Genomic DNA, 255,292 nt, shown 5'->3' with positions numbered 1-255,292 from the left:
ACCTAGGAATGTACCCTCAACAGCAGCTCTCCCGGCACAGTGGGAGAGCTGCTACAATATTCATTGCACTCAGGAAACTCACCCAATAATGCTTTGCAGGCATGAATGTTACAATACATTTGGGCCCATAATTCAGCCTGTGGTGGTCCTAGGGCAATGGGACCACTCCCAAAACATTTATGATGTGCAGTTTGTTCAGGCAATTTTGTGGGTGACACTAGGTGGGGTGGAGGGGGCAAATATCATAACCTCTTCCACCATTCAGTGCATATATACATTCTCTCATAGCTGAAACTTGTTTCTACAGCTCAGAGGAGTTTGTGTTATAAGGGTCTTGTTTGTAAGAGTGTTCGGATAGCCCCGTTTGGCCTTCAGATATGTAAGGTGCTATGCTACTCTCAATCTTGAAACGATAAGGCACTACTAACTTAGTTGGCTTGACAGGGACGTCTAGCCACCACCAGTAGTACTGCACCTTCTGCTAATGAACAAACACTTAATTTCTGATAAAGGTTTAATGTATTCACGGAAACTCAGCATGCTTTGCACGTACTCATTTTACAACACATTTGTGCCCATAACTGAGCTTGTGGTGGTCCTAGGGCAATGGGACCACCCCCAAAACATTTAGAACGATGTGCTCCCTGTTGAGGCCATCTTGTGGATCCCACTAGGTGAGCGGGGGCCTAAAAGTCATAACCTCTTCCACCATTTAATGTGATGTGCATTTAAATTATTTTAGTTAAAACTTTTGTTTTCACAGCTTAGAGGGGTTTGTGTTACAAGGGCCTTGTTTGTAAGAGTGTTCTGATAGCCCTGCTTGCTTTGCAAATGTGTAATGTGCTACAGTGCTCCCGAAAGAATAATTGCTCCAAGACGGTACTAATGTAGTTGGCTCCACAGGGACATCTAGCCACCACCAGTGTTACTGCACCTTCTGCTAACAAAAAAAAAAAAAAAAAAAAAAAAAAAAAAAAAAAAAAAAAAACTTTCTGATAAAGGTTTAATGTATTTATGGAAACTCAGCCCATAATGCTTTGCAGGCACTCATTTTCCAACACATTTGTGCACATACCTCAGCCTGTGGTGGTCCTAGGGCAATGAGACCACCCCAAAAAACATTCAGAACAATGTGCTCTTTGTTTAGGCCATTGAGTGGGTCACTCAAGGTGAGAGGGGACCCCAATATCATTACCTCTTCCACAATCCAACACAGTAAGTTCTCATAACTAAAATGAGTGTCTTTATAGCTGAGAAGACTTTGTTATAAGAGCCTTGTTTGCAATAATATATTGCTAGTTTTGCTTGGTCTGCAGCTTTGCTGCCTGGGCTAAAGAATGATTGATGTTCCAAGGCACTACTAATTCAGCTGGCTTGACAGGGACGTCTAGTCACTGCTAGTAATACTGCATCTTTTGCTGTTCTGTTGACTACAGGGACATTTAACCATAACCAGTGGTACTGCACAGTCTTGACTCTGCAGTGATATCTAGCCATGACCAGTGGTATTGTACGTTCCGCTATTAGCCAGTGGTAATGCACATTCTGCTGTTGACTCTACAGGGACATCTAGTGATGACCTGCAGCACTGCACCCTTGTGCCACCGACTCCACAGTTTAATTTTTAAAAGGACTGCTAGGCCTGAAAATGTGTAATATGCTATGCCCTCAAGGGGCGGATTATATGATTACACAGCAATATTCTTTACCACCCTTTTATGTGATTATGCCCTCTAGGGGCGGAGTATGTTTATATAACCATGTTTCCTCCAAATGCTATTTTTACACTGTGGTGCTAAGTAGGGGCTGTTCAGACAGTTAGTCTAATGCCAATTGTATGAAGGAATGCGCTCATACAGTTTATTTCTGATAAAGGTTTAATGTGCTGCATGGCAAAATATTTATAAGGTCCCAAATGCAAGGTTGTTATTTTCTATGCCAACAGCTCTAATTCTCGCTAATGCGAGACCTATTGCATTGCAAATGCTTGTTTTTGTTTAACCATCACTAGGATTGAAAGGTGGCCTGATTCCTTAGCCAGAAGGAAAAAAACAATCGTAAAAAGTTCATACCAGCTTCGCTTACCAAGGCACGAATACTGCTCTTTTCAGACTACCATATGATGTGCCACACGTTTCCAAAAAAAGACCGGTCCAGTGGGTGTTTAAGAAAGAAAACAAAAACAAAAAACAAAAACAAAAAACTCAGGAAAAGGCCAAATTCATGCTCAAACAATGCAAAATAACGATTCTTAGGCTCTCTCTGTGGCCTTTCAAAAGCCAAATACTTTAAGTGAGTACTACAGAATACATTTTTAGGGTCATGCAAATGCAGCTGGGCAGGGTTTGTAATGTGCAGTATAGCAGGGTAATCCAAACGTCTTAGACGCAGAATAGCACTTCCAATACCATCTCATTTTATTTATAAACCAGAAATCCGAATTAACAGGATCAAGAAAACCAGTAATAGCCTGCTGTGTCATGTCCCCACAGACTTAGAAAGCATGCTCTGTAGGCAGAATGAAGCCGAGCAAACGGCTTGGAAATGGTACCCTGGCCGAGTCTGTATTTACACTGGAGAACCAGACTCCATGCCATACCTCTTGCTTTAACAGCTGTTCACCTAGCATTGTTTCCTTTAAATGTCAGGGACTTTCTACTTACTGTAAAGAAATCAAACCCCCTTTGATGACAAGAGTTGAGAGAAGCGCTCTGTCCCAGTGAAACAATTAACTGCTCAGACAACCTAGGATTCATCTTGGACCCCTCACTATCCATGACCCAGCAAGTCAACGCCATCTCCTCCTCCTGCTTCAACACCCATGGCATGCTCCGAAAGATCTACAAATGGATACCCACCGAAACCAGAAGAACAGTCACCCAAGCCCTCGTAAGCCTCAAACTGTACTACAGCAATGTCCTCTACGCTGGAACCACAGCCAAACACCAGAAGAGGCTGCAACGCATCTAGAACACCTCTGCACGCCTCATCCTGGACATCCCCCGCCACATCACAGGCCACCTGAAAAACTTGCACTGGTTCCCAGTCAACAAGAGAATCACCTTCAAACTCTTCACCCATGCTCACAAAGCACTGCTCAACACCAGACCAGAATACCTCAGACGACTACTCCTACACCCCAATCCGGCATCTCCGCTCTGCCAACCTCACCCTCACAACTGTCCCACGCATCCGCAGAACTACAAACCAGTGGTAGATCATTCTCACACCTCACCGCCAAAACGTGGAACACTCTTCCCACCCACTTGCACCAGACCAAAGGCCTCCTTACCTTCAGGAAACTTCAAGACCTGGCTGTTCGAGCAGCAGCAGCACCTCCCCTCACCACCTTCTCAGCGTCTTGAGACGCTCAAGGGTGAGTAGTGCGCTTTACAAATCCCTGATTGATTGAGGCAACAATGGCCCAAAAGATTACATAAACAGTTGTCACTTCTAGCTAGTACGGAAGCAGGTTACATCAAAGTTGTTGAAGTCACAGGATACCATTAGCCTGAAAGGAGCGATTTTGCCTGCCAAGATATCGCAATACAGCTAGTACCAGAAGGAACACATTTACAAGACCAATCAAACATAACTCATAACAACTTAGTTCACCATGACCCCAAAGTTTCTCAAGATTCCACAAGCCTATTCCAGTAGGCCCGAGTTATGACTGAGGGGGATTCACCTGCACACCGGTGTCAAACCAATTTGAAAGACCCCACAGGCCTAGGTAGACCCCAAATCAATGGCTAGTGGACACCTCCTTGCCTTCAGACCATCACATGGTTCTCAGCACTCGCCAAAACACCTTAGGCAAAACAATAGTATTCAGCCACAACAGATTTATGTGCAGGGACATATCGGACCTGTCACACTGGGTACTGATGGAGTGCTTAGCAATTTCTCTCCTAGAGCCACAGCCCAGAGTCTGGTATAATGAACATATTAGGCAACCCACCAAGAGATTGGGACAATGTCCCCTTAATTTCAGGATTAGAAATCATGATGGCTCGACCAGGATGAGCTGCCAAAGGCTTTCTGCCATCAAGCCCCAGTGCTCCCCCCGATTTATTTCAGGAAGCACAAGTGGACCTTTATGAGCATTCTGAGAAGTATGCTAGGACAAAGCTGTCCATCCAGTTTGTCAAGAAATTACTCTGTGCCACCTTGACGCCCATTTACAACTCAAGTCTTGACCATGCATGACTTTATCGGGTGGGTATAGAGTGATAAGGGTTGTTTTGGGGTGGGTAAGTATTGGGTTGTAAGGGTGTTTTAAGGGTTGAGGGGTACAGGGTGGTAAACATTTTAGAGTTTTTGGGGTAAATAATGGCTTACGGTAGTAAGAGTTTTAGGGGTTTGGGGTGGGTAGGGATATAGGGTGGTAAGGGTATTGTTCAGGTGTGGTGCGTAGATCGAATGTGAAAGGTTGACATTCACATTCGATCTACGAGACGGGGGTTCGGAAGGTGGCGGTTAGGAAGGAAAGGATCAGAATGAATGGAGCGGTTCCGACATTGCTCCTGTAAAGTCCCCGCATATTTTAGAATAAAATATTACCTGTTACTGCCGGTCTCCGTCTTTACAGTGGCGACGAGGCGGGCAGGAGCGATGTCGGAGGTGAGGATCGTGCTTTTATTTTCGGCGAATTTCTGGCTGCTGGTGTTTCCATAACTTGAGGGGCGGCGCATTAAGTACTTCTTGATATCCTGTATTGGCAAGATTCCTGTTTCGGAAAAATATCTGCAACTACGCCAGGAATTATGGGTTGGAGTGTGCCCAAATTACTCTAGAGAGTAAACAACAGTTGAAGCAGCCATTTTGAAGTGGTTTGGAGATCTTTTCAATCTTTATTAAGGAACACGGTGATAGGCACACCTGTGTGCCTACAAATAGAAAATTGGCAGCCATCTTTAAGGAGTAGACTTCGTACCTGCAAATATTGTCTACAATACAAGGAACTAGGCACGTTTAGTGTGCTATAAATACAATTACAAGGAATTTGGTACGTTTAATTTGGAATACGGTGATAGGCACACCTTGTGCTTATAATTACAAAAAGAACCTTTATCTATACATTTGACTTGTTGGATGTGCCGGAATTTGTGACTGGACTCTGTTTTAAAAAAAAAAAAAAAACACAACTGCATTCAGTAATTATTGATATAGGACATTATTAATTACAGAATGTCTAGTATTCAACCTCCACCATTTTTTTTTAATGAACCAGGAGATCCGCCCATTCAGTGGGAATTGTGGTTGGATTTATTTGAGGCATATGTTGATGTGTTGGAAGAGGGCGAATGTTCACCTGATAGGCACCTGTCATTGCTTAAACATCGTTTGGGCGCTGTAGGGTTAAGGGAATTTAAAAATGTACCACCTGTAGATAATGTGCATGGGGTAGATGTGTATAAATGTGCTTTACAACAGTTACAGGATAGGTATGGCCGGAAAATAAATGTAGTTCTGGAAAGATATACATTTTATTCCAGGGAACAGAAGGTTGATGAGTCTATTGACCAGTATATGGCAGTGTTAAGAGGCTTAGCGGTTACGTGTGCTTTTGACAATATGACATATGACCAAGTTTTAAGGGACCAATTATTAATGAAGACTAAATCTAAAAAAATACAGGAGAAACTTTGGTCTTCTGGGGAAATATCTTTAAAAACGGCTGTTGAAGTGGCGAGGAGCATTGAGATTACCGAAGATTGCATACAAACTATGAGGAGGGAAGTTAAAGATTGTGACAACGTTTGTACCGTAAGCAAAGACAGGGATTGCAAGGATAAAAAGAAAAAAAATGGTTTCCTGGTCTGGTAGTGGGGATAACAAGTCTGGCATGAACAACAATACTAGAGTGTGCTTTAGATGCGGCGCCAGTTCGCATTTTGCAAATTTTAATGGTTGTCCGGCGATTGGGAAAAATTGCAGTGCATGTAAAAAAAAGGGACATTTTGCACGCGTCTGCAGAAGTTTCGAGAAAAAAGTGAGTTGTGTTGTGGAGAATGTGGATGATGAGGTTGAGGGAGGAATTCAGAATTTGGTACTAAGTATTCAAGAGCGTAACATTAAGGGAAAAGAGCTTCAATTTCCGAAGTGTTATATAAATATTGACGGTGCACGACGAAGTTATGGTGGACTCGTGTGCGTGGTACACTATAATAGGCAAGTCTCTATTTAATCAGTTGTGGCCTGGAAGGAGTTTACAAAAAACAAAAAACAGTCCTTGCAGTTATTCTGGTCATAAAATTGCTATTGTAGGAAAAATACAGGCAGAAATCGAATATGCTGGAAAGAAGTGTTCAGGTGAAGTTCTTGTGGCAGAAGGAGGGGCAACTATTCTGGGTTGGCCACATATATGTCAATTGGGGTTGAGGGTGGACCCTAATGCTACTCCGCCAGTGTACATTGTGAGTATGGATACGTCACAGGATGATTTGTATCATGATATAAAGGGACTATTTCCCACCGTGTTTAGTGGTTGTTTGGGAAGTATGAAAAATTTTAGACATACAATTGTATTAAAGGAGAATGCTGTTCCCATAAGGCAGAAGTTGAGGAATGTTCCCTTGAATTATAGAGACAAATTGAAGGAGATGTTAAAGGATTTGTGTGATAATGATATTATTGAACCCATTGAGTGCTCCGATTGGGTTTCTCCGATTGTAATTTCGGTAAAATCCAGTGGGGACCTCAGGTTGTGTGTTGACCTGCGGGCACTAAATGATGCAATTTGGATAGATACATTTCCTTTACCAAATTTGCAGGAATTGATGTCGTCTATTGGAGATGCTACTGTATTTTCAACCATCGACTTGGCAAGTGCGTATCACCAGATACATTTAAGTCCTGAGTCTAAACATTGTACAGCTTTTATTACACCGGAGGGGATGTTCCAGTACAAAAGGATGCCGTTTGGATTGGCTAGTGCGTCTGCAGTTTTTCAGAGGGAATTGTCCAAAATACTTTCGAATGTTAAGGGGGCAAAGGTATTCCAGGATGACATTTTAGTATATGGTCGCGACAGAAGTGAGCATGACCGGAACTTAAAAATAGTATTGCAAGCACTGAGTGACTATGGATTAACTGCTAAGGATCAAAAGTGCAAATTTGGAGAGAGCCACGTGGAATATTTAGGTCATATTATTTCTAAGGATGGTATTCGACCTAAGGTTAGTCACATCAAAGCTATTAGTGAGGCTCCAGAACCAAGGTGCAAGGAACAATTATCATTTTTAGGCCTAGCAGAGTTTTATTCTCGCTTTGTGGAAAACTTTGCATCCAAGGTGGAGAACCTCTGTGCCTTGCTGAGGAAAAATGCGACGTTCTGCTGGACAGAGATACATTCCAAGGAGTTTGACTATAAAGAAAGAAATTGTCAATGCCTCTTGTCTCAAATCGTTTGATGAAACTGCTGAATGTATTATAGCAGTAGATGCTTCCGCATATGGTATTGGTGCGGTTTTGTCTCAGAAGAAGAAAGGAGACACATGGGTGGTTGCATATGCTTCTCGTACTCTGTCTCAAGCAGAGAGGAACTATTCTGTAATTGAGAAGGAGTTATTGGCCGCTACGTGGGCTGTGCAACGATTTAGGATGTACATATGGGGGCGCAAATTTAAAATTTGTACGGATCACAAACCTCTGATTAATATTTTGAGCGCGGGAGGGGGAAGGAACCTCACTCCTAGGTTGGCTTCCAAATTACAAATGTATCACTTTGAGATTTTGCATCTTCCAGGGAAAAGTAATTGTGTAGCAGATGGGTTGTCTCGGTTACCACTATCACATAGTAGTGCTGAGGAAATTGATGATGGAGTGTGATGTTGCGTTCACTTATAGGGATGCTATGTTTCTGCAAAATGGGAATGTGCATGACAATTTATCTGAATGCGTGTGGATGAGAGAAATGCAGAAGGATGAGGTTTTGTTGAAAGTGAAGGAGTTTATTTTGAAAGGATGGCCATCAGAACGTAGTTTACGAGGTGAGAGCAGTACATTTTGGAAGATTAAAGAGGAATTGTCTGTGTCGAATGATATTATATTAAGAGGTGATAAAATTGTGCCTCCCTATGGTATGCGTGATACCATTGTTAAGTTGGGACATGGAGGTCATGGTGGCATGGCAAGGACCAGGAGGAAGATCAAAGAAGTTTTTTGGTGGCCGGGGTTAGATGGTATGGTAGATCGTTGGGTAAGAGAGTGTGGTAAGTGTGTACTGAGTGATAAGTCTGTGAAACCATTAGTGGTACCATTACAGTTGGTTGAGTTGCCTGATGGCCCGTGGCGCAAAGTTGCAATTGATTTTATGGGTCCGTTTGTTAACTTACCTGCTAAGGAAGGGTATGCGATTGTCCTAGTTGATTATTTTTCCAAATGGCCAGAGGTTCGTATGGTTGGCCATATAACTACTGATACTGTGATCCAATTCTTAAAAGATGTATTTGCGAGGGAAGGAATTCCTGAAACTATTGTTTCGGACAATGGTGTACAACTTACTTCTGTTAAGATGAGTTCCTTTTTGAAGAGCTGTGGGGTAAATCATGTGAGGGTGTCATTATACCATCCTGAAGGCAATGGTCAGGTTGAAAGGTTCAACAAGGTTATTAAGGACACTATACAATTAGCTTTAGAATCTAATTTGTCTTGGAAGGAGGCCATCCAAAATATGTTATCATACAGAATTACGCCACATTCAGTCACTGGAAAAACACCTTTTGAGTTACTGAGGGGTCGGAAACCATCTTCTAAACTAATCCCTTGGTGGTTGATGAACAGAAGGCAAGGAAGTTTTGGTGGGGTAGACTTTAGCTCTGTGAGAAATCGGGTGCAAGAGTATCAAAACAAAGTTTTAAGCAAAATCAATAGTGGAAAAAATATGCCAAACTTGGCAGTTGGACAGTACGTACGTGTGAAGAATTTTGGGCTAATAAATCAAGGGAATGCGAGATGGTCACGCCCTATGAAAGTGGTGAAGGTATTGAATGGTGCAGTTCAGCTTGAGGATGGAAGAGTACGTAATTTGCGGCATGTGAGTTTGTTTAAAGCAAGTAACATTCCCCAGGAATTTGGGTGTGAAGATTTTGATGGAGAGTGGATATTTGTGGGGATACGAGGATGCGCGGCCAGACAGAGGTGAAGGAGGCGGTGAATTCCGTGGTCTTGAATCTAGGAATCGGGAGGATGACGTGATACCTATTCGTAAAAGTTTGAGAGAAAGGAAATTACCAAGGCATTTCAATGAATTTATGATGGGAAGTTAACTAAATGGGAATGCTTCCAATTCAATGTAAAAAATTAATTTCCTTTAGAGGTACATGTATTATGTATTTTCTCTTATATGTATTTTCCAAATTTTAAGTATGTTATTTGTTTTGTTGTGTTAAGAGGGGAAGATGTGGTGCGTAGATCGAATGTGAAAGGTTGACTTTCACATTCGATCTACGAGACGGGGGTTCGGAAGGTGGCGGTTAGGAAGGAAAGGATCAGAATGAATGGAGCGGTTCCGACATTGCTCCTGTAAAGTCCCCGCATATTTTAGAATAAAATATTACCTGTTACTGCCGGTCTCCGTCTTTACATCAGGTTAAGGAATGGGTAGGGTATAGGGTTTGTAATGGTATTTTAGGGTTTTGGGTTGGGCGTTTTGGGTTAGGGTGTTTTTAGGGTTTAGGATTGGCTAAAGGTATCAGGTTGTAATATTTTATGGTTTGGGGTGGGCTTAGACAAGGGGGTAAGGGTATACTTAGGTGTGGGTAGGGACAGGTGGTAAGGGTATTTTTAATGTTATGGGGTGGGTAGGGCATAGGGTGGTAAAGGTAAGAAAAGGGGTTTGGGCCCCTATCCAATAAAAAATTAAATAATTTATAAAAAAGGGTAATTTGGGAGTTTAAAAGTATATACCTCACTTACCCTATTTATACTTCCCTGCGTGATTAAGGCATGTGTGATAAAGGCACATACGTTGTAAAGACATTGTAAATGTGGGGAAAGGGGCGAGTTGTAAAAGCATGCATTATGATGTTGTAAAATTCTATGCTTCCATCTTCTGGTCTGAAATTCTGAGACATAAGACCAATTGATATCTATGGTCCTCGACAACACTGGCTTAGTCCCAGACCTCCATTCCTGAAAACTGCAGGGCTGCAACATAAGCAACTCAAATGAATCAAAGGGGAACGGATGACAAACTAGTTGAGGACTTGCTGAAGTGGGCAGAAATAATTTAATCTCACACCGACCACTAGGAACCAGACACTCCCCATGCCCCAAACTGCTGTGCCAGAATCTCATTCGAGAACCTACTGAACTCAAAATGGAGGAGGGGAGACGGGGGGTCATTTCAGTGTGAGTATCCTCAAAAGGACTGGAGCAGGTGGGCTGCTTTCAGAGCAGAAGCCCAGCTAGCTTGGTGACACTGGACTGCCATGGGGGAGCCCAACATCTCCACTGTCTTACCTCACCACTTGCTGGCCAGTGACTGAGCTCGGCTCATTAAAGAGATCCCCCCCCAAAAAAAAAAAAAAAAGTTAGAGCATGGTCTAAGTCAGATAGCTCACAAAGTCAGCCGTGATGGACTTCAGTGCCCCAAGTGGATTAGGACTTGGGGCTCCAACCTTGCACTCTGGGTGTAGTGCTGGAGCTACTTTGCACGCAGCTCATACCCGGCGAGACTGCAAGACCAAGGAGCAGAGGTATGTGGGACAACTATTAAACAGTCTCTACACCAGACGATGTTGATACCAACAGACACCCTCAGAATGAACATTTGTGAAGAACTACAGCAACCCATTGGTGCAAAGACAGCCTTCAGTAACTCAGGAAAAGCACCACCCCACTACTCGGCGGTCTGAGACAACAAAGTTTTGATCTTTTCCTAAACGCAGCGTCATTGGAGGTGTTGCAAATTGTCCATGGCAGGACGCTCCAAAGCTTGGTCACTAGTAATGAGAAGGATCTACCTCCTTCTCCGACTAGCTTCATGTATAGCAAGGCCCAGCTGAAGCAACTCTAGCATAGGGAATACATGTCCTTTAAATTGGGGGTGGGGGCGGGGTTGACACTTTTACTGTTTTCCAGGCCAGTAATTGACAGCCACACGAAGGGATGGGATTGTGGGGGGAGGTCCTGGTACATGGTAGTACAGGCAACACCTTCCTATCCAAGCATTAGACTGCTTTTGATGTGGCAACACAGGCCAAAAATGCACACCTGTAATCTCACTTACAAGACAAAATGCAATCAGTAGAAGGTCTCTAGAACTGCGTGAGCACAGGTGTTTGCCACATAACTTACCCAAACATGAGACGAAGCATTATTCGGGTCAGCTGCTCCAAACAGGAAATGGCATATGTACATGGCTTGAATCCAGTGTGGTGCAGCATAAGCTACTGGTCTGAAGGAATAAGGAGGAGGAGGGAGATACATAGAAGCACAGGTCCACAGGGAAAGAAGAGATCAAGGCCTGGCAAGAGAAATTTGCCAACCACGACAGAAGCAGGTCCTGAACCACACGTGGACAGAGAAAGGGGAATTGTGAGGGAACACAAGCACATGTCGGACTTCTCTCTACACACGGACAGTGATACAGAACACGTGTGGATAGCTCTGTATTTAAACAATCATGTAACCACTTTCGATTGCCTACTCTAGTGGCAGCTATGTCCGCAGGTTGAGACTGGAAAAGAGCAAGGGCACTAGAGAACGTTCAGTCTGAATGGACATCCCACTCAACACTGCCCATCTCTCCGGTTATCCTACAGTTGACACTTTCCTAATTAGTGATGAAACTATTTACGCTGAAATGATAAGTGCATAAAAATAAACCATTTATTTACCAGCAAACTGAATAAAAATAGAATACATCTCAAAATAAATATAACAAAGCAGTTAATGAATAATCTGTTTCTATAGTGCGTAATGTACATTTTTGTAAATATTTAGAGCAGAAATCCCGGGATAATGCCCTCCACAGCCTCTTAAAATTCAAGACAAGCCTGCTAGACACAGATTGGGGCGCCAGCAATCTGGTATTCCGTGACTCAACTGCTCCACTAACCCTCCCTACTCCAATAACATCACTCCACCCTGACTGACCCAAGGCCAGAACAGACTGTTGCAGCTGAGCCCACCGAATATTCCTCCTTTGCGACCCCTGGGACAGCATCGCTGAACACATTTTGGGAAGGAGTAATCCCACCTCACATCGTTCTGTTATTTAGCAGAGAATTCACAACTAAGTTAAGGTCGTCACTCTGCAGCACTACGCATTTGCAACTTGGCTGCATTATTAAGGAAACCATTGAGCCGACATTGCAGCGACCTCTTTTGTTGAGGAATCACAAAGACCAATAGCGTGATCTTACTGGTGAAAATACACTGAGCATTTACTATACAAAAACAATTAAAAGGAGGGCTGGTCACATGCCACAAAGTTAAAACATACCTACGGGTAGCTTATTTTTGAGTTCTAGATATTCGAAATCAGACAGCAATCACGCCCGAAGAGATTTCCCTATGTAGTGTTACTGCCCCTTAGGTCCCATGCAAAGTTGCTCCTTGTTGCTATCACGTAGCTAGTAAGGTCTCTTCTCTAAAAGAGAAAGTACCGAACATAGACTAACTCAAACTCAGGGGTTACTAAAAGCAGACCGTCAGGTCTGTGCTCAAATGCATTTACCCACTTTTCCCTGAGACACAAGTCATACAACAGCTGTAAACGAGCTACAGTGAGACTCGGGCACTAACAATGATTGGGTCATCTGAAATAGCATCTCCATTTGATTCATAACATTTTAGGCAGCCACCTACAGAAAGCAGGTGTTAACCCAAGACCACCCCTTTCCTGGTCACACAACTTTTTGTAAGCGTATATTTTTGTTTTCAATTAAAAAAAAAAAATGCTTGATTTGATCCACAAAAAAAAACAGCCTCTAAAAAAATAAACATTTTAAAAGCCACTCAAACCATAATTTTTTACCCTTATCTAAAATAAACGTTTATGGACAAACACTATCACTATGTTACCCGAGAATGAATGGAATGCAGATCTTATACGGTTAAGCCTGAGGGTACATGGCAAAGCACATCCCCTGTAGGCTAATGGCAGATTGTTAGCAGCTCACATTTATTCCTCGGAGCACCTGCAGAGAGCTGAAAATAGGCAAAGAGTTTTGAATTAGTGCTGAAGCCAAAGGAATGTAGGTGAGTCATGTCCTTTACACAATAGAAAGATATCACAGCCGCATCAAAGTCCACACAGACACCAATCTTCTGGGGTCTGGAGGTGAGAGGCAGAATCCTGGCTGGTGTTTGCAACGCTGTATAGGTGTTGTCTCTCGTCAACTGCAACACCCAGACTCCATTCTTAGGTAAAAGTTCAACACTGTCTTTCCTGTTTATGGATTCCTCAGCCACACCTATAATCCACGCAGGTGCGCTCCCCACATCCACCACCCAGTAGTGTCTCCCCGAGGAGTAGCCTTCTGATCCTAGGACAGCAGGGACCTTGATGAACCTCTCAGGGTTGACAGCCAGCCACCGGTTTGTACTGCCGAACTGCATAGTGGTTCTGTCTTCGGAAATGACAAGGCGATAGTATGCAGATTCAGGGTCCAGAGTCAGGCGTGATGGAACTGCAGGTAGAGAGGAAACAAGGACCGACTTCAATTGCGCAGGAAAGTGCATCTATGATCTTATCAAAAAGGTTTGTTTACTTCACAGTGAAATCTCATAACATTGAAAATGCAAGCAATTCCTTTCTCTACAAATAAAAAGTGCAATGGCCCGAAGCCATTTTTGTTTCCATACAATAAGAACTGTACCCGATTGCTGAAAGATCGGAGACTAATTTCAACAACTGTCAAAACATCACGGGAAGACTGCGTTTCTAGATCCTGTGCTGGGTCAGGCTAGATCGAGCCTAGTGCTAGAAGGTCAGACTGGATCCTCATTATCGGACTGTGCAGAGGGCAAAAGGACTATTCCAGGGCCGCGCATGTGGTCAAGAGCTTAGCAAATTAACTTCTCACCACCAACTCATTAAAACTTTATTCGATTTTACATTTTTTTTTTTTTAAACAAAATATTTCAGCTCATTAGCATTAAATGAGCTAAGTTATATATACACGTCTTAAAACTACATTAAAATAAACTCAGAATTAAATTAACTAAAGGTGAATAAATAACCATCACATTAAATACCACAATCATGTTTGCCATCCTTATCCATTGAAGGGGCAATTTTAATTGCAGATACACCTATAGAAGGGTAACCGTACAACAGACCTTGGCTGATTTTTTGATTTAATTTTTTACAACAAAGTAGAAATAGTAACTTAACTAATTTCTTAAATGCAGTTTTATGATGCCCCTAGAGCTAATCTTATAAAGTAAACAGTGTAGCGTGCCTTGACTTGGAAAGTGGTTACTAGGTAGTCCTCTCAATCAATAGTTACATCAAGGAAAAGTAACTATAGTTTCACCTTATTAAGTCTGAATCTGCTAAGTACATAATGTTGAGGGTCCACAATGCTGGCCCATTACAGTTGTAGGCCTTCTTTACGAGATCAACTAAAATACAGAGTAAACCTGGTCTTGCACATGGCTGAGGTAGCTTTCCGCTCCAAATAGCTGGAGACAGCTTAAGATCTGCCTTTTCCATCTATGTTACTGTTACCAGATCCTCAAATAGAGGAGGTTCCCTCAGCTTGTCAGAGTTTTGAGGTTCCTAAGACAAAGGATATGAAGAGGCCCATCCAAAGCTAACAGTCATGAAATACAATTGTGGACAACACAGGAAGTCCAAATGAACAGAATGTGCGGCAGTAAGTGAACGGAGCCTTAGAAGGCCCCAATAAACATGCCCAGTTCTCTGTGGTACAGAAAGGATAACATGGAAGGGTTTGAGAGCATTTTCCTTAAACCAGACGGATAAAAAGGTGCACTTTTTTCAAATGCTTCAGCTCCCCTTTAGCAGAAAAACAGTGATGTGGAGGCCTTCACAAATGGGTCCTTTCTAATGTTCACTCGTTGCTTCCAAGAACAAGCAGCATCCAAATGTATTACCAATAAAGAGAAGGTGCTGGTGGGTTTCAGATGAGCATAATTTCGTCCTAAAATCGAAAGTTGAGAAAGTGGTATCACAGTTCATTAGGGATCTATCTAAATTAACAGATCTGGGTCCCTCATGGACACCAGAATGATATCCAGTAACTTTTTAGGGCTTCTTAACACTACGGCCCAAAAGAGCCACTGTGGTGCAGGAAAGTATTGTAGCATCAATTCTAGCTGATGAACAAAAGCAGTTCTAAATAAGTGTGGTGCTAGGGTGCTTATATGGCAACACAACATTTTCATCTTTTTTTCCATTAAAAACTTTTCGGATTTATTTTAAGACCAAACCAACGAACAGTGAAAACATCCAACGGAAGTCACTACCTTCCTGTAGAAGTTCATCCAGTTGAAGCCCATCAACTCAAATGAAAGCCATTCAGCGTTCAATTCTTGAAGCCTTTGCATGTTTTACAGCTTTGCTGATCAAATTTAAGAGACTCTTCAGTGTAATAATTCTCAGAGAGCATGTACAAATGTTGATTCTTGTAAAACGGGTTACTCTTGGCACGGAACCCAGAGACCCCATAAGATAGTGTTAAGGCAGCATTTCCTAGTGAGAAAACCTCTTGCTGAGGTGGCCCATGTCCACTTGTGATGCAGACATGCGTTGCGGTGCTGGTCCTGTTGCAAAGACAGCTAAGGAACTATTTTGTCCAACTTCTTGCATCCCCATTTAAAAGGACTCCAATTTACTGTTTTAATTTTTTTCTATAAAAAACTGTCCACCTGTTACTCTCTAGATACAAGTTTCTGTTTATAAATGTTTTCTAGAGATATTGCTATAGCTTTGGTAGACCCTGCTCAGCCCCTAGGACTAAGCCCGTTAGGTTTGTGTTGTGCAATCAAAAATACATTTGAGAGTGCTTGCCATTCTGTAATCATGGTGGGAATCATGGTACCTCATCTAGTGTTCTACAGCCCTGGTTACTCTGCCTGCATTCCTGCCTCATGGCTATACCCTACCCAAATGATTGCTTGACCATCTCACCAGTTACGTTTCTTGCCATCTAACGGCGTGAAATGCAGAGCACAGAGTAATTTAGTTATGAACTACAATATTCACCCAAACATACTGCTGTTCGGAACAGATAAGAGAAAGGAAACTAATGACTTCGACCCTATAAAGTCAGACAGACTAGCTGTGAAAGAAAGGACACGGCTGAAAAAGTAGGTAAAATATTTTACAGAAGATTTAAAAGCACTGACATTTGGGTTGATGTATAGTAATTATGCAGAGGAAGATCATCCAAGAGTTTAGGAGCCAAAACAAAAAACAGCCTGCTCCTGCACAGAGGACATCTGAATCGAGGAACAGGTAACCAGACAGCCAAACAGGACCATAGCAATTGAATCAGCTGGGAAGGGTCACAGGTGTGAGAGGTAGAAGTGCTGCCCCTGCCTGACCTATGCAGCTTAAGATGGATCTTTTGTTTAGAAAGCAAGTGGTAACAGGTGATGAATTGATTCCTCTAAAAAACCCAACCTTCAGTTTGGCAGAAATATTCTAGAGCCAGTGTAGTGTGGAAATGGCTCAATCTGGAAGGCCCAGGGAAGAGTTACAATAATCAGGAGGAGAAAAAAACATGGCAACCCCTAGCCATCAACATCATTGGACAAAACGTCTCTACAGGAGTAAAAAGGTAAATTTTTCCTTAAACATTTATGCAACTCTCTTGGATTTGAGGGAGAAAGGACCCCAGGACCATGCACCAGATTTTGCAATGCCATCACAGACTTCATTGCCCACTAGCCATCCAGTCCAAGTACTACATCTTCCTCAGGGACCTCAACTTCCACCCGGATGACCCGCAAATACAGACTGCCAAACCCTCCTGGAATACATGGGCAACATCGGCCTCACAAATGGTCAGACCCCCTACAGCGCAGGACACACTTGACCCAATCTTCATGGCCAGTAAGTCAAATACAGCCATACCACAGAACTTATCTGGACCACTCACACCATTGTTCACTTCATCACAGGATCACCGTACACCACCAGCCCCGCCCCTGCACCCCCACCCACCTCCTTCTGCAGCTGGTGACAAGAACCCAATGGGTAGATGCCCTCAACACCATCCAGCCCAACCTCCACAACCAACCTGGAAAACGACGTCCAGAACTTCACCTGGATCACCAACTCCAACCTAGTTCAAAGCTCTAGCTAACCATTTCCACAACAAGATATCCACCATCTACAGGAACTTAGAGCACAAGCCACCGACCTCTACAACCTCCTTAATCCAGCAGACACCACCCCGCGCAGCCACTCACCGCATAGCACCAGCTCACCACATAGCCATCATGAACTCCATCCACTCAGGAGCACCCACAGACCCTGCCACCGCTGCCTCTTGAATCTCAGAAGCAAGGATATCAGCCAAGGACTCACCACCATTTTCAACGCATCCTTTTTCAGTCATTTTCCTGACACAGAAAGACGCAGAAGTCAGACTGCTCAAGAAACCCTCTGCTATCCCCAGAACCACCCAATTTGGCAGCTCCCTTTCCCTGCCAAATTCCTTAAGGTAATCCTCAGCAGCTTCCAGGAACATCAGGAGAGAAGCAACCTGCAACACCTCCTAATCCAGTTTCCACACCAACAACAGCACCAAGACCACCCTGATAGCCGGCACTGACCTCTGCACCCTCCTTGACAGGGGCGATGTGTCAGCCCTAATCCTCCTTGGCAGCGTTCTACACAGTATCCCACTACATCCTCATCAAGAGACTAAACCACATCGGTATATAGGGAGACTCCCTCAGATGGATCACCTAATTTCTCATGGGACAAGCTCAGAATCCACCTGCCTTGCCTTGGAACCCAATAGCACCATCTGTGGTGCACCTCAAGGTTTGTCCCTCAGCCCCACCTTCAACACCTACATGTCACCTCTAGCAGGCACCGTCAGAACCCATGATCTTATCTGCGGATGACATCAAGCTCATCCTCTTGCTCTCAAGCAGGCTCGTACAGCCATGAGGGCCAACTTTCACAACTGTATTAAGAAGTCACCAACTGGATGAAGACCAACTTTCTGAAGCTAAACACTGGTCACACCGAACTGCTGTTCTTTGGAAACAATGCCACCTCTAGGAATGACAAGATGTTCCACTGAGCTCTGCCCCATTTCCACACCTATAGACCTCATCTTAGACAGCAAGCTCACCATGAACAGTCTTCTCCGCCTGCTTCCATACTCTCCACACGCTCTGAAGAATCTTAAAATGGCTCCCCATCAGTACAAAAATAAGTCACTCAAGCTCTAGTCACCAACCAGCTGGACTACAGCAACGCACTGTATGTAGGCACCACCACCCAAATCATAAGACTTCTGACAAAGAACCCAGCAGCCAGACTCCCCCTTAACATGTCCAAATAGATTCAGATCACCCAAACCTCAGGAACCTGCACTGGTTTCATGTGCAGAAAGGATACCAATTCAAGATACTAATTCAAGACTACAAAGCACTCCATGACCTGGGACCAACAGACATCAACCACCATCTGAACTCCCACCAACAATCCAGGGACCTCCGATCCACCTCCCTCACACAGACACCACACATCTGCCAAGGCCACCATGGAGGCAGTTTCTTCTTCTACCGGGACTCCAAGTCCTGGAATGGCCTTCCCCTTCAGACATCACCCTTGCTGGTGGATTTCAGGAAGAGACCCCAGACCCTGGCTTTGACAGAGCCCAGCAATCCAGTGCCTGGATACCATTATGGGTGAATAGCAGCACTTTACAAATTAATGATCAATTGATTGCCAACCTGGGGATATTTCTCTGATGTAACCAAACCAGACTAAGGAACCACTGCAATCAAAGTCTACTTACCAGTTATTGATCTTTATATGCTGACTTCTCAAAGTGTGTTTACTGCAACAGACAGTTATGCTATCAGATATTTCCTCTCCAAGGAGCTATCTAAAGACTTACTTGATATGTACAACCAAAGCACACTTAGCAACTGACCAGAGTAGTATGAAATGGGGATACTCTAGACTTAACCAAGATCATGAGTCCACACTACAGAAACTGAGGAAGATGTAACTATGGGACACTCCATACTGTAGACAAGTAACCTGTGAATTTCAAATGGGTCACCAAGTATCCCTACTAATTTAAGGACTTACATAAAATTCATTAATTCCTTCTGTATATTTAAATAAATGTCAATATATTCTACAACTTCGACCTTCTGGCTACAAATGGCAAAAAAAACTCCCCCCCCCCCCCCCCCAAAAAAAAAAAAAACATTTTATTAAGAGAAGCAAGAGAGTCTTATAACCACACAAGGCTATCAGGTTCCTAAAACATTGCGCTATCACAAGGAAAGACAATAGAGTCCTCTTAACTAGTGCCTGAAGCGCAAAAAGACAAAGAAAAAAAAAAAAATTATAAAAAAAAAAAAAACATACCCAGCACATACTTTAAAAAACACTCATCTGAATCCAAAGAACAAATATACTTCACCAGCTATAGGGGCCACATTCAAGGCCTATTAGTCAGCCTGCAGTAAGGATGAATCACAGAAAACAGATAATGGGGACCACCATGTACAGGAGGAGTAACCGGTTTAGACTGTATAACCATTTCAGGCAACTAAATCACCAGCGAAGTGGTTGGTGGAGACTGTTGGTGAGTTCAAAGGCTGATGCGGCACAAGCAGTCCTTCAAATACTTCTGGAGCACTGAGAATTCCTAGTTGACATCACTGGCCTGATTTCCTTGCCTTGAGCAGTAGTGGCTGGCTCGTATGTTTTTTTTTTTGGAGGGGGGGGGTGGAAACTTACCAGAAAGCGTCTTCCTCACCTCTTGTCCAAGACTGGGCTTTCTCTTAGCCACCTGTCTCAAGACAGTACGATTAGAGAAGTTTAAAGTGTGCATGCTAGGCTGGCCATCGCAAGATGGGCAGCCAAGCTGAAGCACAGAGCTCCCTGCTGCCACTCAGCAGCGATTTCCCCACCTTGGCACTGTTCAGGACGGGGTAATAAATAAAATGGTAATAAATTACCTTTAAAAATAAATAAATAAGGCGGCTACGCTCCTTTGCTCTCGTGGAGGGACAGACCCTGGCCTTGAGATCTGTGCATTTCATAGTCGAAAATGAGTAGGCAAATTGCTGATAACCACAGTCCCCACAAAGTATAACTGGTAAATTCAAAATGCATACGTTGGAATGACGTGCAATCAAGTAAGTGTTGTCAGGTATATCTTCAAAACATCTGATTCTGGGTCACAGTACACCAAGTAAAGGTTCTGACAAGTCTTTAATGATCACTCAGGTTCTGTTACCCACACCCCCCCCCCCCCCCCGGCGACTATCTCTTCCTAGTTTCACATGCTCTGCCTCAATCCCTTGCCAACACCCTTCTCTATTCATTCACTCAGCTATTTATCTACACATTCAGGATGAAGACATTTATGTATTCAATCCCTCATCCATTCACTGACCCTGACCATACATTGTCCCATTCTCTGTGTTCTTTCGCCTTCCACCCACCCAAGCCAGCCACCTTTGCGTGTAATCACTTATTCATCCTTTGCATACTCTCATCATCCATTTATCTGTTTGTCCACTGGGATAAATGAGGACAGAAATGGTGCCCATACAGATTATTAAGAAGAGTACACACCTGCTTTGGGACCCCAGTATTTCGGGGAGCGGAATCTTAGAGTCCACTAAAGATATAAATGGTATGTAGCATTGTGACTGATTTTTGGAGCATGCTCCCGCTGGAGTTGATGCGGAAGCACAAATGGGTGCTTTTTCTTTTGCATAACGTGGGCTCAAGGGAGTGATCATATTGAATGTCAGATAGTAGCTATCAGTAGTGCTAGCAACTAAAGTATGATCTGTAGACTTAAGTGACATAGAATAACGTGGGCGTACAAGCAATGGTTTAAGTGATTGCTTACGTTGGATAGCAGGTATCATCAGCACTAGCGATAAAAATATTTGAAGACTTAATAGGTGACATATGTACTTACAAGCGATTACTGCTTCCAGTGCGGCTGCACATAAGAAACACTTAGATTAAGGGTAATTCAATATATTAAGATGGAATTAATGATTAAAGTCTTTTATTGTCGATTTACTTTTTCCTCCCTTTTTTGGTTATGACTTACACAAATCATGAAAGGAGGCAACACACATGGGAAAATTCATACCAAGGACCAATGGTCTTAGAGAACACATTGAGTAAGCAAGTAAAGTTTTGGTGGTGGTCACTATCGATGACATTTGCATGTTAGCAAATGCGGATAAATGGGGATTGTTTTGTCTATTAATGCGCTGGACCCATTTGAGAGTTTTGTTCTTCTCTTCACCTTTTCAGTACCAATTGTGACTCATCCCATGCTAGGATGCTTTGTATACATGAATGGATATCTTTTGTAAATTGGGCACAACACATGCACATGACTTACTGAATGCTTGTGTGTTATGGTTTGATAAAGTGTTCATGTTTCCACGCATGGCTGCACTATTTCATACTTCTGACACAGGACTTGGAAATAGAGCAAATGAAAGTTACATGTCTGTAAAGTTACAATGGGAAATAGGTTTGTTCATCTTTCAGCCTTGACGGAGTCACAGCTATTATGTTCGCAGGACCAAACACGTGTTGACTGGAATGTTAATGACAACTGTGAGGATCATGAATTGTTTGTCAGAAGAGAACACCACAAGCCTGAAATAAACAAAAGCTAAAATTGAACTATGTACTATATAATGTTACTGAACTGACTGATTTAGACAGTGTGCCTTGGTTTACATTCTAATTTACCTGTATTTTATAGTTTGTTTGCAACCCCCTTGTACAGTTTTAAAAAGAAAGGAACAGTTGGGCAGGTCCTCTGAATAATGAGTTTCAAAATTGGTGTAAACTCAGCATTTAGTGAATGGCGCTGCTCAGACAAAATTGGGAAGAACGGACCACCGAATGGTTGCTAATACACAACCAAAAAAGAAAAGAAAAAAAAAAAAACTTTCACCCTAATGGAGCTGCCTAAGGTGCAAGGGCTCATGCTGAGCAGAGCAGTCAACCCCACAACAGCTTGAACCTTCCTTACTCTGGTCTAACTTCAGAATGGATTGCAGAGTTATATGCACTTTACAATTCCAAATATAAAGTACAAGAGGCACTCATTAGAACATGAAAAATAATAGTACTCATGAGTCAGTATACATAGGCAATGTTTTGTCATACATTGATAGCCAACACGTGTTTCGTCCGGGAGTTTCCCCAATGACTTCATCAGGGCTAAACATATATGTAGATGCGTCCCATATCATAAGTATTCCTTACAAGCGAATATAAGAATTCCGTTAAGCAAATTATCTGCTGATATCAGTTATATCAATCCACCTTCCAATGAGTCAAAACGTGAAGCGCGAGTACGCGTGTGTATCGAAGTATACTTCCTCGATGTACTCGCGAAACACGTGTTGGCTATCAATTTGGATGCGGCTGCTAAAGTTTAAATAATAAGCTATATCATCTTTTGAAGAATATGATTGAACTTTGATTAGAGAAATCTGGACTTGGAATCATAGCAATCTTGGAACAGATCAATTAATTCTACTATTTGGATTTGGACAGTGATACTGTAATTGGGGATTATGTTGGAAATAATCCTATTAATTTTCAGAAATATGACAAAACATTGCCTATGTATACTGACTCATGAGTACTATTATTTTTCATGTTATAATGAGTGCCTCTTGTACTTTATATTTGCAATAGTGCTTTTAGCATCTATCAAGACCTTTTGGGTGTGGTCTTTCAAGAGTGCACCATTTCGAGATTCAACATTCTTCGTTGATATTCACCTTGCTACCCAGAGCGCCTAGTTTTCTCCCAGTACAATACACCCACAAGTAGTTAGAGCACTTCATAATTTCCCCTGGTATTCAGTTTTATAATTCAGGCAATCCTTGTTTTTTGTGATGTGTTTTTTGGGTTGTGATTAGTTATAGAACAGCAATTTCACTAAATTAGTTACTGGCCCTATTGACCAACAATAGTAACGGACTGTCTCTATGACCCGCAAGCCCACCCCTCCCGCCCCCCACCAACTTGGCCTTAACTCCTTACCTAACTTGCTGGGCTTCAGCTGTTGCCATATTTTAAATTCTGCTGGGCATCTGTGAGCCAGCTGGCTTCCGGATACTTCTGGAACTCTCAGAGTCTGTTCTTCATAGCACCTAGTGGGAGGAACAAAAGGGATATATATGCTGTCTTTTACTGCACAGAGATCACTGAAGAAACAAGCATTTGCAATGCAACGGGTCTCGCGTTTGCTCATGTTAGAGCTGATAGCATTGTAAACTCCTAACACGACTTTTCACCTATCGGGCAAAAGTGCATTTATATAAGTAACCCGAAAAAGTGCAATTAACTATGTAAAGCGCTCGACTTCTGCCAAGCGAGATCACGCTCGTAAATTAGAGAAAAAGAAGTCCACGAGCCCGATGGAAAACAGCGAGCCTCGCATGTTTTCTGTACTTGGTCGCTGCGCTCGAGGAGGGCTAGCCACTGGAAAAGGCATGACGTGTGCGTGCCTTCGACTAATGAAAGCAAGTAGATATTAGGCAAACCCACGAACCAATAAAAAACACTGACGTGAAGTTGACAGGGCTCCGAGCCCTTTTCTTAACACTAAAGAGTCTCGCTGCGATACGCATGCGTGAGCGCGTGCAACGTAGGCTCGACCCTAAAAAAGGAAGACTCGGAAAACATGCAGATAGTACTTACTTTTCCAAGCAGGATTTTATTCCCTGTGGAAGAAAAGAAAATTGTAAATAACCATGCACTGACGGGCTTTTACTATATTAAGAAAAAGTGAAAACGACTTAAAAATGTCCAATGGTGGCATTTCTTAATTTAGACACTGCAGGAAACCAACATCCACAGCTTTCGGGCACGTGCTGAATCTTCAGCTAAGAAGACATTGCTTCTCTTTCATCCAGTCATCCATTTCGAATACTTTTTTTTTTTTAAATTGAGGTTTAAATTAAGATATTGTAGCAGTTCTTGTTTCACACTTCCAGCACCTATACCTCAGTAAGAAAGGGATGGATATAAAAATGAAGTTGCATTTTTATTTCGCAATATTTCTTTTCAATGAAGTGTTCAGTCGAACTGAAATTTCATCAAGACAATCCTATGATCTGCTTTACAGTATGCTAGAGGTTCAAAACATGTTTCTTGGACCCCTGGCATCCAACCATTTAGAAAAGCTGTATTAGCTAGTTAAATACCTAAACAAAGCAAAACTGAATTTTAAAAAAAGTCAGAAAACGTCAAGTAATTTGAAATTGGAGGCTAGAAATTAAGTTTATATCTTTAGCTTGACATGAGGAGTCCAAGTACATAAATGGAAATCCTGTACGTACGATTGGTGGCCTCAATTGAAGCACTGGAATGTACACACAAAAATACCATGCACCGGTAGGAAAGAGGCAAAGAGACATGCTAGAGTAATATATTGCTTCATCTTAGGAACAAATTTTATGAAAATTAAACCTTCCAATTAAATTTGGAACAGGTTTTACATCGTTTGTGAATTAAGGTGCTTCAGAATTTGTGTATTTGTTTAACGTACTCTTGCTTCTGCATTTCTATTTTCAGAGTTTCAAATTGCAGAAGTTTCTAAGACTGGAGTACCCTGCTTCCAGCAGCGATCCAGTAGGAGGTCTGAAGGTTAATGACAATGGCACTATGTTATGCAGTTGGTCCTTTGACTAACACCTTTTAAGTATGACTTGACAGCTTTCTGAAGCACCTTATGTCAAATCCTTTGGAGGAACATTTGTCTCTACTGGTGGTTTTGTGCTTCAACCCCACCATCCTTTGGCGTGCCTCTTTAGTAATGGACAGAACACTTAACATCCGAAAAGGACACCATTCACCACACATTAAATTCTGTATCTCATGCTATAGGTTTTTAACATGGGCAAGCTACAATTATTTAAATCAGGACTCCAAATACTTATCTGATCTACTGGCTTAACCAACACACAGAATGGCTACTGACATTGCCTGAGATTACCCTGAGGTCTGAAATAAGACTATCTATGGGTTTCCTTTTTTTGTTTTGATAATTTGAGCTCAGCCACTTGACCTTCTCTCATTCAATACCTGCTCTCCAGATTTAAGACACTGTCATCGCCCAGCTAGCAGACAGCAGGTCACCATTTTAATGGTGCGGGACTGGCATGAGTAACTGATCGACCTATTAATGTTCGCATTATGGTCTTAATTTTGACCTAAAAAGGTTTTGGTCGCTGATGAAGGGAAATGCCAGTGATTAACTGGTCATCAAGACACTGACAAATGAGACATCATGGTGCTCACTGTCCATAACAGAGTATGTGAAAAGTGTTTAGTCACGGAAGAGGACAGCAACTTGATTACTGCAATTGTCAAACAAAGAATGATTGACAGACATGAGAGGATCTTGAGAAATCGACCTTGGAATTGTTGACAAGCAGCGAGTTTTAGTCAGGAAGGCAGTCTGACAATTTAAGAGGGCACAGTCTCTTCTCACTAGATAGGAAGAGCAGAGGTTTCTGGAAGGGCCAAGTTACTGTAGATACTATCACCACGCCCCTCTCAGTTGCATTGGTCTTCAGAAGACAGACCCGGGGGACCAAAAAAAAAAAAAAAAAAAAAACACAAATGGTGGGATCTCCGTTTTCATAAGATTGGTAAATCTTGAAGTCAAGCATTATATGGCTGGGAGAGAGCAGCAAATGCATGATTTGAAAGCATAAGGAATCAAAACTGAAGATTCTGCAAGTAAAATATTTTCCAGTAAATGCAGTGTGTTTCAAGTATGGGCGGCCAGGGAAACAGTGGAAACAATTCATCACGGTCAAGCACATCTAGAGCTACAGCCAGAAGATAAAGACCAATGCTCTTCAAAAGTTGTTGAAGGTCCAAACGATTATATCTAATTAAAAAAGCTATAAAGAGCTTTACCAAATATTCTATCATACAACAGTAAACAGGAGGTATGTTGGCCTCTGAGCACATTCATCTTAAGAGCGAGTTCGAGCTAACTTAAGGAGAAAGCTTTACTACTGCAATGTATACACTGTATGAATAAATAATGATATTTCAATTTACCTGGTAATAGACTTGCTGGGATGGAGGGGCAAAGCACACCAACAGAATGCATATTATCTGCTATATGTGGTAGCTTGCTTGGACTATGGAGCAAAGAAACTCTGACATACCACTTTGAGTATGGCAGAAGCTTAACAGAGTTCAGTCACCTCAAACAACTGGATCCGAAACCCTTCAACGCATACATTTTGAATTACTATTCACTTTGTTGAAATGAGCAAAACTTCAAACATACAAAACCACTAGCAATGAACATTTATCCGTTTCTTACCTTGAGAAATGCAAGGGGCTCTTGCTCATTCAGCATAGTCTGGGAGGCACTTATGGTCTCTTGGATCCTAAAACAGTGTTCCTTTACCTCTTTAAGATTCTCATGTATTCCCAACTGAGCAGTCTCTTCTTGGGCATGAAGTTCATTGTGCATCTTTACCTCCAGAGCCTCCAGGCCCTTACGGAGCTTACCATACATGGAGGAGACACTGGTTTTAGTGTTCATGTCCCACTAGAAGTAAAAGGACAATTAGCCAATGCTTAACACCAAACAGAAAAAGCAGCATTCATTCCTTTGAGTCCCCTTCACAATTTGCATCCGAAAAGATACCCAGAAAATATTATAAAAAGAAGAAGAGCACGGAACAGAGCCAGGACCTGTTAACTACAGGCTACAGTTGGGGAACCCTGGAACAAACTTATGTTACCACTTGCAGCTTTTTCCAGCTGCAAGATTATTAAAATATTTTTTTAAGAAAAATACAATTGTAGTTTCCTGAATTCAAGGCCACAAAATTTTTATATATATATATATAAAAATAAAAAAACAAAATAATAAATCACAGGACAACTATGGGATATGCTTGCTGTTACAGGCCATTAGCCATGTGGCTAATTTCATGTGTGTTTTCTTAAGAAAAATTTACTTAAGCTTACCAACATCATTGCAATACAAGTAATGTGGTCTACATTATGATCTCCAAATGTGGATATATACACATACATATATAATCACCAAAATTGCTTCTTAAAGAAGACGTTGCAGTCATTTACTTGCTGCAGTCCAAGGTTTATTTATAATCAGGCAGATAAACAAAATTGGCATAAATTCACTCCGTGTTTCAGGAGACTGCTCCCTTGTTCAGAGATATTCAGAGCCCTTTTTCCCTTTCCATTATAACTCCAACCACAAACACAGAAAACGGACTCAAAATGATGGCGGTCATCTTAAAATGTGGTACTACAACTGCAATACCATGGAGCCAAGGGGAATGAATAAGGATGAAGAATTATCTGTCATTTATATTGATTAGATTTTCCCTAATCCAATAACAAAAGTCGTGAAACAAATTTAAAATGTATTATAAACTTTTATGGAAATTGTTCAAGTTTTTTTCTTCTTCATTTCCATTGTCGATAGGAGGCATGATTGCCTAAACAAAAAGCAAAGGAGCTATATATATATAAGAACTTCAGGACTATTTAAATAAGTAAATATAAGAGCCGCAGATATTATGTGTGAGTATATGGGTATAAAATACACAATGTAGAAATAAATATAGAACAGGTGATTATGTTTTGATAGGGGGATTTAACAAATGTATGAAATTTGGTTCTTGATAATAACAAATAAGTTTGTATAAATAAATTGATTCGGGATGTATGGATTTCTTTGTGTTATATGCAGTTAAGTAATTTGCAGTTGTAGTAACCCATTTTAAGATGGCCACCATCATTTTGAAATGGATGTAGTCCGTTTTCTGTATTTATGTTTGGAGTTATAATGGAAATGGAAGAAGGGCTCTGAATATCTCTGTGAACAAGGGAGCAGAGTCTCCTGTAACGCGTTGGAGGGAATTTATGCCAATTTTGTTTATCTGCCTGATTAAATAAACCATGGACTGAAGCAAGTAAGTGACTGACATCTTCTTTGTTAACCCCTTCGCTGCCAGGCCTTTTCCCCCCCCCCCTCCTGTGCCAGGCCTTTTTTTGCCTATTTGGGGCAGTTCGCGCTTAGGCCCTCATAACTTTGTCCACATAAGCTAACCAAGCCAAATTTGCGTCCTTTTTTTCCAACATCCTAGGGATTCTAGAGGTACCCAGACTATGTGGGTTCCCCTGAAGGAGGCCAAGAAATTAGCCAAAATACAGTGAAAACTTTGTTTTTTTTCAAAAAATGGGAAAAGGTGGCTGCAGAAGGCGGCTTGTGGTTTTTCCCCTGAAAATGGCATCAACAAAGGGTTTGCAGTGCTAAACTCAGCAGCTTTCAGGAACAGGCAGACTTGAATCAGAAAACACAATTTTGGCATTTTACTGGGACATACCCCATTTTTGCAATTTTTTGTGCTTTCAGCCTCTTTCCAGTCAGTGACAGAAAAGGGCATGAAACCAATGCCTAAAACCTAAACATTTCTGAAAAGTAGACAAAATTCTGAATTCAGCAAGGGGTCATTTGTGTAGATCCTACAAAGGTTTCCTACAGAAAACAACTGAAAAAGAAAAATATTGTAATTGAGGTGAAAAAAAAACAATTTTTCCTCTACGTTTTACTCTAACTTTTCCCTGCAATGTCAGATTATCGAAAGCAATATACCGTTACATCAGCTGGACTCTTCTGGTTGCGGGGATATACAGGGCTTGTAGGATTTATCAAGAACCCTACGTACCCAGAGCCAATAAATGAGCTGCACCCTGCAGTGCGTTTTCATTCTATATCGGGTATACAGCAATTCATTTGCTGAAATATAAAGAGTAAAAAATAGCTATCAAGAAAACCTTTGTATTTTCCAAAAAGGGAACAAGACAAGGTGTTGAGGAGCAGTGGTTATTTGCACATCTCTGAATTCCGGGGTGACCATACTAGCATGTGAATTACAGGGCATTTCTCAAATCTTTTTTTACACACTCTCCTACATTTGGAAGGAAAAAAAATGTAGAGAAAGACAAGGGGCAATAACACTTGTTTTGCTAATCTATGTTCCCCCAAGTCTCCCAATAAAAATGATACCTCACTTGTGTGGGTAGGCCTAGCACCCGTGACAGGAAATGCCCCAAAACGCAACGTGGACACATCCCATTTGTTTTTTTTTTTTTAAAGAAAACAGAGGTGTTTTTTGCAAAGTGCCTACCTGTAGATTTTGGCCTCTAGCTCAGCCGGCACCTAGGGAAACCTACCAAACCTGTGCATTTCTGAAAACTAGAGACATAGGGGAATCCAAGATGGGGTGACTTGTGGGATTCTGACCAGGTTCTGTTACCCAGAATCCTTTGCAAACCTGAAAATTTGGCACAAAAAAAAAAAAATGTTCCTCCCATTTCTGTGGCACAAAGTTCTGGAATCTGAGAGGAGGCACAAATTTCCTTCCACCCAGCGTTCCCCCCAAGTCTCTCGATAAAAATGGTACCTCACTTCTGTGGGTAGGCCTAGTGCCCACGAAAGGAAATGGCCCAAAACACAACGTGGACACAACATATTTTTTCACAGAAAACAGAGGTGTTTTTTGCAAAGTGCCTACCTGTGGATTTTGGCCTCTAGCTCAGCCGGCCCCCGGGGGGGGGGGGGGGGGAGGGAATGCCCTAAAATAACGGGGTCACTCCCCCTGTTTGACATTGGCGCCAAAAAACAAATCCCAGGTGCTTAGTGGTTGACCTAAAATCGGCCAATCTGCCCCCAAGGGGGGCAGAAATGGTCTAAATACAATTTGCCCCCCAGGGGAGCAACCCTTGCATAATGGGTCGCTCCCCACCTCTAAAAAAAAAAAAAAAAAAAAAAAAAAAAAAAAAAAATTGCCCTGCCGCCTAGAGGTTTCTGCCCCCCTTAGGGGCAGATCAGCCTAATAGGCCAATCCGCCCCCGGGGGGGGGGAGAAATGGCCTAAAAAAAATTCCCCCCCCCCCCCCAAGGGAGCAACCCTTGCCTAAGGGGTCGCTCCCCTTGCGTGAAATTCACTCAAAGAAAAAACTCCCTGGTGTCTAGTGGTTTCTGCCCCCTTTGGGGGAAGATTGGCCTCATCAAGGGGGGCAGAAATGGCCTAAATATAATTTGCCCCCTAGGGGAGCGACCCAACTAAAAAAAAAAAAAAAAAAAAAAAAAAACTAAAAACACATTATCCCTGGTGCCTAGAGGTTTCTGCCCCCAGGTAAATACATTTCCTTCCCTTTGAAGCCCCTCTGGGCCTGCCCCAGTGATTGAAAGAGAAATGCTTTGCATTTCTCTTTCAATCGCGCTGGAAGCAGAGCTTCCAGCGCGATGGGGGAGGCCCCTGTGACAAAATCAGCGCGCGCTGACGTCACAGGGGGGGCGCGCTAGCGCTCCCCCAAGCTCCCGTGTGCCTTGGACGAGGTGACCTCGTCCAAGGCACACGGGAACTGTAGCCTTGGACGAGGTCACCTCATCCAAGGCACGGAAGGGGTTAAGAAGCAATTTTGGTGATTTGGAAGGGTTCACGACCCTTTCGTAGTCTGCTGTGTTGGCCGCAGACCGAAATGTGACAACGAAGCTCTGTTTAAGAATATATATATTTGTAATTTTCTATGGTAGCCACTGTAAGTATCTACAAAAACACGTTCTATCTTGTTGCACAGCTAATATTCAGTTTGGTTGATTTTAGTTTTTTTATTATGGGGTGAGAAACTGATATTATGTCACATACACACTTTTGAGGTGTACCAACATATTTATTAAATTAATTGTTTGTTTGGCGGTAACTACAACTCCCAGAATGCAGCATTATAAGTTTATAGTGCACTAGTTAATTGAATTTGGAGATTATGGGTGAGTTTTAGTTGTGCAGAGTGTAGTTGTTAAACTCAATCAGCAGAGAGAAGCAGTTTTAAAGTGTATTTAGTAATATGTTGGGTTTAAATGTGTAATTTGTTGATATAAATGAGGAAACAGGAACCCCTGAGTACGTTCAGATGCAGAAAAACAGTTGCAAAAACGAGGTATTTGTTGGAACAAGGCCATCAAAAGACCATTTCAGTGGTGTAACTGAACCCCAGGAACAATTAAGTAGAGAATACACTATTGTGTCTGCCAGGGACACAATAAGGACATCCCATTGTATCACGTGGGATGCAGCCATTATAGGTGTTTCCAACGTAGAAGTTACATAGCAAAGGAGAGTGGATCTGCTCCTTATTTGTGCTGTGTTTGAGGCAGAATGAGATTAACATCAAAGATCGGGAGAAATTGTCTGATAAGAGTGTATCCTGTGCCACCTACTAATCGTAAAACAGCTTAAAAAAGGAGAAGCTAGCATTAATTGTAATACATGGTACTACCTATCCCACCCTGCTCTCCGGCCCCCATCCCGCTTAGTGCAGGAGTAGTGACTGCATGGTTGTATGTGTGCCTGGGAAGGGTAAAATACAGAGGTAGAGCAGTAGTGCGTAGTACATGTGGGATTCGTGCATCTGCTAAGCATATGAATGCCTGTGAGAAACATGACAGGACATATGTGCTGTGCAGTGCCTGCTCAATAAAAGCATGTAATGAGTATGTGTGCAGTACAATATAGGACAGGTTAAATATTGTGCATTGCACACATGGCAAGAGTGAGGGCAGTGTGCGTCAACAGCACTTTGGTTAAATGAAGAGCATAAATGCTTAACAGTATGTGCAGTCTGAATACATGTGAACATGTAATGGTACAATGCTTAGGAGGTAACAGTGCTGGATCCAAAGGGTGCTGTGAATGTACACATAAAATGTATTTGCCTGCAATATTACATTATATGGAAGGCCCTGATGTGTGTATTTCTGCATTCCCAGGAGCTGCAAGGGACACAGGAGGAAAATGGAAGAGACTCCCTTTACCATTCAAAAGGCTGCTCTTTGATTCAGTGATTGACCACAAGGTAGGGGCCTGGACACATCTCAGGGAGGGAGATAGGGCTGATAAGGGAATCAAAGAGTAGGGCTGGGGGTCTAGGATTAACTTTGATGCATACTGCTGTAGCTGGCATCCCTGTGTGTACTCTAGTCTCTCCCATAAATTGTGTTGTGGACAATCAGCTTTAGAGTTGTGCCTGCTCCAACAGGCATCTTTCATGACGAATGATTAAAAGGAGAAGTGCTCACTTCAAAAGAAGCAGAACCCCAATGTGAAACTTCAAAGACCAAGACCCCTCAGTTACATTTAGAGTCTGGAAACGGAGTATAAGAAGGAGGTTGCATTCCCAAAGACTTGTCATCTGCCAAGCAGCCAGACATGCTATATGAGAAGGCGAAGATCTGCAAGACTTCTACCTGTAGCCAGGACTGGGCCAAGGCCTGCTAGTCTCCCTACTGGGTAAAGGAGATCACTTAGGGAAACCAAGGCCACCTGCCCTAGAGCACCAGGGCCTGCCTGCCAAGACCAGTGTGCCCTGCAAAGATTAGGATAGCGCTGGAAGGATCTAGGTCCAGTGGGGAGCCCTACCGGACCCCCTAGGGAAGGATTTGGCTGTTCACTGATCCGGCAGTCGCCCGCGTGCAGGATTGTTCTCAGCAACACCTGTATGCCGGGAGAGGCCTGCCAAAGACTGAGCTGTGTGTTGAGTGCTGTGCAGGTCTGGCTACACCCATACTGATGTTACGATAGTTACCTCTTCGAGTGCCAAGACTTGTGACCATTTGGGCAGAGGCGCATGTATATAAACATGTAAAGCAGCAACCCCGCATGCAAGGAGGAGCAGCAGGTACCAACACTGCCAAATGATTCAGACCACTGCCCGAAAGACTGAGGCTTTTATATAGCTATTTTAGCCACATTTTATACACGTTATTTTAGCTACCTAGGCTTGCAGCTGTGCACTTTTACCTAGATACATTTTAGTCAGCATGGTTTTATTTTCTTAGCAACAGCCACTTTTGCGATGCTAATTGAGTCCAAAGCAAAGAGATCCAAATTATCCTTCCTCTAGAATGCCCAAAGGGTTGGATTGCTAAGTGGGTAGTCAGATGGGGGTTTGGACCAGTTGTCCCCTAACAAATGTAGAGTCTGTAAATACTAAAAATGAGAACCCACTCAAATCATTGTAAAGGTTGTTTATATTGTTACAGGCAGCAGGCAGCCAAAAATATATCAAGTCCACGTTTTTTTTTTAGTTCAGATGTATTTATTATATCCTGATTGGGGAAGAATTATTGAAAGTTGCAATAAGAGGGACAACTCTTGAGTAGGGTCGATTAATTCACATTAATGAATGCAGCCACCAGTGAATGAGGAACAAGCCTGAACATGTTACATGAAGGAGGGTGGGATAGATTAGCTTGACAAGTGCTAGAGTCCCGACCTCAAAGGGGGGCGCGGGGTATTGCGTTTCTGAATGTCAATTTATTACAAGCAGAGCTTGAAATAAAATACTACTTTTCTACTAAAAGCCTTTATTTAGCTGGATACTGATTTATTGTTCGCACCGTTTGCATAGAGTTAAGAGTCTTGACTGCTCAACCACATCTATCACAGACAAATGCAGAAGGGGTACTTGGCCCAGTTGAGCAGGATCCACAGTAGGTTGGTCCCTGAGACATTAGGGGTAAAAGACCTCAACCACCACTGTAGGGCCAGTAAACCCTGCATGTCCTGTGACCCTCTGGAAGCAGTTCTGACAAGGACAGTGCAGTTATACTATGAACTCAGAGCGCCAACTGGCTCTCTCCAGTGAGTAATCCTAAGCACTTATAAAATAGCACACTAAGGGGAATATATAGAGAATAATAAACTTGACTGTACTCTGATTAGCGTACCTGATTTTGCTTCAAGACAGAAAAGGTTATTACAGTGTAGCAATCCTTCCTGGAAAGCCAGTTTAGCATGGATTGAAACCAAGATGTTTTCTAACTAGTTTTTTCTTACACTACCACCTCACTATTCCCTATACTGATTATATTCCACTCCCATCACTTTTCTGCAACCTTGCCCCCTATTTATTCTCAAATGGCGTCCCACTCCCAGAATTTAAATTCATCCACATCATGTTTATCAAGTGTTCGCGGCCTACAAGACACATTGATTCTGAAAACATATTCAGGTAACTAGAGGGCACCTGTAATGTACGGATCCCCCGAAAAAAGATGCGCCCTAATAAAAACCCTCCATTTTTCTTTAGTTTTTGAAACTTTAGGTTTAAACTCTGGTATTGACTTTCTGGGTTAAAGAGCAAATTGTCCAGGAATGTGGGATGGAACAAATCCTGGAGCCATGCATGCCTAAGCAACGCGGTCAGAACAACCGTGTTACTACGCATGCCTTTACCACACATGCTTCAATTTTGCGTTGAAAAGGCATGTGTGGGACTGCATGCGTGGTTCTAGCATGCGACCCCCCCCCCCCCCCCCCAACATGCTGGAACACCCAGAAGTACCCCACCCCTAAAAACTAAAACTACTCAGACCCCTTACCACCACCCCTAAAACTAAAATTACCTGACCCCCACCCCTAAAACTATCCTACCCCAACCCCTAAAACAAATATACCCCATCCCTCCACCCCTAAAAAAACAGAACTACCCCAACCCCCCACCCTGACATTTAAAAACAGAACTACTCCGACCCTCCCCAACCCTGCCCCTAAAAACCAAACTACCCCCACCCCTGCCCCAGTCCCACTTAACTGACTGCGTCCTCTCCAGAGGCCGACTCCCTTTCTCTGTGCCTTAACCATGCATGGGCGTTGCTCAGCACATGCGTGGTTAAGGCACAGAAAAACGAAGTTGTTCTTCATGCAAGTGTGGTTCAGCCTGCGTTCACAACTTCGTTGTTCCTGAGTCGTGCTTCCAGATGTTTCCCCAGTGCAATTATTTGGACAGCTAGGACACAGTTCGGTAAACCATTAGATATTCCCTGGCCAGAACTTTGTTTTTAGATATGGAAGAACATTTCTCTATAACTTTTAAGTACTTTTATGAAATATTGGGTTTTATACCACTGCTTCTAGTGTAATAGAAGACGTGAAATGCAGGTTTTATCAACGTAATGATACCACCCCTCCTGCAACTCCCCCCCCCACCCCCCAAAAAAAAAAAACCTGTTTGCACAGCTTTGTATTGCCTCTGGCACTAAAATTATCTTGCTGGGTAATTTAAACTTTATTGGGCAAACAAGGAGAAAACAAGTGTTTTAAACCGTTTCACAATTGGCCACTGGTAAGGTTTTGGATTATGACTGGATTCCACAGATTTTTCATGTTACCTTTTCGTCATTCATTTTTAACGCCATTGCGAGTTGTACAGCAGCATAACACCAATAAAGGCTATGCGAGAACTCAACTAAAATACCGGGCAAAGAGCAGCAGCCATTAGCTATTGCTAAGGAGCCTGCAGAAAAAGCTGCACCCAAGATTGGTTCTTGAAAACTTTAGTGGCAATGCTTCAGAAATCTCTCAGAACCGAACTTTTGAGTGGGGTTTTATAATCCAACTAAAAAAAAAATACAGAAATACGAACAAGGGTCAGAAATGTCATGATTGCAGAATGTGACAGGCGTATGAAGTAATGGCATGTTTTAAGGAGCCATCCATCGAATGTCCGTCACAAAAAATCTTTTTTAAAAAAAGCGGACGTTAATGTAGGGCTCTGTGGAGAGCTGGACACAGTCCAGTCTTTCTACGGTGAGCACTCATGCCAGAAGTAGATCGCCACGGCTAAAATAGGATGGGATGAGGGTTAGTCAAGGGAGGGGCTGGAGAAGGGATCTGCCTCTTCTGCACCAGCTTGTCACGCTGCGCTGAGGTTGGCCAATCCGTGTTAGTTATTAATCATGGCCGTGGGCCAGATGCAGAAGCGGTTCGGGCTGCACTTCACATTTTGAGCGAAGCCGGCTGTAGTGACCTGCTCAGGCCTGGCATTTTAGACCAGGCCTAGGTAGGGATGTCACATGTGCTGCACATGGCAGCATAGGGAGTGGCGGAGGTTGCTGCATGCTGCTCCCCATCAATGGGGAATGGAGGGAAAAAAAAAAAAAAAGGGTGCAGCACGTCCACCCCCCCTTCTCATTGTGTGGCAGCAGGAGGACCCCTAATAGAGGCAGGGCAGGGGCGGAGCTTGAGTAGTGGACCAGCTGGGAGCACAACACGCCTCCGAGCAGGGCCTGCTACAGGATATCCATATTCAGCAGGCAGGGCAGGGGCCCAGAGCAGCCCCTGGACCTCTGTGGTTTGCCAGTCAAAATACATAAGAAAGGCAAGGGACAGGGGCTGGGTGGCAGCAAAGAGAAGGGGAAGAAATTCAGTACAGCTACAGGTTGGTAGTGAGGAGGCAGATTTGAGGTGTGCAGTTGGAGGTGTGTGGCCAAGGACAGGGTGGGGTGGAGAGACAGCAGCATCCATCCACTGACTGGTCGGCAGTGGACATTGAGACACTGATTCAAGAGCAGAGGAAGCTAGTGGTGGAGATGGAAGAAAGGTGGGCCAAGTTATGCAGGGGGGGGGGGGGGAGAGAGAGTCACAGCAGGTGACGAGGAAGTGGGTGGGGGTTAGTGGGAGCCACAAAGGGCATGTTTTGGAGCAGGGCAGCTGGGTGTGGGTCCCTTATAAGGAGCAGGGGGAAGGATTGGAAGGCTGGTGCGGTGGGCCAGGCAGCGTGACCGCAACACAGGTTGCGCATGGCCCAGTGTGGCAAGTCAATGCCAGCATCAGGTTGGCAAAAAGGTGGTGAAGCCAACAGAGCGCAACACGGTCCCAGGACATTGATCAGAAGCCATAGAGGGGTCTTCGGCAGCCTGCCCTACACCGCGGGAACGCATTAAGCACATGCCTGGCTTACGCCATGGGAGACTCGGGCTGGATGAAGAACGTGGCGCAGCACCCTCTTCTCTTACTGTTTTGCAGGCTTCAACATCTAGCACACGAGGCCTCCCGCAAAGAGGGCAGTGGGGGCAAGTCACTGTTGGATGCTGGTACGCCTGTCTGTGGTGTCCAAGGTAACAGGGGCTGGTGGGCCTCATTTGGGGGGGGGGGGGGGGGAGAAGGGAGAATCTGAGGGGCAGGGCCGCACACAAGTCTATTGGTGAGGGGGAGTACTTGATGCACATTACGCCTAGTACAGGTGTGGAATTTGTAGTCAGTAAGGACCAGGTGGCAGAAAACAGTATTGCCGCCACATGGCAGGGACAAGGCGGCAAGTGGGGATAAAGAAGATGATGCCAAGGATATGGCTGGACACAAGAAGACTCCCATATATGGGACTCGCTATGGCTTTGGGGGTCGCATGTAGCAGATAAGACTAAAGCAAGGATATGGAAACACAAATATGTTGACGTGTTCAAACTCCTTCACAGGAATATTCAGGCGAAGTAAGGGTCTAAGGAAGAGGAGTGGGAGCAGTTACGTAAGCCTAGGGTCCCCATAACTAAGGACAATTGGACCTCTTCATTTTTGTTTGATGCCAGTATCTACTGTAAAAAAACAAACAAAAAAAAAATTACCCAGACAGGGCCCTTGACATGTTTAAATACATGGACATCATTCGTAAGGCCCAAATGAATATTTTTTTTTTTTGCGTGGCTGAGCTATGAAGAGTTTAGGGCCAGAGTGAGCGTTAACCCCGAGAAGCCATGGGGTGACATGAATTCGGAGTTATGGATGCAATGGATGGCCTCTGCACATTCAGGCGCATCCTACACGGCTAGTGTCTTCCAGTGGTTTACAAGCCGTTTCAGCAGCGTCCCACTCAGGGAGGGGTGGGTACTGCACAGAGGGCCTCAGTGCCTAGCTCAAGAGCATGTTGGAACTTTAACAAGGGGTTTTGCTCCCGGCATCCCTGTAAATTTAAACATGAGTGTTCCACATATGGAGGGAGACACCCAGTTATGCAATGTTTTTCCATTGCTGGTCCTGCGGAGCAGTGGAGATCTACCAGGGGCAGAGGGGGGCAAGGCACTCCTGAACCGAAGGGCGCCTACTCCAATTAAGTTGGAGAGGTTACTGCCCTGGTTGCGCATGTACCCGGATACAGACATGGCACTCAAATTGGAATGGGGTTTCAGGGAAGGTTTCTGGGTGGGACCCCACGGGCCATGGTGAGGAGATGGGCTGACAATTTGCAGTCAACCAAGGCCATGTCTGAAGTAGTGGCGACTAAACTGAGTAAGGAAGTGGCAGAGGGTATAATTGCGGCCCCCCCCTTATGAGTGGCCCATGGATGATTTGATTATTTCATTTTTGGGGGAGTTACCAAAAAAGAGCAAAGGGGATTTCTGACTGATATATCATTTGTCATGGCCTGAAGGGGCGTCAGTGAATGATTTCATCGCACCGGATGATACACAAATGGTGTACACCTCTGTAGATACAATTTGGCTTATAAGGGGGTGTGGCAAGGGTGCTGAGCTGGCTAAGTGTGACATCAAGACAGCTTTTCGGTGGCTCCCCATTCACCCCGATGACTTCTGTCTGCTGGGGATGCAGTTGGGTGTGGCCATTTATGTGGACAGAGTGCTGCCCATGGGGTGCGCAATTTCCTGTGCTGTGTTTGAGGTATTCAGCACCTTCTTGCAATAGGTTTTTATTCAGGTGAGTGGACATCGGACGGTGTTGCACTATTTGAACGATTTCCTTTTTGTGGGGACGCCACATTCTGACTCATGCGGTAGGGCACTGCAGTGTTTTGAGCAATTGGCCCTGGATTTTGGGGTGCACTTGGCTCCTGAGAAGACAGAGGGCCGTAGCTGTGTTTTGACCTTTTTGGGCATCGAACTAGACAATGGCTTTCATGGCGCCGCTGCCTGCTGTGAAGGTTGAGATGCTCCTGTTTTTGTGGCAGATCAGGTTGAAACAGAAGATTGAACTGCCCAACTCCTGCGTTTCCTTAACTTTGCATGTAGGGTGCTAGGACATTCTGCAGGCGCATGGGGCTGGCAATGTCAGTCACATATTAGGGTTAGAGTGACCATGTGTTTGAGAGAAGACGTCAGGGTATGTTCTTCACAGTTCAACGGGGTCACCAAGCTCTTTTGGGAGGAAGACACTGTCTGGAAGGGGCATATTTTTTCGGACGCGGCGGGTGCCTCTTGTTTTGGTCTTTTCTGGGATGGGCGGTGGTGTACAGAGACATGGCCTGCGCAATGGTGGAGTCAAGGCAGGAGCACTGACTTTTTGGAATTCTTTCCTCTGCTGGTGGCTTTGTCAGTGTGGGGTGATGAACTGACCAACAGGACCGTGATGTTCCATGTGGATATGACAGTGGTTGAATTGGTGAACAGAGGGCCAGGGATCTCAGGGTGCTGCGGTTGCGGAGGAGATTTGTGTTGGATTGCTCAACTTTGAATATCATATTTAAGGCTGCACATATTCCTGGGGTCAACAATTCCATTGCAGAATCCTGGTCTCAGTGATTGCATTTCTGCCAAATGGCACCCGGTGCAGAGGAACACAAGACAGTGGTCCCGGCAGACATTTGGGAGTGGGGGGCATCATTGTCATGAGACTGGTGGAGATGTTACTAGCTGAAGCAACCCTCAGGAGTTATCACCTTGCATGGTTGGCATTTCAGGATTTTCAAGTTTTTGGAGGGCAGTTCTGGAGGCAGGAGCAAGGAATGCTTGAGACTCAGGTGATGTGTTTGGTTATATTTTTGATTCAGAAGGGTTTATCGCCAGCCACGAAGCAGGTCTTTATTGGAAGTTGTTTTTGGGCTGGGACCCGACGAAGAATGACATTTTGGGAAAAATGTGGAAAGGTTGGGAGAGAATGCGAGTAGGGACCAGTGCAGTGCATGAAGCTATTACGTTTGTGTTGCTTTTGGACATTTTGCATGTCCTGCCTGTTTGTTGTGTGAATGCCCACGAGGTGGCTTTTTCATTTGTGTAGGATATGGATGTTTTTTTGGGGCATTTCCGGTGTCTGAAATAGTGGGTGGAAAAAGCTTGTGGTGTAGGGGTGGGAGAAGTGCAAAGGCAGGGTGAGCGCTTGGGGATCAGGTTAAGGCAATCAAAGACAGATCAACTGGGAAAAAGGGAAGTGGATATGGTTGGACAGGGTGGGGGTGCCGGAGGCATACCCAGTGCACAGGGTGGGTCGTCAGGAGAGTGTTTTGTCATGACAATGGTAAAAAGTTTACAGCTTTCCATTTGTTTTCCGTTTTGAGAATGGTTTTGAGACACCTGGGGAAACAGGTAACTTTGGTACTCACTCCTTCAGGATTGGAGTGGCGACTGAAGCAGCCCGGTTGGGGTGGGATCGGGATCAAATCAGGCGTATTGAGTGGTTGCAGTCCAAATGTTGAGTGATATGCAAGGGCCTGGTTTATGCTTTTCAGGGACGTGGTAGGTATATCAAAAGTGTGGGTCTGGGGTTCGTTCTTCAGGTGTAGGGGTTTGTGAGATGGGGGTTTTGTTGCACTCTGACATTTGTTTCTCCTTCTAGCCTGGGTGTGTGGCTCAGAGAAAGATAAGGCGGTCTCGTGGTTGGTTGTACACTCATTCATTGGGCAGCTAAATATGCTGAGGAGCAGGTTTATGGACAATCTTTGGGACTAAAGAGTACCAGACACGACGTTTTGTGGTGGGTAAGAGAGCAGAATGAGGTGGGGCAACTGGCTTCCTTTTATCATATTGATTATGCAGACATGGGGAAGTCCTGATGTATTGTGTTACACCTTGGGGAGAATGATCTGGTCCATCTCAGGGTTCACCCTACTACAACTCATGCAACAGGATCTGGCACTGCTGCAGCACAACATGCATGGGACTTGTTTAGTGTGGGTTGATTTTGTGCCCAGGAGGAAATGGAGGAGCACTGAAACATCGGGCTATTGAATGGGCTAGGAGGAAGCTCAATAGGGCTATGCGGGTTTTCTGTTGGGCACATGAAATTAAAGTGCTGACATAGGATGGGATTTAAAAAAAAAAAAAAAAAAAAAAAAGGATGAGCAGGTGCTTTTCTGGGATAATGGTGTGCATCTCTCAGATGGGAAATGCCCATTACATGTTGGAGTTGCTTTTCTTGCGACCCAATCTGCAAGGGGGCGGGGAGGGGAGGGGGCGGGGGGGAGACCCAATCTGCAAGGGGGCGGGGAGGGGGGGGGGGGGGAGACCCAATCTGCAAGGGGGCGGGGAGGGGGGGGGGGGGGGAGACCCAATCAGCAAGGGGGCGGGGAGGGGGGGAGACCCAATCTGCAAGGGGGCGGGGGGGAGGGGGGAGACCCAATCTGCAAGGGGGCGGGGGGGAGGGGGGAGACCCAATCTGCAAGGGGGCGGGGGGGAGGGGGGAGACCCAATCTGCAAGGGGGCGGGGGGGGGGGGGAGACCCAATCTGCAAGGGGGCGGGGGGGGGGGGGAGACCCAATCTGCAAGGGGGCGGGGGGGGGGAAGACCCAATCTGCAAGGGGGCGGGGGGGGGGGGGGGGGGAGACCCAATCTGCAAGGGGGCGGGGGGGGGGGGGGGGGGAGACCCAATCTGCAAGGGGGCGGGGGGGGGGGGGGAGACCCAATCTGCAAGGGGGCGGGGGGGGGGGGGGGGAGACCCAATCTGCAAGGGGGCGGGGGGGGGGGGGGGAGACCCAATCTGCAAGGGGGCGGGGGGGGGGGGGGGAGACCCAATCTGCAAGGGGGCGGGGGGGGGGGGGAGACCCAATCTGCAAGGGGGCGGGGGGGGGGGGGAGACCCAATCTGCAAGGGGGCGGGGGGGTGGGGGGAGACCCAATCTGCAAGGGGGCGGGGGGGGGGGGGGGAGACCCAATCTGCAAGGGGGCGGGGGGGGGGGGGGGGGGAGACCCAATCTGCAAGGGGGCGGGGGGGGGGGGGGGGGGGAGACCCAATCTGCAAGGGGGCGGGGGGGGGGGGGGGGAGACCCAATCTGCAAGGGGGCGGGGGAGGGGAGACCCAATCTGCAAGGGGGCGGGGGAGGGGAGACCCAATCTGCAAGGGGGCGGGGGAGGGGAGACCCAATCTGCAAGGGGGCGGGGGAGGGGAGACCCAATCTGCAAGGGGGCGGGGGAGGGGAGACCCAATCTGCAAGGGGGCGGGGGAGGGGAGACCCAATCTGCAAGGGGGCGGGGGAGGGGAGACCCAATCTGCAAGGGGGCGGGGGAGGGGAGACCCAATCTGCAAGGGGGCGGGGGAGGGGAGACCCAATCTGCAAGGGGGCGGGGGGGGGGGGAGACCCAATCTGCAAGGGGGCGGGGGGGGGGGGAGACCCAATCTGCAAGGGGGCGGGGGGGGGGGGGGGAGACCCAATCTGCAAGGGGGCGGGGGGGGGGGGGGAGACCCAATCTGCAAGGGGGCGGGGGGGGGGGGGGGGAGACCCAATCTGCAAGGGGGCGGGGGGGGGGGGGGGAGACCCAATCTGCAAGGGGGCGGGGGGGGGGGGGAGACCCAATCTGCAAGGGGGCGGGGGGGGGGGGGGGAGACCCAATCTGCAAGGGGGCGGGGGGGGGGGGGGAGACCCAATCTGCAAGGGGGGCGGGGGGGGGGGGGGGAGACCCAATCTGCAAGGGGGCGGGGGGGGGGGGAGACCCAATCTGCAAGGGGGCGGGGGGGGGGGGGGAGACCCAATCTGCAAGGGGGCGGGGGGGGGGGGGGGAGACCCAATCTGCAAGGGGGCGGGGGGGGGGGGGAGACCCAATCTGCAAGGGGGCGGGGGGGGGGGGGGGGGAGAACCAATCTGCAAGGGGGCGGGGAGGGGAGAACCAATCTGCAAGGGGGCGGGGAGGGGAGAACCAATCTGCAAGGGGGGGAGGGGAGAACCAATCTGCAAGGGGGGGAGGGGAGAACCAATCTGCAAGGGGGGGAGGGGAGAACCAATCTGCAAGGGGGGGAGGGGAGAACCAATCTGCAAGGGGGGGAGGGGAGAACCAATCTGCAAGGGGGGGAGGGGAGAACCAATCTGCAAGGGGCAGAGAGCCTGTTGGAAGGGCATGAGGTTTTTCAGTGGGTTCGCTGGTGAGGCAGCAAAACGCCAAAAGGGTTTGTGCTGGGTGGCGAGTCAGATGCAGGCCTGTCCACCCTTCCGGAAGGGAAGGGACCCAATCTGCAAGGGGCGGGGCGGGGGGGGGAGACCCAATCTGCAAGGGGGCGGGGCAGGGGGGGAGACCCAATCTGCAAGGGGGCGGGGCAGGGGGGGGGAGACCCAATCTGCAAGGGGGCGGGGCGGGGGGGGGGGGGGAGACCCAATCTGCAAGGGGGCGGGGCGGGGGGGGGGGGACCCAATCTGCAAGGGGGCGGGGCGGGGGGGGGGGAAGACCCAATCTGCAAGGGGGCGGGGGGGGGGGGGGGGAGACCCAATCTGCAAGGGGGCGGGGGAGACCCAATCTGCAAGGGGGGCGGGGGAGACCCAATCTGCAAGGGGGCGGGGGAGACCCAATCTGCAAGGGGGCGGGGGAGACCCAATCTGCAAGGGGGCGGGGGAGACCCAATCTGCAAGGGGGGCGGGGGAGACCCAATCTGCAAGGGGGCGGGGGGGGGGGGGGGGAGACCCAATCTGCAAGGGGGCGGGGGGGGGGGAAGACCCAATCTGCAAGGGGGCGGGGGGGGGGGGGGGAAAGACCCAATCTGGCGGGGGGGGGGGGGAAGACCCAATCTGCAAGGGGGGCGGGGGGGGTGGGAGACCCAATCTGCAAGGGGGCGGGGGGGGTGGGAGACCCAATCTGCAAGGGGGCGGGGGGGGGGGGAGACCCAATCTGCAAGGGGGCGGGGGGGGGGAGACCCAATCTGCAAGGGGGCGGGGGGGGAGACCCAATCTGCAAGGGGGCGGGGGGGGAGACCCAATCTGCAAGGGGGCGGGGGGGGGAGAACCAATCTGCAAGGGGGGAGGGGAGAACCAATCTGCAAGGGGGGAGGGGAGAACCAATCTGCAAGGGGGGAGGGGAGAACCAATCTGCAAGGGGGGGAGGGGAGAACCAATCTGCAAGGGGGGGAGAGGAGAACCAATCTGCAAGGGGGGGAGGGAGAACCAATCTGCAAGGGGGGGAGGGGAGAACCAATCTGCAAGGGGGGGAGGGGAGAACCAATCTGCAAGGGGCAGAGAGCCTGTTGGAAGGGCATGAGGTTTTTCAGTGGGTTCGCTGGTGAGGCAGCAAAACGCCAAAAGGGTTTGTGCTGGGTGGCGAGTCAGATGCAGGCCTGTCCACCCTTCCGGAAGGGAAGGGACCCAATCTGCAAGGGGGCGGGGCGGGGGGGGAGACCCAATCTGCAAAGGGGCGGGGGGGGGGGGGGGGGGGGAGACCCAATCTGCAAAGGGGCGGGGGGGGGGGGGGGGAGACCCAATCTGCAAGGGGGCGGGGGGGGAGACCCAATCTGCAAGGGGGCGGGGGGGGGAGACCCAATCTGCAAGGGGGCGGGGGGGGAGACCCAATCTGCAAGGGGGCGGGGGGGGGAGACCCAATCTGCAAGGGGGCGGGGGGGGGAGACCCAATCTGCAAGGGGGCGGGGGGGGGAGACCCAATCTGCAAGGGGGCGGGGGGGGGAGACCCAATCTGCAAGGGGGCGGGGGGGGGAGACCCAATCTGCAAGGGGGCGGGGGGGGGAGACCCAATCTGCAAGGGGGCGGGGGGGGGAGACCCAATCTGCAAGGGGGCGGGGGGGGGAGACCCAATCTGCAAGGGGGCGGGGGGGGGAGACCCAATCTGCAAGGGGGCGGGGGGGGGAGACCCAATCTGCAAGGGGGCGGGGGGGGGAGACCCAATCTGCAAGGGGGCGGGGGGGGGAGACCCAATCTGCAAGGGGGCGGGGGGGGGGAGACCCAATCTGCAAGGGGGCGGGGGGGGGGGAGACCCAATCTGCAAGGGGGGCGGGGGGGGGAGACCCAATCTGCAAGGGGGCGGGGGGGGGGAGACCCAATCTGCAAGGGGCGGGGGGGGGGGAGACCCAATCTGCAAGGGGGCGGGGGGGGGGGGGGAGACCCCAATCTGCAAGGGGGCGGGGGGGGGGGGGAGACCCAATCTGCAAGGGGGCGGGGGGGGGGGGGGGGGACCCAATCTGCAAGGGGGCGGGGGGGGGGGGAGACCCAATCTGCAAGGGGGCGGGGGGGGGGGAGACCCAATCTGCAAGGGGGCGGGGGGGGGGGAGACCCAATCTGCAAGGGGGCGGGGGGGGGGGGGGAGACCCAATCTGCAAGGGGGCGGGGGGGGAGACCCAATCTGCAAGGGGGCGGGGGGGGGACCCAATCTGCAAGGGGGCGGGAGGGGAGACCCAATCTGCAAGGGGGCGGGAGGGGAGAACCAATCTGCAAGGGGGCGGGAGGGGAGAACCAATCTGCAAGGGGGGGAGGGGAGAACCAATCTGCAAGGGGGGGAGGGGAGAACCAATCTGCAAGGAGGGGAGGGGAGAACCAATCTGCAAGGGGGGGAGGGGAGAACCAATCTGCAAGGGGGGGAGGGGAGAACCAATCTGCAAGGGGGGGAGGGGAGAACCAATCTGCAAGGGGGGGAGGGGAGAACCAATCTGCAAGGGGGGGAGGGGAGAACCAATCTGCAAGGGGGGGAGGGGAGAACCAATCTGCAAGGGGGGGAGGGGAGAACCAATCTGCAAGGGGGGGAGGGGAGAACCAATCTGCAAGGGGGGGAGGGGAGAACCAATCTGCAAGGGGGGGAGGGGAGAACCAATCTGCAAGGGGGGGAGGGGAGAACCAATCTGCAAGGGGGGGAGGGGAGAACCAATCTGCAAGGGGCAGAGAGCCTGTTGGAAGGGCATGAGGTTTTTCAGTGGGTTCGCTGGTGAGGCAGCAAAACGCCAAAAGGGTTTGTGCTGGGTGGCGAGTCAGATGCAGGCCTGTCCACCCTTCCGGAAGGGAAGGGACCCAATCTGCAAGGGGGTGGGGCGGGGGGCGGGGGGGGGGGGGAGACCCAATCTGCAAGGGGGCGGGGGGGGGGGGGGGGGAGAGACCCAATCTGCAAGGGGGGCGGGGGGGGAGACCCAATCTGCAAGGGGGGCGGGGGGGGAGACCCAATCTGCAAGGGGGCGGGGGGGGAGACCCAATCTGCAAGGGGGCGGGGGGGGGAGACCCAATCTGCAAGGGGGCGGGGGGGGAGACCCAATCTGCAAGGGGGCGGGGGGGGGAGACCCAATCTGCAAGGGGGCGGGGGGGGGAGACCCAATCTGCAAGGGGGCGGGGGGGGAGACCCAATCTGCAAGGGGGCGGGGGGGGGGGGAGACCCAATCTGCAAGGGGGCGGGAGGGGGAGACCCAATCTGCAAGGGGGCGGGAGGGGGAGACCCAATCTGCAAGGGGGCGGGGGGGAGAACCAATCTGCAAGGGGGCGGGGGGGGAGAACCAATCTGCAAGGGGGCGGGGGGGGAGAACCAATCTGCAAGGGGGCGGGGGGGGGAGAACCAATCTGCAAGGGGGCGGGGGGGGGGAGAACCAATCTGCAAGGGGGCGGGGGAGAACCAATCTGCAAGGGGGAAGGGGAGAACCAATCTGCAAGGGGGAAGGGGAGAACCAATCTGCAAGGAGGGGAGAACCAATCTGCAAGGAGGGGAGAACCAATCTGCAAGGAGGGGAGAACCAATCTGCAAGGAGGGGAGAACCAATCTGCAAGGGGCAGAGAGCCTGTTGGAAGGGCATGAGGTTTTTCAGTGGGTTCGCTGGTGAGGCAGCAAAACGCCAAAAGGGTTTGTGCTGGGTGGCGAGTCAGATGCAGGCCTGTCCACCCTTCCGGAAGGGACCCAATCTGCAAGGGGGCGGGGGGGGAGACCCAATCTGCAAGGGGGGGGGAAGGGGGAGAACCAATCTGCAATGGGGGGGGGGGAGAACCAATCTGCAAGGGGGGAGGGGAGAACCAATCTGCAAGGGGGGAGGGGAGAACCAATCTGCAAGGGGGGAGGGGAGAACCAATCTGCAAGGGGGGAGGGGAGAACCAATCTGCAAGGGGGGAGGGGAGAACCAATCTGCAAGGGGGGGGGGGGAGGAGAACCAATCTGCAAGGGGGGGGGGGAGGAGAACCAATCTGCAAGGGGGGGGGGGGGAGGAGAACCAATCTGCAAGGGGGGGGGGGGAGGAGAACCAATCTGCAAGGGGGGGGGGAGGAGAACCAATCTGCAAGGGGGGGGGGGAGGAGAACCAATCTGCAAGGGGGGGGGGGGAGGAGAACCAATCTGCAAGGGGGGGGGGAGGAGAACCAATCTGCAAGGGGGGGGGGAGGAGAACCAATCTGCAAGGGGGGGGGGAGGAGAACCAATCTGCAAGGGGGGGGGGAGGAGAACCAATCTGCAAGGGGGGGGGGGGAGGAGAACCAATCTGCAAGGGGGGGGGGGGAGGAGAACCAATCTGCAAGGGGGGGGGGGGAGGAGAACCAATCTGCAAGGGGGGGGGGAGGAGAACCAATCTGCAAGGGGGGGGGGAGGAGAACCAATCTGCAAGGGGGGGGGGAGGAGAACCAATCTGCAAGGGGCAGAGAGCCTGTTGGAAGGGCATGAGGTTTCAGTGGGTTCGCTGGTGAGGCAGCAAAACGCCAAAAGGGTTTGTGCTGGGTGGCGAGTCAGATGCAGGCCTGTCCACCCTTCCGGAAGGAGGGGAAGAAGGTGAAGGATGGCAGATTTGGGGGGGGGGGGGGGGGAGATGTCTGATTTAGACAGGGGCCAAAAGGAAAGGGTGTGTGTGTGTGAGAGAGAGAATGAAGTGAAGGCTCGGTGAACAAAGGAAGGGGGAAAGAAGTGAGAATGGGAGACTGGGGCGTTCCAAAGGTTAAAAGATGAAAAGTTGTTCATTTAAAGTTCCACTTATGTTAATGTATTATTACGATGCACAAGCCTGCCATAATAAATGGCCTTTCACACTAGTCAATGGGTGTCGGAGTCTATGTCCCGATGTAGTGCCCTGTGGAGAGCTGGACGCCGTCCATTCTTTCCATGGGAGCATTCAGGCCGGAATTAGACGGCCGGGGCTAGGATAGGCTGGACGTTGGGCGGTTTCAAGGGAGGGCATATAGGAGGGGGCTGGAGAAAGGAATCTGCCTCTGCGCCAGCTTGTTGCGGTGAGGTTGGCCACCTGCCCCCCCACCCCCACATGAAGGAAAGGGGTGGTGCATTTGTTGCTAGTGTTAAGGCCGGTTCTCAGTGTGGGCAGTAGGTGGGGAGGGTGGAGTCAGGCCTGTCCACCCTTCCAGGGGGTGGAATGAAGCAGGTGAAGGATGGCAGATTGGGGGATGTCTGATTCAGACAGGGGACAAAAAGGAAAAGGAAGATGTGTGGGAGAATGGAAGAGGAGGCTGGGTGAACAAAGGGTAAGCGGGGGAATGAAGTGAGCAAGGAAGACAGGGGACGTTCCAAAGGTTAAAGATAAAGTTGTTCATTTAAAGTTCCAATTATGTTAAATGTATTATGATGAACAAGCCGGTCCTAATAAATGGCCTTTTACACTAGTCAATGGGTGTCAGTTTAGGTCTCGATGTACAACGCCTATTGGTGGCAGCTGTTGTATGTTCAGGACAGGGAAAAGAACTACACTGTGGCCCTTTGAAGAGTTCCTGGGACTCGACTGTGCTGGATTGAGAAGCCCTGGTGCATTATCAAGTCCTATGTACAAAATGTAAACAATAATATTCCTTTGCACAGTTATTTTATTATTTTTACACAAATGAGTAAAAGGAGCTGCAAACTGGCACTGGTGTTTCAGGTTTGCTGTAAAGTACAGAATGAACTGAATAAGTATTTTGTTAAGAGGTCTCTAGTTTCGCTGGATGAAATTTCTAAAGTTTCACGACTTAGAATTAACCATTTGAAATCCAAGACAGGTATGGAATTTAATGAAATATGTACTTGACCATGGGACATGTTCCTCTATAAATCTACTTGTCCCTTTGGTACCTTGTAGAGAAGCAACACATGGCAGAAATCTCATAAGAGCTCTGATTATGCCATGGCCAATACTAGCGATTTTCCTTATTTTACCACATTTCTGAAGATCTACATACTGGGGTTGGAGGCAGCGGTAAGCAAATGTTCCTGGTCTGGAATGCCATTTTAAGTCTGTGCAAACCTACTACCTTGCATGTTTTATGGGTGTTCACAAGCTCTTCCCTAATCTTTGCCAAAACTGGGAAAGGCTGAAAATTTACTCCTGAGAGGGGCAGAAGTAAAACATCTTCCAGGGTTGGGGGAAAACGTGGTTAAAATGTAAAGTGAACTTCTAAACATTAAACATTTTGCATGAGCACATCCATATTTGCTCGTGCTAAAATGCAGTTCAAATATTTTCTAGGAGTACGATTTCCTGGTCTACTTCCATAAAATCATGTGAATTCATGAAATATGTAAAACTGCACTAATGCAAAGACATAGCATGGGTGCACTTTCGTGACTCCCTTTAACAAATTGGGCTCCTACTTAGGAAGGAAGTTAACCAAGGCAGTTTGTTTTTATTAAACTACTACCTCTCTCTATGCCTCTATCGCAGGCTTCACTGAGTGATAGCAATGCATTTTGCACACAAAGTAGTTTTGGTCGGTGACAAAGTATTGAGGCAATATGTGGTTTTGAGATCAAAATGTTTTGCCTTTTGCCAATGTTTGTTACAATAGGGAGGGCCCAGCATTTCCCACAACAATAAAGACTTACAAAGCCATGCCAAAAGAAACACGCATAGACAAAACCAAAAGACTGGCCACCAAAGTCTTGCCTATTGGCCATGTCTGTGCTCTTATTTGCATGTATCTTTTAGTCTTGTTTCACTGATTTTTTTGTTGATTTTTTTTAATATCCATTATGAATATGTTTGAGCCTGGTCAGCATACATTGCTCCTCCTGGTAGCTGTGTGCCCCTGCGCTCTAGTGTTAGAGGACCTCCTCCACGCGCAGTCTCCTGCCTGCACCTCATCCCCAATGGTCCAGTGGTGAGTATTGTCTGTCTGTTTTTCCTGTGTTATTTTTCCTGTGTTTTTTTCATGTATTTCTCTTTGTGCTATTTGGTCTTGTATTTCTCTTATCTATATTTCTCTGTGCCCCTTAGTATTCCATTGTGCTTACGACTTGACGCTGCCTGTGGCCCCACCCCCTGCCAGCACTGCTTCCCACCACCTGGCTCCCAGCTGACCAGCACCTCCCACCTCCCCACCACTACTTAATGGTGGCCGCTGCATGGTGAATGAGCCACCTCACTGACCTAGTCAGCGTGCATTGCTTCACCACTGCACAGCTCCACCTGGTGGCTGTGTACCCACTGCATTCTAGTTTTAGTGTTTGAAGGTCTCCTCCACCCACACGCTCCTGCCTGCAACTCATGCGCCTTCTCCACCAGCAGCAACAGCTCAGTCAGCCACACCACTGAACTCCTATGGACCGACCACCACTATGTCTACTTCACCACACCCACCCATCCATCCCATGCACAGAAGCTAGAACAAGGTCCCCGAAGACCACCTCGCCACCATCCTCTGCAACACACCACCACATCGGCACACCACCTCCACTGATGGATATCAGACTGCGCCAACACTTTAGCATCCCTCAGGCAAACAGACCAATCAGAAAGCCAGCTGGTTCTTCACCCTCCAAGAGTTGAGACGCACCTGTAGACGATTCGAGAGAAGATGAAGGTATAGCAAGACCCCGGCAGATCGCACAACCCTCAAAACTGCTGTGACATCACACCACTACCTCAGAGCCACAAAAAAGCCATACAAGAACGAGCCAACGCACACAGCATTGACTCCTCACCATGATCAAAGAATTCAAACAACCCAGCACTGACACCAGACATTCCCCCCCAAATCCCCAGCCCTCTGCGACAACCTCGCCACTTTCTTTCACCACAAGATCAGACATCTATGACAGCTTCACAATGCAGGACCCACCTGCAACTACCATACCCAAAGGTTTTGGATCCCAGCAGACCCTGACAAACTAGACTACCCTTACCACGGAAGACACCCTACGGTTCATGATTGTCCACTCCAGAGCCCCCTCAGACCCCTACCCCCACCACATCTTCAACCGAGCCAGTGACACCATCGCCCCCAATCTCTGCTGCATCAATTGCTCCATCAAGACCACCACATTCCCTGAAGGCTGGACTCTCAGATATCAACCTCCTGCTGAAGAAACCCTCCGAAGACTTGCCAGACCTCAAGAACTAACGACCCGTCTCTCTGCACCCCTTCCTGGCCAAAGTCATTGAGAGAGCCATCAATGCCCAACTCACCAAATTCATCAAGACCAACCACATCCTGGAGCCCTCCCAATCCAGCTTTAGAAGCAACCACAGCAATGAGACTGCTCTCCTCGCTGCAATAGATGACATCCACACCCTCCTGGACCATGGTGAAACCACAGCCCTCATCCTCCTGGACCTCTCAGCAGCCTTCAATAGTCTCCGACCCCACCCTCTGCGCAAGACTCCACAATGCCAGCATCCACGGCAAAGCCCTGAAATGGATCCTCTCCTTCCTCACTCACTGAATCCAGAGAGTCACACTTCCACCATTCACATCTGAACCTACAGAGATTAGCTGTGGTATCTCCCCCCCCCCCCCCCCCAGGATCCTCCCTAAGCCCCACCGTCTTCAACATCTACATGGTCCCACTAGCAGACATCATTGGAAACCACAGACTCAACATGGTCTCCTACGCGGAGTACTCAGCTGATCCTCTTCCTCACTGACAAAACTACAGTTGAAGACCAATTTCCACAAGGATGAAGGTAGTCACCACCTGGATGAAAGACAACTGCCTCAAGTTCAACTCAGACAAGACAGAAGTCCTTATTTTGGGTGCCACCCTCTCTGCCTGGGATGACCCCTGGTGGCCCGCAGCGCTCCGTGCCATCCCCCCCACGACAGACCATGCACGTAACCTCTGCCTCACACTTAATTCCTGGCTCTCTATGAACCACCAAGTCAACACCATCTTGTCCTCTACTTCCTCACACTCCACCTGCCCTGAAAGATCTTCAAGTGGACCCCTTCAAATTCAGAAGAACAGTCACCCAGGTGCTCGTCCACAGCAAGCTTGACTACGGCAACTCACTGTGCAGGAACCAGCCACAAGCTCCAAAAGAAGATGCAAAGAATCCAGAACATCACTGCTATACTTATCCTGGACATCCCTTGCCGTGGCCATATCTCTGGACACATGAGACCTACACTGGCTCCTGATCAACAAAAGAATCATCTTCAAGCTCCTTGTGCACACCTACAAGGCCCTCCACGACTTTGGACCTGCATACCTTAACCACTGCTTCGTCTTCCAGACAACGCCGTTGCGCTCACCTGGCCCTGGCCACCATCCCACAGATCTGTAATACCACAGCCGGAAGAAGATCCTTCTCCTACCTTGCCGCTAAGACCTGGAGCTCTCATCCTCTTCCTCTAAGGCAATCTCCCTCAATTCAGGAAGGACCTCAAGATCTGGCTCAACTGAAGCGGCAATCCAGCACTTCAACTGAGCTGCATAACACCCCAACACCCCTCACCTCATCCCAGCACCTTGAGACCTGAATGGATGATTAGCCGTGCTCTATAACAACCCTGATTGAAATACTAGTATGAATTAAAACATTTCATTGAATGATTCTTCAAAGAAATGGCACCTAAAATTTCACAGTAAAGCAAAGAATTGTCTATCTTGCGTTAAAGGTTCTGCAAATATTTGCATCTAATCAGAGCATTCTGGGAGCATTACACGTAGCCTCATATTGTTCAACTTTGCAAACGTGTGGTTTTTTTTTGTTTTTTTTAAACACACTGGAACCAGTCAGTAGTGCAGTCCGAGCTTACAACATGTATTTAGAGTGCTCACCCTAATAAAGGCTTTGCATTAATGAACCATAAATACAAGCTCATACAGTATTAGCATATGGACATAAATATTACCTCAGCTGCAGACAATTCCCTTTTCTGCTCCGTAATGTGCTACTGTGAACTGGCAGCCAAAGGGTTTGTGCTTCAGGAGGTTGGTCCAACTTGTCCCAAGGACAAATTAAACACAAGGACAAATTAAACGTGTAAACTGGTTGTCCTTGACCCCAAACAAGGTGTCCTGGGTGTCTGGCTATAAGATTTCCATACCTCTGCAAGAGCATGCACATTAAAACCAGAGCTACAGAATTCTATGCTGTAGGACAACAGCTTCCAATGGTCTGAGTCCGGGTTCAATATCTTATGTGACCATCAACAACAGATTTAATCATTCAACTTCCACAAGATGTAGAATGATTTGTTCAAAAACTCTATTCATGGTGAAAGACAAAATTACTTGGATTGACTGAGGCATGCATTAAAATTAACTTATTTCCATTAAACTATCTTTATGCAGCATAGTCACTACCCAGGAAAATACACAGAAAGACATTTCAAAATCAGGAATACAGTAAGCTAGAAGCATTACTATGGAGTAACAAATTTTCACAAGTCCGGTGGCCAAGTCTAATCACAGTGTTCAGTCATACTCACTGCGGTGGGACCCACTAGCCCAAAAATGGTAATTACAAGTAGTAAATTCTATACAGCTTGGTGGACAAAAAAAATTAATACACAAACATGCTTTCGATCATTTATCAGCCCTGGTGAGGAAGAGAATGAAAAATAAAATTACAAACCGTGTGGTCACCTATTAAAGCATGTTTATGCCAGGGACCACACTGTTTCAGGATGGAAGCCTCTGGCCAGGCAACAGTCACCAGATCAGACTTTATTTGGGGGGGGGGGGGGGTTTGATGGGTTAAATCTATTTGTAATTTACATCTCCACAAAACATAACCATTTAATAGATCTGCTGAAAAAAGTGCAGGAGCATCAAAGGACTTTTTTGCAAACAGTTATTTGAACTAATGCTATTTAAATTATAGTAGGCTGCTTCTTTCAAGACAAGAGACAGGATAGTTGAAACACGTGTACCAACAAGGACATAAGCATGAATTGACATTTTGCAATTGGCATATACCAGTGGTGATGGAGTGGGGCGTGGCATTTTAATGTCAAATCACTCAAGTCATAGGGATTGTGAAAATCCAGGTGTCACAAAAACAAGTGTAGCCAAAGTATTCAGCAGGAGAGTTAAGGATGTATTATGTAGGTGGTGGCACAGTTTGTGAGCACACCTCCGCAAATTAATAATTAAAGCATGGTGTTTTAGTGCTGTCACAATCGTTTTTTCCCCATTAAAATGACCATTACATTTGCACATACATAGCTCCACTGATAAAACTATACAGCACATAAAAGCTACATTGAGGAAATCAGCATCACCTGGTGCATTGATTTGATCACATTAAAATCTGTTACTATACTAAAGAATTACCAAAAAATTGGCTATTTATAATTCTGGTATATTCTAAATTATGTACAGTTTTACATGCATTTCAATTGAGTGCTTGGGGGGGGGGCGTTAACACATCCTACAGACACTTCTTTCATGCTTCTAGTACCCAGCAAGATTGTCACACATCCTCCCATTTTGCAGTCAAAGGAAAGTAAGCATCAGGCTCCCCTTAAAGGGAATGGACTGCAATGTGTCAGAAGACAGAGCCTGATATTAGACCGACGTCTTGACTGACTAGCAGATGTGACAATACAAAATTTAAAGGCCCCTTTTCTTGCTCATTGACATTCTGAATTTCAGCACCCCTCAGCCCCTTCTCCTGTACGTCCGGCACTTAAAGGAGCATGAAACTGAGGGAACGGCATTAAGTTAGGTTAGGGGTAAGCCGCACTGACCAAAATAAACAAGCTGATAGACTGAACATTGTTCCTCACGGCATAAGAGATTGTTAGACTTCTGCTGAGATGAGCAGAATCGGTCAAGCAGAAAGATACGAGGCAGGAAACATTGTTTACTGCTGTGAACTAGCATACAAGGCAGACAAATGAACATGCATGTATTCTGCTGGAGTGCCTCACAAAAAAGAAAAAAAATAACAAAGTGAGCACATGTGAAATGCCAGAAGCCAGTTGGCGAAGTGGTAAACAGGCTGTGCCCCCTGATAGGGGCAAAGACGTGATTGATAGCCTCAAATAAAGCCAGCAAATAGAAAGCAAGTAGATTTAAGTTACATAAACAAAGTCAATGGTAAACAATAAATGTATTCCTAAGGAGGCGTTCAGCATGTACCCCAAAATGTCTTTCCAACCAGAGAGTTGGGCTATCTGGTATGCTTAGACCTAAAAAAGCAAGGACTGTGCTTACAGCATACACATTTGGCAGTACTATAACAATCTGGGACACATTAAGTGTTCTACAGATTCCATACATTGAACCAATGTAAGAAATTAAGCTGAAGAGACTGGAAAGAGTGACCGAAGCCAAAGTTGGACCGTTGAACCAAGACAATTTGGAAGGTAAAAATGTGTAACATTTTCTGGTTTGGCAGGCCAGTTAGATAGCCGGATGTTAGATTGCAAAGAGGGTGAGTTATGAACTGAAGTCGGAGCTTCCAACACTTCCTGCAGACGGAGGTATGGGCCAAAGCAAGGAAAAGAAAGATGCAAATGAATCTTTGGTTGCGGTTTGTAAATTGCAGACTTTCGTGACTCCGTTTAGCACCAAGACTCATGAAGGTAATAGCGAGGGTGCAGAAAGGCCAGGGTCAACAGCCAAGATGTAAACCGAGTTGTATGGTTCTACACAAGCGTGATTTACTCATGAGTGGCCGTATAGTTCTTCTGCAAACTATGGTAAGACCTGCATAAATAGATAATAGAAAACAGATATGCCAAATACCACATTTTGCATCTCCTGGCCAGATGTTTGGTGCAATGTGTTGCACTGAGACATCAGAAGCAGTCATAGCCTCAAGGAAAGATCCTTGAAGGGGCCGCTGACCTACTGTTTAGTGAACCTGAAATGTTGTGGCCTATAGATGCTCTCTACCCAGGAACCATTTGATTGTTGTGGGTTTTTGTTTACGAGTTTGAGTAGGTCATATTTATTGTAGTAGGTGCTTGGCTGCATGTCTAGTTGATCCTCTTTGTTGATGGCTACAAACATGGTTTTGTAAATGTGTGCCTGTTGTGTAATTTGATACTGTGGCCTTACTCCAAGCACTGTTTAACAGGTGGTTGGTTGAGCTAAATTTCCTTTAATGGTACAATGGAGACAGGTGTTTGCTGCTTCATCTTCAGTTAAGACATACTCAGGGTCTATTTTGAGTGACATGAAATGTGGACTGAGGGCTGTGGAATATGCTTTTACACAGGCTCCTCTCCACGTGACTAATGATGCAGCACCTTTGGTTATATCACTGCTTTGAGATTTTAGGACTGTGAAAATGTTTTGTAAACTGTGCATTCCCTCTCCAGTGCCACTGGCCCTGGTTAGGGAGTCTTCCGAGAAGCCTCTCCCACAAGGCAACTTGTTCAAGGTCATTAAGATATTCAAAAGTGCTTCTTTTGTTATATGGTTTCACAGTATTGGACGGTGTAATGCCTTTTACAGTCATCAGATCCAGGCTATCTTGTTGGGTTGATTCGCAGGTAGGTTTTTGGCACAACAGTCTTCTATTACTCAGAGCTAGGACTGCAGTCATATTGCAGTCTTGCTTGAAGGATGAAAACCAGTGTGCAGGAGCAAAGGAATCTCGATCTTGCTGACAGTCTTGCAGTGCCAGTCATTTGCATATGTTAAACAGCAGTGCAACAAGGATACACGATATCTCTGTTAAATTACCGACGTATTGTGTCTTTGACTCAGACTGGAGGCCAACTGAGTCTGAGGAGGGCTGAGGGACCCACAGCATACTCAGTCTGGACCAAAGGAGTTGCCCACTGGCCAGGTCAAATGCTTGTGAGAAACCCACAGAGCAGTGGTACGAGTCTCCTGGTGAGTAACTCACAGATGGCGCAGTGGCGAATGAAGTTCGTATTTTGGATAGAAAACCCACGCCTGAAGCCTCACTGTATAAAGTTGTTTAAGTGATTCCCATCACCCCATGAAGGCAGAGGTTTCAGGATGATTTTAGTGAGATTATTTTCTATATCAATTAGGCTGAACAGTTGATAGGAACTGAGATCAGATGTCTTCCCTTTCTTCTACAGTGGTAGTATCAGGTTCATTTTACAAGTTTCCACAAACATGCCATTGAGAGTGAAGAAATAATATTTTAAAAAGGAGGGACTATCACCAATCCACAAAGCATCTAAAACAAACCTTTTCTTCAGTGGACCAGGTAAGCCCTTTTGCTGTGAAAGTCTTACCTGCTCTACACACTAGAGGGCAACACTTGTCACAGATTAGGTCAGTAGCCAGCAATGCTAAAATTATTTGGGAAGAAAGCACACCAAGAACTTAATTCAGGGTATAATGTTAGCCTCGACTGTGAGCTTTGAGTAGGGCAATACTCTACACACTGGTCTTCCTAAAGTTAATCTCTCCAGTCCTCAACTAGTTGAAGGTTACAATTAAATCTGATCACATGGCTTGAAACTGGGTTCTAGTTGAAGCATACAACAATTAGCATCTACACATCACCTTTAAGTGAACCTTAAGGCAAAGGTCAGCAGTAAAAAGTTCACTATCAAGCACAAGGCCTATGGATTTGAAAAACAAGTTACTTATCTTTGGTAACACCTTTACTGGTAGAGACTATCTAGCTGCAAATTCCATACCTTTCAATTCTCTCCAGGCAGACTATCTGGAAAAACGTGTGTGCAATACCCCTGTGTGCTGGTAGGTGGTGTCAATCTGCTCCACGTCCATCAGCTGCAAACCTCACCAGTAAGGAAGTCACAGGTCCTATATAGGTGCCTATCAGATGCTTCGTTTCACTACTTTCCACAGCAGGAGTGCAGAGCCATGATGAACACAGACCACTGGTGTCAAAATCAGGGGCCTGGAAGGAAGTCCCTGCCCTTAGAAATGCATATGCAGTGCAGGGAGGATGGGTGGGGCTGTAAGAAACCTGCAACGGGAAATCTTTAGTAATACCTTATCTGGTAGGCTAGAAGTAACTTGTTAATCTGCTAGAGACTTCTAGCTGCAGATGTTTTACCTTCAAATAGAATCCCAAGCAGTATGTCGCCAGAGGGGAGTCTGCGGACCAATTTCAAATGATAGTCCTGCATGACCAAACAAAACTCCTGTCCCAATCGACCAAACTGTCCAGGCAGTAGTGCTTGGTAAACCTGTGCAGTGATGCCCACCTTGCTGCCCAACATGTCCAGGACCGGAACTCTACGTGCCAATGCAGTGGTTGCAGCCTTGGCTCTGGTGGAAAGAGCTCACAAGCACTCTGGCGGATGCTTTTTGGCCAGTGTGTAGCAGCACTTAATGCAGAGTTCAAAACCCATCTGGAGATGGTCTGCTTCTGTATGCCTGACCTTACTTCGCACTCACATACCTCGCAAAAAGATTGTCATCCACCCAGATCTTTTATACTATGAAGGTAGAAAGCCACTCTTTGGGCCAGGTGGTGGAGTTTCCACCTCCTTAGAAGGTATCAGTGTGTAAAAAGTAGGCTAGGTGATAGATTGGCCTACACGAAAAGTAGGGATCACTTGGCAGAAAAAGGGCCCCAGTGCGAAGCACCACTGACTGGATAGAGAGGTAGGGTGGGGCTTAGATAAAGCCTGCAACTCACTCACTCTGCGGGCAGATATAATTGCCACAAGGAAGGCTGTTTTCAATGAGAAGCCTTAGTAGACAGTTGTGATGATGCCTGAAGGGAGTGCACATCAAAAAGGTCAGAACTGAATTAAGATCCCACTGGGCTATAATGAATGGGGATGGAGGGAAGAGGGGGAATAAGACCCTTCAGGAACCTTTGTACAAATGGGGAGTTGAACAAGGAGGGTTGATGAGACAACCACAAAAAAAGCAGAACTAGCAGATAAATAGCCTCTAAGAGTGCCTAAAGAAGAGCTCTGCTGGGAAAGAGAAAGAATGAGCAGTAGAAACTCAAAAAGGGATAAATCAGACTGGTCTGTGCACTATGGCACAAATTTCTTCCACGGACAGGTGTATACTGCATTAGTGGAGGGACGCCTGGCTACCAAGATGACATCACAGACTGAGTGGCAGCAGTTGACAGATTTTTTGACCTTCCTTCCAATCTCCATCTACAAAGGTGGAGAAAGGATATGTTTCAGTGAAGAACCCTCCCCTGCTGCTGCAAACAATCAGACTGCCCCTGAAGGAAGATCTTCTAAGGATGAATAGACCTGCTCGGGATACCAGTCTTTCCATGCAGATTCTGGAGCCACAATGATTACTTGGGTCCAGTGTTTCTGATCTTCTTGAGAACTCTGGGCAGGAGTGGTATGGGTGGAAAGGCATCAAGGAGGCCTCAATTCCACGAGATGAAGCGTCCGAGCGAGTGCCGCCATGGAAACTTCAATATGCAAAACTGCTGGCACGGTTCTTTGTAGAGGTAAAGAGATCAAACCAAGCCTCTCCCAACTGTTAAAAGAAACCATTGCACCACCTCCAGATGAAGACACTATTTAAGATATGCCAGGCATTTTTGGCTGAGTTCATCCACTCTGGCTTTCAAAAAGCCTGCCAGATGTTGAACCATGAAGGATTGTCAGAGTCGCCAGATCCTCGGGGTCTGCGCACCTTCCCAACATGTCCACCACAAGACAGCTCCAATACTCTGAATAGAATGTCACAAAGTCTAAGAGAGTCCAAGTGGGGAAAAGGGGATTAGATAGGGAACAGCTGGGAAGGAGACCTGTAGGAAGCAAAAAGGTTAAAACACACAATATCAAAATTATATATTGATCTTTACTAGACTATGATTCTAAGCATGGTCATATTGTAACTATGGATAACTTAAGCATGGACTAAATTAACTAGGCCTCAAGAAGTCTGGTTACCTGGGAAGAAATTAAGAATGATTAACCCAGCCCCCCCGCCCCGCCTCCCTCCAAACAGCTGATTTTGGTGCAGAGGTCCCTATCACGCAGGGCCTGCACAGTGAACGGTTGGCTGCTTATCTGGCAAAGGGACCGGAAGGGAGAGGGGTTGCATGGGGGCGTTGCAGACCTTATTAAGGAGAATTAAGGTTGGGGGATGTTAAGTCAACAATAAACACCCCCATCTATCATCCTTTTAAACTTAATACAAAATTAGACAGGCATGTGAACATTTTATCATGTCCGAGATTCGTTTACTTAAATGTAAAAATCTTTCAACAGAAACAACCAAAAAAATAGAACCTAGTCAATAAACATTCATTAACACATTTTACGGTGTCCACATTAAAGATATTTTTATATTCATTAAACATAAGTGACACATTTGAAATGAAGTGTACCTAATCCAGTAAATACAATCCTACGTCATCACCTGATTCTTGTTTAAAACAAACTGCCCTTTCATGCGTGTCCCATGCCTTTGGTGTTAATGTCTATGGGTCGAATATCAAGGAGGGCAGTTTCTTTTTTGATAGCACCTGAACCATCCAATGTCTCTGCCTACGTGTTTCTAAATCCCCTAGGGACTTGATGCAACAACATCTTCATCTGGGCCAAATCCTTGAAAAAGAATGTGCGAGTAACACGGCCCCTGCCCTCCCAAACCCCCTCCCCCCCACCTCCGCTCTACACGTGGCTGTGCTTGTCCCAGTATGACGTCAGACGACACCACCTCAGATCATCCTGTGCATAATCGCCAGCTCTAGATTCTTTTTTCTGACACTGGGTCTTGAGCCCATAGAGGAATTCCAAAAGTTTTTCAAGAATAATGTTTTTATGAAAATCTACAGAATTGACGAAGACTGCAAAGAAATGACAAGACAGACTTCTCTCCCTTTTTCCCCCAATGAGGGACCTCACCAGAGCCAGCCACGTGGTGAGAATGGAAAGCGTACCCCCTTCAAATTCGGTCTCAACTTCCACCACAAGTTTGCGCAGACACACCCCACAAGGTCTGTAACCTGTCTCCTGAATGACCATCCAGATGAGTTGCAGCGGTCTCTGAAAATTGATGTGCGTACTTGGCTGTCTCTGAATAATTGATGTTGCTTACTTTTTCCAACACAAGGAATTAAAACTTTTTGGATTCTTGTGTATTGTGAACTTATCATTTGGAGTGCCCTGGTACTTTCTGTTTTCAGATGAGGACTGCGTTTGTGCCGAAGGGCCCTTGTAAGACAAAGGCTGCAACATTACTCCATGGCCAGCCAGAGATCACAGGTATCATTGAAGGATGTCGGCCTGTCAAAGGACTAAAACATCGAGGAAGCCGAAATAGCATATGGCAGGGAGTTGGACGCCGAAGCCTACGCAACAGATGCCAAGAGAAAGCAGATGGTGAAGAAAGCATCGATGGAGGCCAAAAAGAAAACCCAGGAGTTAACTAAGCCACCGAAAGGCACCAAGCCTAAATCCTTAAACAAAAAGTCTAAAAGGGCAACCTTGGTGATGAAGTAAATATAGATTGATGGTCAACCTAAAGCTGCCCATGGATCCCACGCACTAGATACTGATGCGAGCAAGACTCAAAACCATTTACGATCCCATCCAGTTGAGGGGGAATGAAAAAAGGCTCAAAACGATCGATGTCCAAGAAAAGCCCTTTGCCAATGCTCAGCACCAAATGGCATTCACCACCGGACAACCTCTCCAACCACAACTGTCTCACCAAAAAGGCTGTTGATACCTATTGTATACAGCTGAAGGAAGAAAAGGCAGAGTCTTGTGTCCTCCTGGAAACATTAATGCCAGCTGTAAGAAGCGGACCTTGTGTGTGGTGGGTGCCTGTGGTACTGGCACCTTATACCTGGTCCTGGTATCCCCTCTTAGTGAAGTCTAGACAGTGTCTAGAAGCCAGGCTCTCTAGAAATAGCTGTGGAAAGCTCATGCAGTACCATTGTAGACACACAGCACTTACCCACATAAAAGAAAACACTCAGTTGTACAAAAAGAAAGGTACTTTATTTTTGTCACAAATAGCCACAAAATACTAGACAGGTGAGCCACCCTGAGGAAGTAATAAACTAAATGTAAAGAAATGGCTCCCTGTTGCAGTTACCCCCCACTTTTTGCCCGATACTGACTTGACTGAAGTGTACTGGGACCCTGCTAACCAGGCCCCAGCACCAGTGTTCTTTCACCTAAAATGTACCGTTGTCTCCACAATTGGCACAACCCTGGCAACCAGGTAAGTCCCTTGTAACTGGTACCAAGGGCCCTGATGCCAGGGAAGGTCTCTAAGGGCTGCAGCAAGTCTTATGCCACCCTAGGGACCCCCTCACTCAGCGCAGACACTGCTTGCCAGCTTGTGTGTGCTGGTGGGGAGAAAATGACTAAGTCGACATGGCACTCCCCTCAGGGTGCCATGCCAACCTCACACTGCCTATGGCATAGGTAAGTCACCCCTCTAGCAGGCCTTACAGCCCTCAGGCAGGGTGCACTATACCACAGGTGAGGGCATAGGTGCAGGAGCACTATAAGCAAAACCTTAGACATGGTAAGTGCAGGGTAGCCATAAGAGTATATGGTCTGGGAGTCTGTCAAAAACGAACTCCACAGCTCCATAATGGCTACACTGAATACTGGGAAGGTTGGTATTAAACTACTCAGAATAATAAACCCACACTGATGCCAGTGTTTGATTTATTAAAAAATGCACACAGAGGGCATCTTAGAGAGCCCCCTGTATTTTACCCAATTGTTCAGTGCAGGACTGACTGGTCTGTGCCAGCCTGCTGCTGAGAGACTAGTTTCTGACCCCATGTTGTGAGGGCCTCTGTGCTCTCTTAGGACAGAAACAAGACTGCTCTGGGTGGAGGTGCTTCACACCTCCCTTCTGCAGGAACTGTAACACCTAGCAGTGAGCCTCAAAGGCTCAGGCTTCGTGTTACAATGCCCCAGGGCACTCCAGCTAGTGGAGATGCCGCCCCCTGGACACAGCCCCCACTTCTGGCGGCAAGTCCAGGAGAGATAATGAGAAAAACAAGGAGTCGTCACTGGCCAGTCAGGACAGCCCCTAAGGTGTCCTGAGCTGAGGTGACTGACTTTTAGAAATCCTCCATCTTGCATGCAGATGGAGGATTCCCCCAATAGGATTAGGGATGTGCCCCCCTCCCCTCAGGGAGGAGGCACAAAGCGGGTGTAGCCACCCTCAGGGCTAGTAGCCATTGGCTACTAACCCCCCAGACCTAAACACACCCCTACATTCAGTATTTAGGGGCTCCCCAGAACCTAGGAACTCAGATTCCTGCAACCTAAGAAGGACTGCTAAGCTGAAAAACCCTGCAGAGAAGACGGAGACACCAACTGCTTTGGCCCCCAGTTCTACCGGCCTGTCTCCCCCCCCCCCTTCTAAAGACACTGCTCCAGCGACGCTTTCCCCAGGGACCAGCGACCTCTGAATCCTCAGAGGACTGCCCTGCTCTAGAAGGACCAAGAAACTCCAGAGGACAGCGGCTCTGTTCACCCAAGACTGCAACTTTGTTTCAAAGGAGCAACTTTAAAACTCCCTACAAAACCCCCCTGGTCTGCCCTCCGAAGACGCGGGTACTTACCTGCTGGCAGACTGGAACCGGGGCACCCCCTTCTCCATTGAAGCCTATGCATTTTGGGCACCACTTTGAACTCTGCACCTGACCGGCCCTGAGCTGCTGGTGTGGTAACTTTGGTTTTGCTCTGAACCCCCAACGGTGGACTACCTTGGACCCAAACTTGAACCCCGTAGGTGGTTTACTTACCTGCAAAAACTAACAAACACTTACCTCCCCCAGGAACTGTTGAAAATTGCACTAAGTGTCTAATTTTAAAATAGCTATATGTGATTTATGTGAAAAGTATGTATGCTATTTTGATTATTCAAAGTTCCTAAAATACCTACCTGCAATATGTTTCATTTGAAGTATTACATGTAAAATTTGAACCTGTGGTCCTTAAAATAAACTAAGAAAATATATTTTTCTATACAAAAACCTATTGGCCTGGAATTGTCTTTGAGTGTGTGTTCCTCATTTATTGCCTGTGTGTACAACAAATGCTTAACACTACTCCTTTGATAAGCCTACTGCTCGACCACACTACCACAAAATAGAGGTAAGATAGTGGCAAAAAGAGATAATACTAATGCTCTAAGGGGAACCCTTGGACTCTGTGCATACTATTCCTTACTTTGAAATAGTGCATACAGAGCCAACTTCCTACACTAAATATATACACTAGCAATCAGAAATAGTCATAGAAAATGTTAGAAAACAGTGCAAACAGTAATAACCAAAAGGTGGAAAAGAAAAAAAGACACCCAAAGAAGAATGCAAGAAAACCAGTGGTGGATTCATTAAAGACGACCTGTGGAGGGAGGGGACCAAGTCCAAGAGTCACAATGGAGTCCAGGAAGAGTAGGAGATATTACCCACCCAGCTGTAAATGCAGGAGTTAGTTGGTGGACAGTTCTGAAGAACAGGTCAGCACTGCACCCCAGGAGCCAGAAAAGAGTTCGATGGATGCAGAAGATGTCCCACACCAGAAGGAAGATTGCAAAAGGGTGTCTGTGCTGGATTTCCACCAAAAAGCCTTGGCAAAGGCAAACTCGCAGTTCGTGCAAAAGAGGTGCTGGGGACCAGCAAGGCCCAGGAGGACTGGAACCAGGAGGGGTAGTCACAGGGGACCCTCTGCATCGCAGAGTCCACTGAAGCAGAGCCCGCACCCATAACAGTCCCACAAGACTGGGACACGAGTTGCTGCAAGAGCCCACGCAGCACTACAAATGAGGATCCCACGTTGTAGAAGAAACACGCAGGAGGCTGTGCTTTGCAGGATGGAGGGATGGAGCTACACGTTGCCTGAAGATCCCTTGGAGGAGATGCAAACCTGTTCTGGCAGTTACAAGAAATGTGGTGCACAGGGGTGATGTCCTGCTTGGGAAGGCCAAGGCTTACCTCCAACAAAGTTGGACAGCTGGGAGGGAGGGCCAAGAGGACTACACCGGACCACAACCCGTGATGCAGGATCCACGCAGCCGTTGTGATAGGTGCCTACGGTTGCAGGGGAATGACTCCTTCACTCCAAGGGAAATTCCTTATTGTGCAGGCGGAAGAGTTGCAGTTTTCTGAGGATGCACGGCGAGGAAAGAGTTGTAAAGCTGGCAGAAGCCCTGGAAACAATGTTGCTGAAGAGTCCTTTCTTCTTAGAAGCAGATTGTCTGGTCCTGGAGGTCCCAGCCGCAGTTCTGGAGGTCAGAAGTCGAAGTGAAGTTCGCAGAGGAGTCCTGCTAGAATCTTGCAAGCCTAATCTGAGAACCCGCCCAAGAGAAAGACCCTAAATAGCTCTGAAAGAGGCATTGGTCACCTAATCAGGTAAAGCACCTGTCAGGAGGGGGCTCTGACGTCAACCACCTGGCCTGGCCAAGATGCTCCCAGAGTTCCCTGCCAACCTTGGAATCAATGTGGCAGAACCCAGGGACTCTCTGGAGGAGCTCTGAGCACCACACCTGGGTTGGTGATGGATAGGGGAGTGGTCACTCCCCTTTCCATTGTCCAGTTTTGTGCCAGAGCAGGGACTGGGGGGTTGGGAGGGAGGGGGGGGGGGGGGGTCCTTGAACCGGTGTGGACTGTTTTTTTTTTTTTTGCACAGAGGGCACCAAATGTGCCCTTCAAAGCACACCAGTGGCTTGGGTAGGCTACCCCTACCAAGCCAGTCACACCTGTTTCCAAAGGGTAAGGGTGTTACCTCCCTCTCCCAAAGGAAATACTTTGTTCTGCCTTCCTGGGCTTGATCAGATCAAGCAGCTGGAAGGCAGAAGCCTGTCTGAGGGGTGGCAGTAGCTGGGCTGCCTGGAAAACACTAATATTGGTGGTAGCAATGCTGGGGGTTGTCTAAGGAGCACCACAGTACATGGAATCATACTTCCAACAGTATTGGTATTTGATTTTGACAAGTTTGATACCAGTCATTCCCAGGTTCGGAGTTAACATTATGTAGCTGGATATAGGTAGTGACCTCTGCTCACACGTAAAATGGCATCCCTGCACTCAAAGTCCAGGAAAATGGATCTAGAGTTTGTGGGGGCTCCTCTGCTAGTGCAGAGGTGCCCTTGAGCACAGGTACTTGCACCCTACCCTCTGAGCTGAGAGCCCCTACCATAGGGGTGAGTTGGTGTAGTGAAAACAGGTGCATGCACTTGTTTCACACAGGCTGCGATGGCAGGCCTGCAGAACCCTTTTCATGGGCTCCCTGTGGATGGCAGAATAACTGCTGCAACCCATAGGGATCCTCTGGAACCCTAATGCCCTCTCTACCCAGTGACCAAATACTAGGGACTTACATGGGGGGGGGGGGGGGGGGGGGGGAAACCAGTGTGCCAATTTTGGAAAGAGAAAGCTATCCAGTATTGGATCTTTCGTGGATTCACATGCTTGAGTCATACCCGTTGTCGAAATGGGAGTCCCATGAAGGGCAATAATCAACAAACAGGGGTGTTTTCCCTGTAGGCTGTGGTGGTGGCCCAGATCACTCATATAGCCTATCTAGGGTCTTTTTGTGGGGGGGGAGCAGGGCCTGGCTGGTGGTGGATCGGGCGCCGGCGCCCTCTGGAGCACTCTCCGGGGAGGCTCTTTCCCTCATGTCGTGTGAAAGGAGTCTCCCTGAGCTCTGCTAATTTTTTTTTTCTACTTCAGAAGATTTTCTCTCAAAAAACCTCTAAAGGATGTCAAATTCTTCTAGAAAAGGCCTTTTCCGCCATTGTAAGACCTGTGACAAGAAAAGGCTCCATGTGGATGATCCACATAGACTGCTTATATTGCCTGTATCCAGAACACCAGGTGAAAGACTACAAGATATGCCGTACTTTCTCTACAAAAAAACCCTGGGACCGTGAGAGTAGACTCTTAACATGGCTACAGGCAAATTCCTGTACTTCAGGTGAGGAGTGAGTTAGAAAAGCTGCATAAAAGGTCCAAATCTGAGGATCTGGGTCAGGCTGAAAGATCCATCATCATAAGGTAGGTGCAAAAGGCTTACATGGCTCAGTTTCATCTGAGCCATCCTCTCCTCGACGAAAGGAGTCGTCTCATCGTTCTCCTTCGACTGAGCCTTCTTCCTCTAGAAAGGTATCTATCAAAGTTAAGTCGACGGCGACACCCACGTCAGCGACGGACGACGGTGTTCACATCTACCGTCTCCTCCACCACCTTGTCGACGACTACGTCCACGTCTGTGGTAAAGGCTCATTACTGCTATTTAACCACCGTCGACAAAGCCTCCAGAAAAGACTGCATCGCTTTCGTCGACGAGAACAAAGCCCTGTTGACTGCAACACCGCCGACGAGAGCTCCTTTGGCTGCATCACCGTCGACGAGGTCGCACGTCACACGAGACCACCGTCGCTGATGGAATAATAATCCACTATAGCAGTGGCGTCGGTGGGACCATCGTCGACACCATAGACGATGCCAATGGTGGCTGTGAGTCAAATGGACGTTATTCCTACTTCTTCTGGGCCTCCTGATCTTCGAGCCACAGTTAAAATCACAGCAGTGTCCAGATCGACGATCTATCCTAGGGATACTTCACCAAGTAAGGTGTCAACTTTGCTACCTAGTCATCTGGTGGAGGGTCCATTTGGGAATGCGCACATCCCATCCCAGTGGCATGTTAGATACCAGGAAGAGGATGATGATGAGTATGATCAATATCAGCCTTATTACTCATCAGGGGCACTATTATCAACCCCCGCCTCAACCAAGAGACTCTGTCCAGATGCCTATCTCGTTGATCCAGGACTTGCAGTCAATGTTGCACAGTTATAGGAGGAGGATCCCAGCTACAGCAGAGGAACAACTGCCACCTCTAACTTCTCTTGTCAAGCCAAGGAGAGTACCTCCACCTGCTCCTAGGATGACTCCGCAATCTGTGTTAGCCGCTCCCCCTGGAGATGATGTTTCGACATCTGGGGAAGAGGAAGAAGGTGAAATATCAACGCCACAGCATCCTAGTGAGGAATGGGATGACTATCTAGCACCTACTCCTTCACCACCTCCTTGCCCTTCAGATTCTCCACTGGAGGATATAGGTGGTTTTCACAATTTAATGAATAGGGCGGCCACATGTTCCCACTTGCCCACATAGGTTTCGTAGTCAATGCTTCCTCCATGACTTTAAAGAACAAGCAAGGAAGTCTTTGAGGGCCATCATATGGAGTGAGGGGATCGAAATCATCACAACCCGGCAACAGTTCCTCATGTCCACAAACTCAAATATAAGGCAACTCAGGACTCTCGGCATGTTTGACTGGCCATCCAAAACCAGACTCCGTCATATCTCAAGCAGCTCAAAGGCATTCCAAGAACCCGTCAGCGCCTATATCTACTCCGAATGGAGAAGGGAGGAGATTAGATAATGTGGGCAAGAGATTCTCGTCCATGTCAGCCATAACCGTTCGGGCAGCAAATTGCCTAGTGATTTTTGGGACAACATGATCAACAAATGTGATCGGATAAGCAGGCTTTCATGGACCTCATCCCAGAAAGCAAACAAGCAGATGCACGAAAGATCCTCCAAGAAGGAGATCGTACACCTGAAGAGATAATTGATTGCACCCTAGATATAGCCTCCACCAGCTTTCGTCAATTGCCGGGAGCTGTGTTATTACGCCACCCAGGTTGGCTAAAAGCCACCTCTTTAAGACTGGAGCTGCAGTCCAGAGGTCTTGACATGCCGTACGATGGAGAATCTCTCTTCAGCAAGCATGTAGATGACGCATTGCAGACCATCAAGGCTGACAGATACTGCTCGGTCCCTAGGTACTTGGCAGTACCGGAAGCAGCCCTTTCGGGGTGCAAGAGGAAGGGGATTAACCACATTTCGAGGTTTCTACCACAGGCAGTATCAACAGCCTCAATATAGACGACCTATCAGCAGCAGTATAGACAACCATCCACTGCCTCATATGCCAGTCAGGAAGGAGAAAACAGAGTTCCCAAACCCGCGATCAACCTAGAAAACAATATTATCAGGCACCGGCTACCTATCCCCACTATTTACAGAACCACCAACTGGGAGCGAACATCTCCATTTACCTCCAGAATTGGAAAAGCATAACAGACAAATTGGTGCTGGATATAGTGGCACAAGGTCATACCTTGGAATTTATACAGAAACCACTGCATCGTCTGCCAGGAAGATCCAAGCCGTTCCATCTTCGCTTGCTTCAGCAGGAGGTGTTCCTGATGCTCTCCAAGGGAGCGATAGAGGAGGTTCGGTTCTTTCTAATAAAGAAGAGGTCAGGGCAATGGAGACAGATCCTAGATCTCAGGAAGCTGAACAAGTTCCTTCAAAAGCAATCCTTTCGGATGATCACGCTGTTGGCTATCCTACACCTTTTGAATCCTGGACTTTGACAATAATGGATCTCCAGGATGCTTATTTCCACATACCAATACATCAAAAACATCGCAAGTATCTCCGCTTTACTGTTGTCGGTGCCCATTATCAATTCAAGGTTCTCCCATTCACTCTGAAGTCAGCTCCACGAACTTTCACAATGTCTTGCCCCAGTCGCAGGTTTTCTCCGCAGCAGGGGTTTTCAGGTGTTTCCATACCTGGACTACTGGCTGATAAACTCCATCACCACCACTGGCATCCAAAGCTACTCAAGCCTGCCTAGAATGATTTCACTGTTTGCGACTAGCAGTAAATTTCCAGAAGTCAGTCATCCTTCCCACACGCAGGATAGTCTTATTAGGTGCAGAACTCAACACCATCGAAAACCAGGCATACCTCACTCCGGCACAGCAGCAGAAACTAACCGACTTGGCTGTCAGTATTTCCAGAAAAAGGTCAGTTTCAGTACGACTGTTCAAGTCGCTCCAAGGTATGACTTCCTCAGCCATCGTCCTCGTTCACCTAGCAAGGTTGAGAATGAGACCTTTGCAGGAGTTACAGCTCCAATGGACCCAGTTGCAAGGATCCTTCGAGGATTCAATAAGTGTTAAACAAAGAATGCTGGAGGCTTTGCGATGGTGGTCTCAGGTCAACCATCTCTCAAGGGCTCACCTTTCTAACACCAATATAAGATTTTATCATTACGACAGACGCTTCCTTGGAAGGCTGGGGAGGCCATTTACAGGACATGCACATTCAGGGAAAATGGTCAGATGCAGAGAAAGGAATGCACATAAATCGGTTGGAATTAAAGGCGATCCATCTTGCGCTGATAAAGTTTCTTCTACGCATTGCAGGGTCATCAGTGTTGGTCCGGCCGGACAACACAACAAGCATGTTCTATATCAACAAGTAGGGAGTAACAAGATCCCTCTCAAGTGAAGCTCAATCTCTTTGGGACTGGCTCACACTGCACAACATTTGCCTCAGGATGGAGCACCTGCCAGGCGTCGGCAATGTCCTGGCGGACTCTCTCAGCAGGACGGACGACAACTGCCACAAGTGGGAACTCAACCAGAAGGTACTGGACGGTGTCTTTCAATGCTGGGGACAACCGACCCTAGATTTGGTTTGCCACCAATCAGAATGCCAATTCTACACCAGTCGATACCCACACCTGGGGTCATGGGGAAATGCTCTTTTGATGAGATGGTCCGGGATCTTTGCATCCGCTTTTCCCCCATCCCATTGATCCCCAGACTCCCGAGGAAGATGAAGTCGGAGGGCTGCAGGGTCATACTCATAGTGCCTAGGTGGCCCAGACAGTATTGGTACACGGAGCTCCTACTCATGTCCATGGCCAATCCCATGCGCCTTCCCTGCAACACAGGCTTCTCACGAAGACTCTGGGTCAAATTCTTCATAAGGATTCAACATCTCTGCAATTGCACGCTTGGCTCCTGAGTTCCAGGGTATGAACATTGACCAAGAATGCTGATGGATTTTATCTAGGGCATGAGCGGACAGCACAAATAAGACGTACAAGCTCAAATGGAAGAGATTTTGTGTCTGGTGCTCGCAGAACAAGTTCCATCCTTTACAGATTAAGCCGGAACACATTCTCTCGTATCTTCTCACCTTCTCAAAGGCTGGGCTATGCCACGCATCAGTTAAGATCCATTTGGCAGCTATAGCCTCCTATAGACGCTTGGCAGATATGCCTTCACTTGGCTCATCCAGGAATAAACAGTTAATGAAAGGCCTCTTCCGCACTTTTCCTCCAGTGCGTCCACCTCCGCCAGAGTGGTATCTCAATGCAGTCCTGTCCCAGCTAATGAAACCTCTGTTCAAACCCATTCACAGAGCGGAACTCAAAAACATCACATGGAAAGTGGCAACTCTGCTTGCTCTTAATTCCACCAGGATAGTCAGCGATATATACAGGCCTTTACTATTAAGGAACCTTTTCAGTTTTTTTCAGATGACTGTCCTGCTCAGGACTAACCCCATGTACATTCCTAAAGTGCCCTCATTTCACCTGAATGAGCCAGTAATACTAGGAACCTTTTTCCGAAATCCGTCGACAATTGCAGAATATTTGAGGCATCTCTTGAGGTCCAAGGAATGTAAAATACCAAGCAGCATAGAAAGAGATCAGCTGTTGGTATCTTGTGCTCATGGACGGCAAGAGGCAGGGGTCACTAAGGACACCATAGCCCAGTGGATTGCATCTACAATTCAGTTTTGCAACACGAAAGCAGGAAAACCGTTGCCTAAACGCCTGAGAGCGCACTCCACGTGACCAGTCTCCACATCGGCTGATCTGTTCCAGGGCATTGCTCTTGATAAAATGTCAGGCTGCGAGACGTGGAAGACTACCCACTCCTTTACGCAGCATTACTGTTTGGAGTCGTCGCAAAGAACTGACTAGTTGGACAGGCTGTCTTACTTCATCTCTTTCACGAAGGTGAGATATTTCCTTTATTATGTAGATACCTTTCTATATGCAACAATATATAATTACTTGCTATGCAATATCGTTTCTGATTCTGTTTTTATATATATCTATATATGTGTATTTGTGTATACTTATAATACAAGATTTAGAAGCATGTTATTTGGTAATGTTTTAGAAGATTTCAATGCTCGCACCCACCATCCACGGCTTGCATGACGTTTAACAAAGAGTTCTGTTGACTATTAAGATTCAAGCAGGTGAATTTATGAAAGATCCAATACTGGATAAGAAAACAAGGTACTTGCCTGTAACTACAGTTATGCTGTATTGGTATCTTTCATAAAGTCACATGTGACCCACCCTCCTCCCCTTAGACGCTCGCATTTCCTTCTCAGGCCATGGTCTTCACTTTTGTTCTAGAGAATCCGAGGGGGGGGGCCTCTCTGGGGAGTGTTCTGGAGGGTGCGCGTGCCTGATTGGCCGGCAGCCGGGTGTTGGTCCTTTTCGCCGGAGCACTTGGGCTGTATGGGTGATTTGGGTTGCCATTGTGGCCTGTGGGGAAAGCATTTTTGTTTGTTTTTCATGTACCGTGGGACTCCCACTTAGGGGATGAGTCAGGCATGTGAGTTTGTGGAGGATACCAATACGGGATAACTGTAGTTACAGGTAAGTAACTTGCTTTCTTACCAGCTACCAAATGTAGAAGAGAGAGCATAATCACTACGTTCCTGGTTAGCAGGATCCCAGTGAACACAGTCAACAAACAGGCAAAAAGTGGGGTTAACCAAGCAGAAAGAGGCTACTTGTCCCCGTTCTGCCCGACCAGCCCCACCACCCACTTTATAACCTTGGACAGTTGGGACTTAGTCTAAGTGGTGGTAAGTGGAGAGTAGCTCTGCAGTAGAGTGGTTACTCCCTTTATCATCCACTATGTGGTTCCTTCCCTGTGGGGAGGTGAACCACCCTGTTTGGTTACTTCTGTCTGAAGTAGATTTAAACTGTGTACCCTGTGATTGCCTATTTTTAAGGTGTGGTAAAAGTGAGGAGTAGGGCAGGATTACTGTCCCTGGGGCTCTGTTAGGACACGGTTGCCGTCCTAAGGATCTTAAAGCTAGACATGGGTGCTGTCTTAGCAGGGCTAGAGCAGGACAAACTACGCGTCTTAAAGACTCTAAAGGAGGACATGATTGCTATCCTACCTGGGGTAGAGCAGGACAGGGTTGCTGCACAAAAGTTTCTATTTGAGGGCAGGAGGGTTGCTCCAAGTTTTGTAAGACAGGGCAAGTTTGCTTTTCTGTGTTAAGTTCCTTCCGTAGGGGGTATGTTTACCCCCTGGGAGCTCAGCTGTGATAGCTTTTGGCTCCTGTGTTACTGGCTCCACCATGGGGGTGGTATTTTCCCCTCAGAGGAACGGGATCCTTAGTGGGAGGATGGGCAGTGAATAATTTTGTTATCCTGCTTGCCTGTGTTTTAGGAGTGTCCTGGGCGATTATTCAAGGCTCCATGGCTACTTCTCTACTTTGCTCTTTAGTCTGCTTAGAGAGTAAAGGGAGCAAATGTTTGGGTTGTGCAAGGAACTCTACCTCAACCCAATCTGAGGTCTCTAGGTCATTCCCTAAGATAAACAGGTAGGTTAGGTGAGACTACCACCTGTTTAGGGCCAGTAACTCCACCCCAGCTAAAGTGTAATACAGATTAGGGGAGGGGCTGAGTGGAGTTATTCACATCAGTGACTTGGCACTGGTGACCAAGGAGGTGTTGTGCAGATGACACTAAGGGCCAAATGTAGCATGCCGTTTGCATGGCGCAAACTGCGTTTTTCGCAGTTTGCGCCATGCAAACGGCCTCACGCGATGCACATTCCCAAATTGCGAGTCGGTATTGGGGATTTGGGAATGCGACTCGCAAATAGGAAGGGGTGTTCCCTTCCTATTTGCGACTTGCATCGCAATTCAGAGTTGGTTTGTGACCACGAATGCGGTCGCAAACTAACTCGCAGTTGCCACCAGTGTCACACTGGTGGTAACACATTCGCAAAAGGGGAGGGACCCATTCCCCTTTGTGAATGTCCATTAAAAAAAAAAAAATCAGAGCAGGCAGTGGTCCTATGGACCACAGCCTACTCTGGAAAAAAAAACGAAACCAAATGGTTTTGGTTTATTTTTCATTTTGAAACTCGTTTTCCTTTAAGGAAAACGGGCTGCAAGATGAAAAAAATAAAACTGCTTTATTTATAAAGCAGTCACAGACATGGAGGTCTGCTGACTTCAGCAGGCCACCATCCCTGAGAGTGCAGGGACTCGTTATGGGGTCGCAAAATGCGACCCACCTCATGAATATTGATGAGGTGGGTCTTTGCGACCCCATGGCAAGTCGCAGAAGGTGTCAGACACCATTCTGCATCCGTTTTTGCGACTTGCAAATTTGCAAGTCGCAAGGACTGATTTTTCTACATCTGGTCCTTAGTCTTCAGTATCTATGGTGACACTGGCACATGTGTCCCTGTAGGTCAACACTATTTACGTGAATGTCCTGCTTGTACTTATCCATATTTTCAGATTATATGTATATTTCTATTTATAGTTTCTTTAGAAAATATGTATTGCTACTATGTCATAACAATAAAATCACTCTTTAAACCTCTTTGACTAAGTATTTTTTACCCATGTTCTAATTATGTATTGTATGTGTATGGCTCCTGGGTGGGTTGTTATACTAGATATCTATGAATTCCTGCTCTCATCCTATCACACTTATCTACTCATCACTCTTATGTCATGTCTCTATCAAACTATCCTCCATTCTCACTCTGACTCATCTCAAATCCCTTCTACCACTTACATCTCCTAAATATCTCTGCCTAAGCTCGTCCCTCCGCTTCCACATCTAACTCACCAAACCTCACTCTACTACTGTGACCTCCCACACAACCCTACTAAATTCTCCTGCATTTATCTCACTGCTACTATGCTTTCCCTAACCCTTCCACATACTCTTCCCCCTCCGCCCACCCTTTACTCATCCCAAGCCTTTGGGTTGAGTACATGAAGGATATACTCCCAATTAACATTTCTGGATTTCTTTCCTCCTCCACCCCTCCATTACTCCAGTCAATCTAACAAACTCTCATATCCGCGGCTCAAATTAACTCATAATAATACTAAAACTGTACTCATTATTTAACGATACTAATCTATCACTAATTCTTGTTGGGTTCCAGAGTAGCGTGCTACTCATCGAAAAGCGATTCAACGCCTCGTCAGGGGTAGTAAGCACTATATAAATACGATTACAATACAACTTCAATAAAACCTCAATGAATTGTTACACATTGACTAGAAACAAGCACCCTCTAGAATTATGTCTTCAGAATCAAACAGTCTTTTTGCCGGAGGACAAGGAAATAATCTGAACGTTTTCTGGAACACCATAGGAGTTATATTAAGGGGCTTATAATGCACATGTAATGCAACATCTATAATTCTACCAATTAGTTTTTAAATGCAGAAACATGAATTGCGCACATTGCTTATTTCCACAAGAATATGCAAACGTCATGAAATGGTTGCACACAATGAATATCATGAGTTAAGCACAAGAAATGAATCACACGTCTTGCCGATTCGAATGCCACCATGTAAATGCCATGAAATGGTAGTACACACTGAATATCACGAGTTTAACACAAGAAATGAACTGCGTGTCTTGCCGATTCAAAATACCACAATGTGAATGCCAAGAAATGGTAGCGCACAATGAACATCATGGATTAAGCACAAAAAATGAATTGCGCGTCTTGCCGATTCAAATGCTAGCATGCAAATGCCAGAAAAAGCCAAACGCACATGCACAAGGTAAAATCATTTATCATGACAATTAGGCCCAAGAACTCGAAAGCCTTCAAGAACTGGATCGGGGGCCCATCACGACCTCCGTCTTACCGCCCTGATCAAGAATCACCAACAAAGTGAAGGGCAAGGCCTGGAAGGTCAAAGTAGGCCTCTGGAACAGGAGCTCAGGAAGTTGCTGCTGCTCTGCACCAGGACCTCTGAATAGTGAGCACGTGGAGCTGGGCTGGCTCCCTTATATAAAGCCTTGACCCAGCCCACAACCAGTCATGCTGCAGAGGATGCTTCTAGAAGGCCCTGGAAAGGGACCACACCCTGACACTCTGAAAGCCTGCAGCAATACATTGCAAATGAACAGTATTTATAAACACCTTGAATATAAGTCTTCAGGATTAAACTCTGCAATGCAAAAGGTTAAACAGCACATCAGCATAATGCATGAATTACGTTATCTTGGAAGTGCTGGATTTTTGCATTCCAGTCGCCCGTAGAGCACGCACTGCCCTGATGTTGACAGTACTTCCCTCTCCCAGACGCGCTCTAGGGCCTGGGCTTGCTGGATTGAGACGATGAAAATGCCTCACAAGTAATGGAGCATGAACATCAGATGCAAAACCCATGAGTTACTTTCAGGGACATAACCTTTCCACGAGATCCAGTACCATAGGTTACGCCCCTCAGTTTGGAATCCAACACCTTCTTGACTTTGTATTCCACTTTCCATGACTAAAACTGGAGCTGGATAAGGATGGACCTTCTGGACTGCTTTTTTCAGGAGGGAAGTGTGGAATACTGGATGAATACGTAGTGACCTTGGTAATTGCAGTTTATAGGTCACAGGATTGATTTTCTGAAGGACAGTGTAGGGACCGATGAATTTGGGATTAAACGTGCTTTTTCTTGAAGTCTATGTGTCTTGTAGAAAGCCACACTATCACCTGGCTGATACGGAGGTCCCTCACAATGTTTGTCGCAATGCGTTTTGTATTTTTGTTTTGCCTTGTCTAAATGTTGTTGAATCAATTTCTGGGTTTGGTGAAGGTGTTGAATGGTTTCCGACACAGCTGGTGTAAGAACTTTGAGGGATTGTGATGGGCAAGGTATCAGGATGATAGCCAAACAAGCCAAAAAAGTGTGTAACACCAGTGGAAGTGTGAAATGAGTTATTGTAGGCGGACTCAGCTAACCAGAGCATTGATGTCCAAGAATGAAGTGCTTTTTCAGCATAAGCTTGCAGGTATTGATTCAAAGTCTGATTTAGTCTCTCAGTCCGACCATCTGTTTGAGGATGATGGCTAGTAGATAGTGTGGACGTGACTTGAAGTGTTTTGCACCATGTTTTCCATAAACTGAAGGCAAATTGTGACCCTCGATCGGAGAGAATAATTTTTTGGCAGCCCATGATAGCGGACCACTATTTAGTAAGATGGTCGCCAGTTCGCTGGAGGTGGGCAATTTCTTACAGGCAATGAAATGTCCATATTTCGCAAGACTAATCTACTACCACCAGGATTACTGAATGTTGTTGGACCACTGGTAATCCTATAATGAAGTCTAAAGAGATGTCTTCCCAAGGTCGACATGGAGTTGAGAGTGGACGCAACAACCCTTTTGGTTTTGAATTACTTGTCTTGATGCGAGCACAGACTTCACAGTAGTTTACCATTGTTTTGACGTCTTGTCAGAGTAGGCCACCAAAAGTAGCGTTGGATTGATTCAAGAGTTTTAGGAGTTCCTGGACGACCTGCCATAGGTATAACATGCAACCAATGAAATACTAACTTGCGAAGCTTGGTAGTGGGCTCGGACAAGCGAGCATCATGGAAAGGTAGTCCTTGCTTGATTGACCTTTTGGGGTCTGCTGTAGCCCATGTCTGCCATTTCTCAATGGCGAAGAAATCTTCAGTTTTTATGATGCATAGGACTTTGTCAGGAGCAATGATAGCTCTGGAGGGATGGACTGCAGGCACAGAGGTAGACTCTTGGCGCGACAAGGTGTCAGCTTTGAGATTGTCTTTACCAGGACGGAAAGTTACCACAAAATCAAATTTGGCAAAAAACAACATCCAGCGTATATACTGTGACAGTGTACTTGGCACCCAACAAATGATGTCTCCATTCTTTAAAGGCGTCACAAATCTCCAGAATCTTTCTCCACAATTACAGTTTTGTTCGGCTTCGGTCAGCTTACGAGACATGTAAGCTAAAGGATGAAGTTGGCCAGTGTCTTTACTTCGTTGTGACAAGACTGCACCAATTGCCACATCTGAGGCATCGGCTTACACTATGAAGGCACGATCCACATCAGGGTGAGTCAAGACTGGGACAGTGGAAACAGCTTCCTTCAAAGTTGAAAGGCTTGGTCAGCTTCTGGGGACCATAGACATTTTCTCTTCTTTCTCAATAACTTAGTGATTGGGGCCACTTTTTGAGAGAAATGGTTTATAAACCTGCGGTAAAAGTTTGCAAACCCAAGGAAACATTGTACATCTAGGACAGTCTTTGGAGTGGGCCAATCAGATACGGCTTGTACTTTCTTTTCTGCCATAACCATTCCTTGAGTGGCAAGGATAACCCCTAAAAACTCCACTGTGGTAACATGAAACGTCATGAAATGGTTGCACACAATGAACAACATGAATTAAGCACGAGAAATGAATCTAGCCTCTTGCCAATTCAAATGCTACCTCGTAAATGCCATGAAATGGTAGCGTACAATGAATATCATGAGTTAAGAACAAGAAATGAATAGCGCGTCTTGCTGATTAGAATGCTAGCATGCAAATGCCAGAAAAAAGCCAAGCGCACATTAACACGCACAAGGTAAAATCATTTATCATGAAAATTAGGCCCAAGAACTCGAAAGCCTTCGAGAACAGGATCGGGGGCCCAGCCTGACCTCCGTCTTACCGCCCTGATCAAGAATCACCAAGAAAGTGAAGGGTAAGGCCTGGAAGGTCAAAGTAGGCCTCCGGAACAGGAGCTCAGGACGTTGCTGCTGCTCTGCACCAGGACCTCTGAATAGTGAGCACGTGGAGCTGGGCTGGCTCCCTTATATGGAGCCTTGGCCCAGCCCACAACCACACCCAGTCATGCTGCAGAGGAAGCTTCTAGAAGGCCCTGGAAAGGGACCACACCTTGACACACTGAAAGCCTGCAGCAATACATTGCAAATGAACAGTATTTATAAACACCTTGATTAGAAGTCTTCAGGATTAAACTCTGCAATGAAAAAGGTTAAACAGCACATCAGCATAATGCATGAATTACGTTATCTTGGAAGTGCTGGATTTTTGCATTCCAGTCGCCCGTAGAGCGCACACTGCTCTGATGTTGACAGGGATATGCTCTGCTGTATGGCTATGTCCAGCGGCAAACAGCCGCTTAACAAAGGGTTCACAACCCCACCCTGCCCTCCTTGTTGCAGTACCACATGCCGGTGATGTCTGTAAGCATCTGCACTATTGTTCCCTTGCCGGAGGGCAGAAAGGCTTTCAATGCCAATGGGATAGCACAGAGCTCCAGCATGTTGATGTGGAGTCCCGCTTCTGCCAGGAAGCAGATTCCTCTGATCTTCAACTCTCTCAGATGGCCACACCATCACAGGAGTGATGCATTTGTCACTATTGTCGGATCTGGGTGGGAAACGAAGAGGGGGGGATCTGCCTGTGGCCCAATCACGATTAGATATTTATCACTCCAGGTCTTTCACAGTTCCCTCTGAGATCTGGACCATGTTGGAGGATTCCCCCAGATGCTGCACCCACTTGAAGAAAACAAGTTACTTACCTGTAACTTTAGTTCCAGTATTGGAAGCTTTCATAGATTCACATGCTTAAAATCATTCCCCATCGTAGAGATTAGTCCCGCAGTATCTTATAATAGTAATCTAATGTTAGACAGTGTATGAAGGCCCCAGGCCCTTAAATGTTGTAGCATATCTCAGTTAATTTAAGAACGAGACCAAATATAGGTTCCATCCAGTCAGGCTGCCCTCTAGAACGATCCTGTGAGAAGCTCCAGCCCCACGATTTTCCAAAGGACGAATGTAGGAGAACCAAATGTAAACAGAGGGAAAGGTGAGCTTCCCGGTAAGGAAGGGGGGGGGGGGGGGTCACATGTGAATCTATGAAAGATTCACATACTGGAGAACTACAGTTGCATGTAACTTAATTTCTAACTCCAGTACTGAAACTTTTGTAGATTCACATGCTTCAATCAGAATATCTAGCAGTAGTGAAGCACATTGTATTCTACCTTGTAAGAATATAGTTGTATAGAGATAATCATACAGATATATACTTATACAAAGTCACAGCTGTGTGCATGTAATAAGTGATTTGGTTAAACATATGTAAATTTGCCCATATGCAGAACAAAAATCATAAAAATTAAAACAATGGGTGGAACTAGTAAGGGGATGGTGGGAAGGAGAACTCATCTTTACTGGAAAAGATGCATTAGCACCCCTTGACTTACTGCTACATCACCTTGATGCATCGAATACAAGCAGTAGCGCTGTTTGAAAGTGTGCCCATTCTTGAAGGCAGCTGCTCTGCAAATGCCCTGAAGTGACATACCAGCAAACAGTGCTGTTGAGGTTGACATTCTAGAAGAGTTTGCATGTACTGATGACTGCAACAGTTTTCCTGATGACAGAAGTGAATTGGGCTAGATATTCACCTAGCAATGCTCTTCTTCGAAAGGGAATGCCCTTTCCATGATTCACTGTAAGCCACAAATAACGAAGTGCATACGAAAGCCTCTGGGTTTGTCAGAGTAAAACTTGAGGCATCTCTTGATGTCCAAGGAATGAAGACCCTTCTCGGCCAGTGTTGAAAAGTCCAGAAGGGTGGTCTTCAGGATTACCGGTTCATTGTAGTTAAAGTCTGAAGGGACTTTAGGAATAAACTTTGGGTTTGTACAGTTGAGCCGCCACATGTGTCATGGGGGGTGGGGAGGCAGGGGACAATGGGGAGAAAAAAAAAAAAAAAAAAAACACACACCTTACCTCTGCCACCCGTCTCTCGCTGCTGTCTTGCAGGCTCCCCAGCAATCCTGGTGCTGCTTACATGCTAAAAACTTAGCATGTAAGCAATGTAAGGATTAGTCTGAGCGGCAGACACAAGCGTAGGGTCTGTGCTGTTTCTCCAGCCCGGCTGTGGATACAGCTGGGTTGGAGAAACCGAAGTGCATGTGTGTGTGTTTGGCAGGCCTCAGACAGCCGGTCATACACATGTGCACTCTCCCCTCCTCTTCCCTCCCCCAGCCCAGTCCTGCCCCTCCCTGCACCTGCTGACTGAACCAACAGATGAAAAATGAAAAATACAATAGCTTGCTAAGGTTTTATTTTTCATCTGCTGGCTCGGGGTGGGGGGTGACACCATTCCACCACCACGGAGGAACCTTCCGTGGGTTTGAATGAAGGATTACTCAATCATCCCTAGATTGCAGGAATGGTTCCCCGATGGAGAGGGTCTGAATCTCGCCAACTTGTCTGGCAGATGTCAGGCCCCGAGCGAGCAACCTTCCCGGAAAGGTATTTTAAACCCACTCTGTGAATGGGCTCAAACGGATGCTTCATTAGCTGCGAGAGCAGTGTTCTGTTTCCAAGATGGAGTTCTGACTGGTGGAAAAACTTTAAACAAACCTTTAACAAACTGCTTGACAGTTCTTGCTGACTGTAAGGATGGTGATGTGGCTGATCACCTGAAAAGTGATATTGCAACTAAGTGAACTCAGATGCATGAGCCACTCCAGAGCATGCCAAGTAGAATAGGTACAAAAGGATCTCTTCAGGTGAGAAACAGAGGATGTATCTGTGCCTGTTGGCACCATACGGAAAAACTTTCACTTAGGACAATATATTTTGTTTGTGCTGTCCGCTCGAGCTCTGGCAAGTGTGTCTCTACAATCAGGAGAGATGTTAGAAGGGCAAATTCATGGTGTTTAGGAGCCAAGCTGATAAGTGAAGAGACTCTGGGTGCAACACTTGGCCGTTGTTCATTGTCAGGAGAAAAAGGTGTCGTTCTCAGCTGGATGTGGGGCTTTTCTGAAAGCAGAAGTTCTGTAAACCAGTGCTGGTGAGGCCACGTTGGAGCCATTAGGATTAACCTGCAAGGTTCGGTCTTTACCTTCGTGAGAGCCTTTGGAATGAGGGAAACGGACAAAGGCATATGCAAAGATTTCAAACCATGCCATTGAAAATGTATTCCTCTGCATGATGCTGGATGGTGATGCCATTTACAAAGAATCAGCATTTGCTATTCTGAGGACTTGCAAACTCCTCGAGATAGGTTTTGTCTCACTGTGAAAAGATTTAATGGAGGTTTACCTGATCCAGTTCCCACTCATAGCAAGATGTCTTTAGTCGACTGAGAGAGTACTCGCCATCTTGTTTTGCTTTGCTGGGGCGTGCTCTGCTCGTAGATTCACTCCATGATGGACAATTCCAGATATTTTGCGACTCAAGAAGAGTGATTATTGTGGTTGTATGGTCTGTACATATCAGAACTATGGTGTTCTTTATTCTCAGGAGGACAGCCTGCAACGCTGGGTGTACTGCCTTATGCGCGAGTAGATTTATGTGAACTTCAATTAGCTTTTTGCCACTGACCTGTAGGTCCTGAAGCTATGCTACCTACCCATTCCAGGGAAGAATCAGTTGTGATGACTAATGGAGAGTCAAGACTGAGGAACGACAGGCCGACTGACAGGTGTCGTTGCAGCATCCACCAAGGTAGGGCCATGATAATGGCTGGGAGGATCCCGATAAGGTTGTCAAGAGCCTACAGCTGTCTTCACTGGCTGTCTAGTTCTCCCTGGAGGGGCCGCATTTTTAGATGGCAGAAAGGAACTGGGGACATGCATGATGACATCATCCCCAATAATGATTTGGGGAGGGGCACTGAAAGACTTAGATCAACTTTGCCAATAGTATTAGCCCTAGTTGTCTCTGGATACTACACTCAACAAGGCATACTCCAGTGTTGCTCCCAAGAAGGTTATACTATTGGGATTGAAAAACTTCTTCCAATTCAGCGCGAGACCCAAGGCGCTGAAAATGGTTATACAGGCTGCTGTTGAATTTTGTGCTGCTTAACCCTATGAGCCTTGGCAAGCCAATCATCTAAGTATGGGAACACATGGTGTTCCCTTAAGAATGCTGCAACTGGTGCTAGGCATTTTGAATATTTGGGGGTGGGGGGCTGACTTCAGGCCATAAGGAAGAACCCTGAACTGATAGTGGCTGCCAGCTACCATGAACCTTCAGAATCTCTTGTAGGTTTGATGGATGGAGATATGAAAGTTACGCATCCTGTGGGTGGAGGGTCGACAATCCCTGTGATTTAGGAGTAAGTATCCTGTAATGATACCATGCGAAATGACTGCTATTTGAGGTATCTGTTGAGCTCTGAGCTAGGGGATTGGTTGCCCCTTCTTCCACTTTGTGGACCTAGAAGAAACAGGAATAGAATCACTTTCCTCGCATTGAAACGTGAGCACTACATTGCCCCCTTTTTAAGCATGTTTATTACAAAGTGGAGCAGTTTTGGAACAGAGGCATGAGGTTGTGAACAAATTCTAAAGTGTGGTCGAATTGAACAAGGTCCAGGACCCACTGGTCCAATGTCCTCTTGCCAGGACTGAATGTAGTGAGATATTCTTCCTCCTAGTCTGATTGAAGAGTGACAGGAGTAACCAGAGCCTGCAAGAGGTCACTGGTGACAACCAGCATCCTTTTCCTGGTGTACTGCTCTGTCTTTAAGCATGGGTATATGTTGTAGGCTGCTTGTGGCAACAGCCTTTGAGTACTGCAGACAAAATTGCTGGGAGGTAGATGTGTAGGTGTGTTATGGACATGGTTGATATCCTTCCCTATATGATTTAAAGCCTTGCCCTCCCTCACCCCAAAAAGGCAGCTTCCTAAACTGGAGCGTTCCCAGGGATTAAGCGGTGTTATCTGTTTTTATGGTTTGTTGAGCTTCATTGACATGCTTACCACAAAGAGTCACCCCAGTGAATGGAGGATGTAATATTTTGTTTTGTACCTCAAGGTACAAATGTAGCTTTCAGCCAGCCTTGTTTCCCCAGAGTACGGCAACTCCTGCAAGCTGTCCTAATGCGGTTATAGCGATATCCATGGCACAGTATCACTTCAGCTATAGTATGCTCACCCCCCGTTATGGCCTCTTCTGGTAGCTGATCCAGATACGGCACACCATTGGCTGATCGTTGTTGATCATACCTTCCTAGAATAGCTAAAGAATTTGTTGTCCTGATAGTAAGCGCCGACAGAGGAAAAGCACTTATCAGTATTAGAAGGGCTGTATGCTACCCAGAAGGATCATTCATCCTCAGTCTTCATCATACAGCAGATGGGCTGGTACCAGAGGGATCACCTTGGTTGGAGAAGTGTGCCCTGGGGTCACATATTTGCTTTTTTCATGTTTCTGCATTATTTAAATGAACAGAGTAGTTGAGAAGGTGGCAAGGATAGTAGTCATGAAAACCGTGTGTTCCATTGACCAAGGAGTCTGTCTTACCGTTGTCGACAATGAAATTGATGTTGAAACCATTGTTGCCGTACTCAACAGTGCAGTAAGGGAAATCTTCAGCGGCGGTTTAGTTTTAGATGCAGTCACAAAGAGGCAGTGGTGGATGGTGTGGAGACAGTGCTGGTAGTCAACATTGTTGACTCACCTGTGGACGTCTTAGTCATCAAAAGCACTCACAAGGTTTTCATTGACTGTCAGAAGATGGAGCAAAGGATGGCTTCCTAAAATAAGGACAAAGCTGAGGTGGTGGTGTAGGAGGTTCAGAAGATGCCTTTTCTGAAGAGTTAGATTGTCCTTTTTTCTCCTTATGCTTGGCAGAAAGTATAGATTCCTGAGGATACTTTGAAGGACTGTGGCCATTATAGGACCCATGAGTGGTCTGAGGCATTTTAGGCTGTTAACTGGCAGAGCAAGAATGGGGTGCCTGGTCCCTTTTATGAGACCTTCTTGAGGACGTAGAAGAGTCCACTCTATCAGACCTGGACACCGGCTCCTTTCTAGATTTCAGTTTCTGGAGATTCATCAGCCTTCCTTTTGTGCCTTTCAAAGTCTTAGTAGAAAAGGTACAACATACCTTACAGTCTTTAGCTGTATGATCCAGATAAAGGCAATAAATGCAATCCTTAGGGTCCTTGAAGTGAAGTCTTTTTACCACAGGTTCTACAGGCCATGAAGAGACTTTTCTTCTTCTTATCTGACATGATGAGATGAGAAGTCAGATTGGTATCCAACAAGTACTTTGCTGCAAAGGAAAAAAAGCACCCAGACAAATATTTAGAAATCCCTAGAAATAAATCTAAGTAGGTATAACTGAGCAGAGCTCAGTGGAGATTCTTTAGGACAAAGAGGTAGAAAACCTGAGAGACTGGAGCTTCTCACACAATTGTTCTAGGGGGCAGGGCAGCCTGATTGGCTGGAACCTATGTTTGGTCTCTTTTTTAAAATGACTGGGATAGGTTACAAAAAGTGAAGGGTCTAGGGCCTTCATACACTATAGTTAACATTGCGTTGGCGTTATAAAGTTTTGGGGTAGTCCCATCTTTACAATGAGGAACGATTCAAGCATGTGAATCTCTGAAAGTTCCAATAAAACATTAACTTCACGTTCCACTTCAGAGCCCGCATGCCATCTAGCATGTGTAACCAGCAGGAGGTCATGAGGTCCAACAGCCTCATTCAGTCTCACTAAAATCCAGGGAGAGGCTGAAACATTGGTATCGGAGCTTGAATGTCTTCGACATGCCACTCTGGAGCAACAGCCCGGAACTGCATTGTGTCCAGAACAGTTCTGATGAAAGGGAGCGTCTGATGAAAAGGAGTCTGGAGTGACTACACAAGTTTATAGTGAACTCCAGCAAATGCAGGAGTTTCGCCATAGCCTGGAGAGAGCCAATCTTTAACAGCCAGTTATCGAGACAGGGGAGGACTGATACCTCTGACCTCCACAGATCTGTAACCACCATCATCACCTTGATGAACGCCCGAGGGGCGCTGGTACTGCTAAAGGGAAGCACCATAACGGAATGTGCTTGTGGCCTACCGTGAACCACAAGTAACATCTGTGGGCCAGCAGGACAGATGTGAAAATCAGAGTCCTGCAAGTCTATCTCTAACATCCAGTCTCCTGGGTCCAGGGCAGCCAAGACCTGGGCCAAAGTGAGCATTTTAAACTTCTTGAAGAAGAAATTGAGGGCTTGTAGGTCTAAAATAGGGTGAAGACCCTTGTATTTTTGGGGACCAGAAAGCAGTAGCAACTTCTTGGCATCGGAAGCCTCTCTATGACTCACTACGCCAAGCGAGCCATGCTTTCCTCAGAGAAGGGCCAGATGATCCTCTGTCATTCAGCCGTAAGATGGTGGCATGGATGGATGGGCAGTCTTGAAGGGGAGCGAAGAACCTCTTCAGACTATCTGCAAAACCAACCTGTCTGAAGTAACGGATTGCCAGATGGGCAGCTGAGGCGAACCCTGCCGCCAACTGGGTGTCCATGGTGGTAGAGAATAAGATTAGGGGTCTTTAGAGTCTGCCTCCTTGGCAGGGCGGTGGACTGACCAGCCCTCTGGCCACCAGACCCACTGCTTCAGCCATGCAGAGGCTGGGCAGCATATGGGGTGGGGTGAGTGTACCCCAACTCCCAAGGACTTAGCTGTAGCCCGAGAATCATTTAAGTGCTCGAGTGCTGAATCTGCCTCATCCTTGAAGAGACAGGTGCCAACGAAGGACATGTTCCAGAGGGAAGCTTAAACATCCCTCAAAAAGCCAGACATTCTCAGCAAGGAATGGCGCCTCAGGGCCATTGTTGAACCTGCTCTGCCTAACAAGTCGGTCATGTAGAGTCTGTAATGGATTGTGAACTTTGCTGCATCCCTCCTGTCAGTAATAGTCTGAGTACAGCCTGGGCTTCCTCTGGGGCCTGTGGCAGTACTTGCGCAACCATGTCCCACAGAGTGTGGAAATAACAGCCCAAAGACATGCTGTTTTTTCTTCTGCTAGCCTTGCGGTCTGTAAACTTCTTCCAAAATGTATCCAGCCTCTTGCATTCCCTATCTGGGGGAATCGTACGGAACACACAATGGGAAGCAGAGGCTTGGCCCACAAAACTCAGTGGTGGGGTGTTGCGTCAAGAAACTTGAGTCTCCATGTGTGTCAATGACAGCGGGCAATTATCCTGTTCGGCCTTTGTGTTGGGTTTTGACTACAAGGATGTCTATGAGGGCATCACTGAACAGGAGTGGGGGCTCAGAGGTTGAAACTCGCAGTTGCAGAACCTGTGAAGAGATATCTACACTGCCACAGAGGTTAGCTGAAGGTACCAGAACTCAGCTGCCCTCCACACCACTATTGCTTAAGAGGCTTCCTCCTCCATAGCCAGGCTAGGAGAAGAAAGCATACCAATATCTGGAAAAGTACCCAGTCCATTTCCTCTCCAGAAGGGTGGTATTTAAATGGCTTCAGTGACCACTCCCAGTCTGCTGAGGCCTAGCCCTGAAGAATGTGGCTCAGAATTAAATCTAGGAGACAAAGCTCCTGCCAGTGTCAGCCTGCCACCTGGCTCTATGTCGGAGTAGAGGGTGACAATGGGGATGGCACTGCCAGGAGAGTCAACATTGGGACCAGTGCCAGAAAAGGTTGAGGTATTACAACTGCTGCCAGTCCAGATCCAGAATTGGATCCTTGGGAACCGAATCTGTGCCAAGGCAGAAATTCAGTGCAGAACTAGATGGGGGTCCCCTCCGGACTGCTCAAAGATGAGCTGCATGGCCTCAACATTCTCAGTTGAGCAGGGGCTGTACCCACTCCTGGAAACTCAGGGAAGGTGTGGAGTCAGTCCAGAAATACAATGCTCCCTCAACACATCAGCAAACGGATGAAGTCAAAGACGTCAACTTCTTGCTTTTCCTTAGGTGCCTCAACTTATGCGATCTCTGAGGACTTTGAGTGGAACAGCAGCTTGGGACTCTGCAACTGGTCATGGGACCTTCCTCTTTGCAGGACCTCTACCTGTGTGGAGTTGCATTCCGGGCTTTGGTCAGCTTTAGGGACCACTCCCTCAAAGCCTTCGGATGCGTGGTCCAGCACTGGAGTGCAACTACAACCCGAAGTCTTGCTAAAAGTACCACAAGAAGACAAGGTATGGATCCGTCACCCACAGCGCCCGAGGACAGGTTCCGCAGGGCTTAAAACCTGGCTTACATGACGACATTGACAAACCAGGAGGAAGAAACCTCAAGTGTTCAGCAAAGTCAAAAAAGGCCAGGCAAAAATAAAAATAAAAAAGTGACTGAGGGGTTGCTCTCTAGCATCTGTGCTGGTTGGCGCAGAAAGAAAAGAACAGACAGACATCGGAGCACCTGGGTGGCACCTACATGGGAGCTGCAAGTTCATTTCTGGCACAGATGTTGCGGACAGACATGTAGCCAATAGATGCCACCTAACTGTGCAGAAGGATACTGATCACAAAGTCTCAGATCCAGTCTGCTGCCGGTAAGAATTCAAAGGTAAGGAATCTGCAGCTAGAAGTCAGATAGTGTTCTGACCCAGTTCAGACAAGCTCTGCAAGAAAACCACCTGCTGTGTTCACAAAACATTAGAACACTGAAATATGGGTATCCGAGATGAACGGGGAGGTATGACGCTCAAACATACCACACTTGCCCCCTGGAGTCCCATGAAAACTATTAGGACTCAGTAATTACATTTTGGGTACTAGAGTTTTATGAATTAATTAGAATTCAGGTTTCTCCTCCACTACTGCAAAGACTAGCCTTTTGACATATTAGATGTATACCAACACAGTTATACCACTATGTAAAGCGCTCACTCACCCTTTCACTGGGTCTTGTTGTATAAACTGATAATGAATTATAAATGCAAGGATCTCTGCATGAGTGATCTGACCTGAGAAAGAAGGGAGGGCTCTTTGTCAGGTATAAAAATCGGAAGTGACTTTAGCAAGAAACAAGTCCAAGGCAAATGAAGTTGCAATTAACAAAAATCTCCTCAAAGTTTAATCTCACTCAAGCTTCTAGCTGAAGTGATAGTTTAAGTAGTGATCTCCTTGAAACTCAAGTTAATCAGATTCAGATGTAAACCTGACAACAGCAGAATCTAGATTAGAAGTGTGACAAAATAGCATATGAAGCTTTCTTTTCGCTCATCAGCAAGAAAAAGTGATGAAGTCTTCATACAACAGAAAAAACATGCAAGGAATGGAACACATTGATCTTGCATGCAAGTCCCCATTCCAGAAAACTACTGTTGGAGCATAAATTTAGTAATGCTTTTCGTGACAGATGTCAGCAGGTTTTATGTTAACAGTTAAACATAGAAAGCTGCACTGACACGTACTTTAAAAGTGCTAATTTTCTTTGTTGGTGGTCACAGTTCTGCCTACCAGATTTAACAAGGTGCTAATAAGGTTTAAATAATGTCAAAGTATATTTTAGTCTGGATTAACTGCTAGTTTTAAAACGAATTTAGTTTTGGAATGTTTAATGTGTGATTTAAGAGTTTAGATAGATATGGGCATAAACTTAAATGTTCTACAATTTATAATAAAATGTTTAACTTATTCTGATGGTATAGTGTTCATGCTGGATTTACAGGTTGCCTATGAGTGTTTTATTAACAAGTGTATTCATGCATTTATATTTGTGATAGCATAACTAGGCCTGCAGAGCTTGTATTTTGCAGTCAATAAAAGTGATGAATCATTGTTCTTTCTAATGTGAAAATTTCCTCTTGGTTCTGTTCTCATGAGTAGCAGTAAGTTCTTTCTTTGAATGCACAGAGACTTAGTTTAGTAACTTTGAAAAAAAGGAACATCCAAGCCTGTGGGCATATGAAAAATAATTTCAGCTAACATACGAGTCACATGGGACTGAGAAAATTCCATTGTACACCCTGGGGGGGGAACTGGATTGTTACAAGTAAAAATAAATTGTTACTGAACTGTTTGGATTCACACGGAGAGAGGAGATGATCCCAGGCCAAAGCGGAGAAAATATCAGGTTGCAACAGTCCAGTATTTTATTGATTTTTGGTTGGCGGGTGCCTTACACATGATAGGAGGTCACTGAACTAATAATTCAGAGCCATTTGTGCTCTTTTGTATAGGGATAGAATTCGTAACTTTGTTAGTCTTTCCCTGGCTATTGAGAACTCCACTCAGCAGTTCTCTCTGCACATCCTTGGTGATGCCTGACTGGACCTTGCTGCTGATCCAATGCATTGGTGAAGAATCCTTGAATGCTGTCTTTTGAAGAGGTACATTTCCCTGCTGATAGCCTTTCCCTTGACATGTCTTGTTTTCTAGACTAGAAGCTAAATATGCCAAAACTCACTCTTTGTATTTTTTTCTACTTCGTAATCCACAACCATAGATCTATTCTTTCCAAATTGTCTATGGTATTTTTGCCCGCATGTTTGTGCCCACACATGCATGTCCTAATTTGGCTGGCTGTAAGGACAATCTATGTCCAGCCGATAATTTACAAAGTTTGCTTAATTTAACTTGACTAATGTCGATACAGTCTGACCTGATATTTATTCCTGTGTTTGATTCTCTTTAATGATTTGTATTGTTCTTCTTGAATGCTTAATTGTGTTAGTGGTAATTCAATTAAATTTGTTTCGCTGTTTTGGGAAGCTAATGGTGTTGATATATCTTTATAATCTAATTTTTCACACAGTCTTAATGACGTTAGCTTTGTGGTTATAAAAATAAAGCTTTGGAACTTTTCATTGATGGATTCTCCTTCCGTGGCTACATTGGGCATGGTGTCCAAATTGTTTTGGTGGAGTAAATGTGTATAGTTCAAACTTTCTGGGTCAAAAGGTTTGGTCGACCTCGGAAGCATTCGATTCTGCGAAGGATTTAAAAAAAAGAAAAAAAAAAGAAAAAAAACGCACTTGCACTTCAAATGACCTGCTGGTGGGCCGCCCTCCTTGCAGTTACTGTAATCACTGCTTTAAGGAGTTCTGTGCACAGGATCATCGATGTGGTGTACCCACAACACTTGAGGGTACTAAGGCAGAAACCTTGCAGAACAAATGTTTGCACTCTGCACGTTCACTAGCTTGAACGGTGGGCTCATTAATTTAAAATGCAGTATATTTAGCTCTTATGGCAGGGCGTCTTCTTAATGAAGACAGGCTTTTATGCCTGACAGGGAAATCTTTAACAATACAGATTGTGGCGAAAAGCCCAAAGTCATTCAGTAAGCACTAATGACAGCCATTTTTGAGTTGGGCTCCATATACAAAATTTCTCTACCAAGTGTTATGCTTACTAACTCATTAGGGCTGTGGAACTTGCAGTTCTCTAAACACAGTCGGAGGTCCCCATCTTATCCAAACCATTCCCTTTCTTTTGTGGAGGAATGCATGGTAATCCAGCGTAATTCAGGATTGGATGTCAAAAGGTCCATACTGTTGGTCATTTTATGAAGTGTACCAACTAATGGCTAAAATAATCCTTAATCTCATGGATCATGGGGCATTTTCAATAAGAAGTAACAGCAGGATACCCTAACTGAAAAGAAAGAAAAAAAAAAAAAACACTATGTCAAATGAGTTATTTAAGAAAACGGGCTTTTGGTTGAAAGTTTCTGGAAACCTTTCAAGCAACATCCACAATAGTGAACAGGTGAACCACAAAAGTCACTAAATTAACATGTGCTAATTGCTATGGTTGCCTGGGACAAAAACAGTCAGGCTTAACTTAACGACAATCTCTAAATTTATGTAGCACAGAAACAGAAATACAGTGAAAGCAAGAAAAATCCCACCCCAATTTAGAAAAAGAGTAAAAATTAATCAAATGACACCAAAATAAATGTAATCCAATCATTAGTACCAGAGTTGCCAACTGTTGGCATATGGTTGTACCAGACTTAGCCTTAAATTGTGACTTTGCCTGACAATGAAAGAGGTTCAGCTACCCAAGGTGGATTGGGCCCAGTATTGGTTTACCTTTAGACTTCATAAAAAAGTTCCTGAGAAGGTAAAGTTCAGCAGACTTAGTTAACTGACTGTTCGAGCAGAAGGAAATGTCGCCGGGGACTTTGTCCACTAGAGATTTTAGACTTCCAAGAAAGTGACAAAGCTGAAGGCTGTAGCTCATGAGGATTCCACAAGGTCAGATAACTTTGTTGAGAGGTCCTGCAGAACAGGATTTGCTACTGCAGGGAAGAGTAGCAGGAGCTACCATGAGTCAGGGTGATTGGCGACACCTCAGGAAGATCTGGTTATTCTGTTGGATCTCAGGCCTTTTTCGTGAACGTTTTTTTTTTTGTCTAAATTTTTAGGGTTGGATGTGAAGCAGCCCATTTACCAACCACCACTTCCAAGGGTTCAGGACTGATTGAGTCCTAAACGCCAAGTGGTGCCCAATCAAGCATTGGTCAGGTAGTGGGGTCAAGGTCTCCGGAGCAAGTTATGCCCCTGTTACAGGAGGCCAGCCAACTTGGGCATGGAGTCACTATGGTAGGACTGCTTTTTTATTTATTTATTTTTATATAAAAACAGCACTTTAGTGGAGGGGTGAGCAGCCACAAAAAAACATTTAGGGGGACACTGTTTGAATTGCTTTTATATAAAAACTTTTAGGATACAACTCGACTGATGACTTTGTGCTTATACTCACTTCCTGGTTGCCACCACAGAGCTGACACCTTGTTTGGGACACACTAGTAGTTGGTTTCAGAGGCTGTGTCCCTACTTAAGTAGCGTATTCTACAGACAGCAGACGTGCTGCTAATGCACACTAGACAAGCCAGTTTGTGCACATCCAGATAGTGGCCAGCGCCAGCCATGCTGCCCATTTGCGGAGGCAATACTACAGTTTACTCCAGAGGCGCGCTGGTCATTTTTATACCTGGTCCTCCTCCTTCCTTGTGTGAGCTTTATTACTTTGGTACTAATGAGGACTACTGCCCACACCATTTTAAATACATGCCATGTAGCTTTGACCTTTCTAATCTGGATAGTTTGCCCCCTTTGAATGCGTTTCTACCCTGTCAGCATATAGATGATCTGTCACGTCTGGGTCAAGAATACAGTGTATTGGCAGGTCTGCTGAATTGTATGTCACTTCGTAACAGAAATGGTGTTCAGAATCCACACTGCTTTAGCTATCCACAGGACTTTTTGACTCAATTTAGCAGAGTAACTGATCAGAACTGTGGAAGAAATGCTGCTGTATGCAGAGACACTATGGTTTTCATTACCATTAAGTTGACACTGCGATTCCCATTGAAGGTCTTTCCTTTTCTATCTCGCTGAACCTGGCTTCTATTTTGTCCGGAGCTTTAATTTATAGACCTCCTAGCAGCTCCTCGGGCCCTTGCTCAGTTGTTTGGGCCAACTATTTTGCATTACAATTTTAGTTTAGGGAGATTTTAATCTACACAGACATTCCAAACTGTCCTAGTACATCACAGTTTAATACTCTGACAGGTTTCAACTTCGAACTACATATACACGGTTCCACTCACACTGCTAGTCACACACTGGACCTTTTTTTTCCACATTCACAGAATCCACATGAGGCCAGGTTTTTGAGTTTTTCACATTCAGAGTATCCACATGAGGCCAGCTATTGAATTACTGGGGTCTGACCACTTCCTACTTCACTTTATGACTTCTAATAAGTCCTTAAAGCAGGCGGACCCTTATCCGGCAAATGTCCCAAGTATGATAAGCGTAAGCTCTGCTGGCAAACCATTTAACACACAGGCCTTGTCGACCAAGATTTCCAGCTGGTGGACAGTTGGTTCTCTAACAGCTCTGGGACATTGATTTCAAGTGGACAACATGATCTAGAGCTTCAAAGGTAATCAGCCCCTTGGCTTGCAGAAGCTTTACATAAGGAGAAGGCCCACCGCAAGCATCAGCAGAACACCATATGCATTCCAAATGACAGGGATGCAAAATAGATTTATAAAAAGGCATTGGCTAGCTTTTGTTGTTAATCCCCCTGTAAATCTCAGAAAGTTTATTGCGTGCCCCATTGAAGCTGCCGCTAATAAACCTTGGTTACTCTTCAGCATTAACCCTTCTCTTTCCCCAAAGGTTATGCAAAACTCCAACACCCTCTGCTCTCCTGTGTAAGGAGCTTGCTGATGACTATGCCAAAAAAAAAAAAAAATTATAAATCTCACCACAATTAAAAACACCTGATCATCAGTTTCCCCAACTATGGAACAGCAGAAGTTACCCCAGAGAAGGTGCCTCCTTCATTGCCAATTTTGAACATCCGTGGAGGAATTGGCCAGGCTACTGCCTAACTAAGTCCAGCTCGCCCTAGGACTGCTGTCCCACGGACATTCTCAACTCAGTCTTGCCAATTGTCAATCCCATACTTACTAGACTACTGAACGCCTCAAAAGTAAATAGATCCTTCACCCCTCTTACAGCAAAGATTTGGAATTAGCTTCTGCGCTTCCATTTTTGCTGCCTCGGAAAGGATCTTTGGGAAAGGTTTAAAGACCCACCCGTTTAATGCTTAGGTCGGTGGTCTAGGAAGCTAGCATGTCTCCAAGGCGGTCCCTGCTGATAGCGCCAGGACACTCCCTCAGGAGTAGCTGAGAGCACTATAAATGCCACTGTATTGTACTCGGTTAGCCCTGCGTGCAAGCAGTAGGGTAGTCGTCTGTGTGTCTAAGGCAGTCTAGGTGTTGTCAGCAGGACCAAGAGTGTAGTGAAAAGATGCTGAGGGTCCAAAATGTATACACTGTGTCAGCATTTGAAGAGGGGGGAAAACTTCCAGGCTAGCCACACATCTGGTTCACCCCTTTCCCAGTCAAGGCTCAAAGACGTCTATGGTGACAAAAGACTAGTGCTCGTTTTGTGTGCGCTGGAAGCAGCCACTACTGAAATGCAAGTGGGGGCAGAGAACAGCCCTGCCTCCCCCCATCCTGCCCACACCTACACCCCTTTTGTCTCACGGTCTCCAATGATTACACAACGTCAGGGTCACATGACTCAGCACACTGGCAGTATGCACCAAATGGTTAGGGCATGACAATGCCAACTTTCTTAAAGTGGCACTTTTCAGAATTGTGGCAAAACCAGACTAGGATTAAGGAGTAAATTAAGGTACAATTCATTTGATATCAAACATGACATCTACCTATTCTCAAACAAACTTTAGCAATTAGTAACTGTAATAAGGTAACCGAGTTATCCCATGGAGGGAATGAGCATTACAATAGTGAAAAAAGAACTTAGGAGTTTTCACTGTCAGGAAAGGCAAAACTTAAAAACGCATTCCATTTTTTAAATACAATACGCCCTCCTTTATGGGCTGTTTAAGGCCCACTTCAGTGGTGACATATGTATTAAAAGGAAGGTTTGGGTCAAGCAAAAGGTTGTCCTAAATAAAAAATAAAATAAAAAGTCCTAAAATACAGTGTCCCTGTTCAGTTTGATCACCAAAGAAAGGAAGCAGTGTCCCGAGATTTAGTATGACAACTAAATCACCTAAATTAGTTATTCCATTCTAATCTGCTGTCAAATATCTAACTGCCATAAACTAGGTTGAGCTTCTTTTGCTTACAAAAGCAAGGATTTGGAAACTTCTTGACATGGATGTACACTGGAAAATCTGCAGAAAAATGCTGCTGAAGCCACTTAACTTCAGTCACTTTGTGTCTAGATCACGATGAGCATTTGATACTAACCTCAATGTGGATCCCTGCCATCTGCCTTGACACTAAAGAGAAGCACTCACCTTGTAATGACGTATTCTCTTTTTGTAGTTACTTTCTACATCCTCAAATTTCTGCATAGCGGATGATAGTGGAGTTATGGTAGCCATCAACTGGTCCTAAAAATAATTAAACATTATGTATAGTGGAAAATGATGGCACAACATTGCTCAAATTATGCACTGTTCCAAGTAACAGTCTAGAGATCTATTGTGGGACAAATGGGCTGTAGTTACATAAAACATTTTTTTTTAAAATAGATGGGATCCCAGTTGGTGAAAATATCCATCTCAATACATTGTCAAAGTTATTGTACCTAAATAACACAAACTCACCACTAAAACAGAAGTATAAGTAGATGTTGAGGTGCCAGGATTCTCTAGTGTACCTCTAATAGTGGTCCTTCAATTATCCACTTCGTCAGGTCCTTGTATGTGTGATTGACAGGTGTGCAGCACAGCTACCTTGTCCATTCTGGACTTACTTCCAACTATCTCCCACTTCACTATAGCCACTGATTTGACTGACCAACCATTTCTCCAAACCATGCCAGGTTAAGGAGATGCCTGAATTAAAAATACTTAAATAAAAGAAATTGACACTAGGCTTATGATAGAACTTGCTATTTTTGTTTTTGGGTGGGGGGGGAAATGGGGTTGGGGTAGTGGATACTCTAGAAGGGCATAATAAAGGGGAAGACTACTCAAAAAAGTGAAACTAAGAAAGGCACAAAGAGTGAGTCATCACCAGGAGTCACTCTGCTCACTCAGACTGCTCTTAGCAGTGCTCCTCTAGTCTATGTTGAGTGGTGAAAGTGCTACTTTGCTCAGACAGCATCTCTGGAACATCAGATGGCTTCTGGCTTCTATACAGGAATGAAAAAACAAAAAAAAAAAGTCTGGCAAGTAGAGCCTCTGCTCCTTCAACTACATCCTAGAGAAAATAGGCAGCACTACACATTCAGAGATACTACAGTAGCAAGGGGTGGTCAGGGTTAAGTCTTTAAGGTTCTAAATTGAGAATACAGCTTTCTCAATCCTTGACAGTTTGGAAGTAGCCCATTAGTTCATATAAGTGCATCTTTACTGCTTCAAATCCAACCCCTCAGTTTGGAATAGATCTCAGTACTAAAAAGGTGCAAGCACCAATCAAAAAAAGCTGATCAAATACAAGAGAACCTGTTGCATACATTACAAAAAGAAATATGTTTTATACCCTGCGGTCAGCATTGACATACTCTTACTCACCTTTATACACAATCATTTATCAAATAAAAAGGAAAGTCATGAGTGACCTTTGTAAACATAAAATACAATATATCAGACTTCAATAGTTTTTTTTTTTTTTTTTTTTTTTTTAAATACACTCCGGGCCGCCAGGAAAGGTCTCAGGAACACAAGGGTTATTAGAACTCAATCTTGGTCAGTTTACCTCTTGATCCACAGCTAACCAACTATGACCTCTGAAAACTGAGGACTGGGAAGACCCCTTGTATCCCTCAATTCTGAAGGTGCCAGGTTGAGTAGTCCAAGGCTTTTTCAGGAAGTTAATGCCTGGTTAGAAACCGGGAACTCACTAACCTGCGAATGTAGGTCTTAATGACATTAGTTGCCCAGCCAATAATTAGGCAAGAAACACACACACAAACACACACCTCCACCCTATAACACTAGTAGGCAGGGTTGAGGTACAGTGAAATAATCGCAGAAACAGCACAGCAATGCTCTGTGATTAAGCAGTTCTGCTTCATTCTCAATCCCATGATAAGTCAGTCTGTGGTGCCAACTATTTTACCTTCTGTGCTTTGACAGCAATATAGAAAGTGCCCGAGTATGTTCAAAGCCTTAGACCCCCAGATAGCTTTGCTGGTACCTTTAGCACATGAAAGGCAGCTGCCAGCTGAAGCACCACAGCCATGCCCTGCCTCTACCCAGATGTTTCAACAGATTGCAGAGCAGTTGTGTTAGGCACAGGTGCAGTCATGTCTTCTTAGATCATGAAAATGCCCCAACATAAGAACCAACCCAAGGAGTCTTCAATATAGGACGCTAGAGTCAGGTGAGGGACGACAGATATTTACAAGCAAGGACTTCAGGATCTCTGGCATGGGGGTGTGGTAGGGATTTTCCCCAATTTGTGTACTTTCAACCTACTTCCAGTTTGTGGCAGAAACAGGGGTGAAACCCATGGGTTATGTCGGAAACCTTGCAATTCTTTGACAAAATTCTGCAAGGAGACATTTGTAGATCTCTCAAGGTTTCCCCTAGGGAAACCTTTGAAATAATAAAAAAAATTATTTAACAAAACAATAAATGAAAAAAGCCATTGGAAAATTATTATTATTTTTTTTTTTTTAAATATACAACTTCTTGCCATGGTGGCAGATTTACAAAAGCAATGTAACCATTATGTCTGCTAGAACCTTATGGTCACAAGGATGTATAGTGTTTGTAGGTTCTCTAAGAACCCAAGACACAGAGTCAACAGCAGAGAAGCACCTGACAATGGTTGATCGTCTATAGCATGGAGCAATTTATATGGTAAAATATAAAGAGTGGAAAATAGGTATCAATGGAATGTATGCATTTGTGAAATGTACGCTAAATGCTGAATTAGCAACAGTAGTTATTGGTAAATCTCTAAATTTGTGGGTGCACATAATAGCATTCGATTCTGAGGGCATTTATCAAAATGTCTTTAGTACACTTGCGTATATGTTGGGGCAAAAACAAAAAGCAGAAAAATCCAATTCATAATAAATGTTCTATTGTTCTGTGTTCCCCCACAATTCCATATTAAAAAATAAAACAAAAAAGCCCACTTGTGGGATGGGCCTAGAGCCTGCAACACAAAAACCACCAACACACGACCTAGAGACATTTCACCCAGTAGAACCCAATTTTTTTTTTTTTTTTTTTTTTTTTTAAACAAAGTGGGTAGGCACAGATTTTAGGCCCTAGCACACCGATAATCCGAAGAAACCCACACGTTTTTTAAAGTTAAACACCCAAGGGAGTCCAGTGTGGTATAAATGGAGTAGCTCTCACTGGGTATTCTTACCCAGAAGTGCTGACAAACCTCAGACTTGGCTAAAAACGCATTTTCCTCACATTTCTGTGAGGGGAAAGGTACTGTAATTTGAGGGGAGCCACAAGTGTCCTACTACCCAGCATTCCCCCACATCTCCCAATAAAAACAGTAATACTTGATAGGCCTAGCGTCTGCAACATGAAAAAGGATCAAAAACCAACATGGATAGATCACATTTTTCTACTCAAAACAGACCCGTATTTTTTTTTTTTTTTTTTTTTGGGCTGCTGTGGATTTTTCCTCAGCAGGTACCCAGAGAAAACTACCAAACCCACTAATTTCTGAAAAGTAGATAACTTGGGGCGGAGGGAGGAGTTTGGGGCAGTACAGGGTGAGGTTACCGGTGCGGCTCCGACTTTTTCCAGAAGCCTCAAACTGAGTAAAATGTATGTTCAGGCAAACCTCTGTGGGAAAATACTTGACTGTGGGGAGTCACAAATATCTAGCTTCCCTCATTCCCCCCCCCCCCCCCCCCCCCCCCCCAACATCTGATAAAGCAGCAAACCCAGTTCACAAACCAGGGTAAATGGGAGTCTGAGACACTCTCATTGGCCCTGGAGTAATCTATTGTGCATGTAGCAGGCATTAGGCCCAGCCACAAAAGCGGGCTAGCTCAGTTTCTTTTATTGAGGTTACACAGCCACCAAAATTTGGTGAAACCTACAACCATAAGGTAGTGAAGGAACAAAAGGGGTGGGGCAATTACACATTGTTCGCACCATATTGAAGCCAATTAACAAATGGCACATCACCCATTTGGGCATAGTCTCAGGCACAGTCTTCATGGTACAAGTATACTATAGTATTCCCATCATTGACCCCAAATGTTAGTGCTTATGGGGACATTCCATTGCTGTGTAGGCAGGTTTCTCAATTTTTGCATGCCAGTCCATCACCTTTCTTCAGTCAGGGGTCAAGATTCTGCTCCACTAACTGGCAATGACTGAGCACCTCCAGGACATATTGTAGGCACCTACAGTCTTCGCTGGCAAATCTGGGGCAAATTGCAAAAATAGCAGTGGAGAACACTCCCATTTTCCTCAGTCATTGAGGTGCGAGAAAGGCCAGGTAAGGATATTTTCAACTCACAAGGCACAGACAGGCAGAGATGACCCGTTTCCTCTGTGCCATCTTGACATCACACCAATCACTCATCCAGTGGGTAAACCCACTCCTCCCACTATTCCTTTGGGTGGGGTCAGAGTTGGCAACCAGCAATCTGTCTATCACTGGAATTGCCCAGCTCCCCAATGGACCCATTGTGACTTTAAATTCCAAGGAACTGTGTTAAGGAAGGTCAGTCTCCACTGGAGCACGAGTTACCAAGGAGTAGTGCATTTGTAGGCATTTGTAAAATTGTGACTTATGCAGGGAGAGTTCAGCTTGGAGCTCCGCGAAAGAGCATGTGGAAGCAGCTCCAGACATGGCCCATTCTCACAATGGTGTCCCAGTGCTCCAGACAGGCCACCTGTATCAGCTGTGTGCCATGCCAGAGAGAGGCGGGTCTCTTGCATTTGTCTCCAATCCCAGCAGGTCCACCAGAGAGCCACCCACCATCACAGAATGGGTACACGTGTCAAGTCGGGAAGGGCTTACTGTAAATGAGGCCATCCAGACGCAGCCCACATCTGTGTGGACATGCGCCTGCCCAATCAGGCAATCAAGCAGGAGAGGCACCTTACCCAGATAATTCCATAGGAGAACTCTTGTGCATTCAAATGGTTCTCCAAAATGTATCTCCGAACAGGGTACTGCCAGATTGTGTTGCACCCAGACGTCCGGTCAATAACTACATTCTCCACTCACATGGGCCTTTGGCGATGCACGCACCTGAACTTTGGCATATCAAGTGCCGCCGAAATATCCCATCACACAATCAAAGGAGTATTGGAGGGACTTGCAGACGTTCTAAACGTAAGTGACAATATCCTCGTGCACACCCTCACGCTTGAAAGTCACCTGGCTTGCCTGCATGCAATGTTCACCAGAAAGAGCATGGACTAACGCTACATCGTGGGAAGTGTGAGTTCCTAAAGAAGACATCAGTTTCGTTGGGTATCGACTCGAAGCAAGTGACTGGCCTCGACCCCAACCAAGGTGAGGGACATCCAAGAGGCCCCGGCCCCCACATCTGTTTCTGGGCTCAGGAGCCTCCTAGAGATGGTCATGTACTGTGGCCGCTTTGAGAAAATGGTCAGACCTCACTGGGCCATTATGGAATCTCACCAAAGCCGATCACCCCGAGCATGGGGCGAGGAGCAAAATTGTGCATTTGAAAGCACCAAGAAAGCCCTCTCGGCTGACACCACCTTGGCTTTCTTTGACCCCAGGCAGGAGTCCCAGTTATCTGTCAATGTCTGTCCCACTGTTTTGGGGACAGTTCTTGCCCATAAACAGGACTGTGGAGAATGGGCTCCCACAGCGTTCGCCAGCAGGACTGACACCACATAGCTTCCTGTTCTATTTGGAACTAGTGTTGCTATCACCATCCACTTGGGGTGCCAATTTTTTTTTTACTTCTGTACAGAAAAGCCTTCACAGTGGTTACAGACCACAAGCTGTTGCTCCCCCTTTTTACAGGTTCATCAAAATCACCACTGTGGATTGAAAAATGGATAATGCAGCTGCAGGAGTTTGATTTTTGTGTAGAATACTGGCCTGGTGCTAAGAACCCAGCAGATTTGTCCCGTCATGCATGCTCGGCCACACCAAGAGGCCGAAGAGGCCCTCAAAATGGAATATGTCAAGCTTGTAGTCTACCAGGTGAGGCCACTGCCCATAACCCTCACTGAGGTGGTGGAAGCCACAAGCCAAGATGACTGCCTACTGTTGGCCATGGAAGCCATGCGCGCCAATGTCTGGCGCCCCCTACAACACCCCACTAGTTTCTGCAAGGCAGAGGCCAGAGCCACGCTTGAAGCCCCCTGCCACGTCCTGCACAAACTCTGTGACTGACTGAGTGCCTACTACGAGAGCCCTGTCTGGTGCTGCCTGCTTGTTTAGGATAACAAGCCATTTTGTTGGCACATGGCACCCACCAAGGCATCGTCAAGTCAAAGATCAGGCTTCGAAGCAAGGTCTGGTTCCCAGGACTTGACCAACAGATTGAGAACGTTGTCAGACGCTTAGTCTGCCAGGCAAGTGGGGCGCCTGACCCCCTTCCACCCATCATCACCGAAGAGGGCCCCACAGTCCCCTGGCAGAGCATTGGTTCTATCCTCAGAAGTCTTCCTGATGGGACCCCCCCCTGCTGGTAGTGATGGATGACTGCATCAATTCCACCTCGTGGTATCGAGAGTAGTCTACAGCCGCCCATGTAATCCTCCAGAAAAAGGAGAAAGCTGATGGCCACTCATGGCCTCTTTGGGGAGCTGCGCACAAACAATGGACCTCCGTTCAACAGCTGCGAGTGGCCTGACTTTTTGAGGTCCAGAAACAACTCACTGTCTGAACACGCCCCAGTCGCCTCAGGCCATTGAGGAGGAGGAAAGATGTGTGAAAACACTGTCCAAAACTATCTACATCGCTATATAGGAGTCACAGAATGTTGAGTACTATCTAAATCTTCCTCAGAGAATATAGTTACCCCTCACACTACAACAGGCGTCACCCATAGCCAACTGTTTTGGGACAACCGTGATTGAGGCCATACCTCACTCTTTGGATCGCTCAACCCAGTCTTCAAAGTCAATCAATGAGACGGAGGTCTCAACAACTATGCGTCCAGGAGGTAGAGAGCCGAGGGTCTCTCTCCACATAGGGGACATGGTACTGGTGAAGGACCGCCATCCTGGCGGAAAGTTCAATCTACCTTTTGAGGCGAAGCTGTGGACTGTGACTGCCATCAAGGGGACCATGATTACAGCAGCAAGAGATGGCGAAAGCATCACAAGGAATATATCCCAGTTAAAAGTTTCCCACCTCGCCATCCTCAGACCATGCAAGGGATGGGTCCATGGACAACACCCTTGAGTGTTCAGGAGGGTGCCACTTTCGCCCCTACATTTCCCCCACAGATTGAGCCCTCGAAAGTGGAAGGTGTCGCATCTGGGCAAGCCACCCAGTCACAAAAGATTCTCCCAGCAGCGGAAGAAGTGCCACCCCTAGCTGGGAACCAGAGAACCCCCCGCCCCCCCGTGACAATCGGGGGTACTGTTTGGGAGGTCAAGAGGTGGCCGATATAATCTCCGGTCCAATCCGGGCCCCTCCCAATGGTACACAGACTTCATATTTGAAGTCATGTTTTCATTGTTGCAAGTGTTAGAATTATGCCTTTTGACTGCACCCTAATTATTTTTCTTTTGGTGTTTGTTTTCTTGTTTGGGGAGGAACGTAGTGTTTGCTTGTGTTCTGGCAAATACATTATGGTGATTCACTGAGGGGTCAGAGTGAACACCCCTCCTGTGTGAGGAGCCGTGGTAGTGCCGCTGTGATGTACGGTCAAAGGAGTTAAATAGGAGCCCACAGCAGCAGGAAAGTTAGTATAACAGTACAGAGAGTATTAGAGTGCCTAAATAAAACAGTTCTTAAAATCATCTCTGGGCCCCGTGTCATATGGTAGACCCCCACTCTACAATGTCCTACACTGCCCACAGGGCACTTAAGGGGCTGCCAACCTGTCTCCCTCGTCTCCAGTCAGCGCCTCCTCACTGGATCAAGCCAAGCAGGCCTAATATTGCCCCCCAGATATATATTTCAGAAGGCTGCAGATCAGCAGTGATTTGTGGGAAAGATCCAATTGTGTATTGCAATAGGTCATATCTACATGCAAGTCCTTCAGTGTCGGAAGCAGCCCTCTAGACCAGCACATCGCAAGTCTGCCCTTCGGAAGCAGTAATCTAATGGCTACCAGTCAACTGTAAGTGTTAGAAACATCTCTTTCATAACCCAGCAGCGCTAGCAATTTGGGGTGGGGTGGGGGGGCGGGTCCCACTCAAGGCTCACTCAGGTAATCTCCCAAGCTCTGCCAGTACTGCCTGCCAAAACCTCTGCATTTCCAGACCGAACCAAGCCGCATGGGTGAATTGTCTCCTCTCAGACAAGGTTTGTCGCATGAACCATACCAAAACCGACTGTCGGGTGCATAACACACCCTCTTAAGATATTTGAAATGCAGTAACCTGTGACTGTTATTCATCGAAACAGACTTCACAACTGAGCAACAGTAAGTCCACTGCTCATCGCAGATAGTGGTATCCAAGTCCCTCTGTCAACCAAGCCTAACCTTTGTGATTCCCAGCTATTGTGCCTCTCATGTGAACAAAGTTATTATGCGGTGTGGTGCAGTCATATGTAACAGGTGTGTTAACACCAGCAACTCCAGGGGTTGGAGCAAGTCCTCCCTGAGGAGGTTACTCATGTGGTGGGCCATATAATAATGAAACTGACCTATGGGCAGAAGGCTCAGTCTGTGCACTGACCTGCTCCCAGCTGTGCATCGCCCCATCATTGAAAATCACCCAAAGTTGACACACCTAACCCACCACAGTGCATTCACTGCCCTTCGTTCCTGCACCAGGGTAAACCACATACACCAATCCAATAGAATGTATGGTGAATGAAGTAAGAATCAAGCCTGCTGCTCCACAAGCCGCTGCCAGGAACAGAGTCTAGTTTAATGATTCCAAAAAGTGCTAGTGCCGCAAACGTTTCAGTAATAGTGTCTGAGGAAGCAATTGTGAGCAAGGTGAAATCTTGCTCATGCCACAGAGCATTCAATCCCCCCTCCCCAATGTCACAAGGCAAAGTCAGCATCTCCGAGCTCATGTATGGCTGCTTCCCAGGCCAGACGAACCAAGAGAGCTCTCAGGTTGCCAAACACCGTAGGTGGTGTTTTCATTATGGCTATATACCTGCCGAGTGACTGCGGTCATCTCATCCAGTGGTCAACCACCTCAGAGAGCTCTGTATAGCTCTGCGGTAGTTATCCATCAAAACTTCTGCCAGATCAGAGTGTGGGGGGGAAAAAAAAAAAAAAGTAGGGGCTTTCGACATTGGCATTGCCGTGCCCTCACCTCAGCTAAGTGGGGGAAAGTCTTCATTCCCCGCCCCCAGGGGACAGATTGGGATAATTGCCTCTGATTCTCTCCCTCATCCCAATCCCCTCATGGCAATAATGTGTTTTTAATGAAATGTTAGGAAGAAGAAGACCCCACCCTAACACCAAGTTCCACCCTCCCCCTTAAGATCTCTGGGTTTCTGGTCCTCTATTGACACAAGCATCCCATTCCAAGGGCAAGCAAGAGGGCATTTGATACTTTTGTTTTTTACATATGGGCCAGCTCCCAATATCATCCCACTTGCAATGGGAAACGACTGCACTTTTTGGGCTTGGGTAGGCTGCCACATGCAAAAAAAAAAAAAAAAAAAAAAAAACAGACCTAGACAGTTCTGGAACAGAGACATCTGAGGGAGTCCAGTGTGGTGTGCATCCCACATTTTCTTACCCTAAATGCCCTGCAAACCTCAAAACGTAGTCTACAAACATTTTCCTCACATTGTGGGGAAAACTTCAGGGAGCCCAAGTTTCCTACCACAACACTTCCACGTCCCTGGATAAAAATGGTCCCCAACTTGTGTGGGTGGGTGGTTTCAAGAGACCTCGAAACAAAAAGGCCCTACAGTGCCATGTTGAGAGATTAGAAATAAGGGTGGCTGTGGGATTTTGGGGCAATGCTCGGCTCCAGGAGATTCCAGGATGGTGTGCCTTGTGTGAATACCACGATGTCCTGCAAACCTCATCCGTAATCAAGCATTTTCCTTATATTTCTGTGATGGAAACTTTAGGAAACAGCAGGAACACACAAAATTCCTACCACAAAGCATTGAGCCACTTGTGCTGATAAAAATGCTGCACCACATGTGTGGTTTGGCCTAGTGCTAGTAAATGGAACATATCGAACCAAAATCAACAGGGGTCCCCATGAAAGGGCTCCCATTGACTTTGGTTTATTCTAAGGCCGGACCTAGTGCCTGCGACAGAACTTAAGTGGGGCAGCATCATCATCATCACACATGGGTTAATGCTGGATGGCAGAAATTGTGTAATCCTGCAGGTTCATATGTTTCAATCACAGAAATGTAAGAACAACGCATTGTTTCAGGCAATGTTTGAGAGTTGCAGGGCATTTGTGGGGGGTGAAGAGATGGGATCCAAGCAAGCCATCACATCCTGGATTCCCCTACAAGTCTACTTTTTAAAAAAAAAAGTAGAAGTTTTCTAGGTGCCAGCTGCGCTAGGGCATGAAATCCACAGCTGTCCACACTGTATATAAAAAAACAATAAAGTACGTTTTGAGTGGAAAAATGTGATGTGCCCATGTTGCGTTTTGGGCCATTTCCTGTTGCAGGCACTAGGCCTACCCACACAAGGAAGGTACCCATTTTTAATTGGAAGACTAGATGAATGCTGGGTGGAAGCATGTTTACGGCTCCCTGCAGACTCCAGAGCTTTCAATAACAAATGTGAGGAGAATGTGTTTTTTTTGTTGTCGAAGTTTAAGGGTTGGAAGCAATTCTGGGTAAGACCTAGTAAGAGCAATAGAAGTCACTGCATACTAGATTCCCCTAGGTGTTATTTTTTTTAAATGTACAGGTTTGCTAGGTTTCCTTAGGTGCTGGCTGAGCTAGGGTCCAAAATACACAGCTACCCACTTCGCAAACAGGCATTGGCAAGGCCAATTGGTCTTGCCTACGAAAAAGCTATAGGCTTGGCCAATGTGCTTCAACCATGTATTACACAAGTGTGGCTTCTGTTTAAACATGGCTACAGGTTAAGGGTGTGAAGTAGCGTAGCATAGCATAGAGCAGCATATAGTTGCGTAAAGCAAGTGCCATACAGTGTTGTCAAATTGGCAGGGCGCGGAGGGACAGTATTGTACAGTGGAATGCCAGAGTCATTAAGTGGGGTGGCATAAAGTGTCAGAGTACAGTGGCATAGCATTGAGTAGTGTGTCATATGGAGGACTGTAATAGTGAAGGAGTAGGATCATGGTGTAGAGTGGCATAGAGTGTCGTAGCAGGATCATGGTGTAAAAGGAGTAGTGACAGATGGATTCATGCAATGGTGTAGAAGGAGCAGAGTGGCATAGACAGATTAGTGTCATGGTGGAGGTGTAGAGTGGCATAAATGAATTAATGTTGTGGTATAGAAGGAGCAGAGTGGTTTAGATTGATTAGGGTCATGGTGAAGGAGCAGAGTTGCATAGAATGGTAGCATGAGCAGGGTGGTGTAGATGGAGTAGTGTGGTATACTGGTGTAGATCAATTAGGTTCATGGTGAATGAGTAGAGTAGTGTCATGATGTAGATTGAGAAGTGGCATAGATGGAGTAGTCATGTGTAGGAGTAGAGTGGTGTAGAGTAGTGTAGATGGAGTATCGGTATAGGAGCAGAGTGGAGTAGGAGTAGAGTGGTGCAGATGGAGTAGTGTCAGTGTAGGAACAGAGTGGCATAGATGGAGTAGTGTCATGGCGTAGAAGGAGTAGAGTGGCACAGATGGATTAGTGTCATGGTGTAGAAGGATTTGAGTGGCAAAGATGGAGTAGTGTCATGGTGTAGGAGTAGTGTCAGAGTGGTGTAGAGTAGTGTAGATGAGGTATCATGGTAAAGGAGTAGAGTCGTGGTGTAGAAGGAGTAGGGTCATAGATTAGTGTCATAGAAGTGTCATTGTGTAGGAGTAGAGTGGTGTAGATTGATTAGGGTCATAGTGAAGGTGTAGAGTCACAGCGTGGTGTAAGTCGATCAGTGTCATGAAGTAGTAGTGTAGAGTGGCGTAGATGGAGTAGTGTTATGGTGTAGTATTAGAGTGGCATAGATGTAGTGTCATGTGTAGGAGCAGAGTGGTGTAGAGGAGCAGAGTGGTGTAGAGGAGCAGAGTGGTGTAGAGGAGCAGAGTGGTGTAGAGGAGCAGAGTGGTGTTTAATGATGGTAAATCTGAAGTACTGATTGTAGGCAATGGCCCCCCTGCCTCTCCTTTGGCACTGCATTCGGAGGCTTTTAATAGTCTGCCTCCTCCAAAGGCGCAGGTAAAAAGCCTAGGTTTCTTGCTTGACCCTCGTTTGACGATGGAATTGCAAGTAAAAAGAATCTGTCTGTTTCGGTCTTATTAGAGACCTTAGGAAGATTCTTGATTTTACACCTTTTAAAGCTAGAAGAATTCTTATCCAAGCATTGGTTCTTTTCCGTCTGGACTATGGGAACTCTATCTTAGTTCACCAGAGTACGTAATAAGGAGGCTGCAGATTGTGCAGAATGCAGCAGCTAGACTTCTTACTAACTCCCCCAGGCACCTCTCTGCCAAACCGGCTCTTGTAGCACTTCATTAGCTTCCGATTAAACAGCGTATTCATTTTAAATCTATGTGCATTACCCATAGAGCCTTACATAATAGGGGCCCGCTTTTCTTTAGAAGGCTGATCTCTATTTATGTCCCCCCTAGACACTTGAGATCACTTTCTACTCGGCAGATTTATATACCTCGTGTCAAGAGATTATGGGGAGTTAACTCTTACCATCAAGGATGCCCGTCTCTGGAATGCCCTGCCCTCTGAACTGCGCCACGAACCATCAGAACTTCTTTTTAGGAAGAAGCTTAAAACTATCCTTTTTTGTGGTGAATCTGTTCTCTTTGGTCTTCCAGAGAGTCATTGTGTACCTTTAGCGCTGGGATGCCCTAGGGTAGGTACACGCTTTATAAGTCCATAAAACTAAACTAGTGTCATGGTGTAGAAGGAGTAGTGGCATGGTGGTGTAGATGGAATAGTGTCATGGTGCAGGAGTAGGGGCATACCAGTGGTGTAGATGGAGGAGTGTCATGGTGTAGAAGGAGTAGAGTGGCATAGATGGAGTAGTGTCATGGTGTAGGAGTTTTGTGGCACAGATGGATTTGTGTTGTGTTGGAGTGTCATAGCATAGAGTGGTGTGCTGTAGCATGAAATGTTGTAGAGCGAAATGTCTTAGAGTGGCAGGGTCTCAGAGGAGAGGCATAGAGTGGCGTAGTGCGTCATACATTGAAGTGATGTGAAGTTGCTGAGTACGTTTTGTACAATGTCGTAGTGTGGAATAAAGTGTCAGAATGTTGTGGAGTAGAGTATGCTACTTAACGCCACTCTACTCCATCCATTGTACGCCACTGGTGTGTCCATTTGTAGTTCCCAGCCTGGGCAGTGTGATGGCTTAACTTAGGCTTGTGGCCTGTGCCTTTTTACCCAGATAACATGCTCTGTATTCATTTTAGTTCAGATTATTTTAACGGCCATGTTTTTATTTCCATGATTAGTTGCTATAAGTGTTAATGATGACCTGCTTTGGATTATGTTTTTTTACCCCAGGTTCTCAAGAACAGAACGCCAGGCACAAAAGATATTTTGGATTACCGCCACAAAACTACGTGAACAGTCCATGGCTTAGGTACATACCCGCGACAGTCTTCTGTGCAAGACCATAAACATGTCCCTTATAAAAAACATCTTGTAGGACAAAGGGTGTTAGAAGATGTACCAGCCAGGATTTTCCATCCTTACTCCATGCCAGTTTGTGGCAGACCTCAGTCTTTGTGTCTCTAAACCTAATCTGGAGACTGAAGGCCTAACCTTGTACCAATGTAACAGGGGTAGGGTGTGCTTCTCATGGACACTGCACGGATAGATTGGACTTAAAATCGCGTGTGCGATACAGAGAGAAAAAGAGTAAGGCTTGTTTACCACAATTTCCCCGAGGGGTCTTCAGAGTTCCATGGGCAAGGCTGCCACAAATCAGTTACTGTTTGGGTAAGGATCTACTACAGAGCTGGGGAGGGGTTTTACAGCTGCCAACTGGTGTGGGAGCTAGTCGCCCACAAGCAGAGGTGCTTTTACCATCCCAAATCCAGCAGACTTGTAATACGAGTCCCTATGACAACTCTACTCCATCCACTCTACTCCATTCTAATCCACTCTATAAAACTTCCTCTATGCCACTTCACTTTAATGTATGACATTACTCAATATCACTACGCCACCCTGCACAACTCTATGGACCACCACTCTGACACTATGCCGCTTCACTCTACTCCACTCTGACATTCCATTCTACCACACTTCTCCACCTTACATTTCAATCTACAACACTCCACTCAGACTCCAATCCATGCTACTCCACTCTATGCACCTCCCTCAACACCAGTCCATGACACTCTAATCCACTCTACACCCTACTCCAATCTGCAACACTACTCCCTCCACAACTCTCCCATACTTCTCCATTCTATGGAACTCTACTGCACTTTATGCCACACCACTGACAAACTACTCCTACACCGTGACACCACTTCACTGAAAGCAAATTCATTCTAATGCACTGTACCCCACCTTACGCCACTCTACTCAACTCTGACACTTCATGCCAGTCCACAACATATGCCACTCCACTGACAGTCGACACTATGGCACTCCACCCACTGACACTTCATGCCAGACACTCTACCCTGGCACTTTATGACACTATGCCACACCAGTAATTCGACACCACTTTATGCCACTCCATCCAGACACTATGCCACTTAACACTGCCACACCACCCGGATACTGTGTCACTCCGTTAAGACTATACAACACTTTGCCACTCCACAGACTATGCCACTCGACCCCTATACTCTACACCACTCTGCCAGTCTATGAAAATGTATGCCACTCCACCACCACACTGACTATACAACACTTTATACCACTCTACCCTGACCCTATGCCACTTTATGCCAATTCTGACAGTCCATGCCACTCCACCCCTACACGCTACAACACTATTACACTCCACTAGGACTATGCCACTCCATCCCTAAACTCCACAACACTATGCCACTGACTCAACCACACTTTATGCCACTCTACGCTGACACTATGCCACTCCAACCTGACTTTATGACTGCCACCCCGCTCTGAAACTATGACACTCCAACCCAGCACTCTACAACACATTATGCCACTCCAGTCTACCACACTTCGCCACTCCAACCTAACTCTACAACACTCCATGCCACTCCACTATACAACACTTTATGCCACTCACATGACTAAGACACTATGCCACTCCACCCAGACACTCTACGCCACCGACCGTCTACAACACTTCAAACCACTCCACTAGGACACTTTATGCCTCCCTCCCTCTTAACCACCCTCCCAACCCCAATCAGGAATTTGTCTAATATACCACACTTTTGCCCATATACTTGCAAGCCCCCCTCCTCCAGTCACTTCTGTCATAGAATCACCTCACACGCCCACCATGCAGAAGCCTGTGCATTCCTAATAACTGCTCCTAGTTAATTGGCAGCAGATAGCCTTTTAGTATAGTACCACTCCTATGATTTCTCATGCAGCGCAACCTTTGTTGTTGCAAGGGAAGCATGTTAAGCAAAATGAAAGCTATTTGTCAATATTAGTTCAATCCTTTTCTTTTAAAGTGGTTACTGTTTTCCTTAGTTTGTAAGCTTTTGTTGATTATAAACACCTGACATACATCTACCATAGATATGCCATTTAGTTTTCTCTACAATTCCATACTTTGTTATCTAAAGTAATTATACATTTGTTTTACGTATCATTGTTTATTACTGAAAAATAAATAAAAGCTAGTGTATAGTTTTACAGCATGCATAGTCAATTTTCTTAAACTTGGGTTTGCAAAATGAAACCAAATATTTTTCACCTCTGTGGTAGCTGTAGGAAACTAGAGTATTAGTGGGGGGAAGGGGAGTGAGAACCTACCTCAATCACCCCCAGCCTCATCAGAGTGAGCCACTAAAGTCACTACATAGAACAGTAGTTCTCCATCTGGTAGCCTGGCACAAAAGACATCCTTGGCATGGCATACCCAGAAACATTTTGCTGTCACCTCTGTTTTCTGAATTCTTTTTTGCTGGCATTAGGACTGTGCACTTGCCCACTGCTAATCAGGGCTAAAGTTATTGTGCTCTCTCCCCAAACATGGAAAATTTGTCCTACCCCACACTGGCACATTTTAATTCTTTTTAAGTCCTTGGGCCCCAGGTACTAAATTAACCCAGGACCTGTACACATTATTTCTATTAGTGAGTCTGCAGCACACCTTGTGCCACCCACTAAAGCAGCACTTTAAAACAGGTCTCACACCTGCAGTGCAGTTTTATACTAACATTTTGACCTGGTGAAATAAACCTTTTTGCCAGGTTTAACCATTCCTTTTTAATATATTTAAATCACACCTAAAACAGGCCCATAGGGCAAGGTGCATGGAATTTAAAAAGGTAGGACATGTGGGCTTAAAGCTTTACTCCCAAGGCTTTTTTTTTTTTTTTTTTTTTTTTTTAAAATAGTGTGTTGCCGCTCTCCCATTGACCAACACTGGGTTACCTGATTATATTTATTAAATGTTAACTCTGGTTTGTAAGCAGATCGGAAGGTGTTTTTTACTCAAATTAATGGTTATTAAAAATCCTCTTTAAAGGGTTGTAACTCACAATGCTAAAAAATAAAAAATAAAAGCCACTCTTAGAAAGTTAGCATTTTGTCCTAAACACAAAGAGGGACTAGGAGTGCTTTAAGGTCCAGCATATAGGTTCCATGAGATGCTATGTAGTACCATAGGAATGCAGTTCCTATAGTGGAAAAGGAAGAGAATCTAGGTGAGGGGGAGGAGTGAAAGAAACTGAGGCAACAGATAGGGGGATCTGATTGCTCAGAAGCAAGAGCCCTCACACACCTAGGTGGGTGTCATGTTCCAACATTGGGCAGCTCCTGGTTGGGCTGGTGCTGCATTTCCCAACAGAAGGCTCTTTGTAAGAGGTCTGTTGAGCACGAACTCCCGATGAAGTGCAGGACGGAGGTGCTCTAGGTGTCGATTGGTGTAATGTGTATTGTGGATTAAAATTAGTTAAAGATACCCAATTAAATTTATTGGGTGGGCTCATTATGATTAATAGGCAATGGGTGGCTGAAAGCGGAGGTAGTGATACTATAGAACTCATAAAATACTGTGTAATAAAGTTTGACATGATTCTTGCCTCAAGTGTAGTTATCGATCAGTGCAAGTCTTCAGGACCAAGAAACTGAAACCTAATCCAATAGTGATTGGGTTGGGGAGGGGGGGCAGGGGAGAAGAGTAGGTATAGCCTTAGCAAGAATTACCCCAATCACATAAATCCAAATCCTCATAGTAAAGTATACCTGGGGATGTCTAAAACCTGACCTAGAAAGAGGCACACAGAAAGAAATAAAAACTAAGAAAATTACAGCAGCAATGTAGGTAAGCTATAAAGGTACATTAGGGGTATTTAATAGTCACTCCCATAATGAATACAAATGGTAGGGTAAGTTCATGCCACAGCAAAAAACATGCGCATCTGTAAGTGCACAGTAGCATGACAAACATCAAAATAAGCAGGCGACACACTTGTGAAGTGATGCAGTGACCACAACGGAATAAAATCCAGTTGGTTACTGCAGTGGTGCTTACCCAAGTTTGGTAAGCTACTGACCCATCTAGTTAAAAGGTAGAGACCACACTAGCTGTGGAAGAAAACTAAAGGACAGTGGTCAAGTTAGACCTTAAAGTCTCTTTAAATGAAAAAGTATCAGAGGGCAATGGCCAACAAAACTCAGTTTCAAGCACGCTGGTTCGGCTGTAACCTACTCCTTCTCTGCCACCATGGAGATGAACTAGTAATTGGGGTGGGGGATATTTAGACTGGAGGGAAATCAATATGTGGTTTCAGATGCCACATGAAGACTACCCCGGGAGGAGTGGGATCTAATCAAGTTAGAGTGGTGGAAAAGGCCACCGCCATGTTGGGGCTGAATCCTGGGTGGGTTTTGGGGACGGGGTGTGAAAGAAAAATAAAAGCCAGTGGCTGGTGTGAGAGTATTGCAGGGGCTGGGAGTGCTTAGCACTGTAAAAGCTGCCAAAGGAGGAGGCAGTGGATGGAAGGCTGGCTGTACAAATGCCAGCTGTGCTGTAGAGCCTTGTGGTAGGGTAGACAGTGGCATGCTGAGGTCTCCTGAAAGGGAGAACGAGCTGCCACCATTCTGAAACTGTGTAGGAGTTGCTGGTTCAAAAAGTGACCAAATGAGGCCTGATTCCTGAGGAAGATATTCAGGCAATGTCAATATAATGCCTAAAAAGAGAAAAGGCACAAAGGATTGCGGATGCCAAAAGGGGAGCAAAGTAAACCTTGAAGGCCTCTCCAAACAAAAACTTCTGATGGCAGGGCAATGTGTTCACTGGACCATGGGGGAATTACAAAAGCCTGACCATAGGTCATTAGAGGGAAGCCACCAAACTGGAGTGAGCTGTGCCTAGTCACAACAGGGTTACGTGTATGCTATAGATGGACTTTCACGGACACCCTAGGGGAAAGAAGGGAGGGTGCCATCAGTCGCCCATCTCACTCCAGGGAGTTTCATTAAGGCCAGTTAAATAGCTAGACAAATGGAAAATCCAGTTTTGTTCTCTCCTGAAAAGACCGCTTGTTCGCATGAAGCAGTGTTTCTAGAAAGGTTAACCACACATCAGGGGTACGGTTTAGGCTCAGGTAGTGGACAGTCATCCTAGTTGTGTTTGCAGCAGATCCCACTATGGTGCTCCCTGATCCTGACTTTCACTGGTCTTATGGTCATACTGATGTCACGCTTAGTGCAGGGGCAAATTATCATATGAATGCTATTTTTGTGATTCAATTGGTGGGTCTCTTTTGTATCCAGGTGAGCGTATGGTCAAGGGTTATTTCTTTGGTGGGTACAGTGAAATCACACATGCCACATGAACCTCAGGAATAGTGTCCCGTCACAGGGGATAAGTCAAAAGAGGGTTTTGTTCTAATCAGTTGGCCCTCCTTGGTCTGGTGTGAATGATAATGTCTGATGTTATTAGTTCACTTAACAACAAAGCGCAGACTAGGGATTGAAAGTAGCCTGTGTTTAAAATGTTCCCATGTTTGTGGTATTTTTCTGTATTTTATTTGAACTAGGGGTAAGCGTCTTAACACAGGTGATTATTATTTCTTCCTGCGGGCTGACCCTGTGTTCCAATAAGGCAGCTTAGTTATTGTTCCTAGCCTTATTTGCCAGGTCAACCTTGTGACAGGGATAATGCTGAGCTTCCAAGTTTAAATTACAGGTATAGCTAACTCTCAAAGTCTGCAGTGGGGGGGTCCAACTGGAACAGTTGCAGGAATTGGCCATATGGGAGGTTATCGCTCATGGATTTGGAAAGTAAGCTGTTGCAATCAGTGGTTTTCTTAAAGGTGGTGGTTGCCAGTTTCCCTGCAGCAAGTGTGTTGCAGAGGTCAAGGAATGGGAGGCTGTTTGAAATGTTCTTAGTGAACTTTAGAAAGTATATGAATGTGTTGACCCATTCATCAAAGTTCTCGCCTTCCGGGTGGTTTCTGCCAAAAGATCAGGACGTCATTGATATATCTTATCACACAGGAGGATGAATGTGTAATGATTATTGTAACAATATATTCTCATTTTAAAAGTTTGCCATGTACAGACAGCACAAAGGTGCTCCCCATAGAAGTGTCCTGGGTGTAATGGTATAGCGGTCCTCGGAATTGGAAACAAAAAGGTTTCCTTGAGGGCCAAGGCCACAAATGCCATAATGAAGTTGATCTGAATGGGGATAACAAGTCCGTGTGCTCTCGATCACCTCTAGTGTGGCATCTTGAGGGAGGTTATGTTCCACAGCTAGTATGGTTTCTGCCATCACCCAAGGTGTCAGTAGCTTATCGAACTTGGGTAAGCACCACTGCAATTTGCAGCCAATAGCCAACTGAATTTTAATTTAAGTCATGGCCACTGCATCACTTCACTTGTGCATCACCTGTTGGTTTTGAGTTTGTCGTGTTACTCTGCACTTACACAGATTATGAATGTTTTTCACAGTGGCATGTACTTATTCTACCATTTGTATTCATGAGGGGTGTGACTACTGAACACTCCACATTTACTTTTATCTCATACCTAGTGCTACCAGCTATTGTATTTATTTTGCCTGTAGCAAAGGCGTGGGGTTTGGGGCGGGGATGGGGGGGCTGTCTCTGCTTGGCGACACTCGGAGGGAACAAAGTTGAAAGTGCGAAAATTCCTCTGAAATACTTAGAGCTATAAATGTTCTGAAAGCAGCAGCACAATGTGAAATGCAGAATTGCTTCTGTACAAAAGCATCACTGTCCAAACGTCCTTATGCATTATGGCAGCATTGCATGCACGCGCCTTGACGAGTGTATTGCTTTCCAGTCAGCGACCTTTGCGTTCCACAGGTACGAATTAGACAGTGACCTGGGAAGAGGTATTCTCTTTTTGCTGCATGTTCTCAACTATTGACATTTCAATTCAGCACACACTGACCACTACGTTTTCGGCTTGAAAACTGTAAATGAGGCAGATAAAAAGGCCCTTTAATTATATTGAATGTGCCTACTGTAGCAGTTGCTTAGACAAAAGTCTTTAGACCTGGATAAGGGATATAATAGTCTGGTAAATGCTGCACGTATTCAGTTCCCACAAGAGTTTATTTTAAAAAGTTAATTAATTTAAGAGACATCGTTAATCACATTTGTGTGCTTTAATACAGTAAATAACTAAGTAACAATTGTTTGCTTAAACCTGGTTTATTTGGTGACCAGTAACATTATACAAAATGTATAGGTGCTTTAATTTAAGTGTGGCTGAGTGCGCGCAAGTTGGCTTTGTAATGTAGAAAAACAACTATAAAATAACCGTCTCCAAGAGGGCTGTGTTCCACTACTGAGTTTAACAAAGTGACGCTCTGGGGGAGGAAGGGGTTGTCTGTGTGCCCTTTTATGGATCAGATTGAACTGGATGCCTCTCTCGCACTTATTCATACATCAAAATGATAAGCGCTGCATCCCATAACAAGATAACTCCACCTCTGTGGTATTCAAGCATGACAAAACACTTCCCACACAGGATCAAAACATACACAACACTTCCAACCAAATGCCCTACACGGTGTAGCATGCTACCCATATAGGAAAGCACTTCAGGGCCCCACATAGGGGTGGTAAGCATAATAATTGTTGCAATAGAATACTACCCGTGTGCATGAGACGGGTGTCTGTGCCACCAGGTAAAATTCTGATGGTGTGCATGTATCAAGTTTACAGAAACATGCACACCATTGGTGGCATCTGTTTAATTCCATACTGGCATACTAGTGTTTAGCTTGGCGGACTACCCTGGATTGGCAGGTGGAGGGCAGAGGCTACAAGCAGATCATCTAAAAGGTGCGGGATTATTCTCATTCCCAAATTCAGCCAAACACTTGACAGCACACTGTCTACTTGTAGATGGCATGCCCCCGTGGACGAATTGATGCCATCTTTTAAGCTGAGATTAGGCAGCAGTACGGGCGCTATAACAGAACTAAAAATATGTAACATTAGTTCAGGGAGAACGGCGCAAGAAAGTTTATTTGCATGAATTACTATTCTTTTGTCCGTCATATTAGACATAATTTTGGCTTGTATTTTAAAGAGAATTTCAACTGTAAAATGTAAGTGCAAACTGTATCTGATATGTGCTGCTTGCACATGAAATGCTTCCATCAATAAATGTTACAGACCAGTGGCTGTTCCTCTGCTATGGAAGAGGAGCGTCGCCCCCTGCCAGCAACAACAGCTGCAAATTCTTTAACAACGAAATGATAATAAAGTAAGTTTTATAATTTCATTGTTAAGGGGCAAGGCACTGGGGATGACAAGCACTGAAGGGAGTGCACTGTGCACTCCCCTCAGTGCACATGTGTGTTTGCTCAGCCAGCTCAAGCCTGCCAAACACACAGGCGCACTGTGCTCTCTCTCCTGCACAGCAAAAGCAGGCCACAGGCTCCCAGTCTGCCTGGGAACGCCCATGCTGAGTGCTCCCAGCCAATCCTAATGCTGCTCTGAGCAAGGTCAAGATTGGCTGCAGGCGAGGCTGGGAGCTTGTGCCTCCCTGCTGCAGAGCAGACAGAGGCGCAGCATGGTGTTGAGGTAAGTTTTTTTTTTTTTTTTTTAATAAAATTATTAATATCCCCCAGTATGCTCTGCCCCACCCCCTGTAAGCCCCATGAGCCACAACTGTTACAGACAAGAGGCAACTTCATTGAATGCCGGTTCTTTAAAACATTGCTAAATCCAACTCAGCCCGATTCATTATGCCAGTTTGCCGTGTGTGTGTGTTTTTTTTTTCCATTATGTAGCCATTGCAAGGTAATGTCTTCAGCTGCACTCTTTCCATGGAGTCCAGGTCTGAAAGCTCATCATGGAGATGGAGCATGGGGGTAAGAAAAATGAGGACAGAGATAAGGAGTGGGAGAAGTGGAAAGGGTTTTGGAGGCATGGTGGGAAAGAAGAGAAAGATGAAGAGGAAATAAAGGCGAGAATGGAGCTAGAAAAATAAAGTAAGTTTGGGTAATCCAAGGGACAGATAGGCGACTTTGTATCTAGTCACTGGTTCAAGTAATGTTTTTGCTTTCCTTTCCATTCTGGTACTTGTAATTTTGTAATTACATTTCAAACAATAAAACTAAAAGGAAACAGCACTGGATGAGCTACTTCTCTAAGAGCAATTTTAAAATCTCCACACATCAATGCCCTTAAGTTTGGCCTTTCCTTTAACCTGGCTACATATATTCTGCAGTAGGGAAGTGTATGGTAACTGTGGAAACAAGACCGTGCGCTGACTAATGGGAGCCTACCTACAAACTCCACTGGCCCTTTGGCCAGACTCACTGCAAGTCTCCACTCTTAGCCTTACTGGCCCTACAGAAAGGCCGATGGCCCAAGAGACCCCACTCTGTTCTCTCTGCCCTACTAGGTCCATAGGCTACATTACGGACTCTTCGAGGCAAAGAGATTTACTGGTTGTGACCAAAACCATCACAATCTTGGATCAAAGCATGGAGGTCACACAAGAGACTGCCGGTAACACTAGCAATAAAGAAAATAGTTCGGGAGGACTTGTATCACCAACAAACATCCTAGTCTTGTCTGAAAAGCTCGGAGTTTGAAGCACCAGCCTTCTGTGCGCCCTCCACACAGGCGTGACATTATCCAACAGCACAGTAGCAAACAGGAAGCAACATTATTAGACTGTAAATCCATCGCACCACAATACAAAGGAACCTCATTAGAATAGTAAGAAATTTAGTGGGACACAAACTATTGCTCTTCGCGGTAATAAGACCCTTACCTTATATATATCATGGGCTTCTTGTAACAGCAGGAAGCTGTGATTGCAGTGCTTAAGTGCATCTTGGCATACTATGCAAGCTAAGTCTCCGTCATCCTTACAGAAGAAAATCAGTTTCTCATCGTGGGCCTTGCACAAACCCTTGTTGTTCCTCACCGGGCTTCGTACTGAGAATTCTCCCCTCACTTTCTTCACCAGGTTGGCCAGCGTCAAGCTAGCAGTGTATCCACCTCGCAAGAACTCTGTTCTACAGAATGGACATGAGACGTACAGTTTGCGGCCGCAGACACGGTCAATACAGGTTCTACAGAAGGGGTGCCCACACGGTAGAATCACTGGTCTTTCAAATAGCTCCAGGCAAACTGAGCAAGTCAGCTCATCTGTGAGGTCTCCAGTGGCTGCAACAAGAAACAAACATGCGTGAAAGGAAAGGAGTGGCAAAACAAGTACACACCACTGAATACAGTACTCCTAGAAAGTTTTAATTACATAAAGTCATGATCCAGATTAAAATGTTCTTCGGAAAAGAGAAAGAGGAGACTGACGCAGAAATGGATGTAAACTTTAAAATTGTATTTTAGGGGACACCAAGGTAGAGACTTGGAAGGGATTTTATATGAATGAGGCTTATTAAGCATTAAGACTAAAGGCACTTTGCAGTAACAATTGAACGGATATCTGAAATGTTGATCTGTATAGTTTGTAAGGATGTTGTCTGAAGAGCTTGCAGTTGGGGTAAAGCAGGCTGCAAGGAGAACGGCTTCAATGAGTTCTTCCTGCGGTTAAGTGGCGATCGTATCATTTTACGCATTAAAACACATCACCTGTCACCAAGCCTTAACAGTAGGTAATTCCAAAAGCACGTGACAACTATACATTTCACAATGCCATTTAAGAAAAGCCACCATCATCATCTGTATGTTAAAAGTACACTAAATAAATAGCTCATAGAATCCCTTTAGAAGCAATAGTAAATTAAATATTTCATGCAAGTTGCTCTCACATCAACTGGGAAAACTCTGACCACCCCTTCTTACAAAACTGCTTAAGCTTAGTGATGTTTGAGAGCATTAGTTTATCCACAGCTATTAAGGTCCTGTCACAGCATCTCAAGTGTGTTGAGGTCTCAACTGTAATTTGGCCACTCCAAAATGGGGATTTATTTTTTAGCCATTCAGACATATTTACTGCCATAGGTTTCCAGCGGTCTTGTGATCTAGCCAGGTGGTATTGTGCAAACCTAATCTGTGGAGCCAATCTTCTGGAGAAAACTGAATTTCTACTGGTTATCCTTGCACGAAAGAAACAATTGTTCAGTCTTCTCCTAATGGGGGAATCATGACCTTAGTGTACTGAATTGACAAATGCCTGTAGACCCCTAGATAGATCTTTGGGTTTCTCTTTTCACGAGAAGGACCTAGGGATGAGGCACGGGAAGGAAGGACACGTGTGCCGGTTTCCTCCATCCCCAGGACTCGGTCTTATTACAGGAGGTGGTGCTGGTGCTGATGCTTCTGTAATACAAATAGTGCAGCACCACATACAGTGCCGGTGCCACCGAAGAGGGAGCTTCCTCGTTTTCATGAAGGTGAGACCACATGTACGAGGAAAACATTACCAGTATGCTGTATTATGGACATGGGCAAAAAGGTAGTGTGTGTGTTTTTTGTGGAAGACATGAGCATGAACACTGGTCATGGTTGGCTTTATGGAGATGGATGTAAACAACACAAAGTGTGGCTATAGTGACAATGACATGGAGGATGAGATGTGGAAAGCAAGAATGGCGATTATGTATTGGAGACAAAGCGGAAATGGTGAGGCCCAAGACCAGAAATAGCAAACGGTAACATACTATGGAAATCGTTTTGAAGCATTATAGATGGACAGCACAGATCACAGATTAACAGCAGTGGAAGTGAAGAGGTAGGCAGGGTGGTGTAGCAAAGCCTGCGGTACAGTTGGCCCCAGGTATAAGCTTGATTGTCAGTGTTGAGGGAATTAGAGATCAGTGTTTAAGAGTAGGGAGCATAGAATAGACATAGCAGGTGAAGACATGCCGTGGATTTTAAGGGGGGTAGGGAATTAAAACCTATAGTGCCTGACAAGGAAGTGGATTCAGTGGGCTGTAAAAAGCTATTGACAGTTTGTTGTCACAACGGTAGGCGGAGATAATAGGAGGCATAGATAAAAAGCATACTGGTGAGGTAAGACGAAAAGGAAGAGGGCAGGGTAAGCAATTAAAGAGAATGAGGTTGACAGTGTGGTAAATTTAAAAAAAGTTGAAATATGGGCCTTGCCATGCCACTTCGGGTGAATCTATCAAACAAAAAAAAGTGAAGAGGGGAATTTTGTTTTGTTAGGCAGGAATTACAAAATATAAAAAGAATGCAGCCAGTAGATAGGGGGCAGCTACTTCAATGAAGGTGGAGAGATTAAGTCACCTGCTGTGGGGGGAGGGGTGCAGTGGCGGGCGGCAGCTTTAGGAGGGAGGGGGGTGGGCAGGAGACACAGACACGCACGCACATCCATTAACAACACTCATACCATTCAAACATGCACGCACCAAACATTCATTTTAAAAGATCGCACACACATTAACAACATAACACTCAAACATGCACGCGCGCACCAAACATTCAATTTAAAACCTCATACACACACACCTTCAGCCTCAGAGGTCCCAGAAGGGTTGGGACTGCTGTCTTCCCTCACTGGCTAACCTTAGGTCAGCCAATGAGGGAAGGCAGCAGTCCCAGCCTCCTCAGAATGGGACGGGGGTCAGTGAGACTGCTGACCCCACCCCATTCTGTGACGAAGTGTCACTGATTGAGACTCGCCCTGGGCACTTCAGGGCCTAAACTGAAGCGCCCAGTGTAGGAGGCTGGCCTGGTTTGTAGTGGTACCAAGGGGTACTTACACTCTGCACCAGGTCCAGTTATCCCTTATTAGTGTAGAAGAGGTGTCTAGCAGCTTAGGCTGAACTACTAGGAGACATGTAAAGCTCCTACTATACCACTGGTGTCACATGCACAATATCACAAGAAAACACAATACACAGATATACTAAAAATAAAGGCACTTTATTTTTATGACAATATGGCAAAAGTATCTCAGTGAGTACCCTCAGTATGAGGATGCCAAATATACACAAGATATATGTACACAATACCAAAATTATGCAGTAATAGCAATAGAAAGCAATGCAAGCAATGTACAGTCACAATAGATTGCAATGAGAGCACATAGGTATAGGGGCAACACAAATCATATACTCCAAAAGTGGAATGCGAATAACGTATGGACCCCAAATCTATGTGAGCCTGTAGAGGGTCGCTGGGACTGTAAGAAAACAGTGAGGGTTAGAAAAATAGCCCACCCCAAGACCCTGAAAAGTGGGTGCAAAGTGCACCTAAGTTCCCCCAGAGAGCACAGAAGTCGTGATAGGGGAATTCTGCAAGGAAGACCAACACCAGCAATGCAACAACGATGGATTTCCAGACGAGAGTACCTGTGGAACAAGGGGACCAAGTCCAAGAGTCACGATCAAGTCGGGAGTGGGCAGATGCCCAGGAAATGCCAGCTGAGGGTGCAAAGAAGCTGCCACTGGATGGTAGAAGCTGTGGATTCTGCAAGAACGAAGAGGACTAGGAACTTCCCCTTTGGAGGATGGAAGTCCCACGTCGTGAAGAATCTTGCAGAGGTGTTTCCGTGCAGAAAGACCGCAAACAAGCCTTGCTAGCTTCAAGGGTCGCGGTTAGGGTTTTTGGATGCTGCTGTGGCCCAGGAGGGACCAGGATGTCGCAAATTGCGCGAGGAGACAGAGGGGGTGCCCAGCAAGACAAGAAGCCCACTCAGAAGCAGGCAGCACCCGAAAGAAGTGCCAGAACAGGCACTATGAAGAAGAGTGAACCGGAGCTCACCCGAAGTCACAAAAGAAGGTCCCACGATGCCGAAGGACAACTCAGGAGGTTGTGCACTGCAGGTTAGAGTGTCGTGCTTGGCTGTGCACAAAGGAAATCCTGGAAGAGTGCACAGGAGCCGGAGCAGCTGCAAATCACGCGGTATATAGCAATGCAGTCTAACGTGGGGAGGCAAGGACTTACCTCCACCAAACTTGGACTGAAGAGTCACTGGACTGTGGGAGTCACTTGGACAGAGTTGCTGAGTTCCAGGGACCACGCTTGTCGTGCTGAGAGGGGACCCAGAGGACCGGTGATGCAGTCTTTTGGTGCCTTCGGTTGCAGGGGGAAGATTCCGTCGACCCACGGGAGATTTCTTCGGAGCTTCTAGTGCAGAGAGGAGGCAGACTACCCCCACAGCATGCACCACCAGGAAAGCAGTCGAGAAGGCGGCTGGATCAGCGTTACAAGGTTGCAGTAGTCGTCTCTGCTACTTTGTTGCGGTTTTGCAGGCATCCAGAGCAGTCAGCGGTCGATTCCTTGGCAGAAGGTGAAGAGAGATGCAGAGGAACTCTGATGAGCTCTTGCATTCGTTATCTAAAGAATTCCCCAAAGCAGACACCCTAAATAGCCAGAAAAGGAGGTTTGGCTACTTAGGAAGGAGGATAGGCTAGCAACACAGGTAAGAGCCTATCAGAAGGAGTCCGACGTCACCTGCTGGCACTGGCCACTCAGAGCAGTCCAGTGTGCCAGCAGCACCTCTGTTTCCAAGACGGCAGAGGTCTGGAGCACACTGGGAGCAGCTCTGGGCACCTCCCAGGGGAGGTGCAGGTCAGGGAGTGGTCACTCCCCTTTGTCCAGTTTCACGCCAGAGCAGGGCTGGGGGATCCCTGAACCGGTGTAGACTGGCTTATGCAGAGATGGGCACCATCTGTGCCCATCAAAGCATTTCCAGAGGCTGGGGGAGGCTACTCCTCCCCAGCCCCTACACCTTTTTCCAAAGGGAGAGGGTGTAACACCCTCTCTCTGTGGAAGTCCTTTGTTCTGCCTTCCTGGGCCAAGCCTGCCTGGACCCCAGGAGGGCAGAAACCTGTCTGAGGGGTTGGCAGCAGCAGCAGCTGCAGTGAAACCCCGGGAAAGGTAGTTTGGCGGTACCCGGGTCTCTGCTAGAGACTCGGGGGATCATGGAATTGTCTCCCCAATGCCAGAATGGCATTGGGGTGACAGTTCCATGATCTTAGACATGTTACATGGCCATGTGCGGAGTTACCATTGTGACGCTGTACATAGGTAGTGACCTATGTGCAGTGCACGCGTGTAATGGTGTCCCGCACTCACAAAGTCCGGGGAATTTGCCCTGAACTATGTGGGGGCACCTTAGCTAGTGCCAGGGTGCCCACACACTAAGTAACTTTGCACCTAACCTTTACCAGGTAAAGGTTAGACATATAGATGACTTATAAGTTACTTAAGTGCAGTGTAAAATGGCTGTGAAATAACGTGGACGTTATTTCACTCAGGCTGCAGTGGCAGGCCTGTGTAAGAATTGTCAGAGCTCCCTATGGGTGGCAAAAGAATTGCTGCAGCCCATAGGGATCTCCTGGAACCCCAATACCCTGGGTACCTCAGTACCATATACTTGGGAATTATAAGGGTGTTCCAGTAAGCCAATGTAAATTGGTAAATTGGTCACTAGCCTGTTAGTGACAATTTAGAAAGAAATGAGAGCATAACCACTGAGGTTCTGATTAGCAGAGCCTCAGTGAGACAGTTAGTCACTACACAGGTAACACATTCAGGCACACTTATGAGCACTGGGGCCCTGGTGAACAGGGTCCCAGTGACACATACGACTAAAACAACAAATACAGTGAAAAATGGGGGTAACATGCCAGGCAAGATGGTACTTTCCTACGGTCACTAGCCGGTTAGTGACAATTTGTAAAGAGAGAGCATAACCACTGAGGTTCTGGTTAGCAGAGCCTCAGTGAGACAGTTAGGCATCACACAGGGAACACATATATATAGGCCACAAACTTATGAGCACTGGGGTCCTGACTAGCAGGGTCCCAGTGACACATAAACATAGGGTTTTCACTATGAGCACTGGACCCTGGCTGGCAGGCTCCCAGTGAGACAGTGAAAACACCCTGACATACACTCACAAACAGGCCAAAAGTGGGGGTAACAAGGCTAGAAAGAGGCTACTTTCTCACACCCAGGGAGAGTGTCAATTGGCGACGCTTACCTCATCACCCAGGGGAGGGCCTCGAGGCACCTTTGCTGAGCCGAGGAGGTCACGCCCATAGGAGCTGTGACCTCCTCAGTCCAGCAAAGCTCAGCTCAGGCAGCCAGGAGTCTGCGCAAATCACGCATGTCTGCTCCTGGCTGCCTGAGCTGAAAATGGAGTGTCTGTCAGGCTGACAGACACTCTTCATGAGGGGGTAAAAGGTGTGGGGGGGGAGGCCCACCCCTCCGTCATAAAGGACAGGCCGCCACTGGAGGGGTGTATGGACCAAGAGGCACGTAAGACACGGGAATGGAGATTCAAGGAGAGGTTCAGTAAGAGTTTGCAGAGGTAGCACAACATCTGAAGTCTGGTTGAACATCCAGAAGGGGTGAGGGACAAATTACTTAAGAGGGAGTGGGGGTAGAATGTGAATGACAGGCCCTTTTGCATCACTGGCATTTACCTAATCAGACACCGGTGCCTTAGAGTGGTTCCCAAAAGAATTCAGTGAGTATAGCCATTTTCACTATTTGTCATGGACAGAAGGAAGTTTAGCTAGTGATTTAATTGCCCTGGGGAGATATTGGTGCACTATGCACTCCCTAACCCGGCCAATGGCACCATCTATTTTGGGAAAGATGGCAAAATGTGATATGAAGTTCACATTTTGCTTATCTCTTGTCCACCCGAGTAATTTCTATTAAGAGTGGCATTATATGTAGATAAAGTGTTGCCCATTGGGAAGTTCAATTTCACGTTCCTTCCTTGAGTTAATGTACCTGGTTTCATCAATGGGCTTTCACTGAGCAAATATTTATGCTAATGTGATATTTTGTGGACTTCCGTTTTGTAGGATGACTAGGTTTGGGCGAATAATGAATTTCTGCTGCAGTTTCAGGATACTATGTCACTGTCGGCAGTGCCTATGGCTCTCAAAACTAGAGAAATCAGCCAAGTCCCAACATATTTTGGAACAGAGTTGGACACTAAAACTGGAAGCAAGGTTGCCGGCACAGAAGGTACAGGATTTACTGCAAGTGCTGGACTAGGCGTTAAAGAAAAAAAAAAAGTTTCTAGATAGGGAAAGTGCAAATGTTGGGACAAATGAATGCTGCTTTTATAGAAGGTTAGGATTTCCCATGGCAGCAGCACTGTTGCTGCAACAAAAAGTACACTTGGGTGTGGCAATAAGATGATTTCAGAATGTGTATACCATTTTTGAAGCACTGTAATGGAGTCACAATGTTGATGGATGACAAAACGCTTTGGAAGGTGTAAATCTGTTCAGATGCTGCAAGTGCAAGACGTTTTGGGACTGAAGACACCAGATGTGGCTGGACAGGGGAGCAGTATTGCTTTTGTGGAGTTTTTTTTTTTTACCATTAGTAGTAGTGGTGGTGGTGAGGGGCAAAATGTTGGCAAATGGCAGGACAGCGATTAATGTTGACAACCAGGTTGCTGTGGCACTATTAAATTGCCAAGAAGTCAATGATGAGTGTTAAGATTGCTGCAGGTTTTCATGTTTGAATTTCAATTTAATGCTTAGCAGGGGTGTGACAAGCCACTGAAGTGTGTGTTGGGGGACCGAGGGGGGGGCAACCCTTCAGGACCCCGATACCAGCCATTTGCTGGGGCACCATTCTATCAAAGGTCAATAAATGTTTGTTAGATTTCAAGTATAGGGTACCCTTTTCATATTCTGTTGGGGGCCCTGTCATTATGCATTCCCCACTAATGCTTAGTGCTAGACATGCCAGGTGTTGAAAATAGCCTTGCAGATGCTTTGCCTTGTTCACAGTGGCAGCAGGTCCATGGTTTACTGATTGTTGCAGTGGTAAAGAAGATACAGATGTCAAAAGGAGCTACGGGCACTAAGGGAGTGAGGGCTTTTAAAGTAAATAGGAAATTCCTTGACTGCGTCAGCCAAGCAGTGTTAGAGAAAAGTTCGGTATGAGTTTTCCAGCAGTAGGACAGTGAGAAATGAATGCATTTTTGGCAAACTGACTTAGTACATTTATTAGGCTGCAGATTTATGCCGTCTTCTCAGCAGAAACCAGGGCAGGAAACTTGCAGAAATTAAGTTTTGATAGGAAATGTTTCTGAGACGCTGATACAGCAGTTGAGAAGGTGGGAGTAGAATGGTAGCAGATGGGGCTAAAGATATTGGGGAGAAAGAAGAAGTAAGAGACATCTAAGGATATGCTGACTGATCTAGGAGCACTATGGGAAGTGTGTTCGACAGATGGCTGCTGCAGCAATTCAATGTACAGCTGTTCTTTGGGGGCTTTCAGAATGTTAGAACTGAAAAGTAAAGTAAATAGGCTTAGGAGTCTGCTCAGGAAAGAGGTACAAGTGAAAGAAGATAAAGTAATGCTCTTGCTTCAAAAGGCTGAACTGCAGGGACTATTAGGTGCTGGGGCGAAATGACCTGGTATAGTTATGCGGTCTGGGTTTAAATTAGAACATGAAGAGCAATTTATGGCAAATTAGGAGTCTGGGCTGCACATAATGCAGGTAAAGAAAAGAGCTTGGAGAAAGGCAAGGAAGCCAGGGATAAGAGAAAGATGGTAAACAAATGAATAGGTTTTTGTCTAATGGAAGATACCGGAAGATCTCACAAGGTGGGCATAACATGTTACTGGCAGATGAGGTTAAAATGGTATTCATTACCTATGAAGGGTAGCTGAAGGAATTGGAGGATGTGATTAGTTTGTAAAAGGTCAGTGCCGGGGACCTAAGTTTTGCTCAGAAGTGCACAGCCGTGCTATCCAATAAATGATGCCAAATACCCAGGCTCTTATTGTGATTCCACCTTATGCCTCATCCACCACAAGACTCTCTCCGCCCCTTTATTTCACTCCCTAACGTTCTTTTTAATCAACACTTTTTCTTTATCACTGTTTTTCCGTCTCTCTACCTTTCGACTTTTGCTCTCTTGCTCTAGGCCAAAGTCTGAGGAAAAATATATGCTTGTCCCCAAAAAGAAGTTCCAATGGGTCCCACCTGCAACCACTAGCTCAAATTAGGCACAGACTGTAAAACACCCTTGTGAGGGAACTAAGGGAGAAGCTATGGTGCACAAGGTGATGGATGAACTGTTTTTAAATAGGTTGCAATCACAGAGGTTAAATGGGAGGGGCGGGGCAAAACGAAAAACAGAATATGATTTCTCTGGTGGCAGGAATAAAGAAATGCATTTGTAAAAGCAGAAGCGGGCTGGGGTATCACGAGTTAAATTATGCCAGGTTTTGGGAGGAGAGGGAAGGGGGGGGCAGCGGTGAAGTAATGGATGGAATATGGTGGGTGGTAAGAAAGGTGAAGTAAAGAACATCTTAGAAGCCCAATATTACCCCCGTCGTCCAAACTAAGGGAGGCAGCAGTTGACGACGCTGACAGATTTCTATACAAACTCAAGTAGAGGACGAGTGCTCTTTTCTGCAACTAATGCAGCCCATGACAAAAAAAAACACAAATACTTAGATTACGATTAAACCGAGTTAAACAAAATTAGCAAATCGGGATTGCGAGAAAATTCGCACCTCACCCACACACCTTATAACTGTGAGCGAAAAGGCAAGAGGTACCACAAAACTAGAAACGTAACATAAGTTGCAGAGAGTAAAGGCGAGCGAGTAAGCACAAATTTCAGAGAGCTCAAATTAGTATTAACTATAATTAAAAGCAGAATCGTAGCCCCGTTAAACGTTCAAATGCAATAAAGTGTTTTAAACAAGGGAGGGTATACTTGTCTGACCCGAAGGAAAACGGCTGGAGAATTGGCAACTATGTTGGGAGCTTTGAAGTTGCAAAGAGGAAAGCTCATGTGTTCTGTGAAAACTGGAATAACGAGTAAAGAAAGAGGCAGCAAACACGTGGGGTTGGGAAATAAAAAAAAAGGTATCAGTGAGAACAGTAGAAACACCCAAAAATTAAGTAGGTGGCAGCGGAAACCGAAGGTGGCAAGAAACAGTCCCAAGAAAAAAACTATACCATAATGCTTTAGACCTTTTTATAAACACCCTCAACCCGTTTTGCCCCATTCAGTTACTGCTATGGCCAATTAAGTACACCCAAAAAAATATAACGGTCCCACTTACTACCAAACCTACTGCACCATTTAAAACCCCTCATGAATCGGCAAGTTACTCTAAACTTCCTTAAAACGGCCAAGAACACAAATGCGGAACCCACGGAGAGACTTACTTATTCATACGTTTTTATGTAGTGCGGCCTTAGCCAGATGCGTTGGAGCGCTTTACTCTAGAGCGAAGAACAGCCTCACATGAGAAATTCAGAATAGCAGGTTAGTTGGTCACAATAATTATGGCCACCACCGTTACTCATGGTAAGAGTTGCATGTTCATTACAGAATGAGACAATTTGAAGCTATCTATTCGCGTTAAATAAATGTTACCCATTTAGAGGTGAAGCCGGTCGTACTAGTTCATGAGGGAAACATTTAAAAGTCAGAATCACGCCTTTAAGTGTTTGTTATTGCATTTATATTTATACAGCGCTTACTATACTTGACAAGGCGTCGAAAGTATGAGGGCGTATGCAAAGTGGGAGCCTGGTGGGTTCCCCGTGTTCTTCTTAGCTCTGATGTTCTTACCCGTTTCTGTAGACTCAACACGGGACAGATCAAGGGAGTCCATGGAACAAAAGCGCACTGAGTTCAACGCAAGAAAGATAAAGCGTGCAAGTAAAAAAGAACTGCGATACAGCAGTTAACAAAGAATGCACGGACTCACTGCAGCACCATTAGCAAAAGGTGCAGCGCGCTTTTCTTATCAGTTTAAAGGGCGCAGGTGATGGGAATTACGTGCCCGCGTGAAAAGAAGCCCTACTAATGAAATACGCCGGAAAGAAGCCCGAGTGCCCTTAGGAAAAAAGACAAAGCAGGAAATGATGACGACTACCCGCATGGACGTAATTTAAGTACCGCCATCGCTCGCACCTGCGACCCCCTGGCCTCAGAAGTGGCAACATCAGTGCCAAGAGTATACAAGGGCAGCCCGTTCTTGTGGACATTGCTTGGGGCTCCACTGCCTTGTTTTCAATCAGATTTTTTTATTACACAAATAGTGAATAATACATTGTTCACTATTAGTGTAATGAAAATGGAGTACTGTTAGCTGGAATATGATCCTCCTTGGTAACTGAAGTAAGTAAAAAAACTCTTTTGAGTGTATTTTGTGTGCATGCTTGCGAGTGAGAGTGTGCTTATTTAAAAGAGAGTGTGTGTATGAGTGAATATGTGTTTGTGTAAGCATATGTGTGTGTGAGTAAAAGTAAACATGAAATAGCGTATGATGTCACTTCCGGTATCAGTAGCATTTTGGTGAATCCATGACTACCCGCAAAAGAGTAGACTTGCAAAAAGAAAAGTTTAAACTGTGCTTACCCCCAACTCGTCGCACACCTACATGGGGCATTGACGGGTGAGACACATTGTATTTTTTCTGTTCGAAAGTTTAATTGAGTTTTATAAAAAGAAAAACATACTCTCATAATAGGTGCAATGCGGGATTCTCGTGCATGCTTTTGTAACATCTTGTAACCAAACATACATAAGAAACGAAAGTTTGATGGTCCTTTCAGTGATAAAAGGGATCGGGAGAAATACAAAAAGAAGGGCGAGCCAAACAGTATTTAGGATTAGGAAGGCGTTGAATGCGCCCGAGTGGTTTTATAATTTTATGTCAAGACCAGAGGCTCCTATTATGCTTATTTTTCTTGCTTTATTTTAAACAACAGCCCCAGTCAAGTGAAAAAAACACAAATCCCAAGAGGCCACAGAAGTCCTCGGCCAATGGGAACAACATAAGAAACACAATGAACCAATCAATGTATGGCACAGTTAATATATACCTATCTAGATTGCAAGCAGTCCTCTTTTCTTGCTGCTTGCTGTCAAGATAAGTATATATTTTTCTGTGTCCTCTTCTATACTAATGGTTTATGATACTTTACAAGGTTAAACTGAATTCATAATCTGTGTTAATCTGTTTTTTTCTTTGTATTTCTTTTGAGTTGAATTCACTTATTTTTTTACATCGAACTACAGCGTTTTCTCTCCTCCCCCTGCCTGCCCGTTACCGTTGGTGTCTCCCGCTGTGCCCACTGCATTTCTCCTTTGCACTGATGTTCAAAGGCCTCCTTTTTCCCCAGGAAAGCTTTCTTCGTCGTGCGCTATTCTTTGGTGGCAGTTCCTGTCCAACACTGCTCATATTTCAGCCGGTTTCTCAACAGCTAACATCCCTGCTTTGTCTAGCCAAGGCTTCGCTTGCGTTTTGCAGCGTCGCTCAGCTTCAATTTCCAGATTTTCCAAACTGGAGCGGCCTCTCATCTTGAACACGCCTGTTGCCCTTGTCCCTCCTCCTATTCCCACCCTCTCACAGGTTAATCCTTTGTGAGCTGCTTTTTCTCTCCTTGTTATATTGTTTTATATTTTATTTAAGAACATGGAGTTTTCCAATGTTTTTCAAATGCAAAACAATGACAGTGAAGAAGAATTTAAAAACAATTTAAATGATTTAATTCAATCCTCAGTGGCTAAAGCAGTTTCAGCAATTATGAACAGGGTCTCTAAGAATTTAGAAAATTCTGTTTTATCCCTTACTATCTGCGGGGCAAGGCAGAAAGCGAAAAGCCACGGTGGCTTCCCATAGTCAGCAACCAGTTAACAAATCTGCACTTATGGAAGGTGAATCTAACTCACATGAGACACAGGCCTCCGTCTAAGGAGGGGAACGCTCCAGGAGCAAAAAGTAAAAGGAAAATTAAGCACCTTGACAACAGTGCACAAAAGCTTGTGATTTCATCCATTCAAGATACTGACGACGATATTACTGACCCTGATTCAGACAATACTTATGATGAGGATTTAGAAGACTCAGATTTTTGGTCTGGTCCACTCCCTAAAAAACAAAATTCTGGTTCTTACAGTGATCCTCCGGAACCCAAATCGATTTTGGACTCGGAGGGTAATCCTATGTTTAACCCGAAGCTCATTCATCATCCTAAATCCACAGAGTGGTTTCCTTCACAATATGAAGGAGATTATATTTCAGCTAAATTACGTATGCCCTTGGATGAACAAACAAGAGCAAAATTGAAGGCCGAAGGTTCAAGACCCTCCTTACCGCTTCATTTTACCACCACTCCTTCCATTGATACCTCTATGCTGACTTTCTTCATGAAATTTGGCAAAGATCCACGCAAAGGGGTTGACAGGGCGTGGTCTTTGCGCCAGGACAAAATGTTGGATATAGTGGGTCATTTGGCTCAAATTATTGACTTGGTGGAAACTGCTAGACTTGACAATCTTGCTATTGATCTGGAAGAATTGTCTCTATGGGTTCAAAGGGCCTTCTGTCTTCTGGGCAGTGTCAATTCGGCTATGACGCATGAGAGGCGAAAAGGTTTACTTCTCAAACTCGACCCTAAATTGTCAAACCTGGCATCGATGGATCCGGGCATCAAGGCAGATGGTTTGTTGTTTGGAGACTCCTTTATTAAGGAGCTAAGCAAATACATTCCAAATTTAGTTTCCTTGTATAAAGCTCAGCAATCTTTAAAGAAGGTTTTTTCCAATCGTGTTTTTGCCAGGGCTGGTAGAGGAAGGAGTCGCTTACTGGCCGCAACCTGAGATCCCGGGGTTTCAGAGGCTCCTATAATTAATCAACCCAAGAATTCCACCCCCTATTTTATCCCCAAAGGTCAAGAGGCTTCATAGGAAGGAATCTACGTTTCCACAGGTCCTCTCAACTAGCAAGTAAGTGTACCTTCTGGCCATCTTTTTGTAGGGGGTCATCTAAAATTTTTCCTCCACAGGTGGGAATCCATAAGTTCAGATCAATGGGTACTAAATACGGCTCAGTGTTATTCTGTCGAGCTTTCCGATACTCCTTTTCAAACACGTCTTCCTCATCTGCTAAAATTTTCTGCAGAAATGACTTTTCTGGTATCTTAGGAAGTTCAATCCTTTCTTCAAAAGCATGTGATTCAACGCACTTCCCCTCATCCTTTAGGCTTTTAAAGTTCTATCTTTTTGGTTCACAAGAAAAACAAAAAGATAATACCTGTCATAAAAGTCAGGGACTTCAACCAATTTGTGGTATATCGACATTACAAAATGGAGATCATCTTACATCTCAGAGATGCTGTAGGAAAGTACCATCTTGCCTGGCATGTTACCCCCATTTTTCACTGTATATATGTTGTTTTAGTTGTATGTGTCACTGGGACCCTGTTCACCAGGGCCCCAGTGCTCATAAGTGTGCCTGAATGTGTTACCTGTGTAGTGACTAACTGTCTCACTGAGGCTCTGCTAATCAGAACCTCATTGGTTATGCTCTCTCATTTCTTTCAAATTGTCACTAACAGGCTAGTGACCAATTTTACCAATTTACATTGGCTTTCTGGAACACCCTTATAATTCCCTAGTATATGGTACTGAGGTACCCAGGGTATTGGGGTTCCAGGAGATCCCTATGGGCTGCAGCATTTCTTTTGCCACCCATAGGGAGCTCTGACAATTCTTACACAGGCCTGCCACTGCAGCCTGAGTGAAATAACGTCCACGTTATTTCACAGCCATTTTACACTGCACTTAAGTAACTTATAAGTCACCTATATGTCTAACCTTTACCTGGTAAAGGTTAGGTGCAAAGTTACTTAGTGTGAGGGCACCCTGGCACTAGCCAAGGTGCCCCCACATTGTTCAGAGCCAATTCCCTGAACTTTGTGAGTGCGGGGACACCATTACACGCGTGCACTACATATAGGTCACTACCTATATGTAGCTTCACAATGGTAACTCCGAATATGGCCATGTAACATGTCTATGATCATGGAATTGCCCCCTCTATACCATCCTGGCATAGTTGGCACAATCCCATGATCCCAGTGGTCTGTAGCACAGACCCTGGTACTGCCAAACTGCCCTTCCTGGGGTTTCACTGCAGCTGCTGCTGCTGCCAACCCCTCAGACAGGCATCTGCCCTCCTGGGGTCCAGCCAGGCCTGGCCCAGGATGGCAGAACAAAGAACTTCCTCTGAGAGAGGGTGTTACACCCTCTCCCTTTGGAAAATGGTGTGAAGGCAGGGGAGGAGTAGCCTCCCCCAGCCTCTGGAAATGCTTTGTTGGGCACAGATGTGCCCAATTCTGCATAAGCCAGTCTACACCGGTTCAGGGGACCCCTTAGCCCTGCTCTGGCGCGAAACTGGACAAAGGAAAGGGGAGTGACCACTCCCCTGACCTGCACCTCCCCTGGGAGGTGTCCAGAGCTCCTCCAGTGTGCTCCAGACCTCGGCCATCTTGGAAACAGAGGTGCTGCTGGCACACTGGACTGCTCTGAGTGGCCAGTGCCACCAGGTGATGTCAGAGACTCCTTCTGATAGGCTCCTTCAGGTGTTAGTAGCCTATCCTCTCTCCTAAGTAGCCAAACCCTCTTTTCTGGCTATTTAGGGTCTCTGTCTCTGGGGAAACTTTAGATAACGAATGCAAGAGCTCATCCGAGTTCCTCTGCATCTCTCTCTTCACCTTCTGCCAAGGAATCGACTGCTGACCGCGCTGGAAGCCTGCAAACCTGCAACATAGTAGCAAAGACGACTACTGCAACTCTGTAACGCTGATCCTGCCGCCTTCTCGACTGTTTTCCTGCTTGTGCATGCTGTGGGGGTAGTCTGCCTCCTCTCTGCACCAGAAGCTCCGAAGAAATCTCCTGTGGGTCGACGGAATCTTCCCCCTGCAACCGCAGGCACCAAAAAGCTGCATTACCGGTCCCTTGGGTCTCCTCTCAGCACGACGAGCGAGGTCCCTCGAATCCAGCGACTCTGTCCAAGTGACCCCCACAGTCCAGTGACTCTTCAGTCCAAGTTTGGTGGAGGTAAGTCCTTGCCTCACCTCGCTGGGCTGCATTGCTGGGAACCGCGACTTTTGCAGCTACTCCGGCCCCTGTGCACTTCCAGCGGAAATCCTTTGTGCACAGCCAAGCCTGGGTCCATGGCACTCTAACCTGCATTGCACGACTTTCTAAATTGGTCTCCGGCGACGTGGGACTCCTTTGTGTAACTTCGGGTGAGCACCATTTCACGCATCCTTTTAGTGCCTGTTTCTGGCACTTCTCCGGGTGCTACCTGCTGCTGAGAGGACTCCTTGTCTTGCTCGACGTCCCCTCTCTCTCCTGGTCCAATTTGCGACCTCCTGGCCCCTCCAGGGCCACAGCAGCGTCCAAAAACGCTAACCGCACGATTTGCAGCTAGCAAGGCTTGTTGGCGTTCTTTTGGCGGGAAAACACTTCTGCACGACTCTCCACGGCGAGTGGGATCCGTCCGCCAAAGGGGAAGTCTCTAGCCCTTTTCGTTCCTGCAGAAACCTCAGCTTCTTCTGTCCAGTAGAAGCTTCTTTGCATCCACAGCTGGCATTTCCTGGGCATATGCCCATCTCCGACTTGCTTGTGACTTTTGGACTTGGTCCCCTTGTTCCACAGGTACCCTAGATTGGAAATCCACAGCTGTTGCATTGTTGGTTTGTGTCTTTCCTGCATTATTCCTCTAACACGACTTCTTTGTCCTTAGGGGAACTTTAGTGCACTTTGCACTCACTTTTCAGGGTCTTGGGGAGGGTTATTTTTCTAACTCTCACTATTTTCTAATAGTCCCAGCGACCCTCTACAAGGTCACATAGGTTTGGGGTCCATTCGTGGTTCGCATTCCACTTTTGGAGTATATGGTTTGTGTTGCCCCTATCCCTATGTTTCCCCATTGCATCCTATTGTAACTATAAATTGTTTGCACTGTTTTCTAAGACTATACTGCATATTTTTGGTATTGTGTATATATATCTTGTGTATATTTCCTATCCTCTCACTGAGGGTACACTCTAAGATACTTTGGCATATTGTCATAAAAATAAAGTACCTTTATTTTTAGTATAACTGTGTATTGTGTTTTCTTATGATATTGTGCAAGTGACACTTGTGGTACTGTAGTAGCTTCACACGTCTCCTAGTTCAGCCTAAGCTGCTCTGCTAAGCTACCATTATCTATCAGCCTAAGCTGCTAGACACCCTATACACTAATAAGGGATAACTGGGCCTGGTGCAAGGTGCAAGTACCCCTTGGTACTCACTACAAGCCAGTCCAGCCTCCTACATTGGTTGTGCAGCGGTGGGATAAGTGCTTTGAGACTACTTACCACTCTTGTCATTGTACTTTTCATAAGAGAAAAATGTACAAAACAAGGTCAGTGTATATACACATAGCCAAAAAGTTTTGCATTTCCTCTTTTCACTCTTTTCTAAGTGCTGAAAAGTACTTCTAAACTTTCAAAAAGTTCTTAAAAGTTTAAAAAGTTTTTTTTTTTTTTTCTGTCTTTCTAAAAAGTTCTGAAAACTTTTTTCTCTTTTTCTATCACTTTATCTCTCTCTAAAAATGTCTGGCACAGGCCAAAATGTTGATCTGTCCAAACTTGCATATGATCACCTTAGCTGGAAAGGAGCAAGGAGTCTCTGCATAGAGAGAGGTTTGAGTGTAGGGAAGAATCCTTCTTTGGAATTATTGCTTAACATGCTTAGAGAACAAGATAAGGCCATAGGGGCCACATCTGTTGAAAAAGTAGCAAATGGTTCCCAATCTGATCCAGGGACTCCCCCAGGAAAAGATTCAGGAAAGAAACTTCCTAGCCTGCCCATTACTAGACAGTCTAGCATAGTTGGTAATGATGGAGAGCCTCACCATACAAATAGTGTTGTCTCACATCATAGCAAAAGCATTTATTCTCTCCATACTGGTAGTGATGTTTCTGTTAGCCAAGCTGTTAGGGTGGCTTCTGTAAGGGACAGGTCTCCTTCTGTTCATTCTTCTGTGTCTAAGAATGTCCCTCCCACCAACCCTGATGACAGAATGTTAGAGAGGGAACTCAATAAGTTGAGAGTGGAACAAACCAGACTGAAGCTTAAAAAGCAACAGCTGGATTTGGATAGACAGTCTTTTGAACTAGAGAAAGAAAGACAGAAGTTGGGTTTAGATACCCATGGTGGCAGCAGCAGTATTCCCCATAGTCATCCTGCAAAAGAGCATGATTCCAGGAATCTGCATAAGATAGTTCCCCCTTATAAGGAGGGGGATGACATTAACAAGTGGTTTGCTGCACTTGAGAGGGCCTGTGTTGTTCAGGATGTCCCTCAAAGGCAGTGGGCTGCTATCCTATGGCTATCATTTAGTGGAAAAGGTAGGGATAGGCTCCTTACTGTGAAAGAAAATGATGCTAATAATTTCCAAGTTCTTAAGAATGCACTCCTGGATGGTTATGGCTTAACCACTGAACAATACAGGATAAAGTTCAGAGAGACCAAAAAGGAGTCTTCACAAGACTGGGTTGATTTCATTGACCATTCAGTGAAGGCCTTGGAGGGGTGGTTACATGGCAGTAAAGTTACTGATTATGACAGCCTGTATAACTTGATCCTGAGGAAGCATATTCTTAATAATTGTGTGTCTGATTTGTTGCACCAGTACTTGGCGGACTCTGATCTGACCTCTCCCCAAGAATTGGGAAAGAAGGCAGACAAATGGGTCAGAACAAGGGTGAACAGAAAAGTTCATACAGGGGGTGACAAAGATGGCAACAAAAAGAAGGATGGTAAGTCTTCAGACAAGGGTGGGGACAAATCTAAAAATGAGTCTTCATCAGGCCCACAAAAACACTCTGGTGGGGGTGGTGGGTCCAAATCCTCCTTTAATCAGAACAAGGAAAAGAAACCATGGTGCAATTTATGTAAAATAAAAGGCCATTGGACAACAGATCCCAGTTGTCCAAAGAAAAGCACCAATGCTCCTACCACGACAACCCCTACTGCTACCCCTAGTGGCCCTACTAATAGCAGTGGTTGTGGGAGCAAACCTACTAATAGCCAATCCAAGGGAGTAGCTGGGCTTACTATTGGTAACTTAGTTGAGGTTGGCCTTGTTAGGGAGGCCACAGAGGCTGTGTTAGTCTCTGAGGGGGCTATTGATTTAGCCACCTTAGTTGCTTGTCCCCTTAATATGGATAAGTACAAGCAGCTACCCCTAATAAATGGTGTTGAGGTTCAGGCCTACAGGGACACTGGTGCCAGTGTGACTATGGTCATAGAGAAACTGGTCCACCCTGAACAACACCTACTTGGTCACCAGTACCAAGTAACCGATGCTCACAACAACACACTTAGCCACCCCATGGCTGTTGTTAATCTCAACTGGGGGGGGGTTACTGGTCCAAAGAAAGTTGTGGTAGCCACAGATTTACCTGTAGACTGTCTACTAGGAAATGATTTGGAGACATCAGCTTGGTCAGATGTGGAGTTGGAGGCCCATGCAGCAATGCTGGGCATCCCAGGGCATATTTTTGCTTTGACAAGGGCTCAGGCCAAAAAGCAAAAAGGACAGGGAAGCTTGGATCCTGGAACAATGGACCAAGTGCTCCCTAAAGCTAGGGCTAGTAGAAGCAAACCACTTCCTACTATCCCTCCCTATACAGTGGATTCAACTTCTGAGGAAGAAGAATTCCCTCCCTGTGCAGAACCTACACCAGAGGAGTTGGAAGCAGACACTGCTGAGCTTTTGGGTGAAGGGGGGCCTGCCAGAGAGGAGCTGAGTGTGGCACAGCAAACCTGTCCCACATTAGAGGGTCTCAGACAGCAAGCTGTCAAACAAGCTAATGGGGATGTCAGTGACTCTCACAGAGTTTACTGGGAGGACAACCTCTTGTACACTGAGCATAGGGATCCTAAACCTGGAGCTGCCAGGAGATTAGTGATTCCTCAGGAGTACAGAAAGTTCCTCCTAACTCTTGCCCACGACATTCCCCTAGCTGGGCACCTGGGTCAAATGAAAACTTGGGACAGACTGGTTCCATTGTTTCATTGGCCTAGGATGTCTGAGGACACAAAGGAATTTTGTAAGTCCTGTGAAACCTGTCAAGCCAGTGGCAAGACAGGTGGAACTCCAAAGGCACCCCTTATTCCACTGCCTGTGGTTGGGGTGCCCTTTGAAAGGGTAGGGGTTGACATAGTTGGCCCCCTTGACCCTCCTGCTGCTTCAGGCAATAGGTTTATCTTGGTGGTAGTGGACCATGCCACAAGATACCCTGAAGCAATTCCTTTAAGAACCACTACAGCACCTGCAGTGGCAAAGGCCCTCCTGGGAATATTTTCCAGGGTGGGCTTCCCAGAGGAAGTGGTATCAGACAGAGGAAGCAATTTCATGTCTGCATACTTAAAGGCCATGTGGAAGGAGTGTGGTGTAACTTACAAGTTCACAACACCCTATCATCCACAAACAAATGGACTGGTGGAGAGATTTAATAAAACTCTCAAAGGCATGATTATGGGTCTCCCTGAAAAACTCCGCAGGAGATGGGATATCCTTCTACCATGCCTCCTTTTTGCCTACCGGGAGGTACCCCAGAAAGGAGTGGGCTTCAGCCCCTTTGAACTTCTTTTTGGACACCCTGTTAGGGGTCCACTCACACTTGTAAAGGAGGGTTGGGAACAACCTTTAAAAGCTCCTAAGCAGGATATTGTGGATTATGTACTTGGCCTCAGATCAAGGATGGCTGAGTACATGAAAAAGGCCAGTAAAAACCTTCAGGCCAGCCAAGAGCTCCAGAAGCAATGGCATGATCAGAAGGCTGTTTTGGTTCAGTACCAACCAGGGCAGAAAGTGTGGGTCTTGGAGCCTGTGGCCCCAAGAGCACTCCAAGATAAATGGAGTGGACCCCACACAATTGTTGAAAAGAAGGGAGAAGTCACCTATTTAGTTGACTTAGGCACTGCCAGGAGTCCCCTTAGGGTGCTCCATGTCAACCGCCTGAAACCCTACTATGACAGGGCTGATCTCACCCTGCTCATGGCAACAGATGAGGGACAGGAAGAAGACAGTGATCCTCTACCTGATCTCTTCTCTTCCACAGAACAAGATGCTCTGGTGGAAGGTGTAGTTTTGGCTGATTGTCTTACTGCTGAGCAAAAAGACAATTGCATAAACCTCCTAGATCAATTCTCTGAACTCTTCTCTACTGTGCCAGGTACCACTTCTTGGTGTGAGCACACTATAGATACTGGAGACAGCTTGCCTCTCAAAAGTAAGATCTATAGGCAGCCTGACCATGTCAGGGACTGCATAAAGCAAGAGGTCCAGAAAATGTTAGAACTAGGAGTGGTTGAGCACTCTGACAGTCCATGGGCTTCTCCTGTGGTACTGGTACCAAAACCCCATTCCAAAGATGGAAAGAAGGAAATGCGGTTTTGTGTAGACTATAGAGGTCTCAACTTGGTAACCAAAACTGATGCTCACCCTATACCCAGGGCAGATGAGCTCATAGATACACTGGCATCTGCCAAGTATCTAAGCACTTTTGATTTGACTGCAGGGTATTGGCAGATCAAATTGTCAGAAGATGCTAAACCTAAGACTGCATTTTCTACCATTGGAGGACATTACCAGTTTACTGTAATGCCTTTTGGTTTGAAAAATGCACCTGCCACTTTTCAAAGGTTGGTGAACACAGTCCTGCAAGGGCTGGAAGCTTTCAGTGCAGCATATTTGGACGATATAGCTGTCTTTAGCTCCAGCTGGGATGATCACCTGGTCCACCTATGGAAAGTTTTGGAGGCCCTGCAAAAGGCAGGCCTCACTATCAAGGCTTCAAAGTGCCAGATAGGGCAGGGTAAGGTGGTTTATCTGGGACACCTTGTTGGTGAGGAACAGATTTCACCACTACAGGGGAAAATCCAAACTATTATTGATTGGATTCCCCCTACCACTCAGACTCAGGTGAGAGCCTTCCTAGGCCTCACTGGGTATTACAGGAGGTTCATTAAGAACTATGGCTCCATTGCAGCCCCTCTTAATGACCTCACATCCAAGAAAATGCCTAAAAAGGTATTATGGACAGCAAACTGTCAGAAAGCTTTTGAGGAGCTGAAGCAGGCCATGTGCTCTGCACCTGTCCTGAAAAGCCCTTGTTACTCTAAAAAATTCTATGTCCAGACTGATGCATTTGAATTAGGAGTACGGGCAGTCCTATCACAACTTAATTCTGAGGGCCAGGATCAACCTGTTGCTTTTATTAGTAGGAGGTTGACCCCTAGAGAAAAGCGTTGGTCTGCCATTGAGAGGGAGGCCTTTGCTGTGGTCTGGGCACTGAAGAAGTTGAGGCCATACCTGTTTGGCACTCACTTCATTGTTCAGACAGACCACAAACCTCTACTTTGGCTAAAACAAATGAAAGGTGAAAATCCTAAATTATTGAGGTGGTCCATATCCCTACAGGGAATGGACTATACAGTGGAACATAGACCTGGGAGTAGCCACTCCAATGCAGATGGACTCTCCAGATATTTCCACTTAGACAATGAAGACTCATCAGGTCATGGCTAGTCTTATTGTCCTTCGTTTGGGGGGGGGGGTTGTGTAGGAAAGTACCATCTTGCCTGGCATGTTACCCCCATTTTTCACTGTATATATGTTGTTTTAGTTGTATGTGTCACTGGGACCCTGTTCACCAGGGCCCCAGTGCTCATAAGTGTGCCTGAATGTGTTACCTGTGTAGTGACTAACTGTCTCACTGAGGCTCTGCTAATCAGAACCTCATTGGTTATGCTCTCTCATTTCTTTCAAATTGTCACTAACAGGCTAGTGACCAATTTTACCAATTTACATTGGCTTTCTGGAACACCCTTATAATTCCCTAGTATATGGTACTGAGGTACCCAGGGTATTGGGGTTCCAGGAGATCCCTATGGGCTGCAGCATTTCTTTTGCCACCCATAGGGAGCTCTGACAATTCTTACACAGGCCTGCCACTGCAGCCTGAGTGAAATAACGTCCACGTTATTTCACAGCCATTTTACACTGCACTTAAGTAACTTATAAGTCACCTATATGTCTAACCTTTACCTGGTAAAGGTTAGGTGCAAAGTTACTTAGTGTGAGGGCACCCTGGCACTAGCCAAGGTGCCCCCACATTGTTCAGAGCCAATTCCCTGAACTTTGTGAGTGCGGGGACACCATTACACGCGTGCACTACATATAGGTCACTACCTATATGTAGCTTCACAATGGTAACTCCGAATATGGCCATGTAACATGTCTATGATCATGGAATTGCCCCCTCTATACCATCCTGGCATAGTTGGCACAATCCCATGATCCCAGTGGTCTGTAGCACAGACCCTGGTACTGCCAAACTGCCCTTCCTGGGGTTTCACTGCAGCTGCTGCTGCTGCCAACCCCTCAGACAGGCATTTGCCCTCCTGGGGTCCAGCCAGGCCTGGCCCAGGATGGCAGAACAAAGAACTTCCTCTGAGAGAGGGTGTTACACCCTCTCCCTTTGGAAAATGGTGTGAAGGCAGGGGAGGAGTAGCCTCCCCCAGCCTCTGGAAATGCTTTGTTGGGCACAGATGTGCCCAATTCTGCATAAGCCAGTCTACACCGGTTCAGGGGACCCCTTAGCCCTGCTCTGGCGCGAAACTGGACAAAGGAAAGGGGAGTGACCACTCCCCTGACCTGCACCTCCCCTGGGAGGTGTCCAGAGCTCCTCCAGTGTGCTCCAGACCTCTGCCATCTTGGAAACAGAGGTGCTGCTGGCACACTGGACTGCTCTGAGTGGCCAGTGCCACCAGGTGACGTCAGAGACTCCTTCTGATAGGCTCCTTCAGGTGTTAGTAGCCTATCCTCTCTCCTAGGTAGCCAAACCCTCTTTTCTGGCTATTTAGGGTCTCTGTCTCTGGGGAAACTTTAGATAACGAATGCAAGAGCTCATCCGAGTTCCTCTGCATCTCTCTCTTCACCTTCTGCCAAGGAATCGACTGCTGACCGCGCTGGAAGCCTGCAAACCTGCAACATAGTAGCAAAGACGACTACTGCAACTCTGTAACGCTGATCCTGCCGCCTTCTCGACTGTTTTCCTGCTTGTGCATGCTGTGGGGGTAGTCTGCCTCCTCTCTGCACCAGAAGCTCCGAAGAAATCTCCAGTGGGTCGACGGAATCTTCCCCCTGCAACCGCAGGCACCAAAAAGCTGCATTACCGGTCCCTTGGGTCTCCTCTCAGCACGACGAGCGAGGTCCCTCGAATCCAGCGACTCTGTCCAAGTGACCCCCACAGTCCAGTGACTCTTCAGTCCAAGTTTGGTGGAGGTAAGTCCTTGCCTCACCTCGCTGGGCTGCATTGCTGGGAACAGCGACTTTTGCAGCTACTCCGGCCCCTGTGCACTTCTGGCGGAAATCCTTTGTGCACAGCCAAGCCTGGGTCCACGGCACTCTAACCTGCATTGCACGACTTTCTAAGTTGGTCTCCAGCGACGTGGGACTCCTTTGTGTAACTTCAGGTGAGCACTGTTTCACGCATCCTTGTAGTGCCTGTTTCTGGCACTTCTCAGGGTGCTACCTGCTGCTGAGAGGGCTCCTTGTCTTGCTCGACGTCTCCTCTCTCTCCTGGTCTAATTTGCGACCTCCTGGTCCCTCCAGGGCCACAGCAGCTTCCAAAAACGCTAACCGCACGATTTGCAGCTAGCAAGGCTTGTTGGCGTTCTTTCGGCGGGAAAACACTTCTGCACGACTCTCCACGGCAAGCGGGATCCGTCCACCAAAGGGGAAGTCTCTAGCTCTTTTCGTTCTTGCAGAAACCTCAGCTTCTTCTGTCCAGTAGAAGCTTCTTTGCATCCACAGCTGGCATTTCCTGGGCATATGCCCATCTCCGACTTGCTTGTGACTTTTGGACTTGGTCCCCTTGTTCCACAGGTACCCTAGATTGGAAATCCACAGTTGTTGCATTGTTGGTTTGTGTCTTTCCTGCATTATTCCTCTAACACGACTTCTTTGTCCTTAGGGGAACTTTAGTGCACTTTGCACTCACTTTTCAGGGTCTTGGGGAGGGTTATTTTTCTAACTCTCACTATTTTCTAATAGTCCCAGCGACCCTCTACAAGGTCACATAGGTTTGGGGTCCATTCATGGTTCGCATTCCACTTTTGGAGTATATGGTTTGTGTTGCCCCTATCCCTATGTTTCCCCATTGCATCCTATTGTAACTATACATTGTTTGCACTGTTTTCTAAGACTATACTGCATATTTTTGCTATTGTGTATATATATCTTGTGTATATTTCCTATCCTCTCACTGAGGGTACACTCTAAGATACTTTGGCATATTGTCATAAAAATAAAGTACCTTTATTTTTAGTATAACTGTGTATTGTGTTTTCTTATGATATTGTGCAAGTGACACTTGTGGTACTGTAGTAGCTTCACACGTCTCCTAGTTCAGCCTAAGCTGCTCTGCTAAGCTACCATTATCTATCAGCCTAAGCTGCTAGACACCCTATACACTAATAAGGGATAACTGGGCCTGGTGCAAGGTGCAAGTACCCCTTGGTACTCACTACAAGCCAGTCCAGCCTCCTACAGATGCTCTCCAACAAAACGACTGGATGGTTTGTTTGGACTTACAGGACACCTATCTCACTATTCCTATTTATCTCGATCCCAGGAAATTTCTTCAATTTCAGTGGCAAGGAGAAACGTATAAATTCTCCTCTCTACCTTTCGGTCAGTCTTCAGCTTCATGGTGTTTCACCAAATTAATGAAACCTGTGGTGGCCCATCTCAGGGCACAAGGTATACGTCTGTTTATCTATTTGGACGGCATTCTTTTAATGGGCCAGAATCTTCAATCTCTTCTTTTACAAATGCATCACTCTTGTTCTTTCCTGTAGGATTTGAGTTTTCTTATAAACAAAGAGAAATCAATCCTCGTCCCATCTCAGAGATTCTTATAAATTCGGTAGAAGCAACTCTTCATCTTCCTGAGAGAAAGGTGAAAGTCAGGGATAACCTGCTCTTTACACCTTCCTTCAATCTCCCTCAGGTTACTTGCAAGAATTGTAGGTCTGCTTTCCTTGTCAATTCACTGATTTTTCCCAGTCCCCTCCATTATCGCGCTCGTCAGAGAATGAAAATTCGTCATCTTTGCAAGGTGTCTTGCTTATTGAGATTCTATCACCCTAGACCACAATTCTTGTATAAAACTTCAATGGTGGGTAGATCATCTCGAGGCTTAGAACGGCAGGACTATTGTTGCATCAGCCCCAGATCTTGTGTTAGAATCAGATGCAAGCCTGACCGGTTGGGGTTCAAGGTGTGGTCAACTATCGACTGGAGGTACATGGTCTCCACAGAAGTCTTCATTGCACATCGACTGTTTACAGATGCTGCAGGCTTCTTTGCGGAGTTTAGTAAAAAACAAAGTCCGATGTTCCAGCCTTCTTCGAATGGACAATCTGTCTGCGGTCAGGCACATCAATCATCTAGGGGGTACCAAATCCAAACCTTTGGCAGAGCTAGCATTTTTTTTTCAAAACTCTATTTTGCAAATTGGGACCCCCTACACATAGATCTCTTTGCATCCCGGTTAAATGCTCAACTGCCTCAGTTCTTCAGTTGGAGACCGGATCCTCTAGCATTAGCAATGGATTTTCAAGAAGATTGGTCTCAGTCAATCAGCTATGCATTTCCCCCTTTTTTAATTATCAACAGGGTTCTTTGTCAAGTACATCACCAAAAGGCCAGTCTAATACTGGTGGTTCCCCTCTGGCATTCCCACGTATGATATCCTCCTCTTTTGGAACTTGCAATGGATTTCCCGGTCATTCACCCTGTTTTCCCGGATCTCCTTATCAATCTGGAGGGATGTCCACACAATCTGACTCTCAACAATTCTCTAATCCTATCAGCTTGAAAGGTAACAGGACTTCCCAATCCTATCCAGGAATTTCGAAGGGAGCTTCGGAATATATCTCCAAATCTTGGGCTCCTGGAACCACAAAAGCATATAAATCGGCCTGGTCTTTATGGCATAGCTGATGTGTGGGGAAAAACTTGTGATCCCTTTTCAGCAGATATTTCCCTAATCACTAATTTTTTAGCAGCTCAAGCAAGTTCAGATAAATCTTATAGAACCATTAATCTTTATCGTTCAGCAATATCCCTCAATCATTCCCACATTAATGGGAAACTGGTTGGAGAACATCAACTTATCTGCCGTCTTTTAAGGAGAGTAAAGTTTTCCAATCCTCCTACTCCTAAATATAGTGCGTTATGGGATGTTAATGTGGTTTTTCAGCTGTTTCTCCTCTTTAGCTCCCAAAATGCTTTCTGCTAAATTGACAATGTTACTATGTTTAGTTTCCAATAAACTTCTGTCAGATGTCAAAGCTTTAGCTATTTCTGGTCGTCATTTTACTCCCACAAGTATACAATTTAAGATTAATAGACATACCAAAACAAATATCTCCACAGTTTTTTACCCTTATTTCCCTAACCAACCAAAGTTGTGTGTAGGAAATTGTTTAAAATGTATGAGCAAAAGACTATCCATCTCAGAAAGTCCTCTGTTTCCCAACTCCTCATTTCTTTCAAGAAACCTCATAAACCGGTTTCTTCTCCTACTCTAGCCTGTTGGGTTAAATGGGTAATGTACCGTGCTGGGATTGATACTTCCAGATTTGGCACGCACTCTTCCAGGGGGGCTATGGGCTCAAAAGTCTTTTGGGCTGGCTCTCGAATAGAGGACATTCTGAGATCGGCTGCCTGGTCTAATAATATCAGCTTCTGTACATTTTATTGTAAACCAGGTAATACAGCTTCTTCTGTGGTGATTGATATGCTTTAAAGAAGCATAATAGGAGCCTCTAGTCTTGACATAAAATGTAGATTTTCCTAGTAATTTACGAAGGAAAGTCTGAATTTTATTAAAGACACGGAGTCGAGTATTATCCCACCACAATATCATATTTCTTTCCCACCCTAACAGTTTCATTTTCCACTGCTTCACCAGGCAATTCATAAGGAACAGGTTCTTCGAATTGCGCCCATGTGAACTCCACAAGTCAGGATTTCTTCTCCAGAAGATTCTTCAACAGGATGGCTTCCATTCTCTTCTCCTGGATTTCGTTTGATAGACTTTATTCACAATGGTTTTCACTGTTTTTGGCCATTTTGTTAATTGGTTGCATTTTACCAATGTTCAATTCTTATTCATAGAGTTCTCGCCCAAGAAAAGAGGACTGCTTGCAATCTAGATACATATTAACTGTGCCATACATTGATTCATTCATTGTGTTTTTTTATGTTGTTCCCATTGGCCTAGGACTTCTCTGGCCTTTTGGGAATTGTTGTTTTTTTCACTTGACTGTGGCTGCTGTTTAAAATAAAGCAAGAAAAGTAAGCATAATACTCCCCTCTGTGTCTTTAATAAAATTAAGACTTTCCTTCATAAATTACTGGGAAAATCTTTTTTTATCACCTATCTGATGTTTTCAGGGAAGATGGTAGGAATCAAAACTAGTCTGATTGTGTAAGTGTGGGACTTGGTTATGAGGGGCTTCAGTTTTTGGATAAACTGGTTCAATGATTGGATGTAAAAGCTAATGTTGAGGGCTTAGTTGTCTGCCCTTCTGGCAAAGCAGACCCGCACCCACGAGGTGTGATAGTAGGACATATTCTGATAAGATTTCCATTCGCATAGTATATTTTTAATCCCAAATGTTAGTAATGAGTTGAGGAGAGGAGGTCCATAGCCTTTATATTTGGATTAGGTGTAAGGGACTGTGAGCCAAGGGGTACAATATAGCATTTGAGGGTAAAGTTGGAGTTGAATACTTTATTTATGGTGGTTTCAGTTTCTGGGAAGAATGTTTTAATCACTTGTATTTGTAGCACATATGTTCATGGGAGCCTGGTGCTTTATCACAGTTCCAGCATTGGTCAGATTCAATATGTGTCAACACCAGGGCAGTGCACGCTCTACGGGCGACTAGAATGCAAAAACCCAACACTCTCAAGATAATGTAATTTATGCATTGTACTGATAAGTTATTGTTTAACCTTTTGCATTGCAGAATTCAATCCAGAAGATTCATTCTTAAGGTGCTTATAAATACTGTTCATTTGCAATGTATTGCTGCAGGCTTCCAGAGTGAGTCAGGGTGTGGTCCCTTTCCAGGGCCTTCTAGAAGCTTTCCCTGCAGCATGCCTGGGTGTGGTTGTGGGCTGGGCCAAGACTCTATAAAAGGGAGCCAGCCCAGCTCCACATGCTCACTATTCAGAGGTCCCGGTACAGAACAGCAGCAACTTCCTGCGCTCCTGTTCCGGTGGCCTACTTGATCCTCCAGGCCTCTGCCCTTCATACTACTTTGGTGATCCTTAAGCAGGGCGGTAAGACGGTGGTTGGGCTGGGCCCCCGACCCCGTTATCGAGTGAGCTCAAGTTCTTGGGCCTAATCTAGCATGACAAAACAACTTTATTCTTGTGCGTGTAAATGTGCGCTTGGTCGTTTTGTGGCATTTGCATGGCGACATTCGAATCGGCAGGACGCGCGATTCTTTGTTGGTGCGTTAACTCTTGATATTCATTGTGCGCTACCATTTTATGGCATTTACAAGGTAGCGTTCGAATCAGCAAGATGCGCAATTCTTTTCTTGTGTGTTAATTCATGATATTCATTGTACGCTACCATTCCTTGGCAGTTTCATGGTGGCATTCGAATCAGCAAGACGCGCAATTCTTTCCTCAAGCTTAATTCATGTTATTCATTGTGCGCTACCATTTCTTGGCAGTTTCATGGTGGCATTTGAATCGGCAAGACGCGCGATTCTTTCCTCAAACTTAATTCATGTTATTCATTGTGCGCTACCATTCCTTGGCAGTTACATAGTGGCATTCGAATCGGCAAGACGCTTAATTCTTTCTTCGTGCTTAATTCATGTTATTCATTGTGCGCTACCATTCCTTGACAGTTACATGGTGGCATTCGAATCGGCAAGGCGCGCGATTCTTTCCTCGTGCTTAATTCATGTTATTCGTTAAGCGCTACCATTCCTTGACAGTTACATGGTGGCCCTCGAATTGGCAACACGTGCGATTTGTTTTCTTGTGCTTTAACCCTTGATATTCATTGTGCGCTACCATTCCTTGGCAGTTACATGGTGGTATTCGAATTGGCAAGACGTGCGATTCATTTCCTGAGTGTAATTCATGTTACTCATAATACGCTACCATTTTAAGGCATTTACTTGGTGGCTTTCGAGTTGGCAAGTCGCGTGATTTATTCCTTGAGTCTAATTCGTGTTATTCATGGTGCACAATCATTCTATGGTATTTACTATTAATGTGAAAATCTGCAAAGTGCGCAATTCATGTACTGTCAATTTGAGAGAACAAAAGCCAGAGTTCTACATGTAATGTTATGTGTTCTTAATATGCTTCTCAAACACGATTCATATGGTGCTTTAGAAATCATTCAGATTGTTTCCTAATCCTCATGCAAAGGATAATACTTGAATCTGAAAATTAGCATTTAACCTTTCTTGATTCCCCCACAGGTATCCAGTCATCTTGAAGCTTGGTCATTTTAAGTTTATGCTTAGGTTATTCATGTTTTCAGAATGACAATGGTTAGAGTCATAGCCTAGTACTGATTCATAAGATGTAATTTTGATATTGTGTGTTTTAACCTTTTTGCTTCATACAGGTCTCCTTCCCAGCTGTTCCCTTCCTAATCCCCTTTTCCCCATTTGGACTCTCTTAGACCCTGTGATCATTCTAATCAGAGTATTGGAGCTGTCTTGTGGTGGAAGTGTTGGGAACGTGCACAAACTCCGAGGATCTGGTGACTCTGACAATATGACCAGTTTTAAAAAGCTTCTCATGTCTTATGTAGGGTAGGGTCCATAGTTTACATTGACATAAGATAGGGGATGTTTTGTCTTTTAAGGAAGAGTTCCAAATATTTTTCAATGAATTTTCAGCTACGACTAGGGAGGGTCTGTTGTGGGAGTATGTTGTCATTTCATCTGGGAGCCCAATGCGAGCTTTTTATTGACGTTGTTGGAATTGTAATAGTTTATGCATTCTGGCAGCTGCGTGTAATAGGGTAGATCATTTTCTTAACAGATTGATCAGATTCATGTATTCTATTGCATTTGCTCAGTGCAACTTTAAGTTTTAAGAAGAAATCACTGTTGTTTAAGTTCTGAGCACATTGTAACCAGGCAAAGGTTTAGGCATTTTAGAGGGTCAATCAATCAATCAAGGATTTATAGAGTGCATTAATCACCCGTTAGGGTCTCAAGGCACTGGGGGGGGAGGGAGCTCCTGGTCGTAGAGCTATGTCTTAAGGCGTTTCCTGAATGTCAAGAGGTCTTGGGTCTGGCGAAGGTGGAGCGGTAGGGAGTTCCAGATCTTGGCGGCAAGGTGAGAGAAGGATCTTCCTCCGGCGGTGGTGCGGCAGATGCAGGGGATGGAGGCGAGGCTGGCGGAGCGAAGATTGCAGGTGGGGGTGTGGAAGGTGAGTCTGTCGTTGAGGTAGGCTGGGCCTGTGTTGTGGAGTGCCTCGTGTGCGTGGATGAGGAGTTTGAAGGTGATCCTCTTTGACACTGGTAGCCAGTGAAGGTCTCTGAGGTGGGGGAAAATGTGGTCACAGCGTGGTATGTCCAGAATGAGGAGGGCGGATGCGTTATGGATTCTTTGCAGTTTTGTTAGGAGTGTGGTTGTTATTCCTGCATATAGGGCGTTTCCGTAGTCCAATCGGCTGCTGACCAGGGCGTGGGTGACAGTTTTCCTGGTTTCGACGGGAATCCATTTGAAGATTTTGCGGAGCATGCGGAGAGTGTTGTAGAAGGAAGAGGAGATGGCATTGACCTGCTGAGTCATGCTGAGTGTGGAGTCCAAGACGAAGCCTAGGTTGCGTGCGTGGGTGGTGGGTGAGGGCGCTGTTCCTAGGGAGGTGGGCCACCAGGAGTCATTCCATGTTGAGGGGTTGGTGCAAAAGTTGAGGATTTCTGTCTTGTCTGTGTTTAACTTGAGGTGGCTTGATTCCATCCAGCTAGCGATGGCGTGAAGTCCATTTTGGAGGTTGTTCTTTGCATTTGTAGGGTCTTTCGTGAGGGAGAGGATGAGCTGAGTGTCATCTGCGTAGGAAACTATGTTGATGTGGTGGGTCCGTGCGATGTTGGCGTGGGGGGCCATGTAAACGTTGAAGAGCATGGGGCTGAGCGAAGATCCTTGGGGAACTCCACAGATAATTCTGGAAGCTTCTGACAGGAACGGTGGGAGGCGGACTCTCTGGGTTCTGCCTGAGAGAAATGACGAGATCCAGTCGAGTGCCTTATCGCGGATTCCAGCGTTTTGTAGGCGTGTGCGCAGAGTGTGATGACATACCGTGTCGAAAGCTGCGGAGAGGTCCAGGAGGATGAGTGCTGCTGTTTCTCCTTCATCGAGCATGGTCCTAATGTCGTCTGTGGCAGCAATGAATGCAGTCTCAGTGCTGTGGTTTCTGCAGAATCCGGATTGGGAGGCGTTGAGTACCTTGCTGTCTTCCAGGAACCGGGATAGTTGGCTGTTTACAATTTTTTCGATGACCTTGGCTGGGAAGGGGAGGAGGGAGATCGACCGGTAGTTCTTGGGGTTGTCTGGGTCTGCCTTTGGTTTCTTTAGCAGGGCGTTGATTTCTGCTTGCTTCCATCTTTCTGGGAAGGTGGCTGACTCGAAGGAGCTGTTGATGGTTTTACAGGGGTGGGGGGCGATGATGATATTTGCCTTATTGAAGATATGGTGTGGGCAGGGGTCCGATGGTGATCCTGAGTGGATGGAGGCCATGGTGGTGGCGGTGTCCTCTATGTTGACGGGGGTCCAGGTGTGGATGAGGTGGGTGTTGCTTGGAGCGTTGGGTTCTTGGGTGTTTGTAGTCAGCTGGTGGGTCTGGGGTTTGAAGCTATTGTGGATTTCTTCTATCTATCGATGGAAGTGGGTTGCCAGTGAGTTGCAGAACCCCTGTGATGGCAGAGGTTCGTTGGAGCAGGTCCTGGGGGTGGAGAGCTCAATGACGATGCCGAAGAGCTCTTTACTGTTGTGAGCGTTGGCGTTGATGCGGATTTTGAAATGGGTCCTTTTGGTGGTGCGGATCAGTTGGCATCCTTGAAAGCAATGTGGTTGGAGTTGGTAGGGTCAAGGTGCCAGGCTTTTTCCATTCTGCGATATAGCCGTTTGGATTCCTCTAGTTCTGGGGTGAACCAGCTGGCCTTGATTCTGTGGACGGTGTTTGGGGGTTTTTTGAGCAGTGCGGGGGTGTTGGCGCAATCTTCTATCCAGCGATGCAGGTTGGTGGTGGCTATGTTGGGGTCCGGGGTTCCAGGGGGTGGGGCCCGGGCGAGAGTGGAGATCAGTTGATCCGTTGATATTTAGCTCCAGTTGCGTCGGGGGGTTGTGTGCGGTGGTGGTGAGTGACTGTTTTTTTGTAGGAGAAGTGGATGCAGCGGTGGTCTGTCCAACTGAGTTTGGTGGTGTGGCTGAAAGAGACGTGGTTGCTGGCTGAGAAGATGGGGTCGAGTGTGTGGCCTGCGGAGGGGGTGGGTGTAGTGACGAGTTGCTTGAGGCCGAAGTTGGCGAGGTTGTCGATTAGGTTGGTGGTGTTGATATCGTTGTTATTTTCTAGGTGGAAGTTTAGGTTACCAAGGAGGATGTAGTCTGTTGAGGCGAGGGCTTGGGAGCTGATGGCATCGGCGATGTCATCACAGAACTGCGGTCTGGGTCCAGGGGGTCTGTAGGCCAGTGTTCCTCTGAGTGTGTTGTTGGCGTTGATGTGGATTTTGAAGTGGAGGTGCTCGGCGGAGTTGATGGTGTCGTGGGAGTTGGTGGAGACTCTTGTGGTGTTTTTGTGGACTAAGGCGATTCCTCCTCCTGGTCTGTTGATTCGGTCTCTTCTGGTGATCTGGTATGGCTATGGCTACGTCTGGTTCTGAGGCCGAATTCATCCAGGTTTCGGTGAGGAATGCGACGTCGGGCGAGTATGTGGTCAGGAGGTCCCAGAGTTCAATTGCATGTTTGTGGATGAAGCGTGTGTTAAGTAGGATGCATCTTAGGCGGTTGTCTGTTTTGATTTGGAGTTTGGAGGTTAGGTTGCAGGTGAAATTGCAGGCTTTGCAGGAGAAGGGTCCTTTGGTGCACGTCAGTGTGGACTGGAAGCAGTTAGAGGAGCGTCCTGGATTAAGGACGTGGAGTTCGTTGGCAGTGTAAAGGTGTTTGGTGGCACGGGAGGCGTGTTGGCCAGGGGGTCTGGCGCTGGGCGCGGTCTTGGCGCAGACGGGCTTGCCTTTGGTGCGCCAGCGGCGCATCCGTGCTGCGGCCGGCATAAGAGGGGAGGTGGGAGGGAGTGGCAGCTGGGAGGAGAGAGGGAAACCTCCAATGGGAGTGCAGGGGGCGGGGGCAGCAGGAGTCAGGAGCGGGAAGAGCTCTGAGGAGGAGGGAGGGATGGGGCCTTCCGGGAGAGGAGAAACCAAGAAGCCCAAACAAGCCCAGACAAGCCCAGACAAGCTCAGACAAGCCCAGACAAGCCCAAACAAGCCCAAAACACTGGCAGTACTTACCGGAGCAGTGGTGAGGAGGAAGCGATCTGCCTGCAAGGATGTAGGGTCAGAGGTCAGAGTCTTTGATGTACAAGATATCTTTTTCTACCCAATTTGACCATACCAGAGACTTCCCTTCTATTTTAATTTTTGTATTTCCCCACAGAGAGGCATACCCTGGTAAGGTTTTTCCTAGGTTTGTAAAAGCTGAATTAGTGTCTCTGATGATATGATATAATGATATAATAGAAGCACTGAATTTTAAGTTTTTTCATTGTTGGAGTAGATATTAAGGAGAACGGTTTTATTAGATGCTCTTCAATATATGCCCACAGGCGCTTGTCACCATTTTTAAAGAAGGTTCACCATTGACCTGCCTTTTGAGAGAGGCTATTTGATACTTGAAGAAGTTAGGCATACTAATTCCACCTTCCGACTTATCAATTTTTAACTTAAGAGAGATTCTACTTCTCTTGATACTCCAAAAGAAATCAGATATCAGACTGTCTAAGGTTGTGAAGAAGTTTGAGAGTTGAAGGGGAGCATGAAGCTAATACATTTGACTTGAGGGGCTATCATCATTTTCTTACTGTACAGGGACGTCGGTAGCCTGAGGGGTTCTGCAGCTGGTAATATTTGGGGGGCTTATAAGCACTTCGACTAGCATACTGGTCGTTCTCCAGGACACACCCCTTTTAGATGAGACTCCGTCTTATAGCCAACCTATGTCAGCCTATGGTGTGTGCTGCAGAGGACCTGAGGCGAATGCGGCACTGGAGAGCGTAAGGAGCAATGAGAGGGTAGAGGAATACAAAGAAAAGCTTAAAAGAGAGAACATTGAGGATGTCAATGAGGAGTCGGGGGAGATGTCAGGCGAGGTCAGAGGTCCGAAAAGAGTTGACTGTGGCCCAGATGGAGGAAAGCCCAGCAGGGAAACAGCGCAAGCCAGAAAATTGGCAACGAGCGGAGACTTGATTACCCATGGAAAGGCATGACAGAGACAGAGAAGGCAGCCACAGTTCACGGAAAAAGCCGCTGCCTCAGGTAAGTCAGTCGGGAGGGAGCACTAGGCCTATTCTGGTGAGCGGTGTGAAGCATCAGTGGTTGTCTGCCTTACTTGTTTTTTTTCTGCTTTTGCCTTTTGGTTACCTTCTTTTCATGTCCTGGTCTTTTTTCAGTGCACAATCACGGGGATGAGAGAAGAGTGTTATGACCCAGAGATGGTTTCACAGATGATTCTACGCACTACCAGCCCTTCTAGGTCTGTACCCTGCGCTTTATAGCCCGCTGGTTTGGTACGAGATCTAGTACAGGGAATACCTGGGGTTGTAGGAACCCTAATGGTGGAACACGCACCTAGAGCACACCAATAGGCATGGGTGTCTGTGGTGATGTCTGTGGTGATGGTTTCCTTAAAAGGAAGCTTGAGTAGGAATTAAGGCTTCCTTCGTTTGTTTTCCCCTCGGGTAAAAGCCTCATCCTCACAGACATGAAGGATGAAGGGCTAAAGAAGGCAGCTGCTACGGAAGAAGAAGTCCAGACAGACAGACAAACCTTGTAGAGTGCTTGTGAAAAGACCATCAATAAAAATCCTCATACCTGCTATCACCAGTGGCCAGTTCGGTGTCTTACTTCCCCCAGTGGTGTCAGAAGTGGGATCTCCAGTAATTCGGATGGGAAGTAGACATGACTTAACAAGTGACTATGGAGGATGTGATAAGACAGCTGGCAGAGGGCCAGCGGCACTTGCAACTGGTAGTGAAAGGACAAGTGAAAGCAGCCCAAGAAGACACAGAGACTAAAGACCTCAGTACAATCCCAGGCCAGTGTAATAGTGGATAATCAATGGATTCCTGATACGACCATCCAAAGACTGCCCAATACCATAGCCAGCACAATGGCACAGCCCAATGTACCCAGTTCTATGCTACAGATGTATCAACTGGGTGAAGACCCCTATTTTTTTTCACCAACTTTGAGAGGGTTGCCTCCACTGCTGTGTGGCCCCCAGAATGGTGGGGACAATATGCGGTGCCTCTCTTGCTTGGGGAATTGCAAGGGCTATCAGGCCACAAACCCTGCCAGCACCACACATTATTGGGATATAAAGAGAATCATCCCAGAATGCCTCGGCTACGATGACGAATATTACCATGTGAAGTTCCAGAAGGAGAAATGGAACATGCAGATCACCCCAGGGCACTATTTTATAGAGTACAAGATCTTGGACACCGTTGGCTCAAATCCTCAACGTCCTCCCTTGAGTAAGTCCAGAACAAGGTGATCATGAAAGAGTTCTTGGACGCACTCACTGGACCCACTTGGTCCCAGATACAGCAACACCCCAAAGTGACCGTCTTGGCAGTCATAGATCTGGCCTGTGCTTTCCACCAGCTTCCAGATTTCAGGGTCAACCAATCCTTGGCACTGACTCCCATATCACATGCCTGGAGAATGGCGTTGTTCCTCCTGAAAACAGGCTATTGCCCGACCCTTAGGCAGAGAGGGTGGGCAGGTTCCACAATGTTTCCAATGGGCAGAGTGGGGCTGTAGGAGGCTGGCCTGGCTTATAGTTGGTACCTTGTGGTACTTACACCCTGTGCCAGGTCCAGTTATCCCTTATTAGTGGAATAGAGGTGTTTCTAGCAGCTTATGCTGATAGAAGGTAGCTATGGCAAAGCAGCTTACGCTGAACTAGGAGACATGCAAAGCTCCTACTATACCACTTTTATCATATAGCACAATATCATAAGAAAACACAATACACAGAGTTACTAAAAATAAAGGTACTTTATTTTTATGACAATATGCCACAAGTATCTCAGTGAGTACCCTCAGTAAGAAGGTAAGTAATATACACAAGTTATATGTACACAAACCCAAAACAGGTAAGTAATAGTAAGAAAAGTAATGCAAACAGTGTAGAATTACAATAGGATGGAATAGGTGAACACAGGTCTAGGGGCAACACAAACCATATACTCCAAAAGTGGAATACGAATCACGAATGGACCCCAGACCTATGGGAGCTTGTAGAGGGTCACTGGGACTGTTAGAAAACAGTGAGGGTCAGAAAAATACCCCACCCCAAGACCCTGAAAAGTAGGAGTAAAGTACACCTACTACCCCAGAAGGACACAATAGTCGTGATGGGGGGATTCTGCAAGAACCACAAACACCAGCAAAGCACTGAAGACGGATTCCTGGACCTGAGGACCTGCAAGGCAAGGGGACCAAGTCCAAGAGTCGCGATAGTGTCCAGGGGGGGCAGGAGCCCAGGAAACCCCGGATGAAGGTGCAAGGAAGCTGCCTCCGGATGGAAGAAGCTTAGGATTCTGCTACAACGAAGAGAGCTAGGAACTTCTCCTTTGGATGGTAGATGTCCCACAGCGTGCTGAAGGTTGCAGAAGTGTTCCCACACAGACATACCGCAAACAAGCCTTGCTAGCTGCGAAGGGTCGCAGTAGAGGTTTTTGGGTGCTGCTGGGGACCAGGAAGGACCAGGATGTCGCCCCTTGGAGGAGGAGACAGAGGGGGCACTCAGAAACTCAGAGAGCCCCTCACAGAAGTACCAGAGCAGGCACTTAGAAGATTTGTGAACCAGAGCTGGCTCAGAGTCACAAAGGAGGGTCCCACGATGTCGGAGTCCAACTCAGAGGGTTGGGCACTGCAGGATGGAGTGCTGGGGACCCAGGCTAGGCTGTGCAGGAAGGAATCCTTGGAGGAGTGCACAGAAGCCAGAGCAGCTGCAAATTGCGCAGTACACAGGTTTGCAGTTTAGCGTTGGGAGGCGAGGACTTACCTCCACCAAACTTGGACTGAAGGATCACTGGACTGTGGGAGTCACTTGGATAGAGTTCCTGTGTTCCAGGGACCACGCTCGTCCGGATGAGAGGGGATCCAGAGGACCAGTGATGCAGTCTTTTGGTGCCTGCGTTAGCAGGGGAAAGATTCCATCGACCCACGGGAGATTTCTTCTTGGCTTCCAGTGCAGGGTGAAGGCAGACAGCCCCCAGATCATGCACCACCAGGAAACAGTCGAGAAAGCCGGCAGGATGAGGCGCTATAATGTTGCTGGTAGTCATCTTGCTACTTTGTTGTGGTTTTGCAGGCATCCTGGAGCAGTCAGCGGTCGATCCTTGGCAGAAGTCGACGAGGGAAGCACAGAGGAACTCTGGTGAGCTCTTGCATTCGTTATCTGAAGAATACCCCAGAGGAGAGACCCTAAATAGCCAGAAAAGGAGGTTTGGCTACCAAGAAAGGAGGATTGGCTACCAAGAAAGGTAAGAGCCTATCAGAGGGGGTCTCTGATGTCACTTGCTGGCACTGGCCACTCAGAGCAGTCCAGTGTGCCCCTAACACCTCTGTTTCCAATATGGCAGAGGTCTGGGACACACTGGAGGTGCTCTGGGCACCTCCCCTGGGAGGTACTGGTCAGGGGAGTGGTCACTCCCCTTTCCTTTGTCCAGTTTCGCGCCAGAGCAGGGCTGGGGGATCCCTGAACCGGTGTAGACTGGCTTATGCAGCGATGGGCACCATCTGTGCCCATCAAAGCATTTCCAGAGGCTGGGGGAGGCTACTACTCCCCAGCCCTTCACACCTATTTCCAAAGGGAGAGGGTGTAACACCCTTTCTCAGAGGAAATCCTTTGTTCTGCCTTCCTGGGCTAGGGCTGCCCAGACCCCAGGAGGGCAGAATCCTGTCTGAGGGGTCGGCAGCAGCAGCAGCTGCAGTGGAAACCCCGGAAAGGCAGTTTGACAGTACCCGGGTTCTGTGCTAGAGACCCGGGGGATCATGGAATTGTCCCCCCAATACCAGAATGGTATTGGGGTGACAATTCCACGATCTTAGACATGTTACATGGCCATGTTCAGAGTTACCATTGTGACGCTATAAATAGGTAGTGACCTATGTATAGTGCACACGTGTAATGGTGTCCCCGCACTCACAAAGTCCGGGGAATTTGCCTTGAATGATGTGGGGGCACCTTGGCTAGTGCCAGGGTGCCCACACACTAAGTAACTTGGCACCCAACCTTCACCAAGTGAGGGTTAGACATATAGGTGACTTATATGTTACTTATGTGCAGTGAAAAATGGCTGTGAAATAACGTGGACGCTATTTCACTCAGGCTGCAGTGGCAGGCCTGTGTAAGAATTGCCTGAGCTCCCTATGGGTGGCAAAAGAAATGCTGCAGCCCATAGGGATCTCCTGGAACCCCAATACCCTGGGTACCTAAGTACAATATACAAGGGGATTATATGGATGTACCAGTGTGTCAATGAGAATTGGTAAATTTAGTCACTAGTCTGCAGTGACAAAATTAGAAAGCAGAGAGAGCATAAGCACTGAGGCTCTGGTTAGCAGAGCCTCAGTGATACAGTTAGGCACCACACAGGGAACACATACAGGGCACATACTATGAGCACTGGGTTCCTGCCTAGCAGGATCCCAGTGACACAAGGGCTAAAACAACATACATACAGTGAAAAATGGGGATAACATGCCAGGCAAGATGGTACTTTCCTACAGGGGCCATTTTGCATGACATTGTCCTCAAATACCCACCCCCCGTCGAACAGATGAAAGTAGGGTAGTGCTCTGTGGATTGGGGGTAGCCCTGATAGATATAGGATGATGATCACAGTAAACCAGTTCCCACCAAGGTTCTGATCGACTCAGGCTGTCGTCACTTAGTAGTGAGCAGTGGAAGATTGGATGTGTGCACAGGGACAATAAGCCCTCTCCTGCGGCAGAGGTATCTATGTAATGGAGGGTGTGTGTAGAGACTGTATGGGTGGGAGCCATCCCATATCTGGTGGAAGAGATGATCCTGGGCAATGAATATGGGGATTTTCCCCTCCTTTTGACTGCTGAAACACAAAAAGCTAATATGGAGTGGCTGGCGAAGGCACCCTTCCAGGGTGAGGAGCTAACAGAGGGTAGGTGTAGAAAGAAACAGACCCGCCGGGAAAAACGTAACCACAATAAAATGGTTGTTTTGGCTGGTGAGGCTAACCTACCTCCTGTTTCTTCTTCCACAGATGGGACAGGGGATGGCCAACGCAGTTTTGAGCAGCCCAGAGAGAAACAACACTAATCTAACTCAGGCCTTGGCCTGGGTAGTGACTGATGAGGATGGACAGGTAGGACCCTATTTCTATGTGTTTAAGGGTTTGTTTTACAGGAAAAAAAACAGGCAAAACAATCTCCCAACTGATAGTACCACTTCCCTTCCATAAACAAGTACTACATTTGGCCCATTGTCAAGCCGGAGGGGGCCCCTGCGGGACAGAAAAAAACTGAGAAATACATTCTGAGAGGGTTTTACTGGACAGGGGTGTTTTCCAATGTGCAATGGTTTTCTGCCACTTGTGACAGATGTCAGCGCATTAATCCCCCACACATACGAAACACCCATTTACAATATCTGCCCATTATCGATGTCCCATTCTCAAGGGTAGGAATTGACTAAGTATTTCCCTTAGTGACCTCAGTGCACGGATACCAATACCTGCTGGTGTTGGTGGACTACGCCACCCGGTCCTCCAAGGCAATGCCCTTGTCAAGCATGACAACCAGTGCAGTTGCTTAGGCCATAATTGTTTTTTTTCCCAGGTGGGCTTCCTGAGAGAACTCCTTATGGATCAGGGCACACCATTCATGTCCAAAATATTAGCACAGATGTGTGAGCTGTTTGGCATCAGACAGATATGGACCTCCGTGTACCATCCACAGATGGATGGTCTCGTGGAGAGATACAATCACACCAATAAAACAATCCTTAATAAGTTGGTCACAGACACTGGGAGGGACTGGGACAAGAAATTATGCCTGGTCCTGTTTGCAATTCAAACCCAAGAACTCAAGGCCAGCCAAAAGCTCCAGAAGCTCTGTTATGAACAAAAGGCTGCGCTAGAGGAGTTCCAACTAGGGCAAAAGGTGTGAGTTTTAGAGCCTGTGGCTCCTAGAGCCCTCCAAAACAAATGGAGTGGACCCTATCCTATAAAGAAAAGGGAAAGTCAGCTACCTGGTGGACTTTGGCTCCTGCAGGAACCTCAAAATTGTTAATCATGTCAATCGCCTTAAACCCTATCATGACAGAGCTGAGATGACCATGCTCATGGTCACTGGTGAGGGACAGGAAGCTGAGAGTGAACCTCTCCCTGATCTCCTCTCCAGCAAGATGGCTCAGTTGAAGGAGTGGTCTTTTCAGATACCTTCACTGACCAACAGCAGACTGACTGTAAGAAGGTCTTGTATCAGTATGCTGAGCTCTTCTCTTTTGACCCCTGGTCAGACTACCTGGTGTACACATGATGTGGACATTGGTGACAGCCCACCTGTCAAAAATAAAATCTACAGACAATCTGATAATGTCAAAGAGAGCTCCAGAGCTGAAGTAAGCAAGATGCAGGAATTGGGAGTCATTGAGCACTCTGTGAGCCCGTGGGCCAGCCCAGTAGTCTTAGTCCCCATGCCTCATTCCCAGGGTGGAAAGAGAGAAATTAGGTTTTATGTGGACTATGGGGACTTCAATGCGGGAACCTAAACAGATACACACCCGATTCCTAGGGCTGATGAATTGAACTAATTGACAGGTTAGGAGCAGCCAAATATCTCAGCACTTTTACTCTCACATCAGGGTACTGGCAGATAGGTCTGACCCGTGGAGCAAAACAGAAAGCAGCATTCTCCACTCCTGATGGGTATTATCAGTTTACTGTTAATCCCTTTGGATTAAAGAATGCCCCTGCCGCCTTCCAGAGGTTGGTGAACAACATCCTGGCTGGGTTGGAAGACCTTAGTGCAGCATATCTTGATAATATTCCTGTGTTTAGCTCTACCTGGCAGGATCTTCTGATCCACCTGGGGAAGGTCCTAGGGGCTCTGATAAGTGCAGGCCTCGCTATCAAGGCAAGCAAGTGCCAGATAGGGCAGGGCACAGTTGTACATTTTTCACACCTTATAGACAGTGGCCTAGTTCAACCCCTGAAATCAAGATCCAGACTATTCTGGACTGGGAAGCTCCAACACCCAGACTCAGTTCAGGATATTCCTTGACTTCACTGGGTACTACAGGAGGTTCGTGAAGGACTATGGCACCATTGTGGTCCTGTTAGAAATGGGGTCTCCAGTTGGTAGTGGTTTGCACCCTGTCCAAGTAGGTCCTCTCACTCTAGTCAAGGTAAGGTAGTCACAAAGCTAAAATAACCCCTGCTCACCCCCTTGGTAGTCAGGCTTATCCCAGAGTCAATGTGTAAAGTATTTGTACACACACACAGTAACACAGTGAAAACACCACAAAAGTACTCAACACTAGTTTAGGGAATAGCCAATATTTATCTAAGTAAAACAAGACCAAAACAACAAAAATCCAACATACATAAGCAAAGATATGAATCTTCAAAGATTAAATCTCAGTAAAGTGCTTAGAAACACAATAGCTCCAACTGGGGTTATCACAACGTCTTGATGGAATCGTTCCCAACATTCCAACGCCACTACCAAGCGAGTGCGGACCAGTCACGGAGTAGCAGAGACCTCAGGTACAGTACCTGTGTAAACAAAGACGTTGCATGGAGTCGTGTAGGTGAGACGTTGCTGGAGCCGGTGTGACGTCAGTTCCTTACTGCAACGGGGGAGGTGAGGGATCGGTTCCTTACTGCTACGCAGGGAAGGGAAGGCGTTGGTTCCTTATCGTTAGAAGGGAAGTGATGCGACGTCGGTGGCGAGGCCTCAGTTCCTTACGATCTGGTGGGGGTCAATGAATACAGTAGTTCAAGACATGAGGCATCGACTTTGCAGTGTCGCGATCACACCACGGGCCACAGGTGCTGCAGCAGAGTCAGAGTCAGGTGTCCCAGACGTCAGGGACATGTCAGTCAGGACTCACGTTGTGGTGGGACTTCAGAGGCACTACATCAGTGTTGGGCCTGCGGCGTCATTCACGGCTGTTGCCCTCAGCGGGGACCATGGCACCGGTGCAGGAAGCGGCATGGAGTCAGACAGTGGTACCAGTTCCAAAGTCGCCCTGGAGTTGATGTACTTGGTTCCTTCTTGGTACACCAGAACTCATTTCCAAGGGCCCATGCACTGTATTTGGCACCACTTGGCAAGTCAGGACTCTCAGCAAGAGAGCAAGGTGCTGACAGATGTAGTCATTGATGTCCCTGAGACTTCTATCAGGAGGCAAGCTCAGTCCAAGCCCTTGGATAACCTTTGGTAGCAGGATGTAGAAAGCAAAGTCCAGTCCTTTCACTCCAGGACAGAAGCAGCAGGCCAGCACAGCGAAGCAACAGGCAGAATAACAGTCTCTCCTACAGCATCTAGCTCTTCTTCCTGACAGAGTGTCCTCAGTCCAGAAGGAGTCTAACTTTGTGAGGTCAGAGGTCCAGTACTTACACCCTTTTCTAACCTAAATCTTTGTGGTGCGCAAGACCCTGCCTTTCCTGTCCTGGCCCCAGACACACTCCAGGGGGTTGGAGACTGCACAGGCCTAGCCCTATTCAGGTGCAAATGTCAGCTCCTCCTACCACTCTAGCTCAGGAATCCTTTAGGATATGCAGGGCACACCTCAGATCTCTCTGTGTGACTGTCTAGAGTGAATTCACAAACACCCCAACTGTCCTCCTGACCCAGATGTGCATTCCACAGACAGGCAGAGGCACAGAATGGTTAAGCAAGAACATGCCTACTTTCTAAAAGGGCATTCTCAAACTTGCAATTCAAAAACCAACTTCAACAAAATATGTATTTTTAAATTGTGAGTTCAGAAACCCCATATTCCATATCTCTAGCTGCTCTCAATGGGAAATTACACTTAAAATATATTTCAGGACAATCCCCATGTTAACCACTGGGAGAGATAGCTGGGAGAGATAGGCCTTGCATTAGTGAAAAACTAATTTAGCAGTATTTCACTATCAGGACATGTAAAACACACCAGTACATGTCCTACCTTTTAAATACTCTGCACACTGCCCATGGGGCTGCCTTGGGTCTACCTTAGGGCTGACTTCCATGTAGTAAAAGTGAAGATTTGGGCCTGGCAAGTGGGTACACTTACCAGGCCGAAACGGCAGTTTAAAACTGCACACACAGGTGCTGCAATGGCAGGCCTGGGACTTGTTAGCAGGGCTACCCATATGGCTGGCACAATCAGTGCTGAAGGCCCAGTAGTAGCATTTGATTTGCAGGCCCTGGGTACACCTGGTGCACTATACTAGGGACTTGCTGGAAATTCAGATATGCTAACCATGGACAAACCAATCATCAATACCATTTAGACAGAGAGCACTGGTCCTTTAGCACTGGTGAGCAGTGGTAAAGTGCCCAGAGTCCTAACGTCAGCAAAAACGAAATTCAAGCCAGGATCAAAAACAGGAGGTCAGAAGCAAAAGGTTTGGGGACAACCCTGCCAAACAAGCCATTTTCAACAGCACAGCTCACAGAAAATACCTCCAAGAAGATGCCAACAAAAGTGAACTGGGCAGTGAGCTGTCAAAAGGTCTTTGACACCCCTAAAGAAGCAATGTACTCAGCACCCATCCTGAAAGCTCCAGATTACTCAGAGCAGTTCATTGAGCAGACAGATGCCTCTGAGCATGCGAAAGGAGCAGTCCTATCCCAAATCATTGATGATGGCCATGACCAACAAGTGGCTTTCATTAGCAGGAGGTTACTCCCCAGAGAGCAGTGCTGAACTGCCATTGAGAGGGAAGCCTTTGATGTGGTTTGCTCCCTGAAGAAGTTGAGAGGCATACTTGTTTGGCTCTCACATCCTTATTCAAACCAACCACAGGCCTCTCTGATGGCTTATGTAGATGAAAGGTGAAAACCCCAAACTGTAGAGGTGGTCCATCTCCCTACAGGGAATGGATTTTACATTAGGACACAGACCTGGGACGGACCTTGCCAATGCAGATGGCCTTTCCAGGTTCTTCAACTTAGAAGATGAAGACTCTCTTGGGAAAGGTTAGTTTCATCTCTTTCGTTTGCCTCTTTTTTACATGGTTGCTCCCACCTTTTGCCTGGTATTGGTTGTGATTTATACTGAAAGTGTACTGGGTTCCTGCTAACCAGATCCCAAGGGCCAGATCTTTTTCTCTAAACTGTACAATTGTTTCCCCTATTGGCAAATCCTTTAGTATCCTATGTAAGTCCCTAGTAAATGGTACTCCTGGTACCTAGGGCCTGAGGTGCTAAAGAGGATCCCTAAGGGCTGGAGCAGGAATTGTGCAATCTTAAGGGACCCCTCACCAAGCACATGGCAGGCTGCCATTGCAGGCTGTGTGTCTTGGTGCACACAAAAGTGAAAACACAACATGGCACACAGCCTGTATGCTATGTCCCCTAACCCTGCATGCAGTATATGTAAGTCACTCCTACAGCAAGACTGGCAGCCCTAATGCAGGGTGCAAGAGCAGATATACCCCTGCTATGTCTTTGTCAATTCTCAGACATAGTAAGTGGCCAGGGAAGCCATTTTAAATGTGTGTGCTGGACACCGGTCAATACGAGTTCCCCAGCTACATGATGGCTTCACTTAAAATAGGATGTTTGGTATCAAACATCTCATATTGGTGAACCCACACTGATTCCAGTGTTGGATTTACCAGTACATTTACCCAGAAGGCACCTTAGAGGTGCTCTCTGAAAGCCTACCAGCCTCTGATGTGTTTGCTGACTGGTTTCTGCCAGCCTGTCACCCGAGACACTGTTCTGGCCCCCGCATGGTGGAAGCTTTTTGCTCTCAGGAGGCTCAGAACAAAAGCCTGTCATGGAAAAGGGTGTACCTACCCCTCTCTAGGGATGACCTGCTAATTAGTCTTCCTAAGGTGGCAAGCCTCAAAGAGCAGGCACCTTTGAAATGGAAATCTGGCTCCTCTCATAGGAGAGGAAGCCACCCCTCCTGTGCAGAGCCCACTTGGCACCTGGACAGGTGGGAAAATTAGCTAGTCAGGTAGACATGCCATCTCCAGGCTAGTACCACCCCTAAGGTGGGCTACTGCAAGGTAGACAGATGTAGCCATCTTTGTGATGGCATACCTAGGATTTCTGGGACATAGTTGTGCCCACTTTCCACAGGAAGTGGTCCCTTAGGGGGCATAGTGACCCCAAGGGTCAGTAGCCCATTGACTACTGCACTACAGATGCCTAGCACCTCTTAAGTAAGTATTTAAGAGAGCCTCTGGCATCGGAGAAGCAGGTCTTGATGACCTAAGAACACCAAGGACACCAAAGAGCAGTGAAAACATTAGAAGAGAAGCAACTCACATGGTACTAACCCCTCTGGCCTATCTGCGTCCCTCGTCGAAATCTGCGGTATAGTCGACTTGTTCTGCAGCTGTGACTCCAGAAACCCGAGTGGACTGCCTGCCTTAGAAAAAGACTTGAGACCTCCCATGAATGGTGGACCTGAATTCCAGCAAACTCCAAAAGAAGGGACTCTGAAGCCTTTGGAACCACCAAAACCGACACCTGCAACCGTAGAGGTGTGGCTACCAGAGGGCTACACGCCCATGGTAGAATCGGTTTTGGGGCGAGTTCTCCCTCTTTGACCCTGTCTTCCCTTTTTCTGTAGGAACAAAAGGCATCCTGCTCAGGAGTGTTGGGGCTATATCCCTCACAAAGGCGGCTTCAACTTTGAAGCTCTCCTTTCGAGCTAACACCCTGAGTGGCCAACATGGGGAAGGAGGTGACACTGCTCTCTTTGTTTCTGTGCTAGGGAGTCATTCACATGACTCCCAAGGCGGTCAGAAACATGTCTCTGTGCCAGTGCCTTTGTGAGGCCGTTGGGCTAGATGGAGCACAGAGTGGCAACATTCTAAAAGTTGCTTCCCTTTAATAATGGTATTAAATTTAACCTTGGTATCAGGTTAGGTTTAATGCCATGATTAATTTGCTATCTTAGATGACCCAGTCTGGTAATCCCATTCAGGAGTTAGCCGAGTTGCAATGCAAACTGGGTACCCTGTGTTAGTCAATGGGGATACTAGCTTTATCCGCAGCAAAACAACAATTTTAAAGTGTTGCTGTTATGACATCTAAAAAAAAATGTTTTACTTATCAAAATACAGCTCCCTACCATAGGTCTCTTTTGACCATCCTTAGGGTAGACTTATATATAATGTTAAGGGATAGAGTGTCTTTGCCATTGAAGTGAACAGCAGAGTTGAACTGGCAGTACAAGCACTGTCCTTCCAGTCTGGAGTGGCAGGCTGGGTGCCATTTTGTACTCTGTAGCACATAGGCTGGCACACACAATGCTGCAGTCCTGAGTGGACACTATGCCTTACATGCCCTCGGTTCTTTGGGTACCATATCCTAGGGACTTATAAGCAAGCCGGTCCTTGCCAATTGGGTGTATCCAATTCAACATGTAATTTGTATAGGGTCCACACTGAGGTCTGGTTAGCAGACCCAAGTGCACTCTCGATAAACCTGCAGCATTAGTCCAAAATGTAGGGGGAGCATGTAAAAAGAGGCATTTCCGTACAGTGAACACATCAAATACAATCACAATAATGACTTGCAGGATTACTAGTAGTTGCCATCTAAATGTATATCTCATTATCAAGTGACAAAATAGTGTAATGCCAAAATATTATATCCATATTGACAAATATGTAATGAAAACTAAAAGATATATATATATATATATATATATATATATATATATATATATATAAATACTTATCTCATGATATTATTGTAGACTGTATTCTGGATCAGGGGTCTTCAACAGGTCAGAAGGATTTGCACAGTGACCAGTCTCCATGTGACTTTTCTAAACTGAGCGGAGACAGTTGGTCTTGTTGCAGGTACCGCAGTCTGCCACAGTATGGGGGTCATTATTACCCTGACGGTCACTAGACCACCAGGGTCACGGTGGTGGTTGGACCGACGCGGTCATGGTGGTCCCACCGCCACATTATGAGTGTGGCAGAGCCGCCATGGTCCAACCCCCAGCAGAATGTCACAAATGTCCAGAGTTTGTTCCACCTCAGGGATACAGATTATAAGGTAAATTTGACTGAGTTGGTGAGAAGGAAGTGTTGTCCGCAGAGGGGAAAGTGAATTATAGAGGAAAAAAGGGAAGTGAAATTGAAGTAAGAGTAAACATTGGTAAATTATAACACATCTCACATTCGAAAGGGTGAATAAATGACCTGTGATGCAACACCATGTTAGAGCAGAGGACAGTAAAATAGAAATATTTACAACAAATAATCAGCAGACATCTTAGATGACTTTCATACTGAGATAGAACATTGACTGGGCTGTATAATGGTTGTAGAGGATCTGGATGCAGGGAAGCAAAACATAGTAAGATTGAGTGAGCTTTGCACAATATAGCAATGCCTCACATTTGCTAATTTTCTAGGAGTATCACATTCTTTTAAAATCCCACAATTCCCAAGGAATCAGAAATGTTAAACCTTTACCTGCTAAAGTGTCTTTCTTTTCATATACACTCAGGCCCTCTATACAACCTTGGCGGTAAATGCCGCCTACCACCGTGCTGACGGCCGACAATATACCGTGACCGCGGCGGTATTCCGCTACGGGTATTATGACCCACACTGAGAAATCCACCACTATATAGACACCCACACAAGTCCGCCAGACCAAAGGTCAGTGATAAATTGGCGGTACCAAAACCCACATCGTTACGCCAACAGGAATACACCCACAGTATCAGGACCCACGAATCACTGTGGCGGTCTTTCAAGTGCGGTAAACCATTGGTGGTACACTCCGCCACGCTCAAAATACACACACACTTACAAAACTACACCACATTGGACAATCCAAACTACACACACCTGACACTCATACACACACCACACCCACACACTTACACAACTATAAAACACACACTCACATTACCCACAACCCTTTCAACAAAAAAAAAGATTGCCAACAGAGAGACACAAGCCAGAAGCACCCACTCAACCTGAGCCACATAACACCATCACCCATATACCATCCACGCACCTCACACCACACACTACAACACATCACCCCACACATCACCCCACACATCCTCATACATATTACTCACACCACATCCATGGCACCCCAAAGACACCCCAGGTTTTCAGAGGAGGGTCATGGTGGAGGAAATCATCCAGGTAGAGCCACAGCTATTCGGATCACAGGTGCAGCAGACATCCATTGCTAGGAAGATGGAGCTTTGGCGGAGGATCGTGGACAGGGTCAACGCTGTGGGACAGCACCCAAGAACAAGGGATGACATCAGAGGTGGAACGACCTACGGGGGAAGGTGCATTCCGTGTTTGTAAGACACCAGGTAGCCGTACAGAAGATTGGCGGTGGACCCCCACAACTAATAACATGGGAGGAGCAAGTCATGGCAATAATGCATCCTGAGGGCCTCGCAGGAGTAGCAGGAGGACTGGACTCTGGTAAGTGTAATCTTTACTACTATAGCCCCCACCCTACCTGCATGCCATCACAAACTCCTACCCCTAACCTCACCCCCATCACCCCACCACCTCACATATACCCCACTATCACAACCCACCTATCCCAAAACTAAGCCCTTCATGTAACACCAATCCATGGACCTGCATCACAGACCTGCATGGATACCCATCACCACAGCATGCACACTAGTGACAATCACTTAGCCAAACCAAGCACAACTCACACAAGCCAAAGCTGCCTTGCTAATAACAACCATAGAGGGAAACATACCCATGCACAAGATGACACATGCAGACACAATAACACTGCATTTTCATCCCCACAGGACCCCTACTCAACGTCACGGGAGAGGAGTTGCCACCAACATCCAGTCCCCACCCAGAGGAGGCCCACAGAGATGACAGCAGCTCTGCACGCCTGGATCAGGATGACCAACCTGGCCCATCAGGGACCTCTGGGCAGTTGGTTACCCTGCCATAGTCCCAACCCACCACAGGGCCTCCCTCCTCAGGAAACACCAGCACAGCACCCACCCAGCGGACCCATGCCACTGTCCCCAGGACATGTCAATTAGCAGTGTGTCCACCACTACTGGGACCCCAGGCAACCCCACAAACACAGGACGATCAGGGACCTGGGGTCAGTGGCAGTGGGCACACGGTTCAGGGGACAGAGGCACAGGACAACAGGGAAGCTGGGAGGACTGCTGTGTGACGGGGGGACAGGCCCAGGGAACCCACTCTCCAGGAGGCACTCTCCAACATCCTGGGAGCATACCACCATACCTAGGAGACCATGGGCCAGATACTGTACAAGTTGCAGGAGATGCAGCGGCTGCAGGAGGGACAGTACCAAGGGATCAGGGAGGACCTCAAAAACATCTACACCATCCTAGTCACCATGGCATGGGTGATGGCAGACATGGGCAAGACCCTGAGGGAGGCAGTGGCACACAAACGAGCCCCTGACACTAGCAACACTGAAGAATAGCCCTCTGCCTCCGCCGGCGCTAGTGGACAGGAGGCCCCGCCACAGGACCAACAGGCCACCAGCACCCCATCCCCTGCAGAAGGAGAACCACCCCACAAACGGTTCCTGCAATCCAGGCAGAAGCCAGAGAACATTGCCAAGACCCCCACCAGGAAATAAGACTCACCTGATTGTCACCCTTTTGTCCCACTCTGGGACAATGCACCTGTGATACAAAGAGACTGGACTCTAACTGGACATTCCTCCACCATCACCCCAGCCCATTGCACACCCCCCTCTACGTATGAGCACTTAAATAAACACCCTTGGAACAAATACTAATCTTGAGTCTGTCAAATGATTGAATCATGTATTAGTACAACATTCTGAAAACATTGCAAGTCATATATACAGTCATTTATACATTGGTATGACCTTTAGTGGGCATCAGTAAACATACCAGGAGCCAGAGTGGACCACAGAGATCTGAAAATAGAGATGCCAAAGGGAGGGTACAGGAAATGGCCATAGACATAGTGAAATCAGGCTGTCATGTACAATGTCCAACAGAAAACTGAAATGTAAAGTGAAGTTACAGTGTCTTACCTGTGTGTCACTGGAAGTACTGCTGAATTCTATTACTTATGTTGTCCACATCTTTTTCTTCTGCCTCCTCTTCCTCAATGTCCACAGGCTCCACCGCTGACACAAGAACAACTCCAGGCTCATCCTCCTGCAGAAAAGGCACCTGGCGTCTCAAGGCCAGGTTGTGCAACATGCAACGATGATCTGGCACCCCTTCTTGGGTGAGTAGTACAGGGATCCACCTATCAGATGGAGGCACTGGAACCTGGCCTTCAGGAGGACAAAGGTTAGTTCAATTATCCTCCTTGTTCGCACATGTGCCGCATTGTAACGTTCCTCTGCCCTTGTCCTGGCATTCCACACTAGGGTCAGTAACCATGAGAGGTTGGGGTAACCAGAGTCACCTGCAAATATCGAGGGATACCTGTTAGACACACACTAACCCTTAGGGACAACCACATACCCAGACACAAACATACTGGGTGGTAACCTTGGGCTCGCCTATTAGCCACACCCGGTGCCTCTGGAGTTGGCCCATCACATACTGGATGCTGCTATTCCTCAAGATAAATGTGTCATGCACAGAGCCAGGAAACTTGGCATTCACATTGGAGATGTACTGGTCTGCCAAACACACCATCTGCACATTCATAGAGTGATAGCTTTTTCTATTTCTGAACACTTGTTCATTTCTCCATGGTGGGGAAAATGCTACATGTGTACCATCTATGGCACCAATGATGTTGGGGATATGTCCCAGGGCATAAATGTCAGCTTTCACTGTGGCCAGATCCTCCACCTGGGGGAATACAATGTAGCTGCGCATGTGTTTCAGGAGGGCTGACAATACTCTGGTCAACACGTTTGAGAACATTGGCTGAGACATCCCTGATGCCATGGCCACTGTTTGGAAAGAACCTCTTGCCAGGAAATGGAGCACTGCCAGGACCTGCACTAAAGGGGGGATGCCTGTGGGCTGGCAGATAGCTGACATCAGGTCTGGCTCCAATTGGGCACACAGTTCTTGGATTGTGGCCTGATCAAGTCTGTAGGTTAGGATAATGTGTCCATCCTCCATAGTCGCAAGGTCCACCAGGGGTCTGTACACCAGAGGATGTTGCCATCTCACATTCATCCTCAGCGTCAGAAGCCTATGGAGGAAAACAGTGAACAGAGGGTCTTATTCACACATCAGTTGAAATAATGATGCATCTTTTACTTTACAGAACCTGTATGTGAATCTGAGAGTCAGTTGCTGTGCCAATGTCTGCTGTGACGCAGTTAGATGCCATGGCCTGTGCCCCCCCTGACATAGCGGCGGCCTGACCTGTGAGGATTGATGGACAAGTGGAAATGAGGTAATTCCGCTGGCGTTGTGCGCCGTTGCAGTATGCAGTTGACCAACGCCGCTCAACTTCGCATTGGTTAGCATTGGGCCATATGGGTTCCAGGAGCCAATGGCAATATACGGCGGCGGCCATTTTCTATCTGTTCACTCACTTGCTACCGGACCTTCAACAGGAAAGGGCCTACACTGCAAGTGCTGCTGTGACCTGTGTCTGGAAGCTACAATGGCTCATGTGTCTGGGGAAAGGGCTCCTGCCTTCACAGCGGAGGAGTTGGAGAAACTGGTGGATGGGGTCTTACCCAGTACACATTACTCCACGGTCCTCCAGTCCTCCAGACAAACAGGTGAGTAAACTGTGAGCATGATGTGTGGGCCATGAATGTATGGATTGCTGTGCGTGTAAGCCACATGTAGGGGGGGCTGAAGCATCCTGGCCAGGGTGATGCATGTATGGTGGTCAATGTATGTGCATCATGGGATGGGATGGGAGGGACTTGGTGGGCCATGAGTGTGACGGTCTGGACGGTTAACTAATGCCCTTTTCTGCTGTCTTTTCCATGCAGGTCAGCGCCCATCAGTAAATGGGAATTTGGCGTGCCATCGCCAAGGAGGTGCAGACCCTGGGGGTCTTTGACAGGCGGAACACCCACTGCCGCAAACTGTGGGAGGACCTGCACCGCTGGGCAAGGAAGACGGCGGAGGCCCAGCTGGGGCTGGCCTCCCAACAAGGAAGGGGTGCCCATTGTACCCTGACCCTCCCTGATGTTCCGCATCCTAGCGGTGGCCTATCCGGATTGGATGGATGCTTGAAGGCATCACAGCAGCCACAAGGGGGTGAGTGCAGATTCAGATTCATGACTGTGCACGCGTTAAGGTTTACCTGGGTGGGGGATGTGGATTGTGGGTGCCCCTAGGCCAGGGGGAACATGGCAGGATAGGTCCCTTGTTGGGCAGGCTCTGAAGCACTCCACCCCCAATAGTGTTAGTGTTCATCTACTACTGGGAAGGGTCCTGTGGGTCTCAGGTGTGAAGCTAATGGCATTAGGCATTGTACACCATGGGCTGGTGACTATCTTATTAACTGGTAGTGCATGGCCTAGTGCATAGGGCTGCTCCCTGTGAGTTGTGTACTCCAACGGTAGTGTTGTTGTTGGCATTGACCTAGTGTATCCTCTGTCTTGCCCCCCCTTTTTGTTTTGTCACCCTGTCTTTGCGTGCATTAGCATCATCTGCCGGAGGAGCAGAGGCACCGGCGACGGAGGAATCTGCATCCCACATGGGCCAGGAGGCCGAATCCACCGATGGTGAGGGCACCAGTGGGACGGAGGGCGAGGGGAGCACCACGACGGGGACAGGAGGGGACACCACAGACAGCGACTCCTCCTTCTCCGATGAAAACTCCCTGACGGTGGCAGACACCTCTGTGCTCACCCCAACAACAGGTACAGCCGCCACCCTCCCTACCAGCACTGCCCTCCCAGCCGCCCCTCAGCGTGTTTCCCGTGCCTGCTCACCCAGGAGGGTGGCCATCTGCTTTGCCCCAGGACCTCAGGCCCTGCCCCAGTCAGCCCTGCTGCCCTCAGTGAGGAGGCTATTGACCTCCTGAGATCCCTCACTGTTGGGCAGTCAACATACCGAATGCCATCCAGGGTGTTGAGAGGCATTTGCAACAAACAAATGCATACCTAGAGGACATTCACTCTGGTGTGACGGACCAACAGAGAACATTTCAGGATCTGGCCTCAGCACTGACGGTAGCCATTGTTCCTGTCTCTAGCCTCCCTCCTCCAACTTCCTCTACCTAGTCCCAATCCCCTCAACCTCATCCTCAACCTATCCCAAGCACACGTTCAGACCAGCATTCACCCAGATCACCACACAAAAGTGGCTCAGACAAACACAAGCACCACACTTCATCTCGCAGGCACTCACACAAACATCATCCCCATGCAGACACACCAACATCCACTGCCTCCACTGTGTCCCCCCTACTCCTCCTCGTCCACCTCCCTCCCAGTAGCGTCTGCACTCACACCTGCATGCACTACATCCTCATCCACTACCTCCTTCACCAGCACGCCCGTCACAACACACCCCTCACTGGCAGTCACCACCCCCACATCCATGCACACGTCCCCTGTGTCCTCTCCCAGTGTGTCTGTGACCCCTCCTCCAAAAGTACACAAACACAAGCACCCACCCACCCAACAGCCACCCACCTCACAACAGCATCCAGCCCATGCACCTGCACCCAAACTCAGCAGACAGACACCTCCTACAACCACTCCCTCTTCCTCCACTCCCAAACCCTCTCCCTCTTCCCGCCCAAGTGTCCCTAAGAAGCTTTTCCTGTCAAACATTGACCCCTTCCCTACCCCTCCCCCATCATTCCCCTTGGGCCAAGGTGGCCATAACCCAGCCCAGTACCTCAGCCACCAAATCGTCATCCACTGTGGTTCCTGCAGCTATAATAGGCTCAAAGGGGGCACCCGTCAGCCCAGCCAGTGTGCCACCAACCCCTGCCAAGGCCAAAGCCACTCTGCCGCCTGGCAAGGTGAAGAGGGGGACAGGATCCAGCAAGGGGAAGGAGCCACAACCACCCAGCAAGGCCACCTCAAAGACTCCAGCTGCCATACCCAAGGTCACACCACCATCTGCCAAGGTGAGGAAGGGGCAGAAAAAAACAGCCAAGGCACTTCAGCCATCCGAGGCTGCAGGTGAAGGCCTGGTGTGTACCAGCATAACCACCAGCACCTCCACCTCAGCCAGCACCGATAGCAGCCCTGCCGCTAGCACTGCGGCAAGCCCCCTCACCTGCACCGCCGCAAGCCCCTCCGCAGGCACTGCCGCAAGCACCATTACTGTCAGTAGCAGCAGCCCCAGTGGGCAGCCATCCTGGGCTGCAGGTGAAGGGCTGGAGCCTCCCTCCACCACTGGGCGCACCAGCACCTGCACCACGGCCAGCACCACCACCTGCACCACCGCTAGCACCACCGCAGGCCCCGCCGCAAGCATCACCACCTGCACCGCTGACAGTAGCACCACTTGGAGCAGCAGCAGCCCCAGTTGGCAGCCGTCCGAGGCTGCAGGAGAAGGGCTGGAGCCTCCCTCCACCACTGGCAGCACCCCCACCAGCCCCGGGACTACCACCAGTTTGCAGCCATAGCTGTCGCCGGATGGAGTGTAGCCCTGCCTCCATGGACTATCATGCAACCTGGTCTCTGCAAATCTCGTGCCTCAGACACCCAGGAGAGGGACTGTGAACTGCCACACCCCAAGTGTTACATCACTGGGCACAGAGCCCCCTCCAGAACCAGTGGAGAAATGCATCCACTCTCCCTATCCTTGGCAGGATGAAGCACACTGGGCACAAAGCCCCCTCCAGAACCAGTGGAGAAATGCATCCACTCACCCTATCCTTGGAAGGATGAAGCACACTGGGCACAAAGCCCCCTCCAGAACCAGTGGAGCAATGCATCCACTCACCCTATCCTTGTCAGGATGAAGCACACAGGGCACAAAGCCCCCTCCAGAAACAGTGGAGAAATGCATCCACTACCACCTTCCTTGCCAGGATGAAGCACACTGGGCACCAAGCCCCCTCCAGAACCAGTGGAAGAAGGCATCCACTTGAGAGATTGTGGCCTTGCACTCCCCAGGACCAAACTGTGGGCAAACCACCCACTAGACAGACTGTAGCCTTGCACTCCCCAGGACCAAGCATTGGGCAAACCACCCACTAGAGAGACTGTGGCTTTGCACTCCCCAGGACCAAGCAGTGGGCAAACCACCCACTTGAGAGACTGTGGCTTTGCATTCCCCAGGACTAAGCAGTGGGGAAACCATCCACTTGAGAGACTGTGACCTTGCACTACGCAGGACCAAGCAGTGGGCAAACCACCCACTTGAGAGACTGTGGCTTTGCACTCCGCAGGACCAAGCAGTGGGCAAACCACCCACTTGAGAGACTGTGGCTTTGCATTCTCCAGGATCAAGCAGTGGGCAAACCACCCACTTGAGAGACTGTAGCTTTTTTCTTACCACCAAAGCCCTTCAAACCTCAAACTTTGGCAAAAAAACATGCAGTACCCTCACGTTTCTGTGAGAAATAAAATTACCTGTTTCTAGGATGTGGCTGGCTGCCATATTTTTGCCCGTGCTCAGTTTCTACCCAGTGCAACCTACTAAACCAAGACATGTTTTAAAACTAGATGACCTGATAAGTACAAGTTGGTCTGCCTGTATGGATCCCTCAAAGTCCTCTTATCCATGGTGTCCTACAAACCTCAAAGGTTGCCATTATTTACACATTTATCTAAAATTACTGTGTTGAAAACTTCTAAAATCTGCAGCGATCCACAAAATGTCTACCACCCGGCCTTGCCACACTTGTCCCAATAAAAACGAAACCCCACTTGTGTGGTTCGGCCTAGAGCCCGCCACAGAAATGGATCAAACCAGTAACAGTGCAACTTCTTCCAGAAATGCATTATGTTAGGCATTTAGGCAACATTTGAGGTTTACAGAGCATTGTGAGTATACGAGTGGGGCCCATGCAAGCTACACTACCCTGTACTCCTCTATGTGTTCATTTTTCAAAAATGTCAGGGGTTGTTAATGTTTCTTCAGAGGCCATTCAGTAGTCAAGTACAGATTTATACTGATAATTTTTGGTGCTAGCAGGATCAAGGAGTATATACTAATAACAGTGTTAGAATTGTGAACCTATCACGTAGTGGTAGTGAACTGTAAAGCCACATGAAGGCACCAACCACTTTACAGTTCATGCCCATGACTTTCATGCATGCCACATAATGCTATTCACACCACCAGCCACAAGCTCAACACGCAACACTCACATCAACAAACTGCTGCCATTTAAGGTCCATCACTGCCACCCAACCAGCCATCTGCCAACTTAAACTTAAATGCAGACACATCTCTGGAAAACCAATATATATGCACTGCCAGCCAAGAACCACACATACCACTAGCAAACTGCCACAGAATTGCCACAGCGCACATACCACCAGCCACTGTTAGGGGTTAGTTCCTTGCCAGAGTTTCACTGAACACGATCCGTGAAGCTTTGGGAATTGTACTTCCAAAGCAATTGGATTTGAATGTGGTGTAGGTCACCTGATGTTCCTGTTAAATAAGGGACGACTCGGTATTAGAGTATCCAGTTTCAGGTGTTATTTGTGTTAGATTTATAGGTGTTTAATATTTCCTCTGTTTCACGTCCTCCTTTTGGCTCCAATTTCTCTTAGGATGGGTTATGCCGGTTATCTGATGAGATGGTGATGCCTATTCTTTGTGTTTTCTTTCTAGGTTCCGCAGATCTTTTCCCGTCCGGAGCCCTCGGAAAAAACAAAACCACATGCAAGTAAGTCTTTTATTTGTAACAATGCTCAATATGTTTCCTTTCTTTCTCTATCTGTCTTTTCTTTTTATTTTCTTATTTCATTTGCTTTTTATTTTCTCTCATCATTCCTTGTTATTTCCTTATACAGGAGTCTTTCTTAGGTCGGCTTTCTTATCTAACTACTCCAACTTTACATTATTTTGTCTGTGGGGAAAAATTGCTTACTCCCTTTTGACTCTTTTCTTGACATGGATTTATTATCCAGTTTCTTCGAACCTTAGCAAAGTAGGAGAAAGAACAAAAAATACATTTCCTTTTCGATTTTCCTTCTAGTTCTCTATTTCGTTTTTTATGTTTACTTTAATTTAAGGATCTTTCTGGAATTTTCGATAGATGGCTTGGATTCTTGATTAAGCTTAGTTGTCTCCTTACATTTTCCCATCTACTGCCCACTGTCCTTTCACTTTAGCACTTACCTGTGTTAGCCACTGATAAAAATGGGGTCTGTAGTTGGCAGTGGTTTGCACCCTGATCAAGTAGGGAACCTCACTCTTGTCAGGGTAAGGGAGTCACACCACTAAGATATCCCTTGCTCATGGGAGGTGATGCGTTGATTCTCTCCTCGCAGGAGAGGGGATGCGTTGCTTCCTTACTGGCAGGGGAAGTGGTACATTAGTTGCTTACTGGCAGGGGAGGTGATGGGTCAGTTCTCTCCCTGCAGGAGAAGTGATGCATTGGTTTCTGGTCATGCAGTCCCTGTTCCTTGCTGCAGTGCTGATGAGAAAGTGATGCCCAGGGACGATGCGTGGGAAAATCCATATGCGATGTGATGATAGAGCCGCGGTGGAACAGGTGGTGGGTCGATCGTACACGCGCTGTGTCATTTCTTCCACTAGAAGACAGGTACTGCATCAATTCTTCAGCGGCAAGGTAGGCACTGCGTTGATTCTTCTGCCAAAAGCCAGGCATTGTGTCGATTTTCAGCCGCAGCACCCCAATGCGTGGATTTTCTTCCTCAGGACACCAGTTTACACTTACAAAGGTCCAGGAACTGGATTTGGCACCGCTTGGCAAGTCAGGACTCTCAGCAGAGGAGTCCAGGCACTGGCAGATGAAGTCATTGTTGTCCCTGTGACTTCTAACAGGGGGCAAGCTCAGTTCAAGCCCTTGGAGAAACGTGGAAAGCAGGATGTAGAAAGCAAAGTCCAGTTCATTCCCTCCCAGGATAGAAGCAGCAAGCAGCAATTCAGCACAACAAAACAACTGGCAGAGTGGCTGTCCCTTATACAGCATCCAACTCTTCTTCCCGGCAAAATCTCCTCTGTTCAGAAGTGTTCTGAAGTTGTGTTCTCAGAGGTCCAATACTTATACTAATTTCTGCCTTTGAAATAGGCAGACTTCAAAGGAAAGTCTTTGTGCTACACAAGACCCTGCCTTTCCCTGCCCTGGCCCCAGACCCACGTCATGGGGCTGGAGACTGCTTTGTGTAAGGACAGGCACAGCCCTATTCAGGTGCAAGTGTTAGTGCCTTCCTCCACTCTAGCTAAGGAAAACCCATCAGAATATACAGAGCACACCGCACAGGATCAAAAACAGGAGGTCAGAAGCCAAATAGACCGGGGAAACCATGCCAAGAGCTGACAGGTATAACAGCCACACTCCTTCAGCAGCATGACAGGACCAAGGGCCACTGTGGTAGTGATGTTCTGTAGGAGCTCCTTCAGTGAGTGGGTTTTTTGTTGTATGGACTCCCACTGAACTCTCTGCTTTCATTGTGGCCATTCCCTGTATCTGTATTATTGGCGTCTTCTTCCCTTGCAGCGGCGGTAACTCCACTCCTTGCAGTGACACTGTCTCCCCACCTTCTAGTGCAGACATCTCCTCCTGAACTTTTGGCTTCTCTGCCTTGTACTTCTCTCCTCTAGTTCTTCTTCTCTCTTTCGCTCTCCTTCCTTTTCCTGAAGAAAAAAAATCCTTTCTAGGTGTCTACCTTTTCTTTTCCTTCCCCTTGTTTGTGTCCTCCCGCTCAGTTGATGATTCTTCTTTGTTTCCTTTTAGGGCTTGGCAGCGGCGAAGACCAGGATGAAAGTGTAGGTAAGTACCTTGTACATCCCCGCCCTTTCTTGGTCCCTCATTTGTCATGGTCTCTAAGGGCTTCTCCCTTGTCACCTCACCTGCTTAATCTGTACAAGAAACACATCAACTAACAACAGCAGGCTGTGGTGTTTATGATTATGCAGATGATTTTCAATTATAATTTTATATTGATGATGCCAGGGCACTTGAGAAGGTTCAAAATACAATGAGATTCATTGTTAGCTGGATGGCTAGAAATCAGCTAAAGTTAATTACTAATAAGAGCAAAATTGTCTTGTTGAATAATAGCTCTAATCTCTGGAATGCTAATATATTACCCTTAGATCTTGACCTAGCACCCAATCCACGTCCCTCTGCTTGGGATAGTGATTGATGGTAACCTCTCACTAAAACCTCATGTAAGAGTTGTGTCAAAATGCTACTCTTTGTTAAACAATCTGGAGAAGATTGCACGTGTTGCCTTTTCAAACAAGAAAGCTAATTGTGACCTCAGCTATCAATTCCAAACTTGATTGTTCTAATTCTGTCAATGCAGATCTTTCTCGCGCTGCAAACTCCAAATCATTCAGAATGAAGCAGCACTTTTGATTTTCCTCCAACCCTGTTATTCACATTCTATGCCTTTGCTCAGAGAACTCCAGTACTATTAGCACCAGGAAACCACTGGTGAATATACACTCTGAACGTGTTAATAACTAAACATAACATCTGCCTTCTACCTATACAAGACCCCTATGAAAACAAACATAAGCTAAGCTTAGACTATCTGTTCATGTCTCTCTCACCCGAAGTCTTAATACTGTTAGGGTGCCAGGTGAACCTTTCCATACACTTCCTGATGGCAGCCTGCCTAGGATAAAAAAAAGTGCCTCCTGAGCACTCATTACACTAAAGCCAGCTCCATTCAGCATGTGCAAGTAACTTGAGGATGTTGGAGGAAGCACTTGGGGGGTCATTACAACATTGGCGGTAAAAGCCGCTTACCGCCGTGCAGAAGACCGCCAATACACCGCCGCGGCCACGGAATTCCGCCACAGCTATTATGACACACATCTCGGAATCCGCTGAAATTCAGACACCCACACAACTCCGCCACACCAAAGGTCAGTGGAAAACTGGCGAAAACAAAACCTCCACCTCCACGCCAACAGAAACACGCACACATCTCCAAAACACCGCCACATTGGACAATTCCAAATACACACACCTGATACACATACACACACCACTCCCACACACCCAACACAATATAAAACACACACCCACATCACCCACAAACCCCTATGACAAAAATTATAGACGAAGGCGAGAGAGACAGAGAGCACAGCAACTGAGAACCCCACCACACAGAGGCACACAACACCATCACCCATACAACATTACACGCACAATACACCACACACCACTACACATTACCACACACATCGACACTGACACCACCCCACACAGTACCCAAACCACCCCATTACACGCCAAAGACACCCCCGGTTTTCCGAGGAGGAGCTCAGGGTCATGGTGGAGGAAATCCTACGGGCAGAGCCACAGCTGTTTGGCTCACAGGTGCAGCACACATCCATAGCCAGGAAGATGGAGCTATGGCAAAGAATTGTGGACAGGGTCAACGCTGTGGGACAGCATCCAAGAAATCGGGAGGACATCAGAAAGAGGTGGAACGACCTATGGGGAAAGGTGCGTTCAGTGGTCTCCAGGCACAACATTGCGGTTCAGGGGACTGGCGGCGGACCCCCACCTCCTCCCCTACAACTAACAACATAGGAGGAGAAAGTCTTGACCATCATGCATTCAGAGGGCCTCGGAGGAGTCGGTGGAGGAATGGACACTGGTAAGTCAAATCTTAACTATCATATCCCCCACCCTACCTGCATGCTATCACACACCCCCACACTCACCCCCTCCCCTATCACTCCAAATCCTCACATATGTACTAATAACACAAACCACACATCCCAACACCAAGCCCTGCATGACACAACTAAGCATGGTCACCCCTCACCAAAGCATGCTCACTGCACATACCCATAACAACCCCCTAACCATCATCACACAAACCCACACACAGGAATGCTTGCACTGGGGTACACAAACACCAAACCATTGCACATCATTACACACACACACATGCAATAATCATGCTCTTATATCCCTGCAGGACCACTAAGGAACGTCACCACACAGGAGGGTCCAGACATCTCCACTCCACCCACAGAAGGGGCCCACAGTGACGACAGCAGCTCTGCCCTACTGGATCCTGATGACCAGCCCGGACCATTGTGGGCCTCTGGACAGTCGGTTCCCCTTGCACAGCCCACAACGACCTTCCCCCTCTGTTAACACCAGCACAGCACCCACCCAACAGGCCCATACCTCCGTACCCAGGACACGTCAATCAGCGGTGTGTCCACCACTACAGGGAACCCATGAGAACTCACCACCCCACAACAACAGGGACCTGGGGGCAGTGGTAGTGGGCACACGGTCCAGGGGACGGAGGCACAGGAACACAGGGGAACTGGGAGGGCTGCTGTGCGACAGGGGGCGGACAGGCCAAGGGAACCCGCCTCCACGAGGCCCTCTCCTCCATCATGGGAGCATACCACCACTCTCAGGAGACGATGCCAACGGTCCTGGCCAAGTTTCAGGAGACCCAGCGCCTGCAGGAGGAGCAGTATTTGGGGTTCAGAGAGGAGCTCAGGACCATCAACTCCGCCCTGGGCACCATCGTAGGGGTGCTGAAGGACATACAAAAAACCATGAGGGACACCGTGGCACTCCAAGGGGCCCGACACTAGCATGGACGATGAAGTGCCCACCACCTCCGCCGGCGCTAGTGGACAGGATGCCCCGCCACAGGACCACCACACCAGCACCCCACCCCCTGCAGACGGACAACCACCACGCAATCGGTCCCTGAGAACCAGGAACAGGACAGAGCAAGATGGCAAGACCCCTGCTAGGAAATGAGACCACCCTGATTGTCCTCCCACTGTCCCACTTTGTTACCCTGTCCATACTTCAACTGCCCCAGCTCCACTTCCTATGCCCATATGGGCAGTGCACCTGTGTGACCAATAGACTGGACTCTGCCATGGACATTCCTCCACCGTCCCCCATCACCATTTTCCAACCCCCCTCCATTTTTGAGCACTTAAATAAACACCCTTGAACCACAAAACAATCTGGAGTCATTCTGTGATTTGGTCAATTTGTATTATCAATGACAGTGTCAAAATGCACTCCCAATTGTAAAGCCAACATACCTATGTCACACATCACAAGTCCATGAAGGATGCAAGCAGATGACACACGTTGGTAACCACACCTGTGAAACCGTAATGGAAAGGTACAACTCAGTGACCAAATACTGCTATTAAATAACAGACAGGATCGAGGTAGAAGTGTGAAAGTGAATGTAATGTGAAAAAAGGTTTTTCTCACCTGTGTGTCACTGGAAATATTGCTGTATGACTGACTCCCTGTTGTCTATGTCTTCTTCCTCAGCTTCCTCCTCATCACTGTCCACAGGCTCCACAGCTGCCACAACACCGCCATCTGGACCATCCTCCTGCAGAAAAGGCACCTGGCGTCACAAAGCAAGATTGTGAAGCATCGAGCAGGCGATGATGATCTGGCACACCTTCTTCGGTGAGTAGAATAGGGAACCACCTGTCATATGAAGGCACCTGAACCTGGCCTTCAGGAGGCCGAAGGTGCGTTCGATCACCCTCCTAGTCCGCCCATGGGCCTCATTGTAGCGTTCCTCTGCCCTGGTCCTGGGATTCCTCACTGGGGTCAATAGCCATGACAGGTTGGGGTAACCAGAGCCCCCTAATAGCCACACATGGTGCCTCTGGAGTTGACCCATCAAATAAGGGATGCTGCTATTCCGCAGGACGTAGGCGTCATGCACTGAGCCAGGGAACATAGCATTTACCTTGGAGATGTACTGGTCTGCCAGACAGACCATCTGTACATTCATGGAATGATAACTCTTCCGGTTCCTGTACACCTGTTCACTCCTGTGGGGGGGGGGGGACCAGAGCTACATGGGTCCCATCAATGGCACCTATGATGTTGGGGATATGTCCAAGGGCATAGAAGTCACCTTTCACTGTGGGCAAATCCTCCACCTCAGGGAAAACGATGTATCTTCTTACGTGTTTTAGCAGGGCAGACAACACTCTGGACAACACGTTGGAAAACATAGGCTGGGACATCCCTGATGCCATGGCCACTGTTGTCTGAAAAGACCCACTAGCAAGGAAATGGAGCACTGACAGCACCTGCACGTCAGGGGGGGATTCCAGTGGGATGGCGGATTGGTGACATCAGGTCTGGCTCCAACTGGGTACATAGTTCCTGGATAGTGGCACAGTCAAACCTGTAGGTGACGATTAAATGTCGCTCCTCCATTGTCAACAGGTCCACCAGCGGTCGGTACACCGGAGGATTCCGCCATCTTCTCAAATGTCCCAGCTGACGGTGCCTAGGAAGGACAACAGCGACCACAGAGTCAACAAATTCCCAGGTATGTACCCACAGATACACAGAACACGACACCAAACACAAAACCCTTCCTGTATGTGTGTTGAGTGTAGGCCTAGCTATGTGTGACGCAGTAGTAAATGAAGCCATGTGGGCCCCCGAAATGGCGGCTGCCTGACCTCTAAACTGGGACAATGGGAATGTGAGGTCACTGCATTGCCGTTGTACCCCGTCGCGGTAGGCGGTGGTAGACCACGGCGCAATGCTGCATTGGTTAACATTGGACCCTATGGGTCCCAGGAGCCAATGACGAAGTGCGCCGGCTGTGATGATACACACCGCCGCGGACGTGACTGCCATTTTCTATCTGTTCAATCACTCGATACCTGATCTTCGACTGGAGAGGACCTACACTGCAAGTGCTGCTGTGACCTCGGTCTGGAAGAGACAATGGCTGCTGCGTCTGGGGAAAGGCCCCCTGCCTTCACTGCTCAGGAGTTGGAGAAGCTAGTAGACTGGGTCCTCCCCCAGTACACGCTACTCTACGGTCCTCCAGACCAACAGGTAAGTACACAGGGAGCACGTTGTATGGGCTATGCATGGGTGGAGAGGGCTGGTTGTAAGAGGGAAGGGGGCAGAGTTCAGGGAAGATGAATGCATGTGCCACATGGCAAGGGTAGGGATGGGGGCCACTCACATCGGCGGTGCAGTTGGTAATGACATGCATGTCATGTAGGTCAGCGCCCACCAGAAGAAGGACATTTGGCGTGCCATCGCCAAGGAAGTCCGGACCCTGGGGGTCCATCAGAGACGGGGCACCCTCTGCCGGAAAAGATGGGAGGATATTTGCCGCTGGAGCAAGAAGACGGCGGAGGCTCAGCTGGGGATGGCCTCCCAACGTGGGAGGGGTGCCCGTCGCACCATGATCCCCCTGATGTTCCGGATCCTGGTGGTGGCCTACCCGGAGTTGGATGGGCGCTTGAGGGCATCACAGCAGACACAAGGGGGTGAGTACACTCTCATTCTGGGGACTTGGCGTGCTGTTGAGGGGTCTGGGTGGGGGAGGAGGGCTGTGGGTGTACCTAGGCCAGGCAGAAATACGTAGGCTAGGCCCCTCCGTAATGCAGGGCATGTGGCACTCCACCCCACCTCAGTAGTGGGCCAAGTACAGGTATAGATGCCCCTGTGGCATCCATGTGTGCAGATGTCCACCATAGCCATGTAGGCCATATCCCAGCAATTGCATCTGTAGAGGCCAAGAGCACGGCGTAGTGCAGGGGTCTGCTGTGTCTGTATTGTCCGCCAACGGTAGCGGTAAGCCATGCACTCAACCTGTCTTTCTTCTGTCGTCCCCTCCCCCTTTTTCTGCTCTCCCTGTTCTTTTGTGCATCAGCATCATCAGGCGGAGGTACAGTGGCACCGGGGCACGAGGGAGCTGCATCCCACATGGCCATGGAGGGCCACACCATGGACTCAGAATGCACCAGTGGGACGGAGGGCGAGGGGAGCTACACGTCGGTCACCGGATCACCAACCAGCGACACGGACTTGTCCGCCGATGGGAGCTCCCTTGTGGTGGCGGCACCATCTGTGCCTCCCACTTCTACAGGTACAGCCGCCACCTCCCCTACCAGCACCGCCCTCCCAGCAGCCCCCCAGCGTTAGCCCCGTGCCCGCTCACCCAGGAGGGTGGGCATCACCTTCGCCCCAGGCACCTCAGGCCCTGCCCCAGTCTCCCCTGCTGCCCTCAGTGAGGAGGCCATTGACCTCCTCAGGTCACTCACTGTTGGGCAGTCTACCATTGTGAATGCCATCCAAGGTGTAGAAAGGGAGTTGCAACACACTAATGCATTCCTGGAGGGCATTCATTCTGGTCAGGCTGCCCATCGTCGAACCCTGCAATCTCTGGCCTCAGCACTGACTGATGGCAGCCATTGTCCCTGTCTCTAGCCTCCCCCTTCCAACTTCCTCCACTCAGACCCAATCCCCTGTACACCAGCCTGTCCCAAGCACACCATCAGACAAGCATGCATACACCTCAACACCCAAAAGTAGCTCAGGCAAGCATAGGCACCACACAACCCACAGGCACTCACACAAGCATCACCCACATGCAGACACAACATCCACTGCCTCCACTGTGTCCCCCTTCTCGTCGTCTCCCTCCTCCCTCCCAGAATCGTCTATACTCTCACCTGCCTGCACTACATCTACAGGCACTAGGACTCGCACCTGAACACCCAGCACCACACCCGCTCACCTGCACTCACCACCCCCACTCCCATTTACACGTCCCCTGTGCCCTCTCCCAGTGTGTCTGTGACGCCCCCTCCCAAAGTACACAAACGTGGGCACCCACACACCCAACATCCATCCACCTCACGACAGCCTCCAGTACCTGCACCTGCACCCAAAACACCTAAAGTGACACCTCCTACAACCACCTCCTCTTCCTCCACTCCCAGACCCCCTCCAGCTACCCATCCCAGTGTTTGTCAGAAACTGTCCCTCTGCAATGTTGACCTCTTTGCCCCCACCCCCACCCCTCCAATTCATCAGTCCTGTCGTAGCGCCTCAGCCAAAAAGACTCCAGTACCAGTGGTGCGTGCTACAGGTGTGTGGAGTGCACCGGCCACCAGGGCAGGCAGTGTGACACGGAGCCAAGGCACTGCCAGTCCACCCCCTGTAAAGCATCTCAAGTTGGAAAGTGGCCCACGGGACCGGGTGAAGACTCCTGAAGGCAAAACTACTCACAAGGGTCCCAGGGGGATTGCAGAGTCAGCTGTGACTCCTCCAAAGGTGGGGAAGGGCCAGAAGAAGTCTGCACAGCCTGGAGAAGGGCGGCATCCTTCCCGGTGGCCGGGACGCCACCGCCAGCACTGTCGTCACTGGTCAGGAGACCACCGCCAGAGTCAGTGTCCAGGAGGGCACAAGTATCGTCACTGGTCAGGAGACCACCGCTGGAGTCAGTGCCCAGGAGGGCACAAGTATCGTCACTGGTCAGGAGGCCACCACCGGAGTCATTGCCCAGGAGGGCACAAGTATCGTCACTGGTCAGGAGACCACCGCCGGAGTCAGTGCCCAGGAGGGCACAAGTATCGTCACTGGTCAGGAGACCACCGCCACTGCCGGAGTCATTGCCCAGGAAGGCGCAAGTATCGTCACTGGTCAGGAGACCACCGCGGGAGTCATTGCCCAGGAGGGCACAAGTATCGTCACTGGTCAGGAGACCACCGCCGGAGTCAGTGCCCAGGAGGGCCCCGGCTGCCATAGCCCCGAGGGGCAATGAAGGACCGTCATGCCACACACCAATGCGCCATGGCAAAGCACTGCTGAACAGGCCAAAGCACCGCTGAACAGGCCAGAGACTGCCATGGCAAAGCACCGCTGAACAGGGCAAGCACCGCTGAACAGGCCAGAGACCGTCATGGCAAAGCACCGCTGAACAGGGCTAGCACTGCTGAACATCCCAGAGACCGCCATGGCAAAGCACCGCTGAACAGGGCAAGCACCGCTGAACAGCCCAGAGACCGCCATGGCAAAGCACCGCTGAACAGGGCAAGCACCGCTGAACAGGGCAGAGCACCGCTGCAGTAGGAAAAGACCGCCACATCAAGCATTGTTATCCCATGTACAGCTGGGACAGTGACGGGACAGGAACTGTCACGGGGAGCCTAATCCAGTCTAGGCACCATTCCCCCTCCAGAACCAGTGGAGAGATCCATCCACTACCTCTGTCCTTAACAGGATGAAGCACTCTGGGCACCAGTCCCCCTCCAGAACCAGTGGAGGCTGTTATCCACTTGAGAGACTGTGGCTTTGCACTCCCCAGGATAATGCAGTGGGCAAGCCACCCACTGTAGAGACTTGAGAGACTGTGGGTATGCACTCCTCAGGATAATGCAGTGGGCAACCCACCCACTGTAGTGACTTGAGAGACTGTGGCTTTGCACTCCCCAGGATAATGCAGTGGGCAACCCACCCACTGTAGAGACTTGAGAGACTGTGGCTTTGCACTCCCCAGGATACATCAATGGGCATGGAGCCCCGTCGTGGATGTGGCGTGGTGCTGTAATCCGGCTGAGGTGCCCCCCCTTCCCTTCCCCCTGAGGTGCCTGTTGTATTTCTCTCTGATGCCCGGCAGTGTTCTCTCCGTTTGTGGACAGGTATCTTGTGTGGGCCTCGCCCATGCATTTTTGGCCCAGTGGTGCACGGACATTGAAATGTGCATATCTGCACTACTTCTCGTAATGTATATACTTTTTAATGTGTTTATATCTATCTGTATATATTTGGTACATGTATTTTGATACATTACAATGTTTGAACTGATTTTGTTTTGTCTTAGCATTCTTCCGGGGGGGTTGTGGGTTGTTACTGTGATGTTTGGAAATGCATTGGTGTGTGTGTTGTAATGTGCGAGGGTCGGGGTGGGGATGGGGGTGTTGTGTGTGTGTGTCCCTGACTTTTGCCTCCCCCCTCCCCTATGTCGTAGGTGCAGTACTCACCGTTGTCTTCGCCGCCGCAGGCGCTGCTGTTCGTAGATGAGGAGGAAGACAAGGGCAGGGAGGATTTGTCATTCCAGCTCCATGGTGTCCTCCTTCCTAGTGGGATGTGTTAAGGTGATGGTTTTCCCATTGCAAAAGTAGTTTCCGCCGTGTTTTTATCCACGGTGAATCTGCCCCGGAAAAGGTGGCGGATTGGCGGGTTGTGATACTGTGGGCGGTACATTGTCTTCCACCTGTCTGTTGACGGTGACCGCCGTGGCGGTCGGAGTGTTAAAGTGGCTGTCTTTGTTGGCGGTTTCCGCCACGGTCATAATTCCCTTTTTTTGTCCGCCGGCCTGTTGGCGGTCTTACCGCCACTTTAACACCGACCGCCAGGGTTGTAATGACCACCTTGAGGCCTATTCCTCAGACAGTTTGGGCATAAATTCCATTGAAAACCGAGGTAAATATGCTGGGGCATACTCCCTTAAGTTCCAGAAAAAGTACAACCAGAAAGCCTAAGGAGCTTATTTCAATCTTAGCGGTAAGCATATTCTGTTGCATAGGTGACAGAGTATCCTTATCGCTAAGATGATGGTCCACCCACCATATTTACATGCAGGCAGACCATAGGTGTCACAATGGTGGAGACAAAACCATCTCCACCATGGTTCCACCCTTCTGACAGGCCCGATGGAGTACAGGCCATCGGAGGCTGAATCCTATATCTGTCCACCTAATTTAGATGGGTGGACATAGAGGTCAGTTTTCATGGCCAATCACGCTAGGGGAAATGATGGTAAGGGACAGTAAAAGCTGTCTAATGCCCCGCTTGCCATGGGAGATAAATCTCATGATGAGGGACGAGGGAGGCTTTTGTTTATGTTCAAAAAGAAAATCACGCTTTGTAATTTTCTTTTTGAAAATAAAAATAAGTTTGATGGACAGCTTTGGCATGTTGTTGGAGCCATGCACTGTCTGTGCTATAGTGTGTGGAAGAAAGTTGGGGGTGTCTGAGGAGGCATTTGTGGTCCATTCCTCTGACAGTGTGAGCAAATCTACCTTTGTAAACTGCGGTAACCATGCTGGGTCAGAAACTAGTTAAGTTCTCTGATGAGTTCTTCTGAAAAGACTGAGGTTCTAATTACTAGTGTGGTGGTCCTCAAACCGCCACACTTGCAGTGGCTGTCAGACCGCAGTGGTGTGGCGGTCTGACTGCCACATTAAGAGGACGGCGGGAAGCTCCGTCAACCTACTGCCATCTCAGCCAGGATCAGAGATCCCAACAGGCTGACGACTGTGCAGGTTGGAATCAGCCAGGGCAGCACTGAACTCAGCACCTCCCTGCTGATTACAGCCTGGTTCTCTGCCAGCCTTTTCATGGCAGTTTTATCACCATGAAAAAGCTGGCAGAGAACAGGTGCAGGGGTCCCTCTGCTCAGCACCTTTGTAATGCACATTGACTGCTATGCATACAAGGGTGCTAGGGGTTCCTGCGGGTGGCTGCCACTTTCCCGGTGGGTTGACTGGTGGAAACCTTGGTTTATGCTAATCAGCCCAGCAGGAAAGTGTTAATGGGGCTGGTTGGGAGGTAGCCAGCATGCTGACAACCACCCTGTTACGAGTTTGGCAGATGGGTGTTCCCATCCTTCAAACTCATAATCAGACCCAAAGTCCCCTAGGGTTTGGCGGTCAGTGTACAGAGTTTAAAAATGGTGCATTACCTGTCCACCATCATGTCCAGTGTATTGACTGTAATTGGGGCCAATAGAATTCTGCAATTTTGTGGATGTAGCATTTTCTGCATAATTATGGTTTGCTACATTTGCCACGCAATTCATCCTCTACTGCAGTATCTGCAGATTTTAAGAAAAAAATAGTTTCTAGCTCAAACAGAAGTTGGGCAAAATATTGAGTTTTAAACATTAAGATACAGAAATATTGGAAAAAAGAATATTGTGATGCAGAAATATCTTTGGCAAGAATATATATTTTTCTTTTTAGGTAAGTAATATAATTTTCAAGAATATCTATGTTTATATCGTTTTCATTTATATATATGTAACGAATATTGTTTTTAAATGATCTTTTTGAGTTTTAGTTCATATATTAATTTTATATATTAAATATTGTTTGTATAATTGTTAACAATATTTTTTAATATAGTTTATCGTTTTAAGTGATTTATAATTTTAATTTCATTGCTACTAATAATGTATAGTGTTGTAGCAGGTTGTGAGGTTTGTATCGTTGGGAAATTAAGCATGATTAGCTAGCAATTAAGTATTGATTTATTACTAATGTTTTATTTGATTATTAATTATGTATATTGTGTAATTATTATATTTTTTAAGTTTACATAATAGGTGTGGGTTGTGGTATTTGTAGGAATATAGGTTGGGAAGCAAATTAAGTAATAACTAATGGGCCATTAATTATGAATGTATTATTATTATATATTTAATTATTATTTTGGTAACAGCTGTAATAATGATATTTTTTTCAATTATAAATAAGGTGTGGGCTGTTGTGTTTGTAGGGGCATAGAGAAGTTGTATAATGTATTAATAATGATTTAATTGATTATTAATTATGTTAATTGTGTTATACTTATATATTTTAAGCATGGGCTGCTAGGATTGTGGAGGTATATTGTGGAAAGTTCATTAAATAACCAATTATTAGCGTGGTTTTAATTCATTATTATTAATTGGTGTGTGTGTGTGTGTGTATGTGTATATATATATATATATATATATGACTATGACTTGGGCCAATGAAAAACTCTACAAGCCTTAAATAAACATCAAAGTTGTTTGGAGTGCCGGTTGGTGATTGAATCCTTTTTGATAACATATATATATATATATATATATATATATATATATATATATATATATATATATGGAGATAGATATAGATAGATAGATATTTTTCTTAGCAGAGTTTTATATTACTGGTCAACTAATGGGGTTATTAAAATATTGTATATGTTTGAAGTGAAGTGCTTTCCCTACTGCTGCACAGACTGGAGTGGGACTAGTATTATTACCCCTCTGAAGACTAACACTTTCCCTACGGTTGCATACACTGGAGTGGTATATAGTAAATTTAACCCCTCCAAAGTCCACCGTTTTTCCTACTGTGGAGCAGACTGGAGTGGAAGTAGAAAATGAAACCTCTCCAACATCTAACGCTTTCCCAAGTGTTGCACAGACTGAAATGGGAATAGTCATTTTAATCCCTCCTACTCCGTCACTTTCCCTACTGTTAGACAGACTGGAGTTGGAACGAAATTTACCACTCCGAAGTCCAATTATTTCCCTACTGTTGCACAGACTGGAGTGGGAATAGTAAATTTTACCCCTTGGAAGTCCAATGCTTGCACTACTATTGCACACACTGGAACATAAATGGTAAATTTAACTCCTCTGAAGTCCAGTGCCTTCCCTACTGCAGAGCTGACTGGATTGGGAATAGTACATTCAACCCCTCCGACGTCTGAGGTGTTCCCTACCATTGCACAAAGTGGAGTGGGAATTAACATTTTTACCCCTTTGAAGTTTAATGCGTTCTCTACCGTTGCACATATTAGAGTGGGAATAGTACATTTAGCCCCTTCGAAGTCCAACACTTTCCCTACTATTGTACAGTCTGGAGTGGGAGTAGTATATCTATTATTTCTAGACTTAAAGACTTTTTAATAATATTAAGTATATATATATATATATATATATATATATATATATATATATAATGACTGATATACAGCTTTTTTATATTTGTAATATTTTTAGGAATGTTATAGTTTTTTTTATATTTAATTAATTTGGTCATTTATTTAATGTTTTGTAGTTAACGTTTTAATATTTTTGTTTAATGTATTTTTTTATATATATATGTGTATATCTATAAATGGAGATATGTATATATGTATATATATGTATGTGTATACATATAAATAGAATAAATGTTTTTATTAATAGTATTACATTATTATTTGATCTCTCTCTCTCTCTCTATATATATATATATATATATATATATAGATAGATATATAGACATCTATATATGTGGTTATTTATATGAGTATATATTTCCACCAACAAGTCTGCTGGGCAGCAAATTTTAATTAAAAAAAAAACTATTTACAAAAGGCCAGTGGCCAGTACAAAGTCCAGGTAGGGCAAAGATAGCCCACACTTGACTCCCATGATGTAAAGGAACAGCCCACTGAGAAGGGGCATCAATGGGGCAGCCAGGCACCTCAGGGTTCAGGGGCAGGGGTGGGGGGTGGTGACTCATGTTTGGGGGGGGTCTTGGGTGTAGGTTCGGGAGGTGGAGAGGGTTTGAGCTTGCCCTTGGGAGGAGGAGGAGTGGGCCTGGACCGGGGGGGTGGCAGAGGGACCAGGGGCTACACGAGCTTTCTTCTTCTCAGGGGAAGGGGCATGGGAATGGGTGGGGTGGACTGCGGAGGACTTGGATGAGGAAGGAGTGGGTTTCAGGAGGAAAAGGGAACGTTTAGGGACAATTCGGGGTCGCCACTGGGTTAGTACAGGTCAACATGGGAGAGGGAAAGCTTACAAGGTGCAGCTGGAGGGGTTTTGGAAACAGGTTTGGGAGTGGAGGATGACGGAGTGGAGGTATGAGGTGTAGGTCTGCTGTGCTTGGATGCAGGTGCCTGTACAGTATGCCCATGTTTGGTGGATGTGTGTGGAGTGGATGTCTGGGAAAGTTTCTGTATCCTTGGGGAGGGGGGCGGACACAGTGGGGGAGGTGGATGTTGCTGTGTCTGCCATTGAATGTTGGGTGTGTGCCTGCATGTGGTGGAACGTGTGGTGCTTGTGTTTGTCTGCATGCCTCTTGGGTGTTGATTTGGGTGCATGGCTGTCTGGATGTGTGGTTGGGATGGGAGAAGGGAGTGGGGTACTGGAAAGGGTAGAGGTTGTGGGGGGGGGGGCAGAAAGACCAGGGGCACTGGCTGCCGTCAAAGAGGAGGTCAGAGCCTGAAAAGATCTCTGGAGACCAGACATGGCACTGTGAATGCCTTCCAGGAATGCATTGCATTGCTGCATCTGGGATGCCAACCTCTGGATTTACATTCACAGTGGTTGTCTGACCAACAGAGATGTTTCTCAGGAGGTCAATGCCCTGATGAAGGTGGCGCTTGCATTTTCAAATATTAGAGATTGTTTGTCCACTGAAACGTGTGTCAGCTTTGAGGATATTTAAAAGAAGATTTTGATGAAATTCCAAGATTTTAGCCGCGATGAGATCTATGCCTCAATATTAAGGATTATCTTGATGAATTTTGAGCGTGTGGCCTGGATGAAAATTGAGGATTATATATATGAACTCTGAGATTTTGACAGGTATACAAACTTGATACTGGGCTATATCCACTTTTTGATATATCTTTTCTGATTATTTTTTATTTAGTGTGAATATATTTGTTGATTATCAGTTTTTCTATGCATTGGAAACTCATTATATGAAAAATTGTTGGTTACCCAAATTGGATTGTATTCAGAATAGTAGCCATATTAAATCTATTATTATGAGCATGGCATATAAAGATCATTGTCTGTAGTTGTTTGTTTATATTGTCATCACTAATTTTTTGTCCAGTGTCTTTATTTTAGATTTTCTGTTTTGTCTTTGTCTTATTTGTTTATTACTCTGTGTTGCAGTTAAACTTATTGTGATTTATTGTAATCCAGATGATTGATTGTCAGGTTATTGTATATGGGGGGGAATTGTTTCTTAATATATGTGCTGTTGTTATTTCTTTCTAGATTTCTAAGTGTATATTAATAAAAATATTTTGCTTGAAATATGTATTGATATTGGATTAATTCATACAATGGATTCTGAGGTGAGAGTGTTTTTGTGTTTTACTTTTCTTGTGGGCAGCCAGTCCTTGGCCTGGAGACACTGGTGTGGGGGAGTTGGGCCAGAGCTGCCGGTGGTGGCTGAGTGGTAAGGGTGTCAGTGGTGTCCTGGGTAGAGCTACTGGGGGGTGAGTGTCCAGGACTGTGGTATGGGCCAGGGTTCTCCTCTGTGTCCAGACATCCCTCTGCACTCTCCTGAGTGGGGCCTTCGTCTTCAGGTGGAGTACTGGCATTCCTTGATGTCTCCATCCGGGTGGTATGGGTGGTGGTGCCTGTGGGTGTGAGAACAGAGATGTGGGTGTCCTGCACTTTCATGTCCCTTGCAGCTCTGCTTAGGAGTTATTGGTAGTTCCATTCCCATGTGGTGGCATGAAGGGTCCCTTGGTGTTCTTTTGGATGCATTTGGTGAGGGGGGAGTGGTGAATTCTGGGTGTTGTGGTGCTCCTGCCATTTCATGCGTGGGTTGGTGACTGTGCACGGGGGATTTGTATGAGGGGTTGTGGACATCAAGGGGACATGGGTAGGTGTGTGTGGGTGTTGTGGGCTGGGTAGGCAATGGGGGCATGGTGGTAGGGAGAGGGATGGGGTTATGCATGCATTGCAGGTGTAGTTGACTTACCCGAGTCTAGTCCTCCAGGGAGTCCAGTGAGGCCCTACGGGTGCAGGATGGCTATGACCCTCTCCTCCCAGTCGGTGTATTCACGGGGAAAAGATGGGGGACCCCCGCCAGTCTTCTGTACGGCGATATTGTGTTGTGAATCCATGGAATGCACCTTCCCCGCAGGTTGTTCTATCTCTTCCTGATGTCATCCCTTGTGCGTGGATGGATTCCTACTGCATTGACCTTGTTGACTATCCTCTGCCATAGCTCCATCTTCTTGACCATGGGCTCTACTGCACCTGTGCCCCAAATAGCTGCAGCTCGACCCTGAGTATTTCATCCACCATGGCCCTCAGCTCCTTGTTAAGCGCGCGTTTTTAAGGGGTGCCATGGTTTGTGTTATGGGTGGTGTGTTGTGTGTGTGACTTGTGTGGTGGTAGTTTGTATGTGTGTTGTGTGGTTTTCTGTGGTGCTTTTGGCGTTGCAAATGATTGTGGGTTGTGTGTGAGTGTGTTTTATTGTGGTGTGGATGTGTGTCAGTTGTGTGGTGTTCAAAATTGTCAATGTGTGCTTCTGTTGTTGGCATTTCCCATTTCTAAGTGCGGCTGTCATTACCACCATAGGCCATTCGACATCCACTGTCTGCCGCACTGATTTGTGCATCATTATTTGGTGGGTGGGGGATTTGTAGGGATGGCGGTGGCGGGTGCTGTGTCCTGCTTTTTCGCAGTCGTTGGCGCTGGCGGTGAGTGGAGGTTGCAAATTATTGGGTGGACTGTGTTTCTGGCATTATTATTTGGCGGTGTGCAGTCCACCGCCACTGGTGGTCTTTTGTTCACCGTCAGCACAGCGGTCGGCAGTGATTACTGCCAGATTCATAATGAGGGCCAATATTTGTGATACACCATTTCTATATCTTGATATTGTTGGTTCCGATATTCTGTCAGACATCTACTCAAATGCATAAAAAATGACTAAACACACAGCAACACCTGTTGCAATGTAGCAGAAAGCACTTTGCAGACATTCACTGGTCAGTGTTCTGATGCTTATTGGTGTATTTTGGTGGGGGCTAAGCTTGTACAAATGATGTGTTAACCTTTGTAAGAATGACAAAATAAGGAAGTAATACTATCACAAAATGTACTGCAATAAGCAACATAACTTGCCTTTACTTGCCACATACTTTAGTCAACCTTGCCACACAATTTGGCGATGATGACATATTCCAATGCCCCATAATGCAATTGCAATATGGCAGACAGAACATCAGGCACATTTTGACAGAGGATGAAGGTGGCAAGTAGCCAAAAGCAAGAACAATGTGTGTCTGTTTACTAGAATCAATGAAAAGATACAGTGGCTGCAATTTAATTTAGGAAATACGAATGCTTCATATTTTCAAATCAGATGGCATAATTGAAACCCCTACATAGCTACTCATGTAATGGTCCATGAAGTATGCATCTATGAACAGCCATTTGGAGCAGATAATAACACCTAATGTTTGTGCTCCATTTCAGCCAGTTTCCCAGAATTTCACTTTTGTGTGCTTCAAAGTGAACCAATGTGGAAAGAAACAGGCCAGACTGAGATGGGCAATGGGGACAGTATTATCTACTTTACTGCCCCTTTCCTTGCTTAGCACAAACCTTTCATCTGCAGACTCTTTTGCTCTGTTGCAGGAATGTGGTTGGCAAAGTGCCAATCCTTCAGCCTTGTAACAATATCATCAGGAGGGAGGGGACCTGGTATCCCACTGGCTAGTTAGTTACCACATTCCTCTAGGCTCGTAGTGGGCTTAAAAGATGCACCCCTATTACCTAGACCTCATATCTTGTATGTACTGGAGAGATGACCGAATAAGGGCTGCCTTGTTCCCCGAACCCAGCAAAGTGAGGCTGCACCAAAGACAGGACTGCACACGCTACACTTGTGGACTAGCAAAGAGAGGACTGTGCTTGCGGTGCCCTATTTGTGAAAAAGTTGCTCACAAGTGCCAGACGGAGAAGATGACTCCAAGAGTCATTTGGCTGACTCCCTGTTACAGCCACAGGGCCATAAAAGCTGGGAAGCCTGCACACTTCAGAGCCCAGCACCAAGATACCTGTTTGCTGCTGGATGCTGAGGTGCAGCCTGAAGTCCTGACACTCAGCAGTTGCACCCGATCCTGCTGGTCTCAGGAGAGTTGTCTGAGTGATGTTTGTTCACCTATCAAGGAAACAACCAAAGGAAATTGCTGGTTTACTGTAACTGGAGAACAGTGATAACTGGTCTTGTGCTGGACACAAACTCTGTAGGAGAATTAACTCTGAGGCCAAATTCGCCCCTCCCATGGTTTGAGGACAAATGGGTAGTCACAGGAAGATCCCTGACACTGGCTCAGCTTCCTCAGCATCTTCGAGCATCTTCAGCATCCTTTATCCCTTTCATCAGGGCTACTCTATTGACTTCCATGGAGTTTGACCATCAGATTTAGAACTGGGCTGGAGACAGCTTAAAAATAGGTAATTGCTCACCTCGACCTGACTGGTCCCTGTAATGGGCTCTCTACTGCAGTTGGCACACCTAAGAGTGCCCCTGTAGCTGTTTTGAACTGGCTTGTTGTGGCTAACCCTAAATCATGATTGCACTACAGTACAATATTTCTCAAGGCTTTACACTTGTTCCCTTGATAACACCTGACTGCTCTGTGATACAGCTACCTAGGACTGAGCTATGGTTTTACAGACAACCCTGACTGGACCTGATATGGGGCTATGTCATTATTACATGGTGAGGTTGCACAATCACACCATATACTAATCCACATTTCCTCACATTTATGAATTAGAGATTGTGCAAGCTTCCATACAATCTCCTTACTAACTCCTAACATGTAAGGGCAACCTTCAGGATTTATTGTGGAGTCCTTCCTGTACTATCAGGCTGTAGACATAACCAGTAGAGCTCTTGCACAACATGTACATCTGGATGCTGTAACAAGCTCTTTTTTTTGGTATGTACTACAAGAACATCAGTCACTTTTTGTACAAGATCAAGGATTTGTGGCCCGCCATGTTCCTTCCAGGAGTATAAACCTTTGAAAACATGGCAGATAAATGTTCCAAAACACAGCAAATTTTGAACAATCTGTCATGGCCTGGGTTGTCCAGAAAAATGCAGCAGAATTATCATTTAAATGCACCATAAACTGCAACATCTAAACCTGTCTCTACTCATGATAAAAAAAAACATACGTGGAGACCAGTAGGACTATACAGTTGATTTGTGTAATATTCCCATGTTTAGCTTTAGGCCCGCATTTTATTAACTCCACTAGTCAAGTGGGAGGCCATTGTGTGTCCTGGGGTGAGACCCCAAAGTGCCTTCATACTCCCTCAGAAACTGTTCGGCACTCAAATGTTTTGAGGGAAATTTCCTCAAGGAAGTCTTCATCCAAAAAGATGGAAGTAGTCAATAGGAAACAACAACAGTATTGACATTACATCCAGAACCTGCAGTGAAAGGGATATTCTGTGAGTCAACTAAATTAGGAGGTTGTCAACTGAGCACTCTGCCTATGCTCAGCACAGTACCTACCTGCACTCTGGATGTGTCTACCCTGTCACTGACACCGATTGTCCTTGCAAAGGTACATCATCGCTACCATGGGCTTGTTCCTCAGATTTACTAGAAGACAAGTCATTATCAGAAGGAACTCAGACCTGAAAAATCACTTTCAGATTCTACACTCTGATGGTCTCCCTCAGATGCTACCTCAGTATCAGACCCTGCCTCAGAGCTGCCCTCCATTATTTAACTTAGAATCTGGGAAGCAGTCATTCAACAAGACACTACCCCTGTTTTCTATCTAAAACATTCCGGCCAGGACAAATGCTGAAGTATTGCTAGAAATGAATATTGTTCGTTTGCTATGAATGGAAAAACTCAAATGTAGAGCTGTGAGAGTGGGAATGTATTAAAGAGTGATCACAACAACATTCTCAAAAGGGAAAGAGAACTTATCTGGCTCCACTCTGTAATTCGAAGAACTTCTCCAAGATACTAAAAGAGAAAATGAAAACAAAATGACTTCAAGTTGCACCACAGCTAATAAGGCCAAGGTGTATTGGGACAAATTTGTGCCTGAAGCCAGGAGAAACTTCTTTGTGAGACAATTTATTCCTTGTGAAAGAGCAGAAGGTTGGTGACTCTCAGTAAAGTTCACCGTGTGCACCATATTCCCCTCTGCCACCAACTACCCCATTATAGGGCTAGGTGTAATCCAACTTCAGACATTGATCAGTTATGGCGTCATTCACATTTTACTTCCACTCAGTACAGCATACATGATAGTGCAGTCTGTGAGCCCACATCAGCCATCAGTTATTGAGCCATTCTTTTGCTTCCACCCACCACAGCAAATGGAAATGTGCCAGTCCACTTCAGTTATTGTGCTATTCACATTTTACTTCTACCCGCTATAGCATGCATCCTGGGACAGTAGGTGATCTCACATGATCCATTGATCAGTTATTATGCTATTCACATTTTACTACATCTCAACATAGCACATTTCATGGGGCTATTGGTGAGCCCACATCATCCTGTTGTAAGAATCATGTCTTCCAGGACAGAGACCACTTTTTCATTTTAGTTTGAAGACGTGTTATTGAACATTTAACAAATGATGAATTGCTATCTCATCCAATGCTTGTTTTTGACGTGTTTTTATTCTGTAAATGTATATTGAACATGTCTGTTAAGCAAGATCAATCAAAAACACATTTAGTGATAACTTAGTCACTATTTAGCTTAGGTATTCCAGGAATCTTCTGACTGTTTCCCTTCATAATTCTATTATTTGATCTATTTTAATCGCTTCATTTTAGGCTTCTTTCTTTTAGATTTAGGTTTTAAGCACATACAAGACAGGTTCCATTTTACCTATAGTCTCCATTTTAGTTAGCCTGCCCAGGTTTTTTTTTTTTTTTTTATTTTGGCCCCAATTCTATCCTAAGTAATGGAGGGCATCTTTTTAGACAATGGATGTTGCAATGTTTCCTCACATTATGCAGAATCATCAACATGTCTGTGCAGATGTCATCTGTGCCTATCTTTCCAAGAACTATGGAAGTGCCAAGTCATTCAGATATAGACATCAACAAAACCCCCAGTGCGACATCAGTCTGGGACGGGTACCCTTTTCAAGGTCATATAACATCCATAGCCAAAATATAATAGTCTGAATTGACGTCCTCCTATCTTATATGTTCATAAGGAAACGTCTGGGTCTCACACCTTGATGCACATAATCCATGTCAGACATTCCTCAACTCATAATAGAAATGTCAGTCTCTGATAAGATTCAGCATATACTGTCACTTGACCACTTACTTAGGATAAAAACCTCAGCCAGGTTGCAGACACAGATGCAAATCGCAGATCCAGATGAGCATGGCACCAGATTCTATCTCATCTGAAAATGCCTCCACCAAGACTCCGCGAGGCTCTGTGAAGCATTCCATTCTCCTTTTACAAACTGGTGCCAGGATTGTGTTCCCTTGTAGATGCAATCTTCTAGCTCTTGCCCTTGTGCTCAAAATAGCTGACAAGCTATTCCAAACAGGCAACAAATCCTGTTGTCCAGGTATGCGTACCACATCCAAAACTCAGGCTTATTATTTATACATTTACTAGAACTAGCATAGTGCTTAGAGACACCACAGTGATGGTGTAAGGACTATCAATTGCGATGTTACGATTTTTCCCTGCTTTCACTGTTACTGAAAAGCTTAGCTGCTTTTTATTATCATCTGTGATTTCACCAGTATTATGTGCACTAGATCCCAGCATTTTAAAATACCTGTTTTAAAATAAATATGTTAAAATACATATTCCATTTCTAGTGGCCTTGAGTGTGTAAATCATTAATGAACGATTGTTTGGATTACCACTGCTCTCCCAGAAGCACTGACACCACATCACTTATAAATGGGGTAGGGATCTGTGGGGCTACAAAAATCTGTCTTTCACATTCAGCACTGGTGTATTGCACTAAGTTCACTTGTGTCACCCATGGGTGTGAAAACGAACCTTGTAGAGGTGAGCCAGAGACTCACAACAATCCATTGATCAGTTATTGTGCCATTCACATTTTACTATCACCCAGCACAGTACATTTCAAGGGGAAATTATTGAGCTTGCATCAGCCACTGATCAGTTACTGTGCCATTCACATTTTGCTTCAACCCCTCACAGCATAGAGCAAAGCATCAACCCGATTTAGCATCAATCAGTGTAGGAAATTGGGGTTATTGGTTGAGGGGGTAGATGCCCCACTCAGGCAACAACAGCAATCCTTGTCAGGGTAAAGCACAAAAGTCACTAAATGAACCCGTGCTTACCCTTCTGTAACTTGGCACATAAGCACTCAGGTTTGAATTAAGGACATTGTGTAATGTATTTATGCAGTACATAAACAGCAATAATGTGAAAAAACAACAAAAGAAAAAAAAACACATTGGAAAAATAGAGTAAATTGTAATACATAAAATAAAATCTAGCGCCTAAAAGACTAAAGCATCAACAGTGGGTATATGTTCGCACAAGACTAGGTCAAAGTCAAAAGTTAAGGCATGCCGCGATGGAGTGCAGGTCCGATACAAGGGATGAATTGGGCCCAGTCTTGACTTATCTTTGGAAAGAAAGTAGAGTTGAGTGGGTTAAGGCAGAAGGCTGTGTCTGAGGAGTACTCGAGTTGGGGGATCCACTGGACAAAGCCTCAGTGAAGTCATCGATGATAGCGGGTAAAGCTCTCTGTGGAAAAAGCTGGGTTTCCAGGCATAGGAGGCCGTCAATGAGGACCCAGTATTCATCAAGCCTGGTAAACATTTCTACCTTCTGACTTGGACAACTTTTTGGAGGTGGAAAATCTCCAGCAGGGCGAAGCTGCAGGCTGTAGCCAAAATGCTGTTGCTGAGAGACCCAGATGAAAAGAATTTCCTGCTGTGGAGAAGAATGTACCAGGAGCTACTGTGAAGTCAAGCCAACCAGTGAGGTAACTTGGGTGGATCACCTTGCCTGTAGGTCCTGGTCTTCTGTTGGTTCTCCAGAAATATTTGCTTGAAAATGTTTTTAAGGCCCAGCTTTTGGAGAAATTCTACAAACACCAAGGGTCTAAGACCTGGCGGCACCATTTAAGGTGGTTATAACTTACTTCAGCAGAGGCCAGCCGCAGGGTTCAAGGCCTTAGGGGTTAGTTATGTCCCTGTAGCTCAACCAGCCAACTATCTCTTTGACTCACTCCTGGTGGTCTTGAGTTCAAGAAGATGGTCCACTTCTCCTTCAAGCATCAAGGCAGTCCTTTTGGAAGCAGGGCAGTCCTTTGGAGGCATCCTTACGTCCAGGAGTGTACTGAAGAGTTGTTCTGAAGGTCCAATATTTCTAATTGGTGTCAGCCTTTGTGTGTTGTGATACATCCTATCCTACATCCACATCTAAGTGTGGAATGTTTTTCCCTTAACCTCTCAAGACTCCAAGAAGTCTGAGGTGACAAAACGCTGGTGTCACGGTCCTTTGTATTTCCTGGAGGCATGTCCTTTGAAGTGCAAGTGGGATAGGGGACTCCACCCTCGGCCATCTTGCCCACACCTAATCCTTTTAGTGTCATTTTCTGGGAGGAATACACAAAGCCCAACAGTAGAGCCATTCACAGACATGCGGCCCAGGACACTGGCAAAGGCACAAAATGGTTAGGACTGGAAAATGCCAACTTTCTAAAACTGGCATTTCAAAACAAATCTTACTTTACGATTTAAGATCATTTTAAAATACATTTAATTTGAGACCAAGCAGCATATCTCTATCTGCTCCAGATTGAAGGTTAGCACTTTAGAAATGTAATACGGTAACCCAGTTTTAGTCAGTAGGAGAGATGGGCCTTAGAGTAGGGAAAATTAACTATAGGAATTTTTCACTATTAGGATATGTAAAACTTAAGTACAAATATCCTACTTTTTAAATACAGTGCAAGGTGCCCTATGAACTATTAGGACCTACCTTAAGGGGTGACGTACATGTATTAAAAAGGAAGGGTAAGGCCCGCAAAAGTTTTATTTTGCATGGTCAAAATGGCAGCTTAAAACTGCACTACAGGCTGCAGTGGCAGACCTGAGACACATTTTAAAGTGCTACTTTAGTGGGAGGCACAATGAGTGCTGCTGGCCCACTAGCAGCATTTAATTTACAGGCCCTGGGTACATGTAGTATCAGATACTAGGGTCTTATAAGCAAATGAAATGTGCCAATCAGGTGTAGGGCAATTTTACTATGTTGAAGGGAGAGAGCAAAAGTGCTGTTTCGCAATAGTAAAGTGCACAGAATCCTCATGCCAATTAAAACTAATTCAGAAAAAGAGGAGTGAAGGCAAAAAGTTTGGGGGGAATACCACGCCAAGGATGTGAGGTCTAACAATCAGTTATTGTGGCTTTCACATTATACAACCCCCTGCCGCAACATACTTTGAGGATGTGGATAAGCCCACTTCAGTCATTGATCAGTTATTGTGCCATTCACATCTTAAATTCACCCTTAGCAACATATATCCTGGGGCACTGGGTCCTGTCTTTTCCGCTGTGTTGCCTAGGTCACGGGGCCAGAAATGCCCCAGCCAGAAGACGTGAAATAAATAACTTTCACATTTTTCCTTTCTGGGGGTCTAAGAGGAGGTGATCATTGCCCCACTCTGGTGCCCGAGCATCAAAAGGAAAAGTAATAAGTCGTCTCTGGCTCATGGGGGGTTGACCCATGCCTTGGGAGGGGGGTGATCCTTTCCCCAAGAGATCCCTGTTGCCTTGTGGGATCCTGGCTCTTGGATCACAGTGCACATGCAATCCATGAGCAGAGATCTATTTGAAAGAGGAGACACTCCTGTTTCCAGCAATTCCTCCCTGAAACTATTGTACAGCCCAAAGGGCGCCAGAAAGGCCTTGGGCAGTACAAAAAAAAGGCCTCTAATTTTTTCATGTCCCACTTGAGGGGCCCTATTGCCCCCCTCGGGAACGGAAAATCTCAAAATATTATTTTTTTTGTCCCCTGGGGGGTTCAACCCATAGAAGGGGGCTGGCCGACCACCTTCATAAAACAACAACTAATTAGTGTTGAGTAGGATTCCTTCTCGTCCAGATCTGTTTGAAAAAAGCATCACTGAAAAAAAGCGATTCTCCCCTTATCAGCAATGCCTCCCTCAAACACAGAGTTGGTGGCTGGAAGAAGATATCCCCCCAGACACTCACAGAGCTGTCTTTAGCCACTTGCTAGTCTGGTGGGATCTGTGATGTTAGTGCGCCTTGTGATGTGCTGATTTCACTGAGAGGCAAGGTCGGGGCTACTTAGGCAATCCCATGTCATCCTCAAGGTGCCCACATAAGGGAGAGCTTCTGGTGCAAGCAACAAAGGTTCCTCCATACGTCTCCTGCTGGATGACCAGTTGATCCTCTTTCACACTACAATAGTAGAACAGAGGTTAGCAACGGACCATCCACCACACCTAGGGCGTGAAGGAAAGTAGGGAGTTGGGACATATTAGTTGTAGCCATTGGAGACATCTGAAAGAGAATATAATGTAATAAATGAATTTAATAAACTAGAATCAGAGGTAAATGTGAACATATGCATAACTATTCAATGGTCTTTCTATACTATTCGGTATAACCTTTCATGGTGCATAATGTATTTTAAGATCTTTTGTAAATGCCTCAATTTGATGATAATTACATTTTTATTTCATTATGCCTGGAAATAATAACTGGTACGCAAACATGTTTCAAGCTGCACAACATTATTACATTTCATGTAATTGTTGTAGTTATACAGATGCTCAACTCTTATGTCAGTATGATAATTCAATATGCCGGGGTTGCTGACCGAAGTTTATATTATCTCTTCAGTCTAGAAGCGAGGGTAATTTGTCACTGTTGCGATGGAGTACCCTCTCTGCCAAACTCTAAATATGGCCCTGCATCTCCTCCCATATTTTGAATGAGAATCACACACATACAGTGTGGATTACAACCAGATCTCATTATTATGCAGTGTGTCTCTGCATGCTATCCTTAGAAAGCCCCCTGTTGTTGAATACATATCTCACACTCTAAGGCAGGGGAGGAAACTTTAGCCATCACCCATCCACCTCCATCCAAACACACACACCCCCACCCCTCGACATTCAAACGTACCCCCATATACACACTAACCTCCCCACCCGATACACAAACTAACACCCCCACCCCCAATACACGCACACACCCGCAGACATGCAAACACCACACAACTGCCCCCACCTCCCGCAGCCACACACACACACACACACACACACACACACACACACACATCACCCCCCTCCCTGACCCCCACAACAGTCAAAGTGCCCCTCACCCCACCCCTCCTCCCCGCATACCCGCACACAGACACCCACACACACCACACATATACGCATTCACTAACACTGGCATACACACATTCATACACACACTGGTATACATGCATTCATACACACACTGGCATACATGCATTCATACACACACTCACACATTCATGCACACACTCAGACTCACACACAACACCCACCACCCCCCTCTCCTATCAGAAGCCAAACTTATCTTGGTTGTGGATGGTCTTCCGGCAGGGAACGGGAAGTCGTACTGCTACCACCAGTATCACCCTGCCAGCAGAACACTACCAGGCCATATTACTGGTCATGTACAGCAGGCGTCATTCTACAGGTGTGGCGGTGCTGGTGGTAGCATCTCCAGCTTACCACCGTCAACCGCCATGAGCATTGCCGGATTTCCACCCTTATTGTGCCGGAAGTCAGGCAGTGTTCATAATATGGCAGACGGGTGGTAGCCACGGTGGTGATATGTTGGCAGCCGTCCCCACGGCGGTAGGCGGTATTTACCGCCAATGTTGTAATAAGGGCCTTTGTTGCATAATTGTCTGTACTATTCAGTTGGCTACTTAATTAAGGGCTTTCAAGAGGCTGCCCAGTCAAGACTGATGAAAAGTTTGGAATTGACAGACTTTATCAATACCGATTAAATGATCAACATTTTATCTATTTATGCACTCGCTGCTAGCACAAGCATTTTTGCACTATGCCTGAAGCCCTTTATAAAGGTAAATTGCTTGTGAAGTGAATTAAACTACTGCGAAACAGTACATTTTTCACAAATGAAAACATTTGTATGTGATTTAGTCATTTATGGTTAAGATTGATAGTCTCATAGGAGAATTTGTTTTCCACTTACTCCCTCCTAGTGTGTAATGAACAGCAAGCTTTTCTGTCAGAATCATTGGTCTAAGTGGGTGGGATCCGTGGAGCACTACATGCCCATACTTTTTTAATTTAAGAAAAGCAGTTCCCCTACTTTGTCTGAAAAGAGAACTTCCTGGGATGGTTCTGGCTATTGAAATTCTTCTGATGACTGGTAAGGCAGGGACTCTCCTGTGCTGTGAAACAGAGGGTGGGGTAAATAGCTAAATAGGTGTTCATGCCATGGTGCCTGCTTACTTGAAAGAAGTGTATATGTGAGCAACTGGTTAATCTACAGATGTAAAGGCTGCTGGAAGCCGGTATTGGCTCTTATTGACCGAGCAACTTGAGGCTGTCTGATGAGACACCATTATTCTTTTTGATTGGTAGTGCAAGGCAGTGAAGTGTGTGCTTTTAAAAGACAGTGCACAGCATAGACTCTGGGTATTACTAAAATATATATTTTGGAAGCCATGTATTTGACTTCACCCAAACGTTTACTCACCCCAACTCCACTGCACGCAAAAATACAGTTCTCATACTTTCTTGGTCGCAGACTACCAGAGTTAGTTTGCTAAAGACATTTTGGGGACAGTCAGAAAGTTAACCTAGGAATGCATTCTGCCCATTGCTTGCCATTGGCTTTGTGGTTTGTAACTCTCATGTGTAGTTGTGAGAAAGTAGCCTCTTTCTAGCCTTGTTACCCCCACGTTTGGCCTGTTTGTGAGTGTATGTCAGGATGTTTGTCACTGTTTTCACTGTCTCACTGGGATCCTGATGGCTAGGCCCCAGTGCTCATAGTGAAAACACTATGTTTTCAGTATGTTTGTTATGTGTCACTGGGACCCTGCTAGTCAGGACCCCAGTGCTCATAAGGTTGTGGACTATATGTATGTGTCACTGGGATCCTGTCACACAGGGCCCCAGTGCTCATAGGTGTGCATGTATGTGTTCCCTGTGTGGTGCCTAACTGTCTCACTGAGGCTCTGCTAACCAGAACCTCAGTGGTTATGCTCTCTCATTACTTTTAAATTGTCACTAACAGGCTAGTGACCAATTTTACCAATTCACATTGGCTTACTGGAACACCCTTATAATTCCCTAGTATATGGTACTAAGGTACCCAGGGTATTGGGGTTCCAGGAGATCCCTATGGGCTGCAGCATTTCTTTTGCCACCCATAGGGAGATCTGACAATTCTTACACAGGCCTGCCACTGCAGCCTGAGTGAAATAACGTCCACGTTATTTCACAGCCATTTTACACTGCACTTAAGTAACTTATAAGTCACCTATATGTCTAACCTTTACCTGGTAAAGGTTAGGTGCAAAGTTACTTAGTGTGAGGGCACCCTGGCACTAGCCAAGGTGCCCCCACATTGTTCAGAGCCAATTCCCTGAACTTTGTGAGTGCGGGGACACCATTACACGCGTGCACTACATATAGGTCACTACCTATATGTAGCTTCACCATGGTAACTCCGAATATGGCCATGTAACATGTCTATGATCATGGAATTGCCCCCTCTATGCCATCCTGGCATTGTTGGTACAATTCCATGATCCCAGTGGTCTGTAGCACAGACCCTGGTACTGCCAGACTGCCCTTCCTGGGGTTTCTCTGCAGCTGCTGCTGCTGCCAACCCCTCAGACAGGCAGCTGCCCTCCTGGGGTCCAGCCAGGCCTGGCCCAGGATGGCAGAACAAAGAACTTCCTCTGAGAGAGGGTGTGACACCCTCTCCCTTTGGAAAATGGTGTGAAGGCAGGGGAGGAGTAGCCTCCCCCAGCCTCTGGAAATGCTTTGTTGGGCACAGATGTGCCCAATTCTGCATAAGCCAGTCTACACCGGTTCAGGGACCCCTTAGCCCCTGCTCTGGCGCGAAACTGGACAAAGGAAAGGGGAGTGACCACTCCCCTGACCTGCACCTCCCCTGGGAGGTGTCCAGAGCTCCTCCAGTGTGCTCCAGACCTCTGCCATCTTGGAAACAGAGGTGCTGCTGGCACACTGGACTGCTCTGAGTGGCCAGTGCCACCAGGTGACGTCAGAGACTCCTGCTGATAGGCTCCTTCAGGTGTTAGTAGCCTTTCCTCTCTCCTAGGTAGCCAAACCCTCTTTTCTGGCTATTTAGGGTCTCTGTCTCTGGGGAAACTTTAGATAACGAATGCATGAGCTCAGCCGAGTTCCTCTGCATCTCCCTCTTCACCTTCTGATAAGGAATCGACCGCTGACCGCGCTGGAAGCCTGCAAACCTGCAACATAGTAGCAAAGACGACTACTGCAACTCTGTAACGCTGATCCTGCCGCCTTCTCAACTGTTTTCCTGCTTGTGCATGCTGTGGGGGTAGTCTGCCTCCTCTCTGCACCAGAAGCTCCGAAGAAATCTCCCGTGGGTCGACGGAATCTTCCCCCTGCAACCGCAGGCACCAAAAAGCTGCATTACCGGTCCCTTGGGTCTCCTCTCAGCACGACGAGCGAGGTCCCTCGAATCCAGCGACACTGTCCAAGTGACCCCCACAGTCCAGTGACTCTTCAGCCCAAGTTTGGTGGAGGTAAGTCCTTGCCTCACCTCGCTGGGCTGCATTGCTGGGAACCGCGACTTTGCAGCTACTCCGGCCCCTGTGCACTTCCGGCGGAAATCCTTTGTGCACAGCCAAGCCTGGGTCCACGGCACTCTAACCTGCATTGCACGACTTTCTAAGTTGGTCTCCGGCGACGTGGGACTCCTTTGTGCAACTTCGGCGAGCACCATTTCACGCATCTTCGTAGTGCCTGTTTTTGGCACTTCTCCGGGTGCTACCTGCTTCAGTGAGGGCTCTTTGTCTTGCTCGACGTCCCCTCTCTCTGCAGGTCCAATTTGCGACCTCCTGGTCCCTCCTGGGCCCCAGCAGCGTCCAAAAACGCCAAACGCACGATTTGCGTGTAGCAAGGCTTGTTGGCGTCCTTCCGGCGGGAAAACACTTTTGCACGACTCTCCAAGGCGAGAGGGATCCGTCCACCAAAGGGGAAGTCTCTAGCCCTTTTCGTTCCTGCAGAAACCTCAGCTTCTTCTGCCCAGTCGAAGCTTCTTTGCACCCGCAGCTGGCATTTCCTGGGCATCTGCCATCTCCGACTTGCTTGTGACTTTTGGACTTGGTCCCCTTGTTCCACAGGTACCCTAGATTGGAAATCCACAGTTGTTGCATTGCTGGTTTGTGTCTTTCCTGCATTATTCCTCTAACACGACTCTTTTGTCCTTAGGGGAACTTTAGTGCACTTTGCACTCACTCTTCAGGGTCTTGGGGAGGGTTATTTTTCTAACTCTCACTATTTTCTAATAGTCCCAGCGACCCTCTACAAGGTCACATAGGTTTGGGGTCCATTCGTGGTTCGCATTCCACTTTTGGAGTATATGGTTTGTGTTGCCCCTATCCCTATGTTTCCCCATTGCATCCTATTGTAACTATACATTGTTTGCACTGTTTTCTAAGACTATACTGCATATTTTTGCTATTGTGTATATATATCTTGTGTATATTTCCTATCCTCTCACTGAGGGTACACTCTAAGATACTTTGGCATATTGTCATAAAAATAAAGTACCTTTATTTTTAGTATAACTGTGTATTGTGTTTTCTTATGATATTGTGCATATGACACTAAGTGGTACTGTAGTAGCTTCACACGTCTCCTAGTTCAGCCTAAGCTGCTCTGCTAAGCTACCATTATCTATCAGCCTAAGCTGCTAGACACCCTATACACTAATAAGGGATAACTGGGCCTGGTGCAAGGTGCAAGTACCCCTTGGTACTCACTACAAGCCAGTCCAGCCTCCTACAGTAGTGAATTCTACTTTGTTGTAATGGGATACAGGAGTTAGCTTAACCTTTGACTTGCAGACTCGTGCTCCAGTCACCTAGGGCCAGATGTAGGAAAATCCGATTGTGCGACTTGCAAATTGCGAGTCTGACTGACTCGCAATTTGCAAGTCGCAAAATCGGATGCAGGATGGTGTCCCTGACACCATCTGCGAATCGCAAGAGGGTCGCAAAGACCCACCTCGTTAATATTAATGAGGTGGGTCGCAATTTGCGACCCCCTTGCGATTCATAGCACTCACAGGGATGGTGGCCAGCTGGAGACAGCAGGCCACTATGTCTGTAATTGCTTTTTTAATAAAGCAGTTTTTTTTTTTGTATTGCGCCCGTTTTCCTTAAAGGAAAACGAGTTGTAATACAAAAGAAAAAATGAAACGTTTTTGTTTAAATTTTTCAGAGTCATTCACAAAGGGGAAGGGATCCCATTTGAAATGGGTGCTAACTGTGAATTGCTTTGCGACCGCATTCGTGGACACAAAGCAATTCTACATTGCGATGTGAATCGCAAATAGGAAGGGGAACCCCCCTTCCTATTTGTGAGTCATTCCCATTTTGCTGGTCAGTAACCAGGTTACCCACTCGCAAAATGGGAATGACCATTGCGATGTGCGTTTGGCATGGTGCAAACAGCGAAATTCGCTGTTTGCACCATGCAAAACGCTTTCTTCATCTGGCCCCAAGTGACTTTTACTCTACTTAGCTTGCTCTGTTGTAGCGCATTTAATTAATTAAATATTTTAAGATGGCTGCCTTGTTTTTAGTTAGACTCATGTTTTAGTTTGCGTTATCAGTGCCACTGTGCTAAGGCATCAATATCAAGCGACAAAGATAAACAAACTGTAGGTGTGCACATTAGGTACTTCCCCTCTTCACGCTTTCGAGGGGATGTTTATATAAATTACCGTCCCAAGCATGCCTTGTTATCTATCGTTTGGGAACAGACCTAAGCCAGGAGTCCAAGCAGATCTGTATAAATATTCCTCACATAAACAGATAGAGGGATTCCGACCAGATGCCATCGCTACTATTGATGCTGCACGTCACCTTGACGCTGACCCAGTCTTCGTGTCATCACAGAGTCTGAGCTAGAGACCTCATTCCAAGATAACAAGGGTTGGGGAATCTTCTCATGAACATGACATTGGCAGATGAGGTTAAACACGCCTGCCTCTCTTTTAGGTTAGACATTAGGTACATACCATTAGGGTATTAGGACATTTTCCACACTTTGTGTCATTTCATGTATTGCAACATGGTGTGAGTCTTTGTATTACTGACTCTTGTCTTTACCATTCTGTTTCTTGCACTGTTCATTATCCTAATTATTGCAGCCCATGCAGCTCATCCCAGATCGCAGTTTTGCTAAATAAAACCTATTGAAACCTTACTGCATCTTCTTCGTTGCCTGTGTTTAATTGAGATATGTTGTTAATGTGAGAAAGGGGTAATCTCTGTTTAACTTAACCACATCACTCCCTGAGATGTCACACTTTTGAGTCCATGTGTAAAGGCTGCCACAAATCACTTTTTACTATTTGGTTTTCTGGTGAGTTGCTGCTTGTGAGCTGGGAGGGTTGGGACAACAGTTGCGATTTTTTGGAGGACTGGCATAGTTGCCTACAAACATAAGTACTCTCATCCTTAAAAAAACAGTCTTGGTAGAGCAAGAATCCAACTGCAACATGGTGCCACCAACGATGGTGTTTAGGCACTAATTTACGGATACCCTAACACTATCTCACAGACAACGGGTATCGTTATACGGAGGCGTCCGTGGTCTTGGGGAAGATCCTCCTCAGCTCAACAGAGACCACCTAATTAGGCTGTAGGTTTTTCGAGCTCAAACTCACAAAAGGACTTTACTCCCCACTTTGTGTTCCATCACTTTACTCATTTCACAATATGGCTAATGCCATAGATATTCCTGAGAATACTAGACAAGTATTAACTTTACATTTAGTAGGGTATGGCTTAACAGAAGAGGGCAGGGATGTTACATTCATAGTGGAAGCTAGGGAAGCTTACCAAACAGAAACATTATATCCCTGGGTACACTTTCCCAAGACAACACTACATTTACATTCCACACATACAGAATATCAAACGTACCAATACGGTACCAAGCATACCAGTATCATGAAATACCACTCACTTTTCAGGAGCATCAGAACTGGTTTGAAGGCACCCTACCACATGTGATACAACACGTGAGATTAGGTCCACTGGGTGATGATGACCCAACATGGCCTTTGTTTGCCACATACACACCTCACCCAGGTATACAAAATATGCAGGCAGCAGACCTGCGAGACATATATCTTAAATTAGTAACACTTTACAGATGACTTATTCAGTTCGTAATGTGAACTCTGAACACTATACCAGCGCATCCAGCACCACCAGCACCTGCTGGATACCAATTGGCTACTGGGATTAATCCACAAACAGTGCATACTATCATGGGTAAGGTACCCACAGAATCAGGAAAAATCCCGTTCTGGATAGCCCAGAAAACGAATCAGCTGGAAGCTGTGTTTCCCCATAAGGAACCACAGGAGAAACAGAGAATTCTCACAATGTGCTTTCCCTTCGGGATGGTTCCCTCAGTGGAGAACTGTGCTACATGGGGTACAGTCTTTTCTGCAATATACACTACCACACATTGTACTCCGACACTTGCCAATTTGCCGGAAGTGTTAAAACAAATACAGAATGAGCACAGGGCTGCACCAGTCCTAGATTTGGGTATGAAATTAATGCGTAACTTCGACGCAGTCTCCTCGACAATACTCAGTAACATTAAAGGGGAATTGGTAGCACTGTCGATTAAAAATGCCAGTACACTTGAGAACATTGCTAAAGAACAAGATGTGGACAGTGACACTGTTAGACAGCACAGCATAGTCATGATATGTCGCCAGAGTCCGAAAGGTAATCTGTATACAACAACTAGTGTCCTCCCACCCAACAGGGTTTATGATTTAAATATCCAAATTAACGGAGACGTGGAGTGCACCATTGGTGTGATATTTTGGGACGAACTTAGTTGTGATATCCTGCTGGCCAAAAGGGACTGGCCACCTGAGCACGTCCGTAAGCTCCCACATGGGGAAGATGTCATTTTGCCTTCTTTCTCTGATCTTGTTCCGGAGGTGGTAAAACAAGCCTACGCTGTCAATTGGGCTTTGGCGCAGGCACCTGAGTTGTACCGCTGTCATGTAGGTTGGGACAAGGACTCTCCTTGGCATGTGATACCTATCAGGTCTATACCACAACCATAGCCACAATATCCTGTTAAACATGAACCAAAAGCTCCAGTGAGGGAGCTTCTCACTCAGCTCAAGTACCAGGGAGTAATTACACCCTGTGCTTCTGCAATGAATAACCCATTATTCCCCGTTGCAAAACCAGACCATTCCTACAGAATAGTCTTAGATTACAGACACTTAAACAGTCAGCCTTCCAGCTGCTCCACCCTCCCACCTCCCCCTCTTAATGGCGGCCGCTGGGCGGAGCCCTGTGTGACTCCCTGACCTGGTTCTGGCCAGGAGTCCACTTGGCTCCACCAGCCTGCCCCGTGCCCCTGACCCCACTGACTGCCGCCTCCCCCTCTTAATGGCGGTCGCTGCGAGAAGCACTGTGTGACTCCCTGACCTGGTTCTGGCCAGAAGTCCACTTGGCTCCACCAGCCTGCCCCGTGCCCCTGACCCCACCGACTGCCACCTGGACTGAAGTTCGAGGCCCTCCACCACCCGCAGGACATGCCTGCACCTCATCCCTGGTGCCTAGTGGTAGGCATATCCTGTTGTTTTTTTAAGTATTTCTTCGTGGTTGTGCATTTTTTGTTTTTCTAATCGCATTTAGTTTAAAAATAGCATTTTCCGCTTCCTGCACTGGATTCTTTGTATTCTTTGCCCCATTGTGTATTTTTTGCATTTTCTCTCTGTCCCTGTGCCCCCTCTGTATTCCGCTTGTTGTTTCCTGTGTCCGCCCGTTTCTGCTGGCTCTCGCCGGTCCCATTTCTCCTGCCGCTGCGTCCCCTGCAGCCCCACTCCCCTTGCACACCCATTGGCCCTCACTCCCGCCTCCCAGCTGGTCCACCCTCGCACCTCCCCCTCTTGATGGCGGCCGCGCCACTGGCGCACCAGAGGGGCACCAGAGGCAAGCCCGTCTGCGCCCCTCCGTTTCTGGACCGCGCCCAGCACCAGTCCCCCTGGCCCTCGCTGCCAAGACCCCCATAGGCAACATTACTCCTCCAATAAACTCCACGCCCTCAACCCAGGTGAACACCTTGCCTGCGCCCAAGCCAAACCCAAGCACACACATGGACCCTTCACATGTCATGCATGCCATTTCTCCTGCACCCCCACAAACACCAACCACACCAACATGCTTCACACCGACTATAACACGCCCCACAATCACACAAACACGCCCCACAACACTAACACACCCTACAACAACACTAACACGCTCCACAACAACACTAATGCACCCCACAACAACACTAACACGCTCCCCAACACCACCAATGGACCCCACAACAACACCAACACGCACCACCACAACACCAACTCACTCCACAACAACAACAGCCTCCACAACCACCTTAACTGCATACTCCTAAACACCCTCTCCGTACACAAGCACGCCATCGAGCTCTGGGACCTGATCACAACACACTCCCCTGACATCGCCTTCCTTATGGAAACTTGGATGAACCCTTCATCTGAACCCGACATAACCATAGCCATCCCAGAAGGCTACAAAATCTTCTTAGAGACCGTCTAAACAAACCAGGAGGAGCCATCGCCATCATACATAAAAGCACCATCAAGATCACCACCAACACCCACGACACCCTGGAAAGCGCAGAGCACCTACACTTCCTAATTCACATAAACGCCAACACCATCCTCAGAGGAACCCTCATTTACAGACCACCAAGACCTCGCCCCCGTTCTGCAGTGCCATCGCTGACACCATCAGCTCCCACGCCCTCACCTCCACAGACTACATCCTCCTTAGTGACATCAGCTTCCACCTGGAAACCCCCTATGACCACAACTCCACTACCCTGCTAGACAACCTCACGAACCTAGGACTCAAACTACTGGTCACCTCACTCACACACTCAGCAGGACACACGCTAGATGCAATCTTCACCTCCAGCAACCACATAACATTCACACACACCACCGAACTCTATTGGACTGACCACCACTGCATCCACTTCTCCTTCACGAAACCCCCACCTACTACCGACAGCACACCACACCATACCATACCATACCATAAGTGGTACAAGATCCCCACAGAACACCTGCTCGCCAAGCTCTCACAAACTACCCCCCTTGTCAACGACCACAACGTCGCCGCCCACAACCTCACACAATGGATCACAACCTGCACTGACTCTCTCACCCCTCTGAAAAGTAACAATACTACCCGCAACATTAAGACCGCCCCCTGGTTCACCACTGAACTTCAAGCCTCCGAGCGTGAATGCCGCAAGACCGAGAAAGCTTGGTGCCAAGAACCTCCATAATTAACTTCTTCACCCTCAAAACTACCATACACAAACATCACCAACTCATCAGAACCACCAAAAGATCTTACTACAAAGAACGCATAGATAGTAACTCACGTAACAGCAAGGAACTCTTTACAATAATCAAAGAGCTCACCAAACCCAAATCCTGCAACACCGACCCCACTCACACACAAAATCTATGCAACTCCCTCTCCAACCACTTCCACCTCAAAATTCTAGACATACACAACAGCTTAACACCACCTGCACCCACCATCACCACCATCGACACGACCTATGACACAACACCCCTCCACTCCAACTATCTGCACATCTGGGCCCCTACCAATGATGAAGAAACCGAAACAACCATGAACTCCATCCACTCGGGCTCCCCCACGGACCCCTACCCCATCACATCTTCAACAGGGCCAGCCCAATCATAATCAACAGCTCCTTCAACACCGCCACCTTCCCGGACTCCTGGAAGCACGCCGAAGTAACCGCACTCCTCAAAAAACCCAAAGCAGACCCGGATGACCTCACAAACTACCGCCCCATTTCTCTTCTCCCCTTCCCCGCCCAAGTCACTGAGAAGCTAGTGAACGCCCACCTGTCTCATTTCCTAGAGGAAAACAACACACTCAACACCTTCCAGTCTGGATTCCGCAAGAACCACAGCACTGATAACGCCCTCATCGCCTGCACTGACGACATCAGAACCAGAGTTGATAAGGGCGAGACCGTCGCACTCATCCTCCTGGACCTCTCCGCAGCCTTCGACACTGTATGCCACCAAATCCTCCGAACACGCCTCTTCAATGTAGGAATCCGACACAAGGCCCTGGACTGACTCGCCTCCTTCCTCGCCGAAAGAACCCAGAAAGTTTGCCTCCCCCCCTCCAGTCCCCAGCAACCAAGATCATCTGTGGGGTCCCCCAAGGGTCCTCCCTCAGCCCTACCCTCTTCAACATTTACATGGCCCCGCTCACCAACATCCTCCGCAACCACGAAATCACCATCATATCCTACGCAGACGACACCCAGCTCGTCATCTCCCTCACCAGGAACCTCACCACCACCAAGACAAACCTCCACGCCGGACTTCTTGCCACCGCCAAATGGATGACAGCAAGCCACCTCAAACTCAATGCCAACAAAATCGAAATCATCATCTTCGGCCCCAACAGGACAGTATGGGACGACTCCTGGTGGCCCACCGCCCTAGGACCACCCCCAACACCCTTCACCCACGCACGCAATCTCGGCATCATCTTAGACTCCTCTCTTTCCATGACCCAGCAAATCAACTCTTTAACTTCCTCATATTTCAACACCCTCCGCATGCTGCGTAAGACCTTCAAATGGATCCCAATAGAAACCAGGAAAACCGTCACCCAAGCATTCATCAGCAGCAGACTAGACTACGGAAACGCCCTCTATGCTGGTACCACAGTCAAGCTTCAACAGAAACTCCGGCAGATCCCGAACGCAGCCGCAAGGCTCATCCTGAACCACCCACACCACGAACACATCTCCGCCCACCTCAAACTCCTTCACTGGCTACCCATCAGCAAAAGGATCTCTTTCAAAATCCTCATCCACGCCCACAAATCCCTCCACAACACTGGACCAGTCTACCTCAACAAAAGAGTGAACTTCCACACACCCACTCCTCTCCTCCGATCGGCTGACCTCGCCCTCACCACAGTCCCCAGCATCCGTCGCACCACCTCCAGAGGTAGATCCTTCTCCTACCTTGCCTCCAAGACCTGGAACTCCTTCCCCACCAACCTACGCAAGACCTAGGATCTCTTGACCTTCAGAAAACACCTCAAGACATGGCTTTTTGAACAGTAATTCGGCATTCCCCCTTCTTTTTTCCTTCCCCCCCCCACAGCGCCTTGAGACCCTACCGGGTGAGTAGCATGCTTAATAAATTGTTGATTGATTGATTGATACACATACAGAGGCTATACAAAATTCACATAGCACAGCACTGATTAACAATTTAGGGCCAGATGTATCAAACAATTTAGCAATTGCAAAAATGCGTTTTGGTATGTAACAAGTCCACTTTGCGATTCGGTAACTTGTTACCGAGTTGCAAATTGGATTTGCGACTACATACCGATTCGGTATTAGGAAGGGGCGTGCCAAGGGCGTCCCTTGCCAATACCGAATCACAGAGGTATGTATGATTGTTTTGTGACCATGAAAGCGGTGGCAAAACAATCGCAGTTACCACCTACTTCAAGTAGGTAGTAACCCATTCACAAAGGGAAAGTGGGTCCCCAAGAGACGCCTTCCCCTTTGTGAATGCATGCAAAAACGTTTTTTTTAAGAGCAGGCAGTGGTCCCATGGACCACTGCCTACTCTTAAAAAAATGAAAATGAAACTTTTCATTTTTAAACGCATCCCGTTTTCCTTTAAGGAAAACAGGCTGCATTTTAAAAAAAAGATTGCTTTATAGAAAAGCAATCACAGACTTGTTGGTCAGCTGAGCACAGCAGGCCACCATCCCCGTGATTGTAGCCATTCGCAATGGCTCGCAAATTTCAACCTACCTTATGAATATTGATGAGGTAAGTCCATTTGCGAGCCCTTGCGAATCGCTAGCGAATGCAATAGCAATTACTTATTTAGTATTCGCTAAAAATCAAAATTAGGTAATCGCTGTTGTAAAGATTGATACATCTGGCCCATAGTGCGTAAAAAATACAAAACAACGTTGGATATTTCCAATGGGTTTTTCAGCTAGAACTTAGCACGTAAAAGTTGGACCTGAGTGCATTCTCATTTGGCTCACAGATATGCTTTTGCCGTTTGCCCCAAGGCTACAAGAACAGCCCAGGGCTGTTCTCACCTCAAGTAAATAATTATTACATGATATTGATCCCGAGGCATCTCACAGATGACGACCTCAACATTCATCTTGCCAGGCTCAATCGGATCGTCTCAGGATTTGCAGCCCTTGGCTACATATTCAATTTTAGAAAAACTAAAATAGCCTTTCTCAGGGTACTGTTCCTGGGATATGAGCTATCAAAAGAGGGAAAGAGCCTGGTCCCGCACTTTCTAGAAAAATGTGCACAAGTTCAACACCCTAACACTCTCAAGAAACTACAGTCTTTATTAGGTCTCTTTAATTTTGGCAGAACATACTTTCAGACAATGCACAACGTATCAAGCCACTCTATGACTTAATATGCCCAGATTTTTCTAGCAGACACTGGACAGTTGAACACACACGCATCCTTAGGGAATTGCAAAAGGACATGCTATAAGCCAAACTCTTGCACACCTGTGACAACAAAACAAATTTGGTCATCAGAATATTGCTGGTGCCATTGGGATTACTTATGTCACCTTTAACGAGGGCGACACGGTACCCAAAGCATATAAATCACATTTATACTCCAATGCAGAACGACATTTTCCACCCACAGAAAAAAATCGAACTGCAGTTCAGATGGCTGTCATTAAGGAGAGGCCACTTGCCCAAGAGAAAGCATTATTGTCGTTACCCCGGTGCCAGCCTTAGAGGCTGTCACCAAAGCAAGAGTTCCTACCGCTAAAGCATTACATCCACAATGGGTTCATTGGGCAACCTCCCTGACCGCCACTGATGTTGGCTACATCTTTGATTAAAAACTTCAGACACAAGAATTTCTCCAATACGAACAGGAGTACCCTCTTCCTCTAGATATTTTGCCACTTGACAGATACCATACTGTCATTTATACTGATGGTTCAGCACAACCAGCTGTAGATACCAAACATCAATATTCAGCTGCTTGCGCAGCCGTGAGTGGAGTGATGAAGGATGGAGTTTTCCACCCTCAAAATACCTACATGCAGACCCTAGGGGACTGCATAGCTCAGTTGGCTGAACTTAAAGCCCTTCTTCTAGCCCTAGAACATACAGAGCCAGGTTTGCTGACTCTAATTGTCTGTGACTCATACTACTGCGTCCAGTCCTATAATGATTACCTCAATCATTGGAAGCTGAATGGGTTTAGAGATTCCAAGGGGAACACCATGAAACACACAACATTGTGGGGGAGGGTGGCTGATCTCAAGGATAAGCTACCATGTGTCCATTCTGTACATACACTGGGCCACCAAAGTGTCGGAGTACATATTATTGGCAACACTTTGGTTGACGAAGCAGCCAAATCCACAGTAGCTATGGCTTCTGTGGCTGCAGTGACTGGTTCTCAGATGAAATTGGAGAATGAAATTCTGACTGCCGTGAAGGCTTTGGCTGAAGGCAAGTCTCTTCCAAAAGCATACCCTACAAAATATTCGTACAACATCAGAGCGCAGAATGTTGCCTATGCAACAATTCTTGGGGTTGGAGATCGAGCGATCCCCAATCAAGACCAGAGATTAGATCTAATAAAAGCAGCGCATGAGGGTGTTGCTTCTGCTCATGCTGGTATCTCGGCCACAGTAACACTCTTCCAGAAACGCTTCTGGTGGCCAGGTCTATACAAACAGACAAAACAATACGTCCTTTGTTGTAACATTTGCCAGCAAATAAAGGGCTCTAATATCAAACACCCACCGCAGACATCCTTCTTAGTGTCTAGCAGGCCACTACAATGTGTACCTGGACCATTGTGGTCCACTTCAATCTGATGGTGCATACAAATACATCTTAGTCGCTGTAGATTCTTGTTCTAGATTCCTGTGGGCATGGCCCCAGCAGTCGGCTGACGGTCGAACTGTTATAAAAGACTTGCTGATCTTTATCGGTACATATGCGGTTGCAGCATTCCATTCGGACCAGGGCCCTGCATTTGCCTCTAAGGCATTCAGGGACACCATGGGGACGATGGGTGTTGAACTCCATAACACCTCACCATACCATCTCGGGGTAATTTGGTAGTGGAGAGGCAGAACCATGATCTACAGCAGCCCTTAACAGCTAGAGTATTAGGTTCCGGCCGCAGTTGGCTTCTTTACCTATATGCGGTCGAGAGAGCACTGAACAATCTGCCAAGACGGCCCTGGGGGGGACACACTCCTTATGAGGTTCTCTTTGGGATACCTATGTATGTCCCTGATCTTGATGGCCCTGGTTTGGTGGCAGCAGACACACCTTTTGACATAAATGAACGTCTCACTGTCTTACAGGAGCTTCAGCAATTTTGTGATGATAAATCATCCGTCACTATGCCCCTTAGGAATAAGGGATTTACCAACAACTTCCACTGGCTGGATTCCTAAAGTCGGGGATCTGGTTCGTGAGAAGATTGCTGTGAAGAAGGAATTTGGTCTATCTTAGAGAGCACCAGTCCCAGTCCTGGGAATACAAGGTACCAGAACTGTCATCTTACCACCACTGCCTGGTTCCAGAGCAAACAGATTCATTTCTATTAATGAGGCCAAAGTTCACCATGTGGCCGATCCTGCACAGGAGACCCAGAGGTCCCTTGGGTAGTTCCCGATCCCCTCTCACTACCCAACAGGACATACCTCTTCAAAGTAGAATTAACAACACTACTTCAGACTACACAACACTGTCCAACGATGCTACAAATACCTCTTCAATCGTGGGGAGGGCGGATAATGAGCTCTTGCTGATTCCAGTTAACTTTTCAACGACAGCACCTGTCCAAGATTTTTCTCTTTTTACACCAACACTACACAGACTGATGACACCATATACTATGAGCCTCCACATGAAGTGGATCCATCCAACAGTATTGCACCTCCTCCTGCATTTGCAGAGACTACTTCTGGTTATTTAATCGACATTGATGACTTTTCTTCAGACTCATCCACTCCAGTGATTGAAAATGTATCAAAGACACATAAGCTGTACCTGTGGCTTAAAAATAAATATTTAATTCACCCATGGAACTATTAATGGTTCTGCTTGACATGTTTGCATTGTTTCTATGGATTGGATTCTTTACTGTTTTGTTTTTGCTTATGAATGGTCATTACCTTCCTGAACGCTCCTCAGTTGAGTTTGTGGATGAAGTCGTAACTCCATATCATTCCTCACATAAGGTCCGAAGAGACTTGTCCCTTGTGAACATTTTGGCTGTGCCAATTCCTGATGGGATTGTGTGGAACAACGTTCCATTTGATATATATGGGCCTAATGAGGTCATTCAAATTCCATATGTATTTAACATTTCTATAACAGATGTAATTACACCTGGTGTTGTATCTGATGATTGGGATGTCCAGACAGTTGATTCCATGTTAACTGAAATGAAGGACTATTCAATGTTTGAAAGTGATTATGTATAAAGACATACAATGAATTATGGGTGAAATGTTCTGTTACAATAACTGGGAACATTACTACCTGCACCGTACCACCAGACACAGACCAGTACTTAACTACACACAGTGGGAACACTGTTCAACACCACCAGTGGGGAGCCCAAAATGCTATTTAGATGAGTTCACATATTTAACTGGGCGTGACACAAAAAATTCAGCGTCAGACTATTTCAAATTACCTCCTTCAAAAATTAGGAAAATTTTGCTAACGGATACAAAGCTGATTTATTCCGATTCCTTTGTTTCTCATCTTGCAGTTGAAGGTTACGAATACTGGAAGAATACTATTGATTTAAAAAGTGTATGGGGAACACAAGATTGTCAAATACAAGGTAGAGAAGATTTATTTAGAGCATGCATGATTCCTGTGCAAACATTGTTTTTTAAATGACACCATTTAACAGACATCCTGTCTGGAGTTAGAAAAAATAAAAGAATTGAACACGCCCAGTATCCCCACACAGGCGAAGTTTAATGATTGGCAATTCTTCCTCAGTGTCACCAATGAAGGGATAGATGCAAAGGTTCAGGCTGGTACCTATAATTCTTCACTTTCCAGTCCAGGCAGGTGGTTGATGTGGCCAATAGACACCAATGGATGTCAGGCACGTTTTTTGAATTCCTCAGGGGGTTTCAAGATTTGCCAGCCAGATCCTTGCTTCGTCTCAGGTCAACACATGGGTATAGTTCCAACATACAGTGTGGGTAAACTGTGCCAACAATGGGTAAAGTCTAACACGTTAGCTGCAGTTAAAGAACATCTTAACACTCTTTCTGAGGATACAGACATATAGGATGTTTTGCTAGATCCTAGAAAGCCACGCTCTAAAAGATTCATCTATGCTATGTATAATGAGATCTGGAAGCTTTCTCAGATAGAAGCTGCTGCACGTTTAAGGCAAATAGATGAGGAAAACGTAGAAAAGGCTTTAGCTGCTGTCAATAAAGGCATGAACAGTCTGTCCAACAGAATTTATTCACTGACAAACATAGTGTCATCTGCGGTAGATATCATTCAAACAGACATGTCCCGTTTATACCATGGAAAAAGTCACCTGTGTTCCATCATGCAGCTAGGTTGAACGTTACAAACAGTGAAAAATGGCCGAATTCCATGTAAGTACATTAACGGTAGTGAATTGTTCACTGCTTTTAATTTATCCAGGACACAGCAGACAATGGCTAAAAGAGTAGCGAGATTCATCATGCTTCATTTAGAGACGTTAGAAAAGTTGCCTTTCACAGTTGCAGAGAGTCCTTCAACAGTATGGCTCCTACATGGCATCATTAATCTGCCCATTTCCACTTTTTGTTTTTTGAAATGCCTGAAACATCTTGCCGTGGGCAGGTACGGGCGACTAGGCAATGGCGATATTAAAGAAGAGTGGGAGTTGCCCTTTGATTATAAATGTCTAAACGGCGAAACAGAGTTCTTTCTTAGCGGAAGCGAATGTGAGACTACTGTTGGTCATTCAGTGGTCTGCAAGCAGGTGTCCCTTCATGGCCTTTGCAAAGCTGGGGTCATGAACTTAGCCTTCTTTCTGTAGAGTACTCCAGTCCCTTTGATCCGACCAGCATTTCATGTACTTTCGAATAGAAGTTATGTTGCGCTGAGGGACCAAAGCTGTTGCGGTATGCGACTGGGAATTGCCTACACAATTTCAGTCTATAATGTTGTGGACAAGTTTTATCCCCCCTCCCACATGGGAGATAAAAGTAACAGAAATGTGGCCTCACATTGATACTGTTAATGTAAATTATGACAAGCTGAGCAGACTAAAAGCGCTACTGTTTCAAAAACAAGTCGAGTTGACATAATCTAGAGAGACGTATGCTCTCCAGATATTGGGATCATCAGCTGAGATACAATCCCTATTACATACCAACTTCCCCAAGCACTTTGGAGAGCCGGTACCCAGAATCTGCAACGCCTCGAACACTACTGGGATTGTTCACTTCTTTAAGGCTGTTGGGTCTGGATTTGTGTCCATCTTCCAGACTGTCTTCAGAGTCATCCCATCGGCCATCCATTCACTCTTTTCAAGTGTGTTTGGTGGCTTTCCTATAATTTTGGCATTGATTGGCAGAATACTGCTTGTATTTCTTCTGATTCTCAGTGGTTGTGTCTTTCCAGCTACACAAAGCAATGGAGCCGCTGCCACCAGCTCAACTGAGCCGTGAATGCATGGTTCAGATCTTCAATGCTTCCTTGCTGGAGGAATTGGAGCGTGATGGGTCATTGTCATTCCGACCACTCCTATGGTGCATACAACCAGCCTTTCACTGCGTATAAGGCTTCTTCGAACACTTGCCATGAAATCCATGGCGGTAAGCACTATCAGTGCCAGGGAATTCCTTCCCTGGCACTGATAGGGGTCTCCCCCACCCCGCACCCTCACCCTGACTCCCTCCCCTACCCCCCCACCACCCCTGCCACCCCTCCAAAGGTGGCAGGGCCCCCCTCCCCACCCCGACCCCCAACAGAACATCACCCATACCCACAAGACACGCATGCAGGCACCACCTACACACTTACACTTACACACGCCGACATACATGCCTACATTCACACACACCCACATTCAAACATACACGCACACATCCATACAGACATACCCACAGACATACACACACTCATTCCCATACACACAACACCCCCGCAAGCATACACGCACTCACACACACCCTCTACATACACACACGCACACACCCACGCACCCACACAACACACAACACCCCCCCAGCCCCACCCCTCACAGACGATCGACTTACCTGGTCCGACGATCCTCCAGGAGGGGACGGGAGCCATGGGGGCAGCTACGCCGACACCACACCACCAACAGAACACCGCCACGGCGAATCACAGGACGTGATTCGCTGGGCGGTGTTCTGATGGCGTGGCGGTGGAGCAACCTCCACTTCCCCGCCTCCTGCCAGTATGGCTGTTGGCGGCTCTCCGTCCGTAAAAGGACAGAGAGCTGCCAGCGGTCATAATAGGCCGAGCGGCAAACCGCCAACACTGGCGGTCTTCCGCACGGCGGTCTTTAAAAAAGACCGCCGAGGTCAAAATGACCCCCTATATCTCTTTGTATGTTTTTTAGCTATTGAGCTATTGATTTTAACATGTTTTTAAATGTGATTTTTGTATCTAGCTTTTTTGCTTTAAGCTTTTAGTCCAGAGCATATTTTAGCATTTGGATTCGTTCACCTTTGGTGGCATCAAGTTCTAGGGTCATACTTGTTACCTCAATGGGGAGGGTGTAGTGAATTCTACTTTGTTTTAATGGGATACAGGAGTTAGCTTAGCCTTTGGCTTGCAGACTCGTTTCCCCGTCACCTAGTGACTTTTACAGTACTTAGCTTGCTCTGTTTTAGCGCATTTATTTAATAAAATCTTTTAAGATGGCTGTATTGTTTTTAGTTAGGCCCATGCTTTAGTTTGCGTTATCAGTGCCACCGCGCTAAGGCATCAATATCAAGCGACAAAGATAAACAAACTGTAGGTGTTAACATTAGGTACTTTCCCTCTTCACGCTTTCGAGGGAATGATTAATTAAACTACCATCCCAAGCATGCCTAGTTATCTATTGTTTGGGAACAGACCTACGTCAGGAGTCCAAGCAGATCTGTATAAATACTCCTCACTTAAACAGATAGTCAAAGGGGTTCCGACCAGATACCATCACTATCGATGCTGCACATCGCCTTGACGCTGACCTGGTCTTCGTGTCCCTATGGACTCTGAGCTAGAGACCTCATTCCAAGATAACGAGGGTTGGGGGCTCATCTCATGGACATGGCATTGGCAGATTAGGTTTAACATGCCTGGCTCTCTTTTAGGTTAGAGATTAGGTACATAACATTAGTGTATTAGGACATATTTGACACTTCATATCATTTCATGTTATTGCAAGATGGTGGGGGTCTTTGTATTAATGACTCTTGTCTTTACCATTCTGCTTCTTGCACTGTTCATTATCCTAATCATTGCAGCCCATGCAACTTATCACAGATTGCAGTTTTGCTGAATAAAACCAATTGAAACTTTACTGCATCTTCTTCATTGCCTGTGTGTGATTGAGATATGTTGTTAATGTGAGAAAGGGGTAATCTCCGTTTAACCACAACACTCCCTGAGATGTCACACTTTTGAGTCCATGTGTAAAGGCTGCCACAAATCACCTTTTACTATTTGGGTGTCTGGTGAGGTGCTGCCTGTGAGCCGGGAGGGTTGGGATGACAGTTGCAATTTGTTGTAGGACTGGCATAGTCGCCTACAAACATAAGTACTGTCATCCTTAAACCAGCAGTCTTGCCTAGAGCAAGAGTCCAACTAAGACATATGTTCTTGTTTCCAATTTGCTCACTTTATTTGTTTTAGGCTGTCCACCTTGAGTTCATAACCTTTCCTTGCCCAAACAGTAGTTAGAGTATCCTTCTGAGTGATCCCTTTCTGCAAGCAGGCTTGTAAATCTCATTCTTATTTTGGCAAATTTGCTGTGCATTCAACAACCGCAGTCAAATGTCAGTCGCTGTCTTGCCAGGGTGCTTGTTTACTTTTCTTTCTCTGAGTTCAAAGTGAGAGGATTTATGTGACAATTGTGCTATATATTGGGGGGTAGGAAAGAGTTTTTTTCTAGCATTCAACAACATTTAAATGAACTTTGTAAGTATTTCAGAATATAACTGAATTGTGAACACAAATTAAGTAAATTTTTTGTTATTTCTGAAGTGTGTTGGAAACAGATACTTTAATATGATCAATACAAATGTTTACACTAGTTGATGCAATTTCCACACATTCTTTTCTGTGCACTGTATAGTTTTATTAGTAAAACTGTGTATGTCTGTGCAAATGTAATGGTCATTCCAATTGATAAGGTGTTGTCTGTAATAACAGTGTGCTACTACACCATGAATACTCTATTCTACACCACTCTACTCTTCACGCCACTGCACTCTACTGTGCACCACTTCACTTTACACCACTTCACTCTACACCACTTTGTGCTACACCTCTATACTCTACCCTGTACCACTCTACGCCAAGCAATCTTTGCCACTCTACACCACTTCACTCTTTGTCACTGCACTCTACACCACTCCACTCTAGACCACACCAGTCTATCCTGCACAACTCCACTTTACACCACTACACTTTACACCACTCTGCAACACTGCACTCTATGCCCCTGCACTCTATGCCAATGCACTTTACTCTGTGACACTCAACTCTGTGCCCCTGCACTCTACGCCAATACACTGTATGACACTCTAATGTACTCTACACCACTGCACTCTATGCCACTGTATTCTATACTATTTTAATCTATGCCATTACACTCTGTGCCACTCTATGCAACTGCACTCTAACCTGCACCACTCCACTCTATGCCACTTCACTACTCTGAAACAATCTACTCTACGCCACTGCACTTTACCCCACTCTACTCTTAACCACTGCACTTTATGCCAATGCACTCTACACAACTGCACTCTGTCACTGCACTCTATGCCACTGCACCCTACACTGCAACACTGTACTTAACGCCACTGCTCTCTACACTACTGCTTTCTGTGCCTCTCTACTCCACTATACACCACTGCACCCTGACACTCTATTCTACACTCTGTGCCACTGCATTCTATGTCACTTGATTCTACTCTCTGCCACTTCACTCTGCATCACTCAGCGTTACTCCACTCCTCTGTACACCACTGTATGCCACTGTACTCTATGCCAGTGCACTCAACGCCACTTCACTTTACGCCACTCTACTCTGTACCACTCTACTCTGCACCACTGCACTCTACTATGCACCACTCTGATCTCTGCCACTGCATTCTGTGACGCTGCACTGTACGCCGCTGATTTTAATGCCACTGCACTCAATGCCATTGCACTCTATACCACTATCCTCTGCAACACTCTACGCCAATGCTCTCTACTCTACACCACTCCAGTGTATGCCACTCTAGCTAAGTCCACACTACGCAACACCAATACACAACACTCCACACCACTCTCCTCTACCCCACTAATGTTTAGCCATGATGAACAGCAGCCACGCTGGTGTGCAATATTCCCAAAACATATTGGCATAGCCAATAGCTCTTGCATAGGCAAGACTTATTGGCTTTGCCAATGCTTGTTTAATTCCCTTCGACCACTAGACAGAACCATTGTTTGATTGACATAATGTACTGCCCAGTTTTTGAGGAACACAAGTCAACCCTGTTTCATAATACATGTGTTTACATTAGGAGCAGTGTGCCCGGTGGCAACTCAGAGGAGAAACAATTGACATTATTATGCATAAAAGGAACAACGAGTCTCTCATTTCTCCGAGTTAGAGCTATTAGCAGTTGTAAACTCCCAACCTGACTTTTCTTGCCACATTAAATGGGAAAAAGAGCACGATTGCGCTGCTACAATTCACTCGTATTGAAACCTATTGGCAAAAGTGCAATTATCTACATAACTGGCAAAAGTACAATTAACTATGTAACAGAGTCGATGTCATGGAAAGCGCTCGACTTCTGCCAAGCGAGATCGTGCTGCAAAAAAAGATAAAAATTAGTCCACAAACCAGACGGAAAACAGTGCGCCTTCCATGTTTTCAGTACTTGGTTGCTGCGCTCGAAGAGGGCTACCCACCAGAAAAGGCATGACGTATGCATGCCTTCCACTAATGAAAGCAAGCAGATTTTAACAGGCAAGCCCACAAACTAATGAAAGACATTGACGTGACATGGAAGGGGCTCTGAGCCCTTTTCTAACTATTAAAGCGCCTCGTAAGTGAAACGCATGCGCAAGTGCATGTGACGAAGGCTCGACCCTAAAAATGTATGTCAGAGAGGGGCTACGGAGGGATGAGGTACACTGCAAGAGGTGGTAGCGAGGGAATTTGTGAAGAATGAGGTCGTGGGGTGGGGAGGAGCACCAAAAACGAATGTTGCACCAGCGGCCACCAGCTCTAAAGCCGGCAGCGAGTGAGATGGAATGTTTAAGTACAAAACTGGCGTACATTCCCCTGCAAAACAGAGCTATGCAGGCCACCACTTCAGAATCATGTTTGAGGTTTGTTGCAAAAAAAATTGGAAATGTAATGTTCACTTTCACTTGCACTGGAAAGGGATGTTTAAGAACAATAAAAAATAAATATATATGAAAAGTCCCAGCTTAAATAGTACACTAATTAGTCCTTTTTGGGGAATATGTGGTGAGATTTAGTCTGCCTGGTGCATATGTAGGGAACACCGATGACGCCTACATTCATTCGATCTGGAATTGCTGTTCGGGAGTGGTCTAAACAAAGGTGTTTTATCTTGGGTCAGAAGAATGCGTCTGTACCCCGCCGTGACACTAAATACATTGACCAGAGTCCACAGAAACAAAGACCATTGAAAAGTTAAATTCTGCACAGATTATTTTTTTCTCCTAGGTTAAAATGCTAATTCTGAATGTTCTTCCCGATAAATGTTGAAAGGTAAGCCTGGCAAAAATGTCTGCCCCTCAGATAAGAAAAGAAATGCTTTCTGAGGAAAGATATGCTGATGAAGCTTGGAAATTTCGCATGAAATACCAATTCATAATGTACTGGTATCTTGTGTCAGCAACTGATAACAAAGAAAAGAGTGAAAGAGAAATTGTTTTTACCATTTCTGGATATTGCGGATTATGTTTTTGCATGGAGAACGAAAGAAGATAAGGCAGTGGCGAAAGGTGGCTGCCCTTCAGTCTGCGGGAAGGAATGTAAACAAAAGGCGAGTTGTGAGCTGATGTGTAAAGGAAGCCGGTCCGAATGGCTCATAACGAATGGCAGCAGCGGAGCCAATGTGAGTTGGAAAGAGCTTCAGGAGTCTTTGCTTGCCACACAGAGGAATAGACTGCACAAAGCAGACAGAGTGAAGCGCTCCTCAAAGAATTCACAACAGATGCTTCCAAAGTCAAAAAAAAAAGTCATTTACTTTAAGAGAGGTTGCTGTAACAGTCATGAATGTTTAACAAAAGCCGAAGGGACAAAATGTACACCGAAAATAAAGCTGAATACTCTGAAAGTGGTTGCTGTAACCAAATGCGGCAAAGGCACAAGAGTTTAACACGGGATGAAAGCAAATTGGAGCTGGTGATAGCGCGTCAGAGCCTTGATCAGTAAACTTACAAGGAGACATGCCTAGGCCGATGAATCTTTTGACCACGTTCGGGGACTTCCCAGTACGCGATATCTTTTTGGCATCACAATCAATATGACGATAACTCAATCAATATTCACAATAACTAATCATTGAGCTAATCAATAACAGTTAATAAGAATCAATAAAGTGAACATCCCATGACCTTTCAGTCATGAATAACCACACAAAATTAGTTAAGTGTTAGGATATTTATTTCCCTATTGGTTACAATCTAAAATCATTTCAGTTAATCTCATTAGCAATTCATCTCATTAGTAACTCTTCAAACTTTGTAATTAGAACACAATTAATCAATGCATAGAGAATATTTATTCAATTCTAATATGTCATTAATAAGAAGCAACTTAGCAAAGCCTCAATAGTGCATGATTCAACAAAACAAGAACCCAGTCATTTGTCTATTTGCGTCAAATATTTGTGAACACCTTAACTAACCTCGAATTAGCATCAGCATGTTAGGCTTCATGCAAAACAATTTAGCAAACACAAATTTGGAAAACATCTAACTATGGCTTCTATCAAAAGAGCAGTTGGTACCTAGAAAGAAAAGGCAAACAGACAATTACAATTATCATCAGATAGTTACCCCTCCAACGAATCAGCAATCAGCGTCAGTCTTTGTCCTCAGTCGATTCACCATCAGCAAAGATAGGACAAGACAAAGTCTCAGTATGGCATAGCTAAAGAACAAGACCTCCCTCATATGGAGGAGAAGAAAGTATCAGTAAGGACTTAGATAGAGGATGGTTAAAGTATCAGGAAGAATAAACGGTAAAGTCTCAAAAGAGCAATGGTAAAGTATGGCTTAAAGTAGAATGTCTGAATAATGGCTGATTTCTCCTCGGGTCATGCGGTTAAATCAAAACCGTCCAATTTACTTTTAATTCCTCATTGGATAATATTTGGTGCATCATTATCTCCGTCTAATAATTCTCCACGCACCTCACTAGAATTTTCCACAAACCACAGTTCTCATGTCGTTGATGGACTCACGTTATTGACGTCTTCATCGGTTGGAATGTCAGGTAACAAAAGTTACACTTTACGCTCCAGTCAGTAGTCCCATTGTTTTCTCCTACTCCAGGCAGCCTTGCACCTGTTATGAATTACACTGTTGCATTCAGCAAGAATGTCTCCTTGAGCAAGTCGGGTCCTGTTAGAAATGGGGTCTTTGGTTGACAGTCAGGTTACCCCCTGTTCAAGCAAGGACCCTCACTCTAGTCAGGGTAAAAGAGAATCACCCTCAGCAAACCCCTGCTTACCCCCTTGGTAGCTTGGCAGAGCAGTAGGCTTAACTTCAGAGTGCTAGGTGTAAAGTATTTGTACCAACACACACAGTAACTTAATGAAAACACTACAAAATGACACAACACCAGTTTAGATAATTGGAAATATTTATCTAAACAAAACAAGACCAAAACGACAAAAATCCGACATACACAAGTCAAGTTAGGAATTTTTAAAGATTAAACTCAAAAATAGCGCTTAGAAACAAAAAATGCTTCGATGAGATGTCAACTCGGCGTCGTGACGGAGTCGTTCCCAACAAGCCGACACCAGCGGCGCCGGACACGGAGTTGCGTAGACCCCCAAGTACAGTACCTTTGGTGAAGAGTGAAAACAAGCCGATGCGTGAAGTCGGGGATCGCGGCGTCTGTGCGAAACGTTGAATCTACGCACTTCGAGTGGCGTCGGTCACGACGTGGTGCGGAGACTTCCACAGAGTCGCGGACTTCAGCGGGGCTGCAGCGGCGTTGGGCCTGCGAAGAGCGTCGCGTTCCACGCGTCAGGTGCAGGCGGCGTTACCGGATTCAGCAGCGGCGGCGGTCCGGAGTCGTCCAAAGTCGATTTCCTTGGATTTCCACCAGCTTTCCTTTCAAGGGCCCAGGGATAGGATAGGGCACCACTTGTCAGAGCAGGAGTCTCTCCAGAGACTCCAGGTGCTGGCAGAGAGAAGTCTTTGCTGTCCCTGAGACTTCAAACAACAGGAGGCAAGCTCTAACTCAAGCCCTTGGAGATTTCTTCACAAGATGGAAGGCACACAAAGTCCAGTCTTTGCCCTCTTACTCTGGCAGAAGCAGCACTGCAGGAAAGCTCCACAAAGCACAGGCAGGGCAGCACTTCTTCCTCAGCTATCAGCTCTTCTCCAGGCAGAGGTTCCTCTTGGTTCCAGAAGTGTTTTCTAAAGTCTGTAGATTTGGGTGCCCTTCTTATACCCATTTTAGTCTTTGAAGTCACCTTTCTTCAAAGGGGACTCACACCTACTTGTGAAATCCTGCCTTGCCCAGGCAAGGCCTCAGACACACAGCAGGGGGTTGGAGCCGGCATTGTAAGAGGCAGGCACAGTCCTTTCAGATGAGAGTGACCACTCCACCCCTCCCTCCTAGCAGAGATGGGTAATCAGGGAATGCAGGTTACACCCCAGCCCCCTTTGTGTCACTGTCTAGTGCGAGGTGAAAAACAACCCAACTGTCAAACTGACCCAGACAGGGAATCCACAAACAAGGCAGAGTCACAGAATGGTTTAAGCAAGAAAATGCTTACTTTCTAAAAGTGGCATTTTCAAACGCGCAATCTTAAAATCAACTTTAGTAAAAGATGTATTTTTTAATTGTGAGTTCAGGGACCCCAAACTCCACATGTCCATCTACTCTCTAGGGGAATCTATACTTTAATCATATTTAAAGGTAGCCCCCATATTATCCTATGAGAGAGACAGGCCTTGCAACAGTGAAAAACGAAATTGGCAGTATTTCACTGTCAGGACATATAAACCACATTACTATATGTCCTACCTTATCCATACACTGCGCCCTGCCCTTGGGGCTACCTAGGGCCTACCTTAGGGGTGCCTTACATGTAAGAAAAGGGAAGGTTTTGGCCTGGCAAGTGGGGGCACTTGCCAAGTCAAATTTACAGTGTAACAATACACACACAGACACTGCAGTGGCAGGTCTGAGACATGATTACAGAGCTACTTATGTGGGTGGCACAACCAGTGCTGCAGGCCCACTAGTAGCATTTGATTTACAGGCCCTGGCACCTCTAGTGCACCTTACTAGGGACTTACTAGTAAATCAAATATGCAAATCATGGATAAACCAATTATATACAATTTACACGGAGAGCATATGCACTTTAGCACTGGTTAGCAGTGGTAAAGTGCTCAGAGTTGAAAAACCAACAGCAACAGGTCAGAAAAAAATAGGAGGCAGGAGGCAAAAAGACTGGGGATGACCCTGCATAAGCAAAAGTCCAACAGGTCCCATGAGAAAGAATTTACTGCGGCTACACATACATATCTAGCGTCTGGAAAAGTACGGTTTCGTGTCCTTCATAAAAACAGCACATTGCACATTAGAAAAACACAGTTTAATATGAGACCAGGCAGCTAGGCCCAGACCCTCGCTAACTATGGCCTAGTAATTAATTTAGCAAAACCCAAATACATTACTCTAATTATGATATGCTAATACAAATGCAAACATTAGTACATAATTAGTTCATCATTAATGAGTTTCATTAGTCTTCGTATAAATTGATGGCCACTCTCCATGGGCACATTTCAAATGTGTGCACTATTTTCTATGTTAACACATTTTCTATGCCGTTTCATTACACAATATATTGCAAGCTTTTCATGGTAATATTGCTTATAAAAAGACACACTCCAACAATCCCTCCTCTGATGACTCTTGTCATCACACAAAACCTTACCCCAGAAATTTTACATTTTAAAATTCTCTCATTTCAATTTCTTCCCTTAATCTTTCCCCCGTTGACTTTGCCCTGAATAATTTCTCCCTTCGTTTTTCTTCCCTCCTCTTATTATTTTTCGTCATTTTCAATTTTATTCTTTTACTAATTTTACATGCCACCCATAATCCGAATAAGCAAGCTATAACAATCAATATCCCCTGTATTATTTTCGACAATATCCCATGGCAAATACTACTAAACCAATTTCCCACTGAAGCAAATCCTTTCCCAACCTTTTCCCAAACACCTGGTTCTTTCAACTCCTTCAAGTCTGTACTATCCCTAGTTAAGTTAGTAAGCATACTTCTAATCTCATTACTATTTTCCGGTATGTAAACACAGCAATGACGCTCATTAAGCATCCTACAAACTCTGTCATTTTTCACTAAAATAATGTCTAATGCAAGCCTGTTTTTAAGAGTCATAGCCCGCTCCGCAGCAAGTTCAGTATCCATCAGGATATAGCCTCTGAAAAGTTTGTCAGCATGTTATCCACAATAGTAGACAACTTTCGAATCTTTATGGAGTTTTCGATAACTCCCACTGAAGGAATTATCGCCCCAAATATGTCTCCTACTACACCAGCAGCAGCCTCTCTTTTCTGTCTATTACGATGTAATTCAGACAATTTCAGAAACCTTTGCAAATCCTCAAGTTGATATATCTTTGGGAAAACTATCCCCAAATAACATGTCCCATAACATCCCTTTGGAAGACGGTAATAAGCATTAAGTCCACGTATATAATAGATCCCAGGGATCACTGGATCCTGTCCATTTAACATGAACGTCCATTTACTCTGAAAAAAAACCACATGCTTATATTCACTCATTCCCACAAACACATTGTCATAATATGATTTTGGCTTAAATATGCAAAGCTTACCTACGTGTAGTGCATCTAAAGCTAACTTCCCCTGTTCCCTAATTGCACTATAACCCTCACTACTAGCAAAAGCTTGCAGCTGTAATCCTTTCTCCAATTTACCCTTCAATGCCCTTCTTCTATCTTCCGTGTGATCTAAAAAGCATTTCCCTACAGTTGTAAGCAAACATGTCAAATTATTGCGGTGTGCATAAGATGTACTAATTGTTAATGTTGCCTCAAAGAATCTTTTAATTAACTTTATACTACAGTACTTAGCTACCTCACTCAAATCCTCTATGATAGGCACGTAAGAAAACACAAGATCATGGTTGGAGTAAAAATACTGAATCTCTTCCTGATTATAGAATCTTGTTAGTAACAGACTACAATTTATCCCATATGTTAAAGGCAGACTATGATAAGTAACCCCCTCCTATACGGAAAGAGGAATCTGTGTACACACAAAACAATCCTTCGCATCCATTGTGTCAACGTACTCACTCAGCAAGTGATAGAAAACATTAGTGGATAGTTTCCCTTTTGTGTTAGTTTCCTCATGCAAGTATTTTGTATCCTGCTCAAACCTCTCACAAGCTGTTAGTGCAGTGGTAGTCTCAGAAATTGTAGCATTGTTAGTTCCGCTTTTAGCCATTAGTGACACAACACCCAAAACCAACACCCAAATATTTACAGCGCCTATTCCCTCTATCATCCCCTCTAGTGTTAGCCATGATCTGTAAAGAATCAGAAAGTGAAGGAAGGTTATTTCAAACAACAACAGAGGATAGTTAGAAAATTTTCTTCTCTCTTTTTTTTCTCTCACAGCAAAGTCAAAACAAGAAAGTATTTACAGATTTCACTTTCTCTCCCAGGATCCATGTCTATTCAAGTTAGCAACTTGTCAAAATCAGTTTTCAAAAATCAATTCAGGTTATCAATGTTTCATCTGGTAAATTATCAGTCTCTTTCCTCAATTTATTTCTTTAATTCAATTCTTATGCCAATTCAGTCTCTTTGGCCAGACTCAGGTACCAAAGTACTGACCTGGAATCTCTCGATCAAAGCAAAACGCCAAGAACTCTTGTTGCCATTCAGCTGACGTTGCATACGCCCATTCAGGACTCACATACCTTCTGTTCGCTACCCTCTTTCTTTTCAACATGCGATCACCTTGCAACTCTCCTTCACTCAGATCTTCTCTCCTTGTTGTATCAACCTCTTCCTCTATTGCATCTTCAACAACCACTTTCCCTTTCTTCATTTGCATTTCCGGCCACTTATCTCCTTTCAGTGTCTCTCTGGTCTTTGATCTTTCCAGTGGCAACTCTTCACCCTCCTCTGACTCTATGGTGTTTTCTCTTGATGGACCTGCAATTTGCTCAGGAGGAGTCCGGACACTCTGACTCTCTTCCGCCTCAACTCCTTCGCCTTCTGGGTCTGTCAGGGGTTCTAGTTCATTTCCATATTCGTCTGCTTCTGGGAGAACCTCCCTCTGACTTGGCTCTCCTGCTGCCTCAGTTGAGATAGGCTCGCCGTCACCCCTCTGGGTCTCTTCTCCTTCGTCTCTTACTGGAGTGACCAAGCCGTTCTCGACGGGCTCTCCTTCTGTCTCATTTCCACTTCGATCACTCTCCGGCCCTGAGACTTCCTTCTCTGTTGTTGGTACTTTCAACAACTCAACTTCCTCATCAGTTGGACACATCACCTTTTTCATGTGACTGGCATGGATCCAATTTAGAATTCCCGCACACTTGACAGCAGTAGTAGTTGTTAGTATTACTTGTTATGGCCCCTTCCAACGTGGCGTCAAACTCGTCTTCCTTACGTGTTTCTTGATGACAACTCAGTCACCAGCTTTCAGATTGTTTCCTGGATCATTTATCAGTGGCAGGGTGGTAGCTTCCACCTGGTGAGAAAAAGAGCGGACCACATCAGCCAGACCCTTGCAGTAGTCCAACACCATATCATCCGTGATATTCACAAGAGCATTTGCAGGCACTGCGGGCAGTCTCAGAGCTCGGCCCATGAGAATCTCATGAGTATACAGTCCTGTTTTCTTGTTAGGTGTATTTCTTATTGACATTAGCACCAAAGGCAATGCATCGGGCCATTTCAAGTTCGTGGCTGCACACATCTTTGCCATTCTCGACTTCAGGGTACCATTCATCTGCTCCACTAGTCCTGATGCTTCAGGGCGGTAACTAAAATGCAACTTCTGTTCTACGTTCAATGCTGTACACAATAGCTTAACCACCTCGTTGTTGAAGTGACTTCCCCTATCTGATTCTAAAGAGATCGGAAACCCGAAGCGTGGTATCAATTCCCTACGCAGCAGCTTCGCTACTGTGAGACTGTCATTCCTACGTGTAGGGTATGCTTCAATCCAGTGACTAAAGATACACACAATCACCAACACATATCTCAACCCTCCAAACGGGTATCTCAATAAAATCCAATTGCATACTGCTAAATGGACCTCCTGCTCTCCCAATGTGGCTCAAACTCACCACTGTCCCTTTCCCCGCATTCATCTGTTGACAGATGATCACCTATGACAGAGCACTTCTGCAGCTTGCCTGAACTTCGGGTTAAACCAGTCAATTTTAAACAACCTGATCACGGCATCCCTCCCAATATGTGCTTGACCATGGTAAAACCTTGCAAACTGTGACAGGAGACTGTTCGGCAAGACCATTTTCCCTTCATCTGAAACTCACAAGTCATCTGACCTTTGTACACATTGCATCTTGACCCAAGAACGCTTCTCATCCTTGCTGGCACGTCTCTGCAGCAATCTCAATTCTTCTAACTTGTCAATCACGTTAAGGCGTAACCTGTGCATGTCTCATTTTCTGTTTCAGGTAACAATTCCCACTGATCCTTAAACGATATACAGTTCAATGTGCGAAACCTTGCGTCTTCATCCGCATATCCGTTCCCCATTGAAACAAAGTCTTGTGACTTCAGGTGAGCACTGCATTTCACCACAGCAATTTCATGAGGTAACTGAATCGCGTGCAACAACTCCTTAATTCTTTCACCATTTTTCACTGGAGAACCAGAAGAGGTCAGGAAACCCCTCTGTGACCATAGTTGGCCAAAATCATGGACAATTCCGAATCCGTATCTGCTGTCAGTATAGATAGTCACTCTGAACTGGGCAGCGGCATGGCAAGCTCTAGTAAGAGCAACCAGTTCAGCCACTTGAGCAGAATATACTCTCTCTAGCCAAGACGCTTCCAGGATACCAGAGATCGTACATACAGCATATCCGGCTCTCAGCACTCCTACTGAGTCTCTTAAACATGAGCCATCTACAAAGATAATTTGGTCATTTTCTTCCAATCGGGTATCTTTAATATCAGGCCTGGGTTTGGTGCACATTTCTGTTACCTCAAGACAATCATGTTCTACATCTTCAACCTTGGTGTTTTCATTTGGAAGCAAAGTTGCCAGGTTCAACACTGTACATCTTTTCAATGTTACATTTGGTGACCCCAATATAATCGTTTCATATTTTGTCAGTCTTGCATTCGTCGTGTGCTGCGTTTTGGTACGAGTCAACAGGATCTCAACTGAGTGAGGGACCATGACTGTTAAAGGATGTCCCATCACTATGCCTTCACACTGTGTGAGGCTTTCACCAACTGCTGCTACTGCACGCAGACAACCCGGTAAGGCTGCTGCAACTGGGTCCAAAGTAGCTGAAAAATATGCTACTGGTCGGTTTACACCTCCATAGACCTGTGTCAGGACAGACAAAGAACATGCATCACGTTCATGACAAAACAAAACAAAAGGCTTCGTGTAATTAGGCATACCTAGAGCTGGAGCCCTGCACATGCTCTCCCTTACCTCAGTAAACACCTTCATTTACTTCTCTGTCACCACTATGACATCTGGCTCTTCCTTAACCGTCAGTCTCACCAATGGCTTGGAGATGACTGAGAAATTCAGGATCCACTGACAACAGTAGCCTATCATTCCCAGAAACATTCTAACATCTCTCCGTGTCGTTGGGGTATTCATCTGTAACAGTGCAGTCACTCTTTCCCTGGATAACTTCCTCAACCCTTTCTCAATTTGATGACCCAAATACTTCACCTCTTTCTGGCAATATTGCAACTTCTTTGGGGACACCTTGTGTCCGCTCTTTCCCAGGTGATTCAGTAAGGCAATCGAATCATACTTGCACTCATCCCTCGTTTTGGATGCGATCAACAGATCATCAATGTACTGCACTAGAGTCGATTGAAAAGGAAATTCCAATTACTCCAAATCCTTCTTCAGTATTTGATTGAATATAGACGGTGATTCCGAAAACCCTTGAGGAATTCAACACCAATTGTAAACCTTGTCCAAGAATTTGAAACTGAAGAGAAATTGACTGTCATCATGAAGAGGCACAGAAAAGAACGCTTGGGACAAATCAATTACTATGAACCACTCTGCATCACATGGAACCTGGAACATAATCACAGCTGGATTTGGCACCACTGGGCAGCATTTCACCACTATGTCATTAATCTTTCTCAAGTCTTGGACAATGCGAACTTTCCCACAAGGCTTTCTCAGCCCCATTATTGGTGAGTTACATGGAATGCTCATCACCTCCTTCAAGACTCCCTGTTTCACAAAGTCTGCAATTAATTGCGCCACCTCTATAAGGACATCTTGTGCCATATGGTACTGCGGTACCTGGGGGAACATAGCATTTGGCTTTACATTGACTTTAACCGGTTTTACTCCTTTTATCAATCCTACTTCTTTCCCTGTCAAATCCCGCACCTTCTCTTGGACTGTTCCCTACAAGTCTGCTGGAAGATCAGCCACTGTGAACATTGGGAAGAAGTTAATGAGAGGATACTCCTCATCTGTGGTCTCTGTTTTAGGCTCTGAAATCTGCTCCTCATCTCCTTCATCGTCACTGTTTGTCTGAACCTCAATTCCCTCATTGGAACAGGTGATCGAACACCTTGTCTTGCACAGTAGGGCCCATATTTATACTTTTTGACGCACAACTGCGCCAACGCAGTTGTGCGTCAAAAATTTTAGCGCTGGCTAACGCCATTCCAAAGCGCCATGCGGGCGCCTTATTTATTGAATGACGTTAGCCGGCGCTGCGGACTGGTGTGCGTCAAAAAAATGACACACAAGGCAGCGCCGGCGTAGGGGAAAATGGAGCTTGGGCGTCAAAAAATGGGGCAAGTCAGGTCTGAGGCAAAATTTTGGCCTCAACCCGATTTGCGCCATTCTTTTTTTACGCCCAACCCCCATTGAAATGACTCCTGTCTTAGCAAAGACAGGAGTCATGGCCCCTTGCCCAATGGCCATGCCCAGGGGACTTATGTCCCCTGGGCATGGTCATTGGGCATAGTGGCATGTAGGGGGACACAAATCAGGCCCCCCTATGCCACAAAAGAAAAACGAAAAAAAAAACACTTACCTGAACTTACCTTAACTTCCCTGGGATGGGTCCCTCCATCCTTGGGTGTCCTCCTGGGGTGGGCAAGGGTGGCAGGGGGTGTCCCTGGGGGCATCGGAGGGCACCTCTGGGCTCCTTCTGAGCCCACAGGTCCCTTAACGCCTGCCCTTACCCAGGCGTCAAAAAACGGCGCCCATCAGGCTGGGCGCCGTTTTTTAAGGCCTGCCCCCTCCTGTGCGTCAAAATGACATCACAGTATAAATAAGGCGCACAGGCCTTAAAGTCATTTTTTGGAAGGGAACGCCTACCTTGCATATAATTAACGCAAGGCTGGTTCCACCTTCCCAAAAATGGCGCACATGGTGGAACTTTGACGCCCGCTGCGTCGGACGTCAAAGTATAAATATGGGGCAGGGTTTGCTCCGAATGTGTGTCAAAAATTTTGACGCACATTCGGCGCAAACAGAGTATAAATATGGCCCTAAGTCTCTTCCCAGTAGGGACACAGGAGTCGAATCTCAAACCACAAATCGATGCAATCCCTGAAAAGTGCCAAGCTCAACTTGAACCGGATCTGCGATCGGGTTTGTCAGGAGTTGATTTGCCACTCCTACCACCTTGACTGTACGTCCCGAAAGAGGCAGTTTCTGAACCTCTGCGCTTCTGACTGTAGAGCGTGTTGCTACTGTGTCAACCAAGAATGAAACCTTGTGACCCATTACCTTCCCCTGAACATAGGGCCCTTTCTGATCTACTTCTAGGGATGCTGCAAGCCTACACTCCTCACTATCCGAACTATCATCCGACCATTCATTGTTTATTCCATTCTCACCACGCAATGGGAACTGTTGTACTATGTTATTTTGACTCATTCTTTGACCTGTGACCTGTTGAGGAAGCATCACCTGTTGCTGTTCCATTGGCGCTAAGGACAATTGCATTTGCTGTCTAGGTACCACGGGAACCTGCTGCTGCATTTGTAGCATTTGCATTGGTTGTATACGTGGCATCTGCACCTGCTGCATAGGTGGAAACCCTGCATCTGATTCATGTTGTTCGGAAAGTTCGGATTAGGACCTCTCAGCCTCGGTCCTTTTGAAATGCACTGACATCATTGCTTTGTTGAACAACACCCTCCTGCACCATCATCGGACACTCCCGCTTCCAATGTCCAATGACCCCGCAAGCATAACAAGGTAACATCTTCATCCCCTGTACATCGTTTTGAACTACAATAGTGTTCAAGTCTGTGCTTCTGTTCACAAAACCTCCTCAACCTCTGCCTCTCACTTGTGCCTGAAACATTCCGTTTCCTTGGGGCTGCTGCACCATCTGTTGTAGACAACCTCCCTGCATCCCTGACTGTGCTGCCTTAATTTGCATCACCATCGCCTTCTCCTTCAACTTTCTCTGCTTCAACTCAATCTCGTCACTACAGTACTTTGCATACTGCAGCACCTCATCAATCGGCTTTGCTTGCCAACAAATCAAGTGATTCTTAATCATCTGACTGATCTCAGGTCTCAACCCTTCAACAAATCTAAATACAAGGTGATTAATGTCCTTCGCCTCACGACCTGTGTACCACTGTAGTGCTTGAACGCCTTCAACAACCTAGGCATGTATTGACTCCTTGGCTTACTGTGCTGTCCGATCAATCTTTTGGCAATCAATATTCTTCGGCGAAACTCTCTGTTTCAAGAACTCAATCACCTTATAGTAGTACTTCATCGCCTCAGGAGACTGTGCTCCTGTGACTCTATCCCTTGCCGGTTCCGCGGTGGGCCAATCCACACTTCTCTTGCATTCAAGCCACAAATCAGCTGGAACTATGATATCAAAGATAGTCTTCAGGTCTTCCCAGGGACATCTTGCAAACTTCACAAACCTGTCCGTCTGCTGATACCACTCTATTGGTTTCTCCCTCAGCCTGGGAAAGTCATTTGTAAATGACAGGATATCCCCTCTAGTCCACAGCACATGGACAGGAACCCCTCCAGCTGTCTCTCGCATTGGTAACATCTTTACCGTACCAGCATCTGGTAACGTCTTTGCTGGCTGCTCTAAGCAGTCACTTTTCCTCTTGTCTCTTTTCTTCGCCCATCTACCTTCCCACTTCTATAAGGCTCCCCAAACTTGTGCACTCTGCAGTATATCTTTAAGGTGTGCCTTCATCCCAGTAGACCTCATGTGTTCAAAATCCTTAGGCTCAAAGTCTAACCTGTAACTCCTCTTCAGATGTTTGGTATTTTCTAAGTCTATTTCATATTTATCTGCCAAATTTGCCAACCTCTGATGCACCCTGCTCACTTCTTTAGTTATCTTGGGACACAAGTATCTCAATTGTGCTTCCGTGTATGATTCTAGCCTGTTCACTCCCATGCTCTCTTCAACAAGTTCATTTGCCTTCATGCCCAACCTCACAACATTCAGATACTCTTCTCCTTCTGACCTCCCTGCTGCTGTAGGAGTAGTCTGTGGTGAATTTAACTTGTCTAACCAGTCGTTCAGCTGTTAATAATAATATTAACTTTATTCGGTCTTTGAGGCCATCAAAGCATAAAAACATAAATATCAACATTTAAAGACATACAGTAAAAAGATGCAAACTAGCTTGATGACTTGATACATATATACATAGATTAAAACATAACTAAAAATATACACCCCTTTCCTTCAAACCTTCTAATTTCTACATCCTAAAATAGATAATAAGATAAAATAAAGGATATATCTCAGTGAGCGACGTCGTATACGCCATGCTGTCGCAAGGAACTTGCTAACAGCATGGATAACATTTTTAGAAGTATCACTCTTTAAAATTCTAATAGCTATAAAACACTGCCTCAAGCCCAGATCTCGGCAGGTTGCATGGATCCGTTTTGACCTAGGGGTCGTGTAAGCAGGGCAAAAGAACATATAATGTTCAATGGTTTCAGTGCAACGAAGGCAGGCCAGGCAAAGATCAGTGGATAAGGGCACGCCCCAATTTTTTGTTAAAGACAACAGCGGAAGGCTTCCAAAGTGGAAGCGTGCATAGAGATCCTTCCCCAGTAGGTCAGGAATCAAATCAAGATATTGTTCAAATTGGGGATACCACTTGAAGTCAGTAAATAGATTGGTCAATCTGCCAAAGGATGTACAACAGGCCAAATTACTTGTTATGTGGGACCAGTATACTGTCTTCAAGAGGGTCTTATCAGATCTCTCCAAGTTGTGTGGCTCATCCCAAAACCTTCGTAGACCCAGAGTACGGAACCAGTTGGATACATGCATAACCCAGGGTATGGAGGCCGCTCCCGGCCTCCTTAGAATGTCAAGTACTGAATCTCTGTATACAATAAGTTCCGGAACAGTCCAGATCCTTACCCAGTATAACAGGGGTCTTAAAGCTACCAAGTCAGCTATATAGTTAAAACCTAGGTCCAGAAACATGGGGATCAAAGGAGTACTCTGGGGGCACGCAAATAGGGCCCTGGCAAAATTATTTTCTCCCACTGCTAGTCTTTTATTCTCGGAGAAACCCCATAATTCAGCACCATAGGCGGCTGCGCCCTGCGCCTTTACCAAATAGATTTTGATAGCTGGGGATACAGCTTTAGATAAAGAATTCTTATAAATGCGCAAGATAGCAGCCGCTCTGTGCTGAAGAAGCCCCACACTTTTGCCAATTTGTTCCTCCCAGTGCAAATTATTTGAAAGCCTCACAGCCAAGTAGTCTATGGTCTTAACTCTTCTTAATAGGGCTCCATCCAATTTGATGGTGCATCTTCGACTGGAGCCGGAGGTAACCACCATCAATTTTGTTTTGTTAACATTCAGTTCCAAACCATGATCATCACAAAAGGACTTAAATCTATCCACAGGGATTTGGAGGCCCATAGGGGTCTTGGAGATAAGAAGAGAATCATCAGCAAACAACAGTATTGGGATCTTCTGCTCATTTAAAGTGGGAGCATCATTGGAGCATAAGGACAGCATTTGCACCACTTTTTTGATAAATAGCGTGAATAGAGTAGGAGCCAAAACACAGCCCTGGCGTACTCCCCTCCGTATAGGGATCTTAGCAGTAAATTCTCTTTGGTCGCCCCACCTCACTTGTGCATATGTATTATCATGTAACCGTTGTATTAAAAGAACTTAATTGGTGGGGACGCCCACCTGGAGTAATGCTTCCCAAAGCTTTTCTCTGGAAACCAAATCAAAGGCAGATCTGAGGTCCACGAAGACAACATAAAGGGTTTGTTTAGCAGCGACCACATACTTCCAATACAGGAGAGTCAACCTAAAAACCTGGTCTATCGTGCTGGTTTTAGAACGAAAACCTGCTTGCAGCATAGAAAGGGCCTGATGTCCTTGGACCCAACTAGTTAACCTCTCTAGCAGTTGTTTAGCAAAAATGTTCTGCATATTATCAATCAGACTAATAGGTCTATAATTGGCGGGGGAGTTTGCATTACCCTTTTTAAAAATGGGGATTATCTCAGCACCCTTCCAGGTGCATGGAATTACACCACCAGCTGCGATTTTGTTTATAATCAAATTGATATACGAGGACCAGATAGTTATTTCTGATTTATATAAGTCACCTGGTATCTTATCAGGCCCAGGCGCTTTTCCTGATTTTAGTGAATTAATTGCGATTTTAGTTTTCTCTAACGAGAAGACGAGTGGTTCAGGGCGGTCACCTGGCTGCCCAGCCAAGGGGTAGTTGAATCATGTGCTGGGGGATATCCAACTAAAGGGTCAGCATAGAGTTGGGTAAAATGATCTACCCAAATCTCGGGTTGAATATGGTTCCTTATGCGCCACCTGCCCCCTCCTTGCCCTCTAGACAATAACTCCCAGAACATCACATTATTGTTGTTTTCCGTGGCAAGAATCAAACCCTGCCATATCGAGTCTTCCCATAGCTTTTTGCTAATATTTGAGCCTTCTTATATGATCGCCTAGCTGATTGAATCTCTACTGAGGTGCCTATCTTAATAGCAGCTTTTAATTCCGATTTGGCCCTACTGCAGTCCTCATTGAACCATCCTCTATCACCCTTGGAAGAAATATCACCCTCTTTGGCTCTAATCTTTTTATAGAAGAACCTCTGCAATCCCTTCAACATTCCTTGATGAATGTCTAGGATAGGAATGTTATCAGTTTCATATCCTCATAGATTGCCAGCTCATCTGTAAACAATTTGTAAATCCCAGCCATCGAATGAGGACTAGACAGAACCTTTGGCCATGAGACCCTGGTGTAGTTATTATTCAATACTGGAGAGGGAACCACTGTACGTTGTGCATTCAGGGTTCTCCTAAAAACAGTCCCATCCATAGAGAATATCAAGGGGTTATGATCACTTTCTCATCTGGATTCTACCTTCATGTCCTTTAATAGAGGCCATAACCTAATATCAAGTAAAAAATAATCTATTATGCTTGAGGCCATCCCTCGTTTAAAGGTAGGTGCCAAATTTGATTCTGAGGGTGTACGTCCATTACAAGCCCTGAGACCATACTTTAAACATAACATAGCTAGCTGGAGGGCTACACAAGAACAAGTGCGCAGGTAGTTGTTCATTAGCTGTGGGATTCCCCACGTCTCGTCTTCCTCATCTTTTAATCCAGTAAGTATATGCGAGGATTCAAAAGTACAGTTTAACTCCCCTGCTATTATTAAATAAAAAGGGGGATTTAAGGAGTCAAGAAATTCTGTCAACTGTATCAAAGTTTGAGACTCGATGCCCCTGGAAGCAGATCTCGCATATACATTAATAACAATCATTTTAAATTCCCATTGTAGAGTAAATTGAACTCCCATTAAATCCACAGAATCTATTTTTAACAAGAAGTGTTCACAATGCAAGTCCTTATTAATAAGCATTAGTAAGCCCCCTTTGAAACGGCCTTGGCCCCTCTCTGGTTGCTGTGCAGGAAGATTATATGAGAAAAACCCATCAATAAAGATTTGCTCATCAGCCCAGGTCTCTAGAAACAAACAAATGTGAGAATTATTAACAAAAGTAGCCCACTCCGTGTCCCCCAGCTTCTTACGGAGACCAGCTACATTCCATGTTAAAATTAAGAGCTCGGGGTTGACTAGATATATTTTCCGTTAATGGGGCAGAGTCCCTCCTCCATACAATTGTCCCCAGTAATACCACCTGACCACACATCCTGATTTCTATTTAGTCAATCAATAGCGTCCAGGGAATGAGAAGAGTTGTGGTCCACAGGAGGTTCGCATTCCAGGGCTGGGGCTAGCTCACTAATATTCCTTTCTATACAAATACAGGGTGGTTTTGAAGAAAGGTTAATGCCAACCCTTTTCTTGACCCACAGGTCACGTGTTCAGATTATGAATTCCATGAGATGGTCCACCGTAGCCTTTTTAATAAAACAAACAGAGATATATTTAATGATTTAGCCCTGGTTGACTATGTCTTCCTACCTCACGGATATCCGAACGAATAACCGAAAGACAATCACATCTAAAGCACAACCAGTGGATAACCTTATTGGTCAAGGATTCATGATAGTCAAAAGAACCAGGTGGCAGTTTGGGAACGTTAATCAGTACTGGCTCTACTTATTTGGCCTGAGTGTTGTACCTGTTGTACCTGCCGTGGAATACCAGTCGAGGAGATACCTGAACCAATGGGGATCCCATGGGGGCCAGCTGCTCCATCTAGCCCACAAGGTGTAACAGCCCCCTCGAATGCGTCTTCCGCAGGGCTGGACCGTGTTGCAGTATAGACACCCCCCCCGGGCGCCTCTAATATTCGAAACTCCAGTACACTTTTGGCGTAACCTTGCGGCTTCAGACTGATTGCTCTCAGCATGGGGCGGGAGTGAATCTGTTGGAAGGGGATTTGTAGCTACCTGGGGGGGGGAGTGACTGATGTTAATCCTAGCTTGGGTACAATTTTCACCCCACCCATTTCCATTCCCACCTTCTTTCTTGTTATCTGGCAGCTACAACCACATTTTGGCACCAAGTTCTTTCTCATCAACCCCATTAAAGATACAACCAAGGTCTTTACTTCGTCCACCTTTCGTAAAACAAGGGCTAGATTAACATTCTCATGCAAAATTTGCACACCGTGAGAAACGAGTGCATTATTTTGCTGGCTAGCATCCTCAATGGCATCTCCATGCAGAACGTGTGTTACACAGGCAGGCAAAACTCCCTCTTCCTCCAATGGCCCAAATCGGTTAGTACATGGAATGTTAGGAATCACTACAATCTCTGGGCTTAGAGGGGGGGAATAGCCATAGTACCCGTGGGAAGGAGAAACCGAATGGTTAAATGGAACATCCGCAGTACTGCTTGGGGTTGCTACTGTCTTATGCACAATTTCACCCCTAGGGACAAGAGAAGCCTCACTTGGAGAGGTCAAAACTGGAGAGTATGTTGTTCGTATCTTCTTCTTCCTAGCAAAGATTTCTGGTATTTTCCCCGTCCCCAGGGTTTCACTCTTTTTTGTAGATGGATGAGAATTGCCTTTGAAAAGTTCATCAACCTCCTTAAATAACAAATCAATTTGATCCAGGTGATTGAATCCTTTGCTCTTTCCGGGACTCACTGATTTTTAGTGTGCTTTTTCAACTTTCTTGTGCCGTTCTGGCGAGGTGGAACATCCACGGCTTTACGTTTTCCTATTGCTGGGTACTAACAAAATACAAGTCACAAGTTCAAGAAAAGTAAAGATTGCCCAGTGGACTTGTTCTTGTATAAGAAGAGTAGTAATGTTTGTCAAGCCTCTGGCACTTAAGGGAAGCCTAACACCGCCCCAAACGGCTTAAATATGTTAAATAGGATAGCCAGCACTCACGTGGCGCTTCTTACAAACTCAAGACAAAGGGGCCCAGAAACAAACCTTAGGGCCCAGAGGGGTGGCCCAGCCCAGCCTCAGACGGCCTCTGACAGGCGCAGGCAGGCCCGCGAGCAGGAGCGCGTGAAAGAGCTTTAAAGTGCTCTCGGGCCCGCCCCCTCGCCGGTGCTTCTCTGTTGCCAGGATACCAAGAAACGTGCGTCCCGCGAGCAGGATCGCGTGAAAGTGCTTTAAAGGGCTCTCGGTCCCCACCATCTCATCGGTGCTCCCCTGTTGCCAGGAAACCATGAAACGCACGTTCAGCTGTTGTGCAGTTAAAGCTTGTAAGGAGATATTCCCAGCCTGCACTATCGGTGTTTGCAGTATGTTCGTACTCGAGATCTGCGGAGTCAACAGTCCCAAACCTGATTGTCTCACGGCATCTGGAGGAGCCACAGTTGGAATGAAGTCTAACAAAGACCTAAATCTTTAGAATGTCGGTTCCACTGGACTCATCCCTTGTGAGCTCCCTACTAACCCTCCTCTTGTCATCTTTTGAGTCATTATACCTTGATCGCATACAGTAGGCTTCGGCTGCGCCTACAGTGGTACCGGTGGACCAACTGTAATGGGCAAGGATATGGCAGCTGGCGTCTGCCTGTTTCCCATAACCTGTGGAGTATTAACTCCCATATTCTGGTTCATTATTGGTGCTATGGCTGACTGCGGTCCTGTAACTGAAGTGTAATTCGGGATCAATTGTTGCTGTAACTGGGGCAGTAAAGGTGGAGTTGGATCAGTCTGAATCAGCTTTGGCCTCGAATGTGCAGGCTCTGACGGCACCATCAGATTCGTTGTGGTCTCTAAGGTTGGGGCATCAGAGTAAAGTTTCTGAACCTGTGGTGGCTGTAGCTGAGATTGCATCTCTGGAGCAGTGGACACACTAATACTACTCTGCACCGGAACTGGTGTCGAGACAGGAGTAACCTGTATCGGATTCGCTGTCACCTTCTCTTGAGTCAGACCTGCAGGAAATGTACTAGTACTGGGTCTATTGTCATCTATTGAATATAGCGGCAGTCGGTCAGTCAGTAACTGATTAAGGAACTCATCATCGTCTGAGTCATCCATCTCTGACCAGGGCTTCTTAGCCTCTTTATCTGTAGAAGAACTTTTGTCAGTCTTACAAGTAGCTTTCCCCTTTTTGTCTTCACCTTTTTGTCTTCACCTTCTTGAGCTATTGCTGGAAACATCCTGATTCCATCTATTGTTTCTCTCCTCCAAACTCTCTGTGCACTATCCCACATAGCCTCCGCTAGTGTCTTTTCTGCTTTCCTCATTCTCCTCTCAAATTACTGTTGCTGTTGTCGTATTGCCATCAGTTCCCAAATTGCTAACGCCTCAAACTGTGCTGGCCTTGGAGGTGTCTTTAGCTCATTTAGCACCCTCTGCAAATTTTCCAAAACCCTTATGTTAAACGTTCCGTGCTCCAGAAATGCCAAACACCCTTCTTTCTCTGTCGCTTTGCACCATTGCTTCAGCCAAAGACATGGCGCGACACCCCTTTCCTCCATTACAGCGTACACTTGTGTATCCTCTGGCGGTGTAACCTTTCCTACACTCACAGTAATATATACATCTCCCCTCAAAGCGCTCTTTAAAGCCTTGAAACATTTAATTTTTGCGTCTTTTAATTTGTTGACAATTGAATCAGGAAGTGACTTTAGTTCCCAGAACTCTCTTCGCCTACCTTCTCAGCCAATTGCCTCTCACGGACGGCTGCCAATCCGTGCCCAACCCTTCTCACTAACCGACCTATCCCAGCGTGGCTCCAATGACGTCACACTCACACACTGCGGCTGACAAAGTCTTGCGGCTTGTTTTCCTCACTCTCTCGATTCACACAAAACTAATGCAATATATTGCGAACCCCCACAAAACTCAAATGTGCTGGTTTACTAGAGGAAAGGGTAACACAATCACTTCAGAACTTTACAGAGATTTTGCTTAGCCTCTGCCGCTACTCTCTCCTTCTCAGATCCCGCACTCGCAAGCAAAATTTGACCCGCAAATGTTACTCTCGACTTGTCAATGGGTCGTTCTAGTACACTTTAGAACTCACCAAATCTCCATCGAAGTTTTCATTCACTTACTTTGACTCAAACTCGACTCATCGATTTCACCATTGACCTATTAAACCGCGCAAATTACAACATAAACCAAGTGTTTCAGACCACGCAGAGTCCGTACATCATCAACAACCATGTGGACAATTTTTTAGCACAAAGCGCCATACTCACACGCACACTCCTACTAAAACTTCATCATTTGGCCTAAAATCCTCACAGACTTCACGCATAAGCTGTGCAAGCGCAAACCCTACTTCATTCACACTATCACTAGAATGCCAAGAACAAACTCAAACTCCCTTCAGCAAGCTCTGAGATTCCGGGAAAGTAATTTGGGACTTAGGGGCACATCATTTCTCCAATTTGCATCATCGAAAAACCCAATTTTCTGATACACCTTGCTTACTTCCAAACCACGCCCCTCAAATTCTAGCAGACCTTTTTTGAACCATCAATCCTCTCAAACAGCTGTCCTTCGTCCTAGGGCCCCCACGGGCCAAACCGTCCGCACTACTACCAAAACTGTTATCAACCCGTAATCTTCCGTACTGGGTCCCCAAAGGGCCAAACCATTACCTCTGCTACCAAAAACTGATAGCGCATTAGAGCCTTGATAAGTAAACTTACAAGGAGACATGCCTAGGCCGATGAACTAATCATTGAGCTAATCAATAACAGTTAACAAGAATCAATAAAGTGAACACACCATGACCTTTCAGTCATGAATAAGCACACAAAATTAGTTAAGTGTTTGGATATTTATTTCCCTATTGGTTACAATCTAAAATAATTTCCATTAATCTCATTATCAATTCATCTCATTAGTAACTCTTCAAACTGTGTAATTAGAACAAAATTAATCAATGCATAGAGAATATTTATTCAATTCTATTACGTCATTATTAAGAAGCAACTTAGCAAAGTCTCAATAGTGCATGGTTCAACAAAGCAAGAACCCAGTCATTTGTCTATTTGCGTCAAATATTTGTGAACACCTTAACTAACCTCGAATTAGCATCAGCATGTTGGGCTTCATGCAAAACAATTTAGCAAACACAAATTTGGAAAACATCTAACTATGGCTTCTATCAAAAGAGCAGTTGGTACCTAGAAAGAAAAGACAAACAGACAATTACAATTATCATCAGATAGTTACCCCTCCAACGAATCAGCAATCAGCGTCAGTCTTCGTCCTCAGGACATCAGTCGATTCACCATCAGCAAAGATAGGACAAGACAAAGTTTCAGTATGGCATAGCTAAAGAACAAGACTTCCCTCATATGGAGGAGAAGTAAGTATCAGTAAGGACTTAGAGGATGGTTAAAGTATCAGGAAGAATAAACTGTAAAGTCTCAAAAGAGCAATGGTAAAGTATGGCTTAAAGTAGAATGTCCGAATAATGGCTGATTTCTCCTCGGGTCATGCGGTTAAATCAAAACTGTCTAATTTACTCATAATTCCTCATTGGATAATATTTGGTGCATCATTATCTCCGTCCAATAAGTCTCCACGCACCTCCCTAGAATTTTCCACAAACCACAGTTCTCATGTCGTTGATTGGCTCATGTTATTGACGTCTTCATCGTTGGAATGTCAGGTAAGAAAAGTTACACTTTACGCTCCAGTCAGTAGTCCCATTGTTTTCTCCTACTCCAGGCAGCCTTGCACCTGTTACGAATTACACTGTTGCATTCAGCAAGAATGTCTCCTTGAGCAAGTCGGGTCCCATGAGAAAGTATTTACTATGGCTACACACACATATCTAGCTTCTGGAAAAGTACAGTTTCGTGTCCTTCAGAAAAACAGCACATTGCACGTTAGAAAAACACAGTTTAATATGAGACCAGGCAGCTAGGCCCAGACCCTTGCTAACTATGGCCTAGTAATTAATTTAGCAAAACCCAAATACATAACTCTAATTATGATATGCTAATACAAATTCAAACATTAGTACATAATTAGTTCATCATTAATGAGTTTCATTAGTCTTCGTATACATTGGTGGCCACTCCCCGTGGGCACATTTCAAACGTGTGCACTATTTTCTATGTTAACACATTTTCTATGCAGTTTCATTACACAATATATTGCCAGCTTTTCATGTTAGTATTGCTTTTAAAAAGACACACTCCAACCATGGCATGCAACGAGGTTGTGCAGCGAGATTGTGCTAGAGACAAACACACCCACCAAATACAAACAAACAGGAACACATACCAAATGCGGCAAAGGCACAAGAGTTTAATAAGGGATGAAAGCAAATTGGAGCTGGCATGCAACGAGGTTGTGCAGTGAGACTGTGCTAGAGATGAATACACCCACCAAACAAAAACAAACAGGAACACATTCTAAAACAAGCGAGATCGCGCTGCGAAAAAAGATAAAAAGTAGTCCACAAACCAGACAGAAAACAGTGAGCCTCGCATGTTTTCAATACTTGGTCGCTACGCTCGAGGAGGGCTAACCACCAGAAAAGGCATGACGTATGCATGCCTTCCACTAAAAAAAAGCAAGCAGATTTTAACAGGCAAGCCCACAAACCAATGAAAGACACTGACGTGACATGGACGTGGCTCCGAGTCCTTTTCTAACTACTAAAGCGTCTCACAAGCAAAACGCATACGCAAGCGCATGCGATGCAGGCTCGACCCTAAAAAGCACAGAAAAAACTGGGGAAAGAAAAACTGCTCTCTCTGGGCAATCGGCACTCAGGAAGTGAAGAAAGGCAGCAGCAGTTCTGTCTCCTCTGTGATGACGATTACCACTGCTGCTGTGAGTGTGCCCCACATAGAAAAGGACTGTCTGCTGGTCCATGCTTTGGTGCCATCGCCCAGAACACACAGGTTGCTCTGGTCTTAGGGACAGAGCTTCGGCTTCTAGCATACATCATACACTCAGACACCTTTCTTTAGACGGTGAAACTAGCTACTGCCCGAAATGGGTCAGAACTGCTGTGGACAGAATGCAGTGCTTTCTGGGCGGGCACCAAGCCCACAGGGCACAGATGGGCAGAAACAGATTGGACGGCCCAACCCAGCTGATCTCGCTCTGACGAATGATTAGCACCCAATGGGAGGTGCTTTGGTCGGCCCACACTACAGCTCAGGAGATGTCATACGTTGATGGAGTGTGTGTGACTTAGCTGATAACTGGCCCCTCCACCTGTCTTCATATGGCAGCAGTTATTATTTGTTGAGAAAGAAAATGATACAAGAGTGCATCTTGCATTGCCTTTGTTCCAGACAAATGTTCTTTCTTCTTGCCACATTATTTTTCTCATGCTACATAGTCCTTTATTTTCTGTGACCTTTTGTTCTGCGGCATCTCCTACTTTTTGTCCTAGATCATTTCTTCTTGCACAGGTTTTTCCTTATTCATCCTAATCCTTGCTTTCTATGTTGCTTACTTCTTGACCCACATTTTTTATTTTTCTTGTATTTTCTTGCCTATTCTGTTTCCCTCTTTTCTTTGAATCTACATCTTGCTCTAGCCAATGCCCTTTGTTTTTTTGTTATCCCGTTTTTCATCTTGTCTTACATATTTGTCTTGCCTATATTATTTGCTACATGTAGGTCTTTTTTTATTCTATGCCGTTTTATATAATCCTAGGTGTATTTTGAATATAAATTTCTTCAAATCTCATCTCATATTGTTTATTCCAATGTTCTTTTCTTCTTGGGCTATACATACTTTTTATCTTATACATACTTTTCTGCTCTTCTCTTTTCGACCCATGCACTTTATTGCCTCATGTTTTTATTTTATTTTACCCATTATATTTTCTACTTTCACTTTGCCCTTTTGTGTTTCTGAGTTTCCTTTTCTTCTTAACCTCTGGCCCTTTTTCTTGAAAAATATCCACTATTTTTATCCTCCGTCCTTTTTAATTGATCCATATCCTTCCTTTCTGTACATGTCCTTATTTTAATAAATAAAAAAAAAACAAGGGGCAAGTAGACATTGGCTCTGCGTACAGACGTTTGATTGTTGCCGAATACAGCATGATCAACAAATCGACCGACTATAAACTAGTCCTCAGCAGGTCATCTAGGAACATTTGTCTCTCATCAGACACCATCAGTGAGCCCACTTACAGTCCCCAGGACCCATAACATAAACGACCATCAGAAACAGCGGTACTCAGTCATCAGAATCTTCAACTCACTACGCAGGTGCTCAGAGTCTGTTACACACCCTCGACTTGATCACTGCATTTATACTAGACAAACGTAGCCTTCTTTCAGACAGCTATATGCTGATCCCCAAATGACCCAAGAGAACCGTAAATGGTCAGAGAAAGTTTTACCCACAAATCCTTTCACTTACCCTCACATTCCCGTAAGCAGCTTTCTGAGACTTTCTGCGCGCCCTGGTAGTCACTCATTCACACTTGGACAGCTCCTGATGGCATGCTGAGGAACATCATTTGACTGTTTTCCAGGCAGCAGTCTTCCTACCTCTCTAGTTTTGCCACAATCAGTCCTAGCCCCTTGAGATACCTCTGGAAAAAAACTGTTGTCCATAGATATTCATTTTTGATTTCTGTTTTTGTATAATTAGAGAAGTAATTTAGCTTGGGTAGACATTGCTGATCTGGGTCGATTTTTTTTCTGGACGACATTTGCAAAAATGGTGGATATGTTGCAGTGATGATGTAATATTTCAGGAACCATGAGACCTATATACTTCATTTTGGTGTCAAAAACATTGTTTTTTGGGGCAAGAAGTCTTATAGAGACAGAAAACAATTCCACAGGGCAATCTTTCTGCCATTTTCTAAAATGGTAGCTCTATAATGATGTGTTTTGGCCATCATATTTGTAATTTTTTTAATATTGTTTTTGCTTCAGGTGTTCTGTTAATTCAAATTAGTAAATATGAGCGAGGCAAGTGGTAGCAGAGGAGCTTTACCTCCTGACAGAGTGTTGCTAACTACAAAATCTGAGGACTCCTTTAACGAAGAAAAATGTGTCATATAACAAACTGATCCAAAAGAAAAATTAACATCAACTGCAGCTGAACAGAAGAGAGTTTGAGATGTTGCAGAAATATGGCAAGACGAAATTCTCAAAAGATTGAAATTGATGGGTGAAGAGGATCTAATATTTTATTATTTAACAACAAGTGCTACAAGTCATATACAATGGAAAAAAAGGCAGGAAAAAAGTCATCAAAAAACTGCAGAAACCAGTAAATCACAACAAGAATCGACTCTTTTGAGAAAGCGATGACAACCAAACCCAATGCCCATCCACTTTGAAGATCTCTGGCTACTCCTCGTCCAAATCCAACAACTGATCCGATAGCAGAGGATCCTCAATGTGTTATCTGTGGTTTAGCCAGAACAAGAGCCAAAGGGACTGACAGAAAAATAAAGTAACGAGTATGCGAGTCTCAAAGGGCAAACATGCTTTATCTGCAGTTGGTTTCTTCCTAGATTAAGTTTTCAGCCGAGTAGCTGATCTATACAGTGAG

The 255,292-nt window shown here is 46.2% G+C and overlaps 1 protein-coding gene across 1 annotated transcript; it reads right to left on the bottom strand.

Moving 5' to 3' along the window:
- Positions 1–11,813: 11,813 nt before the first annotated feature.
- Positions 11,814–129,753, bottom strand: LOC138247274 (zinc-binding protein A33-like). Its single transcript, XM_069201995.1, has 7 exons — positions 129,504–129,753; positions 118,760–119,157; positions 95,484–95,579; positions 26,538–26,768; positions 23,891–23,913; positions 23,231–23,340; positions 11,814–13,643 (listed from the first exon to the last, which is right to left on the bottom strand). Exons 1-7 carry the CDS (start codon positions 129,544–129,546, stop codon positions 13,108–13,110), a joined length of 1,437 nt encoding a protein of 478 aa, XP_069058096.1. The 5' UTR covers positions 129,547–129,753; the 3' UTR covers positions 11,814–13,107.
- Positions 129,754–255,292: the final 125,539 nt, after the last annotated feature.

Source organism: Pleurodeles waltl, chromosome 7, assembly GCF_031143425.1.
Source record: "Pleurodeles waltl isolate 20211129_DDA chromosome 7, aPleWal1.hap1.20221129, whole genome shotgun sequence".
In the NCBI taxonomy this organism is placed as follows: domain Eukaryota; kingdom Metazoa; phylum Chordata; class Amphibia; order Caudata; family Salamandridae; genus Pleurodeles; species Pleurodeles waltl.
Note: the sequence above shows the minus strand (reverse complement) of the source record. Positions and strands in the feature narration are given on the sequence as shown.

Coding starts and splice junctions, on each gene's coding strand:
- LOC138247274 (XM_069201995.1), bottom strand. CDS start 129,546: ATGGACTCCCTTGATCTGTCCCGTGTTGAGTCTACAGAAACGG. Junction 95,580..118,759: donor AAGCCCATGATATATATAAG/GTAAGGGTCTTA, acceptor AATTATTTTTAG/GACCAGTTGATGGCTACCAT. Junction 13,644..23,230: donor GCTGAAGCCCAGCAAGTTAG/GTAAGGAGTTAA, acceptor CTCTACCTGCAG/TTCCATCACGCCTGACTCTG.